The sequence below is a fragment of the Miniopterus schreibersii genome (genome assembly GCF_964146895.1).
Source record: "Miniopterus schreibersii genome assembly, chromosome: 3".
Taxonomy (NCBI): Eukaryota; Metazoa; Chordata; class Mammalia; order Chiroptera; family Miniopteridae; genus Miniopterus; species Miniopterus schreibersii.
This window is the reverse complement of record NC_138103.1, coordinates 22,509,116-22,745,311: the sequence shown is the minus strand read 5'-3', so window position 1 is coordinate 22,745,311 and position 236,196 is coordinate 22,509,116. Positions and strand designations below refer to the sequence as shown.

Sequence of the window (236,196 nt, the reverse complement as noted above, 5' to 3'; positions counted from 1 at the left end):
GAATTTCTGTTTTTTGTTGTTGTTTTAAAGATTTTAAAAAATATGTTTTTATTGATTTTGGAGAGAGAAGGGAGAGGGCAAGAGAAATAGAAACATCGATGAGAGAGAAACATCCATCGGCTGCCTCCTGCACGTCCCCTACTGGGCATCGCATCCGAAACCCAGGCTAGGAATCGAACCAGCCTCCTCTTGGTGCAGAGGATGTCGCCCGACCAACTGAGCCACACCGGCCAGGCTTTCTGTTTTTCAAGCCGTCTAGTCTGTGGTCCTTGGTTAGGGCAGCCCTGGGTAACTAATCCAGAGCTGGTGTGGCTAACCGTGCTGCTGGGCTGTCCCATCTGAAAATAGGGTGACAGTTCTCACCCCCCATGCTTGCCATGAGGATTAGCTAGGACAGTGCCTGCAAGGCCTCAGCCCACAGTGCTCGATCGCTACTCCCTGCTCAGCACACGCTTGCTGGCTGACTAACGGGAAGAGGGGGATAGATGTCAGAGCTGGCCACATCGCCAAAGATAGTTTGTGAGGAGACAGGGAAATGTTTTGAAAGGTGAAGGAATGACTTGGTTTCTATAGAAACCTGGGCCCAAGGTGCCCCATTGTGGGCTACCCACTCATTTTAATTAGGATCCTTCTCAGCAGATGCAAAAAGAGATGCACAGGCCACCTACACGCCGTCTTTGGGGTACCAGGACCCCAGTTCAGAGGAGGAGGTGGGGTAGGAGTGGTGGGGTGACGTTTTAAAGCCTTGTCTATTTTCCCAGGACAAATCCTCGGGCCTTCACATCTCTTGGTCCTTCAGAACCTCTCAGGATTGCAGTACAGCCCCTGGGACTTCACAGAGACTATGACCCCCGCCCGCCCTGCTCAGACACGATGGGTCCCAGGGTGCCAGGAACAGCTCTTTGGGGCACGGATGTTTCACTCCCAGAAAACTGGGAACCACCGCAGGGGACAGAGAAAGGATTCTATTCCTTTCTGGGCGGCCTGTCTTCCACTGCCAGTGGGATACTTGCCTTTTTTCATGTTCAAAAATACCATTTAAAGTAACTCAGGAATGATCACCGTTGTGTGAAAACTAAAAACATATGACTAGAAAAAAGACCAGGAGGCATTATCCTGAAGGTTGGCAGACTTACCCCTCAGGAAGTTGTTATGCTATTCAATTTTATACCTTCCTTCCCATGCAGCAGTTTCGAGGGTTCCATAGTGATCTAACCATAACTAACTGTGTCAGGCATTGTTCTAAGTACTTGTGTGAGGGAAGTGTTGATTTGTTCCCATTTGGCAGGTGAGGAAACTGAGGCTTAGAGAGATTAACTAATCAGTGTGGTGACACAGCAGCAGGTCTGGAATTTGAACACAGATCTGCCAGAATTAAAAGTCATGAATGAACTAACCTCTAATGAACTAGTCCCTTTTATAATGGTGGAGAGGGGGCAGAGGACCTTGTTTTATCGGTAAATAACATTTTTTAAAAGCTAGGAAATTAAAGGAGATAATAGATAAATTATAGATGGATGGATGGATAGGTAGATAGAGAGATTAGATGATAGATAGATAGAAATAGATTTTCACTGAACTTCCAGGCCACCAGGAGCACAGTGCATGTATGAGTGTGTGTGTGTGTGTGTGTGTGTGTGTGTGTGTGTGTGTGTGTGTGTAGGGGGGAGGACAGGTAATGCCATCACATGATAAATGCAACTTTAAGAAGCCAGAAAATATATCCTGAAGAAATTGTCTACTTTCTGGCCAGTAAATTTGAGGTCTAAAGCAGAGTTTGGCAAACTATGGCTCATGGGACAAATCCTGCCCACTGCTTGTTTTTATAAATAAAGTTTTATTGGAACTCAGCTGGCCCCATTCCTATAGTCTCTGACCAAGTTGAGTAGTTGTGACTGAGACCGTATGGGCTGCAAAGCCTAAAATATTAACTGTCTGGTTCTTTACAGAAGAAGTTTAAGTTATAGTTAACATAGGATGGGAAAGTTCTAGAGATCAATTGTGACTACAGTTAATAACACTGTACTGAAGACTGGAAATCTGCTAAGAGTAGATTTCAGGTGCTCTCATCACAAAAGAAAGGTAACCACATGAGGAGATATGTTAGTTGGTTTGACTGTAGTATCATTTCACTATGTGTATGTATATCAAATCCTGTTGTACACCTTAAATATATACAATTTTATTTAAAATTATATATATATTTTAAAAGCTTGCCTACCCCTGTCTAGAGCAATGCTTTATAAACATTAATGTACATATGACCCCCACTCCCGGGAACTAGTCACAAAGCAGATTCTGATTGGGCAGGTCTGCTTTGAGGCCTGAAGGTCTGCATTTTTAACATGCTCTCAGGTGATGCCGCTGGTCCACAGACACTTGGGATTGAGCATGTAACAAATACTTTGCTTTTCTATCCAGAGAGAGAGGCATGAACCCATTTACCCAAACCTCCAGCTATTATCAGCACAGATCATTTCGGAGGCTTATTTTCCAAATCAAAGGATCCTTCACTTTTCAAAAGGACTTCCAGTGACCTGTGTCTAACTACCCCCCTCCCCACCTAGCAGGTTTCCACTCAGAGAGTGATTTCCATGACAGCAGGGCCCCCGAAGCAGAGTGCACCAGGTGATGGGGAGTGCCAGCTTTTAAAAATGTCATTTTGGGGGAAGGGTGTTTTATAACAGACATGCTATATTAGTACAGTAAGCAGTGCATGCCATCACCTATGGAATAAATGCTTATGATTTATAGATAAATGTGCATTCTCCGCGTGTGTACCCTGGTGACGTGAGGCAACCGATGACAAGTGGTGTTCTGCCCGCTGAATCGGGGCCTGGGCCGCGCTGGGAGCCTGCGGCAGGCTCGGCAGGCTTTCGGGCCCAGTGCCAGCAGGCCAGCGCACCGTGTGGGCACAAGTTATTTCTTGCAGGCGCACCAGCAAGTGTTCAGGGAAAACAGGAGCGAATGCCAGCTTCAGAGTGTCGGGGCACCTGGCTGAGATTTCGGGAAAGGAAGGGGCAGTGCAAGGTGGGGAGTGTGCAGGATGCCAGAAAAAGGCTTGTGCTTGGTCAGCGACAATCACAGCAAAGTTTGCTGTCATTTATCGAACACTTACTACTTGCCAGCACCTATATTAAGTATTATAAGGAAATTATTTCACTTGATCTTTGTGAAGTCGGCACTGTTACTGTCCTCTACTTTATTCAGGAGGAAACTGAAGCTCAGAGAGGCAAAGTGACTTGCCTGAGGATACGCAAAGTGGGAGGAAGACTGGGTTTTAGCGATATGAATTCTCCATAAGGCAATGAGATCCCAATGAAACACCAGCAGATTTAAAGATGTAAGTCTGAGCAAACTGCACACTAGAACTATTTATTAATGATAACATTTGCTTCTCTTTGTTGAGCACTTACTCTGTGTCAAGGCTGGGATGTGAGCTCTGTTATAACCCATCTCACAGAGCAGGAAACTGAGCCTCAGAAGTGAGTGCACACCCAGGGCCACAGGGTGGCTCAGAAGCAGGGCTGCTGTTGCTCTTAGCTCCCCTATGGGGCTGGCCCAGGGCAGCTTTTCAGCTGTGGCTGTGAGCTCTGTCCGGTGGTGCAGAGAAGAGGGAGGAGAGCAGGAGGTTGGGGTCTATCTACCCCGTTCCTCCTGAGCTCCTGGCAGTCCCTGCCTGGGCCTGGGAAGCAATCCTGACCCAAGCTCCTGGGAAAGGGCCTCTTTCCTCCACTCAGGCCAGGAGGTGGACTTCTTGGGGCCCAGGATGCAGAGGTGGGAGCTGTGGGCCTCGGCCGCCCTGACCCTCCTCTCCGCACAGGCCTTTCCACAAGCTGACATCAGTATCAGCCCAGGTGAGCACAGGGGCCAGAGCCAGGAGCAGGTGGAGAGGACACCCCATAGTCATGGTTCTATCAGTGAGGCCTGGGTTGCAGGTCTGCCTCACCTGAGGAATGTTGGGGGGCTGAGCTGAGCCTCCTGACAGCCCTCCAACTCCCTCCCTCTACCTCATGGGCATTGTCCTAGGGCCAGACCTGAAGAGTACTGATTTTAAATCCCAGCTTTGCATCTTAAAAGCTATGTGGCCTGGTGCAAGTTTCTTAACCTCTCCGAGCCTCAGCTTCCTTTGGAAAACAGTGCACAGTGGCACCCTCCAGGGCTACTGTAGGGAGGTAGGAATGTGGGTAAGTGTTTAGTGCCTGGTGCCTGGAGCCATAGGAAGATCTAAAAATAGTAGGTGTTAGGAATTTGGCATCTGGGCTCCCCACCCCCACCTTGGCTGTGACTGCTCCCTCCCTCCCCCTCCCCCCCTCCCAGAGCTTTCAGACCTGCTGCTGCACCACCAGAGGTTGGGCATGGAGCAGGACACAGTTGTCCCTCTCATGCCTCCCTGGAACCAGGCCCAGCAACACCCAGCTCTGCAGGTTTTATGGAGCATCCCTAAGAATTGGGACCCATCAGCCTCAGGCATATGGCTTCCCAGTGTCCCATTTAGGGGACACAGGGCTTCAGATGGGCTCAATTTCTTCCTCTTTGGATTGGGGAAGCAGGGATGCTGACTCGGGGGGGGGGGGGGGGGGGGGGAGCAGGGGGCAGCATCTGGGTAGGAAGAGTCCTGAATCCTGCAACCTCCTCATGGCTGAAGATCTTGCCTGTCACTTCTACTAGGAGGGTTCTTTCCAAACATTGTTTAAAAAATATAATAATAACAACAACAATCATGATTTATATAGCCCATACTATGTGCCAGGCACTGTTTTAAGCACTTTTCACATATGGATTTATTTAAGCCTCACAATAACTCTATGGCAGAGATACTATTTTTATCCCCATTAAAGTAAAACTAATACTGAAATACCCATAAGATTCCCATAAGGCCCCATTGTTGGGCTGTTATGGGGTTGGAGTAATTTAAACAGTGAGATGATAAGGCTGCCAGATAAAATACTGGTGCCAAGGTAAATTTGAATTTCAGATAAACACTAAATCATTTTTAGTATAAGTATGTCTCAAATACTGCATGGCATGTATTTATACTAAAATCTATTTGTTGTTTATCTGAAATTCAAATTTAACGGGGCATACATTTTTTCCCTAACCTGGCAACCCTTGTGGTGGGGATAAGGGTAGTTTGGGTTCATTTGGGCAAGCATCAGGGGCTCCGGTTCTTTCATAAAGAACCGTGTCTATATTAGTCAGTTTGGGTTAGTCATCTAACCCTAATCACCGTGCAAAGACCCCGCTCCAAATGCCATCCCATTGTGGGGTGTGGTTAAGGCTTCCACATATGAATTAGGAGGGATACAAACATTCAGTCCGTAACAGTGTCTTTGCATCCTTGTGCCTCGGTTTCCTCACCTGTGCAATGGGTGAGCAGGAGAGAAGTTGGACAAAATATCCTTGAAGGCTGCCTTGTGTATTCCAAGATCTTGCAGGTCTGCCCTGCATGCGTGGGAAGGGCCTGAGGCTGAGTTTGAGAGTGGGGGCAGCTAGGCATCTTCTCTCTCTCACTGCCTTGTACCCATAAGACCCCTCTCTGAGCTTCAGGTTCCCTCCCTCAGAAAGTGGGGATAACAGTGTTACCTACCATTTCAGAGAAATTTTGCAGGTGAAGTGCTTAACACATGGTAAGCTCTTGAAAAATGAGAGTGAGTACTGTTACCACTTCTGCCACTGTGGTTGTTGATGTGATAGAACTGGCCAGACAGCAGTTTTCTGTTGAACCATAAAAGGAACTTCCAAAAAGGAACTTCCAGACTCTGTCCCTGGGCCTCACCCTTCAGACAGGGCTGAGGCCGCTCCTAACCCAGCACCCTTCGCGCTCTCAGGGCCAGCTCACGGAGTGCTCTGCCTAATTCCAGAATATCTCCTAGCACATGAGCGCCCATGGCCACGTGTGCTGGCCACAGTTCCAGACTGTGAACAATTTTAGCTAACCTAGTCACCTCCCCAAAGCCCCATCTCCAAATGCCATCGCATTGAGGGTTAGGGCTCCAACATAGGAATTTGGAGGGAGACACAATCGGTCAGTTCTTAACACTGTTAAATTTTGTATTTGATGTATTTATTTTACAAATGAGTAAACCAAGACCATAAAAAGATGTTTTCTGGAGGCACTCTACTGCTTAGGCATTTTCGAGTCCATCAGACCTGAGTCTCATCCAGCACTGCCACTTGCTAGATGTGGGAGCAAGTGACTTAAGCTTTTGGAGCCTCAATTTCCTCATCTGGAGAATGGGGGTTCTGATACCCCCTCCTAGGTTGGTCTCAAGGGGCCTCATACTAATCACCCAATGAATGGCCACTGTTATTAGCAATGTAAGAAATGACCAGGTGCTGTTTCCTTTGTATCGTGTGGCCACAAAAGCAGCCCAGAGAAGGGAAAGCCGAGCTCAGGCGTGAGCAGCATGGGACCATCAGTTCTGCTCACCAGAGCCAGGGCTCACCAGGGAGGTAGACGGGCTGGCACCGGGACATGTGGGCCACAGAGGCAGCAGGAAGTGAATGTGGTGAAGGTGGCTGAGCTCTCCTTGTGGCCACCTTCCTGGACACTGAGGGACACTTCCGACTGACCCTCTGGGACACCTGGGGTCCAGTAATGTGGGTGGGGGGATCCACACAAATGCGACCCCTAGAGCCTCCCCCTCCTCCCCTCCTGGCTGGCTCCCAAGGCGGATCGGGCAGGAGGCTGCAGGGTAGTGAGTTTGTGGGTGGCTGGATTGGGGCCAGAGGAGTGAGCAGCCAGATTGAGTGGGAAGGTGACAATTTATTCTTTTAAAGAGAGAGAAAAAGAGGGAAAGAAAATGAGCCTTGAGCTCTGCTGATGTGTTCTTTCCTTAATAAGCTCAGTGGTCCCAAAGGTGTTGACTCCCATCCCAGCCCGGAGACCTTGGGGGCCTTTGTTGCTGCTAATTGAAGTAAAAGACCTTGTCGTTTGCAGCCTGGTTTCCAGAGCAACAAGCTCCTTTGTGCATTCCTTTCCCCCATGCTCCCTCTGTCACCTCCTGGGCCTCTTCTCTTGACCCACCAAACCCCCCTCCACCAGACCTAGGAATCTTATTTGCAATTCTCCAAATGCTCACTCTCTCTTATACCTCTGGGCCTTTGCGTGCACTGTTCTGCTACCTGGAGCATTCTCTGATTCTTATTCAACCTTCAGGTCCAAGTTAGATATCACCCCCTCCAGGAAGCTTCCCTGATTTCCAAATGGGGGTTATATGTCACTCCTGTGACAACACCCTGTATGTCCTCCGTTTGGGAAGGGGACTCTGGTGCCCTGTTATAATCATCCATGGGCTCCTTGAAGATAGGGGCAGGGCAGCCAGGAAGCAAAAAGGGGCAAATGAATAACCAGCTTCCAAAATAATTTGGGGCCTGCTCCCTCAAGTTTTGCCTGTGTAACACACATCCACAAATTACATATGAGTGACATCTTTATGTCTGTGCTTATTTTTCTTAATGCCAGTGTCCATAGAGATGAGGTCAGAAGCCATCTCTGTGCAGTTTGCCACACAGCGTCTCCAGCACGCAGCCAACTGCCTGAGACCAAGTAAGTGCTCACCTAGGACTTGCTGAATGAATAAGGGAATGACTGAAGGTTCAGCCAGGCAGGACTGAGACAAAAGGAAGCGGGCACAAATGCAACAGGAACCTCTAAATCAGATCTGGAGCAGGACAGCCTGGCTTCATAACTTAGCTCTGCCACTTAGGAGCTGTGGGATCTTGGGCAAGTTACCCAACCTCTCTGTGCTTTTGTTTTCTCTGTCTGTAAACTGGGGGTCACCTACATCGTAGGATGTGTGACCACTAAGACATTGATAACTACAAAGCACTTGACACAATGCCTAGCTCATATGAAAACTCAGTAAGGTTGGCCTGGCTACTCTGTTGCTGTTACTACCTGTCAAGCTATAAAACTATAGAAATCCTTTCACAAGAAAGAGATTAACAAAGGCTACTTCGGGGTTTAGGTTGATGAAAGATGTTCCTGGGATCTTTCTATTCCCAGTTCCTAAAATTCCAGAGGAAAAGTGGGTGGGGTGGGGTGGGTGGGGAATACCAGGCAGAGAGGAATTCATTACCATCCCAGTGCAAGCAGGAGCTTCCTTTTTGCCTCCCAGGTCCTCCCAATTAAAGGCCTTTGCCTGCCCAGATGGAAAGGGGGGTGAGTAACTGAGCAGTGACCTGTGACAGCCCCATTTTCTGGTATGTTTCACCCCAGGCATCCATAACCATCATTTGCTTAATGGAGAAAATCAAAGGGATCGGGAGTGAGGAGGAGGGGATGTAAGTAGCTCTGTGGAGCCACACCTCAGGGAGACTGTTTTCCATGTGGGGGACTTGCTTTTAAAATAGCCAGCAGGCCCTGGCCTTTGTGGCTCTGTTGGTTGGAGCGTGCACCAAAAGGTCAAAAGGTCACAGGTTTGATTCCCGGTCAGGGCACATGCCCAGATCTTGGGTTTGTACCAGAGGCAACAGATCTCTCTCTCTCTCTCCTTCCCTTCCTCTCTCTAAAATCAATAAAAACATTTAAAAAATAAATAAGTAAATAAAATAGGCTCCAGGCTTTAGGAAACTGGAGAAGCCTCTGAGCTTCTTCAAGGATCCTCCCCTCCCAGTCCCTCTAATACTTTTTTAATATTTTTAAATTGATTTTAGAGAGAGAGGAAGGGAGAGGGAGACAGAGAGAAATATTGATGTGAGAAACATAGATCGGTTGCCTCTGGCGCACACCCCAACCAGGAATCGAACCCACAACCTGGGCATGGGATGGTGCTCAACCAACAGCCACACAGGCCAGGGCCCCCCTAATAATTTACTTAATCATTCAGCCTTCCTGGCCAAGCCTGACTCAGTGCGTGAGCGAATGAATGAATGAAGGATTCTACAGGCTCCAGCCATTGGTCTGCCACTGTCGACTGCGCTCCCACACCTTCCTGTGCACACGAACCATTGGGAGACTTGTTAAAATGCAGATTCTGATTCATTGGGTCAGGGCTGGGGTGCTGAGATTCGGCATTGCTAACATGCTCCCTGTGACGCTGACGCTGCTCTTCCCGGCTATTGTGCTATAATCTGGAAAACCGGGCTCATCAACCTGCCTTTAGTGCTCAGGGAGGAAAGCCCAGGAGCACCATCCCAGAGTCAGGACACGTGCATGGTGCACACCCCCTTCTCACCACTGTCCCTAAAAGGAACAGCTGCCCAAAAGAAACAGTGTGTGATTCCCTAGCATGTATTTAATCATTGAAAACTAGTTACTGCGCACCTAGTATGTGCCAGGTGCTGGGAGAGGGATGGTTACAACAGATGTTGACCTGAGTGGGGAAGGGGGACCAGCCCTGAACAAGAATTCATGGCGACATGTGAGAGGAGCCGGGAGTTGAGACTGGGGCTCTCTCATAGAGCAGAACCCATGACGGTCCACCTTATGGGAAAGGGGCTCCAAGATGAAAAAAACTGCTCCCACTGTCAGAGATGACAAAGAAGACTGCTCCATCCCAAACTCGGGAGAAAGAAGCAAGACCTCCCTTCTTCAGCATTCTTTGGTGAGATCTGCACCATTGAATTTAAATACCACGTTCTAGCAGTGTCCCCTGTGCTTTGAAGCCATGGATTTATAATAATATGTTTTAACTCTGAAATTAGAGAAATAACTCAACTCTACTTGTAATCAGTTGTGTGGCCTGTGGCTTAATTTTTGTTAAAATACAGATAAGCTGAGAAACATGGATATCTGCTGTGATGTTTTGTGTTGCTGCACAGTGGAGTTACTTTATATTTCTGGAGTTCTGCCTTCCCTCCAGGGCAGGGTTTCTATTGACATTTGGGGTTGAAAAGCTCTTTGTGGTGGTGGTGGGTGGAGGCTGTCTCGTTCATTATAGGATGTTTAGCAACATCCCTGACCTCTACCAATTGGATACCTTTAGCACTACCCCCATTTTTAACCAATGTCCCTAGGGGTCAAAATTGCCCCTAAAGCACTGCTCCAGGGTCACCAACTGAGGGAGGCCTGGGATGTGGGACTTTCAGTTTTACAACTGGGACTGTCCCAGGCTAACTGGGATGGTTTGGCCACCCAACTTCCATCTGTAATAGGAATAGTTAGGATGGGTGGGAGTGGGGAAGGTGGTTTAGCACCAGAAATACCATACTCTATGCCAATTAGTCCAAACAACTCCTGGACAAACCAGCGAGTGTCCTTGGTTACAGTGAAGGGTGGAAAGCCGATGGAAACGCTTTGCTGCTTCTCGGCTACTGCTCTGAAGTAGCTCAGCGTCCCAAGGGACCCCTCGGCCCTTTTGGCCAGCACCATGCGAAAGCATCGTGGCAATGATCTCCTAGACCATGCTCTCAGCTGAGAAAGGAGGAAACCAAGTTCTGAGGGGCAGGGACGGGCCAAGGATACTGAGCCCACTGAACTCCTCAAGCACAGCCCTCTCCCTTTGCCATGTAGAGAATTAAGGGAGCAAATTGTGAACCAGTTTGGAAAGTGGTGCACATTGAAAGGCAGCCGTCCAGAACCAACCAGAGGGGTGGGACAGACCAGGGCTGACCCTGGTCAGGTGGAAAAGCCCAATGGCTCTGATAGGAAGCGCGGCTTGGAGCCTGTGCTGAGCATAGGTCTATTGATTAACGCAACCGTCTCTTTCATCAGAAAAATGCACAGAGGTGCACGCTTGTGTGCACACACACACAAACACACATACCCTTTTAATTTTGCATTTAATTTCAGGGGATTCACTGGACTCCTGAAGCACATCAGCCCCGGTTATGAAACCCTGAGCTAGTCATTCAGAATCATACTATTAGAGAGCAATCCATATACGCCAAGTGCAACCTTATGAAGAAGGTGCTAAAAGACAATTAACCACCCTCAGCCCCCCTGATTTCCCCACGAGGAAGCATCACGTGGACTTTAAGATCAAAGACTTTGGCAAAGATTCCACATCCCTGAGCACTGCAGAAGGTACCCAGAGATCAGCCAGTGTGACAGCTAAGAAGGGAACGAGTGGGCCAGTGTCACACAGCTTGTTAGGTGCAGAGCTGGTGGTTGGGACTCAGGCATCAAATGTCACCACTTGCCACTGCCTGGCCTCATAGGTTAGCCACTCAACCTAGTTCAAGGATGGTCCTCAGCAGGCCTCCCTCTCCCAGCCAGTTATCTGGACTCATGGTTTCAAAAAGAACTCATCTCCTAAGGGGCCTCCAGAGCGGCTGAAGCTTGGGAGAATTTTACTGTCTCAAATGTGGATTTTTTCCTTTATGCCTTTTCAGAATTAAGAACAAACCCCAGCAGTTCGATGGGCTAATGATATAAATAGTCTTGGCTGTAGTTTGTCAATAAACATGTGGGAAAAAATGTCCACCCTTGCAAGAGAGCCCAGACTTGCAAATGGAAACAAGCTACCGTTTTTGCTTATAAAATTTGCAAAGATTGCCATAAAGCGGTCACACTGTGAGATGGGTACTCTCAGACATTACCGTGGGAGTATAAATTGCTTTCAGGAGGCAATTTAGCAAATTGGATCAAACCTTCAAAATCTCTCCTCAGAAAATCATGAGAAATGCTGAAAAGGCTTTATATGCAAGGCTGTTCATCTCTGCATAATGTGTAATTGTTGTTTAAAAAGGGAAACAATCTAATTATCCACAAATAGGGGAATGATTAAATAAACTCTAGAGGGGCCACTCAGTGGAGTATTCAAGAGCTTTTTAAAACAATGTTTCTAAAATTTACCATGACTTTGGGGAATGCTCCGTGCTCTGATTTTTAGAAATCAGAATACTAACTGATGTGTATAATACAATATAACCAAAATCGTATTTTAAAAAAAATCACTGCCTTCAAGCATGACATAAAGAAAAATGTACCAAGTAGTGACATTTTCCCAGTGTTCTATAGTGAGCATATATTACTTTGATTAATTTGTAAATGTTAGGTATGCATGTGGTTTTTGGACCTCAGGGGTAGAATTGCATTAATCATAATGGAACATATTTTACTTTCATTCTTGAAAATATGTCAAAAGCTGTAGAAACAATGTTCTCACTGCCGCCTTCCTCCCAGGCTGTTTCCTCTCTGCCCCCAGCCATCCCAGAGCTGCCCCAGGCTTCCCTGTGCCCACTGCTCTGGATGGAGTTCAGAGGCCACTGCTAACGATTTTCCCCTCTCAGTAAGACCTGGGCCGAGGCTGACTTCCACTGTTCTGAGCTCTCCATCGGCAAGAAGTCCGCCAAACTGGCCTCCATCCACAGGCGAGTGGACTCCTCGGTCCTCCATAGCCCAACCCAGCACCCCCCTTGGAGAGGGGAGTGGAGAATGGCGTTTTCCACTAGTGTTCTCTTTAGTAATTGAGACTAACTTTTATCCAGCCCAATTTCTCATTGAAACTATCTTTCGCAGTAGAAGGAAAAGCATTTAGTAAGAGGAACAAAGAGTGTGCTGGAAGGTCCATCTTTGTGTCAATCTTGTGCTGTGTCCTTCTCTTTATCACAGGGGGTTTGGCCCTGTATACAACTCACACGATATCCATACAAAGAATATAATATAAGGAGTAATAGCTGATTTTTATTTGCTAAGTGTTTATATACATCATCATATGAAGCCTCCCCCAAACCAAATGAGGTCAGCATCTCCATTTTACAGATATGGAATCTGAGTCTCCAAAGAGGTAAGTAACTTGCTCAAAGTTACACAGCTATAAAGCGGTGAAGCTCGGCTTTGAACCCGAGCAGTCCAATTCCACAGCTCGCCCACCAAGGCATCCTTCAGCATCCTGTCTCCTAAGCCCCAGGCACACGGACCATCTCAGAGTTCTCCACTGGTCCAGCCCTTTTATGCCTCCATCCTTTTGCACATTCTGTTCCCTCTGCCGGGAATTCCCATCCATATCTCCTCCTCCAGGTAGATGCCCCCTCAACCTTCTAGACACAGCTCTGGAAGTCTCCATGGCAGCCCAATTACTCTCATTACCCGCCTCTCCTAGGGTTTCTCCATCACAGTTTAATGACCTGTTTTCACATCTGACGTCCCTGCTGATTTGTGGGTTCTGTGAAGCCAGGTGTGATATGTTCCACTGCCACCCAAAAGACAAATTCACCATCTTGCCTCTGTTTTTTAAGAATCTCAGAGACTTGAAGTTAGAAAGATAGTTGGTTCTTCATGCTTTAGAGTCACTGAGTCTTGTTAAAAACAAGAAGGGGTCCTCTCTCTCTTAGTTTCCAAAGGAGTCTTGAGTCTTCCCATCTATTCATCCAACAGTCCTGTTGAGCACCCACTGTATTCTCAGCGGTGCTGAAGAATGTAGTGAGAATACAGGCTCTGACCAGGAAAACGGGACCACTGCAAATACTTAAAACAGAGAGAATGGCATCCATGCACAAGTGGTGGATTCTGAGAACCTAAAGAGACGGCGGTGAGGCTGCAGGAAGCCAGTTCCACCTCGAACTGGAGAGCAGGCCAGGCCTGTGGCAGCTGGGGCCACTGGGCCCAGGCAGCCCCTGCCAGCGAGGGAAGGAAATGCCCTGACTTCTATTTTCCCCCCTCTCCCATCAGTGCCCCCTCACTTGGAGGGCTGTTGACATGACAGGGAAAGGAGCCTTTAAGGGGCAAATCCTCTGTGATACAAAGCACAGCACAGGACTCACACTTACAAAGGTGGGTAAAATAAGTTCTCAAAAATTCCCAGCCTATAGAGGAAAACGAGATGCCTGCAATAAAGAGTCAATGTAGAAGTGATTCCAACTGAGGCTTTGCCTCAGGAAGGACAGTTCACCTGCATCCTGGTGCCTGGAACCTAAACCTCCGTTAAGTGGGCATCAGAAGGGTTCTCCGCAAATCCAGGGGTTTCCCAGCAACCTCTGACCCAACTCTTGTTCTGCCTCAACTTACCTTTTTCCTCTCTTCTCAACTCCTGGCGCCCCTCTCTTCCTCTCTTATACTAACATTCTCCCCCTTTCCTCTCTTTTGCAGGTAGTTTTCCACTTTGGCATAGAACACTCCCAAAAACATGAGCAAGAGTTGAATCCGAACAATGGTTTATTATCAATGAGGTTTCATTCCCGTAAAACTGGACACTATTATAAAATTCCCAATTATAGCTTGCCTTTGAGACACTTCAAGTCTGTATTTCTGGCATTTTCTTCCTGCTTTTTAATTTTGCCCTTTCCTTCATAATTTAACACACAATCAGCTACGGCCGCGGAGCGTCCAATTGAAGTTCAAGGCTCTCTCACGCTCAGCTTACCTAATGATTTCCAGCTCCTGTCCAAGCGACAGCTGAATCGAACAAGTTCATTTGCTCTCTGCTCCTTCTTACTTGCAGGCACAACTTGGGCCTTTCCATTTTCTAGTGATTTTGACCACATATGGGGGAAAAGCAATAATATGCTGAAATTGTCTCCCAAGCAGGAGCCATTGAACAAAGAGCGATGGTGCTAAACCGGCCTGGCGGTCACTGCCCAGGGGCCTGATGGCCCAAATGCACATTCAGCAGTGGATACAGGGGACCGTGGACTGTGCAGGAGAGGGCACCTGGGGATGCCAGTGCTCACCCAGCTGGGCAAGACCAAGGCCAAAGACCTGTTGGACAGAAGAGCACTTCGTCCCCAGAAATCGTACCACTCCTGTTTCGTCCCTTCACTGTATCGCCAAAATCTCCCGCCCGGTTTGCTAGTGTTTTGAGGTGGATTTAAAGTTTAGGATGAATCACATTACTGAGTCCTGCTCTGAGCTAGTATGGATCAAATCCAGAGGTGCCCGTGGGATGACGGCCACATCCAGGTGACCTAATTAAAACAGAAAACGGGGAAAAAAGCAGGGTTGCCTCCCATCCTCTATTTACTCTGGTCCAGGAAGATGAATAAGGATTGCTCTCAGATTTCAACTCTTCCTGTGAACAGAGGCCACAAGTGACATGCTGCTGTGTTTCTTACCTTGGCTGCTGGGAGGAGAATGTTTTTGTGTGCGACCTTGTGGACAGCTGTGTTCCTGGGATCCCAGCTGACACCTGGACAGGGCTTCATGACCACAGCCAGGTGAGGGAGCGATGGCCATCGGGCCCTCTTGGAAGCTCCAGCAGAAATTCCATTTTCATTTAACCAGCCTTCCACTTGGAACTTATGTACCAGGTCGCCGCTGTGTGCCCAGCAGACAGAGAAATCAGACACCAAGATTCCTCAGTGAGGATGCATAAATATTGTGACAGAGGATATGGTGGGAACATATAGTGTGGTCAGGGAAGGCCCCTGTTTGGCTTGCATTCTCCAAAAAGCAGACACAAAAATGTGATTAGATGTGCAAGAGATTTTTTTTTTTAAAGTATATTTTTATTGATTTCAGAGAGAGGGAGGGAGCAGGAGAGAGAGAGAAACATCAATGATGAGATAGAATCATTGATCTGCTGCCTCCTGCATGCCCCTACTGGGGATCGAGCCTCCAACCCGGGCATGTGCCCTGACCAGGAATCAAACTGTGATCTCCTGGATCATAGGTCAAAGCTTAACCACTGAGCCACACCGGCCGGGCCATGCAAGAGATTTTTGAGGGAAAACATCTGTGAAGGAAAAAGGGGGAGGGGGTAGAAGAAGGGGGGAATGTCTTCAGACTGTGATGTGGGTCTGAGACTTGTGAAAGGAGAGGGGAAGGACTGGGTAAGAAGAGCCTCAAATCATGCACAGTTGTGAATAGGTCTCGTCTAGGCCCGTGGGGAGTCCCCAGGCAAAGGATGCCAGTGACAGGAAGAGGCCAGTGCTAGTACCTCTGACATGCTGTTTAACTGACAAGTGACTGGCACAGCCTGGAGGAAGCATGGTTTGGCTGTGAACCCAGTGGTGGGTCCAGAGGGGCTAGGGAGCCAAGGATGTCAGTCAACTATGCTCCCTGCAGCTGGTGCCCCTGAAGGAGCTCTGAGCAGTGCACATCCATGGTGCCATGGCCCCTCTGAGTAAGAGATATTTAAGCTAATGTCTAAAGGACAAATAAGAGTCAACCAGAGAAATAGCTTTCCAGGTGGAGGGAATGGCATGGGCAAAGGTCCTGAGGTGAGAGAGATCATGGTACTTTCAAGGACAGTAAAGACCAGAGTGTCTGGGATGCACAGTGGGTGGGGTGGGTGGGAAACGGTGGGGGATTAGGTTGCACAGGATGGCTGGGGCCAGATCTCATACCTGGCAAGATCATAGCAGACTCCACCCAGAGATTTTGTCCCCAAGCTTTCCCTGAGCAAGCTGCATACTGTCTCCATCTGCATGCATGCTTCTAGCCCTGCCTCAGAGCACTGTAGGGGACAGGGTTCCAGTTCCAGCTCTTAGTCTGCCACTTACTGGTGGAAGGTGACTTTGGACAATTTTTTTTTTTACCTCCCTCAGCTTCAGTGTCCTCAGCTATAAAATGGGGGTGACAGTAATAGTGCCTTATTGTAAAAAGTAAATGAGCTAATGTATGTAAAGGGCTTATCCTGGCACCATAGAAGAGCTCTTTAAGGATGGTACAAATTGCTTGCAAAGTTGCAGAAGTAACAGTAGTGGCCAGACTCAGTAGAGATAGGTTCTTTTAATCAATAGAATTCCTGTGACAAGAACCCATATAAAAGTTGTAACAAAAATCTCAAAATTTCCATTTATAATAGTAACTTTGGGTGAGAATTAACAAAACAAAACAAAAATACAGCAAAAGGGCTTGTTTTTTTTCTATTTTCAGGGCTAGGCACCATGTGCCAGGCACTAGCTAAATCCTTTGCATGCTTCAGTCATTCAATCCTCACAATAACCCTCTGAGTGAGATATCTACTCCATTTCATAAGTGTGCAAGCTGAGGCTCAGAGAGGTTAGGTAACTTGTCTAGATTGCAGAGCCAGGAAGCGGGCAGAGCTGGAATCTGAAGCTCTAGCCTCTCTGCAGCAGCAAGCTATTCCCGTTATATGATGTGGCCTCCATAATCATCAGTACTGTGGGGAGACTTTTCTAAACACTTGAATAAAGGGAGAAATGACTTTTATTCCAGGACATTGCAAAGATGTAGTTCTTTCCACAATTTGCACATTTATTGCAACACCAATCAAATTCCCAACAGGACTTTTCTTGCAACTGGAGGGAGCAGTTCCTCATCAGGCAAGAAAAATACACACTATTTGGACAAAAAGCAAAGGGAAAAAGAGTGACTCTCACTCACTGGTAATTTTTTTTTAAGTGTAGTAGTTAAAAGATTTTTTTAAGTGTACTATTTAAAAGATTTCTTTTAAGTGTAGTAGTTAGGGAACTGGAGTCTTGGGAACTTGAATCCCAGCAATAATGCTTTATTAACCGTGTGAATTTGGGCAGACCAATCTGAGCCTCAGTTTTCCCATCTGTAAAATGGAGGTGAGGGTGCCTGCTTTGCAGAAAGGTGAGGGTAAAATGTATAAAACACTTGGCATGGTACATAATCTGCCCTCAACAAATGGCAGCTGGTAATGGTGGCGATAATAGCAGTGCATCGGGTTGAAAGTGAGGACTTCGGCACTGATAGAGACGCTGTTTAGAATGCTATTCCTGAACTGGAGCTGGCTCAGAGGCCCAATCTTTCTCTCCTTGGTTTGCTCCTTGCCTCTGGATGGACAGCCCCCCACGCCCCAGGAAGGGCAGTTTGAATGGACCGACGGCTCATCCTGTGACTACAGCTGCTGGGATGGGAGGCAGCCAGATGACAGCGTCCATGCGGACCCGGGAGAGGAGTCCTGCCTGCAGATACAGCACCGGCCCAGCCGCAGGGGCGCCTGAGACCAGGGCTCCTGCAGAGGTGCTGGGGAGGCTCCGCGGATGGCAGGGAGGCTGGTGACTTAGGCCTCTGGGGGCATAGGAGCATGGCCATCCTCCATAGTGGACACGTTTTAAATAATATTTAATGGTGCATCGCTGACACGCAGACTATGATTCGGATGAAAGACTTTAGAGGCAGAACCATGAGAAAATGACAGTGTTTCTGTGCCAGCTCACCAGTGTGCGTCCCTGCCCCAGCCTGGCGCCCCTGGCCCTTAGAACACAGGCGCCTGGGACGCACCGAGGGCCCGCGGTGGGGACAGTGCCCGGTTGGCTCCAAACCCTAGCCCCGTTGCTCTCTAGCTCTGTGGCCTTGCAGGGAATTGCTCACTCTCTCCGAGAGTCCGTTTCCTCTTTGGTAAAATGGGTTGAATAATTGTCCCCAACCTCAGGGCTGTTCTGAGGATTAAAAGAGGTACAGCTGATGTCAGACAGTGGCGAGAGCATGGCCTGGAGTTGAATGCCCTGGTCTGAACCCCAGCATTTCCCCTGCACTAATGTAGCCCAAGGTACATGCCGTGACCACTTGGCACCTCAGATTCTTCATCTGCAAAATGGGGTTAATGATACGTAGCTCACAGGGTTGATGTGAAGGAGAAAGAAGAAAATGTACGTAAGGAGGCTGCAATGGTAAGCACACGGCACGAGCAATCACCACCACCATCATTAACAACACTGTCACTCCTCACACCAGTCTTGAGAAGTAAAAACGATTATTACTTCCATTTTGTGGAGGAGGAAGCCAAGGCTCAGAGAAGTTAAGCGATTTGTTCGAGGTCACACAGCAAGCGAGTGGGAGAGCTGGGTTTCAGACCTAGATCTACAGAACTCCAGATGCAAGCTCTCAACTGCTAGTCCCTCCTTGGCCCTTCCTCCTTTCCTGATTAGGGAAGGGACGTATGGAACAGAGACTTGCTGTCCTGGGAGCCATCCTGGAGCCTGGTAGACAGAGCTGGGCCAGGTCTCTAGGTGAGATTAGTCCTGCCCCTCCATGGCGGCGAGCCAAGACCTGCCCTATGAGAGAGTGAGGCTGGACAGCAGTCTCGTCGAGCATCAGTAATAAAGGGATGCCAGGGTAGGTATGAGGCTTACAGGAGAGGGCTTTTATCCAATGGGGTTGTGGGGGTACTTTTATTGTGGTGGATGGACCTTCACCCAGGCTCTCTGCTTCTCCTCGCAGCAGCTCTGCGGTCATGGAATGATAACACCTGCAGCCAGAGGTTCCCCTTTGTCTGCAAGATTGCACCTCTGACTGTTCAATGACTCAGTCTTGCCCTCTCGGAGTGAACCCAACTCTAGCATCATCTTGCAGCCGTGTCTAGTGTAGAGTTGACACTCAATAAATGTAAAACACAGAGGAGATAAATCTCCCAGGCAGAGGTTTTAAACAAGCAAATCTTGACACAGAGTGGTTACTTGGTCACAAGTGACAGGAAGCCCAAATAGAACTGGCTTAATAAATTTAAAAAGGTGGTGGATTTATTGGTCCAAGGAACAAAAGGCCAGGGGTTGATCTAGATTCAGAATTGAATCTCGTTGGCCTGGCTTGGGGCACGCGCTCATTCCTGAAGCACTCAGGGGCATGTGCGGCTTGGGCAGGCTTAGATGCGCATCGCCGGGGCAGAGAAGGGAGGGAGGGAGTCAGTACCATCAACCACATGGGCCCAAAGGGGAGGATGGGCCCCCAGGAAAGTGCAAATATCACCAAACTCATACATCGCTGGTGGGAATGGAAAATGGTGAAGACATTCTGGAAAATGGTTTGAAGCTTCCTCAAAAAGTTAAATATACAATTATCAGATGACCCAGCAAGTCCAATTCTGGGTCTATACCAGAGAGCTGAAAACAGGTAGTATTCAAACATAACTGGTTATAGCAGCATTATTCATAATGGCCCCAAAAGTGGAAACATCTTTGGGGGTACCACCCAGGTTGCCCATTCCATTGTCAAGGTCCCAACCAGGGCCCCGGCCGTAGCATGACAAACTGCCTTGGTTGGGAGCTTACTGCCTTTGACGTTTGGTCACGCTGAGTCCTGGGCTTGGTCTGCCCTCCTGCCACAGGTGATGAGAACTCCTCTGTCTGCAACCAAAGAGGCCCTTGGCTTTCACTCCTGGAGCAAGTGCCTGTTACTTGTCCTCGGCTGTTTCTTATGTTTCTGCAGAGCATAAAGCCTGTGGCAATAGCCCTCCTGTCTAGTTAGGCTTATAGATACCAGTTTCTCTATTCATCACCTACCTCATGCATCATTCCTGCTAGTGCATTCCCTCCCCCAGGGCACCTTCCCAGTTCCCTCCATGAAAGTTTGGACAGTTGGACACCGCCTTGAGCCAGAGGCTGTCTGTGTTCCACACACCATCACTGGTTGCCAGCCTGGAGGGAAGTGACCCAGCTCCTAGACCCTACCTCGTTGCCTGCTTCCTCAGACTGCTCCCCTGTCAGCGGTTCCAGATCAGGTTCTCTGGAAGGGGTTGCTGAGACAGAGTTCGGAGTAGATGTTTATTAGGGATCAACACTTGCAAAGAGAAGGCAGAGGAAGAAGTGGCACTGAGTCGTGGCCTGACAAATTATCCTCCAACCTGCTAGGGAGATCTGGGGCAAATATTAGCCATTAGAGTAGAGTGGATCACATAGGGCTGAAACGGCCAGGCCTTTAGACCCAGACTTCACTCAGTCACTGATGTGGGTTTCCCCAGAAAGGATGTGACTTCAATTAAGGCAGCTCTCTGTAGCTGAGGCTGACCCTGAAGATGACAGCTGGAGACCCCACTGCCCCCTTCCTTAAAGGGGCATCTGAGTAGTACATTTCCATATTACCACACCTGAAATAAAAAAGACATGGGTTCAAATCCCACCATTGCCATTTACTTTGTGTCCTCATAGAAGTGGCTTACCCTCTCTGAGTTTCAGTTTTCTCCTTCATAAAATGGAAACAGTCCCTTCCAGCTCTTACTGTGATTTACTGGGCAACTTTGGGAAATAAAAAATCTGCATAGGTGACTTTTCCAGAAAACTAGAACTTATTCCTTGAGCATCACAACTATCTCTATTTTTTTCCACTTTGGATGGAAATCTTTCTAAACCATCTTACACATTTCCCTGCTTTCTTAAACAGAAGATACCAAGAGGATTCATCTTCTCTCGATGACTCAGGGTCATGTGGGCTGCATCTACTTTAGACATTTTTGTCTCCTGTCATTGTATCTGGGTGTCATTGTGCCAGTCGGACAGCCCACAGAATCCCCGATCTTTTCTAGGCTGTTATTGCAGAGGTGCCGTGGGAGGGAATAGTAAGAGAGAGAGATCTGTGGTAAACGACGATGGATGCATGGATTCATAGATGCATGGGTAGATGGACAGATGAATGGATGGAGATGATAGATATTTATAGAGATCTAGATGATGGATGGATGGATAGATGGATGGATGGATGGATGGACAGACAGACAAGAAGGCAATGAGGAATCAACTCTAAATTTCAAACTGAGAAGAGAACTGAAAACACAGAAGGCTGACCACACCTCAGGGCAGTCTTCTCAGAGAAGGGCAGGGCCTCATCTCACCCCCATGAAGGGTCCCTGAAGGACACACATTTCTCCTGTGCTCAGTTTATAAGTTGCGTGTTGTCTGTAGAGCCATAAAATAGACTCAGGAGCTGTGTCAATTGTCAAAAGAAACAGATGGGGCATAATTAAGTGGTTTCCCCAATTTGAATAATAATAACAATTTTTAAAAGAAACAGAGATGTCAAACCTCTGTTATTTTGAAGCAAATTTCAGAGCCAACAACCCAACATCCGTCTTTTTAAAGAGGGTCCGACCAGCTGGGGTGCCCTCTCGAGGGAGCTCTATCTTCCCTCCCCTGATCCTCACACATACGTTAACATGTTAGCATATCAACAGAAGATTCCAGGGCTTTCTCTTCCAACCCAGGTTGAGCCGCACAGCTCTTCTTCTGAACATCTATTGAGCGTCAGGGACTTGAGCCATGGAAGCTCATTTCTTTTAACATCCCCGCAATAGGAGCTCTGCCAGCCATGGGTTATGAATGTGAACATCCCCTGCCATCTATGGGGGGTGAGGTGGGGGGTAAACGAGGTTGAGCACCAGGCCCTAAGGGAACTGCCGGTTAGGTAAACCCTCAGGGGAGCTCTGCGCAGCCTATAGGGACAGACTCAGAACATGTCCAGGGCGTATTGTTGAGGGATAAAAGCAGCTGCAGAAAAATGCATAAGATATTTCATCACTTACATATCCAAAATCTCCCTCACAGAATTATACTTCTTACTTCTGTAGACACATATATTTGTAAATATAGAATAAAAAGTCTGAAAGGGTTCACACAAAAGTGTAAAATTAAGGCCCCCAGAGATGAGAGTAATGGTCCCAAGGGGGAACTTTAGTTTACTCTGTAATTTTAAATGTTTTACAATGACCATATATTCATATATAACTGTGTAGTTAAAAATATATAGCTACTTTAAAAATATTATACATTTCACTCCATTCTCTCTCATAACCTCCAGGGATGGGTTTGATTTGGTCAAGGACCCAGGCCAGGACCAGCTACAGTGACTGGGACAAACACTGATACGTTTAATATATTTATTACCAAAATGCTTTCAAGAATGTAGTACCAATTTCCACCCTTATCTGTGCAAAGATGACAACAATAATAACAGTTTTTGCTGGTACTGGTTTTAATTAATATCACTTTGACTATCGTTAAAGATGAGCATTTTTTCAGAGTGTTCTTGGCCACCTTGAATCGGAGGGAGGGGTGCCAGTTTTTCCAGTCCCCCCTTGGCTGGGCAATGCCCACCTCCCACAGCCCAGTGACTATTTAATTAACACCTGCCCCTGACAGAACCAAACAACGGCCAGGCACCCAGGGAACCTCCCCTCTGCAGGAACCTATACTTTTCCCCAGGCCCTCTGGGGTCATTGCTATTTGCCGTGCAATAGAAAGACTCCAACAGTAACGTTGGCCTGTCAAAGCCAAGCCTTCTGGGGAGCACTGGTCCGTGTTAATGATGCCATATACCCGCAGGGGCGAGGCCCCAGCTGCGTGGCAAGCGCAGGTGCGGGGGAGAGATGGGGAGAAGCCCTGCAGGAGCCCTCGGAGGCTCCACGTGCCCTGCTCTCCTCCACGTGGGCCCTGGCAGCCTGACATTCGCTGGTACCTCCTTGCCAAGCCCCGTAGTGCATTAGCCACCACCAGTGTCATTAACTCATTGCCTTTCATTCGTGCAGGCCAGCCCAGTGCCAGCCCCGGCCTCTGGCTTTACAGAGAAGAGTGTTGTTGCTAAAAGGGCCTCATAGAGGTAATAGAGTGGAAGGGGTAAAGTTGTAGGCATCAGAATTTCGGTTAGGGACAGACCTGTCTTTATTAGGACACATCTTGGTAAAACACTTGGTGACTAGGGGAGCCAAAATAACAAAAGAGATGGCCACACTACTCCAGATTCAAAATGAATAGGAAATATATGGTGATCGTGGGTCAAAGACTTATTTAATTCAGCAGGATGGGAAAAATTGGTTCAAAAGATAGGAGAAACTACTATACACCCACTTACGTTGGGTGGCAGGGGGAAATGCTAGAGTAAAGTCCCAAGTTAAATACAAATTAGTTAATGACCAACAGGGCAATGAAACCTATAGGCCAAGAATTGGCAAATTGTAACCTGTTCATCAAATCGGACCTACCACCTCTTTTTGTGTACCCATAGGCTAAGAATGATTTTACATTTAAAAAGCTGGAAAAAGAAAGGACAATATTTCATAACATGTGAAAATGACATGAAATTCAAATTTCAGTGTCCACAAATGAAATTTTATTGGAGCACAGCCATGCACATTCACAGCAGTCTTGGGGCTGCTCCCACATACCATGGCCGAGCCGAGTAGTTGCAACAGAGACTGTATGGCCCACAAAGCCTAAAATTTTTATCATCTGGCCTTGGCTGAAACAGTTTGCTGAGCCCTGCTGTAAGTAATAACATGCTAATAACCTTTGAGATGATCTTCTTTACTGGACAAAAATCATTTGCAACTTAATTTTCTACAAGTTCACATCTAACTTTATAGAATCTGGGCCTAATCAATAATAAAGTCAAACTTACATCCCCTAGAAAATCAGATAACCTTTAAGCAGACAGGGTTCCAATTTGATTTCCAGAGTTGTACAGCCATCTTTTTACTTTATTTTAGACTTTCAGATAATTGTTCTTAACACTTGGAACCAAAAGATTATTAAGTAATACAGACTCAGGAATCTATTACGATGTACAATTCATGGTCCAGAAGGTCAAGGCCTCCTTGGGAATAGGTGAAAACATCAGAACAAGTCTATGATTTGGGCCAGTGCTTCTCAAATTCTAAGGTGGGAGTGACTCAGCTGGGGATCCTGTCACAATGCACATCCTGTTTCCGTAGGTCTGGAGCAGGCCTGAGAATCTGCATTTCTAACAAGCTCCCAGGAGATGTGTAAGCTGCTGGCCCAGGGCCCATTCTTTGAGCGGCAAGCAGTCCTTGACTTGTAAACTGTTTCCTGAGTTCTTCCTCCATATCAAGCACCATGCTCAGCACTCGGAATGTGCCAGGGAAGCCACTACTCGAACTCAGAGCTCCCTGATTTCAAACTCTGTGCTCAGAGTGAAGGAAGAAGAGGCAACCGTGCTCGGGACGCAGGGACAGAAATGATGGGGCGGCCACACCCTTGTGCCAACCAACACGATAGGATGTCATCCTTTTCCTCCTGCATTCAGAGAACTTGTGGTATCTGGAGAATCCCCTCTAGAGACGCTGAGTATCTGCTTTGTGTGGGTAGCAGACCCCCAAAGACGGGAACACGCTTTGTAGCTGCAATGTCATTGCAGCACTGTGGCATTTTCTCTGTTGGTGTATGCTCACGAGTCATTGTCATCTGAGGACCTCCATTCATTAATTCCCAGACTTTGACTCAGCTCCGTTATCTTTGTTACAGGGTCTCAAGGGGTCTCTTTCTGCACAAAAACAATCTCCCGAATGCAGAACGTGTGCACCGTTCTGAAATTTTAATCTGTCATCCTGGGGAGGCTGGAGTGAAGAAGCAGGTGCTTGTCCCCTGCTGGTGGGCTCACTGCCCTTGACAAGCACATCCCAGTCCCTTTCTCCCATCCAGCAGTGACGGGAGGCTGCGGTTGATCACCCAGATGCCATTATGATTTCCACTGAGTCATGTCATCCGCAGTTCCTGGCAGTCCGGGGGACAGGTGGCATATGTTTGGGACTCAGCTGAGCCCTTTCAGAGGTGCAGTAGAAGAAACACCAGCCTGGATATTATTACATCTGGCGTCTAAGTCCTGAACCTGGCTTTAACTAGCTGTGTGATTCTGTTTGCAACTGACAGCACTTAAACTAGCTTCAGCAAAGGCGCGAGGAACTTACTGGCCCATGAAGGTGACAAAGTTCAAAGTCAAGGTCTGGCTGGATCCAGGGACTGCGTTCACCATGCTTCTAGCTCCTGTAGACTTGATGCGTGACCATCTCGCCTGCCTGTTCTGGACACATCTTGATTTATCTGTTCCTTCCTGCAGAAACCACAGTGAAGGCCCTTGCCCACATATCCCCCCTTCCTCTGTCTCCTGACTGGCACGGGTGCTTCCCCGAGTGTCCCCCCACCATGTGACATGTACTTCCAGCTCTTGGGGTCTGTGAGTATGATATACCGTCTGTTCAATGGCAGTCATCTCTATCCATTGGCCTTGCAAGACCTAAATACTAATAAAGCCCATTTAAAAGGGGACTGAGACTGTGCCATCAGGAAGCCATCTCTCTAAGCCCTGCTTTCCTCGGTGCTGGCTTCATTCCCAGACAAGCCTTCCCTCTGAGGTGGCAGAGGTCTGCTTGCAGCCCCATTGCTCAAGGAGATTAGTAACCTCCATGGAAGGAGGGCCTCTTTTCCCAATGGCAGTAGTGCATTTGATTTCTATCGGCCTGGCTTGAGTGACATGCCCATCCTCAAAGAAATCACTGTGATTAGAAAGATGGGGTGCTCTGATTGGATGATGTAGGAGACTTCCAGCCCCTGGAGGCCAGGAGGGGCATCTGTTCCACCCAAGCCATGTGGACTGAGAGTTTGGGTTCCCTAGAAGGAGGGGGCAGGGAGGAGAAATCTGATATTTCTATCTCTGGGACACTCCTATCTTCTGCCAAAAACCACCTCTTTCAACACTGCACCAAGAGCAAATTTTAAAAGAGTATAATACGTTCTTCATTAAGTTAAACCAGCAATTTTCAACCTTTTTCATCTCATGGCACACATAAACTAATTACTAAAATTCTGTGGCACACCAAAAAATATATATTTTTGCCAATCTGACCAAAAAAAAGGAATAATTTTGATTCACACTGGACGGTTATTGTTGTGTTTGGCTGTTGTCAATTTTTTATTTGACAATCTAAGAGAAAAGAGGTCAGTGGCCCTGACTAAATAGTCAGGTGTTACATGTTTTAAAAATTCTTGCTGCACAGCAGTTGAAAATCACTGCAGTAAGTCAAGAGAGATCTTTTCAGATGAATAGATAGTTATCTCTGGGAAGTGGCTGAGAGGAGCCTGGCTCTCGTCACGTTCTGCAGAAAGCCTTTAAAACCGCAGAGTCCCTTCCACGTTATTACAGAGACAGCGTGGTGCGTGCCAAGCAAGCCAGGCTGGCGGGGGGAGGGCAGAACCCCTTCCTCTAGTGACTGCGAAGGGCCAGGCGCTGTGCCGAACACCTCCAGTCATTATCTCATTAATCCTTCCTGCAAGGTGTTACTACAGCCTCTGTTCCTGTGAGAGCTACGTTAATGGCTGAGCGCAAGGAAAACTCAGTTTGTGTAGAAGCTTCCTTGGGGCCTGAGCCTGGGAAACTAAATTCCTGCTTCTCGTTGCTGCAGTTCCTGAATCGCCCTGGATCTAGTCTAAGGAGATGTCACCGTGTTTGGTCTTCTAGATGGGTGGCCAGAGGCTGCTTCCAACCCCACCCGGCAGCCTCCTCCCTGAGTGTGAGGACAGCCCCCAGCCCAGTCCACACCTTCACTTTATTCACTGATCTCAGCAGCCACAGCTACGTCCAGTTGAAATGACCAAAAAGGTTCTTAAGACTCAGGGCCTCGCCACACTGCAGACTTAGAGGAGTAACTTTATTGAATCCCAAGCTCCTTATTTCTAACGTGAGAGTAATGATGCTTACCTCGCTGGGAGGGCTGAGTGGATTAAACTGAAATTATGTAGATGGAAATCTTGGAAAACGGAGATGGATTAGTTAGGGTTTGGGGCTTTAAGCAACAGAAACAAACAATATCTACCTTAAACAAAGAAGCAAAAATTTATGCAAAGTATATAGAATATCTCACAGGAAGGAAAATGGAAGAGCAAGGGCTTCAAAAGGACAGGGGCAGGCTCAGTGTGGTAGGCACAGTTCTAAGAATGACCCCCGATGATCCTTGTCCTTGTATAATCTCTTACCCTTAAATGCTGGTGGAATCTGTGATTATGATAAGATATCACACCCATGATATGTAGCAAAATGGATTTTGCAGATGTAATTAAAGTTACTAATCAGTTGACATAAAAAGGGAGATCATCCAGGTGGGCCTAATCTAATCACACAAGTCCTTTAAAAGCAGAACATTTTCTCTGGCTGGTAGAAGTGGAAATCAAAAAGACTCCAAGTGTGGGAACTATTTGATATCTCTGAAGAAGGAGGAGATACTAGGAGGAGAGAGTAGCCCCCAGCTGATACCCAACAGGAGACTGGGATGTCAGTTCTACAACCATAAGGAACCAAATTATGACAATTTGAGCGAACTTGGAAATAGATTCTTCCCCAGGGCCTCCAGAAAAAAAACGGAGCCCGCCTGGCATCTTGATTTCAACTTGGGACACCCCAAGCCACGAACCCAGCTAAGCCTGCCCACACTTACCTGACCTGCAGAAATTGTGAGATAATAAATGGATGCTTTGTTTTGTTTTTGTTTATAGATAATGACTTTTATGCTATCTTTGATATGATTTTAAATTGCATATTATTATTACATGTTTATTACAGTGTTTATAAGCACAATTTGAAAACCCAGAGTAACTCTTTTCTATGCTGCATGACAAATTATCACAAATATAGTGGCTTAAACCAACACAAATTTAGTATTATCTCAGTTTCTGTGGGTCAGAAGTCCGGGCATGGCTCTTGGTGTCACCTTTGTCTGAATCAAGGTGTCAGCTGGGGCTGAGGTCTCACCTGAGGCTGGGGGTATCTTCTACAATTTATTGGTTGTTGACAGAGTTCACTTAATTTTAGCTGTAGGCCTGAGGCCCTCAGCTCCGGGAGGCCGCACACTGTTCCCTGCCACATGGCCCTGTCCACACATGGCTGTTTGCTTCTTTAAGGCCAGCTGGAGAACCTCACTGAGTCTTATAATTTCTTGATTTCCTCCGTGTCTGTCCCTTAAACCCAGATTCTAAGGGTTCATGTGATTAAATCAGGCTCACTCAGTATAATCTCCCTTCTGATTAACTGAAAGTTGACCAAATCCTTTCACCTTTACCATATAATGTAACCTAATCAGTGGAGTGATGTCCCATCATATTCACAGGTCCCACCCACACTTGAGGGAAGGGACTTTTACTGCGAGTGTCCACCAGGGGGCACCAGTTTTGGGGCCCATCTTAGAATTCTGCCTGCCACAATTTATTGAGCATTTACTATGTGCCACACTCTGTACTAACTGCTTTTATGTACTCATTTAATCCTCACATCAACTCAACGAAGGAGAGGCTATTGCTCTCCCCAACGCACAGATTAGCAAGTTAAGGCTAGTGAGTGGCAGAGCCAGGGTTAGGACTCCACTGTCTGCCTCTCCCTTTTTCCCTTCCCTCCCCTCTCCTCTCTCTCCTTCCTTTGTGTGTGTATCTCTTCCTCTTTCTGTCTTACACACACACACACACACCACCCCCCTCAATCCTTTCCTTCTCAAACCTTTTGGTGAGTGTTCACTTTCAGGTTGTAGTTTTAAGGGTCTGAGGAGATGGGGATGGGATGCTTGGGGAACTGGGGCTTGTAAATCCTGATGTTATTAATCGCTCATGACTACTGAGCACTTACTCTGTGCTGTGCTGGGCTAAGCACTTTACATCCCTCATCTCACTCATCCTCACAGCAACCCAGTTGCTATTTTTATACCCATTTGACTGACAAGGGGTTGGGGGCTCAGAAAAGTTAAGCTACTTGCCCAAGGTCACACAGCAAGTGACCAGTATGGGATGCCCACTCACATTAGTTCAACCAACTGCTAGCTTTCCCCTGAACCCCAATGCCTCCCCTCAGAGCCCCTGGCTTCTCTGCCATTCCGGTGAGCAGCTGAGGCAGCTCTGTTGTCTAAAAACTCAGCTCACCTAGAATGGGAGCAGGAAACAAACAGAAGGCCCTGGCCCTCCCTGCCTCCCAGCCCCACAGCTCTCTTGCTCAGCTTTGCATTCACGACAACATCAATCTTGTTCAAACCCCAGAGCCCATGAGCCCTGCTGGGCTGGCAGCCTCTGAGTCACCGCACACGGGCAGACGGTGCTAAACTAATTTCCCTGCGTCTTTGGGAAGGATTTGGTTACTGTCTCCCTGGCTATGAGCCATGCAGATGGTGGCAGGAGGCCGGCAGGACCCAGGGGCTCCCAGCCTGGTCTGGGAGAGCCCAGACTGAGATGTGATAAGATCCTGATTAGCAAAGTGGCTGGAGCTTGGAGAGGGTCCAGGCTGCAGTCTGAACTGGATTAGGGGTGGGACAGTAGGTGCCAAGCCACAAGGCTGGGGCTGAAACACTCCTGAAAATGTAACCAGATGGAGAAAATGGTCATTATTTTTGACAATGGCTTACAGGGCTCTTACTGTGCATACAGATGATTGGATCCTCATCACAACCCCACAAGGTAAGAACTATTTATTAATACTATTTACAGATGAGGAAACTGAGGCACAGAGCTCTAGGAACTTGCTCAAAGTCACAAACCTAGTAGGCAATGGAGCCAGATGTTTAACTCTACCTGACACAACAGGACACTGTGTCACTTGCCTGTCCAAGTGCCCACACATCTTGGTCCAACCCTGATGATAACACCCACAGAACGAAAATCAGTAAGTCTGTTGTCATCTTTCTCTGTCTGGCCTTGGCTCTGAGTTGGTCCCCTAATGGGTTGTCATGTGTATTTCAAACCAAGCCGAGCCGTCTTCCTAATGCCCATCCTCCTGCTTCCCTTACAGGGCTGACGATGCTACTTTCTACTTGCTAATTCCATCAGAGGCGGCCCACGGCCAGGGGAAGAGCCAGGGCAGGGGGGCCAAGTTCAGATCCTGATTCTGCCCCTGCCTGTGGCCGTGGGCACTCACCTCTCTGAACTTCAGTTTCCGTGCCTGAAAAAAAGGCAGTGATGCTGGCTGTCTTGCTGAGCTGTCAGAATTAGCATATACATATGTCTGTATATAAGGGCACACAGTCCTGGCCGGCATGGCTCAGTGGGTAGAGCATCCACCTGCTCAACGAAGGGTCTCGAACATGTACCTGGGTTGCAGATTCTGTCCCCACCTCCAGTCAGGGCTCATGTGGGAAGCAACCTATCAATTTGTCTCTCTCACATGAATGTTTCCCTCTCTCTCTCTCTCCCCCCCCCCCTTCCACTCTCTAAAAATAAATGGAAAAAACATCCTCACTCCTCATGTGAGGATTTATAAATAAATAAATATGAGGGCACACAGTCAGCCCTCAGTGACAGCAGCAGGGGTGACACAGTGGCAGAGGTGACACAGTAATTCGGCGCAGCCAGGCACAGCTCAGCGCTGCTCAGATCCGGGGCCAAACGAAAGGGTGTGACTGCTCACAACCCCCATCCGAGCACCATCCATGACCTTCGTCAGCAGCCGTGGGAGTGGCCCTTTAGCAGCCTCCTGAATCCATTTTTTAAATGATTTCTCCGTGGTTCACAATGCACCGTAGATTTATAAAGTTAGACATGCCTCCTCCAAAATGTCAGGCTGGAAAGGATATGACAAGCTCCAGCATTTTCAAACCCAGTTATCCAAAGCGACTGAAATGAAGGCTTTGGAGGCCTGCCAGTTCTCTCCAGGTTAAGAGCTGCCATGTGGCTTTTAGGACTGAAAACCCCAAAGCCTCAGGTGTTTGAAAGGTGGCCGCTGCAGGTAAAAGCCAAGTGTCCTCTGTTCACCTGATTGGCATCAGTAGTTTTTGGCAAGGCTTCTGGGCAACTACTCGGAGGGTCACTGGTGGTCCATGTGTCTGGGCATCCATGTGGTAGCAGGTGGGGATCGAACGTGCCCACCGGCACCACCTGACAGTCCCAAAGCCCCTGCTGGAGCACATATGGCTTCGCAGGTGTTTTGAATGTGACGTTGGGTTTCAGTGTAAAAGCTGGAGTCTGAGATCCACGCAGGAAAATCTTAAATTTTCAAAAAGCTTAGAGATAGCGAATAACTGTGTCTGTGATTGCCCGAGACTGTGTTTAGTTTTCAGTTTCAGAGCCAATCGAAGATGTTATTCCTTCCACTTGGGGAAGGCCAAACCCCAGCTGGGTCCTGCTGATCCCTCATCTTGCTTCTAGATCACATCCTCTTTGGGTAATTGGCATCAGTGAGCTCAGTAAATTCCAGCCTTCCTCCTGGGAGACGGAGAAGCCTGTCTCAGAAATGTGTGGCAGTCAAAGCACTTTCTTGATTCTGTGGCTGACGCAAGCAGGCTCCGGTTTCTCCAGGAGACATAAGTCCGAGCAGCCCACTTCACACCCTGGTCCCCCGCCCCCCTGAGAACAGGAGCGAGGAAGCTGTCCTCTCAAATGCAACCCAGCAGATCTGCCGCCAGAAGCAACCGGACAGGCTCTTATTTTACCGGTTATCACTGATAACTCCGACCTGAGTATAACCAAGTCTTCTGGGACCAATCTTTCCTTTAATGATAGTGCTTTTAGCTGGAAGCATTAAAGCTTGCAGGAAACCCTCTTCAATCAGCTACCTCCTGCATGGCCTACTGGGGATGGCCTACTGGGGATCAAACCTGCAACCCAGCCATGTGCCCAGGCCAGGAATTGAACTTTTGGTGCACCAGATGACACCCAACCAACTCAGCCACACCGGCCAGGGCTATAAACACATTTTTAACTTTTCAAGGCAGTCCCCCATCCTTTGTATCATTCTCTCTACACAGCCAACCCCAAGAAGTCCCAAGAGATTAAATCGATGTCCCTAAAGTCACCAGAAACAGAGAAGCCACTTTGTATTGATGGCCTTATATGCCCCAGAATCTGCACCAGGCACTTTATTCACTACAACCCAGTGAGGTAAATTTTACAACTACCCTCATTTTATAAAGGAGGACTGAGGCACAGAGAGATTAAGTAACTTGTTTACAGTCACACAGCCAGTGAGTAGCAGAGCCAGGACAGACCTTAGTTCTACCCAAGTCCTCAATCCCATGCTCTTTAATCTCTAAATTAGATCCTGCCCCCTTCTTAATTGTCTGATACTAACTATCTATGCCCATCTTCACTTATTTAGAGATTAACTTACCCAGTATTTCCCTTGAAGTTTCTACCCATGTCATCGAAAACAAGAATGGTCTCTGAAGGCAGAAACAATGGAATAGGGAGGAGGCCGTTCATTTCTTTAATCGGCCCAGTCCCCTCACACACCCTTTCTACTCTCCAGCCCTCCCCACAACCTGCAGCTCACCCAAGGCCTCCACCGGCCACACACCCTGCACAGTCTTGGTCCCATACTATTTGCCCTAACTTGCCTTTCACTCGCAGCAGATACATTCTGGGGCCTTCCTGACTTCCAACTTTGAGAATAATTTTTCTTTTTTTCCAGCCACATGTCACTCCTTGAACCCAGTTCTTAAGGCTCTTTTTCTGGTCCAGCGTTCTGGGAACCCGGCTGTGAAACCCATCCCACATCTAATAGACCTCCACCCCCTGTGAGGGTGGAGAAATCACTTGTATTCTATCCCACCTTCCACATGCGTGCTTAAACCTGTAGCCTGGAACTCGGCACCTTGGCATAGCTATGAAACGGGGCGGGGGAGTGCGGTTTTAGGTGGGCAAAGGGCTGGATGCGGTAACAATGTCCCTCCCCCTCCCAGTGGGAAATCAACTGCCACCCTCCCCTCCCTCCTTAACTGCTCCCATCCCTGACTCTCGTCAGCCAGTCACACATAACCATCCCCACGCAGACCAGAGGCCAGCCTCTGTTGCACCATTTTTTAAAGAACACTTCCTAGCCTCAATTTCATTAAAAAGGGTAATATAAAAAAATCACTCCACCTGCACTGTCTCCTATCTCTCCAGCGCAATTTGAATTGAATTTTGCTAGGAGACAAGGAAAAGCTCTCGATATCCCTCTTCTAGCCTCCGATTTCATTATAAATTGTGAGAATTAGAGCAATGTAATTATATCATTTGGGGAAGGTTTTTAGGAAATTGACGTTAAAAGGGAACTGAAGAGAAAGAAACCCTGTCCATTTTTCATCTGTTCAGTGAAGTTTGGAGAGAATATTCCTCTGTCCCCAGGCTTGCCTGTTATCTCCCATAGATTCTTGTCATCACCATTTAAAGAGTAAACGGCATCAATGTGAAAAGTGGAAATGTCTACCACAGAAATAGTCTCACCATTCCAATCAAAAGAAAGAGAGTTCAGCAAGAAGTTTAAAGCCTTTGAGGCAAATTGATGGCTTTCAGGCTGGATGTGGTCTCTTCGCTCCGTATGGTGGAATTTTTAAAAAACTAGCTGCTGTGGCTGGTTCCCTGATGGTTATTTCCAACTCCCTTCTCTCTTGCCCATTGTATAGATTGTCCACTCTGGAGACTGGAAAAAGCCGGGTACTTGGATTAATGTGTCAGTTCCTGATCTTGACTATTCTACCATCGTTACGTATAAAAAGGGACTAGTACTTCGGCAATACGCTCTGAAATGTGTATAGGTAAAGGGCATTCTCTTTGCAGGTTATTTTGAAATAATTTAGAAAAATATGAAACAATAGGGAATTCTAAAGCAAATATGGCAAAAAGTTAATTGGGGAACATGGGCGAAGGGTCTGTGGAACTGCTTTATATTATTCCTGCAACTTTGTTATAAGTCTGAAATTATTTCAAAATAAAGTTACCAAGAAATAATAAAAGTAAGGGAAGAAATTTTTAAAGAGAAAGAAAATAAAAAAGTCAGATACTCACTGTCCTAGCCTATCTTGATGCTGAAAGTGGTCATGTGTCCACAGCTTGGCCCACGAGCTGTAAGACAAGACCTGGCTGGGCCTTTGCTTACTTGTATGAAAGGGACAGTCTCCTGAGGAGCACTCAGGGGTGCCATCCATCATCTTCAAGGCTGGAATGCAGATGTGAGGCTGGAGCTGTGGTAGCCACATTATGATCATGAGACAACAAGACTGAGGACCCCAAAAAGCCAATATGTGAAGGATGACAGTGCAACGAGACAGAGCCTGGTCCGGGGTGACCTTGTGGAATTACTGGGTCAGCTCTCTGACTGCGGGTCTCTGGTTTCTTGTGTCCTTGTGCTTTGAGCTGTACGTAGCAACTTGCAGCTGAAAGTATTCCTAATACAGTCGCTGCGCTCAACATTTTTTAAACCTCCCAGCATGTAAACACACAGAATAGGAATTCCAAAATAGTTCCTTTTCCATTTTAAAGTCAAAAGGGGCAGATGTTTCCTTTCTCAGTTTCTTGAAAGCCAGGTGCTGGCACACGTGACCCAGGCGCTGCCAGTTGAAGTTCACACGGTGCATTTTGAACATAGCAGGCAGCTGGAAGGTGTCAGGGGCGGGGGGATGGATGGGCTAGGGGAGCACCCCTCCCTGTCCTGCGGCAGCAATGCCAGTGTTAGCTTTTTACCAGCCTGCCCCCTTGGCATGACCCGGCTGTGTCCCTAGCTGCTGGGCCTCCTGTGGTTCTTGCCCATTTCCTGAGCCCAGTTCTTCACTGTCTGTGCCACCCGACATACCATCCCCATAAACCATTTTTCTGCTTAAGCCAACCGTAGAGGATCCTGTTAGCAGCTGATACCCCTGACTGGGAAAATTGCACACATCTAGAAATCAGAAAATTCACATCAAAGTCTACATTTCTGACTCATCTTGAAAAATGAGACGGTTATACAATAAGTGGAGCTTACTTCCCATATGGGGACAATAGGCTGGCGCTGAACAGAGGCTGCCATGCCCCTTTGAATGGTATATTTCGGTTACCTAACTGGCACTTGGGCTTGTGCCTTCCAGCCCTAGCTATCCCTATCAAATGTTTCCTTTCTTCACCTACATCTTATCAAAAGTACTCAGAGCCAGATGCCTGTAGTGGCTGCTCCTGGAAGGCCCTGCCACATTGACCCTCTTAGCCCCAGCATCCCGAGCCCCAGGAAGGGAGTATTTTAAGTCAGACAGAATTATACACACATCTTTTCTTTGAAACCTTCGGCCCCCAAGATCCAGCCTCCTCAAGGTCCCAGCACCATGGCCTCAGCTTCGGCATGATTGTTCTCAGTCCTGTGCGGGCTTTGGGGGGCATATGCACGAAAGACCAGTGGAGAGGTGTGGCTTCGAAGGGCCTCCTGAATCAGACCTTGCCCCGAATACATCTGTGCTATTGAGGTTAAAAACTGAGCTTTGGTGTCTGAACGTTCCCAAGAAACAGTAAATAAGGTAGTTTTACTTTCTTAGTTCCCTTATAAATGAAAATAAATTGATATATGTTGAATGAAAAGATTGGTTTTTTTCCACAACAAATAATGCACTGAAAAATGCAGTCTGTAATTTGTATTTGCTCATTAGAAAGAGGGTCGAAGCAGTAAGATGGCTGAAACTTGCATAATAGTATTCCATAGTCTTGGAATTCTCAAAGCCCACGACATTGGAAGGAGGAAACTCTCGCCCAGAATCCTAGGCGTCTCCCTGTTCAGTGTAATCACTGCCCTCTGCATCATTCAGGAGTCTTCTCTCCATATTTTTATTATATTTTTGCTTTGTTATCTCCCGAGTTAATATTGTACTTAGATATTAGATATCAAATACAGACAGTCAAACCTTAAAACATTTATTTCTTTGGGGAAAAAAGGTTAAAAGTGTATTCAGTGTATCTAACATTGAAATGGAGAAAAGATTTAATGTAAAAAAAATACTTTATATTGACATTGAAATAGAGAAGAGATTTAATGTTTTTTTTTAAAAGCCTTTATATTAACTGAGTAATAACCCCATGGTGAGCAATATTATATTAAACATAAACCCATTATGTTGTAAAAATAAATACTCATAGCTATAATATGCTGTTAACCCATTTAACTCTGTGCCAAAATTTTTTGAGATAGGTCAATTTCAGTGGCTGGACATAGTCGGTACCAATAAATATCTACTAGGGGGGGTGAATAAATGAATATAAAGAATGACTGTAGCATCTGGAGAGGTTCAGCTTGGAGAAAAGGACACTAAGTCTGTAAATAACCAAAGAGATATTAAGTGAAAAAAGAATATGTGTGCTTTGGATTGAACCAAAGTCAGAGCTAGACCCAGAGTGTGGAATTTATATAAAAGAAAATTTCCATTGAGACTAAGAAAAAATAAATAATTTGAGCTGCTTGTCATGGAAGGGGCTGGCTGCTGAATCACAAAAAAGACCCCCATGACTGAAGGTATTCATGCAAAGACCGACCGGGTACTGGGCCGGGGTACAGGAATTTCTGTGCTCCGTGGAGGGCAAGGGGAGATGTCTGAGTTGACTGGGCAGAGGAATGACCTGGGAATCTTGTGACTGGGCAGAGTGTGGTCAGTAGGTGGGGAGGGGGTGGAGTTCTGCATTTCTAACAGGTTCTTAGGGGATGCTGATGATCCTGGTCTACACCCTTTGAGGAGCTATGGATTAGATGATCTCTGGGCCCCCTTAGGACTCTGACTTCATACGAATCTGTGGTGAAGTTTATAAGCTCCAAACCAATAGGGACCATATCTGCCCTGTCTTTTGCTGTGTCTTCAATACCTAGCACAGTGCCTGGCATAGAGTAGGTGCTCAGAAAATGTTATTGAGTAATAGTACTCGGCAATAAAAATTAAAAAAAAATAAACGAGTGACAGAAGCCAGTCTCAAAAGATTATCTAATTTAAGATCACATCTATATGACATTCTTGAGACGATAAAGCTATAGCGACACAGAGCCTACCGGTGTTTGCCAGGAGTCAGGGGTCAGAGAGAGTGTAACTATAAAGGGAAAGCGCAAGGCAGTTTCTTGGGGTGATGCAGCTGTTCTCCATTCTGATTGTGGTGGTGGTTATAGAATCTATACATGTGTTAAAATTCACAGATCTGCACACCAAAAAAAGAGCAAATTTTACTGCATGATCATTTTTAAAGTAAAATAATAATCATTATTGAAGGCAGACATTTTCTGAATCACATTAATTGAATAGCTACCCTAGGCCAAGCCAGATCTAGGTACCGAGGATTCGGAGATGAGTCAGGCAGAGCCCCACTCCCAACCTGTCTCCTCGTTGTTGTTAAAGCTGCTCCACGCAAACAGTGATCCCAGAGTCATAAGTGACAAATGGAGGCGCAGAAACCCACTAAGTCTTCATCAGTTTGTAATCATCGTTGTTTACGCTGGGAATTGAGATGACTGCTAATTATCTTCTGTGCTTTTGATGGGTTTAGAAAAAAGTCAGGAATGCTGCTCAAATTGCCTTATTTATTAGCCCGCTTAACAAACCCACCAGTTCGCCTCCAGACTTAACCTTGTCGATCGTCAGATCCATCCAAGGGGAAAGCCAATCTGCATAATCCAGCCTCGCTGCCAACAGACAGACGCGACAGATCCGCCCAGAGCAAAGGGAATCTTGACTCAGATTTTGTAAAAATTGAAACAATACAGAAATCTAATATGGACAGGGAGCCGCTGCTGACAGTGCTATATATTCCTCCAGTGGGTTTTTCCCCACGCACATGCCAACATGTACATGAATTATTTGTTTTACAACAATGTGATTATGCTGAATAAACTGTTCCATAGCTTGCTTTTTAAATTTATATGTATATGTTTTTATTGATTTTTGGAGACGGAGAGAGAGAAACACAGATGTAAGACCAGCTGCCTCCTGCACGCCCCCCACTGCGGATCGAGCTGACATGTGCCCTGACCCCGAATCCAACGGGCGGTCTTTAGGTGAATGTAACGATGAGCCACACCCACTGAGCCACACTGGCCAGGGCCACGGCTTGCTTTTTCCCACTTAACAACAGGGACAGTTTTCCATCTTAGTAAGAGAGATGGACTCTGGTGGGTGGGTGGCCAGGACCGTGCTAACAGGCTGCTGCTGGAATGCACCCTAATGCGCTAACTGCGTCCCCTGGGACAGATATCAGCATCGCTTCCCCTTTTCACTGTTGGAAACCCCATCAGTCTGGATGGGCTCCGTCAGGCTGCTGTAACGAACGTGTCAAGTCTTAGCTGAAAGCAGGAAAGGTTTATTTTTTGCTTATTTTATTTTCTCTGTTGATCACCTGGGCTCTGCCCTATGTCATCCTCACTCCAGGAACCAGGCTGACGGAGCAGCCATTATGTGAAATGAGCGGGACAGTGTGACACAGAGAAAAGAGAGGGTGACAAGGCACACGCTGGCTTAAAGCTTCTGCCAGGGAGTGACCCGTGTGACCGCTCACATTTCCTTACTTTTTATTTTGCTGAAGTAAGTCACACAGCCTTGCCTGAGTTCAAATGGCAAAAAAGGTGTGCTCCTCCCACAGGAAGGGGGGCCGACGATTGGCAGAGTCAGTCTTCCAATGAACCCCTTGCCACGTGCATCTTTATATTCTTAAGGGAGTTTTTCGGTAGGATAAACTCCTACTGAGCTCCCCTCCTGTCCCCTTGGCCCACAGAGAACCAAATGCCCGTTGCTAAGCCTCATGCCACCAGTAGTGGCTTAGACCAAACAGGAGTTATTCTGGAGCCACATGGGGAGGGCTGAACACAGGATAAAAACCAGGGCTCAGGCCGCAGGAGGGCAAATGTTGTCTTCCCCGGCGTGGTCTTTTGAGTGCAAGCACGAGCTGAAAGAACGCTCCCTTTCCTGTGTAATTAGGAAAGCAAGTTAATCATCATTATCTCATCCCTATCACTCTCCCAAAGCTAGATTTTCTTCTGTCAACTGGGAAATATAATGTCCTACCCAAATGCAGAGAGATGGAAAAGATGACCATTCGACAGCCTTCTAGTCTGAAGAGACTAAAATTCTAAGACCTTATCTGGCTGCACGACCTTGGATAAGTAACTGCCTCCCCTCTGATTGTAAAATAAATATGGTGCATACTCCAGTCTCCTGAACTCACTGATTACTGATATTTCTTTTAAATATACAAATGTGACCTTCTTTTCATTAATAATTCATCATCAATATTATTACATTTATTTAAGATGCAGTATAGCCAACTGATTAAGCGTACAGACTGTATGAATATAAATCCCAAATTTATTAATCCATTATTAATGTCAGTGTGACATTAAACAGGTTAATTAACCGCTGTGAGCTTCAGTTTTCTTGGCTGTAAAACAGCATTTACCCCCTAGAAGAATTATATAAGATGAGGCTTGTAATGGGCTTCCAATGCATCTGGCACATAAACACTCAATGAATCTGAACTCTTACATTCATGTTAGAATCCATATTATTCTCATATTATTATCGTCTCTCCTGCTGTCATGTGGAGATACTTTCGGATGACCAGGTGAGGGCCTGAAGGGGCCTGTGGTGGGTGGAATAATGGCTTCTCCAAAGATGCCCGCGTCCTAATTCCCCCGGACTTGGGAACATGTTACCTTACGTGGCAAAAGGAACTTTGCAGGTTTAAGTTATGGATCTTGAAATGGGGAGATGACCCTGGATTATCCAGGTGGACCCAATCTAATCACACGAGTCTGAAAAATGGAAAAGGGAGGTAGAAGAAGGGGTCGGAGAGATTCAAGGGGAGAAAGACTCCGCTCACAATTGCTGGCTTTGAAGGTGGAGGCAGGGAACCAAGAAGGGAGGCGGCCTCTAGAAGCCGAGAACAGCCCTGGGCTGGCAGCCAGCAGGAAAACTGGGGCTTCGGCCCAGTAATCGCAAGAACGAAATTCTGCCAACAGCACCAATGAGCAGGAGACTGAATTTCCCCTGGAACTTCCAGAAAGGAATGCAGCACTTTGGTTTTAGCCTAGGGAGACCCATTTTGGACCTCTGACCTGAAGATCTATAAGATAATAAATTTCTGGGTTTTTTTTTACTGTGGTAAAAAACATATAGCATAAAATGTAACATCTTAACCACCTTTAATTGTATAGCACAGTAGTGTTAACTATATGCACACTGTGGTGCAAAGGATCTCTAGAACTTTTTCATTTTGCATAACTCTCACTTTATACCCATTGGGCACCACCTCTCCATTTGTCCCTCTCCCCAGCCCCAGGCAACCATTATTCTACTCTCTAGTTCTAAGAATTTGAACTTTAGATACCTCATATAAGTGGAAGCATGTAGCGTTTGTCCTTCTTCGATTGGTAAATTTCACTTAGCACAATGTCCCAAGGGCCATCCCTGTTGTCGCAGGTGACAGGATTTCCTTCCTTTTTAAGGCTGTGTAATATTCCTTTGCGTGGATGTACCGCACTTGGTTTACTCAGTCATCGGCTGATCGACATGCAGGTTGCTTCCACCTCTTGGCTTTTGTGAATTAGGCCGCAGTGAACATGAGTGTGCAGATATGCCTTCGAGATCTTGTTTTCAATTATTTCTAACATATGCCCAGAAGTGGGATTGCTGGATCATATGGCACTTCTGTTTATTTTTTGAGCAACCTACATATTGTTTTACATGGAAACTGCATCATAAATCTGTGTTGTCTTCAGCCACTAAATTTGTGATCATTTGTTGTGGCTGCGCTAGGAAACTAATATTGGGCCTTTATTGCTTTTGCTTTTTTTTTTTTTTACCCCTTTTGAAGTATAACACACCCACAGAAAAAATGCACCTTTATAAGCATATAGCTTTATAAATTTTCACAATCTGAGCATAGCTATGTAACCAGTCCCCAGATTAAGAAAGAATTTTCAAGCCCACCCCCACCCCACCAGGACCCCCTTCATGCCTGGAAGGGATTTTGGAAACCATCTTTTCTGACCCCATTTGCAGAAAGAAGAACCGAGGCCCAGGAAAGTACAGCCAGTACCACCTTTTTTTCCACCACATTTTTAAAATATACAGGTTTCAAATACCAAGCACCCTGAAAATACTTAATAGAAGAGATTGTTGGAAGCAAGAAAATCACTCCTCTTCTAGGGAAATTCATTGGACATTTTCAGTGTTTGATGAGTTTGAAAAGGATCCCCAAGAGGGTTTTAAGCGTGCTGTAAATAGAAATCATCCCCTAAATCTGTGGACTTGTTCTGAAGAACCGTTTTTAAAACTGTAAAGGCGCCCGTGAGCAGAATGGGAACAGGTTGTTCTTTCTCAGCTGTGGCCTGGCCTCTTGCGCCACCTGCTGGTCGTTTGTGGGAACCTCATCGCCGCATCTGTAGTAGGCGTTCGCTCATTTCTTCCACAAACACATACCGAACGCATCCTATGTGCTGGACACACAGTCTTATGCCTACGAGGTTCAGGATCTTGTGCAGGAGGCAGCCATTCATCCACACATAGTCAGTGTATAATTGTAAGTAATAAATTCAACAGTGGCAAAGGCCCGAAAGTATCGAAACAGTGGCCAGGACTTCAGCATCCCCTGGAACACAGGGCCAAGGGACAAAGTGAACTCTAGGATTAGGTATTTTGGCAATGCACATTACTATAAAAATAAATCTGTTTTTAACTTCTCCACTTTAGAACAATTGTTTGTTAAGCACTTATTGTATGCTAAGCAATATGCTATATGCATTATCTCTTAACAACCTTGCAAGATAGATCATTTTTTTGTCTTCATTTTTCCAAATGAAGAAACCAAGATTTACCAGAAATTAAGCAATTAGTCCAAGGTCAAACTGCCAGGAACTTTGGAGTGAAGCTTAGATTTGTTTGACTTCAGGGTTCAAGCTCTTCACGGCTAAACTGATTCTCATGGACGTGATTATGCACTAAACACACCCCCAGTGCATTACGATTTCTTCGAAACATTTTTAGTGGTTACGTTATTTCATCATATGGCTGAAGCATAGTTTAAATAATTCCCAATTGTCGAATAGTTAGGATATTTTCAATATATGCCATTATAAATAGCATTTTGTTTTAAATATAAAATCAGCAAACTCTGGTTTTGTTGGCCAAATCGGGCCCTCTGCTGGTGTTTGTAAATAAAGTTTTATTGGAACACAGCCACATACATTTGTTTACATATTGTCTATGGCTGCTGTCACTGCCCAACTTGAGACATTGCAACAGAGACCATATGTCCCACCAAGCCTCAACTATTTATGATCTGGCTCTTTATAGAAAGGTCTACTGACCCCTCTTCTAAATACTTGTCTACATAGCTGATTATATCCTTAGGATAAGCATGGAAAGAGGGTCAAGACAATTTTATTGTCTAGAAAGTTAATTCTGAACAACATTGCCACCAGCAGTTTGTTTGAAGAGTCCATTTCCCTTACCTTCCAGCTTTGCCAGCACTGGCCACTAAGCAAATAGATGTCCAGGTAAAGCACTGCTCAAGGCACTGGGGACACAGCAGTGACCAGGACACACAAGCCTGTGCTCTCATGGAGCACAAGGTCTACTAAAGGGGCGAGGAGATACAATAACCTACTTGACGAGTGAATATATCATTTGTCAGTTGGTGACAGGTGCTGTGAAGTCAACTAAAGTGGTAAAGAGGATGGTGACTATGAGCAGCAAAGAGCAGGGTGCTAATTTACACAGGGTGGTCACCACCTGTCACTGATAAGGTGACATTTGGGCAGAGACCTGAAAAAAGAGTATCCCAGATGGAGGAAAAATAAAATATAATGAACATGGTATTTTCAGAATTCAGGGGGTGAAATAGTCATTTTTAACTCCAAGGTAGGCTTGTGCTGTGGTGTCGACATCCCCAGAGAGCCAGTAAGTCAGAAGTCATTTCTATTGGGCTCTGAAGTCCCTTGTACTTGTGTGATGGCAGCAGCAGCTGATTTGCTCCGAGATTGGGTTTTGCCAAAGCTAACACTAAAATTAGTTTTTATTTCCTTAGTAAACAGCAGCTGGCAGTACATTTGGGGGTGGAGAGCAGCCCGAATGAGCTGGGTACAAGAGAAGATTCATCAGGGATTTAGGATTTTCTGGGGAGGGAGAGGCATGTGTCGGTAAGTACGTGGTGAAGACCACTGGGTGAGGTGTCTTCTAAACTATAAGTTAGAAACCTCACTGTCATCTGAGATGCTTTTTTCCCTCATTCCCCGCATTCATTCAATCACCAAATCCTATTATATCTCCCTCAGAAAGAGCACTTGATTCTGGCATCTCATCCCGCTCCCTGTCATCACCGCCCCACAGAGACGGCTAGTTGTCCTTAATATCCAATATCTCACCTTCTTCATTCCCGAATTTTAGTTGGGCACATGGCCACTCAAATTAAAGACTACGTTTCCCAGGCTCCTTTGCTGCTAGTGTGGTCATGGGACGAAGCTCTGACTCATGAAATGTGAGCAGAAGTGATGTGTGCAGTTTCCAGCTTGTGCCCTTACAGGTTAGGAGCATGACCCCCAATGTCCCCCTCCCCTCTGCCCTCTGGCTGGAATGTGGACAAGCTGGCAGGCGCTGCAGCAGCTCTCTTGGATCATAAGGCGGAGGCCCTGGGCTGAGAATGCAAAACAGGAAAATGGAAGGAGCTTGTGTCCCCAGACTTTTCATCTCACAATTCGAGCCCTAGGCCTCCAAAATAGGCTTATGTGGGAGAGCAACGAACACCTATTCTAAGGTCTCTGTCACAGCAGCTCCTGCCTGTCTCTTAACTCTTTCTCTCTCCACTTACATTATTACAACCGTCCCCAAATGGACCTGCTACCTGTAGTCTTTCACTCTCTCTCCATCTTCTGGAGATATTAACACCAGGATGAGCATCTTAAAACTGATCATGTCACACCCCTGTATTAATACATTCATTGGGTTCCAGTTAAAACTCTTATACTTGGCGTACATGGGTCTCACAACCCTCGCCCCAAACTGCTTTAGCCCCGCCCCTAGGTTCCTGCCACATCTGCCCCTAGATGCGCTATGCTTCAACCAGACTCACTTCTCCAGAATGTGACTGTGGTGGCCGGCCTCCGAGACAGCCACCAGAGACCTTCATCGCCTGGTGTTCATTCCCCTCGTAGTCCTTTCCCACGTTGAGCAGGGCTCTGGGACCTATAGGATACTGGGGGAATGACTGCGTGTGACTTGCAGGTCTAGGTCATCAAAGACCTTGCGGCTTTCTCCTTGCTCTGTCTTGACTCCCTCACTGGGGGAAAGTCAGCCCTCAGGTTGTAAGGGCACTGAAACGACCCTGTGGGAGAAGCCGAGGCCTCCGGTGCACAGCTCCGTGAGTGAGCTTCCAGGAACACCTGAGTCCCCTCGGCCATGTTACAGCCTCCGACAAGCCTCCTGAAGCACTAGGCTTTGGCTAGCATCCTTGCTCATGTCATACTTTTTAGCTTGCATCCTGGTTCCTGGTGTGTACAGGGGGAAAAATGTGCCATCGTGGTGAGTTCAGGGTTCCAGTTGGTACAATTGTCACCTGCACAGGCTTTTTTTTTAATGAAAATACCTGAGGCCCGAGTTGACCCGGTGATTCTGCCACTTCTGTAATCCTGACTGTGAAATACAACCTAGGCAGTCAAGAATTATTCCCAGGTAACTTGAGGTTGTTATTACAAAGAGAACAAACTATTCCATGGTCCCAAAGTTTGGCTTCTCCTGATGAGACCGAACATTCCCGAGTGGCAATCTGTGCTCAGTGCTCACCCTTAAAAATGGAGATCTTGCCCTGGCCGAGTGGCTCAGCTGGCTGGAGTGTCATCCCGTTCACCAAAAGGTTGTGGGTTCGATTCCCGATCAGAGCACATACCCAGGTTGTGGTTCCATCCCCCGTAGGGGCACATGCAGGAGGCAACTGATTGATGTTTCTCTCTTATGTTGATGTTTTTTTCTCTCTCTCTCTCTAAAAATCGATGGACATATCCTCAGGTGAGGATTTTTTTTTAAATGGACTCTTATCTGGAATTTCCATAACTGCTCCAAAGTCAGCAGCCAAGTCATGTGTGAAGCCCTGGGCTTTGCTGCTCTGTGAAATGACTGCCCCTGGCATTGGTAGGTTTAAAGACGACTGAGGCTCCTCTAAACAAAAAACAGTACATTGTATTTGCACCCAGCACAACCTCTCAGCCTGATCACTCCACTCCCTGGAGGTCCAGGACCCGCTGGTGGCTGAGGTCCGTGCTCCAGTAGGGGACTGGCTGGCAGAGGGAGGCAGTGCACCTACTGGTGAAGGGCACGGCACCTGGAGTTTAAATCCTATCGGGGTTTAACAAACTAAGGTCATAGGCCACATCTGGCCTCTTACCTGGTTTTGTAGATAAAGTTTTATTGGGACACAGCCGTGCACATTCACTTACATATTATCTATGTCTGTTTTAATGAAGCTTAAATATTTACCATCTGGCCCTTTATGGAAAAGGTGTGCTGAAATCTGAGAGAGCGTTTGCTAATTAGCCTGCTTGACTCTCAGCTGACACTTTGGGAAAATCTAGCTTTTTGTCACAGGATTTGGATGAACAACCCACAACTGATCAAACACACAGTCCTTTTACTGTCCTGTAAGATTGTGAAATGCTATGACTTTACAACCCAGTAACAAAGTGAACTCCAAACATGATTTTTGAGTTTTGTCTTGTAGGAAATTAACCACTCTTAGGTCTAATTTAGCAACCTAATGTGTTATGTTCTTTTTCTGACGATACATAACCCTTGTCCCTCCAGGACTCTTCAAACCGGTTTTTTCGTTTGTTTTTTTTGTTTTTGTTTTTTGCTTCTGGCTGTTTCTCTCATTAGTAAGAAGCATCCAAACCTGTAAGAATTTTTATGAGTTTATTTGAGCCAAACTGACGACAATTGCGAGGAAGCAAAATCTCAGCGGATTGCAAAAATGCTCTGGAAATGGCAGTTTTGCACCTTATTTATATATTAGAATCAAAGGAATGGATGTAAGGGGGTTACATGAAATTCATTGGTGGTAGATTAGGGAGGCGGGAGAAGGCAAAGCGGGGACACCTCTGGGACTGGGTAAAGAGTAAAATGGAGGGACACACACTCCTTTTACATCTGTGGGTACAGGGTAGTTAACAATCAACTTTTACAGCACATAGGGATGGTACATGGGCAACGAGATAACAATGACAGTTCCAGGTGTTGTGTCTGTGCTCTGGTTGGAGGTTGTGCCCTGAGGGGTCTGGAGAGGAGATTACTCTGACATTTCAAAGGTATGTTATCTTCGATGCAAAAAGACCAAAGATAGGCTCAGCTAAGGTAAAGAATGACCTTTGTCAAGGAAGATACCAGCCTAGGATGTGACTAGCCGCCCCGATTCGCTTTTAGTTGGGAATATTTATGTTCAGACAATCCTATGTGGTTGCTTTCAGTCTCTGAGTTTGTAAGGCAGCCACGCAGGCCTCCCCTGAGCTTGTCGGGTTTAGTATGTGGCCCGTGTTCATCCACATAACCTAAATAAACACCGGCACCTGCTAATGAGCGATTATACATTTACAATTGCCGACTGCAGGGCCCTCAGGCTTTAGTGAATCTAAAAATGGCCCAAGGAACTTGATTTAAAAATGCAGATTCCAAAGTTCTGTCTCCAGAGAGTATGCTTCAGTAGATCTGGGTAAGTCCTGGGAATCTCCGTTTTTAAATAAAGACGTCCCTATCGGCAAGGGGATTCTGAAATCGGTGGTCTGCAGAGTCGCGCAAGATGAGACCCAAGCTCTCTGTAATGATTGACTAGGCCCCTGGTTATAGGGCCTCACCCCCATGTCTAGCTCCCCCCCTTCACTCTTGCCACACTGAATTATCGCTCCACCTGGGCCTGTGCAAAGGCTGTGACCCCTCCCATCTTAGAGAGGGCTTGTGGCCTCCTCCGAGATGCCTTCCCGACCTCTCCCAGGTTTGAGCACAGCTTTCTTTTGGGTCCACACAGTGCATTCTGGTTCTGCCTCTTACGCAGGCCGTGTTATACTTCAGGTGTTGAAGGGTCCATCTGCCCAAATACAAGGGGAGGGGGTGGGGGCTGGGCCTCAGGGTGGGGGCCAGAGCCTATGGATCTCTGTATCCTCAGTCCCCAGCCCAACAACCAGGAGGCTCTCAGTGAATGCTGTGGCTAGGAGAGAGGGAGGGAGGGGGGGGGAGAGCACTGCACCCGGCCCACTGCCAGGAATCTGAGCGAGGAACCCGGGTAATTGCTACTCTGTTGTGATCCTGGAGAAAAAGGGGTGTGAGTGGGGGAGGGACGGGAGGGGAGGAAGAAGAAGAAGAGGAGGGAGGATTTGCATAGGAAAACGGGATTTTCTGAAATGCACAAGTGATGGATCCCATCTGGGGCGGAAGAAGGCTGGTCCAGGAACCTGCCTTTCCGCGTGATGACCTTCAAAACTCCTTGACAGGAGAACCATGACCACAGTCATCATGCACTTTATAATTACAACTTTTAAAGCCTGTTGACCTAGATAGCGTTTCCCGCACCCCCACGTGGCACATGCTGAGACGTACTTTCCAGTTTTAGCGTGAGTTAATTTGTGGGTGCACCCCAGGGTGACTGAAATCGGCCTGTGATGGGGAACGGAGGGCAACTGCCGCACCTCCCACCCGTGGCCGCGAGAGGGCGCGCCGAGCACCAAGCCCGCCGAGGACCGCGGGGCTCCCCCGGGGACCATCCCCGACAAAGAGCCGTCTCATCCTCAAACGGCTCAGGGGTCCCCACAGGGCGTTCACACTCCTTCTCCTCATAAGTAAACGAACATAATTGCAATTTAATTTCTTCCAAATTGCATCAACAATTAAAGAGAGATTACTCCCCTCGCCCTATTTTTTTATTTTTTGCAATAGGCTCCTTAGTAATTTCAGCAATGTAATGCAGTCTTGTGTGGGGAAACAATTGGATTGCAATGCCTTGCTCCCTGGAGCTCGCCCACAGGTAGGATCTGCCTTCTCCGCCTACTTTTGATTTACTGTGGCTCTCCCAACATCTTAATGCATCATTTTGCCTTTGCTGTCTCATGATAGATAGCCTCCTTCCTCGGAACTGGGTATATAAATACGTCTGTCTGTTCCCATCATGATTCACTTTTTCAAGTTCAAAAGGTAGAAAATAGAAAGCTTTTCTCCTGAAGCCCCACCCCCCCTTCCTCCCTTGAAGTGGCTTCTACTGTTATTGCCTCTCTGATCATTTAGTCTTTCAGCCAGAATAGGCAAATCGGTGGACAGAGAAAGTACATGAGTGGTTGCCAGGGGCTGGAGGGAGGGGGGAATGGGAAGGGACTGCTGAATGGGTCCTGGGTCTCCTTTAGGGTGACGAAAGTGTTTTGGAACTAGATGGAGGTGATGCTGCACAATGTTGTGAGTGTACTGAATGCCACTGAATTAACGTACACTTTACAGTGGCTAACTTTATGTTATGTGAATTTCACAGCAATTAAAAAGAAAATAAAAAAGCCCTGCCCTTATAGAATTTACATTCTAATGGGAGTAGATTGAAAGTAACCTATAGTTAAATAGGTAATACTGTATGTCCCACGAGCTTCAAGTCATATGGAGGAGACAGACAAGTCAGCAAATCACTTAGTTCTAGGTGGGCAATGCCCTGGCAGACGCGTGCTGAGGGAAGAAAGAAATTCCAGATGACTGGACTGTACTGCAAGTTTCCAGCAGCCTCAGCTGCCACCTGGGCTGAGCTCCAGCCCTGGCTAACTGGCCGTGTGACCTTGGGCAAGTCATGTCTCTTTATTCATTTATTTGCATAAGATACGTGGAATCTACAGAGATGGTGGGTGTTGCCGAGTCATTCTGTTCTTTCTGGATGCACCCATCCTCCCTGTCCATTTCCAAAGTCTTAAATCCTGTTTTAAGCAGTCTCAGTTTGACATTTGTGTTGAGTGATGCAACGCGGGGGTTCCAAGAAGCAGCAGGGCCTTTTTATCTGTAGGATGCAGAGAGGGAAAACAGAGAGGGAGCTCACTGGGATTTCCCTGAGAATTTCCACCTTCCTGTTGCTGCTTCCTTAGGGGACTTGGGGGTGTTGGTTTGAGTAACATGACCATGAATCTTGAGGCACAGTAGATGCTCAGAAGCCAGCGAAGACCCTTGGGCAGGACCCACTGGAGAGCAATCTCCCAGCCCCTAGTGAATCTGAAGGTGGGCAAGCCTGACCCTACCTGTGATGTTCTCCCCTGGCTTATTCCAGGGAATTCGAACCCACAGTAAACAGTGGCTGCTTCTGTGGAAACTTTGTGGCTATTGGAGGCACAGGAGTAGTTCATATTTATGTATATCTATATTACATATAGATTGAATTAGGGCTACCCTAATGACCTCATTTTACCTTGGTTACCTCTATTAACACTCTCTCCAAATACTGGTACTAGGAGTTGGGATTTTTGATATGAGTTTCGAGCAGCCACAAAGCAGCCCATAACACTCCCCAAGATCCATAAGCATCTGGTATCACCGAGTCCTCAAAAACCAACTCAGAAAGATTTCTGACTCTGCCTGTCCAGCCTCCCCGGGTCCAACCACTTCAGTCAGGTGATCTGACCACTGAATACAGCTACCCCCAGGGAGGGACCATCTCCTCTTCGCTGCTTCCTGAGTAAAGATCAGGATGAAAGGGGGAAGGGGTGATTTCTTCTGAAAATTCAGAATTCCATCTTGACCATTTCTGCACTAATAGTAACCCAGGCTGTCCCCTCCTGGAATGCATTCATCTGAGCCTCCAGAGAAACAGAAACAACAGGAAGCAGTAATGGTACACTTGGCTGAGAAGGCCAAGATCGGCTGGTGGCGAGCTGGGGACTCAGGAGAGCCGATGGTGTGAATTCCAGTCCCTGTCTGAGTTCAGAGGCAGGAGGGGACCCCTGTCCCAGCTTGACGACAGTCAGGCAGAGAGAGACGACTCCTCCTTACCCAGGCTTCTATTCTGCGTGTCCCCAGTGAGCCGGCTGAGGCCTGCCCACATGCGGGAAGGCCGCCTGCTTCGCTCAGTCTATGGATTCACTTGTTAACCTCAATCAAAAACACCCTCGCAGACACACCCAGAATAGCGCTGGACCAAATGTCGGGGTGCCCCATGGCCCAGTCAGGTTGGCACATGAATTAACCATCACAGGGTAGAAACCTGGGCCTAGGAGATTCAAACTTGATTCTGTTTCAGCCACCTGAACTCTTTTGTTGGCTTACCACTGGTCCTAGATCACTAAGTCCTCCTAAAGTGGGCCATAATGGTTCTCTGTACGTTTTAATGCCCTTGTCTTTGACAAGAGGGCAGGGTGTGTGCTGGGGACAATTGGAAAAGGTGAGGTTATAGCTACTGGAATTGACTCACTGATTTTGTGGCAGTGGAGGCAGCAGCAATCCAGGCACCTAGGGAAGGAACACCCTGGACTCCGGGGGGAATGGAGAAGGAAAGGACATTGACAACCCTTGACTTTCAAAGTCACCTCTAGAGGTTTCCTTACAAAGGAAAATGCCCTGGTTCCCAAGATGCGGCAAATGCCTCAAACCTGTCTACTGGGTCTACTCCCCCCTGCTCCCCACTAGACGGCTCTGATCATGATTTGATCATGGTCTCCTTAACTTTAACCAAGAAGTGTACTGAGAACAGCAGGGGCTGGCCAAAGCTCTTTTACCTCCCACACAAAGCACCTGCCAACCTCTTGTCCATCTCCATTCCCACAGACATTGCTCAGTCATGCTGTGGGGTGGACAAATGCCCCAGCTGGTGGCATAGACAAACAGGACAGGTTGGATTGAATGCCCTCAGGCAGTTTCTCAGTGATTCAAACTGTACTGACCAGCTGGCGAGGGGGACATATTTGAGATATTGCCACCATATACCCCCTGGCTGATGTAGGTTCCACTTGGGAGGCCCCAACAATTGTAAGCAATGCCTCCTTTCTCGGAGCACCGTGTGCACCCCTGGGACTGTACTTCCTGTGTGCAAGTCAGGCGTGAGCTTATCTCCCTCCTAAAAACACCATGACTTACACCATAGGAGTGGTCATAAGAGATCTTCAAGTGTTTAAGAAAAAGTCACAAATAAAAAACAACAGCAAAAGGTCACAAATAGATCCTATAGCCTTCAGATGACTGCAGAGATCTCTCCAAAATGAGACTGCCCTAATAGTACCAGTATGATATCCACCTTTATTTTTTGCACCCTGTGGGCAGTTATCCCTACGATGGAAACCATCCAATTGCAATCGGTGGTATGCAACTTGTCCCTGACGTTACCTAAAATGACCAATTATACCACGTCACACCTGGAAGACACTCAGGTCAGCCTCAGTTCACTGGCCAGGTTATTGCAGATAATCTCACTGCCCTGGGCTTCTTTTCTGCAATTGCTCGTTCATCCTGCTGTACCTGGACCAATGCCTTGGGCCAAGAGGAAGGGTCAGTACAAAAATTTAAGCAGAAAGCCACCTGACTTTCAAAGGCTGACCCAGATGTTTTATGGGATGTGTTCAGCTGGCTGAGTCCATGACCAGGGGCAGGGGACTTGCCAAGGCCAGTACTGTAGCTTGGAGTCCTGTTGACAGTAGCCTTAATTACCCGCTGTATGAGACAATAATGGATTTGAATGGATTTGGTTCTAGTCTCTGTTGGTCAGATTAATTAAGTGGCCAATGGCGTGGCATACTCACGGGGGAATTTGCCCAAAGACAAGAGAGTGTAGAGAGAAGGCATGAAGGGAAATTTTTGGAAGACAATTTTCCATGGGTCTCTTGTGTTTCTGCATGTTTTATGAACAGATCTTTTCCAGATTGTCTTTTTAAGACTGTATAGCAAACAGCCTTGGAAGATAGATAGTATCTCCCTCTGGAGCAAAGAGCAGATTTATTTACTGTCCAGTGCAGAGAGTAATATCTCCTTCTGGGCAAAAGCCAGGTAGGCTTACTGCCCATTGTACAAGATTTAGGGTAGCTACGCTCAGGCTTCCTTTTCTGTGAGGCATCCCATTGTGTATGCAGGTATCCCCTGTTGCTTTTGCATCGCCCTTTGGGAATAGGGGTTGGGGAACTGGCACAAATGCTGCCACACCGGCCACTGCTATTGTTTCTGACCTAGGAGTCTTGTTCCATCTGCTGGCATCCACAAGGATGTAGCGAGCCAGCTTGTTAACCTCCAAGTAGAGTAAGATCTCAGGCCCTTCGAAGTTCTTGACACATCCATCTAGCATATTTTTATTGAGAACCTACTATTTTCTAAGTACTTTATAAATGTTGGGTCTACAGATATAAGCAGAACAAAGTCTCTGTCTTCATGAAGCTCATAATCCGAGAAAATGTGGGAGAGGAAATCAGGGCCTCCTTCATGCAGAGCAGTTTGGCAGATTATACTTAAAACCTTAGAAATGTGTCTATCTCTTGAGCAATTATAAGAATTCATCCCAAAGATAACATTGGACAAATACATAAATATATGTGCCTAGGAATATTTATCATAGCACTGTTTGTGGAAGTGTTTTCTAAACTTCTCTCGTTCAAGCACTAAGTTCATGGTCTGTGTTATAGCCACCTGCCACCATACTATTTTCTTACTCTTTTAACTAACTTAAGATATTTAGATAAATACATTTTATTCTTAAGTTAAACATTATATGATTATCAAAAAGGCTAGTTACAGTGTTTTCAATAACTATATAAGTAGCTATATAATTTATTTGTATATATGTATACGCATAAATATATAACTATTTAAAAATTTATCAGCATATTATCCAAAATCACATTGCATGACTCCAGTTACAAATATCACATTATGGAAAATTAAAGCTTTTCAACACTAAAAAGTTGGAAACAACAGTAACAATTAAACAAATTGTAATATATTTGTATAAATTAAAGGAATGTTAGCAGGCATTACAAGTGGTGAGATAATGTATATTTATTATCATGAAAAATCCTTATGATAAAATATAAATTTAAAAAAGGGAGATTTTAAAATACTGTTATCCAATTTGAATATACTAATATATATTGTACATATTACATTTATATGTTTATATTTTTATAGAAAATATCTAGAAGCATTCATTTTCTTTGAGTGATTGGAGCCATGGGTAAATTTCTTTTGGTTTAGCTAAAATAAAGTTTAATTTTTATTTTATACAACTGCGGGCTCCGGTCAATCCACAGTTGTATGAGCAAGAAACTAAGCTGAGGGTTTCTGGGAAAGCTTTTGCCTTGTGGAACCAGGCCCTGCCCCAACCCTTCCCATTTGTCCCAGCGATGCAGACAGGGCTGCCAGGGGAACAGCATGTGGCAATCATGGCAACTTATACACAGAGGCCGAATCCAACATGCTGCCCATGGTGAAGAGGGAAAAAGGCCTGGCATGGCGTTGCTGTGGAACGGCCTCACCAGCCATGGGCTGCCTACTTCCAGGCTTTCTGTGGGAGAGCAAAAGAAATTCCTATTTGGCTGCGCCACAGAGGTACGTTGGAAGGTTGGTCCCAGTTATTTCCTGCTGGGCAGCAGAATCGTCCATCTACACTCTTGGCCTCCAGGAGGGTAGTGTCCTTCCCCAAAGACCTTGACATGGGTCTTGGTCATCTGACTTGCACTGGCTATGGAGAACTGGCTGATGAAATGTAAGCAGAGCCTTAAAATAAACATGCTCGTGCCGCTGGGCTCGGCCTCTGTGTCCCTGCCATCTCCATGTGAAGAATGTGCCTCAAGGAACCTGCTGGTCTTGGAAAAGACATGGGAAGGCCTTACCCAAACTCAAGCCCTGGCACTAAGCCCAACCTGGGACAGTCAATTCCGGTCAATCCACAGTTGTATGAGCAAGAAAAAAAAAAAGTTTGCTCTCAAATGTTACTGGGATGGGTAAGTTGTTCATTACCCAGCAATAGCTGACACACATCCACTCTAGTCAAGAATCCTGTTACTTGTACCCAACAGCGTTCTTAACAAACATAAACAAGTAATACACGAACAGGGCCTGGTACCTAGTAGATGTTCAATAAACACCAACTGTTTTCTTTTTACTCTCCCACGCATTATCATTTCAGGAAAAGGAAGGAATTTACTTGAGTGTTAGCTGACCTTTGATTTTGGTCTGTGGCTCTTTCAATGGGTTTTTGCCTGGAATTCAGTCGTTCCCATTGTGTCTATTTTTCTACTATAACATTATTCCAGACTCCAAGAAAGAAATGAAAACAAGCCCTCAGCGACACGGGCATGGACTTAAAGTTCAAAGAGCTGAGATTTCTGACATGGGATTAACAACTGTAACCAAGAGTTTTATGGAAAGCATCAAAATGCTGAAGTTTTTGCTCAGCCGTAAGAAACAGTAAGTTAAATCCGTTTGTGAACTTTCCCTTTATTTTATTTGTACCTTTCCCGTGTACTGAGGCTAGAGTACACCGCTGTGTAATGGTCTCTTGCTGCTAGTAAACGCCCAGGCCAAACCACAGAGGTTGTTTTCATAACAGGAGACACTGATCTCATGACACTGTCCCATTACAGTGACTGTGTGTTTTCTACTTAGTGACAGGGGGCTAAAGTGCACTTGGCTTCAGGGTCCTGCTCCTGGGCAGCTGGCCTTGCAGGAGCTCAGGGGTTGGAGCCGTGGTGTTGTGTAAGTGAACTGCTCAATCAGCAGCAGACTGCGGCCTAGACCTGCCGCTTAGCATGGACCAGCGGCCTCAGCATGAGCTGGGGGCCTGTTAGAAACGCAGAAGCGCAGGCCCCCGTTCCAGACCTACCGACTCAGAAGCTGCATTTTAACGAGATCTCCAGGTGAGTCATTTTGTAGCTTTAAAAATTGATATGTAACTCACATACTTGAAGGTCACTGTTTTAAAATGTACAATTCTGTGGTTTTTAGTATGGTCACAGAGATGTCCCTTCATCAACACTGTCTAATTCCGGAATGTTTTCATGACATCCAAACAAACATCACCCCCATTAGTAGTCATTCTCCATTGCCTCTCCCCCAGCCCCTGGCAACCACCAGTCTACTTTGTGTCTCTATAGATTTGGCTGTTCTGGGCATGTCACATACATGGAATGAAGTATTCTGTGACTCCTTTGTGTCTGGCTTCCGTCACTTAACATGATACTTTCAAAATTCATCTATGTCGTAGTGTAAACAGTACTTCATTTTTTCTTATAGGTGAATGATCTACCATTGTATGGACATAACACATTTAGTTTATTCACCCATCAGTTGAAGGACATTAGTGTTTCCATTTTTTGGCTATTACGAATAATGCCGTTATAAACATTTGTGTACCAGTTTTTATGTGGACATATGTTTTCTGGTCTCTTGGGTATACACCTAGGAGTGGGTCCATGTTTAACCCCTAGAAGAACTGCTAGGCTGTTTTAAGTTGGCTGTACCATTTTACAGTCTCACCAGCAGTATCTGGAGGTTTTGATTTCTTTGCATCCTCACCAACACCTGTTACTGTCTTTTTAAGAACTGTGGAAAAATATTTATAACATAAAATTTATCATTTTAACCGTTTTCAAGTGTCCAGGTCAGCAGTATTCAGCACATTCACATTGCTGTACAACCAGCACCACCCTCCATCTCTAGATGTTTTCATCTTGCAAAACCGAAGCCCTGTGCCCATTAACAATAATTCTTCATTTCACTCCTCTCTCCCCCTGGCAGCCACCAATCTGCTTTCTGTCCCTATGACTTTGACTATGCTAGGCAGTCATATTAGTGAAATTGTACAGTATTTGTTTCTTTGGCAGGGGTGTGTCTGACATTTCATTTAGTATACTGAATTATAAAGGTCCACTGATGCTATAACATGAGTCAGAGTTTACTTCCTTTTTAAGGCTGAGTAATAGTCCATTGTACGTGTCACACCGCGTTACGCTTATCCATTCACCCATGGATAGAAACCTGGGCTGAGTCCATGATTTTGCTATTGTGAATAATACTGCTATGAACATGAGTGGACAGATATCTCTTAGAGGCCTTGCTTTCAATTCTTTCAGAATTTCAGAAGTAAAATTTCTGCATTATACCTTAATTTTGTGTTTAAATTTGGGAAACGACCTTACGTGGCTGCTCCATTTCGCCTGCCACCTTCAGCACACAAGTGTAGCAGCTTCTCTTCGGCCCCTCCAACACTAGCTATTTTCTGGCTTGGGGCTGGTTTTTATTTTATAATTGGCACTCTAATGAGTGTTAGGTGGTATCTCACTGAGGTTTCAATGTGCATTTCCCTAATGATCAGTGATGTTGAGCATCTTTACATGCGCTTAATACCATTTGTATATCATCTTTGGAGGAATGTCTATCCAAGTCCTTTGTCCATTTTTTAATTGGGTTTGTTCTGTTGTTGGGTTTTAGGAGTTCTCTCTATGTTCTATGTATTAATCTCTTATTACATATTTTTTTGTATGTATCTTCTCCCATTCTGTGAGTTGCCTTTTCACTGTGTTGATAGTGCCTTTTGATACACCAATTTTTAAAGTTTTCATGAAGCCCAATTTGTCTATGTTCTCTTTGGCTGCCTGTGTCTTTGGTGTCAGATCCAAGGAATCATTGCCAAGTCCAGTTTTGTGAAGCTTTTGCCCCGTTTTCTTCTAAGAATGTTATCGTTTTAGCTCTTACGTGTTGATCTCTAATCCATTTTGTGTTAATTTTGTATGTGCGGTTAAATCAGGGCCCCGCTTCATTCTTCTGCTGTATTGTTTTAGAGTCAGGGTAACATAATCTGCCTGATCCTTACCCCCCCCCACCATTCAGGGCCCTTGCTCTGAGCTCTTTTTCTCTCTCCTTCCTACCACTTATGAAATTGACTTGTAATTGCCTATTTACTTACCTGTCTTCCCCACTAAACTCCATGCTCAGTGGAGGCAGAAACCATGCTTTTCTTGTTCCCCCACCGTCTGCTGTATCTGCAGCACTTGGCCTGGTCTCTGGCATAACGCAGATAATCATAAACTATGTACCAGTGTGATATACAGGGTGTCCCCAAAAATGTATGCACACTTTGAATAATTATTAATTCCAATGGGTTAAATCTGAAAAGAAAAGAAATCAATTGAAATATCAAAAATGTATGTGTACACATTTTTTTGGGACACCCTGTATTTGATCCTGGCACTGAGCCCCTAAAACTCTTAAAGCCACTGAATGATGGGAGTGTCTTTTCTTATCCATAACAAGCCCTTTTGATAACATCTGAGTCTATGCTAATGAGGTGATTTAGGATGGGGCCCTTAATCTCAGGATGGGGTTGGTCACCAGAAAGACCCAACTTGTGATTAGAGGGTGAGAGCCTTCAGCAATATCTGCCGACCTCCAGAAAAGGGAGGGAAGAGGGAACTGAAGAATAGCTATATAAAGACTCTTGAGCAGGGAGACTGGAGGAATTCCAGGTTGGTGAGCACATCCAGACTCTGGGAGTGACACACCTGGAGGGGGTGTGGCCGCTCGGGGCTCCCCTCCGTCCACACCTCGCCTGTGCACCTCTTCTATTTGGCTGTTCCTGAGTTTTATCCTTTCTAATAAATTTATAAATATAAGTGAAGTATATTCCTGAGTTCTGCGAGCCATTCTAGAATATTATTGAACTTGAGGACAGAGTTGTAAGAACCCCTGAATTTGTAACCGGTCAGTTAGGTGTGTGGGTGGCCCAGGACTTGAGACTGGCATCTAAAGTGGGGCATTCTTGAAGGACTGAGCCCTTTAAATTGCCATCCATTACCTGACACTAAATCCAGGTAGTGTTAGAATTGAATTAAATTGTTGGACAACCAGTTGGTGTTGGAGAACCAGAGAACTAGTGCCGGGAATAAAGAACACCATGCAAACAGCCATGCGGCAGGTGCCCTGTAAGTAGTAGCTATTTTTATAATTATAAACTCATTATAGTCATTATTACCAGCCCCCTACTCCATCCAACCTTTGTAAACTTCTATAGAGATATGTATATTTTCCATTAGTCTTTCCTTCTGCACAGAATTTAAGCCAATTTAGACATTTATATTTTTGATTAAGGAACCAGAGAGAATGATTGAGCCTGGGGCCAGATCTCAAGATGGCTCTTTGAAATTTTCTGAAATTGTCTACTTCAACACCTTTGGCAGGGAAATGCACCAGGGTGATAAAATCAAAGACCTTCTTATCCATTTAGTGTTCAAAGAGTAATGGATAAAAATACATCCTGAGATTAAAGCTGTCTTCTGAATATAGGAAGGGGAGGCACGGGGCCCTTACAACCAACTTAATTGAATATTTTCTTCTTATTCTTCGCTGCTGGTTTTGAAGCCAGGACACGGTGGCTGGGAGAACATACAGCATGAGGTTTACAGCTATAGAAACTATCGAGGCATTGACTTGGAGACACTTCGGGTGGGAGTAGAGAAGAGATTTCATTCAATTCAAGGCTGGATTAAGTCCTTCAGGGGCCTTAAACCCTCAGAAAATACTGCAGCAGATAATGCTGTGTGTCTTCCTGATGTGATGTACTCGGAGGGACGTATCACCTATGAAGGGTTTTTGCCCCCAAAACACTTAACTGAGTGTAACCAAACTTCTAGAACTAACTTTGCAAGAAAGACAGGGAAGGATGTCAACCTAAGAGGAAGCAATCAGACACATTCAGAAGGTGGGACATTTTTAAAGGAGAAATAGCCTAATTCTTTAATTTAAGAAGGAAGGAAGGAAGGAAGGAAGGAAGGAAGGAAGGAAGGAAGGAAGGAAGGAAGGAAGGAAGGAAGGAAGGAAGGAGGGAAAGGAAGGAAGGAAGGGAGGGAGAAAAAAGTCAGTGTCATTCATTTCAGAAAGTTCGTTGTTAGTGTAAAGAAACTACTGATTTTTGTGTGTTGATTTTTTTTATCCCACAACTTTCCTGAATTCATTGATTATTTTTAACAGTTTTTATGGAATCTTTAGGATTTTCTCCTTACAGGATTATGTCATCTGAAAACAGGTAGTTCTACTTCTTCCTTTCCAATATAGGTGCCTTTTATTTATTTGTTTTTCATGTCTAATTGCTCTGGCTAGGACTTCTAGTACTATGTCGAATAGAAAGGGTGAGAGTAGGCACCCTTGCCTTGCTCCAGATATTAAGGAAAAAAAGCTTTCCATTTTTTTACAGTTGAGTATGTTAGCTGTGGGCTTTCCCACTGCTTTTATTGTGTTGAGGTAGGTTCCTTCCATACCTAATTTGTTGAGATATTTTTTATCATGAAAGGGTGTTGGATTGTGTCAAATGTTTTTTCTGCATCAGTTGAGATGATCATGTGCTTTTTATCCCTCATTCTGTTAATTGGGTGTATCACATTGATTTGGGTTTGTGAAACCATTCTTGCATCTCAGGGATACATCCAACTTAGTCAGGTTGCATGATACATCCAACTTAGTCAGGTTGCATGTTGTTGAATTTGGTTTGCTAATATTTTGAGGACTTTTACATCTATATTCATTGATCCTGGCTTAAAGTTTTCTTTTCTTGTAATGTCTTTGTTCAGCTTTGGTATCAGAGTGATGCCAGTCTCATAAAATGAGTTTAGGAAGTGTTCCCTCTTCTTCTATTTTTTAGAAGAGTTTAAAAAGGATTGGTATTAGTCCTGAACTTGGAGGACACTGTGCCAAGAGAAATAAGCCAGACACAGAAGAACAAGAACCACACCATCCCACTTATGTCAGGAATCTAAAACAGTCAAACTCGTAGAAGCAGAAAGTAGAATGGTGGTTTCCAGGGCCTGGATGGAAGGGGAATCTGGGAGGCGTTGGCTAAAGGGTATATAGTTTCAGTTATGCAAGATGCATAAGCCCTAGAGATCTGCTGTACAGCATAGTGCATGCGGTGTGTAGAGCATATAGTTAATGGTACTCTACTGTATTCTTAGCATTTTGTTCAGAGGGTTCTTATGTTAAATATTCTTATCACCAAAAAAAGAGGGAGGCAAGACACTTTCTGTCTTTTTCTTATGTAATTCAAAATACAAACAGAACTAGGTGCTGGGACAGCTATACAGGTGAATCATAGGGGATTTTAGGCAGTGAAACTATTCTGTGTGATACTGAAACGGTGGCTCCGTGGTGTTACGTATTTGTCCAAATGCATGGACCTGTTCGCCACAAAGAGTGAACCCTAATATAAGTGATACACTTTCAGTTACTAATAACACATTGATATTGCATATCAATCATAACAAATGGACCACGCCAATGCAAATTGGTAATAGTAGGGGAAATTTAAGTGGAGAGAGTATGTGGAAACTCCCTGTACTTTCTGCTCAGTTTTTCTGTAAACCTCTCTTTCTATAAAATGGTTTTCAAAAAGTCTAGCAATTAAAAATTAAAAACATAATAAAATATAGTATCGTTAAGCTTGAAAACTAAAGGTAAAAAAAATCAAAAAGGAAAATAAAGGTTAAATAATAATCTGTGACGTTAGTGGTCAGAAATGCATGCACTGATTTACTATATAATTCTAAAATATGGGCTACAAATTCAGCTCTGAGCTTCATGGAAGTCAGGCAAGGAGGCAAACACAAGATAAAAAACATAAATTTACTCAATAGGGGTTAAGATGTTTTTTAAAAGGAAGGGAAGAACTATGAAAGAAGTCTTTCCTGTAGGTCCTAATAAACAAAGCTAATAAAAGGTTATGTAATTGTTCATATCCTCCATATTCCTAACATTTATTCAAAAACAAGCTTCCTGGGGCAATTATTATAAGTAAAATTGAGAACATAACAATAGGGGGAAAAACCTAGACAGCAAAAGGTGTGATAGGACGTTCAACAAAGTTTTCATTTCCTTGTTTTCTCAGAATAATGACCTCATTGCTTTTATCTAACTATCAAATATCAATTCACTTCTCAATAGTTTGGGGAGGAGGGTTCCCCTGTTTCACCACTGGCCCTAAATTCTTCTGGGAAATCCTGCCCTGATAAAGCTCTTTTTTTTTTTTTTCCTTTAGCAAACATTTATTTGCTCAACAAATATTACCATTTTGACTTCTGCCAGGTGCCAGGCATTATGTTTGGTTCTGAGATGACAATGCTTAAAAACTAAAACTCCTGTCCTCCAGGAATTCAATGATGGGGGGAGGCAGGAAGGGGACCGACCAACAAATCTCATCCTAGTGTGATGAGCCCAGAGCCCATGGCATCAGGGATCAGGAGGGGACTCTGGCAGCAGCCAGGACGCTGCACTCCCTAGGCAGTGGCTCCCTGAGGCTAGAAGAAGATGATCTCCTGCCAAGTAGGGAAGAGGCGGGAAGGAAGGTTGGAGGTGTGCCTGGCAGAGAGGGCAGGGAGGGGCGGGGGGGGGGGGGGGCGGGAGGGCAGGGAGTGCCATGGGGTGTTCAAGCTTGGAAATAGGCTGCACCAGAGTTAAATCTGGAAAGGTGGGCAGGGACCAGGTCTGGGGTGCTCCAGAAAGCCTCTTCTCTTAAGTTTAGACTCTAAACTGAGAGAGGCTGCTCTGCAGGGAGGTCTCCTGGTCACAAATGGGTTGCTTAGGGACATGTCCCCTGGCCTTTTCGGAGGCCAGACTGAAGGCAGCTAGTCCAGTTCTGGGCTGTTCTGCAATGAAGGCCTGCCCCGGGAATGGAGCAGGAGGAAGGGGCGGGCTCACCTGGCCTACTGGAATGGGGCCAACAGGACTCACTGCAGGGCCATAGGTTGGGTGGAGGAGTGGGAGGAGGTAGGCTGACTCCCATGTTCCAGTTCCAGCCCGGGCCCTGGATGGGATCCTGGGAGAGGAAACCAGGCGAAGAGCTGCGGGAGGAAGGGAGGAGGTGACCAGTAGGTCTGGGACATGTTGAGTCCCAGATGTTGCTGGAGCAAATAGGATTCTTCCACAGTGTCGCAGAAAATGCATTTCGGGGATACACGCAGAGGAGGATTTGAGAGGTATAGAGGCAAGATTTATTGGAGCTAAAACAAAGAAAGGGCTTAGGTGATGTCTCATCCATGACCAGGTGGCTCAGCTCTGTCTCACTGCAGACGAAGCCCAGCCTCTGGGGCTGCAGGCCCACACTTGTCCCCACCAAGCCCAGGAGGAGGGCCAGGACCCAGGGCTACTGTGCCATTAGCCCAGCATCCAAGGCTGCAGTAGTCAGCACCCTCTCTGTTCCCATGCAGCCTGCGAAGGGCACTGCGCTTCAGCTTGCAGGGCTGCTGAAGAGGGAGCACGCCAGCCTTGGGCCTTTGTTAAGCTTTGATTATATTTCCTTGGGCTTGGGCGAGAGTAAGCTTTCTTTCAAACTATCCAATCTCTTTCCTGGATCTTTCTGGGGCTATGCTGGAGCCTCCCCCTATCCAATCCCTTTCCTAGGTTTTCCCCCTCCCCTTTCTAGTCACCATTTTTGCTCCCACTGTGCATGGCCTCATAGTAAAAAGTCCTCCCCCTGCACCATCTTGGCTTCTACTGCACATGTCCCAGCAGAGGAATTTCCCCCTTGTTGTTTGTCCCTCCCCTGTTAATCTGGGGGAACTGGCCAGTTGTTCCCTCCCTGGGGTGATTGGAAAGCCGGTCTTTCCTGCCCACTTGGACGTTAATCCATTTGGCGGGGCAATTCCGGCTATTCCCTGGAGCTTCTGTGAAACTGTAGTTTCCGGACTTAATCAGGCTTAGCCAGTTTTCTCCCTTCCCTTTTGTTAATACCTAACTAGCTAACTACCTACTGCAACAGAGGGGCCTATGGATGTCCAGGTAGAGATGGTGAGTTGCCGCTGTTTGGGCAGGTCTGGGGTTAGAGAGAGGGTAGGGTTGCAATAAGACCAAGGAGTGTGCTATGGGCTTGTGTGTCCCAGCAGCGGCCTGAGGAGACTACACTGGCCCCTCCTCAGCCGTGAGAGTCCACATCATCAACAGTGACTGTGCAGACGCCCTCGGTGTGCAAGGCCCTGTCCAGAGGATAGAGGCTGTGGGAATAGAAAAAGACTAACCAAAAGAGAACAAACAGAAACTATCTATTCAGAGGTCGCTATGGCAAGGACTCAGCCACCATCATTTGTGTTTTGGCAGAGACTCAAAGGCCGGCAGGAGAGTGGGAGTGTTTTATAGTGGTGAAAGGAAGGCTCCATGTGTCCCCCGATTGAAGGCTGTTGGCATGGGGAAGCTGGAGGCACCTAACTAGAGGTGGGGCATCCTAGGTGATTGGTTAAGAGTGCACGTTTGCCTCTCTGGTTGGTCCTAAGTTAGAAGTGGGGACAAAAATTAGGGAGGTTGTCAGTAAACAATTTCTGGCCATTTGGAGCCGATTGTCACAGGGGTTATTGTTTGTCTTCTTGGGCTGGTTGTTAGAGATGACGGTCTGACTTCCTCCAAGTCTGGCTTAGAGACAGCAGAATGGCTCCCTGGGCTGGTTACTGTGCATAATGGGATGGTTTCCTGGGCCGGTTGATGTGGATTGGGGGTCAGAATTCTATTGTTATGTGCAGCTGGGCCATGGTCTGTGTGTTCAGACTCTTGTGGTGCAGCAGTGGATATACCAGGTACATCCTGGTCCTCATGGCCCTTGCATTCAAGGAGCTGAGACAGGCACTGAGCAAAAAACAAATGCATTCTCAGGACTCTTTCATCCAGGTCTCAGTCATTTACTGTCGTATCAACTAGTTCATGTTTTTCAGACACTTGGCATTGTCCGAAAGGCTCTTGATACTAGAGCTCTGACAGGCTTTCAAGCAAAGACTTTTACCTGAATGGTCATCGCAGCACTATCTACAATAGCCCCAAATGTCTATCAGCGGGAGAAAACAAAACATGGGCTATCCATATGATGAAATATCATTCAGCCACAAAGAGGGGTGAGGTGCTGACACCTGCTACAACACAACACAGGTGAACCTTAAAACAGGATACTTAGGGACGGAAGCCAGGCACAGAGGCCCCACACCGTATGATTCCACTTAAATGAAATACCCAGGATAGGCAAACTCACAGAGAGAGAAAGCACATTAGTCCTTGCCAGAGACTCAAGAGAAGGGAAATGGGGAGTGGGTGCTTAGTGGGCGCCAGCTTTCTTTTGGGGGTGATGAAAAAAGTCTAGAACTAGATAGTGGTTATGGCCATACAACATTTTGAATGTGCTTAATGCCACATAATCATACACTTTCAAATGGTCCGTTATATGTTATGTGTATTTTAAGTGCATGATCAGTTCTGATGACTTAATTAGATTAAAATATCTATAGCCAAGTGTTTTATTTGGCCAGCTTTGAACAGAGGAAAATTTATTTTTTAGATTTTTTCCCTTTATTTTATTAGAAAAAATGTATTTTTTAATGAGAATATCAGTTCCTGGATAATTAATGAACTTCAAATGTACAATTTAAAGTGATTTTATAGAAAATACAGCTTTCACTTAATGTGGACAGTTCACTTTCTAAATTATTTTTCATGCTAAAGACAGTAATTAATAATGATGAGTAAAAAGGTGACTTTTGTATTTGGTAAATATTATAGTTTTCATATTTAAAATTTATCTAATATAGAACAATAATTTAATTTGAATTATTGCAAAGAGACTTTAATGATATAATAGTGTAACCTCTTCTAGGGAATAGCAATGAACATTTTTTTCTTACAGTTAAAGAACCCTGCATCTTTTTATATTATTTTTTGAAAACCACTCTCAGTTTCAAAAAGAGTGATCTTTTGTCTCACTCTTCCATTGGGTACAATTTATTCTGCACTTTCTAGGCACTAAACTGTGGGCCATACAGAGTCACCTAATTCACATCATCACAGTCCCTTGCATTTTATAGAGAGGTGATAAAATTTCCCCAAGTTCTCTAAAATGGTTAATAATGGATCTGGAGTTCAAACCTTGCTTTCTTCAATTCTAAATCCTATTGTCTTAATTGACAAACTTGTTCCGTAAAGGGCCAGATAGCAAATATTTGAGGCTTTGCTGGCCATCCAGTCTCTGTTGCAACTACTCACCTTTGCCCTTGCAGCACAGACAATTCATAAACAAGCAAGCATGGTCATGACCCCTGTTTCAATAAGGGCACTCAAGTTTAAATTTCTCTAGTATTTCATATATCACAAACTATCATTCTTTCACTTTTTCTCCCAGCAATGTAAAAATGTAAAAATGATTTTTAGCTGGCAGGACATACAAAAACAATCAGTGAGCCAGATTTGGTCCAAGGGCTATAGTTTGCTGACCCCTGCTCTTGATCCCTGTGAGGCCCCCAAATCCAATGTCTACAGTGGACAGGCAGATAATAAAATGAGTGAAACGGGTTGGGCAAAATTAGGGGTTAGTGGAGACTATGGCTAATAGAAGAGCCCACGGCTCCCTCAGGGAAGCTCCTACTCAGCTCTTAACTGTTGTTGCCACATGAGAATGTGGCCTGAATTGTCAATCCTGTCAGATTGTCAAAGGAGAGAAGCTGAAAGTTCAGGTTTGTATTTGCAGTCTCCCTGTTTCAATATTAGCACTGAATTAAAGTTTCTGGAAGAAAATACTGTCGATCAAAACACAACTTAGATCAGATATGACCCATAGGTCCCCTTGTTTACACCCTCTTCACTATGGTTGTGTGGGTTCCCAACCCTGGCTACTTTGGGGGATCATTTTGGATGCTTAAAAAAAATGAAGATGTCTGGGCCTCACCCCCAGAAATCGGATTGAAATTGTCTGCGGTGCACAGACTGTATATTTTTAAAGCCCCTTGCTGATTCGGAATTGTAGCCACAACTGCCTCCTTCGGCTGGAGCTGTGCACATGCAGACTGAAGGAGGGCAGATTTCCAGCTGCTCTCGGTCCAAAAGTCGACTCATTTAACCTGTTCCCGTGCCTGCCCCGAAGCTGGTGCATATAAACACCGCCACAAAGGACTGCAGTCTTTTACTCATTAATCTCACTTGTTAGATACAAACAATGCCTCTTCTTGTCTGACTGGGGAGCAAAATCATAAGGACCACTTGCCAGTGAGGTCTGAACGCACAGGGAACCAGCTGGGGCAGATTTGAGAAATGGTCTGACGGCAATTTGTTCTGCTCAGTGCCCTGCCCTGTTGAGAATACAGGAGGGCCTTGAACCCTGGCTGTAGACAAAGGAGCCCCAACCATAGATACAGACCAAATCCTGGTCTAGAGTCTTCACTAGCTTCCCTTGGCCTTCAGCTTGGCCTGCGTGGCGTGGTCCATTGTGTCTGTCAGGGTTGAATGAAGAAACACTATGGGTTATGGGGTAAGAGATTTATTCAGGAATTAGATCTTGCAGAGCTGGAGAAGGAGCTGGGGAATGGACAGTCTGAGAGGAAAGCTGGAGTATCAAAGGTGGCACTAGCCAGTCCTTCTGACCAGCCAAGCATATTTGGCCACCAAAACAAAATTTGGCCAAAGAAAGGCTCTATGGCAAACTGTGCCTCCATGTAGTGACTGCCACAAAGCATCAGGTGGTGGGACAGGGGCCGCTGTTGGTCAGCGGGGTCAGCGCTCAGGGAAAGAGCTGGATGCAGAGCAGAGGAGAGCAGGACAGGTGGCACCTGCAGGCATCTCTGCGTCTGTCTATCCCTGTGTCTGACCATGATGACCTTTGGTGGTGGCTGCTGCTGCGTTTGCCTCTTCCGGCGAATCCAACAGGGAAGAGGCTTCTAGGAAACATTTCCAACTTAACCACGTTGACACAGCACAAACCACACATCCCTGCCCTCCTCTGTCGCCTCTTCTAGCTGTGATCCTCTGTGATGGTTAGTTTTATGGCAACTTGGCTGGGCCATGGGATTCCCAGATATCTAGTGAAACATGATTCTGCATGTTTGAATCAGTAGACTGAGTCAAGTAGAGCATCCTCCCTAACATGGGTGGGCCTCATCTATTCAGTTGAAGGCGTGGGTAGAACAAAAAGAAAGGGGAAGAGAGAATTCTCCCTTTCTGCCTGACTGCTGAGCTGGTCTTCTCTTGCCTTCGATGGGAACTTATACTTTTGGCTCCTCTGGTTCTCAGGCCTTCAGGCTTGAACTGGAAGGATACCACCGGCTTCCCCGGGCTTCCAGCTGACCGGGAGCCTCCGCCTTCATAATCACCTGAGCCAATCCCTTATAATACCTTTCTCTCTCTCCCTGTATACCCAATTGGTTCTCTTTCTCTGGAGAACTGTGACTAATCCACACTCTCCTTCCTCCTTGGTTCTTCTTTCAGTTCCCAGAGGTTGCCAAGTTCTTTTCCACCCCAAGGACTTCTCACTTCTAGCTGAAGTGTTCTTCCTCTCATCAGCTCCTCACCTAGCTCCTGTTTCCCACCCTCTAGGGCCCAGCTAAAGTCACTGTCCCTGGGCTTCCAATATAAATGATCTCCTTGCTCTTTTTCTCTTACATGTACAACTAGGGGTTGTATCTGTACAGCAAAGCAGTAAGTCCAATACGTAGCATAGGGTTGCATATTTACTCAAGGTCTCTCTCCTGCAGGCTCTGAAGCTCTTTGAGGGCAGGGGTTGTGTCTATTATGTTCACCATCATAAACCCAGTGCCTGCCATGTAGTGGGTTCCAAAGTATACCTATTAAATGACTGAACATAGTAATTTTCAAGGCCAATGTTTGATATAGTGTTTAGGAGGGGGAAAAATTAGTCTCTCCCCTAATTCATGGCTTCATTTTGCTATATAATTTGTGGTTTACATATAGCAAAACAAAACAAAAAAATACTTCAAGTCTCTGCCAGCAGGCAAAAATTAGCCTTCCCACCCACCAACCCTTCCTGGATCCCCATAGGCCTGGAAAAACCATGAAAAGCAATTGGTGAAACTTTGAGGTGTCATTACATAACCAGCTCTCAGCAGGAGTTTTAATCGCCAGCATGTGAGGTCCAGAAAATTTCTATGGCTTAATGGCCCACCTACATTCCCAGCTCTACTTGCTTGTTTAACAGCTGCATCATTTGCTCTGTGAGAATGCCTTATCTGAGTGGGCAATTTTGCTTAAAAAATTTTTTTCCAAAAAAATTCCAGACAGTTATACTTCCCAGTGATAGCAGAGCTTCCTACTGCAATTCATGAGCTAATGAAGACAGAGAGGTTTGTGGCATCCCTGAGACGTGGTAGGTGCTTAATAAATGGACGGCACTTTCCTTCGCACATCTCTGGGGCTATTTTCTTCTGAGGATTAAACACGCTTGCAACAGGCAGGAAGTAAGTCCTAGAGATGTAATGCATGCTGTAGTGACTATGGGCAACAGTATTGTATTCTAATCACCAAACTTGCTAAGAGACCAGGTCTGAATTACTCTGATCACTAAAAAGAAACGCTAATCATATGACACAATAGAGGTGCTAGTTATCACTACAATGGCCACCACATTATAATATTTTAATATATTAAATTAACATGTTGTACACCTCAAATTCATGCAATGCTATATATTAAATATATATCAATTTTTTTAAAAGTGCAGTTGAACTCAGATTACTGGATATGAAAATGTCCCTGAAAGAAAATAAATAGGTAAATAAAGACATTTTTTTAGCGGAAGAAAAAAATAGATATTTAAAAAGGTCTGTTGGGCCTCACCTGTACCCCATCTTGAAGCTTAACTGTAAATCTGTAGTATGCTTTTTTTCTTATTTTTCATGTAAAACATGAATTAAAAGCTGGAGAAAAGATTATGCTAATTCAGAAAATAACTCTTTGGAGTAAAGAGCTCAGTGTTTTTTCAGGGACCATTCTGATTCTTCCATCTGGTCCCCATCAGAGAATTCTTACTCTGCCATATCTCAGTGTCCCTGTGGTTACAGTGAAGCTCCTCTACCCTTTGCCTAAGAACCAGGGTAGTAAACCATCTCTGTGGATGGAATCATGGGCTTTAAATGAAGCAAGAGTAGATGATGTTCTACCACCATCCAGGCTTGAAAGGAAATCTCCAGCTTGCCCACTGCAGACATTCACCACCTCCATCAGCACCACGTCTCTGGGGACAAGGCCACCACCCTCTATTGTAGAGGACCTACAACTGGCCTGAGCTATGGCAAAGGGTTTGTCCACATAGAATGGACAGGTTGTGGAGCTGGCAAGTCCTGTGGCATAAAGCAGGGGCCCTAGGCTGGCTGTTGGTGGTGGGCAGTCCTCTCCAGCCAACATAGCTTCTTGCACCGACAGTTTCTGCTTGAATGAAGATCAGTGCCTGCCCTTGGTGACACAGCTGCAGTCTGTGTGGTCTCTCTCTTCTTCCCCAGCCTAAGCAGTGGGTCTCCAAACGTGACCCCAAGGCCAGCAGCATCAGCAGCACCTGGTTAGAATGCAAATTCTAGGCCACACCCAGACCAACTGAAACCCTGCAAGGTGGGGCGCAGCAATCTGTGTGTTTTAAGAACCCTCCAGGTGACTCCAATGTACACTATAGTTTGAGAACTACTGCTCTAAACAACTTAAAAAATTTTGTTTTAATCTTCACCTGAAGACACGCTGAGAGAGAGAAAAACACCAGTCAATTGGCTTCCATACACACCCCAACAGGGAATCAAACCAGCAACCTTTCAGTGCACAGGCTGACACTCAACCAGTTGAACCACTGCTGCTCTTGTGCTTCCTAAACTGTGCTTATTACTAGCATATCCTGGGAAACTTTGAAAAATCCCCAATGCCCAGGCTTCACCCACACTTGTTAAAGCAGAGTCTGGGTATCAGTAGCTCTTAAAGATCCCCCAGGTGATTCAGAGGGGCAGGCAAGTTTGAGAACCAGTGTTTTGCTCTGGGTCCTGGCTACTCAAGAGTGTGGTCTGGGGGCTTGTTAGAAATGCAGACTCTCAGGTGCCAGCCCAGACCTGCTGAATCAGTCTGCACTTGAGCAATATCCAAAGAGACTGGTAAGCACAGTAAAAATGTGACCAGCACTGGCATGAGGTACAAAAAAACCACAATCTGAAGCATGTGTCTGAAAGGTTCTGACTTATGGATCAATGATTTACTGAACCGGGTTCGGAGGTTGCTGCTTTCATTTCTCTGATTTTCTGCCCCCTCCCACTCCATCTCCATCAATGGATGCTCTGGCTCGGGGAGGGGAGAATAGTGAGGGGGAAGGAATTACATTCAGTGAGCAACTCTTAGGGGGGCTACAGAGTGAGTAAGGGACATCTGGACATATTCTGGACAATCCCTTCCACCGTGTTATTAATTACAGGTTGAATAATAGCTGAACCGGCTGTTTCTTATTCACATTCTGCCCCACCCTCCAATTTCTTCTTTCATTCATTTCTCACCCGATCACTACCCAGTGATTTAGAAAGTGAAACCAAGGCTGTCTCGGAATTGGAATAAATGTTAACTTGAACTTACTGGCTTCTTAAGGAAGTGAAAAGAGCCTCAGATTTGAGTAGGCCAACTTGGTGATGCAAGACAATAGAAACTTTATTGCCTTGCAGTTTTTTAACTGACAAGATCTTTTTTTATGAACCCAGTCCCCAAAGTGTGTCTTTTTTCTCATATAGAGAGTGAGATGTGGCTATACACTCATCTCTGTATATGTGTTTATGTGTAGTTATGACAAATAGGATTTCCGAGATGCCTGTGTGTCCTGTGCAGGGAGGTGTGGAAGGAAAGGGGCCACCGCTGGGAGTGAGGACACCTGGATCCCTCCCTCATAGCAAGTCACCTCGCTATGCTGGGCCTCAGTTTTCTCACTTCTTGAACAAGGCAGTTTGACAGTTGAAGTTGCAAATTCAAATGTCTGCAGGAGTCAGGGTGGAAATCCAAATGGGACTGATGGCAGCCCCTCCTCTGCCCTCCTCTCCCTGTTAGCCTTGGGAATGTGGGTCCAGTGTTGCCAGATGTCAAGGGAAGAAAAAGGAAATCTGGATTTCCTTTGCAATTTCACAATTTTCGAATGTTGAGAGGTAATACAACTTGTTGTTGTTGTTGTCATTATTGTTGTTTTGCAGAATTTGGAAACCACACAAAACACTCCTGAGGCCATAGTTCACCTGGGGCCAGCCAGGTAATGACCTCTAGACTAAGTGATATCCCAGGACTCTTTTAGAATCCAAATTCTACCTCTTTGATGAATCTGTTGCTTTTTGTGTAGTGATATCTGTGTCTCTAGTTCATTCTTTCAGTAAATATTTGAGGACCCTTTATGAGCCAGAAACCATAGTTAATTAAAAAAAAAAAGAATGAGATGGAGTTTCTACTGAAGGTGAGCAAAGAGCTTAGTGAGATGCCCCAATAAATAATAAGGCTCCCTGAAAGAACTAGACTTGCTGAAAAGTCTAAGGAAAGGCAGATGTGATTCTTTACCGAGACACACAATCTTTGTGAGTCTTGGTAGTTTCATCTGTGAAATAGGGAGACCAAGACCTCCCCATCAGGCCTGTGTGTAGATTAGAATTCTATCTATAAAGTGCTAGGCATATAGGAAATGCTCAATAAATAATGCTACCTAGTGCTACTACTTTATTATTATAAACTCCTTAGAGTTAGGGGTTGGGTCTGATTACAGTCATGCAGTGGCAATTGGTAACTTGTAAGCAGCAAGCAGGTTGTATTCCCAAAGTGTATGCCTCAGAGCTTGTTTCCCACGGAGATGGCACCCATTGGTTACTTCCCCAAGGCAAATCTGGAAAAGCCTATTTAAACTACAGGGTGGCCTAAATATTGCACACTTGCAATTTTTTCAAAATCAAAAAGCAGTGTTGATGGGAGGCAAATACAACTGAAGAAGGTTTTTCAGGTTCTTTTTTTTTTTTTTTTTTTTAATAAATGATGTTACAAGGCATCTTGCTTGTGAGTGGTACTTGAGATTCTAAGGCAGGTTTATTTAGAAGGCCAAGAGCAAGAGTGCACACTTGATGATCCTGAAGGGGGCTTCTAGGGATGTTCAAGGGCCTTTAAGATGGATGATTCTAAGTTTTTTAATTTGTCTAATTGCACTTAAAAACATACAACTTTCCTTTCCCTTGAGCCCATTATCTCCGACATTGTTTTCATACTTACCCGTAAGCATCGTCTTTAGGTTGATGACTCTCAAATTTATATCTTTAGGCCACATTCTTATATATCCAGCTCTCAGTTTGGCATCTCTACTCAGAGATTTCATCCAGGCCTTGGACTTAACATGGTCAAAACAACTCTTGACCCAAATTTGCCTCCTTTCAAGTCTTTCCTATATCAATAAACACTGCCATACACTGGGTGCTCAGGTCAAACCCTGGGAAATATTCTTACTCCCATCATACCCCACATCTAATCCCTCAAGTAGCACCAGTATTCCATGGCATTATATGTAACATGTGATCACTTCTCCCCATGTGCACACTCTCTCTGACAGAGACTTCTAGTTCTCCCTCAATATCTACTTTTCCCCTTTCCCTCAAAAATGGAACCTCCTATTTTTAGCTGAGTCCAAAATAGGCCAATCCCCCTTAAACTGTTTATAGCTACATGGCTAAGTTCTGGCCAATGGAATATGAGCAGAAATATAATGTGGCAGCTTCTAGGAACCATCCGTAAAAGATATTTGGCATATACCCTTTGCCTCCCCACCCCTTTTATTCATTCTGCTGGCTGGAATGTGATGTGATGGCTGGAGCTGGAACAGCCATTTTCAATCATGAGGTAACCTTAGAAATGGAAGCTGTGCACAGCAAAGCAACAAAGTAGAAGGACCCTAGATTGCTGGGGACTTCATGAAGCAACTAGCCATAGCCAACCTGGATTACTTGCTTCTGGACTTCTACTGTGAGAGAAATAAACTTTTATCTTATTTAAGTCACTGTTATTTTGGGTCCTGTCACCAACTTAATTCCAACTAATAGACTATTCTGGCTAAAGCAGCCCTCTTTCACATTTATCTGTATTTTTTTTTTCAAAGTACTTAGTACCTGAAATTACCCTATATATTTACTTATGCTTCTGTTTATGTGTTTATTATGTGTCTCCCCCCCCCCCCCAAGATAAACTCCTCTAGGCCAGGGATTATCTGATATTCACTGCTGTATCCCCATTCCCTGGGGGTACGCATGGCACATAATAGGTGCTTAATAAATATTTGTGAAATGAATTGGTGAATGAACACCTACTATGTGCCAAGGAGGGAAGATACAAAGATGTTTCCTGAGCCCCTTGCTTGAGAAGCTTATTGTGTAGTGGGAACTGACTCTAGTTAGAATGGCAGTCATCCTCATTGAATTCATCTAGAACAGCGGTTTTCGGCCAGGGGCAGTTTTGCTCCCCAAGGGGCAATTGTCAAAATCTAGAAACATTTTTGACTGTTGCGATTTGGGGGATACTACTGGCATCCAGTGAGTAGACACCAGGGATGCTGCTAAACATCCTACAAGGCACAAGGCAGCCCCCACGACAGAGAGTTATCTGGGCCCAAATGACACAGTGCAGAGGTTAAGAAACCCTGACCTAGTGAAGGTCAGCACCAGTTAGCTTTGCCAGGGAGAAAGCTGCTTGGACTATATGAGAGTAAAATCCATGGAGTGGGGGACAAGTGCCATGTGGCCTCTCCAATGGTATTAACAAGAATGTGGGATTAAGCCCCAAGTAGAGATCAGCTGAGCTGTCAAATTCGGCAAAGCTCTCCATTGAGAAGCCAACCCCAACCATGAACCTTTACTTGGCACAGGGCCCATGTTTTGAGGACAATGTGGACTCAGAATAGGTAAAATTATGTCCAGAACTCTAGAAACCAAGCCAGAGAAGCTCTTTGAATGGTATCATCATTAATATAAAGAGCTCCACCATGAATTTTCACTTTGTCTGGCTTCCTAGGAAAGGCTGAGAGAGCTCTGAGGCTCTACTGCTCTCTGCTGTAATAAATCTCTTCTCTATATTCACAGCCCTCCTGCAAAATGTAATTTTCTCTTGCAAGTAAACAAATGATAGATGAGGGTAGTCTAGGGACAGGAGATTATGGAGGTGATAGTTCTGAGCCATTTCATATTTTAACTTTTTTTAGCTTTCCAATATGTTAGACATTGACATGTTTGGTGACCTTAGACAGGATGCTTAATCTCCCTGAGCCTCAGTTTCCTCATCAGTCAACTCTGGGGGTTGGATCAGGCCATGATTTAGTTGCCTTTCACTCTAAATAATCATAATGATTCATTTCTCACTTGTTACCAAAAGATAATTGATGGCAAATAAATGCCTGGGCTTGAAGAAAGAAATTTGAAAATAGAGGAAAGACTACAGTGATTATTTGCATCAATGTACCCACCCCCATTTTAAAAAATAAAACAAGCATTAATCTTTGGAACAATATTTCCTAAAATATGTTTCTAAGAACATAGCTCCTTAAGATATGAAAATGGGGCTCTACGTCAAAAAAATGGGGAGCACACTAGAGTGCCTTCTTGGAGAATAGCAATAAGTCATTTTAACTTTTTATAAACCCAGTGTTTCTCACTTATTTGAATAGAGAATCAATTTTTTATTGAATATTTATTAATATCCTTACAGAACCAGTGTTCCTTGAACTCACTTTTGGAGACCCTGCCTCAGTATATGATATTACTCTTTTTGCTCTGTACCTGTTAGGAGAGGGAATGATGGGACCTGCTAAAAAGAATCCCAAAGAAGACAGACAGCATGCTTGCCAACATCCCTGGCCTTCATTGGAAACATGGAATTACCCACATACCTGATATCAGGCAACAATAACATAGTTGGAAACACTATTAATAAAATCCACTTATCAGCCTCATTTTGTTATTACATAGCCTGTGATGCAAAGAGAAAAATTTAAACTTGTGCCCATTTGCTGAATGTACTCTGTCAATCTTACTAAGTTACTCTATTTCAGGGGTGGCAAATAGGTGTGTTATTTTTTGGTCTCATGACAACTTTGATCAATGGGTAGTAGCTGCCTGGAGCTCTGTATCGAAGATGATACTAAGACCTTCAATGGGCTTGGAAGAAAATATGCTGTGATTGATTCCTAATGTCTGTCGTGGGCATAGTGCTGTGATTGATTCTTGATGTCCGTTGTGAGTGTAGACTGGATGGAATGTATATGATGCTGTGTGTTTCCTCACCAAAAATCAGAGGCTTCTTACAAACTACGCACATTGGTTTGGTTGGGGAATTAAGACTTAGTACACTTAAGTGCTTAAATGAGAGGTTAAGATAACTCTGGAGGGTCAGAAAATGGGGGTTCCTTTAGGTATTAAAGTAAAGATAAATTTTATGGAAGAATTGACTTGGGCCTTGAAGGGTAGAAAGGTTAGGTCTTGTAAGGAGACCCTGGATCATAATTCTCAGCAGAGACTGCTGATGGGCTGCCAATGCCCCAGGAATAGCTTGTACCTCTAGAGCTGCCCAGCTACAATGTAGGCATCACGTACGCAGAGAGGAATGGGTCACATTCATTTTAATAATATATTTTACTCAACCCAATATATTATCACTTCCTATAATCAGTATAAAATTTATTAATGAGATATTTTATGCTCTATTTTTGGTAATAAGTCTTTGAAAGCTGGCGTATATTTTACTGCCAGCATATCTCAGTGGGAGCCAGCCACACTTCAAGTGCTCAGTAGCCACAAGTGGCCAGCGAGCTGCCGTATTGGATAATGTCGGTCTAAACGAGAACTCTTGCTCATAAAGTTTGAATACAGTTAATGAGGTTTTCAGCAGCTTTCCCACACTATTTTGATGAACAGACTGGCACTAGCAATATTTTTTAATCTAAAAATTACTTCTATAAATAAGATATAAGAAAAATCTATTACTTCATTACTTTAAAAATAATTTAACTTAATAATTTCTTAAAAATAAAAGATTTTGTTTTTTGTCTCTTGTTACTATTAGGAAGGCAGCATTCTTAAGTAGAGAACAGTAATAGTTCCTTTGACTTGCTCTCTCTCTCTTTCCATTTTTTTTATTGTGGTAAAATATACATAACATAAAATGTACCATCTACGTGAGTAGTTCAGTGGCATTAAGTACGTTCGTGTTGTGGTGCCATCACCACCATCCATCTCCAGAACCCTCCAACAGAAACTCTGTACCAGTTAAACAATAACGTCCCATTCTACTTTGTGTCTGTGAATTTGACTACTCTAGGTTCCTCATACACGTGGAATCATGTAGTATTTGTCCTTTTGTATATAGCTTGTTTCACTTAGCATAATGTCCTCAAGGTTCTTCTGCATTATAGCATATCTCAGAATTTCTTTTTTAAGGCTGAATAATATTCCATTGTACGGACAAGCCACATTCTGTTTATCTACTCATGGACACTTGTGTGGCTTCCATCTTTGGGCTCTTGGGAATAATGCTGTATGAACATGGGTATAAATATCTAGTTGAGTCCCCACTTTCAATTCTTTTGGGTATATACCCAGAAATGGAATTAGAAATCATATGGTAATTCTGTTTTTTAACTATTTGAGGATCTTTCATAGTGTTTTGCATAGTGTCTACACCAGTTGACATGCCCACCAGCAATGCACAAGGGTTCTGACCTCTCCACAAGCTCGCCAACACTTTTGTTTATTTGTTTATAATAGCCATTCTAATGAGCAGAAAGTGGTGTCTTATTGTGATTTTGATTTGCATTTCCCTAACGGTTGGTGATGTTGAGCATCTTTTTGTGTGTTCCTTGTACACTTGGATATCCTCTTTGGGGAAGTGCCTATTCAAGTCCTTTGCCCATTTTTTAATTGAGTTGTTTGTTGTTGTTGAATTGTAAGAGTTCTTTGTATATTCTGCACATTAACCCCGTTTCAGATATATGATTTGCAAATATTTTCTCTCTTCCGTGGGTTGCCTTTTCATTTGCTGATAGTGTCCTTTGATGTTAACAAATTTGGTACATTATAGAATGGTCAGGAAAATGTTCCTCCTCCTATGCCCCTCAGGTAGTTTTCAGGTAGGGAGGTGTCTTTGATATCAGAAACCCAGGGTTCAAAACCAGTTTCTGCTACTTACCAGCCGGGTGGCCTGGGGCAAGTTACTCACTAAACTCTCTGAGTGCAGTTTCTTCCTATCTGAAAATGAGGATTTGATAATATTTACCTCCCAGAGTTTGAAGAATGGTGGTGGTTAGACATAAGTATAATTAAAATTCTAAGTAGTCATTATTATTTTAACAAAATGGTGATAAATGTGGTATCTGCTTTTAAACTGGGTAGCACAGGGCCAGGCTTTGCCATTTATTAGCTCTTTCCCATCCTGGTATTTGCTGTGAATAAACACTTCCCAAACACTTGCTGGTGATTTGGAGATCAGGCTATTAATTTTTCTATAATCCTATTATTTTCATATTTCTATTTCCCTTACCCGAGGTGATTTCATACTCGGCCATCTGCTTTCCCTGCATCCAAAAGCCACCTCAAGTCTTTTTCTGAGAAGCTTCTTCCAGGGCCCAGCAGGGAGGGTCCCCTGAGAGGTGGCATGCCTGGAGGATGGTCCGAATGCCATGCCAAGCATTGTGACCTTCAAACCATTCTAGCACAAAAGACCTTCCAGAGTAAGCCTTTATTTGCCTCCTTGGCATGGGACGAAGGGATCGTTTTAGTTATGACACATAGCAGACCACCGAAGAGGCTGAACATTTCTATTTCAGCAAGAAGTCAGGAGGGAAATACTTATCCTTCCCTTACTTGCTGGGCTCTTTCACTCTTTAACGATAATGAATTAAACTTGTGACACATGATGGCTTTTAAGAAAATGGGCTACTCATACAATTCGATAGATTAAGTTGATTGTTGGCTAAATTATAGGGGCAGTGTGGAGACAGGTGAGGCAACCCCATGTGAGTTTAAACTTCAGCTCTATTATATATTTACTGGCTATATCACTTTAGGCAAGTTTTGTCCTCTATAAGCCTCTGCTTCATCATCTGTAAAATGGGACTAAGAGGAACAACCAACTTTATGTGGTCAGCTTGAGGATTCAATTAGCAATGAACTAATTATGTAAGGCCCCTAGCACCAGGCCTGGTAGGTAAAAAGAGCCCAGTAAATGTTAGCTATTGTTGATATGAATTATATCATCATCATCATCACATTTGGGTGACTTCCAAGAAGTGACAGCAAATGCTGAAGGCACCACCCTCCTGTACCCTGGCTTTAGCTTCCATCTGCACACTTCCTATTGCGGCCCTCACCACACAGTAATATCTTTTCAGCCCAGTCCTGGTGGGCCCTGACTTTTGGCAAGATGCTTAAAGAAGGCTGGATTGGGTAAGAACTCAGGGAAAGGCACTAGAAGCCATAGCTTAAAATAAAATAGTCATGGGGATGTAAAGGACGGTATAGGGAATATAGTCAATAATATTGTAATAACTGTGTATGGTGCCGGGTGGGTACTGGAAATATCAGGGGGAACACTTTGTGGAGTGTATGGTTGTCTAACCACTATGCTGTACACCTGGAACTAATACAAAATCATATTGAATGTAAACCGTAATTAAAAAATAATATTTTTAAACTGAGTGAAAAACGAAAGGCTACATTGCTAGGAGCTCCTTCTAATAACAGCCAGACAGGAAAGAAGATACACTCTCTCTGGCCAAACAATATTTGTCAGTTAGCATTCAAAGTAGAAGGTCCTGCCCTCGCTGAGTAGCCCAGCTGGTTAGAGAGTCATCCTGATACACCGAGGTTGAGGGTTCAATCCCCGGCCATGGCACATACAAGAATCAACCAATGACTGCATAAATAAATGGAACAACAAATCTCTCTCTCTTTCCCTTCCTCTCTCTCTCAAATCAATAAATTAAAAAAATAAACAAAAACAATGATAAAAAAACAAAATAAAAAGACTGACTCCCATAAAGTCCAATTCTTCATAAAGACATTTACTAGCTAAAGGAAAGAAATATGCTTGTTGGGCTCGATCCCCAGTTGGGGGCATGCAGGAGGCAGCTAATCAATGAAGACTCTCTTATCATTGATGTTTCTCTCTCTCCCTCTCCCTTCCTCTCTCTGAACTCAATAAAGATATATTTAAAAACAAACAAAACTTAAAAAAAAAAAGATAACCGCACAAGCAATAGGTGGCAATGACTTGCTGCAGAGATGTTATTTACATACTCTGCATCTTATTTAACTGATATTGCTTTAATCTTGAGAAGCAAAGGAGGTGGCTCCTTTAGAATCCCCACACAAATCCTTGGTAACCACTAGGCCAACCATGGGGGAACCTCACCCTCTCGGTTTCTCCACATTAAAAGTCTCAAACAGCTTTGGCTGGGCGTCATCGCTCTCCTATCTTATTGTTTGGAGAGTGCATAAGCCACTGGCAGCACGTCTTGTGTCCTGATTCATAGAAGCTTGGCCCTTGCCTCAAGCTGAGGCAGCCTGAGTGGAGGTTTCAAATGTGTCATGAGGTTTCCCAGCCAAATTCCTCCAGCACCAGCTTGAAAACTGGCTATAAAAATAGCCCTTACTAAGGGAGCCTGACTGTGACAACGATTTCCTATCTGGGAGCAGGAATAAGAGGACTGCTGTTCTTATTTTTAAAAAATCTTCTGTAATGTCTCTCTGATGTGGATTTGCTTTTAAGATTGTGTTTTAAAATCATTTTTGTACTCAAGTCTCCTGTTTGAGGATGAAGTTCCTCCATGCTTGGTGCCTAATTGGGGTTAATCCAGCATCAGATCTGGGAATTAAAGGGAGCAAAAGAGAGAGCCTTATTTTTTGTTTATCAGGATATAAATTTGAGAATTTGTCTAGGAAATTTGGAAGATCTATTTAGGAAAATCCTGGTGGTTAAGGCCAGGGTCTTTCAGAAGTTAAGAAAGGCTCAGGTCAAATTGCAGTGTTTGAGGCTCTGAGTATGTTAAACATTTAAGAAATAGCAAACAGGGCACAAAATTTATGGTCTATTTTAAGAGTTTTCCTATTTATAATTGAACACTTTTAACACAATGCAATATAATGAGCTATTCACCAGATTTATATGAAGTGTTCATGCAGAGTCTCTGCAGGCTTATGGGCCAATAAGGGGACACAATTTTTAAATCCAGACATCTTTCCTGTCAGCATTCCTCTGGGACTCTGTATAACCTTATTAGGCCATAATGTCAAAGGTCTAAATCTGAGGCCTTTGACATATGTGAGGTTGGGACCAAATGTCTCTTCTGTCCCTGCCTGTGACAGTTCCTGCCTATCACCAGCAGGTGACCTTGGGCAGGCTGCTCAGTTCCTCTTGGTATGAGATACCTACGTCATAGTGTGGTTCTGAAGAATTCCATGAAGTAGCCCACACAGAGCATTTGGCTCAGTGCTTGGCATTAGTAAATGCTCAATAAATATCAGCTAGAGTTGGTCACTATTATTAGAGTTAAGACTCAATGCCTTGGCCAAAGTTTATTTAATTGGTCTATCTGGGTCAGTGCCACACCCTATGAGTATTCATTCTTTGTCCATTCATTCAACACGTATTTACTGAATGCTTCATTTTAGTTTTTGAAATTTTTGTTTTATAACTACCACTTCTGTATTAGGAAACTAAGAATAATCAGGAAAAAAAAAATCCCCCATGATCCCACTTATCATAGGACATCAATATTAGGTAAATTTAATACATTTTCTTCTAAGTTTTTTTTTTCTATGAAACCTCCCCCTCCCTTTTTTAACTCAGTTGAGGTCCTAGCACATGCTCACTTCTGCATCTCATGCTTTTCTTTTTAACAAGTTAACATCATATTTTCCTGATTTCATTAAAAATTCTTCATAAATATAATTTTTATTGGTTGCAGAAAAGTCTAACTATGAATGTATTATCTCCTAATCAGTTTCCTACTGTTGAACATTTTCTTGCTATTAATAAGTGAAACTGAGATTAACACTTTTGTATTGATCTTAGTCCATATTTTTGTTAATTTAAATTTCATTCCTCCCATTAACAACTATTTTTGACTTCCTACACTGGAGATCAAAGGGGTAGAGGTGGGATGGGTGTGGACTTTGCTTTCACAGACAGAGCTCGTATCCTAAGGGCATGACAGATAAATGGGAGAAAAACTTATACTTGCAGATGGTGATGGGTGCTGCCAAGGAAAGAAGTAGGGAGTGTCACAGAGTACCTGGAAAGGGTACTGGCCAGCTTTTGGGGGGCTGGGAGGCCAGGGAAAACCTTTAGAAGAATTAAGATGGGCCATGGAAAGCTGCCAGGACTAGGGTGAGGCAGGGTTGGCACTTGCACAATCCTGAGAGTGAGTGTGCCTCCTTGAGTTTGGCACCATAAACACTTCACTCACTTTCACCCTGTGGAAATTAATGACGGAGACTTCAACCAGGACCAGAATCAGGGGAGGTCCTGGTGGAGGAGCTCTCACATCCATGATGGTTTCAAAAGCTCTGCAGGAAGATCTCTATGGTTATAACAGCACAACACCAGCCACTTCCCCTTCCCTCTATAAGAACTTCCTCTCCTTTGATTTCCCCAACTTGAAAGAGGGACGTGGCTTGCTGTAGCTAAACATGCTGAATTGCAATCTTCCCCCCTCTCCCCCCGCCCTGCTCCCACCCCTACCCCTGAAGAAATCCTTTTTGTTGAAGGAATATCTTGGCTGACTTTTTGCTGGCGATCAACACAACCCTGATGGGAAAAATGTAGGAAAGGTATTCCAGGCAGAGGAAAGAGCAAGTACAAAAGCCCACAGGCTCTGGCTTGGTGTGTTTCAGGAAGAGAAAATTGGTCTCTATGACTTGAGTGGAATGGAGAAGTGCCAATGGAACCAGTGAAACAGAACCACCAAAAGAAATGAAAAAAAAATTTTTTGTATAGTTTTGAGACTTGACCATATTTGATATATATTTTTTAAAGTATCCAAGTAGTTGTCATGGGAAAAACTGGGCTTTCAATTCTTTTTTTCCCAGTGGTTTAGAATTGTCTTTACAGCCCACATATATTAGGATTTGAGGTTCAGGGGGCACTGATAACATGTTCAGTGCTTACAGGCTTGAAAGTGGTGTTTCTAAACCTTGGCTGCACATTAGAATCCCCTGTGGAAGTTTTAAAAAATACCGATGCCTGGGTCCACCCTGAGAGATTCTGATTTAGTTGGCCTGGGGTGAGGCCTCGGCCTAGGGATTTTACCCTGGGGACAAAATAGTGACCCACATATAGGATCCTGATCTGGATATGAGCTGCTGTGGGATATTTGCAATGTACATTAAAAGAAAAATTCCCTTAGAGAGAGGGAGAAACATTGATGGTCTGGCTCCTGCACATCAGGGGACTGACCCTGACTGGCAATCAAACTGGCAACCTTTCAGTGCATAGGAGGAAGCCCAACCAACTAAGCCACTGGCCAGGGTGACGTTTGCAGTGTAAAAGAAACCAACTTTTATAGCCTCTTGTAGGCTCTTAGTAGTGACAAGTATGGGAAGCCACTGATGGGTTTTAAGTAGGATGGTAACATGATCTGATTTTTATTTTAAGAAAATCACTTTGGCTGCAGTGTGGCAAATTTTCTTAGGGTAGGTTCCCAGAAGTGGAATTACTGGGGGAAAGGGTATTAACAACTTTAAGTCTTTGGATACACACTGTTCAATTGCTTTCCAGGAAGTTGCTGCCAAATGACACCTATCTCCTGTGTCCTTACACCACCCGTTTGCCAACACTGAGTGTTTTTAATGATTTCTGTGGGAGAAGTACAAAAAGCAATGATAAATAAGAAGCAATTGTTTGAGCAACCTGCCAGTTACTTTTTTTTCTCCTGCTTCATTGGTCAAATATTATCCGAATGACCATGTGCTTCAGAGAGGTTGTAGGTCTAATTTTTAGCTATTATTTATTCACTGCTTACTGTGTGGCATGCACTGTGCAAAGAACTTTACAGGCAATATCTCTGTTAATTCTCTCAACATCCTTAAGAGGTTGGCAGTACTGTTATCGTCTCCATTTTACAGATGAAAAAAAGGGGCACTATGAATCAGGAGATTGCTGATGCTTCCTCAGTTTTTAAGGGGAGGGCTTGGAATTTGAACCCAGAGTCCATCCTGAAATTACTCTGCTGTTGTTCTGTAATTTGGAAAGGTTAGAAAACTCCTGTAATTTTTCTCAGGGGTTGAAGGTTTTGGTTATTCTGCTGCAAATTATTTTAGAATATGAATAATTGACATAATTTGTTCGCTGTATCATTATTGCAATCAATTATTTAAGGAAGTACAAATGATTTCTTGGCCACATCAGCCATTTGCTCATGGGCCTGAGGGTCCAGAAGAGGAGGGGAGCATCATCTCACCTGCATAAAAAGTAAAGATTCTGAGGAAAACAGGTCCAAGGACATTTGGAATTTAAAATTAAGAAAAGGCTTTGGGAGAGGGGGACTTTATAGTCAGATTGAAAGACAGGCTTGCAGGGTGGTGGAGAGAGGGCAAACCTAAATATTGTAGTCATTTCTTATAATAGAGCTGTCTTTCTGACCCCTACTTCCAGAGTTCCTTGAGGACAGGGAAAGAATAAATCATGATTAGGCTGTACATTAAAAATACTTGAGGATAATGTATTCACTATTGCTTATGTAATCAAACATCAACTACAAGATACAAAATCAAAATACCTTGTGGCAGAAATAAGTCTTCCAGAGAGGACCATACTAATGAGGGGACCCTAACCTTGGGACTTGATTCAAGAGGGATTCTTTCTCTTCATAGAAGAATAGGGGAGAGGAAATAATGAACCAAGAAGAAAGGACACCTCTTGTAGGGCCTCTTTTACAACTGATAGGACCCTTCCTCATATCCCCCCCTCAGCAAGAGAGAGGTAGGCAAATGTGGAGGTACTAGGGCAAATTTCAGGCTGGAGTGTGTACATGAGGAATATAACCCTCTTAACTTGGGTGCACTATTAAATTATTTTTTTACACGTCTGGGTGACCATGCTTGGGTCTGACCTAGTGAGAATTTCTGCATTGAGTCAGATATCAGCTCCAGTTCAGAGCAGGAGTTTCTTTTCTCCTGAATGGGGGAGATGGGCGCATGGGGAGGAAGGGCTCATTTGAAAATCTAACTTTCCATCTTTTAGAGTTGGCAGGATCATAGTTTAGTGAGAGTTTGTGGGGATAAGCAAGGAGCCAAAGATTGAGGGGTATGTGTGTGGAGATACCAACATCTCATAATCTTCAAATACTTTTGGTAATAATTTTTAATTACACAAAGACTTTTTCTTGCAACATAAAACAAAGGGTTAAGACCCTCTAGGTAGACAAGGCTAACTCCAGTTACCGGTTTCATGTGACTCTTGTCCACCTTTCCTTTTCGTATCTGCATCCACAGTACGTATTAGGTGCTTTAGTAAAGCAAGTCTTTTGGGGAGACTGTTGGGGGGCTGGAGCGGGGGGAGTGCGCAGGTTTGCCTCTCTCTAGCCAAACTCTTACAGGTGGGGAAGGTGGACAAGCGCTAGGGTGCGAGGATTTCAAAGCACAGTTCCTGTTGTGGGGACGGGGGTTCGTGGTCACTGCCCTTTCTCCCTCTATTTAGTTTCGTTTTTTGCAATATGAAGAAATGGTCAAGGTGTCAGGACTCCAGGGCACACTTCAGGTTGGGGTTGGGTAAGTGGATATCCACTCCCTTTCTTTTTCATTATTTTTACTTATCACCACACAGGGTGGGGAGGGTGGGCGCCCGAGAACTGAGAGCGCCCGCGGGTACCCCGGGTCCGTGATCGGGTGCCTCTTACTGTCTGACTGCCTGGCCCGAAATGGACAGGTGCTTTCCGGGGCGCGCTGGGAGGGTGCGCATGTAGGGGTGGTGGCGGAGAGCCCCTCTCCCATGAGCCCCCGCGGCGGGCCCCCGGACCTTGGCGTGGTTTGCGGGGAATGGAGGTGAGCCCTGGGCGCGGGAAGGCTGTCGGCTCGCCCCGCCCCTCCCGGCCCCGCCCCGCCCCTCCCGGCCCCGCCCCCTCCCCGGCCCCGCTCCTGGGCCCCGCCTCTCGCTCCCAGCATGCCGTGCGGCAGCGCGGCGGGCGGAGTCGGGAGGCGGGGAAGCCGTAGCTGTGTGAGCGTGAGGAGCTGCCGCCACCGCCTCCTCCTCGCCGTCCTCCTCCTGGGCCCCGGCGTCGCGGGCCGCGCACGGGCCTCGAAGAGACGTCGCCTCCCCTTCCTCCGCCTCCCCGTCGCCGTGCCTCTCCCGCCTCCTCGTCCTGCGCTGCGGGCTCAGGCGGAACCCGGAACGGCCGTCTGCCTCCCCCGCCCTCCGCCGCCGCCTCCTCCTCCTCCTCGGCTTCCTCCTCATCCCCGGGCCGGAGCAGAGTCTCGGCGGCGGTCGGTTCGGGCGGCGACTCGCGCTTCTTCGGGCGGCGGCGCTTGGCCATGTCGTGTCGGGGAAGGTAATGAGCCGCAGAGCCCCGGGGTCTCGGCTGAGCAGCGGCGGCGGCGGCACTAAGTACCCGCGGAGCTGGAATGACTGGCAACCCAGGTGGGTGAGCCGAAGCCCAGCCCGCCACCCCGACCCCTGGGCCCCGCCTCGGGCGGGCCGAGGCCTAAGGCCGCTGGACTGGGAGGCGCGGCCTAGGCCCTCCACCCCCCGGGAACCGGGCGCGGCTTCCTGGGTCCCCTCCCGTCCCGGCTCCGGGTGGAAGGCCGCTGGGAGGCAAGGCCTAAATGCCTCTCCTCTACCCCCTGGGCAGGAACCGGGACCCTGGGCGCCCGGCCGAGGCACTGGCCTAGGAGTTGGGTTAAGGGTGGTAAAGAAAGAGGCCTTGCGGTGGGGACACATATTAGTTACCATCTCCCCAAGTTGGGATTAGAGTTGGGGGATCCTGAGAGTCCAGGACCCTCTCTGTTACTCTTTCACTTGGTCCTTCGCCCTCTGAGCCCCCATGTGAAAGACCTCCTCCACTGTGATCTCCTCTGTGACTCCCCCCCACGTGTTAATAATTAAAAAACAACAACGCCCGACTCAGGTTTTCGTCTGACTTTAGGCAGGGTAGTGGCGGGGCATGAGGTGAGATTGGGAGTGTGTTAATGGGGCTGACCAACTCGTCCTGGGAAATGAAGTTTTGGTGGAGAGCAATTCATACCTGGCCACTCTCTCAGAGTAGAGAATTTCCCCTTGTATGGAGGCTTTGCTCTGAGGCCGCTTTGGGGCCTAGTTGGTATTGACTGTAATAAATAGGAGCATCAACTTAAAATGTGGTGTCTTTCTGATTAATCATGGGGCAGTTGTGCTTAATTTCGGACTGATTTATTCTTACCTCTCTTATTGAATAAGTGCTTGTAATATTCAGAGACTTTGTAGGATTTAGCCCGGTGCCTAGAACTCCCTAAATGTATATAACATTTTAGGATTCGTTGATTCATGGAGCATTTATACTTTGAGGCACACTTGCATTATGATTGTCCAGGAACTGGCCAAATACATGTAAGACACAGGTTATTGGGATAACTTTTCCTTTTTGATGTTAATTCCAGCAGTGTTTGGAAAGAAATAATTGGGTAAGATGTTAGTGTGTAACATTTTAAGACTTGATAGAAAAATCACAATGATCTTTTGGCTAATGGGTGGTATGCATCCTATTTGATTTACTATGTCTAGACAAATCCGGTGTCTGTTGAGAACTGATGTATGTAACTAAATGATCTGAAAAGATAATGTCTGAATCTGGAATTGAGATGTTACATAGTTTTTAAAAAATTGTTTTAAAAAGTATAGCCAGGTAGGGTTTGTGAGTGCTTTAAATAAAATCAGTTGACTAGGGTAAGTATTTTTATCTGTAATCGATGTCCTTAATTGTTTTGTTCTTTCATTGAAATGTGTGATTTTTTTTTTTTTTTTTTTTGCATTTAAGGAATTAGATGATAAATGCATTTGAATTTGACAGCTCTTTTTTGACAGTGGATTTTTTTCATTATTTTTCAGTATTGTGGTCATTATATACAAAATAATTTAATATCCCTTTAGAGGACTATGTAAAGTGCCCTTCTCAAAGAGTCCTAGAGCTTTTGGAAAAGAATTAATTGTAGCTTGTAATTCTAAATAGATAGCAGAGTTGCAGCCACCTGCGGGGGTCACCTGACATTTGACATATATGAAGCAGAATGGCCTCTACAGTTATGGAATATATACATGGATTATTAATATTATCCATGTTTTCTTCTTTCAAGTGCTTTATTTCTTGGCTTTGTGGGATGGGGTTTGCTGAGTTAGGGGGGATGTATGCTTGCTTTGAAGCTATACTCTGTAATAAAGTGTCAGAACTTATGCCTAGGTGGACGGATACTGTGAGATATACTTGGTTACACAGAGTAACCGTTGGTTAGGATGTTGGAAATAACTTGACTTTTTTTGGAGAGTAGGGAACAGAGAAATATGGACAATACCCCGTAGCTTTATTTGCATGGTCACCTCAGGTTTGTTAAATAGCCAATAAAAAACAACCTTAGGTGTTTGGCAGGTCATAAGTTTTCATAAGTTAAATTTGAGGTGGTTCTGTCTCCACTTCACTTCAGGAGAGGTGATGGTCTCCTGTTAACTGACAGAATGGAGCTTGATCTTCCCCCTTGTTTAAATGGAGTTTTCTTTCTTAAATAAATATTTGTTTTTAACTTATTGATTGATTTTAGAGACAGAGAGGAAGGGAAGGGGAGACAGACAGACAGACAGAGACATCGATTTGTCATTCCACTTATTTATGCATTCATTGGTTGCGTCTTGTATGTGCCCAGACTGGAGATTGAACTCACAACTTTGGCCTATCAGGCTGACGCTCTAACCAACAGAGCTACTCGGCCAGGGCTTATTTTCTAAACATCTTCAAATGCAGGCAGATTCCTGTGGTTCATCTGAATCACTTTGGTTTTTTAAAAGACTCTTTGCCTTTCTGTACCATTCCTCCTTTGCTTCCATTTCCCTAGATACAAGCTTTAGAAAAAAGTGAGATTTTAAAAAGTAGTATTTGTTGGTTTCTTCTAGTCGGTTAGTCTGGAAACTGACTGTTGAGTCAATCTTGGCCACACGTGGTACTTCACACAAATTAACAGGAAGTGTTCCAGGTGGCTGAATAGAATAGTGTCATATGGCATCAGAACAAGCCCACCTTTGCTAAAAGCATACTTTCAGCAGAAAGCATTTTTCTAGCACTATAGTCTTCTTTTCCATTCACTGTACTCTCAAGAGTGATTAGGCAAATGTTTTTTTTAAATTCATTGCCTCTAGCCAAACCTTTTCCTTTTCTTCACTTTATTTTGGGAAGTAACCTAGTACCAATCAAGATAGAGATCAGAAGGATTTGTTTTTAAAATAAAATGTGTAATTAGTTATTGTACATTTTAATATTCCAAATGACATGATTAATTTTACACTGAAGTCAAATATAGATTAGTTCAACAAGAGGAAGCATGCAGGTCAACAGAAAATAATAGATTTTACTTCTACATTTGGGAGTCTTAGGCATTTATTCCTTTAACAGCTAGGTACTAGGTGTCTTACAGTGCCCAAACTTATGATCTTTCTACAATTCTAAAAGGATGAAACTGTATATTAAAAATATCTTCCATTTTGGTAAAATCTAGACAGATTAAAGTTCTCAAAAGTACAAATACCTTTATTCTCCATTGTCACAGACCAAAAGACAAGGAAGAATGCTGTGAAGATAGAAAAGCCAGAAACCAGTATGTCTGACATTGTGAGAAGCTGGATTTTTGAAGTCAGAGTTGTCTATTCAGCCTTTTATGAGTCTGTACTGTCTAATATCCATAGATGCATAATATAGTAAACTACATAAGGAAAAAAATTAAGAGAAGTTACATGTTTTATAACTATAAGTTGAGCTTTAAATAGAATAGAATTTAATTGGCAATTATGTACCACTGATTTCTAAGCCCACTAAGGTTTTTCAGGTAATTGTGTATGGGTGCTTAATTTGCGCGGGGAGGTGCTATTTTTTCCATTGTAAAATAAAATATATATTTTTTAATGAAATAATTGTGTCTTTAAATTGCACCCCCCCCCCATCTGTTTTGGTTCTTTTTTAGATTGGGAGTATAATTGAAGGGTTTTTTCGTTTTTTTTTTAGTTAACAGGAGATTATGAAATATTCTAATTCAATGAAAATATTCCAGTTCAGGAAATATTGATGCTTTAGGGATTTTTATGACTAATAGAGGAGGTTATAGGTTAGTACGGCAGATAAGAAAGGACTTTGTAAAAGGTTAAGTATTATATGGATATTAATTGTAATATAATTCTTGGTATAATTATTTTTATATGTGATTGATAGTTTAAAACCTGGAGAGTCAGAGGAGGGAAAGCTATGGTTGAATGGGGGTTAGGGGGTGGGGAAGCAGTGGGACCATAAAATTGATCTCTACTATTTTGACAGTAAATGGTGTGTGTGGGGGGTGGGGTAAGGAATCTTAAAAACAAACAGAAACAACAACAGAAGAAAGTACGGAGATGGCACAATGTAAGTTGTCCTTGGTAGAACATTTCTAGTTTGTTTAGAAGGATGGGATACTTGTGAGGAGTAATACAAATAAGAGAGAAAGCTCAGAGTTGGATTGGAGCTGGATTGTAGGCCTTGAATCATAGTTTAAATGTATTTGGAATGACTTTAGGGGACCACTGACATTCTACCAGCAGGAAAGTGGCATAAATTTAGGAAGATTAAAATTAGTTGGTGCGTGCGTGCGTGCGTGTGACATTGCAGTAGGAAGTAATTGGAACAGTCTGGACAAGAAACTGCTAAGGACCTAAATATTCTTTTCATAAGTCATGATTTTAATTCAGACAAAACTATTCAGCCCAATATACGGGAACTTCCATAAGCAAAAGCAGTCATTTGTTATCTGGTTTTGATTTTGAAGATGATCACTAAAGTGGTACTTTTTTTCTGCTCACACTTCAGTTCAGGTTAGGACACTTACATTATAAGGAATGGTCATACACATGAAATGGAGTGTGGTCCATGGTGTCTTTTGGGAACATTGAATTCTCACAGCTTTTTAAGATTTCCTGCCTTTACTACCTGGCATGTAGTAGCACTTGCTTTTTTGCTTTTCTTTCCCTGTCCTAACCACCTAAAGTAAATCAGTTGGGCTCCTTTTAGTGGACTTCACACAAGTCGTCGTTTTGTTTCTCCTCGTATTATTATTTTGGTTATTTTTCTTTGTCTATCTTAAAGTTTTCTTAGAACCCATTTTACTTTGGGGACTACAAAATGAAACATAACACACTCTCTTATATAGAGACCTAACAGTAAAGATTGCAGACATTTTGTGGTTTAATTCCTTTATGAAATACTTCACCTTACTACATTGAAATTTTTAAAAATGTAGAGTATTATCTGTTAAATTCCTGTAGTCTTTTGATATAGAGATGTTTGTGTTTTTAAAATAGGTCTACTCCATCTTGTATTAGTTGAGTGTACTTTTCTTAGTTGAATTTTTTAAACTCCATTGTGTTACTTTCTTTATATAAAATTTACATATGTTTAGGTCTTAATTTTAGTGTATTTGGCAAATGTATACACTTGAGTGACAATGACCCTAAACAAGATGCAGATACACAATGACTTTTCAGTTGGATTTCACTCCCACTCCCATCCCTACCCCACCACCACCCCCCCGAAAAAACCATGGGTGGAGTACACAGGTAGGTTTTGCCTTAATTTAATTTAATTTTTTTGTAGAAAAGAAGCCTTAGAATATTATCTTATAATTTATTACCAACTTAATGGTTTCTGAGGATTGATAACCTCATCATCTTCAAGATATTTCTTTGATTCTTTTTTTCTATAAATATACTTAATTGGGATATTTGAAGATCCCTGTGAAATCAGGTTTGGACGATGGATCTGCTGGTAACCTTTCCAGGCATTTATGTCCTGGAACGCAGAAGAGCTCCTCTGCTTGGCCAAGTTTATTCCTGTGAGCCACAGGTTCACGCACCTTTCTCTTTCCTCTCCATACCTACTCTCGCTTAGTTCTTGTTTTTCATACTCAGCAATATAACCCTTAAGACTCCTCCCTGTTACCTCTGCCCTCAGTGATCCCTCTTCTTTCTGAATCTTGCAACAGCTCTCCAATGAAAGCTAATGGTGCTTATCTCTTCAGTGATCTCTTGTTCTCCAATTAGTTTAAGTCTCTAAGGGCTGAGCCAGAGCCAGATTCTCCCCTGCTGTGCTTTCTTGCCATAAAGCACTCCTCAAGCTCATTTCTGCCTTAGGACCTTTGCATGTGCTATTCTTGCTGCATGTTACTGCACAGTTTTCTCTTAAAATACTTGACCCTGGGATACTCTTATGCTGTCTCAGCCTAAATGTCACCCCCTCAATGAGAAGAAGCAGTGTTCTCTAACACTTCACTTTGGTTGTCTTCATAGCACTTACCACTACCTAGAATTTTCATGTGTCTTCCCCAATAAAACATAACTTTCATATGTGCATGCATCTTGTATAATCATTGTACCACTGTATTCTTTCTTCCCTGCTATAGTACATCAAATAGTATATACTCTATTTTGTATATTTCTATTTTCTTAAGTAGATACATGAAAATAGAATTCTGCAAGTTTGTTTCTGTATTTAGAGTTAACTCCAGAATTTACAACACTTTTACTATAGGAGGCATTTTGAGAGGAACTGTTTTTGTACAACAGCCCAGTTAGCCAGAGACAGCAACTTAAATAAGCTGATTGAACAGGTTCAAAGGAACAGTGTTCTAGTGGACTGAGGTGGCCAGATCTTTTACAGAAGAAAGAATATGGTTATTTAAGATTCATAAGTTTTATCCATCTTGAAAAAATACCTTGCTCTCATATTTAAAGTTTTTATACATTATCTTATCCTGTAACTATTGTATCTACTTGTACATTCTTTAAATCACTTAAAGTTAAGCACTGGGTTGAGCTTTCTGGCATTTCATCAGAATGACTTGAGGAAACAAACTACTTGCCGTATGCCCGCTGATTCGGGGAATGACTGAAACCCCAAATTTCCAGATTCAACAGATTTCTAAACAGTGAATTACTTCTTTTATATTAATCTTTATGTCCTTTCAAAAAGGAAATTTTATTCCTGCTAGAAATGATTGCTTTGGAGGTTAGTGTTGTTATTTATATTATTATTCATAGTATGTCTAGGATGTCATGTTTATTACTTGGAAACCTTTAAGGACTTTTTAAAAAACATGTTATTATTGATTTCAAAGAGAGGAAGGGAGAGGGAGAGAGAGAGAAATATCAATGATGAGAGTCATTGATCGACTGCATCCTGCACGCCCCCTACTGTGGATCGAGCCCACAAGGGCATATGCCCTGACTGGTAATCGATCCATGACCTCCTGGTTCTTAGGTCAGTGCTCAACCACTGAGCCATGCCAGCCAGGCATAACAGACTTTTTGTATTATTTAAAAACATTTCTTTCAATTCTGGCCGGTGTGGCTCAGTGGTTATAGCTTCTATCTGTGCACCCATGGGTCCCGGGTTCAATTCTCGGTCAAGGGCATGTACCTGGGTTGCAGGTTCATCCCCAGCCCCAGTCAGGCCCATGTGGGAGGCAACCAATTGATGTGTCTCCCTCCTTCCCTCCTTCCCTCCTTCCCTCCTTCCCTCCTTCCCTCCCTCCCTCCCTCCCTCCCTCCCTCCCTCCCTCCCTCCCTCCCTCCCTCCCTCCCTCCCTCCCTCCCTCCCTTCCTTTAAAAAGCAATGGAAAAATATCTTGGCCTGAGGATTAACAACAACAAAATAGTAAAAATATTTTTTCAGAGGAGTTTCTGGTATCAGAATTGTAGACTCTTTTTTGGTATGGAACTTCTTAAGTTATGTTCTTTCTCTGTTTATAAATAAGAGAGGCACTACTTTCCCCTTTTACCTTACCCTTTTTTATCATAATAAAGAACCAAAATTATTAATGGCTCTGCAGTGGTCTGAGATAATTGTATACTCATATGTCTCCAGATTTTTAAAAAATTGTTAAATAGTTACTACATCTTTATTTTTGAGTCACATCCAATATATTAATACCTTTCTGTTGATTAGGGAAAAGGCTCCATTAATATATACATATTGAACTTTATAGCGATATAGCTTAGTTTTTCCTTCATATTTGACAGCATTGGCAACATTTTTTTTTTTTTTTTTACTGAAGTTCTTTGAATTAAAATTTTTCCCTCTTATTTAAATTTATTAATTGAAAGCTTGTCTTTCCTCTTTCCTCTTTAGCATTTTAATTTTTCTTTTTTTAAAAATATATCTTTATTGATTTCAGAGTGAGGAAGGGAGAGGGGGAGAGAGAGAGAGAGAGTAGAAACATCAATGATGAGAGAGTCATTGATCAGCTGCAGCCCGCAACCTGGGCATGTGCCCTGACCGGGAATTGAACCCTGATCGCCTGGATCCTAAGTTGACGCTCAACCGTTGAGCCATGCCCGTCTGGGCAGCATTTTAATTTTCTGATTTTAAAAGAGGTCTGTTGTATGCAATTGAAATTTTAACTTTCATCTTGAAATATTTAGTTCTTTGAAGTAATTCATGACTCCTGCTATTCAGCCTCTTGAGGGTCTCCTTAGTTTATATTCCTGATAATATGAACCTTGGAATGTCTTGCCTGAAGTGTAACACTTCCTTTATTTCCAGATTCTTTGTTTTGATTCTAACCCTGGAAATTCAGATTCATTGCCCTAATGACAGATTCTATGATGGTGTGGGGCTAAAGAAATAATACTTTTTCTCCCATCTAAATTCTTCTAGCTGGTCTAATAATCAAATTAACAGATAGAGTAACAGGAGAAAATAAAATTTTAATGCATGTGTACGAGGAATTCACATAAGCATGAAAATTCCAAAGACAGTTTGGCAAAATTGTGTGTGTGTGTGTGTGTGTGTGTGTGTGTGTATGTATTTGTCTTTTGGACAAAAGAGAAGGGGTTGTTTAGTGATGGGATTTGAAAGGAAGTAAGCAATTTACAGGTACTTGAGAAAGAGCTGAACATACTGCAGGTCAATTCTTGCTTCAGTGGGACACAGAGGGTATCTAGCTAACTAGGCTCCTGCCTGGTGCCTTCCTATCTACCATACTTAAATTAAGCTGAGGCGAATAAGCTAAGGTTTCTTTCTTGGAGCAGATCTTTCCATCTGAATCTTGGGCAGAAAAGTAGGAGGGTTTTTTGTTTCTTAATCAGCTTAAAATCAATATCCCAAAAAGCAGGACTTTGGTCCCCTTCATTGGCTTTCTGATATTTGCCAGAAGTTAGAAAATCCTATTCATTTGAGGAAAGGTGTCAAACTTTTTGTTCTCTTTATAAAATTGGACTGTTTTCTGATTAGATGATTTAAAAAATCCAAAGATGATCAGTATCCCATAGTATGGTACAGTTGAATGAATATATGTTTAATTGGAAAGAAAACATTCTGGATTTTTTTTCTTAAAACTCTGGTGGTTTTTCTTGCCTGTCCTTATATTCTTTGGATAAATGTGAAAATGAAAATGTTGCAGGTTTCCCAGTAGTAGGACTATAAAACTTGAGATTTAGTGTATATTTGTTAGGTTTAAAGGAATCTAAAGGCACGGTTTGTATTGTTTTTGAAGGAGTTGGAGTTAGGATTCTGTTATAAGCGATTAATTCTGTCATTATTTCAAATATTGAGCATTTTAATATGTGATATCTTGTCCCTTTTTGGAAAAGATTGAAATCAAAAATTAATTTAGGCTTAATAAAGGTTGTGTGTGAGGGATTATCAATTGACTGACTAAAAAACAAAACTTTGTAAAAGAAGCCTTTTATTTAAAGTGGCCTGTCTTGTATAGTTACTATAATGCTAATGTTCCCTATGTTTTTATTGTAATCTTATTGAGGATATAAAAATTATACCAAGTGCTGTTCTCCCCATTCTTTTAGTCCATTTAAAAATCCACTTGATGTCTTAGTAGAATTGCATCGGAGAAGATAGAAATAGAACCAGAATGTTTTAGATTCCTCTCTAAGGTGTATTCATTTTTAAGAATATGTGCATTTTTAGTATTAATCCTTCACATACATTTATCTTAGGAGAGGCCGGTGTCATGAAAATAGCAGTGGGCTAGGAATGGGAAGACAAAGGTCTTTTGTACTGGCATTACAACAATTCCTCTGAGGAGGCCATTCTTACCTTCCTAAAATGTAGGGTTGGAGCTGGTTAAAGATAAAGTTGGAGAAATTACTTTATCTGTTAAAGTGCTACACAGATGCTATTTGTTACTATGTCTGAATCAGATGTGGGATTTTATCTCTTGTCTCTTCCTCAAAAAGTTTTAGAATTTACTATACATATGTACACACACACGCTCTAGTTCACTTTTCATTTTTCTCTTTTAGAGTGAGTGAGTGAGAGTGTGTGTGTGTGTGTGTGTGTGTGTGTGTATGTAGTAACTTCTAAAAATTTCATAAAGGGCCCTAGCTGGTTTGGGCATCAACCTGCAGACTGAAGGGCCTTGGGTTCGATTCTCGTCAAGGGCATGTACCTCAGTTGTAGACTCAATCCCTGGCCCAGGTTGGGGTGCGTGCAGGAGGCAGTCAATTGATGTGTCTCTCTCCCATCGATGTCTCCCTCTCATCGATGTCTCTCTTTCAACCCCCTTCCCTCCCCCTCCCCTTTCTACTCTGAAAAGCAATGGAAAAAATATCCTCAGGTGAGGATTAAAAATAATAAAAATTTCATAAAGGTTATTTATGTTGATTGAATCTCTTAGAGTATATATGAATGAAAGCTCATAATTGTTAAATTTTTGTTAAGTATGGCATATGACATCTGTGATATTGTTTGTATTCATACTTAAAAAATATATTGGTAGAGATGCAGTTAATTGCTCTCCAGTATAATGGTGTTCTTTCTGCATTTTCTACTGTACTTCCATTAGGCTATAAACCTGTTTCAAGTGACTAATGAGGAATTTGACTGTAGATCTGCATCATTTTTTCCCCCCCTATCTTTTTATTCACATGTTAAGAACTTGGTACCAGTTGAAACTGATCCAGCAAACATAATCTTTGTGACTACATATATTGAAGGGCAGGGACAAAGGGAATTGAATAGAGAAAGGATAGGTTAAAAGGTAGCTTGTACCTTTCTTAACTTTTATTATATCATTGGAATTTAAGAACTAATTCTTTTTTTTAATTAATATATTTTTATTGATTTCAGAGAGAGGAATGGAGAGGGAGAGAGAGATAGAAGCATCAATGACAAGAGTCATTGATCAGCTTGCCTCCTGCACGCCCCCTACTGGGGATGGAGCTCACAACTGGGAATCTAACCGCAGTCTCCTGGCTCATAGGTGGATGCTCAACCACTGAGCCATGCCAGCTGGGCAAGAACTAATTCTTCTAAGAACGCCACTTGAATGCTGCATTGCTTTACCCCAGCCCCAGACTAGTATGTGTATGTATGTTTTAAAAGGAGTAGGGAGATAGATCCATGGAATCATGGAAAAGATATACTCTGCCAGTGCAATAGGTGGAAGTACTTCTTTAAAAAAAAAACCTACATGTATCCTCTAAACAAAGATAGAAATTAATGAAATTTCATATCATTGTAAGAATATATATATAGTGTTAAGCTGTCATGAAATTTTGGTACTATTTTAAATTATGGCACTATAGATTGACTCAAAATGAGTAAAAGATGTTTCTTAAGGAACTTAATCTAGAAACATTGATTTTTCTTTTTTGTTGTAAAGGGAATTATAAAAGGTTCTTATTTGAAGCCACTTTAAATCAATCTGATTAAACTGTGTTCCGTATACAATGTAGCAAAAGAAAAAGATACAGTTTGTATAGATCGTGTGGGTTTAAAATGGCTTAAGTGATCATTTTTAACTGTTCCAGAGCTTTCTTAAACTTAAGACTACATACTTTAAATACCTCAGTATATTTCTGGCTACTGATGAGCACAGTGGGAGCATTGTTTCCTGGTCCTTGGTTGCTGCTTGCTTGTATGTTTCAGGAACTACAAAAACTATCTTCATTTAATACATTTTCCTCTAGTTAGAATAGTGTGATTATTCTGCAAAGTATCTTTCCTATTAGATTTAGGAGACCATATCTTTTGAGATTTCCTATGAGACATTTTTCTTTATGTTTTAGTAGTAGGAAATGGCTATTTCAAGAGCACCCCTAAAAGAAATCCCAATGCTTAAGTAGGAGGGTTTATCATACATATTTTACCTTTGATTACAGATAGTATGTTTCTTTATCAGTTTGTTTAACAGCATATTTCCTACTTCAGGACACCTAAGGACATAGGTTCTGTAGTAGTTTTTTTTTTTTTTTTAAATATATCTTTATTGATTTCAGAGAGAGGAAAGGAGAGGGAGAGAGATAGAAACATCAATGATGAGAGAGTCATTGATCGAGCCCACAGCCCGGGCATGTTCCCTGACCGGGAATCGAACCCTGATCGCCTGGATCCTAGGTCGATGCTCAACTGCTGAGCCACGCCCGTCCGGGCCTGTAGTAGTTTTGAAGATGTTGAAAGGAACCAGAGTCCATTTAAAAATCCACTTGCTGTCTTAGTATAAGTACATTAATTAGTAGAGTTAGAGATAGAACCCCAGGGTGTTATAGATTTCTTCCTAAGGTATATTTTTTAAGACGGTTGCAGTCATGTATAATTTGAGAATTCCCTAAAGATATTTCTAGTAATGTCCTCATGTTTGTTGAGAATCATGGGCGTGGAATGTGAAATTCAGTTAAGTGTCTTTTCTATATTTGCCATTATTTAACATGTGTTACATGTTAAGGGATGCCTGATAGAATATTGCTCTTATGATGCCCCAAAGCCTTGACTGTGCCCAAGATTTGTAGGGTGTACTATACCTTTGTGATAATGTAGTGCCTAATGTGCTATTAGTTTTCTTTAAAAGTACCTATGTCTGAATTGCATAATATGTTTTTTTTTCTTAATGTGTTATGAATGATTTTTGGAATCACATTTTTTTGACCACTCTCACCTGTTATCTGTTACACAGTACATTTGTTTTTAAAGGCGACCATGGTACTTTTTTTTTTTTTTTTGAAATATTTCTTTATTGATTTCAGAGAGAGGAAGAGGGAGGGAGAGAGAGATAGAAACATCAATGATGACAGAGTCATTGATTGAGCCCACAACCCGGGCATGTGCCCTGACTGGGAATCGAACCCCGATCGCCTGGATCCTAAGTTGATGCTCAACTGCTGAGCCACGCCCGGCCGGGCTCACAGTGCTTTTTAAAATTATTTTTTATTTTTAATTTTCACCGGAGTGAAACATCGATTGATTGCCTCCTACGGGGGATTGAACCCACAACCTAGGTAAGTGCCCTGACTGGAAATCGAACCTGCCACCTTTTGGTGCCTGGGATGATGCTCCAACTAACTGAGCCACCTGGCCAGAACTTTAAGATTATTTTTAAAGAGAAGATTTAAAATATGTAATTGTTAGAGAATCTCACATGCATGTCAGCCCCTTGGGGCTATGCTTGAGACTATTAGCTAGAGGAACTTTATCAAAATAACTCTATAGTCATTACCTAACTGTTTTCAGGACTTTTTAAAGATGGTTATATACATTTCTTATATTAGTAAAACACTGCTTTTCCTTGATTATAGAGCCTCAGTCTGGTTTCAAGATTCATTCTTTTAGGATTCCTGTGGTGTTTAGCTCTTAGTGATTCTCCATCTCCTCTGTCCTTGTAGTGCTATGTTTGGCTTTTAACTAAAGAGCCTGGGGGTGGGACATGGTTCTTTGTAGACTTTGTCTTTTTGTTCTTCCTGTGCTAGGGAGGTTACAGAGTAAGAGATTTCCTTTCAATCTTGGCTGTTTCCCAACTGAAATGGATGTTTCTAAAGTACTTGACTTGCTGGACAAAAGGGGAGGATAAGTGATGCAGATGGGACCTTAAGCAGGGTTTCTTTTTAAGGCTGTAAACTAGCTTGGGTTTAAAAATAAAGGCCAGGAGAAAGTGAGTCAAATTAACATGATAGATTCAGGAACCTTTAGGTGTATGATTATTTAGCATAAACAAAATTGTTTTTGTTAAATATTGAACATCGAATTCACATTTGTATTGGAGATTAAAGCATACAAGATTTTATAATTACCAATATTCTTGGTACTTAGTAAGATATGAATTTATGCCAGTTGAGGTACAGGACCTCAGAATACTTAAATACCTAAAATAAATTAGCAGGGGATTTCATGTCTCTGTCTCAGCCAATGATTTTCAGATTTTATCAGCCTTAGTGCTTTGACTCTAAATTTTTTGCATTGCCTTAGTTGTTAATAAGACTTCAGCCACAATTTTGAAAGCTTATCAAAATGGGTAAGCGATAAAATATTAAGAACTTATGGTGCATTTCTTTTTTTAAAATTAAGTGCTAGCCCTGGCTGATATGACTCAATTGGTTGGGCATTTTCCCGTGCACTGAGGGGTTGCCGGTTTGATTCCTGTGGGGCCATGTGCCCAGCTGATCAATGTTTTGCTCTCACGTCAATGTTTTGCTCTCTCTCTCCCCCTTCCTTCTTTTCCCTAAAAATCAATAAAAGTATAAAATAAAATAAAAATTAAGTGCTAAAAGATTGCCCTGTATTTCTTGGGCATTGATAATAATTTTTTTTTGCTATAAATTTAGAACTTATTATAGGTAAGAGTTGGCTTTTACTGGTATAAGTGCACTGTTTTGTTTCTGTGTCTTGGCTAAATTAGTCCTTTTCAAGCTGTAAATTCCAACTCTTCATATAACTGATTAATTAATTCAGACACTAACAGTCTTTGGTTTCATTGGAAAGCACAGCAACTTTAAGCCAGTGCTATGCTACCTTTTTTTTTAAAATCCTTTCCTGAGGATATTTTTCCTGTTGCTGTTCAGAGAGAGTGGGAGGGAGAGAGAGAGAGAGAGAGAGGGAGGGAGAGAAAGAGAGAGAGAGAGACATTGATTGGTTGCCTCCAGCACCCACCCCAACCGGGGTCCAGGGATCGAGCTTGCAACCAAGGTACGTCCCTTTGGCCCAAATCGAACCTGGGACCCTTCAGTCCAAGGGCCGACACTAACCGCTGAGCCAAACCTGTTAGGGCTACGCTATCTTTCTGCTTTTCCATTAGAATGACTAAATATGGTAGGCACTACAATACATGAGATACTGAATTATTAAAAATAAGTCAAGTCGCTCAGCCAGATGTGGTTTATGTGGCTCAGTGGTTGAGCATCAATGTAGGATCCAGGAGATCATGGTTTGATTCCTGGTCAGGGCACATACCCAGGTTTCGGGCTCGATCCCCAAGCCAGGGGTGTGCAGGAGGCAGCCAGTCAGTGACACTCTCATCACTGATGTTTCTATCTCTCTCTGTCCCTCTCCCTTCCTTTCTCTGAAATCAATAAAGATATATTTAAAATAAATAAATAAAATTCTCATCTTTTATACTTTTACTGTAAAGAAATGTGTTTCCTTTAAAGTCAAGTTTATTGAGGTACAATTTACATGCTGTGTAGTTCTTTGAATTTTGACAAATGTTGTAGTATTGTAACCATGACCACCATAATCAAGCTATAGCAGCGATTTTCAACTCATTTGCCACACAAGTTTTTTTTTTAACTTATATTTTCTATTTATTGCTCCTGCTAGTGATTTTTGTATGTGGATTTTATACTCAACAATCTCGGTGATTTCTTATATACATATTTTTTAAATCCTCACCTGAGGATATTTTTTTCCACTGCTTTTCAAAGAGAGAGGAAGGGAGGGGGAGAGGGTAGGAGGAAGAGAGAGAAATGTTGATGTGAGAGAGACCCATCGACTGGTTGCCTCCCATAAGCACCCCGATCAGGTGTGGGGAGTGAATCTGCAACCCAGGTATGTGCCCTTGACCAGGAATTGAACCCCGGACTCTTGAGTGCGGGTGGTGCTATGGACGCTCTTACCCTTGAGCAGTACTGGCTAGGGCCTCAAGAATTTTTAAAACATGCAATACCTGACTATTTAGTCAAGGGTACTGACCTCTTTTCCCTTAGGCTGTCAAAAGAAAAAAAAAAGCCAACACAGCAATAGCTATCTAGTGTGAATGAATCAAAATGATATCTTTTTGTTGTTTTCATCAGATTGGCAAAAATATGTCTTTTGATGTGTTGCAGCTAAAAAGGTTGAAAATCACTGAACTATAGAATAGTTCCATTATCCTCCAAAATTTCCTTGTGCCTTTTTGTAGTCAACTTCTTCCAAACCCTGGTGTAACCATTGGTCTTTTTTCCCCTCTGCAATTTATCTTTTCAAGAATATCATAAATAAAGTTCTTTAAATTGTGGTAAAATGAATATAAAATTTACTATCTTACAATTAGTGTTAAGTACATTTACAATGTTGTGCAACCATTACCACTATCTAGTTTCAGAACTTTCCATCACTCTAAATGGGAAGTTTGTACCCATTAAACAGTCACTGCATTCTCCCCTCTTCCCATCCCCTGGCAACCAGAAGCCTACTTTCTCTATGGATTTGCCTGTGTGCATATTTCATATAGATGGAATCATACAATATGTAGCCTTTCATGTCTGGCCTCTCACTTAGCGTGATATTTTCAAGGTTCATCCATATTGTAGCAGGTATCAATACTTAATTCCTTTTTATGGTTGAGTAATATTCTGTTGTATAGATATACCACTTTTGTTCATCTGTTCATCCTTTGATGAACATTTAGGTTTCTGCCTTTTGGATATTGTGAATAGTGTTGTGGTGACATTTGCATACAAGTTTTTGTTTGGACACCTATTTTGTTATATTGCGCATATACCTAGGAGTGGATTTGCTGGGTCATATGGTAATTCTATGTTTAACTTTCTAGATCATAAATTCCTAGAGAGTTGGAGCCATCTTAGTTCACCTTTTGGAATCGTTAACTCCTGATTAATGCCCTTGTAGTAAATGATCAAGAAAATATTGTTGATTTAATAAAACATATTTGAGGGAAAGTGTGGGTTGCAGGTTGAATTTTATTTTTTTTAAATCCTTTCCCGAGGATATTTTTTTCCATTGCTTTCGGGGAGGGGGAAGACAGAGAGAGAGAGAGAGAGGAACATAGATGTGAAAGAGACACATGGATTGATTGCCTCCCACATGAACCTGCAACCAAGGTATGTGCCCTTGGCTTGAATTGAACACGGGACCCTTCAGTCCACCAGCCGACTCTCTAACCACTGAGCAAAACCAGCTAGGGCACAAGTTGTCTTGAAGAAAAGTTAGTGTTGTGTTAGGTTAGGGGACTGCTTTTCAGAGTCAAGAGAACGGCCTCAGTTATGAGAATAGGCAATCGTTTGGTCAGCAAGTAATTTATATGCCATGTAGGCAACGGGGATATAGTGATAAGCAAAATTGACAGGCCCTTGGCCTTCTGGCATTTATAATCTCCTGGCAGAACATAGTTAAAGAAGCTTTTCAAATGGTGTAAGAGCTAAGAAATTATTAGGTTCTCTGGTAGCACATGTATATAGCAGGGACTTCTGGCCAGTTCCAGGGGAATCAGAAACTTTCTAAAGGATAGCTGAAGCTTGAAGAGTAGAAGAAATTAGGTAGGGTTGGCAAGGAAGGAGGACAAGGCTGTTCCAGGAAGACAGGGGCTGGGCAAGGTGATTCTTTCCATGGCACTGAAAGGTTAGGATGATGGAGAGTGGGGTGTAAAAGGGGTGGTTGGTAGAGACTTAGCTGAAAAAGGAAGTGAGATACATAGGATAAGGACAGTGGGAGGAATATCAGATTTGTGTTTTACAAGAATTATTTTTGTTGCAGTGTTGAAAAGAGATGGGATAGAGGTGAGAATTGGAGATGTGACACATGTCTCACTGATCAAATAGTGCCATTTATTAGAAAACAGTTGATGATTGTGCTGTTTATTAAAATAGAAATTCTGGGAGGAAAGGAGCCAATTGTGTTTGAGGCGTTAGAACATTGAGATGTTTTTTAAAAACAGTTGGATATATAGGGCTGGCCCTCAGAGTAGACCTCTATGGTGGAGCCCTAGATTTGGGAGTTGGTGGAATACAGATAGGTGATAAATACTGCCATTGGCATGTATTGAGGGAGAGTACAAACGGAGGTGAATAGAGGCCTAAAGCTTTGAGAAACTCCAAGATTAGTGGTTTGGTAGAGGATACTGAGCAAACCTTCAAAGGCTCCTGAGATAATAGAGCTAGAGAGGTGGGAAGAAATAGAGTATAAGGTCCCATAAGCCAAAGGAAGGGAAGAATCCACTTACTTTAAATTCTCAGGATCTGAACAAGAGGATTATTGTAAGAATTTTTAAAAGTGGTTTTCATTCAGCCCACCTCATTCCTTTGCAGGGAACCTTTGTGCAGGCCACAACCTGCTCAACTCTGCTCAGCAGCACTGTGAAAGCTGCTGAGAGGATGAGTAAGATGAAGCCTGAACTATATCTTGGATTTAGCAACCTGGAGGTCATAGTTGGTTTTGCCAAAGTGATGGGGTAGAAGTTGGATCAGTGTGGATTGAGGAGCTAGGAGAGGAGAAGAAATGGGAGTGGAGAGTAGAGACAACTCTTAGTTTGACTGTAAAGAGTGAAGGCAGATTGTTGGTGGAGGAAGATGTGGGATTGATGAAGTTTTTATTGTTTTTAGAAAAAAGTTTTTGTATTTTTAAAGGGGAGACATGAGAAATTTTTACATGTTTAAGGAGAGGATTCACTTTGGTGGGAAAGGTAGACTCCACAGGAGAAAAAGTATTTGAAAAATTGAGAGATGGAAGTAGATGAAGTTCTAATCAAGGCCTCTAGAATTGGGTGCAGATGTGTATGGTATCTTCCCCCCCCCCCCCATGGTGAAGAGAGAGAATGTGAGAGTTTGTGAGTGAATATGAGTGTTTGAGACAGTGTGTGTGTTGGGGGGGGCAGTTAGAGTATTTTGGAATGTGAAGAGAATGAGGAAGGTCTGAATAATGCATGTAGCGAATGGGAGATGAATATCGAAGTACCTGAGAATGTGGTGCTTACTGATGGATGATGGATAATTGATAGTTGGGTTTATCCATAGTTGGATTTTGCCAGATAGGTGTGAGGAAAATATTAAGGGAGATTTAGGGGATTGGCAAGAGTGTTATTGAAATGATAGGCCATGATGAAATCTAAGCTGTTTAAAGAACAAGTGAAGAAGGATGAAAGTACTGTGAAAAAGTAGAGTCACTGGATTTAAAGTTACTAAAAACCCTTCAGAGTAGTGTTGAGAAAGTGAGTAGACAGTTACCTAAAGCAAGTTATTGGGGGCATTGAACAAGGTGAACTGAAAAGGGCATGTGACATTTTTTTTTATTGATTGATTTTTTACTTTTATTTTTTTTTAAGAGAGAGAGAAACATCCATGTGGGAGAGAAACATTGATTGGCTGCCTCCCATAAGGGCCCTGACTGGGGATTGAACCCGCAACCTAGGCATGTTCTCTGACCAGGAATCGAACCCACAGCCTTTCGGCGCACAGCACGAAACTCCAATCAACTGAGCCACACCAGCCAGTGTGGGCATATGGCATTCCTACTTTGGTAGGAACAGTTTCAGTGTAGTGCTGACAGTGGAACCCAGATTATAGTTAGTTGAAAAGTGAGTGAATGCAGGGAAGATAAATTTTTCTCAAGAGGTTTGTCTTTGAATAAAGACTTAGAATTAGAAGTAGATAGGGAGTTACGATTTGGATTTTTTTAATGAAGGAAAGACTAGAGGGTGCTTATATGGTGATGATGTGATGAGCAGTAGGGAAGTAGGAGATCCCAGACATACCTCAGAAGATAGGGGGATGTCTGGATCCAGAGGGTTACTGTATATACAAGATGTACTTGTTCCATTATGTGAGGGTGATAGAAAGGCTGTGAATGCACATGTAGGTGAATTTGTGGACTTACTGGAAAGAAGTTGGCAGCAGTGGTGGAGTATTGAAGAACTCTGAAGTTAGAACTGAGTTTGAGTTCTTGCTCTGCCTCTTAACATGCTGTGCTCCTTTAGGTCAGTAATGGAACCTTAGTTACATCATCTGTAAGATGGTAACTGATAGGATTATGTTAAGGATTAAATAACATAATAAATATGTAAATTGCTTGGGTAAGTTGCCTACCAGACTTCATAGGAGCTAAAAATTATTAGCTCTAATGGAGAGTGCTATAGAATGAATGACTTGTTCACCAAGGGTTTGCTTATGAAAGCAGGGATCTATAAGGTCATCCACTGGTAGTACTGGGGAAAGGAAGACGGTGCAGAAAGTTTGAAAGCTTCTTTGGAAAGGCGAGACCCCTAGCTAGGGAAATGGGCGCAATATTGAACACCCTGTTGTCAGAACTACATGGGAGTGGTATGTTCACCAACCTTTTCACTGAAGACAATTGTGGACATGAAGCAAAGGTTAAAATCTGATGTGGTACCCTCGTAGAGTTGCTTTGTTTCTCCCTCTGGTTAATTTGATGAGAGGTCTGTCAATAGAGGGTGTATGAGATTTCTTGGAAGGGAAATAAAGTACAGCAGGTCCTTGAATAATGTCATTTTGTTATAATGTCCATAAGATGCCATAGGATCTTATCTCTTATTTATATCAATTAGATAAAATTGGTTTTGTTATATGCCATTTCACTTAAAGTTGCAGAACCTATTGACCATGTTAAGTGAGGACTTACTGTACTGAAAGTCAGTTCTTTATTATATTTGCTACAGATGTTATTAAAAAAATTTAGTCTTTTAAATTTTGGATTAGCGTATATTCAGTGATTTTTAAATATAGGTGCATAGTTAGAGGGGGCATGGTCCATAAGACCATCTTTACTTCTGACACCAGTTGCAAGGAGGACCCCAAGACTATTCTTAGGTAGGATAATTCAGAAGGATTTACAGAACTCATTGAATTCTTATACTTGTGGTTACAGGTTTTTATAGCTAATGAATATTGATTAAAATCAGCCAAACATAAAGGTGCATAGGACAGAGTACAGGAAAGTTGCAAATGTGGAGCTTCCAGTTGTTTCCCTGTGGCGTTGTGAACAGTATTACTTCCTGGTGTTGATTTATGACAATACCCATGGAGTATTACCACCCATGGAAGCTTACCCCAGCTTTTGGTGTCCACAGTTTTTATTTGGGCTCCATGATTGACTGCCCACATGGCTGAACTTAAGTCTCCAGCCTTTCTGGAGATCGAGGTGATTTATGTGACTGAAATCCCTTACCATAAATGGTATTGTTATATTTTCTGGTGTGACCCTAAACCCCTGGTGAACAGGAACACTTATTAGGCATGGCATTCCAAGAGTTTAGAGATTACCTTTCAGAAGCCCAGGATAAAGGCTAGACCTCTCTTTGAGGAAGGTAAAAGTCTTACAAGTTTACAATAGTTAAACATATTTTCATATTTTGAGTCTATAGTAGCTATTTAGTTGAGAGAGTGAGTAATAATTAAAAATTAAAAAACCTATAAATAGAAACCTATAAATAGATAAAAATAAATAGGAAGTTTCATCAAGAAATTATATAAACTTAATATTTTAATATTGTAAAACTGATATTTCATTTATAACTGGCATGATGGTTCAATTCTGTTTCATTAAATTTGAACTTATTTTTTTCTATGAGAAGAGTTTTATATAATGAAGTCCCTGAGTCTCCCAAGTAAATTTTTAGCCCTAGACTCATTTTAGAGCAGTGTTTCTAATGTGAAAGTGATGTACACAAGGCTCAAGGTTATGCATAGTTTCACCATTTTTCTTATTCCCCATGAAAGCATGTCTGAATCCAGGTGAGTAAGAGACATCACAGGGATAACCTTGAATTTATTTCTAAAAAGGTAAATCATTTTCAAGTGGTATTAACTGTTAGTATGAAAAACTCAGCATATCCTAATCCTACAACATCTTTGTGACGGTGACAAAGTACCGTCTTTGAGTACCGTTGCTTTAGCGAATAAGTGTATTCCCACTTCATTGGCTTTAGTGCAAATCTTACTTCCTGGTTGATACCCATTACTAATTAGATCTCACCATGAAAGCAAAATCCCTTACTAAGCCTACTTAAAAACAGCTTGAAGCAATATGATGCTTATTCCCGTGGCACCACCAGGTGTGGTGTTTGCATCAAGTCATTTCGGGGTGCTTTATGGAAATACTTCATGATAGGGAATTCTTGACTTCATCCTTCCATAGTGGCTCTTTTCCCCCCCATTCTTTATAATGCTTATAAGAACTGGACCACATGACCATATTTAGCCAGGAGATACTATTCTCTAACACATGGTAGATTGTTGATGTGAGGTCTGAGGATTTGGGTCGTTCAAAAATGAATGACTTCTCAGATTTGTTGCACTTTCTATATACTGAGAATAGGTCACTAAAATGAGCGGTAACTATATTTGCATGTGATTTGTTTGTTATAACGAACATTTAAGTTCTTCTATGTACTAAAAATTCTTTTGGTTGCCACGTTAAGCCTCTCTAAGGCACAGAGTGGCTTTCCATTTCAGTTTTTGCTTCAACATATGAAACCTAGAGGACCATAGTTGAACTAAAACACCTAATCCATAAATGATATTTGCTTCATGTGTGAACAACAAATGTTTTAACCCACTGCCTTCACTAATATTGTAACTACTGTCTTACAGATTGACTTGATGCAAAACATCACAAAGGCTCCATATTATACAGTATGCGATTTTTGAGGTATGAGCTTTAGAAACTTACCTCTCGTGTGGCATGTACATCAGGCTTTAACTTCAGTTTAATCATCTTGGGGAAATTTATGCATTTCTTTTCTCTCTCTCTCTCTCTAATATTTTTAGAGTATTAAAGGGGCTCTGGAGGTATTTTTGGATCCTTGCCCTAGGATTCTTAGTCTTAACAGATACATTTTCTTTAATCACTAAATTGAGACACTAATTCTGGCAGATGATAGCTTTTTCGGCCCTTACAACTAGCTTAACATTTATGCCTGCCTCTTTGAGTTCAATCTGCATTTTTTGTTTTGTGCCTTTGATTGCTTCATTTTAAGTGCTCATTTCTGTTCTTTAACAGTTTTCTGTTTATTGGACTGGGATAATCTTGATGATTACAACCTGATACCGAATTTTTTTTTGGTTTGAGATCTAAGCAGTCTAGAAATTATAAAATATAGATTTTGTGGAAATGCTGAACCATTGTGCTTTTGTGTTCAGAATACCAGTAACTTGAATTCTAGTTGGAAATGTTTTAATCAGTTTGTATTAAAAGAACTTGACAATTGGGGAGTTTTTAGACAGTGGTTCTACCCTAGTGAATATTTTGGTTAAATTTCTGAAAACCCAAATTCTGGGGGGGAAAATCTTGGTGGTCGTAACCAATGGAATTTTAAAAACCCGTATTTTTAACAGATTGGGAAGTTGCTCCTGTTCCTTTTTTTCCCTATTTTTTTTCAGTTTAGTTTGAAATCAGTACTTGATAGTTAGAAATGTATTTGTTAATAGCTGTAGATTGCTTAATTTCTTTAATGAAGAACTTAAAATCAGCTGCAATATATTGAGTGTAAGAACTCATTTTGATTGTCTTCATATGTTCATGAACTACTTATACATCTATTACAGTGGAAACCTTGAGTTAATTTAGTGGTATGACCATAATCATTGTGCGTACTCTGTAAGCTGAGTATTTCTTAAGAATTCATCATCTTATTTAAGCCTCACAACAACCTTCCATTAGTGTTATCCCCATTTTAAGCCAGTGCTCGAGCTGGGATTTGAGCCCAGATCTTTTTAAAACCTTTTTCTGCTGGTTTACTGCTATGCCACCAGAAAACAATACAAATATTTAACTTTTAATAGTACGGGAAATATGTGTGATTTATAAACATAATGAAAACAGGAAATTCAGACATTTAAACATTGGTAGACTTCATTTATCTAGGTGTTTCAGAATTATTTTACTTTCGTCATTCATTTTCTAACAGCTTACTTTCCCAGGTTGTGTTAGATGCCATACGTACAGAAAGTTCAAAACCTGTCAGAAAAGCTTGTATGTTCTCTTTTATTTTTAAGTTCCCTTTCAGAAACTAATGGTATGTTATGGATTATTACAGGTGAACATTTAATGTACTATTTTTAGATATATCTGGGTAATGTTTTTACATTAGTTTTTTTAAAAAAGTCCTCATGCTCCATTTAATGTTAAAGGTACTTAAATGCTTATAGATTTAGTATACTTAAAAATATCCTCATACATTTTTCTTGAAATTTCATTGATTCCCCCCCCCCCCATATGTTGAAAGCACTGAGCTTTGTCTATCATTTAGTGAACCCTGTATGTTTGAAGAAGATACTCCATTATGAAGTCTTAGTTTCAGTATGCTAGGGTTACGGAATTTTATCAAGTTTCAAATTGAGAGCCTTTAGGAATAATTTAGACTTGTGCCACTTAGGTATCTTAAGTTTAATTGGACCTACTGTCTGTATTCTATGTTAACAATCATCATAGTAAGCACATATCAGGGTGACTGACTAATTGTGCCTGTGCAGAGTTTCATGTTTAGTATGTTTGTGGATGAGGGCAATGAAAGGATGATAAATAAACTAAGTGAAATATATTTACAAATACTGCAGTTATTTTTATACATGGGGTAGAGGCACGGGAGTTGAGGAATAGAGTAGTTTCTGCTCTTGCCCAGTGTCCTTAACTTTTCCAAATAATTGTGAGTTCAGAACATGTTTTCAGTAAGTATCATAAAAGTGATTTAATTTTCAAAAAGTTGTTCCTCTCAGAAGAAATATCAGGAGAGGAACTTTTTAAAATGTTGCCATATAATATGTAGTGTTGTCTTATTTCTTGATACTTTGTGATTGATGGTTGGAAGAATAAGGTTCATGAGAAATTATGAAGCCCAGCTCTCTATTTTACTGATGAGGACATTGAGGCATAGAGTTGATCCTTGGATAATGACACTAATTTTACCCTTGTTTATTAATATCCAAGTATCAGGATTATTCTGGATAATGCTTGATTTTTAAAAATTTTATTTATTGATTGATTTTAGAGAGAGGAAGGGGAAGAGAGAGAAACATTGATTTGTTGGTCTGCTCATTTATGCAGTCATTGGTTGATTCTTGTATGTGCCATGACTGGGGATGGATCCTGCAACCTTGGTGTATCAGGACAATGCTCTAACCAACTGAGCGACCCATCCAGGGCCAATAATGCTTGGTTTTTAACTAGATTATGGACTGTAACCTTCAAACTTGGCTTTATTGGATACCTTATACTTTCATTTTCCTCACTTTTTAGAATTTTAATAGATTTAAAAAAAAAATCTTTATTGATTTTAGAGAGAGGAAGGGAGAAGGAGAGAGAGTTGAAACATCAATGATGAGAGAGTCGTCATTGATCAGCTGCCTCCTGCATGCCCCTGACTGGGGATTGAGCCCTCAAACTGGGCATGTGCTCCGACTGGAAATTGAACCGCGATCTCCTGGATCCTAGGTCGATGCTCAACCACTGAGCCACGCCTGGCCAGGCTTAATAGATTTTTTTTTATAGTTAAGGAATCTTCAGTGAAGCTTTCAGTATTGCAGTTCATTAAAATAATCTTACTCTGCAACTAATGTGTTCTTTCCTTATGTCCCACTGAACTTGCTTTCAAATATCATTCTATAATTTATTTTCCATCAAATAAGTTACAAATTCAGGTGTGAGAGAGAATGGCGCATTGCCCTGAAGCAGTACTTTAAAAGTAATTTGGTAAAACATTGCCCCTGCCTGATATGTTGCCAGTGTTTTTTACAATCGGGGAGATTAATTTTTCCACTGATTAAACCTCTCCTGGGAGGAAGAACTACTTTTTTTTTTTTTTTCTTTTACCTCCTGCTCCTCCCTCTCCCTGTCCCCCCCTCTCTCTAGGTGATACTGTATGGTTGACTTGTTATCACCTTGGTTCTCAGGTACCATGTCTTCCATAAGCTTGTAACTTAGAGATCCACTCCCAGCTATGCTGTAGGATTAGCTCTCACCAAGTAGTCTCCAAAGCAGTATTACGACCCTTTAAAGTCTTAACAGGAAGTCCTGAATCCTTTTATGAAGTGCAGGATCCAAGAGCTACTTGGAACACTAAACTCTGGTTCCCCTCCTGCCGTATCACTCTGTGCCACTGTCTGCAGTTGACAGGGTCACTTCCCAGTTAGGCAGAGGTGAGGGGCAGCTGAAGATAATTTCTTCCATATTCCTAAATTCGAATCAGACAAAAGCCTCTTTTTCTAGGCATTCTCCCTAAGTAACTATTTTTATTGAGTCTTGTGAAGAGAATCCTTGTCCAGGGTGACCAAGTATCCCAGTTTGCCTAGGACGGAGGGAGTTCCTAGGACATGAGACTTCCAGTGCTAAAATCAGTTAAGTCTTGAGCAGAGTGGGATAAGTTGGGAATCTTAATCCTTGTAGTTACTCATATTTCTAAATGGGTCCTTAGAATAGTAGTAGAAGGGGCTGAAATCTGGCATTTCATCCATTGACAGGCCCCTTCCCAGTTGAGACTTACTAGATACTAGACATTGGAGCGCTTATTTATAAGAGTAATGATTTAAAAAATTAAAAAGGTAGAGTGGAGAGGGGGGCTTATATAAAAGAAAGATTTATGACTTAGGCCAGCAATTTTCAACCCTTTTCATCTCATGGCACACATAAACTAATTACTAAAATTCTGTGGCACACCAAAAAATATATTTTTTTGCTGATCTGACAAAAAAAAAAGGTATAATTTTGATTCATTCACACTGGACAGCTATCATATTGGCTGTTGCCATTGTTTTATGACAATCCAAGGGGAAAGGTCAGTACCTCTGACGAAATAGTCAGGCATTGCATGTTTTAAAAATTCTTGTGGAACTACCAGTGTGCCTCTTACAGCACATCGATTGAAAATTGCTGGTTTAGGCTGTTAAAATGTTCATTTAAAGTTCTAATCTTATACTCTTCTCTCTTTACAGAACTGATAGTGCATCAGCCGACCCAGATAATTTAAAATATTCTTCATCCAGAGATAGGGGTGGGTCTTCCTCTTATGGACTGCAACCTTCGAATTCAGCTGTGGTGTCTCGGCAAAGGCACGATGATACCAGAGTCCACACTGACATACAGAATGACGAAAAGGGTATATATATTTTCTTATTGGTAGAGGCATGTTTTTTAACCTACCCATCTCTCCCTCCCCTTTCTTTCCCTTCTGTACCTCTCTCTTCTAACATGCTTTAAATATAGCTATTTTATATTTATATAAAATGTCAAAGTAAACAGTTTATAATAGGCAGCACACCATAGTGCAGAGGAAAGAAAGCCTGGACTTAGAGCTATGTGGTTTAAAGAATATATCTATATCTATATCTATATCTATATCTATATCTATATCTATATCTATATCTATATCTATAATACAGTGAGATTTTTGAAACTTTCTAAGTTTGCCCCTTGATTTTTAAAAATTAAAATGCTCTTTATATACATATAATACAGTAATGCAGTTTCCTGCCCAAAGAGGAAAAATATAACATCATTAAGGCTAAAGTCTTGGTCGACTTACTGTCTTCTCTCCAAAAGTGTGTTTAAAAAAAATTATTTATTTTTTTAGAGAGAGAGGGAGGGAGAGAGAGGGGGTAGAAATATATATATAGAGAGAGAGAGAGGGAGGGAGGGAGGGAAACATCCATTTGTTGTTCCACTTATTTATGCACTTATCGGTTGATTCTTGTATGTGACCTGACTGGGGATCGAACCTGCAACCTTGGCGTATTGGGACGATGCTCTAACCAACTGAGCTACTGAGCCAGGGCTATCCCAAGTTTTTAAAGACCAAATCTGACTTTATTTTCATTTATCTTCTATTGAAGATATTAAAATGAAATAAAAATGATTATAAGGTAGGCAGCACAGGGACAGGTAAGAGAAGCAAAGGCTGGTTGAGCTGTAGAGTAGGCAATAAGATCCTGAACTCTCAGGAATTCATTGAATGAAACAAAGAGCCTTATTTAAAGAACAAATATTGTTGTTTTTAGGTGGTTACAGCATCAATGGAGGATCTGGGGAAAATACTTATGGTCGGAAGTCGTTGGGGCAAGAGCTGAGGGTTAACAATGTGACCAGCCCTGAGTTCACCACTGTTCAGCATGGCAGTCGTGCATTAGCCATCAAAGACATGAGGAAATCACAGGGTAAGACTGGGCAAACTGGGGACCAAACACATGTGCTTCCATAAAGACCTGTATCTTCTCTTCTCCTGGATACCTTATTTCTTACTAATACCTTGCACATGTGTGAGTTGGTTAGTTTACTCTGAGTTGAAAAACCTGTGCATGTCATAATTTTTTGCATTCCTTTTCCTGTGAACTGTTTAAGTAAATTCCTACCAGAAAGGTTTTAATACTTTTTAGAAGAGAATTCTGTTAAAATAAGATGAGAACATGGTAAGACTTTAAAGAAGGGATTTTCCTGATTATTGTGGCTATTGACTGTGTATGGGCTCTTATTGCTGCAAGTCCTTGAACCCTAATGCCTAATATATAGAGTGGACCCTTCCTGAAGTTAAATACACTCATGCCATTTTCTGCCTTACGATACAAGCCTCAGTGTATAGATAAAGTACCCTGAAAATTCAGGGGATTAGAGGTAATGATTATTTTTTTCCTAAAAGAGAAATTTATTTTATTGGTAAAACTGAGTATGAAATCAAGATGTCTGATTTATACACTTTGTTGGATATAGTTACTCTTTGCACATTTAGTTTGACTTTTTCCGTTGGGGGTGTGTGTATGTATGTGTTGTGTGAATCTTGGTGAACATCTTTTTGCATATAGTTTTTGAAAAATGATTTCTTTTGAATAAGTTTCTAGAAGTGGAATGCCAAATCAGAGCCTGTACTGTTTCTTAATAATGTTTGAAGTTTTAGACTTCTGTATGATAGAAGCTAGAATGTGACTCCATCGCTAATTTATTCCAATTCTTCCTCCTCACAGGCTCAGAGTTATGCAGTTGGCAGAATTGTAAATACACGCTAGGTTTCCAGTGTGGTATCCTAATGAAATATTCAGTATTCATCCTTACTGAAATACCCAGTGGGCTAGGGATTTCAAAAATTCCTATTCTCTCATATGCTGTAATTTCTTTTATTGTAGTTTTCCTTTCATGCCTTAGAGAGAAATGAGACTGTCAGACCCTTTGATGTGGTTTGTTAATGTACACTGGTTAATTATGATAAATGGCACAGCTGAAAACTTAAAGAAAATTTTAGTACTTAAATGCATCTTTATTTATTGTCAAGCATTGTTTGAGCATTCCTGCTTGTTTTTGTCATTAAAAAATAAAAGGAAGAAAGGTTCTGATTTGCCACTTTCTGAGTGGCAGCATAACTTGCACATAGTAGGTAATAGTGAAACATGATTTCAGTTCACCAAAACATTGTGCTAGGAAAATGATACTGTGAACAAGAGGCTCTGAGCCTCCTAGTGAGGTACCTAGGTGAGAAATAGAACCATACATCCCGTTTCTACCTGATCGAGACTTTACCCCTAACCTATACCCATGCTCTTTACTTGGATGTTGAAAACGGTTTGGAACAGATCTGAAGAAAATAATTTCTGACCTTTTTTTCTCTCTCAGCTGATCCTCTGGAATGAGGTATCTACTTAGGTTTGTCTTTTCTGAGGGTCTGTAATGTGCCCAGCTCTCTGCTGGGGCTTGGTTTATAGTGATGAACAAAAGTGATGGGACCTGCATTCATTGAGCTTTAATTGTCCAGTGGACTATGATTTTTGATGTACTTTAAAATATCTGGGATATAAGGTTTCCAAACTTATTTATACTCAGTGGATAACAAAATGTTTATATTCACAGAGCGATCGATGTCTTACTCTGATGAGTCTCGACTGTCGAATCTTCTTCGGAGGATCACCCGGGAAGACGACAGAGACCGAAGACTGGCTACTGTAAAGCAGTTGAAGGAATTTATTCAGCAACCAGAAAATAAACTGGTAAGTATAGCATGTTTGGAATTGTTGATCATTTTTGTGTTTCCATAATAAACTAGGTAATGCTATCAGGAGTGGTTTAAGAAGGGAAAAGGTTTGCTTCTAAGGAAGAATAACAGGGATTTCTTATTCCAGGTTCATTTGGCCTGTATTATGATGGCCTAGAATTTAGTGCCCCTGTTGTATAACTTATCTACAATTGTTGGATCCACATTGGTTGCCTTCTGCAATAAAGTGCTTTTAACACATGTATTGTGTTGTCCTCAGAATTTTTTGTGTGTTTCAGGACAGAATGTCTGTTGTTTTTCATATGTGAAATTGGGGCAGGGGTACATATTTTGTTCATGGGTAAATTTGGTCTGGTGACCAGGGCCAAATAAATGGAAAAACTCTTTCAAGGACAAAGTGCAGGAACAGTTACATATTTCTCTCTACCCCAAGTAATTCTCCTAATGTTAAATTAAGAATTGGATATGGATTAGGAGAAAATTAATGAGAAATATGGTGAATCAAATAATACTTGGTTAAAGCAAGCTTCTAGAAGCCCCTACCCCCCAATTTTATTATGAAAAATTATAAATATACTGAAAATTGAAAGAATTTTACAGTGAACATCATATGCCCATCATCTAAATTCTGTCATTTAACATTGTACCATATTGCTTTATCACATACTCATCTCTCTCTCCATCCATCAATTCATTTTTTAAAAATGCTTTTCAGAGTAAATTAAGCCTTTTGAGGGTTGTTTTTCCCCCCCATTGATAATCATGGCTATATGTTTTGTATGAATAAATTTTTTTCATAGTCTGAAAGGAAACTTTTAACACTCCTGATATATGCTAATTGGGGACTGGGAATAATAAGGAAAGTAAGGTGTTGTCCAAGTATAATTTTGAGGGGGACATAAAAAAGTACACAGTGTTATTCTTTAAAGTATAGGAATTTGAAGTTTTTATAAATGTGGGTTTTTTTTAAAGGTACTAGTTAAACAATTGGATAACATCTTGACTGCTGTACATGATGTGCTTAATGAAAGGTAAGTAACATAATGGTTAAAGTACAAAAACTAAGGTATGTTTTTAGAAATTGTTAAAAAATAAGATAAACCCATTGGTTTCATTTATGAACATCTAGTTAATGTTTCACTGGGTTCTCTTGTCATCTTTATCTGTGTTAAAGTATTTATATGTTAACAACCATTGCATACAAATGGAATCCTTGAAAGGCATTATTTTTAAAAAATTTGTCAACATAACTGAATAATTGAGCATTGACATGTAGAGTGACATAACTCTTAATGCAAGCATGAGTGAATGAATGCAATTAATGTTTGTAAACTAGAGAATTTTGAAATTGCTCAATGAGTAGAGGTAAAAGGGATCTTCCTTTTGTGGGCAGCAGTCTATGGGGCTTCTGGGGTTCTCCAAAGGTATGCAGTCATTTATCTGTATGGTGATTCCCAAAGAATTGCAGTGTTGGAAAGCACCCAAAAATTTATCTCAGCAGGTCACGAACCTTACTGCTTTATGGTGGTTTTATTTTATATAGTTAGTTACCTATTATACTTAAATTAGTGTTATTCTTTTAAGTTTATTATATTTAACTGTTATAATTTCCTATTTTTATAGCCCTTACATATTGAACATTACACAGTATATATTTATAGTGTGTTTTTTCTAATCATTCGTTGCTCTCTTTTCTGTGAATCATTTAATGAAGCTTGAGATGGAATTGAAAGCATGAATTTTAGTATATCTTGGTCTTTCCTCACTGTAAGTCATTGATTCTATAAAAGAAAGTCCAGTATCTAACAAAGGTACTTTTGGACACTGCAGGATAGAGAGAATAGAGAATATTTGAAGTGAATAAAATTTCAACCATTTATGTAGTTTGAATAGAAATTTTAAAAAAGTCATTTAAGACATTCTTTTATAAGATGTGTCATACTTGTCATCTTTGAAAGCTTAAGCTTTTTGTGTGTTTTGTTTTGTTTGCATTAAAATAAACACAGTAGCAAATTGCTTCAGGAATTGAGACAGGAAGGAGCTTGCTGTCTTGGCCTTCTTTGTGCTTCTCTGAGCTATGAGGCTGAGAAGATCTTCAAATGGATTTTTAGCAAATTTAGCTCATCTGCCAAAGATGAAGTTAAACTCCTCTACTTATGTGCCACCTACAAAGCACTGGAGACTGTAGGAGAAAAGAAAGCCTTTTCATCTGTAATGCAGGTAAGATTGGGGGTTGGGGGGGGTGTTGATGATATGCTTGGAAAGAAAATTGTCCTTAACATGTTCTTGGAGGGGAACTTGAAGAAAGGAAGCTTAGAATAGGGCTATCTACTGATAGTAAATATGATGTAGGTAAAATCCCTCTTTCTGAATTTGAGTAAAGGATACATATTAAAGGTAGGCTTAAAAATAAGTTACGGTTTCCCCCCCTGCTTTTTAGAAGCTTGCCTTTGAATTTGTTTAGTACTAGAATTATTTGTAGGTTTGAAAATAGGAACTCCGTGGAATAGGAGGGGCTTCACATATTTTGAAGGAGGCAAAAACTTAACATCACAACTCGTACTAGGCTTTTTTAGGTTTGATAATATGTCAAATATTCTTCCAAGTGATATAACATAATTGTGTATAAATGAATATTTTTTAAAGAATGCATTTTCCCTTGATTATAGAGGTTATGAACATTTTTTTTTTGGAAAAGATTCAGAAAATTATCTGTAACTAAACAGCATAACACCAAAATGGGCTAATCCTATACAGTTTTTATCTTATGAACTTTTCCCCAAATATTTATTTTGAAACTTTTCAAATCGACAGGAAAACACATCAGACAATGAACACTGTACATCCTTTACCTAGATTTGTCACTTATTAACATTTTGCTACAGTTGTTTTATTTTTATACATACTCTTTTTTGTTGAATCATTGGAAAATAAATTACACACATCATGACAATTTACCTCATAATACTTTGACATGTCTCTCCTAAGAATAAGGCTATTCTATATTACAAAATTATAATCATACTTTTATTACATAATACAATTATATTCAAATTTCTGCAGTTACCTCTAAGATGTCTTTTATATCTTTTGTCTTACCTGATACAAGATCTCATAAAGATTTATGCATTGTGTTTGGTAGCATGCCTCTTTCTCAATTAGAACAGTTCTCTGTACCTTTTTGTCCCCCTTATTTTGTAGGGGGGATAGCTAATGTTCTACTTTCTGGGTTTCTCTGATTATTTCTTCCTAGTTAGATTTAGTTTAGACATTTGGTCACCAATACTTCATAGAAAGTTTATACTTACTATTGCATCACACCAGTAGATGCGTAACTTCAGGTTGTGTTACTCTCTGAGATGAAGAGTTTGTTACCTAGTTGAGGTGATGGCCACTAGGTCTTTTCATTGTGAAGGCTTATTTTTCTCCCTTTGTGATTAGTGAGTAATCTGGGCTTGATTCTATGAGACCCTCTGAGTATCCTCTTTTTTAGTAATACTGTAGCCATTGATTTTAGCATCCATTCATATTCTGTCCTCTATAGATTATAATATTGGCTGTTGCAAAATGTTAGTTTTCTAACTCGAGCATTTCGGCAACCTTTCCATTTTGGGGGGGAAAATGGTTTGTAACAGCTGCAAAATAGTCTATCAGTGGTATGCCATATATTTATTTTAAATATATAGTGGTAATGTGAGCCTGTATGTCATTTCATGAGTTGGGGCCGTGTTCATCTCAAGGTCATTCCAGTTTGAAGCATGTACTAATATTTTAAAATATAAACCATACAGAGTTTGCTCTATATTTTTAATTAGAAAGTAATAGTGACATTTTAAAAAATGTTTCTAAGCACATCTTAGTTTTTGTATTTGAAATTCAATCACATGTATTAAGGGGAGTGCTTAGGAATAATGTAAATAGATATTACTTAGAAATAATTTTAACAGACATCAACAAGGAGAAAACAGTATTTGTTTTCAGCCTTATATCTTAGTGGAATGAAATGATGTCAACTTTTTTTGAGCTGAAACTATAGAATTTATTTTCTTGGTATTTTAATCAGATTTGGATATAGTCACTATTAAATAATGAACCTAATTTGCTTGTTTGCTTCCTGTTTTGTTGAATGTTTATGGCTTGCAATTTTTATTTTTTAGCTTGTGATGACCAGCCTGCAGTCCATTCTTGAAAATGTGGATACACCAGAATTACTTTGCAAATGTGTCAAGTGCATTCTTTTGGTAGCTCGATGCTACCCTCATATTTTCAGCACTAACTTTAGGGTGAGTCCCCCAACCTCCTCTTTTCTGATGATGGAGTGAGAGATGAGTTGTATGTATGAGGACCTGGGACCTCAGGTAGAAAACAGAGCTTTTGCTCCTTTTGAGTATAATTAGTGATGTTTGAGGGTCCAGGATTAAATGGTGCAGCAATAATATTTTATAAAGCAGAAAACAAAGCTTCTGCTCCTTTTGAGTATAGTAAGTGATGTTTGAGGGTCCAGGATTAAATGGTGCAGCAATAATATTTTTATAAAAAATACTATCTATTTTCTGACACACATACCTTAAGATATTTAAAGAAATACATATAATTTCATCAGTTCCATTATTCCCCTGATTGCCCTCCCCCTTTTTCACTTTGTATAATGTCAAGTAGGTTGAACATAGATGCCCTTTCTAGGGTCTCTTACTCTGAAATCATCCACAAGTGGAATAGCAGTAAGACCTTAAGTTGCTTACGTCCCTTCTCTTTGTTTCCATCCAGGATACAGTTGATATATTAGTTGGATGGCATATAGATCATACTCAGAAACCTTCGCTCACACAGCAGGTGTCTGGTAAGTGGTTCAGCATATACCAGTTACATAAATATTGTGGGAAGGAGCACTGGTCCCTCAAAGACAGCTATTAATACTACTTCTTTGATTGTGCAAGAAAAATAATTGTTTCACAGAAATAGTTCGATTATTATAAATGAACATTACTTGTTAGCTAAATTTATCTTTTCAGAAGAAAACCGTGTACTTTGTAGTAGGTAGGGAGAGTCCAAATACAGATTATAATGCTCCAGTGAGAGATTGAAAGGACTTAACTAAGTCATTTGTGGCAAGTGCTGGTAGGAGGGGATAGAATAGTGGTCATATCCTGAAATGTAGAATGGAAGATCCTAGATATTTGTGACTTGTGCGTTTTTTTAAATAAAAAAACAAATGGATTAATTTAGAAAATTGTCATAAATGATACAGAAAAAAAATTTTTTCAGTTAAGTAAATGACTAGCATGGCTCACTTGGACATTTCAGCCTGTTCTAGCCTGCTGTCTCTTAGCTTATTTGGTACAATAAACTTCTGAAAATAAGGTATGCAGGTGAGACTGGTTCTTGTCATTTCCTCTAGGGAGATTAGTGCACACCTTTGGTCGCTAGCTATGGCCCTGGAATAAATAACCAGACTGGTGGTTGGTAGGTTGTGGCATTTTAGTCTAAGCCATGTGTATAGTGACAATATGGTTATTAAGTCTGCTGAAAAATAAGGGTATGAGGTACACATTTTAATTTCTGGATAACATTTTTTGCAGCATTTAAAAGGCATTGGTTAATCATGGTTAGCATGCTTAATAGTAGTCCCAGTTTTATGATACAGGTCATGTTTAAGAGTTCGCAAGTTGAAAAACAGATGTCTTTTAAAACAAGGCTCTCAAATATATTTTTTTATTTGGATTTTCTGTTTTTTCTACTCTTTCAAATTTCTTATATGATTCCTAGGGTGGTTGCAGAGTCTGGAGCCATTTTGGGTAGCTGATCTTGCATTTTCTACTACTCTTCTTGGTCAGTTTCTAGAGGACATGGAGGCATATGCTGAGGTGAGTATAGAGAAAGCTAAGTTATTTCCTAAAATTTTGCTTAAAAAACAAAACACCCAGTGTCACCCCAATAAATTCAATAAAAAGGAAAAAATAAATTCCTACCAAAACAAAGAACAAAACAAAAATCTTAAACAGTGCTAGATTTACTTTAAAATAATTCAGACCACCTGACATTTGAGCAGAAATTATAGGACTGTTGCCAGTATTTTGTTTTATTTTTTTTAGATGTTGTTTTTAAGTTATCAGAATTACTGGAAAGACTGAAAGAAAAATTGTAGGTCTAATTTTGCAAAGCTTGAAATCTTTTTTTAGCTGGTAGTTTTCTGAAGGTATTTTTTGTAGGTCATGCTTATTTTTTGTTACTAAAAAGAGTCTCAAAAAGTGAGGTGAGTTGTGGCTGGTGTGGCTTGGTTGGAGTGATGTCCTGTGCACGGCAGAGTTGCTGGTTCTATTCCCAGTTGGGGCACATACTTGGGCTTCAGGTTCCTCCGTGGTGGGGACGTGTATGGGAGACAAGCGATTGATGTTCCTCCCTCCCTCCCTTCCCCCCCCCCCCAAATCAGTAAAAACATATCCTCCAGCGGGGATTTAAAAAAAAAAAAGGTGAATTGTTACTTTATGAAACCCCTGAAGACTTTCCTCTTACATGTATTAGAGATCATAGCTCATACTTTGGAGGACAAGACTTGGTTTCCACCAACTTTTGCAGCTGTGCAAGTACAAATAGCAGCTTTAAGGGTGCTGTGGAAGTCTCTGTTACTGTTTCTTGGCTTTCTTAGCCCTACCTATTGTCATGGCCTAAACCTGCCGCTACCTGTCTGAATCTTTTTGGGTTTCTTCCGTACTCAGTGTTCAAGGGTCCCACTAAGATTTAGCTTCATCTTCTTGTTATACCTTGGCTACTTAGAGCCAATAAGAATTCACTACTTTTAACTGTACCAGGGAATATTTTGCATCCACATGTTTCTTTGCCCCCACACATAGAATGTCTTTTTTCCTATGCTACCTTTAAAGCTATCTGCCTCTCAGAAGCCACTTACTCTGTTTTGTAGAGACTCTTCCCCTTGGTATCCATAAATCTAATTCCCTTTCATCATTTGGTTGTTTAATTATAGGTAGTAATATATTGGTTCTTGTATCCCAGTTTTTGCTAATCTTTTCTTTTTGAGTATATCTTATTTCTGCAACTAAATTATAAATCTCTGAACTGGATCTTACCATTTTTACGCCCCTCCACACATTCTCTTTGTGTGCATAATGTTGGTGTGGAATACTTATTATTGAGTCGAGTTGCTTGAATACCTGGAATGAGATTTTAGTGAAAAACAATTTAGGAATGGCAAAAATTTCTGGCCCCATTTATACCAGTATAAAACTATAGTATATGTAACTACAATTAATTTTTCCCCAATTCCTATCTGAGTTGGTGCAAGAAGTTATTTCTTCAATCTATTGAGGTTACTATTGGCTTATTTAGAGAAGTAAAATCTACTTTTACATTTAGATTCATGTTGCCTTTTCTCAGGCCAAAATACCTCTTTATTTGTAAAAAATCTATTATAAAGTTAATTGAAATGTTTTACTTAAATAAGAGTGCTGTGAATTCACTTCTAGGACCTCAGCCATGTGGCCTCTGGGGAGTCAGTGGATGAAGACATACCTCCTCCTTCAGTGTCACTACCAAAGCTGGCAGCTCTTCTCAGGGTATTTAGTACTGTGGTGAGGAGCATTGGAGAACGCTTCAGCCCCATTCGGGGTCCTCCAATTACTGAGGCGTATGTGACGGATGTAAGTGTCTTTAGGAGTTCTGAGTATTATTCAAAAATAAAATTGTTTAGTATTGTGAATGCTTCTGGTATACTGGTATTAACCTTTTATTTGTTTAGCATGTATGTATCTGGCTGCTTTCTTAAATATTAGCCAGAAAAGTTGGAAATTCTCATTTTACTACTACTTCCTCCTTTCCCCCCATGGAAAAAAAGGCTACTGTTAATTTTATTTTATTATTATTTTTTAGTAATTATTTTTAAAAAATTTATCTTTATTGTTGAAAGTATTACACATGTCCTTCCTCCCCCCCCCCCCCATTGATCCCCTCCACCCTGCATCCGTCCCACCCCCAGGCCTTCCCCATACTGTTGTTCATGAACTTTTCTCTTAAGAGATCCTTCATAGATCCCATTTATTCTTGTTTTTAAACATATATTAAAAATCTTTTGTTTTTAAATAATCATTATTTTGCTTTTAAATTATTGAGTCTCTTTAGTTTTCAACATATTAAGAATAACACACTATAGAGAAAGCCTCGAAAAATAATTTTCTGTGAGCATGACAGGATGAAACAACTTGATAGCCTGACATCAAAGGATATAAAGATATAAGGACTTAAAATGTGTAGTAATCTGAGACCAATTATAAGATTGCCACACTTCTGTAGCCCCCAATATCAGCTGCACTGTATTATTGGCTGGTGAGTGGTTCAGTATAATAGATACAAGAAATGAACCCACATCATTATATTCTACTGGAATAGGAAGAGAGAAACGTGTGATACAATAAAAAAGTTTAAATAATTAAATTTTACTGTTGGGACAAAACTCTAGCTTTTATGAGCATTTACTTGTGTTCAACATACTGTTCGTTAAAATAGGACATTAATTATGTTTGTAATTCTTGCTAAGTTAATTGTGTATTTGAGCAGAAATGTTTGATCTTGAAGATAATTAAAAACAGCATGTTGATAGTGTAAGCCTGATCAAAATGGTTTAGTATCTTTGTTTCTTTTTTACTGTCTCAAAGGTGGTGGTTTGACGACTGTGTCAGTTAACTTAGATATAAAATGAAAGGAACATAACAGTTTTCCAGGATAGTTATATGTTAAGCGTATTCTTTTATGAAGGTCTTTTAGGCCTTTTTAACCTATACATAGGTTTTAAAAACCTATGTGTAGTGGTTGTTGACTATTACAGAAATATATTAGAGATAACTGTGTCAATTTGTTGTTTTTCCCCAAAGTTATTCTTATTAGAAATTTAGTACATTAATATTGACTACTATAGTTCAGTGGGGGTTTGGTTGGAAATTACACAATTTTCATAATCCTCATGTAGGTATCATATGCTTTCAATGAGAGTACTTTTCTTTCAAAAGAGACTTATCAGTACATGAACTTTCATAAGCTAAAGATGACTTGGATGTTTAGTTTAAAAAGAATGATTGTCCAAAGCCCAAGTACTAAATTACAAAAAGTTATTTTCATGGCATATTATTCAACTACTGTTAATGCTTTAACTGTTCTAAGTTCTGGTATGTTTCATGATTATAAAGATTCTGAACTTCAGCCATTTAGTGATGTTGGGTGCATAAGAAGAAGCCAGTAGGACAGAAATAGAGGATGGCAAATTCCATTTCCTGTCACAATAGTGCTTTAGAATTTTTTGGGCAAGATCATTTTTGTGTATTGTACTAAAGATACCCTTATTATTATTCAACCTCTGAGAACTAGAATATTAAGAGACTACTCACAAGCCAGGCATTTAATTTTCAGTTGAAACTGCATTAAATAAAAAATATTTTTTTGCTCTGGAAGCATGTGAATTTTTTTAAAAAGCTGCTTGTTTTCCCCGTTTGCAGGTTCTGTACAGAGTAATGAGATGTGTGACGGCTGCAAATCAAGTGTTTTTTTCTGAGGCTGTGTTGACAGCTGCTAATGAGTGTGTTGGTGTTTTGCTCGGCAGCTTGGATCCTAGCATGACTATACATTGTGACATGGTCATTACATATGGATTAGATCAACTGGAGAATTGCCAGACTTGTGGTACAGATTATATCATCTCAGTCTTGAATTTACTCACGTTGGTATGTGAATTCTTTTTTGTTGCTTTTTAATATGTTGGTTTATTCAGGCCCTTAAATTTAAATTGATATGGAAGAAATTAAAGCCTTTGTTGTTTGGGGGCTTTTTTGAGCACATTAGTTTAATTTATATAATCTAGTTTGCTTTTGCCCTAGTATCTATTTACTTTTAGTGTTTGATGGCTCATCTCAGTGTAGATGTACTTTTTTTTTTTTAATGAAACATCATCCTTCACATGAGACTAATACTCCTGATAAATACTGTATAAGAGAAGGTACTTGATAGCTATTGTGGAAGAACCTGTTATGTTTTGTTTCCCATATGAAACTTCTTTTATAGTTTTAATTCTTAACCATAAACATTCCCCTTCAGCCTTTTATCGTGGACATTTTTAAGCATATTTAAAAAATAGAATAGTATAATGAATCCCTGCATACTTAATACTACTCAGTTTCTGTCATTAGAAACACATGGCCCATCTGGTTTCATCTAGACTCCCCCTCCTCCTTGCTGTCCCTCCATCCCCAACTGGATTATTTTAAAAGCAAATTCTAGATGATATTCTGCTGACCATGTCTACCAGAGCTACACTTCCCTTTGCCAATGTAAAAAGATGCCTTGGCTGGTATGGCTAAGTTGGTTGAGCATCATCCCTTGAACCGAGAGGTCACCTATTCGATTCCTGGTCAGGGCACATGCCAGGGTTTGGGTTTGATCCCCAGTAGGAGGCCTGCAGGAGGCAGCCCATTGATGTTTCTCTCCCTTTCCCTTCCTCTCTCCCCCTTTCTCTCTAAAATCAACTTAAAAACATTTTAAAAAGCTATAGCATACACACACACACACACACAGAAATAATGGACTATTTTTCAAAACAGTTTTTGGTTTACAGAAAAATTGAGCAGGAAGTACAGGGTACTTATGTACCCTCTTCCCCCAGTAGCTTTCCCTGTTATTAACATCATGATTTAGTGTGGTATTTATTATAATTGATGAGCCAAATTGACACATTATTGCTAACTGAATTTTATAGTTTAGGGTTCACTCTCTGTACATTCTGTGGATTTTGACAAATGTATAATGCCATATATTTACCATTACAATGTCACACAGAATAGTTTCACTGCTCTGAAAATCCCATGTGCTCCACTTCCTCCTCTCTTCCTCCTTCCCCTTAAGTTCCTGGCAACCACTGATATTTTTACTGTCTTCATGGTTTTATCTTTTCCAGAGTGTCATAGTTGGAATAATGCAATATATAGCCTTTTCACATTGGCTCCTTTCATTTAGCAATATGCATTTAAGGTTCCTCAATGTTATTTTGTGACTTGATAGCTCATTTCTTTTTATTTTATTCTCTTAGATTGTTGAACAGATAAATACAAAACTACCATCATCATTTGTAGAAAAACTGTTTATACCATCATCTAAACTACTCTTTCTGCGTTATCATAAAGAAAAAGAGGTAAGCGATACATTCATAATTACTCTTGATAACTTAGGTCATTGAAGAGTTTGACTTATGTTGTTTATAGGCTACATAAATGAAATAATAAATATTTGATTTAGAGCATAGTGATTATGATTGTTTTAACTTGGTGTTTGTAGATTGCAATACTATATACCTTTGATGAATGAGTGCCATTTGTTCTTTTCAGATTTTTATTGTTTTTATTAAATTTGTTCAGAACTGCTGTGCGTGTTATACATGAAACTTCATTATTAGTTTCTCAACAGACTCCATATGTAAACCACTATAGACTTTCCAAGTAGATGTAGTGAAACCAGTTCTTAATAAACTGCTGTTTGTATATATGCTTTGACACTGACTGCTTTTTAAAAAATATCATTTTAAGAAATTTCACATAGCCAGTTTTAATTTAGAGTTTCCTTCCTTTGTAATAATGGTTTATAGATTTAAAAAGCTTACTGATATGTGTAGGTTCCTAAAAGGTTGGGTTTTTAGGAATTAAGATCTTTAGTGTTCTGTATAGTGAACTTAGCAATCTTAAATTGATTTGCATCATCACCATGTGTAAATAGTAATTTTCTGTATAATTGTAGAAGATTTGTTTTCCATTAAATTATTACTTTCCTGAATTCTCTTTTTAAGGTTGTTGCTGCAGCCCATGCTGTCTATCAAGCAGTGCTGAGCCTGAAGAATATTCCTGTTTTGGAGACTGCCTATAAATTAATTTTGGGAGAAATGACCTGTGCCCTGAACAACCTCCTACATAGTCTACAACTTCCTGATGCCTGTTCTGAAATAAAGCATGAGGCTTTTAAGAATCATGTATTCAATGTAGACAATGCAAAATTTGTAGTTATATTTGACCTCAGTGCCCTGACTACAATTGGAAATGCCAAAAACTCACTAATTGGGGTGAGTCTTTACTTGTAATCACTTTGTTTTATCCACATTGAAGCCTCTTCTCCTTTCTTATTTATGTATTTTGTTTATTTGTTTCATATTTATGTATTTCCCTGTATAACAAATGGCCATAATTAGGGCATACCTGAATAATTCTACAGGAATATGCCATTATGTTTAGCTCTCTCTCCTTCCTTTTCTTGACAACTCCTAGATAAGATTTTTAAAATATTTTTTTTTATTTTTTAGAAACTCCTTTTTATGAATTTCTCCTACTTACTTTAACATGCTTATAGAAAATTTGTCAACATTTTCCACAGCTCAAATTTGTATAGTTCTTTTACTATGTAGCCCCTTCTTCCCCTGGTACTTTTCTCCTCCTCTTTACTAAAATTAGTGCTTACATATGGCCTTACTTTTGACTGCTCACTTTTTTAGGAACATTTATATATGATTTCTTTGGAGAAAGCATAACAATTTCTTTCCTTTAAGTAATTTGAAGTGATCCTGTTTTTTATAATTATTGCTACAGTTGTATATTTCTCCTAGTGGACCTTGTAGAATTGAAAAAACATTACATCTAATAAAGAGTAATGGCATGTAATTAGGAGATTATGCTTTCTAAGAGAAGGGAGGGAAAAATCAAGATTTGATGTTTATACTTGCATGCTCTCCATATTGTTAGATCAGATCGTCTTTTATTTATTCCTTCATAGCTGTTCCTTCCCTCACTGCCAGTTATGGCTTATGTTGGAAGCCTGCAGGAGACTCTTCCTTTCTTTACACTCTAAAAGTTGATTGTTGTGGAATTCACACTGTATACAGATTTGAGGAGGTTTATGTCCTTCATTCTGGGAACCAGGAAGAGGGATGGGGATAGAGCAGTCAGGTGGAATAGAGTATTTTAGCATTTAAAAGGAAAAGGGAATAATAGAAAAGGCTTAAGAGTGTCAGGATGTTTTTTTCTCAGTGGCCAGGGCACTTTGCCATTTGCAATATATGAAAAATTGAGGAAATCCAATGTATGACACTAAAGATTACAGAGGGCTTGTTTAGGCCAGGGATCAGTAAACTACAGCCCATGGGCCAATTGTTTTCTCTCTCTCAAAAAAATCTTCATTGAGGTATAATTTTTATGCCATACAATTCCCATTTAAAATTACAACTCAATGATTTATAATATATTCACAGAATGTAGCCATCACCAAACATCACCCATTTTTGTAAAGAAAGCTCTGTTGGAACACAGTCACTTACCTGTTTTGTCTATGACTGTTTTCTTACTGCACTGGCAGAGTCGAGGGGTTGGACGTTACAACAGAAGTGTCTTATGGCCCACAGAATCTAAGATATTTACTTTCCTGTCTTCACAAAAGGTGTTTGCTAACCCCTTGTTCAGTGTACTAGATTGTTTCCAAATTTAAATGTCATTTTAATTTTATAAAATGTATAGACCTGCTTTGAAGGATAAACTCTTGGTACACTCATACACATATTGGAGGTGTCATTTACTTTGTTTTGTTCATCATCAGATGTGGGCGCTGTCTCCAACTGTCTTTGCACTCCTGAGTAAGAATCTGATGATTGTGCACGAGGACCTGGCTGTTCACTTCCCTGCCATTCAGTATGCAGTGCTTTACACTTTGTATTCTCATTGTACCAGGTACTGTATGTACAAATATTTCTTTAGAAGAAAAAAAATTTTTAAGAGTTGGTTGGGCCCTTTAAAGTAGAGATTTAAAAATATATGAGTTGATTTAACTTTGGAATTGCTTTTTTAAAAATAATAAAGATGAAAAGATGATCCAAACTTTGTCTTCCAGGCACGATCACTTTATATCTAGTAGTCTTAGTTCATCATCCCCGTCTTTGTTTGATGGAGCCGTGATTAGTACTGTAACTACAGCTACAAAAAAACACTTCTCAATTATATTAAATCTCCTGGGAATATTGCTTAAAAAAGATAATCTTAACCAGGACACAAGGTAACTGAGTAATATTTTATATTAACACTTCCTAACTTTTATTAATTTGACTTCATGATTTGAGAATAAGAAATGAAGATATATTGAGTTTTGGGGTAGAGCAACTTCTTCATTATGAAACTCTTTAAAATTTGGTTTTGTTTAATCTAGGATTTCTTATTCTTTTTTAAAAGAACAATATGAACCCACCTCCAGTGTTTTATGGAAGAATATATTTATAATAGATTTTTAAAAGGCATACAATTTTTGACAAGGGGATTTCTGAAGTTTCAATTTTTGTTTCCTATTGCTTGAGATATTTAAAAAAACAAAAGAAAACTAATGTAAGAAGAGGAAATTTTAAAAATTGATTTTACTTTTTGTAATGTAAAATCACTGTATATTTTGTGTTTCAGGAAACTGTTAATGACTTGGGCTTTGGAAGTGGCTATTTTAATGAAGAAGTCTGAAACATATGCACCTTTATTTTCTCTTCCATCTTTCCATAAATTTTGCAAAGGCCTTCTAGCCAACAGTAAGTTTGTGATTCTTTTAATTTTTTTAACACTTAGAAAGGGATCATTGGTAATGGGAGAAAGATAGTCACTTGAGTACTTTCATGTCCTGAAATGTATAATCCCCATTTTACTGAGAGATGCATAATCTGTTTTGTGTTTTTTTTTCTCATTCTTAATATGTGAACAATAAGTAGTTTAAAGTGATTGTCACATTTTAAAGCTTATGTGAATGTTATATGTTTCATGTACTTTTAAAGTTTCCCTCAGAAAAAGGTTTGGTGAAGAATAGCCACTTTAAGTAAGTTTTGTTGAATCTGTCATTTTTCCAAATGCTAGGGCCAGTGAGAATTCCAGGCAGGGGCAGAGCCTACTCTAGAGTGGGCGCTCACTATTGGTTGAATGTCAGAAAATTATGACATACTGGTATATAAGTTCTTTTTATTTATTTAAAATACGATTTTATTGATTTCAGAGAGAGGAAGGGAGAGGGAGAGGGAGATAGAATCATCAGTGATGAGAGAGACTCATCGATTGGCTGCCTCTTGCACGCCCCCAACTGGGAATCGAGCCCACAATCTGGGCATGTTCCCTGACTGGGATTTGAACCGTGATCTGGATCCTAGGTTAATGCTCAACCTCTGAGCCACGCAGGGCAGGCTATAAATTCTTTTGGCAAGTTGAAAATAACTATCTTTTAATTTTTAATAGCTCTTGTTGAAGATGTAAATATCTGTCTGCAAGCATGCAGCAGTCTACATGCATTGTCCTCTTCTTTGCCGGATGATCTTTTGCAGAGGTATGGATAAAGATCCTATCTTTTGACCCTAGCTCTAATAACTTGGAAATATTGCCACACCTGTACTATCTGTTTCATTTTTTCGTAGGTGTGTTGATGTTTGCCGTGTTCAACTAGTTCACAGTGGGACTCGTATTCGACAAGCATTTGGAAAGCTGTTGAAGTCAATTCCTTTAGATGTTGTCCTGAGGTATAATAGTAGTTGTGTTGGGGCAAAGACATTCCACTATGTTTTACTGCCTAGTCAAGTTTAGGAAAAGACAGATCACTTATGAGTGAATTAATATCACATCTTGTATGGCCCTTCTTAGTGATTGAAGAGAGATAAGCTCATAATAATTAGTATAGAATAATTTATGTAGTGCCAGAATGCGTTTCTTACTAGTTTAGGTATTTGAAAAATTAAACTGATAATTTACTTTTTTGATTAAGTTAATTTGGGAGTTTTAAGAACCAGAAATTTCAAAGCTGTAATAACATTCTGTCTGTTTTAAAGCCTCAATTTTATTTTTTTACTTCCAAATTTAGTTAGCAAGGAAATGGCCCATTTATAGTATGTACTAACCATTTAACTAAAACATTTTATATGACAATAACTTTATTTTCTGTCTACAGCAATAACAATCACACCGAAATTCAAGAAATTTCTTTAGCATTGAGAAGTCACATGAGTAAAGCACCAAGTAACACATTTCACCCGCAAGATTTCTCTGATGTTATTAGTTTTATTTTATATGGGAACTCTCATAGAACAGGGTAAGATATTTTCCTTGACTCTTTAACTGAGGAAAGTAACATATACTTGAATATCTTGGCCCTGTGCCTAATTTTGAGGAGAAAATGTCAGGAGTGGTGGAGTAGAAAGTAATATTCTTAAATGGGTTTAGTTTTCAGTAGGAACCATTGCTTTGAAGATAGCATCTGAAGGAAGAAAAGTGGCCTTTTAAACTGAGTGATGGAATGTGGTTGACAGTTAACTGATCTGACCTTATCATCAGTGCTTTGGGGAAGGGTCTGGGGGCATAAGACATTCTGGAGATTCTTAGTTGGAGTGAATGTTTTAGCCTGATAACCAAATTGTCCTGAGCCATTTGCCCTAATCATCCATCCATACCATACTCCCATCCTGTTTTAACTTGAACAGACCTCCTTAAAATGAGAGGTGGGGGTATAAGGCTTCCCAAATTTATAGTTTTTGCCTTCTTGGAGTAGGAAAAATTGTAGTTCCCTACTTCATTCCCCTTGCAATTTTTAAAATTATTATTGTCTGTTAAATATGAAACTACTTTTCCCAGGAAGGACAATTGGTTAGAAAGATTGTTCTATAGCTGCCAGAGACTGGATAAGCGTGACCAATCAACAATTCCCCGCAATCTTCTAAAGACAGATGCCGTCCTTTGGCAGTGGGCTATTTGGGAAGCAGCACAGTTCACTGTCCTTTCTAAGTTGAGAACCCCACTGGGCAGAGCTCAAGATACCTTCCAGACAATTGAAGGTAATCGACTCTAGTTCTTTTTCAAACATTGTGATGTAAATACTTTCAAGCTTTATATTAAGAAATTTGTCTTTGTTAAAACAAAAATTTGAGAGAGTAATATTTTTCTTGAATATGTTTATCTTTTCTATGTGTTTGTTGGAATAAGCTTTCATTGAATAATTGTGTTGGCAACATCATGGTGGTTTGTTTTTGTTTAAAAATTTAAGGGATTTGTATGGAGAAAACACTTTTCCCCCCCAATGAAAAATCTTTTATGTTTAGAGTTTTGTTTTTAAATGATGGCTATACAGAGGAAACTTGGTAAATGTGAATTTGTGAAATTGTCTCCAAGTATTTCTACACTTTTTAGAGATTTCTTTTAAATTTGGAATGTTGTCTTTGCTTTTAGGTATCATTAGAAGTCTCGCAGCTCACACATTAAACCCTGATCAAGATGTTAGTCAGTGGACAACTGCAGACAATGATGAAGGCCATAGTAGCAACCAGCTTAGACTTGTTCTTCTTCTGCAGTATCTGGAAAATCTGGAGAAGTTAATGTATAATGCATATGAGGGATGCGCTAATGCATTAACATCCCCTCCCAAGGTTGGTTTCAGTGGGCTCAGTGTTGCTCTGTAGTAGTTTCATGCACAGACCTGGTGGTGTGTGCAGAACCGCCATCACAGTAGACTTGTGTATTTGTTGTATGTGTATTTGAGACATTCAAACCTATAATTTGAACCTACTGTCTCTGTATTCTAAAGGTTATTAGAACTTTTTTCTATACCAATCGTCAAACTTGTCAAGACTGGCTGACTCGGATTCGACTCTCCATCATGAGGGTTGGATTGTTGGCAGGCCAGCCAGCTGTGACAGTGAGACATGGCTTTGACTTGCTTACAGAAATGAAGACAAATCTATCTCAGGTAAGGTGGTGTGTTTGGAGTTAATTTTAAATCTGTCGATTAGAAAAACTTGGGCTTAATTCCTTTGTTATTATTTAATCTATGGGTAAAAGAAATGAAAACTTTTAATTCATATTCTAAGCTTTTTATCCATTCTTTTATAAAAGCAATAACTTCCAAAGTCACTTTATTTATATTTTGTACTTAGAACATGTCAAAGTATGCATTACTTATACATAATGTTGGAACATTAAAGGTAATTCTAAGAAATCTATAGAAATACTTTTTATAATTTATAATGATAGTTTAACGCATAGGGAAGTATGTAAATTATAATGTATGCAGAAATATATAATAATAATAATGCAACATATGGGAAAAGTGCTGGCTTGTAAGTGGGTTCAATAAGTGAGATCCAAAAATAGCAAATGTTTGCTAATTAAGTTAATGTCAGGCAATATTCAGAGACATGAAATTAATCATCTTTTAATTCATGTTTTTTATACTTAATTTGGCTTTATATTTACTTCATGTGTTACTCCTACAGATGCCACAGTTTAAATGTTGGGGAACTTTTATTTTGTAAAGACTAACGCCCATGTGCTATTTAGGTTCTGTCAGTCACCTTTTATAGCTACATTTTAAGAATTCTAAGCTAAATAGTGTAGTATCATTGTTGTAAAAATACTTAAGTACATTTGACCTTAAAAATAGGCTTTGATGATGGCCAGTAGTTGTAAATTTTGAAGAGATACGAATTTTAATGCTATTGATGTCTGACGTTAATTTTTCTGAGTGCCATTTTTAGGGGAATGAATTGGAAGTAACCATCATGATGGTGGTAGAAGCACTGTGTGAACTTCATTGTCCTGAAGCTATACAGGGAATTGCTGTCTGGTCATCTTCCATTGTTGGTAAAAATCTTCTCTGGATTAACTCAGTGGCCCAACAGGCTGAAGGGAGGTAAGTTGGAAGGAAGGAAATGGGTGATAGAATTTCTTTATGTTCAGGTCATTTGTATTATTGGTTAACATTGTAGTTAAATACTAAAACAGCTTTGATCAGTTTTAGCTGTCGGTGTTTGCTATAAATCATTTTACTAGGACACATCTTCAGTCTGTTTTTTAGTAGCAAAACTTGGGTACCTTTCTTATTTATGAATTAATAGGAGTTCTTCCTTAAAACAAGATCTGCCAATTTCTTGTTTTATAAATACTTTTGAACTTAATCCTTAATTGATAACCTTTCACATCAGAGTCTGGTACAAATTACCCTTTATGGCTAGAGTAATTGCTCATTAGCCCTGTACACTCAACATACAGACTCATTTGATTTCTCTAGGTAAATGAGCATGTACCATAATAGCCTGTGTACATTGGTGTAAGTTTTATCAAATCTGTAAAATGTAGAAAAAAGTAAGAAAACTGCTCATAATTCCATCTCCTAGTGGTAACTGTAGTTTTGGTGTATATGCCTTTCTAGTTCATTTTTCTTCTCATAGCTTTCTCCCCTTTTCACAGAAATAACAGTGTTTCTGCTGGCCACATGATTTTCGTTTTCCACTGAGCAATATTTTAAAAATACTTTGCCATGTTAAATATTCTACAGTGATTTTTAATGTCACAGCTGTATTTATTTGTGAATGCACCTGAATTTAACATCCCTATTGTTGGGCAATAAGGTTGTTTCGGATGTTTTTTTTTTTTTTTTTTAACTAATCTTAATACACCATGGCCCTTAGCTTTCTGCTCATAGTTGTGATTATTTTCTTTTCTACAAGCTGATTTACTAGAAGAAGAGCTATAGATCATAAGGCTTATGATACATACTGTTGATAAGTTACCCTACAGAAAAGTTGCTTCCAATTTAAATCCCTAACAATAGAGTAAAACCTCTTCACCTTGTGAATACTGAGGGTCGCCAAGAAACAAGAACCCTACTACCATCATCAGTGAAAGTTTTTGTTTTATTTTACATTGCTTTATTAGTGGTTAATAGTAGAACATTCACTGTGTGTTATATGGACAATTTGTGATTTTTGTGATTAAGTCTTCATGGCCTCTTTTTCTTAATTGATCTGTGAAATTTTAATATACACCAAGATTGTTGATGCTACTTAATTTCTTGACTTGTAATTTGTTTTTGATGTTTATGGTGTTTTTTTGATACCCCAGAAATTGCAAATTATTATGCCATTAGATGTTAATTTATGGATTCTTTCCTTATATTTATTCTTCTATTAGCTTTTGCACACATCGAAATCAGATACTTATCCCAATATTTTCTGTTATTTTTTGCTATCTTTTTTTCAACGTTTAACAATATAATTTATTTTCATTTGTTGTGAGGAAGAGGTCTAATTTTGTGTATGCCCAACCTCATGCAAAATAATTAATTATCTAGCTCAGTTTATTGGGTGATTCATTTTTTCCCAGTTTCTATGGAAATATGTGGATAATTTAAAAATAAGGCTATCTCTATTTGTGTTGAAGGTTTGAAAAGGCTTCTGTGGAGTACCAAGAGCATCTGTGTGCCATGACAGGCGTTGATTGCTGCATCTCCGGCTTCGACAAATCTGTTCTTACATTGGCCAATACCGGGCGAAATAGTGCCAGCCCCAAACATTCTCTGAACGGTGAGCATTCAACATTTAAATAAAAAGTAGTAGTCAAATAGTTTGTACTGATGATCTTACTGGATGCTTTTAGATTTCTGCACTCTGAAATATTTATAACTGCTCTGGATCTCTCTTTTTCTTTTCTAAAATATTTTCACTCAGGTGACTCCAGAAAAACCGTGTTGTCCAAACCACCTGACTCTTCCCCTGAGGTTATAAATTATTTGGGAAATAAAGCTTGTGAGTGCTACATTTCAATTGCTGATTGGGCTGCTGTACAGGAATGGCAGAATGCTATCCATGACTTGAAAAAGAGTACCAGCAGTACTTCTCTCAACCTAAAAGCAGATTTCAACTACATAAAGTAAGGATTTTTTTTAGTTGTAAATTATGATGCTTAGCTCCATTAAATAAATTTTCAATAACTTTAAAGGCTTCCTCTGACAGAAAAATATTGAAATTGGTCATATCTATTGCAGGATGGTTGTAGTTCTAATAATAACTGCATTCTAAAAATGACTATAGTGAGAAACCATCATTAGATGTGAGGAGGGCATCATGCAATGCGAAAACAGACTCATAATTGCTGAAATGGTTATTTGGTATGATTCTCAGAGCCTGTTCTAAAATAAAAATGAATATATAGAAGTCATCCCCTCCACCCCCTTGTCCACAGGGGATACTTTCCAAGACATCCAGTAGATGCCTGAAACTGCAGATACTACAAATCCCTGTACATACTATGTTTTTTCCAAACATGCATAACCCACGATAAAGATAAATTAGGCACAGTAAAAGATTAACAATAACTAATAATAAAAGAGAACAATTATAATAATATACTGTAATAGAAGTTATGCGAATGTGGTGTGACTCTCTCTCATTAACTAATCTGATAACCTGTTGATAACTGAGACGGCTACTAAGTATACATGGGCAGGTAGTGTATATAGTGTGAATATCTGGACGAGAATGATTTTCATCCCAATTGGGATGGTGTGAGATTTCATCAAGCTGCTCAGAAGTGCACAATTTAAAACTTATGAATTGTTTATTTCTGGAATTTTCCATTTAGCATTGTAGACCACTTGACCTTGAGTAACTGAAACCATGGAACGTGAAACCATGAATAAGGGAGGGACTACTATAAAGATAAAATTGTCCCTGCTTTAGAAAGGATCACATTTGATGGCATTGTTTCTAAATTACTTTTGAATACAATAAATCCTCACTAATGTCATTGATAGGTTCTTGGAAACTTTGACTTTTAAGAGAAACAACATATAACAAAACTGATTTTATCATAGGCTAATTGATGTAAACAAGAGTTAAATTCTATGGCATGTTTCTAGTCACAAAAACATCAGACTTCTAACTAAAGACCCAAAACACTTCTAATATTAAACATTGAAATCTGAGTTGTAAATACACTTACAAAATATTAATAGAAACAAAGCAAAGTAAAAATTAGTAATAAAAAGAAGTATGAAAAGGACTTTGACCCCTAATAAGATAAAAAAATCTTAGGTGGAATTGGATAGGAAGGCCATGATCTGTTTCAGTGGTGTTCACTCTGCTGTGTTGTGAAGAGACTGGAGATGCGGGCGAGGGTGGAAGTATGTAGACTATTAATTTGTGGGGGCAAAGGTATGGGGAGGAGAAAACATACTATTAATCGAAGTAGGAACACACAGAGAATAATGAGGCATGTTTAAGTAAAGTGCTTGTGAAACATGCAGATGAGACTCTTAAGTATGCAGTTAAGAATTGCATTTGGAACTAAGGAGGAAAGTCTAAGCCAGAGAGATTTGGGGATCATTAGTATATAGGTAATAATCAAAGGCCTGACTCTATACTCTGAAGCCTTTGTAAACCACCAACCACAGGTAAGGCTCTGGAGAAGAGTGAGTGAAAAGGAAAGAGGGCCAAGGTCAGAATCCTTTTGAGCATCTGTTAAGAGATGGGAGAAGGAGCCATTGAAAACACAAGGACATTGAGGAAAGAAGTGTGGGAGATGTAGGAGAGCCAGACTGGAGTCATCAGCCTTTTCAGAAGCTCCAGACTGCAAGCAAGAAGAGCTTTGTAGAGAGAAAGAGGGAGAAGCAGCCAGGTTGAGTACTCTTGGGTGGTAGAGAAATTTGAAAGTGAAAACCTTTAGTTAGGTTCTTTGGGTAGTGAGTTTTTCTTGAAGTCAGGGGGAGGAAGCTGTGACCTAAGGAGAGTATTGTGTGTTTATTTTAAATATTGGTGAGATTAAGTGTTCTTTTAGACAAAGGGATAGGAGCCACTAGAAAGCAGAGGTTGAAGAAACTGTAAAGAACCTTGATTAAAGGATTAACGTCCCCACCTTTTCTGTGCCTCAAGGAAATCAGTTGAAGTTAGATACAGATAGTTTTGGGAGTGGATGGTGAGTTGGTAAGGGTAGAGGAAATTAAAGCCTGTGTTTTTTGTTCTTTTATTTATTTCCTAAGGAGTCAGTCATTAGCTGAAAGTGTGAGGGCATTGTAGAATATAGCGGGCACAGAGGGAACTTGCCAGTGAGAAGACTTAGACCCTGTAGTGGCAGAAGGGGTAAGTGCTTTGACCTCCAAACTTCGACAGTTCATCAGCTGTATGGCTCACCTGAGAGGCTGGTGGTTGCATTGAGCCAGGCATGGGGCTTGTTAAGGTGGAAGCAGGTACAGTCAAGCGATGTCAATTTACAGGGCTGGATTCAGGCTGAGATGTAAGGGAGGTGACGCAGTGGGGGGACAGGAAAAGATGAGTGATTAGTGGAGAAGAGATTGAGAAACTAAGTCATCTTGGTTGGAGAGCACCTATAATGGGAATGGGAACAGGGTCAGGGATTTGAAAGTAGCAGTGGAGGAGCTAGGAGGTGAGGCCTCTCATTTTGGCATTGATGCTTCAGGACTATAGAAGGGAGTTTTGTCACCATTTTCAGATAAGGTAAGGAGATGGAAAGGAAGACTTCTTTGAAAGAAGACAAACAGGATCCATGAAACATAGTGGGAAAGGTAGAGGGGGAGGGAGGGCATCCTCAGTGAATCAAGGCAGGAGTAGGATATAAAATCGGGACCTACAGGGTCTTAGGCTTTAGATCATGGGTAAGGCCCTGAGGGAGTTTGATGGTAGCTTGGGGAGAAGTAGATGTCGAAGTTGCCCTGCAGAAGTCTATTGTCAGTTTGTTGGAGGGGTGCCAAGGAAAACAGTGCAAAAAGAGGAGGGAGACGTGGAGGGGTGAGCATGCTAAACTAAATGTCTAAAACTGACTTTCTGGTTTGCCACTCCAATTTTAGTGCTAATTAAGATGGTAGTCACATCTTCAAAATAAAAATGAAGTGGTGGCCTTCGTGGAAAGAACTTCATAAAAAAAAAAAGCTGTGTAATTGTGCTTTTTCTAGAATTTGTTCTTTTTTTTAATGGTTCCACAGGCTGGAAAGGTCGTAATACAAGCTAATCAATATTTTAATTACAGATCACTAAGCAGTTTTGAGTCTGGAGAATTTGTTGAATGTACTGAGCAATTAGAATTGTTACCAGGAGAAAATATCAATCTACTTGCTGGAGGATCAAAAGAAAAAATAGGTATTTGAGATAATTTTTAAATTGTATTTTTATAGACAAGTTGCTGGAAATGTTTGACTTAGTATATTTTACTGGGAAATCTGGGAAGTTATTGCATATTTATTTTGGGGCAGAGTCCCATGTGAATCAACTAATTTAGGACTGTTCTGTTTATATTTAATTTGGCTAATGAAAATTAGTTTAATTAGAATTAAACAAACATAAAAAAGGCTACAGTAATACTTTGAAATTTATCTAGCCATTTTTCTTGAAAAAATATAAGTAGTGTTTAAGCTAAATATTTTTTGTGTTTGACATCTTGATGTGGTTCATTTATTAAGTTCTTTATCACAACTAAAACATTTTATATAATGTTATACTATAGTTGGTACTGAGTAATCTACGTGGTAGCATTAATTTGCTAAATTCAGCAAGATTTGCCAAAGTAGGTCTAGATTAGCTTGTATAAATAGGTGACTTACTGACTTTTGAGCCTTGAAATAACTGATTTGGGGAGGTCTGAAGTATAATTTTATATAAAATATAACTTATATAGGTATCAGGAATACTTAATCATAGTGTTTAGTTGGTTGAACCTAATATGAAAGGAGGTATTGAGGTATTCATTGGTGATCATTTTTTAACACTATCAAAATATCTTATAACTCATACATTAAAAGTGAATTAACTTTTAATGGAATCTATTTAACTTCTGTAGATATGAAAAAACTGCTTCCTAACATGTTGAGTCCAGATCCAAGGGAACTTCAGAAATCCATTGAAGTTCAGTTGTTGAGAAGTTCTGTTTGTTTGGCAACTGCTTTAAACCATCTAGAACAAGATCAGAAGTGGCAGTCTATCACTGAGTAAGTTGAATCCTAAGAAGGTAAATGTGCATTATGTATACCTTATGACAAATGTATGTACTCTGGTGAGTTGGAGACAGTTACCAGAGCACTACAGCGCTAGTCATGATAGCTTCCTTTAGTTGTAGAAGTCGTATAATATGTGAATGCCACTTGCCAACATACACTGAGGTTGAAAGTAAATAAAATATAAAAATTCCCCCAAAGCAAATGCCCTGACTTGCTTATATCATTTTAATAAAGAGCAGGCCCGCTCCTTTTTCTTTCCTCACTTTGGATGCCAGTATGGAAGCATCTTAACAAACTGCTCTATACCCTTTAGTGGTTACAAGTTGAGGAATCTCATTTATTAATTAATAATAAATACTTTGTTTCAGAAACGTGGTAAAGTACTTGAAGCAAACCTCTCGCATAGCTATTGGACCACTGAGACTTTCTACTTTGACAGTTTCCCAATCTCTTCCAGTTCTGAGTACCTTACAGCTGTATTGCTCTTTTGCTTTGGAGAACACAGTTTCTAACAGGCTTTCTACAGAGGTGCGTATATTTTTACCCGGATATTCTTCTGAACATCAGTAGGCAGTAGGGTAGAGCAAAGACTATTTTTCAAGTTTTTAAAATAGTGTTTATAGGTTTTGTTGGATAAGCTAGCAAATCCAGAGATCTAAACAGCCATTTTCAGGCTGTTTTTTATTTGAGAAGTGTGTAAGGCAGATCGAAGAATCTAAGATACATAATCTCAAGGATGGTAATTGCTTAATTTTTTTTTCTTCTTTTTGGAAGAGGGGTTGGTGTACATGCATACATTTCCCCTGGACAGATTATATAAATTTTAGATATGACTAAAACAAAGGCACCCCCTCCTCTTCCCAGATACGTTAAAGTTTAACCAAAGATAAGCTCTTCCCAAGGGAATTATAATCTTTGAGAATGTGTTCATAAAGAAATAGTTTTAATATTTCTGTAATTTAGCTTCTGTTTTGTAGTAAACATGTTTATTTTTTATAAAAATGTGCATTCATTATTGACAAGTGTATTGATAAATTGGAGTTACATTCTGAAAAACAGTTTTTTTGGGGGGTGGTGAAACAGAGGTTTTCTCTTAGAGCGTCTTTTTCTCTTGTGATTAAAGGGGAGAGTTTAATATAAATAAACCTGGAGTAGAGCTGAGGTAGCCAACCTATGGAGATGTAACTGAACTCAATCTATAAACATATAAGGAGACTGTTTCCATTAAGGACTTTTGTTTTTTCCCTGGCAGGACTGTCTGATTCCACTCTTCAGTGAAGCTTTGCGTTCATGTAAGCAGCATGATGTGAGGCCGTGGATGCAGGCATTAAGATATACCATGTACCAGAGTCAGTTGCTGGAGAAAATAAAAGGTAACTAGATTTTTATTTTCTTATTTTTTTTAGGATTCAAGTCAATTATTTTATTAAGGGAGATAGGTTACTTGGATATTAACTGTACATTAAACATATTAAAAGTCAGGTGCGTTGGTAAAGGAATGAGAGTACTAAGGCTCTGCCCAACATATATTCTGAATCCAGGGTTTCCATATTTCTCCATGGCATGATTTCTCATGGGTCACTTGCTATTCAAAAGATTCTGGAGACTGAATGAGATAGGATTCTTTTGGTTTTATCAACCAAGAGTCTTCAGCCAAGACATCCCAGTGAAAATATAATTTATGCTTCAGATTCTCCTGAAGAATTAGAAAGTCTCTTTTGCATCTGATTGCCATGCTCCCTGCTCCTGGTCCTTTTTTCCATGTACTCGTTCTTCAAGCATTTTCTCATCTCCCGATCAAGGACCAAAAAATTTGCAATGACCAAAAAATTTCAGAATGCTGTGATTTTTGTGACATTCCTTAAGTAAGTTAATCAAGATGTTGCATTCTTCAATGTGCAAGTGTGGAGATAAGTCAGGATGCATCTTTAGGAGAAGGTGATGGAACATAGCAGAGCAACCCGACTCGTTGCCACACAAGGAGGGTTGAAGATGCCGCATGCCACGGCCGGCTCGCCTGGGCGCAGAGCCGCGCCAGCTCCCGGCCGGGAACGCTCCTATGCTCTCCACAGCCAACCTGCTCCGCCGGCCGTAACTAGGTTTTTAAAAAAGTAGATAATAATTATTGAGATACAATTTACACATTATAAGTGGATAGTTCTTTGAGTTTTAACACTTTCTCACCTGTGTAAACACCAATAAAATAGAAAATAGCCCGGCCGGAGTGGCTCATTGGTTGAGCATTGTTGTGGTTTAATGAAGTCATAAGACTTGTTTATGTGTTTTGGATATAAATTCTTTGTCAGATATAATATGCTGTGAATGTTAGGTTTTAAACACTCCAAACGAATAGTTAGAAAAGTGTCTCATTTTTAACAAAGAAATGTCTTTCATGTTAAAGGGATCTATCAGTTTACTTTTACTGCTCTAAAATGGAAAACTTGCCAGAATTCTGTAGAATTTTAGTTGAAAATGTGGTAGCTGGAGTTACTGAGTAAATTTGAATGTTAAATTTCAACTGAGCTAATGCTGGGTATGGACTTGCATTGCAGGGTGATTATTGGTAAATGTGACTCACACCCTTAATGTCATATAGACCTGAGTTTGGATCTTTAGCCCAGCATTTGCAAATGGGCAAGTCATTAAACTTCTGAGTCACTTTCCTTTTTGGTTATGGGGATTGCCCCACTGATGTGATTCTTTGTAAGGATTTATAGGAGATGAGACAAGGTATATAAAAGCCTTTGCACAGAGCATGGCATGTAATGGGACTATAAATATTGCCTTTTCTATCCTTATTGAACATGTTCTAAAATTGGAAAGAAAAAGTCAGTAATCCAGTGGTTACATTTGGAGACAAAACTCCACTCCTCCTCACTTTTCTTTCTTTATTCAGCAAGTGTTTATCAAGTGTGTGCTCTGTGCCAGGTATAGTGTTTCAAGTTGGGATGTAATAGTGAACAGACACGCTGGTTTTCTGTATTCCTAGGACCAAAGGGATTCTAGAGTCTAGCAGGAAAACTGACATCAAAAAAGGAGCAGCACTACCGTGCACTGCATGGAAATGCACATGCAAGTTAATGAAAGAACATACAAGAAGGGTACTGCCTAATCCTAGGGCTTGAAAAGGAATTGGAGGAGAAAGTACCATTTAAGATGAGACCTGAAGGAGTTAGAGATGTGAAAAAAGGGCAGACTGATTTAGTTAGGGAAAAAACATCATATGTGAAGGCCAGTGGCAATAATGAAAGATGCTTAGATGACCTAGTTTGCTTAAGGGAGAGTGGGAAGAGCTGAAGCTGGACGAGATTGAAATTGGAATGGAATGCAAAGCATCAGTGCCTTACATGCCACATTCAGGAGTTTTGGCTTTGTCAGAAGGGCAGTGGGAAGCCATCAAAGGGAAGTGAAGTGTTCACACTTCTCTCTGTGTAAGAGTGCTTCAGTCCTAGGTTGGAGAATGAATTAGAAGAAGGTAAGACGGGGGCAGAGGTACCAGTTAGGCTGAAGTCCCTGTCACAGGTAACCAAGGTAGTGGCATTAGGGACAGAAAAAAGCAGATGTGTTATGAGGGTTGAAAGTAAAGTCTAAGATGACTGCTGAGACCTGCTCAGGTAGCCAGGTTGATCTTGTATCTTTCCTTGAGGAAAGGAAAATAGGAGAAGGAAGAAAAGGTTTGAAGATAGAAAGTGAATTTCACTTGACTTGGGTTCAGTTGTGTTAGAAAAACCTGAGTGTGGGTGACCGGTAAGCAGGTGGGACTCAGATGTCTGGTCTGGGCTAGAGATAAAGATTCAAGAGTCATCAGTATTTGTATGGTAATTAAAGCCACAGAAGCAGATAATATTGTCCAGGGAGAGTATGCAGAGTGAGAAGAGTAGAGAGCCTTAGGACTGACCTGAAGAACACCAGTTTTAATGGATGGGTAGTGGAGGAGAAGGAAGCTGAGAAGGAGTCTTCAGAAAGGTAGGAATAAACCAGGAGACAATGGCAGGGGGTACTTACACAGGAAGGGGGGGTGGTCTAGCCTTACCCTCATTCCCCACCCTTTGGCCTAGGTTCTTTACTTAAAAGATTCAGAAACTAAAAGATTGGATTTCTTATAGCGATTGATTTTTACTTTAGTCTACATTGTTGTATTCATTTCAACAAATATTTGTTTATTGTATGCCAAACACTATGCTGACCGCTAGGGATTTAAAGAAGATGGAAAAAATGAGTTATCTTTATTGAGGGAGGTGGTGGAGAAGGCATGAGTTGGGGAAGAATTTTTTGGTTGTGTTTCTGTGCGGTCTGGGATTAGACCAATCAAGGACTAATAAAATATTTTCTTCTCTCCAGAACAAACAGTTCCAATTAGAAGCCATCTCATGGAATTAGGCTTAACAGCAGCAAAATTTGCTAGAAAACGGGGGAATGTGTCACTTGCAACAAGACTACTGGCACAGTGTAGTGAGGTTCAGCTGGGAAAGACCACTACTGCACAGGATTTAGTCCAGCATTTTAAAAAACTATCAACTCAAGGTCAAGTGGATGAAAAATGGGGGCCTGAACTTGACATTGAAAAAACCAAATTGCTACATACAGCAGGTTAGTAAAATGAATTATGTTAAATACATATTTATGATCACAGTCGTGTATGAATGTTACTGTGTGTGGTGCAAGGCAGTAGTAGAAATGTGGATTTTTTTTCAGCTATTGTAGAACATTTGAGTCCTGAATAAGAATGTATGTTTACTGACTTATCTCTATAAATTATTACTTTTAAAATAAGTAATTTTGCTACTGATTATTAAAATAAAACCTGCTTTAAGAGGTCATTGGTTATCCCTGAGTTTACGTGTTTTTAAAAGTTCATTATTTTACCCTGAAATAATGTCTTTTGCTTGCTTTGAAGGCTTCTAAAGGCTTGTTTTTTGGTTTTCGATAGGCCAGTCAGCACATGCAATGGAAATGTTGAGTTCCTGTGCCATATCTTTTTGCAAGTCTGCCAAAGCTGAATATGCAGTTGCCAAGTCAATTCTGACACTGGCTAAATGGATCCAGGCAGAATGGAAAGAAATTTCGGGGCAGCTAAAACAGGTTTACAGAGCTCAGCAACAGCAGAACTTCACAGGTCTTTCTACTTTGTCTAAAAACATACTCACTTTAATAGAACTGCCATCAGTTAACACAGTGGATGAAGAGTCTCCTCGGATCGAGAGCGAATCTACAGGTAGTATTTCTTTCTCTTGCTAGCTTTAAAATACTAATTTTAGAAGTTATTTTGTCCCGTTTTAAAATTTACATTGTTATGCTGGCTGTAATTGGCCACAAAAAGTGTCTCTATGGAAATTTAGTATATTAAATTGCCTGGAAGTAACTAAAACACATTTCTTTAATATCTAATACCACTGGAAGTTATTGAACTCTGCTCTCTAGGCCATACTTCTCAATTCAAGATGATTTTATGGACTTAAATGTTTTTTGCTGGCAGTAAGATAATCTAAAAATTCACATCACATTAGAAGAAGCAAAAAAGATATAAAATAGTAGTTTGTGGTCCCCTTTACTGGTGGACCACAGAAATTACAGAAAGATTCAAGTTTCACATAGTGACGCTAGTGTTAGTAACAGAAAGGTACCTGACAAATAGGATAGTTAATTCATTCAGTATTTGAGTGCCTGTTACGGTAGGTACCATTATCCAGTTTTTACAGATTGGGGGTAATTAACCTCTTTGCTGAACATGAGAATGTACCTTCATTTTGTTGTGAAGCCTAGGATCTTAATTACTCAACATTGGTCTTATATTTGTAATGTGTATATTATAGGGTCTTGATATTCATAAGAGAAGGGATATGTCTTTGTAAATCTTCATATTGGCAACTAACACTAGAGCAGGCAATATTTTCACTTATAAACTTGGAATAAAGATATTTACTTTATGAATCTCTGAGTGAGATTGTATACTCAACTTCATATCATTTTGCCAGAATGTTTAAGTTGAATCTAATCATAAGGAAATAGCCATTCAAATCAAGAATGCAAGACATTCTACAACACATCTGACACCTGAACTGTTTATAAAGTTCAGTGTCATGAAAGACATGGACCTTTTTTACAGTGTTATAGTTGAAGCTTGCTTGGGAAGCTGAGTGATTCATCTCAACGTATTAGCCTTTTAGAAAAGTATAATACAAATGAATGCTTTATCAAATTATGTACTATAGTATTGTGGAACTTAATGATTGTTTGCAATAGCAAAATCCTAAAATGTTAATGGGAATGCCATTAGAATGTGAACTTGCTATAGCAACAAAGTTAACCTATTCCAGTACGTTTTCCTCTATGAGACAAGCAGTTTATATAGACTTAGATAGTTTCCCCCCAAAAAGGAAATCTATGAATGTAATAGTGCTGATTGCTTTCATTATTTTTTTTCTTCATCATGGCAGTACATATTGGAGTTGGAGAACCTGACTTCATTTTGGGACAGTTGTATCACCTATCTTCAGTGCAGGCACCCGAAGTAGCCAAATCTTGGGCAGCCTTGGCTAGTTGGGCTTATAGGTGGGGCAGAAAGGTGGTTGACAATGCCAGGTATGTATGTTGAAATGTGTAATTTATTTACTGCATTGCAAAATAGAGATTTAAAATGTCTGCTGACATGGTAAAGTTTTGATAGCTGAAATATGATGACTTATTTATTTTTATAGTCAGGGAGAAGGCGTTCGTCTCCTGCCTAGAGAAAAATCTGAAGTTCAGAATCTGCTTCCAGACACTATAACTGAAGAAGAAAAAGAGAGAATATATGCTATTCTTGGTCAGGCTGTGTGTCGGCCAGCGGGGATTCAGGCAAGGAAAACATGATACAGTGTTTTGGGGAAATAGTGTCAAGGTCACGGTTCTAATTCATTTTGAGGAAGTTGATCACATATACTTGACTAAATGTTTTGTTTCAAATAACACCTTTGGTTTTTAAGATGAAAGTGAGATAATAGTTTTATTTCTTGAGAAATCAAGTTATTTTCTTAGGGTCCTGTTAAAAAAGCATTGGAGAGAGTGGTTAAAATAAGTTCATTTTATGTAAAGTAGATTACTCTTGAAATGCTCTTCGGATCAGAAACCAGGTTCTTAACACTGGCTTGGCAACTTTTAAAATATGTCGGTGCCGAGCCCCACCCCAGATATCCTGGATGGAATGTGTGTGCTCACATGCATGCGTGTGCATGTGTATTTAAGCTTACTAGGTGATATACAGCCAGAGTTGAAAACCGATGGACTAGATGATCAGTAGGATTTACTCCTTCCCCTCTCAAAGTTCTATCAATTCTAGAATGTTATGACAATTAAGTATTTAGTTGCAGACTTTAAAAGTTTGGATTTTATTGATTCACTTCTTACTCAAGACTTTAGTATATATCATTGTCTGCCACCGCCTATGTTATATGTACTCACAGTACTGTACAGAGAGTAATTGTACAGTTGTGACTGTATTCTGTGTACCTTCAGTCTCAAACTTTTGAACAGATTGTGTTTCATTTTCTTCAGGCAGAATATTATATTGTAACTTAGAACACTTAAAGTCCAAAAACCAGTCTTTAATCTTTGGGAGATGCTTGTATCTTCTTAGCTACATTAGTAAATGTATTGTAAGGAGAAGCATATTGACATTGATTTAGCCTGTATAATGCTAAATATGGAGTGGTTTGGTCTCTCATAATGAGAAAAATAATTTGACAGGAAAATCAGGTACCTTCTCCCTTTTCAATTTGTATTAAAAGTAGCATTTTATGCCCCATTTTTCTTTAGGATGAAGATATAACACTTCAGATAACAGAAAGTGAAGACAATGAGGAAGATGACATGGTCGATGTTATCTGGCGTCAGTTGATATCCAGCTGCCCGTGGCTGTCAGAACTTGATGAAAGTGCAACAGAAGGAGTTATTAAAGTGTGGAGGAAAGTCGTGGATAGAATCTTCAGCCTGTACAAGTTGTCTTGCAGCGCATATTTTACTTTCCTTAAACTCAATGCTGGCCAGGTAGGTCTCACGTTGTTCTCTTTTAGCAGATTTATTTGAAAATTTTCCTAGTAGACGAAAACAATTCTGAATTGTTTCTTCCTTTTGTCTTTCACTAGATTCCTTTAGATGAAGATGACCCAAGGCTACATTTAAGTCATAGAGCAGAGCAGAGCACTGATGATGTGATTGTGATGGCCACCTTGAGATTGCTCAGGCTGCTCGTGAAGCATGCTGGCGAGCTTAGGCAGTATCTGGAACACGGCTTGGAAACAACACCTACTGCTCCATGGAGAGGTGATAGTCTAAAAAGTGTCTCAGCAAAAATGATTTCTGGGTAGGGTATCTGAGGCAATAAAAAAGTAGTAGTTCCTTTATGTTTATTATTTGACTATGTTACAGAATGGCTATGTTAGTTCTTATGACACCCTGAGCTGCTCTTACATCACTTCCCTCTTACTTTTCGGAAGAACGGAAAGCTGAGAGGTGGAAGCTTTTTATAATACAAAATGAATTTTGGAGAGAGTGGTTAAAATAAGTTCCAAAAACTGTTATACACCCTGTGGAATCTAGAGATCAGACTGATGGTTTCCCAATGAGAGGGGTGTTGGGACTGGGTGAAAAGGTGAAGAAGGAATTTAGAAGTACAAATTGGTAGTTAAAAAATAGTCATGGGGATATAAAGTACAGCATAGGGAATATAGTCAGTATCAATAATATTTCGATATTACTGGAAATACCAGAGGAAACACTTTGTAGAGTGTATGATTTTCTACACCACCATGCAGGACACCTGAAACTAATACAAAATAATAATGAAAGTAGTAAACTGTAATTGAAAAAGTAATTTCATACACCCTTTTTAAAAATTGTGTATGTCTGCCTTTTACAGGCATTCACAGAAAATATATTTCTTTAGAAAAAGCTCAGTTTGTAAAAAGGGCAGAATATCCGTAATCTTTGGCCAGTTTAGTGCACAGAATACATTTGAATTGCTCTAGATTTTAATTATAGCTCTGTACCCTAACCAGTCTTGCAAAACAAGAACTATTGTGTACGGTTCTTGTTATCACAGGGAGAAATTGAGGCCCTTAGAAAGTGATGCTGGTGCACATCAGGTTCTATGTTTGCATCCACTATTGACTCTTTTTAGCAATTTAAAGTATGTTTCTTCTTATCCTGAAGGAATTATTCCACAGCTTTTCTCACGCCTAAACCACCCTGAAGTGTATGTGCGCCAGAGTATCTGTAACCTTCTCATCCGCGTGGCTCAAGATTCCCCACATCTCATACTGTATCCTGCCATAGTTGGTACCATATCGCTTAATAATGAATCACAGGCTTCAGGTATGGAATATTAAAATACTGCTACTTTGAGTATAAATTATTTTGCAAGTGTTTGTTAGGTAAATTTTTTTCGAGCTTTATGTTAGAGTTGATAAGAGCTTGTAGTTTTAAAAATAATAACAGTTGCCATTTATTAAGAGATTAACTGCTGTGTATCTGGCACCTAGGACATGTGCTTCACACGTTATCTTCAGTCTCACAGTAACCCACCAAGCATGGGAAATTGAGGCTCTCTCATGTTCTCTGAGCTGAGTAACTGGTGGATAGAATTGAAATCAAGTTCTGGGCTCTGGCTGGGAGAACACTTTATTTGCTGAGACTTATTTCTTACTTTTCTCCCATTTATCTTCTGTTAGCTTATAATACAAAGTTCATTTTGTAAACAGGGCAGAATATCCATGATCTTTGGTCAGTTTAGTGTGCAGAATTCCAGTTATTTAAATGAGTGCCCTGGAGTTGAAGAGCTCATCAGTGTTTTTCTCAACCTGACATATGCCCCTGGGAGAAACATCCAAAATCTACCTTATCTTCCCATTTTATTATAGGAAATAAGTTTTCCTCTTCAATTCCAACTCTGCTTGGCAATATTCAAGGAGAAGAATTGCTGGTTTCTGAATGTGAGGGAGGAAGTCCTCCTGCTTCTCAGGATAGCAATAAAGATGAACCTAAAAGTGGATTAAATGAAGACCAAGCCATGATGCAGGATTGCTACAGCAAAATTGTAGATAAGCTATCTTCTGCAAACCCAACTATGGTGTTACAGGTACAGAAAACCCAACTCATGCTTTAAAACCAATTTTTATTATAACCATACCCTCCCCCCCCAAAACAACCTATAAACAAAACTAATTAAAAACTTTTATGGAGCCTGGCGGGTGTGGCTTAGCGGTTGAGCATCGACCTATGATCTAGGAGATTGAAGTCTGGTTCCTGGTCAGGGCACATGCCCGGGTTGTGGGCTTGATCCCCAGTCGGGGGTGTGTAGGAGGCAGCCGATCAATGACTCTCCCATCATTGATGTTTTTAGCGCTCTCCCCCTCTCCCTTCCTCTCTCTGAAATCAATAAGATATTTAAAAAACAACAACAATAAAGCTGTCATGGAGATTTTGAGGAACAAAACTTTTAGAATAATCAAAATTGGTTTTACAAATCTGTATTGATAGGCAGAATCACTAATAAGGGTTCTCTAATTATATCATGAACAAAGACACACACATTCAACCTACAGTTTACAGTGTTTGCAGAGCTGTGCTGTCTATAGACCTACAGATGAGCATGTTTGGATGTGTTGTGTCCGCAGGTTCAGATGCTCGTGGCTGAGCTGCGCAGGGTCACTGTTCTCTGGGATGAGCTCTGGTTGGGAGTTCTGTTACAGCAACATATGTACGTCCTGAGACGAATTCAGCAGCTTGAAGATGAGGTGAAGAGAGTCCAGAACAACAACACCTTACGCAAGTATGTTTTCATTCACATACTCCAAAAATGAAGCTGCCTCTTTTAAAAAAAAAAAAAATTATTTTAATACAAATTTTTTAATTTAATTTTTTCCAATCACCATTCATCCCTCCATACCGTACTCTTACACTCACCCACCCCCTCCACTTGTCCATGTCCATTAATTCTTTCCCCCCCCTTTTTTTCTTTTTTACTCAATCCCTCCATGCCTCCAGCATAACCCCCTCCCCCCACCACCACCCTACCCCCAGAGTTCCCAGCCTGCTGTCTATCAGTCTGTCTCTGTTTTACTTATTAGGCCCATTTGCCTCTTTTTTTAAAAGTAAACACGCATAACAAAATTTACCCTTTTAATCAGTTTTAAGAGTACATTTGAGTGGCAGTAAGTACATTCATAGTGTTGTATAACCATCACCACTGCCCATTTCCAGAGCTTACTCGTCATCTGAAACAGAAGCTCTGTGCCCATTAAATAGTCCTCCCCATCCTCCCCTAACCCCAGCCCCTGGTTATGCTCGTCTACTTTCTGTCTCTGAATTTGACTACTATGAGTACCTCATATAAGTGGAATCATACAGTATTTGTCCTTTTGTGTGTCTGTTTCACTTAGCATAAGTTTCATCCATGTTGTCGTATGTGTCAGAATTTTCTTCCTTTTTATGGCTGAATATTTCATTGTATGGATATGACTCATTTTGTTTATGTACTCATCTGTCAGTTGACACTTGGGTTGCTGCTCCTACCTTTTGGCTATTATAAACAACGCTTCTATGAATGTTGGTGTACAGATATCTGTTTGAGTCCCTACTTTGAATTATTTCGTGTATGATTTAGGGGATTTTCTGGGTCGCATGGAAATTCTGTTTAACTTTTTGAGGAACTGCTAGATTATTTTCCACCGTGCCTGCATCTTTTTACGTTTCACCAAAAGTGAACATGAATTTCAATTTCTCCATATTCTTGGCTGTACTTGTTATTTCTTTTTGTTTTCTATTCTTTTATTTCTGATAGTAGCCATCCTAATGGGTGTGAAGTTGTTTCTCATTGTGCTTTTGATTTGCATTTCCCAATGACTAATAACATTAAGTATCTTTTTGTGTGCCTATTGACCATTTGTATATCTTTGGAGAAATGCTGTATTCAGATCCTTTGCCCATTAAATTTTTTTTTTATTGATTTCAGAGAGAGGCAGGGAGACGGAGAGGGAGAGAGAGATAGAAACATCAATGATGAGAGAGAGTCATTCACCGTCTGCCTCTTGCAGGCCCCCTACTGGGGATTGATCCCTCAACCCGGGCATGTGCACTGATGGGAACCAAACCATGACCTCTTGGTTCATAGGTCAACACTCAACCACTGAGCAACACTGGTCAGTGGCCAGACCTTTGCCCATTTTTTAATTGGGTCATTTATTGTTGTTGAGTTTTAGGGGCTCTCTTCATATTCTGGATATTAATCCATCATCAGATACATGATTTATAAAAAGTAATCTTTCCCCATTTTGTGTGTTGTATTTTCACTCTCGTGATACTATCTTTTGATGTACATATAAGTTAGTTCCTTTTTTCTTTTTTAAATTTGAGAGAGAGAGGAAGTGAGAGAAACAATGATTTATTGTTTCACTTGTGCATTTATTAGTTGCTTCTTGTATGTGCTCTGACTGGGGATTGAGCCTGCCATCTTGGTGTATTGGGATGATGCTCTAACCAGCTGAGCTACGTGACCAGAGCCTGATGTACATACAAGTTTTTAATTTCGATGTAATCCAATTTACCTGTTTTTCTTTTGTTACCTGTGCTTGTGCCATATTTAAGAAATCATTGTCAAATCCAGTGTCAAGAAGCCTTTTTCCCTTGTGTTTTCTTCTGAGAGTTTTAAAGTGTGAGCTCTTAAGGTATTTGATTCATTTTGAGATTTTTTTGCATACAGTGTAAGGTAAGTGTTCAGGTTTGTTCTTTTCATTTGTTCTTATCCAGTTTCCTAGCACCAGTTGTTGCAAAGGGAAACTGCCTCTTTTACATGCTGGATTTTTTTTTTAATGTGCTGTATTTTTTAGAATGCCATGTCATAAGTTACTTTGCCAATATTTTATTACTTTATTTTGTCTTATTCTTTTATACTGTTTACTTACACTTAGTACATTTAAATTGTTCCTTATTTGTATAAAACTCTTTGTCTTCCTGGTCAGAGAAGAGAAAATTGCAATCATGCGGGAGAAGCACACGGCTCTGATGAAGCCCATTGTGTTTGCTTTGGAGCATGTAAGGAGCATCACGGCGGCCCCTGCGGAAACGCCTCATGAAAAGTGGTTTCAGGATAACTATGGCGATGCAATTGAAAATGCCCTAGAAAAACTGAAGACACCATCAAACCCTGCAAAACCTGGAAGCAGCTGGATTCCATTTAAAGAGGTAAATCTCAAGCATACTTCTAAAATGGGGAGTCCTCTCTGAGATACAAAATTTAAATATGGAGACTTTCCTTGGAACACGAGAAGGAAGCTCATGGAAGGCAGCCTGTTACTAGTTGCTTATAAGAAATGTAGAGAAAGGTGTTTTCTTCATTTTGAGTGGGCCTAGGGTGGCAAACTTGCATCTACAATTCGCACCAAGAAAGAATGTACTTTTAAGAAATTAGCTAAGGATTGGGCTCTGGCCTTGAGCTGAATATTGATTGCCTGCTATCTTCTCATAAAATACTAAGAAATTTAATCTTGTGCCTGTATAGTTTTTCTAAGTCACTGTTTTGAAATCAATTCTGTATAGGCTCTTTGGAGATGATTAGTATATTTAAATATTTGAGAATCCTTATTATCTTTTAAGTTTTGATCCCTTAAATTCTGTATTTTCTTTATTTTTTATCTTTTACAGCAATAGCACTATTAGTTGGGGTGCTGTGTAGTTTTTTTTTGTTTTTCCTTGTCCCTTCTTTCTCTGTGGCTTACCTTTATTGTCCCTAACTGATTTCCTTACTTTAGTAATGAGGAAACTATTAAAAGATCCAGGGTAGAAACAAAAAGTGCACCTAACTTTAGTAAATGCAAACTGCTAAATTGAAGGGAAATAGCTAGAAGCACAAGACAACAACAACATGAAGGATGAAACTTATTTTGTGTGAGGTAGCCAAACTTGTTTCCTTGCTTTTCCAGCAGTTTCTTGCTTTTTTGTCCCCTTCTCAGTAAATTAACTAAGAAACCACAGGAGGAGACATGAGGAATATATATATATTTTAATATATATATTTTTTATTGAGTTCAGAGAGAGGGAGGGAGATAGAAACATCAATGATGAGAGTCATTGATGAGCTGCCTTCTACATGCCCCCTGCTGGGGTTCGAGCCCGAACCTATTGCATGTACCCTGACTGGGAATTGAACCTCAATCTCTTGGATCATAGGTCGATGCTCAACCACTGAGCCATGCTGGCTGGGCGAGGAATACTTTTAAAAACCGAGTGTGGTGTGTGTGTGTGTATGAAACAAGTAAAAATTTTTTTGATAATTGCATTCATTTTTTCAAAACATCTTTATTGTTGAAGATATTACAAATGTTCCCTTTTTTCCATTGATCCCCTGCACCCCTCCTTCCAGGCCTTTAACACAGTATTGCCTGTATCCATGGGTTATGCAGAGATGCATATAAGTTCTTAGGTTAATCTCTCCCCACCCACCCCCGCCTACCCCCGCCTTCCTTCTGAGATTCCTCAGTCTGTTCCATGCTTCTATGTCTCTGTTTTGTTCATCGGTTTATTTTATTCATTAGATTCCATGTATGAGTAAGATCATGTGATACTTGTGTTTCTCTGGCTGGCTTGTTTCACTTAGCATAATACTCTCTAGGTTCCACCATGCGGTCTCAAAGGGTCAGGGATCCTTTGGTTTTACAGCTGCATAGTATTCCATGGAATAAATGTCTGAGAAGATACTTGATATGATTTCAGTCTTCTTGAACTTGTAGAGCCTTGTTTTGTGTCCTAACTTGTGGTTTATCTTTGAGAATGTCCTATGTGCGCTTGGGGAGAATGGATATTCTGCAGCTTTGAGGTGAAATGGTCTGTAGATTGTATTCATTTTAAAGAATAGTTTTAAAAATTATAAAGAATACCCGTATCTCCCTTCCCTTTTTTCTGTAAGTGCAGCTAAAAAAAATAGAATTAGCTAAAGAAATACAACTTCTTAGAAGTCTCACATGTCCCTCCCTAATGCTATCTTTCTCTCTGCAACCACTGTTCTGAATTTTTCATTAACTGTTACCTACTTAAAAAAAATAGTTCTTGTTTATTGATGCATTTCTAAATGGTGTATTGTTTAGTTTTTGCCTGTTTTTAAATTTCATATAAATGAGAACATTTGGTATATATGTGTCTGTACTTACTACTTCCATTGTTGATGAATTAGCCTTAGGGTTTTTATTTTGTTTTGTTTTCATTAGGATTCATCTATGTTTTGGGTGCAGCTGAATATTGATCTATCATGGTGAAATACCAAAATTTATTCATTGTCTTTTTAGTGGGCACTTAGGGGATTCCCAGTTGTCTTTTTCCTTTTATGAACAAATGCATGCTAAGGAATGATTTAAAAATTTTTTCACATGAAAGCAGAGCCCACACACGGTTCATTAATTCAGGTGCAGATTATTGAGTTAGCTAAAAGTAGGGATACAGCTATTCTTGTGACCTGTTGTTCCCTGTCAGTTATTAGAAGGGATTATGGTGTTCTGCATATTTCAAGTGATCAGAGCTCTGAATTGTTACCAACTTTTCAGGTGGCTTCCTCAGGATGTGTCTACCTGACAGCCAACATTGGCTATACCTTTTGCTCTATGGCAAGGGCCAAATTGTTTTGGTATTGATTAGGCATAGTGTAACAGTGGAGAATGAGTTTATAGGCCCTTGTGACCACAGCAGTGATTTCCTTCCATCTGCTGTGATTTCATTGCTTATTTGGACAGGAGGAGGAAGGGTTCTGAACAGAGTAGAAACCACCTAGAGTATACCAGCACACCAGTGTATCCCCTCCCAGGAATACCCAGCTATATAACAACAAAGTAGGAACTAGAGGAAGAGGTATTTGTACTGGCATTTCAAAGTTACTTGCATGCCACATTGAATGTGGAAGAAAATAAGTGTTGTAATGATAATATAAACTTGTTTTCCCCATCTTATAGATAATGCTGAGTTTGCAACAGAGAGCACAGAAACGTGCAAGTTACATCTTGCGTCTTGAAGAAATCAGCCCGTGGCTGGCGGCCATGACTAACACTGAAATTGCTCTTCCTGGAGAAGTCTCAGCTAGAGACACTGTCACAATCCACAGTGTGGGCGGAACCATTACAATCTTACCTACCAAAACCAAACCAAAGAAACTTCTTTTTCTGGGGTCAGATGGGAAGAGCTATCCTTATCTTTTCAAAGGTGAGATTTAAAAGAAGAGTATTAGTTTGACAATTATTTTTTTTTTGTTTTGTTAATCCTCACCAGAGTGTATTTTTTCCATTGATTTTTAGAGAGAGTAGAAGGGAGTGAGGGAAGAGGAGAGGGAGAGAGAGAAAAACATCGATGTGAAAGAGAGAGAGACATCGATTGGTTGCCTCCCGCATGTGCCTCAACTGGGGCTGGAGATCAAACTTCCAACCCAGGTTCGTGCCCTTGACCAGAAATCAAACCCATGACCCTTTGGTACTAGGGCCGATGCCACTGAACAACACTGGCCAGGGCATCAGGTGAATTTCTATATGTCATGAATAGCCGGGGGTATCCTGTATCTTATGTGATTTTGAATGGAAGTAGTTGGATGCTGAGGAGTTAAGATTTTCCATTCCCACTCTCTCTGCTTATGAATTTGTATATGCAAAACAACTGAGGTACAGCTAATAATGCTAATATCTAAAATCTTGTGACTGAATTGAATGTTCTCTAATGCTCTAAGTGTGCCTTCTTAACTGTCATTTCTTGACTGCTATTGCTAATTGAGAAGGACCCCAAAAAAGTGCTACATTTCCAACCCTGCCCCATTGTACTTCACCCCATTTGGTCACCTATACTAGCTACTTTAATTTTGTTTCCATAGGATTGGAGGATTTACATCTGGATGAGAGAATAATGCAGTTCCTGTCTATCGTGAACACTATGTTTGCTACAATCAATCGCCAGGAAACACCTCGTTTCCACGCTAGACACTATTCTGTAACACCACTAGGAACACGGTCAGGGCTGATCCAGTGGGTGGATGGAGCCACGCCCTTGTTTGGTCTTTACAAACGATGGCAACAACGGGAAGCTGCCTTACAAGCACAAAAGGTTGATAAAAATTTAAGTATACATGTACTTTTATTTGAGTGTGTCTAAATAACTATATTAGTCTCTGTTACATGTGAAATATTTCTCAGCTTTACTGTACTTGAGCATTTTTGCAAGTTTGTAAGTTAAAGAAGGAACAGACTCGCGGTACATAGGAAAATATTTTTGAGGGACATATTATAAAAATTAAGTTTTAATAGGCAGAAATAACAACATTGGGTTAATCTTCTAGACATACATGGGGGGTAGGATGGTAGTACGTTTAATACTCAGTAACTTGATAATTCACATCTTAATGCTTTTTATTTGGCTTACCCTAGGGTCTTTTAAATTAAATTTGTAAATAAAAGATAGCTTTGACCCAAGTTCCTGGGTCAAATATGTAAGTAAGAAACAACTTTAGAGTTAGTCACTGTTTTGTTCCTGTGAAACTTATATACTTTGATTTAGACTGGGAGTTTTATTTAGAATATATTTTAGCTAAGTATCTGAGTGCTCAGTATATGCCAGGAACAGTAGCACTAAATACTATGGATATAAAGATAAATTTTATACAGTCTCAACCTCATGATTCTACATCTAGCCTAAGAAAATGATTCTAATCAGAGTAGATATGGGAAGGAGCAAGAGTTTGAAAGGAATTGAATTATGAAGTAGGCATAGGAGACTGTTGACAAGCAACTTAGAGATCGGAACCAGAGGTGGGCTATCTAAATTTTTGTTTAAATATCTGTTAATTTTATATTAAGTCATACTGATGAAGAATGAAATATGTGCGTAAATGATAAAATACAAACAGAATTACATGTTACAAAGAAGAATGTAACGTGGATGTTGAGTTTGAATTGAACTTCAAGAAAACATAACAGTAGACCAAGTTTTTAATAAAGTAGTAGTAGTAGTACCTAATTAGGAGAAAGACATGTAGATTGTAAGAAAGATGCATAGTCCTGAAGAATTGGCTGTTTGATGCATGAATTTCACCTGGGTGGCTAGAGAATGCCACTGAAAAAAGAGGTTTGAAAATGCTACTTTCCATTCAAAGTAATCTTTATTTGAATAAAGTTGATCTTTTAAAATAATTTTATTACAGGCCCAAGATTCCTACCAAACCCCTCAGAATCCTGGAATTGTACCCCGTCCTAGTGAACTTTATTACAGTAAAATTGGCCCTGCTTTAAAAGCAGTTGGACTTAGTCTGGATGTGTCCCGACGGGATTGGCCTCTTCACGTAATGAAGGCAGTGTTAGAAGAGTTAATGGAAGCTACCCCACCAAATCTCCTTGCTAAAGAACTTTGGTCATCTTGCACCACACCTGATGAATGGTGGAGAGTCACACAGGTATGTTTTGGTTTTTTATTTTAATCAGTATTGGGTTTTTGGCCTCCTTCCTGTCTTGTTTGCCTGGTTCCCCCTTCTCGCCTTCCTCCCTGCTTCCTTCCAGACTTGGTAGTTTGAGACCTGTATTTGAATCTTATAAGACATGGCCATAACTGTGTGAGGGTGTAATGGAGAGAATTATGGATGAAATGAAAGGAAGAATCAAAACTTTAGAAAGAGAAAAACTAGGGAGGCTGAAGAATAGTTTTGTTTTTTAAATCCAGCATTCTGATATGACTTAAGTAGGATCAATGAGGACCATGGTGTGTATGCAGCTGCTCAGTGCAGAGCCTCTCCAGCCATGCATAGCAGCCTGAGGAGTGCCATTTTATTTAGGAACAAAGGAGTTAGGATTATGGAATTTTGTAACTTTTAGAGCATTAGTCCATGTTGGAAGGAAATTTGCTAATGTGCTTGCCTTGTTTCCCCACCCCTTCTTCTTTAGTCTTATGCCAGATCTACTGCGGTCATGTCTATGGTCGGGTACATAATCGGCCTTGGAGATAGACATTTGGACAATGTTCTTATAGACATGACAACTGGAGAGGTTGTTCACATAGATTACAATGTTTGCTTTGAAAAAGGTAAAATTAACTTGGACTTTACATTTATTATGAGGGTCAAATGTTTTTTGATGAAAGGACAAAAATATGATTTGTCTTTTCAAGGTAAAAGCCTTCGTGTTCCTGAGAAAGTACCTTTTCGGATGACACAGAACATTGAAACAGCACTGGGTGTAACTGGAGTAGAAGGTGTTTTTAGGCTTTCATGTGAGCAGGTATGCTCTTTTCTCTTATACCTCTTTAATTAACAAATCCTGTGGCATGAAAAACTACATTTCCATCAGGAAACTTGTGGCAAAACTTGAATTCTTTTGAAAACAGGTTCTACACATTATGCGGCGTGGCAGAGAGACTCTGCTGACATTGCTGGAGGCCTTTGTGTATGACCCACTGGTGGACTGGACTGCTGGGGGCGAGGCTGGGTTTGCTGGAGCTGTCTATGGTGGAGGTGGCCAGCAGGCCGAGAGCAAGCAGAGCAAGAGAGAGATGGAACGGGAGATCACCCGCAGCCTCTTTTCTTCCAGAGTAGCGGAAATTAAGGTGAAGCCAGTGACAATAAGTCATTGTTACCTTTTTGTTAATAATGTTAACGTGCCCATAAAAAAGTTTAGTGAAACTGTTTTCTAAAAAATTTTTTGCAAGACTATAATGTATAATATTGAAATGGCAGTGAAACTGCAATTTGATGTCTTTTTATTAGGAAATACTTCCATACGGAGACACACAATGATGTAAAAAACTATACTTTTTTAAATGGATTGAAATGTGTTTTCAATGACTATTTTAAGGGCTCTTTAATTGCATAGCCTCCCCTCAGTCTTGGTTTTAATATCCTGGTAGCCAGTGATGCTAATCTTGTTTTGTGTGGTATGGTGGTAACTGTATGGGACTGTGGAACTGAGTCTTTATGGCTTTTTGAATATGGACACTTTTGTTACTGTTGTAAAATATGGGTGGTGCCTTCACTCCCTCAGGGTTTTGTTGAGACTTAAATAGAATAACATGTGCGAGATATCCTTCTAGCATGATCCTTCTGAGTGACAACATGGCTCATAGTTGACCCTGTAAGAATCTTCCTAACCATAATACCTTTCACAGGTGAACTGGTTTAAGAATAGGGATGAGATGCTCGCTGTGCTTCCCAAGCTGGATAGCAGCTTAGACGAATACCTAAGCCTGCAAGAGCAATTGACAGATGTGGAAAAACTGCAGGGCAAGCTGCTGGAAGAAATAGAGTTTCTGGAAGGAGCTGAAGGAGTGGATCATCCTTCTCACACTCTGCAACACAGGTTTAAAACAGTGTTGAACTCGTTTCTAAATATATGCCATTAAGGAGAATTTATGTTTGTGTAAATATTGTCGACTTGAATTAGATTTATTGCAGCAGCTCACATAAATGACAAAAGCTCTCCCAAGGACTGCAGTTTCAAAGTGTTAATAAACACGAATTCACTTAAATTTAATGCTTTATTATATTTAATTTAAATGATTTAATTTAATTTAATTATTAAGCATAGGTGGGCATAGTGGTTAGAACACTGAACTGGGCTTCAGAAAAACCTGGGTTGTGTTTTTTCCCCTCTACACTTGAATCTGAATCTTTATTCATTTTACATTGGCGGTTATTTCATCTCCTTCTCTGAGTTTTTAAGCATTAAATTAGGGTGATCTAAGTGAGCCTTGCAGAGAGCAGGTACTCACAGAAGGGTAGTTCACTATGCAAGTCCAGACACTGCATGAGGCTCTGAGATTATAAAGGTCCATCAGCGTCAGTCTTTTTTTTAACCTTTAAAACTCAGAACCTGGCAGGTGTGGTAGAATTCTGCTTAAAATGTTGTGAGTATAGTTGAAGGGACTGTGGGCTCAGGATAAACCAGAAAAGTAAGGGACATTTGAGTAGTGCCCTCAAGATTGAAAAGGAGTTTACGAGGCAGTCCAAGTGTGAGCAAAGTTGGGGTTATAAAAATACATAGAAGAAAGAACAGAAAGCGATTTAAAATTTTTTCTCTTCTATTAGGTATTCTGAACACACCCAACTACAGACTCAGCAAAGGGCTGTTCAGGAAGCAATCCAGGTGAAACTGAATGAATTTGAACAGTGGATAACACATTATCAGGCTGCATTCAATAATTTAGAGGCCACACAGCTTGCAAGTTTGCTTCAGGAGATAAGCACACAAATGGACCTTGGTATGGGTTGACTTATTTTAAATAACACGTGAGCGTGTGAGTTTTGTAGTTGTGTCTTTATGTGTGGGGTTCTGGTTTGTGCTCCCTTGCAGTGACTGCTGATTTGAAATTGTTTCATCACAATTAATAATTACTTTTACTCAAAGGTCCTCCAAGCTATGTGCCAGCAACAGCCTTTCTGCAGAATGCTGGCCAGGCCCACTTGATTAGCCAGTGTGAGCAGCTGGAAGGGGAGGTTGGCGCTCTGCTGCAGCAGAGGCGCTCGGTGCTCCGAGGCTGTCTGGAACAGCTGCATCACTATGCAACCGTAGCTCTGCAGTATCCAAAGGCCATATTTCAGAAACATCGAATTGAACAGTGGAAGACCTGGATGGAAGAGCTCATCTGCAATACCACAGTAGAACGCTGTCAGGAACTCTACAGAAAGTAAGTTTATAGCACTTCATTTTCTTTACTTCTCATTAGGGTTAGAAGCAAAGTTGTGTTCAATTATTTAATTGCATAGTATTTTTAATTTTTCTTGAAAGAAATGGTTGATAGATGAAATTTATCTGGAGTCACTTTTGTCTTGGTTTTAAGAGGATTTGAGATCATGTTTTCCCTTATAAAACAATGGGTATTTCTAATTTATTAAAATGTATTTTGTTGTAAAGAGGGGTGGTATCAGGGTAAAGAGAGCTAAACTGAAATACTGATTCTGTCACTTACCAAGTCATCTTAGAACGTTATTTTGGCTCTTGAGACTTCCTATTTGTAAAATGGAAATGATTCCTACTCTTCAAAGTTTAAGTATCAAATGCAATATTTAATATGTAGTATTTTATAAACCATGAACTTATTTACAAGCAGGGAGTGGTTATATTATAAACAAGCATCTCTTTCTATTTTTATATAGATATGAAATGCAGTATGCTCCCCAACCACCCCCAACAGTGTGTCAGTTCATCACTGCCACTGAAATGACCCTGCAACGGTACGCAGCAGACATAAATAGCAGACTTATTAGACAAGTGGAACGCTTGAAACAGGAAGCTGTCACTGTGCCTGTTTGTGAAGATCAGTTGAAAGAAATTGAACGTTGCATTAAAGTGTTCCTTCATGAGAATGGAGAAGAAGGATCTTTAAGTCTAGCAAGTGTTATTATTTCTGCCCTTTGTACCCTCACAAGGTGAGTTAGCTAACCTCATATCGAGATCATTTTGCTTTCTTGGAAACACTGATGCATGTTGAAATTTCATGACTCTTTTGTCCCACAAACTTAAGGTATACTTTATTTTCATTAGTCTGCCCAGTGTTACAGCTTGCTTTATTTCCTTTTAGATTTTGAATTATTCTCACTTGTGAGTTTAGCGAAGTCAGTTTCACTGTACAAATATTTATCACATTTAGGCGTAACCTGATGATGGAAGGTGCAGCTTCGAGTGCTGGAGAACAACTGGTTGATCTTACTTCTCGGGATGGAGCCTGGTTCTTGGAGGAGCTCTGCAGTATGAGCGGAAACGTCACCTGTCTGGTTCAGTTACTGAAGCAGTGCCACCTGGTGCCACAGGACTTAGACATTCCCAACCCCATGGAAGCGTCTGAGGCAGTTCACTTAGCTAATGGGGTATACACTTCACTTCAGGTGAACACTTTTAAATTAGCTTAAGTTTTAGAAGTTGTTTTAGATATTGAACCTTGTACGTCTCATCTCTTTAATTCAGAACAGCAATTTGACTTCCTCCTCTTTTAATGTTGCTTAATTAGTTACTTAAAGATCAGTGTGAGGTTCATGTCCATAAGTTGGTTACAGTTGTATCAAGTTTGTTCTTAAATTACAGCATTCTCTAAATGTGTAACTTAATCTAAACTCAGAAAAACATTAAATTATATTTCTTACATATTTGTAGGAATTAAATTCAAATTTCCGGCAAATCATATTTCCAGAAGCACTGAGATGTTTAATGAAAGGAGAATACACATTAGAAAGTATGCTTCATGAACTGGACAGTCTTATTGAACAGACAACTGATGGTGTCCCCCTGCAGACTCTAGTTGAATCTCTTCAAGCCTATTTAAGAAATGCAGCTATGGGGCTCGAGGAAGAAACACATGCTCATTACATCGATGTTGCCAGGCAAGTGCTCTGTTTTCTTCTGAAAGACATGGGGAAGCCAGATAAGGATTTTGAGCTATTCTTTTACTGTAAGTTTACTTTTAATTTTTAGAGTAGATGTAATTATTTATAAATGTTTATATACATGTCTTTTTAAAAATCTTTTATATGAAAATAACTACAGATTCACAGGAAGTTGTAAAAAAAATGTGGGCAGGGAGGTCTTGTGCACACTTCACCCCTCCAATGTCAGCATCTTGCATACCTGAGGTACAATGATAACACAATGCAGATGGCATCGGTATAGTCCACAGAGCTGCTAAGATTTCACCAGTAACATAAGCACTCACTTTTGATTGTGTTTGTGTGCATGTGTAGTTCCATGCAGTTTTATCAAATACATTCATATATCCTTTCAGTGCTATAATTTCACCATACCTGCACACAGCACAAAGCGGAGTGATGTTTTTTTAAGCCAGCCCTTAGAACTCTATGGAAGCATCTGAGCCTTAGCTAATGGAGTATACACCTCAATTCAGGACAGTGCTTTTAAATTAGCTTAAATTTTGTAAGTTTGTTTTGGATATTGAACACTGTATTTCTTAGCTATTAAATCCAGAAAAACAATTAGACTTTGGAACCTGTAGACATTGGGCGGTACCTCTAGCCATGCACGGTACCAATAGCTAACCTCCAAGCCCTTTTGTCCCTGGTGACTCAAGATCTCTTTCTTTGGCATTCTGATGTCCAGTTCATTCCGGAAAGTATAATTGAGGGAGTAGAAATGAATTGTCCCATCACACTTCCTCCCATGGGGAAATTCAAAGATATAAGACAGTTGAGAGAATAGTATAATGCACCCCCATCTTACCAATATCAGTAATTATCTGCACCTAGTCAATCTTATTTAAGTTGTACCACCCCAATTTTCTTGAAGCAAATATTTTTTCATTATTAAATACTGCAGGAAATGTAAATGTAAAATACAAACTTTTTTTCTTAATCATGGTGTCATTATGTCAACAAAAGTAACAATAGTTTAATGTTTTCTGTTGTCCTGCACTCAAAATTTTCCCATTTTCTCATGTTTCTTTGAAGTAGTTTTACTATACAGTAAAAAAAATGAGTGTAATTATTATAGCATAAGCATGTCAGCTAAATAGTGAATAAATGGCAGGTATTTCAGATACTGTCTATAGTCGGCTCTACCATGTGACAATAATGTGAACATACTTCACAATTTTTGCTAGATTCACCAGCTTAAGAATTGTGGGATTCTTCACATTTTTTGTTTTAATGTTGGGGATTTGTATTCACATTCTGTGTGTGATGTGAGACTGTAATATTTTATATAGTTCTTTTTAAAATTGTCACAATTCAAGTTTACATAAAATTTAATCAAGTGAACAATTGCTAATACTGAATTGGAACCATTGACTTCACGTTGTGATTGACATCAAATGTCATTTTATTGTAACGCTCCTTCCTTAATGCCAAAAGACTTTTTTTCTAGACTGCATACTACTGTGAGATTTGTTGACAGTTTGTATTCCCCACAAATGTATTGCTCTTTTTGAGGGTTTTAACTCCTTGCTTTTTTCCTCTAGAGTACTTCATGCTCAGTATGGTGAATTAATCCAACCAAGAAATGGTTCAGTTGATGAGACACCAAAAATGTCAGCTGGGCAGATGCTTTTGGTAGCATTTGATGGCATGTTTGCCCAAGTTGAGACTGCTTTTGGCTTATTAGTCGAAAAGGTAAATATTGACTTGGTTTTATAAGTAATGCAAGTGTATCAGAGTAGTTGCTCAGTGTGGGAAGAGTGGAGAGATGAACTTTATTTTTTTCATTTACATAGTTAAACAAGATGGAAATTCCTGTAGCTTGGCGAAAGATCGACATCATAAGGGAAGCTCGAAGTACCCAAGTCAATTTTTTTGATGATGATAATCATCGGCAGGTGCTAGAAGAGATTTTCTTTCTCAAAAGACTACAGACAATTAAGGAGTTTTTCAGGCTCTGTGGTACCTTTTCTAAAACTTTGTCAGGTAATATTTCACATTTAAACATGCTGGATTTAATTGTGTAGTGTTTTGGAAGGGGGCAGGATAGGGTAAGCTTAATTTAATTGTTTGCTCATAAAATTTTAAATTTTTAGATAAGCAGCATTATTATTTTAGTGTTGCATGAAATACTTTAAGGCAATTTTCCTTTTTTAGGATCAAGTTCACTGGAAGATCAGAATACTGTAAATGGACCTGTACAGATTGTTAACGTGAAAACCCTTTTTAGAAACTCTTGTTTCAGTGAAGACCAGATGGCTAAACCTATAAAAGCATTCACAGCCGATTTTGTGAGGCAGCTCTTGATTGGACTGCCAAACCAGGCCCTGGGACTCACGCTTTGCAGTTTCATCAGTGCGCTCGGTGTGGACATCATTGCTCAAGTAGAGGCAAAGGATTTTGGTGCTGAAAGTAAAGTTTCTGTCGATGATCTGTGTAAGAAAGCTGTGGAGCACAACATCCAGGTTGGAAAGTTCTCTCAATTGGTCATGAACAGGGCAACTGTGTTAGCAAGTTCCTACGACACTGCCTGGAAGAAGCATGACTTGGTGCGCAGGTTGGAAACCAGTATTTCCTCTTGTAAGACAAGCCTGCAGCGTGTTCAGCTACATATTGCCATGTTTCAGGTATTTTTTTTATAATGTGTTTTTGTTTAATGTGGGAATTTGAAAAATGGGGAATTAATATAAAACAGTATAATAAAGTAGAAAACTTTTTAAACTTCCTGAACTGTGGCAGCCAAGAGCAAACCCAGCTTTAGTATTTTGGTGCTTTCCAATTATTCTTATTTCTTTTTTATGTAGTTGAGATAATTTTGCATTTACAATTCGTGTCCTTTGAATTGGTTTCTGTCCGTGTTATAATGGTTACCTTTATCTATGTCATTAAGTATTACTTAAAAATATAATTTCTGATGGTTATATGTATTTGTTATGTGGATATGCCTCCTGTATTGTTTAACATATAATTCAGATTCTTTCTAAAGTGACTTCTGTTTCCCTGGTACTCTGTGACAGCAGCTTTGTGCATAAATCTGTTCCATCTGGGAATTGCTTTTAGAAGCCTATTTTTTGTCCCTGGTTATTTAGGAGAAGTATGACAGAGCAGGCTTTAGGGATGAAGTGGATTTGGATTCAGGTTTATGAACTTGAATTTAACTTCTCTAAGGTCTGATTTCCTTATCTGTAGAACGGGGACAGTACCTGTTTAAAAGGTTAATAGTTGTGTGGGTTAAAAATGATGATCTAGCCCAGGGGCTGAGTGGCGCCATTGGTTGGAGCGTCTGTACACAGAAAGGCTGAGGTTTTGCTACTTCTATCCCCAGCCCCTGTTAGGGTGTGTGCAGGAGGCAACTGATTAATCTCCCTCTCTCTCTCCCCCCGCCCTGTCCCTGTGTCTCCTCCCTTCCCCTTCCTCTCCCCCCTCTCCCTCCCTTTCCTTGCCCTCTCTAAAAATAATCAATGAACATGTCCAAAAAAAAAAAATGTATGTAAGACACCAAGCACAGTAAAAATTGTAGCTACTTTTTTTTTTTTTTCCAAATATAGTCTTCACTGTTGTCAATAGCTTCAAACAAGCTGTACATGGAGTAATATTTGTGTACTACATTTTCCTGGAATCTGTTCTGGCACAAACAGTGTTTACTTTGTACCATTTATATTGAAGCTACTTCACAATAGTGGAATTGGTGATTTCAGCTCAGTGCCTGAACCCAGCATATTTCCTTTTCTTCGCAGTTTTATTGTTGGCTGTTTTCTTAGCTCATAAGTTAAGAAAAGTAATTTACTCAGATTGTGAAATTGCATTTATTATATAATAGCAGTCCCTTTAGCACATTGGGATGATTTTTACTTCTAAAAAAATGTAATGCTGAAAAGTTTGTTTTATACATTTGGAGTTTATTCCCTTAAAAATTGACAACTGTATGGAAAACATTGTAAAAATCTTTTCAGTAGTATCTGAACACATTTTAAGCTCTAAGCACAATGTATAACTTTTAAATTGTTGCCCAAACATCCCTTGGGCCTTCTGGAGCCACCCTTACAACATACAAAATGACTTGATTGCCCACCCCTTTCTGTCACTTCTAGGTTCTCTGTTTTGAGAATTCTTTCTCTTGTGACTCCTGCCGTTAATTCTTTTGGTCACTTGGCTAGTCTCCATGCTTGACAACCCACCCCACCACTACACCTCTTTCTGCCTCTTAACTGGAGATTACCTTTTCAGTGTGTGTGTGTGGGGGGGGGGGGGCGTGTTGTGTACTACTAGTCTTTTACATAGACTAGGAAATATTTTCAGAATTACTATTTCAGTGTTGCATATCACTGATCCAGTAAATTTATCAGGCATTTTCTATATCAGGAGAATTTTCACCTGGTGTGATTGTTTTGTAATGTGTCTTCTATTATTCTGCCTTCCCACTTCTCTTTACTGCAGCTGGGTTTCTCTGTCTTCCCCCTCAGTCCCAACTCACAGTTCCCCTCACTTTTTTTTTTTTTAATAATTTTATTATTGTTTAAAATAATACAGATGTCCCTTTTTCTCCCCAATGACCCTTTCCACCCCGTTCCTTCCCCCTCCCCAGTCCCTCTCCCCACCATTGTCCATGTCCTTGGGTTGTGAATATATGCACATAAATTCTTTGGTTACTCCCCCCCCCCCTTATTATCTAAAGTTTTTTCCCCTCCTGATTTTATTTCTTTTTCTTTGAACAGTGGCAACATGAAGACCTCCTTATCAATAGACCACAAGCCATGTCAGTCACACCTCCCCCTCGGTCTGCCATCCTAACCAGCATGAAAAAGAAACTCCATACTCTGAGCCAAATTGAAACTTCAATTGCAACAGTTCAGGTGTGTTTTGTTACATCTTCTTTCTAGTACATCTTAATTTTAGGAATAACCTAAACTGATTGTTAGTGCTGTGTTGTTTAGTATATCTACATGCTTGTCCTTGGCTTCTAAGCCACAGAAGCATAACCCCCTTCTCACTTTTATTTTAATTTATATCTTTTTTTCTTACCATCCAGGGTAATTGAATCGTATAGTTAGCAGTATATTTTGAACCAGAAACAGAGACATATGAAATATTTCAGGTTTTTAATGAATTTGATGATTACTATGCATTTGTACATTAAGGGAACCTTGGTGATTAGAAAAACTTGAATACTTAGTTTTCTGAAATGTATATAAGCAGTTATATCTAGTAGAACATTTTTCAAAACTGTTATTACTCATTGTATTTCTTTGTCATTTTAGCACCTCCTTTTTTTAAATACAAGAAACTGGTCTTAATGATAGTTATATATATCTTTTATTGTGTATCCTTATACCTCATGTACTCAATAGTAACATTTTACTGTTCATTTTGTAAATTAGTACTAGTATAAAACAAGTATAACCACTTCTGTAATATTTTTAAAAATAGTAATGAATATTTTCTGGAGCTCACTTCTTTGAAGATTGAAATATCTCTTGTCTTCTGCATACTAGTCCTAGTTTTCAACTCTTGCCTTTTTCTTTTCCTGATTTTGGGGGGGAGAGGAGGGAGAGGTGTGTGTGTGTGAGAGGGAGAGAAGCAGGGGAAAGAGAAAGAATGTGAATTTCTCCACCTGAAATGTTGAATAAATAATGAAATAACTTTGTTATATATAAACCTTCCTTGCCATGATAATCTGGATAGATTTTTACTATTATTTTAAAACTCTTGAATTTGTGGGAATCTGATTTTCATCTTTCACAATCAAAAGTATATGGATTTTCTAATAGATAGCACGTATAGTACAGTAGGAATTTAGGGTAGCGGGTGTTTTATATTAAAGACTAAAAATGAAAATGGAACTTCCGTCTGCAAATTTCAAGTCAATAAACTGAAAGCCAATTCTTATCTCCCCAAACTTACTTAGCTTTAAATATTCCAAAGGTGACTGTTAAAGATGTTTTCTAATACATATATCCCATCCTGCTTGTTTTGAATCTCTCATATAAAATGCTCAACAGACAGGAAGTGGTGGAGAGTGTGAAATATTCACTGTGATTCTTCTGCCTTTTTATAGGAGAAACTAGCAGCGCTTGAAGCAAGTATTGAACAGCGACTCAAGTGGGCGGGTGGTGCGAACCCTGCATTGGCACCTGTACTACAAGATTTTGAAGCAACGATAGCGGAAAGAAGAAATCTTGTCCTTAAAGAGAGCCAAAGAGCAAGTCAGGTATTGTGACTCATGTATGCCATCTTAGTTTTCAGTAGCATGGTGGTATAACTGATTGGAAGTTACGTGTTGGATAACTAGGGGTAGCTTGAGAGCCCACCCTCTAGTCAGTCACAGCTCTGGAAAGAGGGACCAATAAAGGCCATGGGTGGGGGTAACATTCCCTAGGCTGAGCTCACAGCCAGTTATTTCCCTAGACCCTTATTACCTCCCAGGAGCCTCTGTTGGAAAATAAAAAGCTTAATTCCATGTTTATCTAAGGCTCTCTTTATATGTAACTAAGGTGATCTAAAGATTTGAATATTGTTTTTTCCACATGGCAATAAAATGCCTATGATCTAGTGTTCTGCCATGGGTGGTGGATTAACTTTGTTGTGAATGGGGCAGAGGGGAGACAAAAAAAAACAACTTAATGTAATTTTCAGTCAGGTGCAGAATTAGACTAATATAATGATTTCCATATACTCATTACCAGAATTGAAAAATTATCAACTTTTAAGGCCTGTTTAAAAAAAATTTTTTTTAAAAGATATGTTTTTATTGATTTTAGAGAGAGAGGAATGGAGAGGGAAAGAGAGAGACATTGATGCGAGAGAAACACTGATTGGCTGCCTCCTGCGCATCTTCTACTGGGGATCGAGCCCACAACCTGGGCATGTGCCCTGACCAGGGAATTGAACTGGTGGCCTCTTGCTGCATGGGACGACGCTTAATATACTGAGCCACACCGGCTGGGCTACTTAAAGGCCTATTTTATTTCCTCTCTATTTTTTACTCCTCCTTCCCATCCCATAATTAATGGAAGTCCCACATATTATGTAATTTTATCTGTAAATATGTCAGTATGTGTCTGTAAAGATAACTATTTAAAAAACATCACAATACTGTTATCTACCTTAAAAGATGTACTTAATATTTTCAAATATCTGGTTAGTATTTGTGATCTTTATTATAAAGTTAGGCAGGAGTAGGAGCAGAAGGGGAACATTCCAAATTGAAATTTGGATGGAGCAAAAATGCAGCTGAATATGGTAACAGTTTTCTCTTGGAGTAAATTTTTTTGTGAAAAATCAATTACATAGATACACATACCTAATTATACTTAGGTGCTTTTGGCCATCTCAGACCTTACTGCATCAACAACCAAAAATGTACATTTATTTACAGCCATAATTTATAAGGATTAGGTCTTTGTTTCAGAAGAGTCATAATTTATACATTCTCAGAACCTGTTCTGTGATCCTGAGTTCTGGAAATGAATAGGTAGTATTGTTTCATGTCATTAATTGCCTTTTTCCCTCCCTTGTGGTGGTTCCATTCCTCTTTTGCCTCTTCACAGGTCACTTTCCTCTGCAGCAACATCATTCATTTTGAGAGTTTACGAACTAGAACTGCAGAAGCCTTGAACCTGGATGCTGCATTATTTGAACTAATCAAACGGTGTCAGCAAATGTGTTCATTTGCATCACAGTTTAACAGTTCAGTTTCTGACTTAGAGCTTCGTTTATTACAGAGAGTGGTGAGTCTTGAATATTGGTGGGAGAAGAGAAATGTGGTGACTAAAATGATAAAGCTAATGATAATACCCTCAAAATTAATATATTCACTCAATTTATGTTTTTTTGAATGTGTACTGTATATAAGGTGTTTTGAGGAATACAGTGATGGTTAAGTCTTGTTCTTAGCCCCTAAGGAACTTATTCATACAAATAATACAATGAATGATAAAGTGGAAAGCATTCTCAGAGCACTGTGGAGGTTCAGAGGGGAGGAGAGATACACTGTATAGCAAATGACTCAGATGCACTGAAAATAGGGTAGCAAGCACACAGAGGGGTAGGTGAAAGATGAACGTTGGACAGGTGAGTTAAGTACAGAAATATCAAGTTGATAAAGTTGGTGTTTACATTTTGTGGGGAGGCTTTAGGCTGTGTATCAGGCAGTTCAGATTTTTGTTTTTGTGTGTGTTTTTTAGAGAGTGGGGAGGGGGGAGAAACATCGATCAGTTGCTTCCTGTATGCACCCTCACCAGGGATTGAACCCAAGACCTTTTGGTGTACAAGATGACGCTCCAACAAACTGAGCCATACCAGCCAGGGCCACTTTCATTTTAAAGAGCGTTTAGGGTCCTGGATATGGGTCATCTTTGTCATTCCAGATACACCTTTTAGGTTTTAGACTGCAAGCATTTATTCCCTGTATGATTATGCAGAAAAGTTAAAAATCTTAGCCTGTGTTTCATACACTGTTTAAATTAGTATTTTGTGGGTAATTAATTCATTACTTGGCAACTAAGGTTCTTTGTGTCAACTTGAGTTACTAATGCCTTTTGATGATGATGAAGAAAAGAATCTTATATTATTCCAGCTGATACTTAAAATCAAACAAATGCTTGTTCTGTTTAGGACACCAGTCTTGAACATCCTATTGGCAGCTCTGAATGGCTTTTGTCAGCACACAAACAATTGACCCAGGATATGTCTGCTCAGAGAGCAATTCAGACAGAGAAAGAACAACAGATAGAAACGGTCTGTGAAACAATTCAGAATCTGGTTGATAATATAAAGACTGTGCTCACTGGCCATAATCGGCCGCTTGGAGATGTCAAACACCTCCTGAAGGCAATGGCTAAGGTAAGACTAATAACACTGACATACAGTTACTCCCCGCTTTTATAAAATTACAACTAGTTTTATTTATATGACATATAAGCAAAAACAATGTCTCTTAGATTACATCTTCCAATTTGTAACTGAGTTAATTTGTGTTTTCATCAACTATTTTTTTATGCAGGTTGTAGTATTCTGATTTTGTACACAGAGAAAGTGAAGGTTAAGGAAGTTGATTAACCAGTCACATAATTCATAATAGAGCTGAAACTTGAACTTAGTTTCAGAGTGTTTAGATCTCCCACCTCTCTTCTACCATTACCCCCAAACTCATAAGTTTGCCTCCAAAATGACTGAAATAGTGTCTCCTTTCTAGTGTCCTGCATAATCTAGATAATAAGGAAACAAACCCCAGAAAAGGCTAGATTATTCATCATTACAAAACAAATCATTTAATTTTAGGATTTATTTTTACTTGGAATTTTCATTTTGTGCTGGAAACAAGATTCCTGTAGAAGGTGACTTAAATGGTAATAACAGATTGTGCGTTGATATTTGAAAAACCTTTATTGTTACTCAAAAGTTGGCTGTCAAGCGTAATTACTAAAACAAATACCATTTTTCTTGATCATTAATATATGGATTCTAGGATGAAGAAGCTGCTCTGGCAGATGGTGAAGATGTTCCCTATGAGAACAGTGTTAGGCAGTTCTTGGGTGAATATAAATCATGGCAGGATAACATTCAGACCGTGCTGTTTACATTAGTCCAAGCTATGGGTCAGGTTCGAAGTCAAGAACATGTTGAAATGCTCCAGGAAATAACTCCCACCTTGAAAGAACTAAAAACACAAAGTCAGAGGTAAGAATGTCTTGTGGCCTAAATATAAAATGTAAATTTAAAACCTCTGGTGTAGTAAGTTTTGTTTATTTAATTCATTTAATTTTTTTCAGTCTTCATGTTTATAAGTAGTAGTACTCTGGTAAAGCATTTCATAACTAAACCATTTTATTTTGTATTTCAGTATCTATAATAATTTAGTGAGTTTTGCATCACCCTTAATCACCGATGCAACAAATGAATGTTCAAGTCCAACATCATCTGCTACATATCAACCTTCCTTTGCTGCAGGTAGGATTTTCTTACTTCATAAAAGACCTGAATCCTGATCTTGTTAATCTATACATAGAAGCTAAGATGTTTAACTGTTAAGTGTCTAATATGGTTATAAGTCATCACCTATAAAGTGTTTCCCTAAATTCTGCCATATCCCAAACTGAACAAATTTTGGTTTAATTTTAAAAGTACTAATGTTAGAAAGTAAAAATACCTTGCATTCAGATACTGTTTTAATAGTTTATTTTATGATTATGAAATATATGCCTGTTAGGGGAATCAGAAAAATAATAGAAAAATTTGCATTTCTGTTCTAATTAGAGGTAAAACCACTTTGCGTTTGTTGATTAACTTTTCTGTATGTATGCACACACATGCTTATAAATTGTTATCATTCTGTGAAGTAAGATATTTATAGTATTTTGATGCCACAGCAAGTTAGGGAGCATTACTGTACAAATTTGTACCTGAATGTCTAGCTGTTTAGGCTGTATTTTTAGGAGGATAATTTCTATTTCAGGGCATAAGGACTTTAAGGTTGTAAAATCACCTGTTTTCAAGGTTGTGCATTGTAGTTGGTGATTGAGAGGTGTCACCCTGCTGTCTCCTCTTTTTCCCTTTCCATTTTCTGTTCACATGTTAACTGAGCTGCCAACTCTTTCTCTATAGCAGTCCGAAGCAACACTGGCCAGAAAACTCAGCCTGATGTCATGTCACAAAATGCTAGAAAGTTGATTCAGAAAAATCTTGCTACATCAGCAGATACTCCACCAAGCACCGTTCCTGGAACTGGCAAGAGTGTTGCTTGTAGTCCTAAAAAGGCCGTCAGGGACCCTAAAACTGGGAAAGGTAATTAGTTAGAATAAGGATGCCTTAAATATTCATACAAGGTAGTGGTGTGACTTATATATGTTTCCATTGCTTCATAGCTGTGCAAGAGAGAAACTCGTATGCAGTCAGCGTGTGGAAGAGAGTGAAAGCCAAGTTAGAGGGTCGAGATGTTGATCCAAATAGGAGGATGTCAGTTGCTGAACAGGTAGGTGACCATTTTTTAAACTTGAACTGCACATAGTAATGCAGTACAGATTTAAAGATCCCCTTACCCATATACTTGTGGCTTCATCAGGAAATGAGAAACTTAAATATATTTTTAGGATTCAGAAGTTTTTGAGTAACAGCTCTGGAATTAAGAAATATTCACCATTTTATTCTGACTACCCTCTGAACACTTCTATTTTCTCCTTAGCCCTCTTTTAAGAGAAATTTAAGGTGTGACTTGACCCTCCCTCCCTCTCCACCAGTAGACAGTTAATTTACACTTTAAAGAGGACTATCTGAAGGTTTCAAATGAACTGAGGATGACATTTTGGGTGCAATAGTATCTATAAGGTGTTCGTGGCTATCACTTTGTCTGAAGTCATTATTCTGAAATGTTCTAATTAGTGTTACTAAATTTTACATATAAAATTTGAAAATGAATTAACTCCCCCCTCCAGCTGTTTCTTTTGGAAATTTTCAAACCTACAGAAATGTAGGAATGCTCATATATTTTTAACCTAGATTTGGGAAACCAGTTGTTAATCTTTTCCTACATCTGCTTTACTTTCTCTCTCGGTATGTGGAGATAGTGTTTCAGAACCATTTGATAGTTGTAGACATTACAATACTACATGCCTGAATACTTCAGCATGTCTCCTAAACAAAACATTGTAATATATAGCTACAATTTAATTATATAACTGTCAAGTCAGGAAACAACAATGATACCATAACATTTTATTTCATCTTGATAACGTTGACTTTTATCTAACATTCAGTCCATATTTCGATTTCTCCAGTATCCCCAAATGTCCTCTCATTAAACCATCTCCACCCCCCATACAAGATTTAATCAAGGTTTGTCCTGTTTCATGTACTTGTTCTATTTTTAGTCTTTTAATGTCCAGAACAGTTCCCCAGCCTTTTATTTTTCTTTTGACATTGACATTTTTGATGTGTCAAGACCAGTTAATTTGCAGACTATGCCTGTTTATGTTTTTCTGATATTATTTTTCTTATCATAAGATTCAGAATCAGGATTTTTGGCAGGAACGCTATGTCAGTGGTGTGTCCTCAGAGAATTTTACATCAAGAGGCATGTGTTTGTGCCATCTTTGACACAAGTTAGATCATTTGGTCATGGTTCTCCTGAATTCTCCATTGCAGATGTAACTTTTCTTCTGTAAAAATTTGAGACTTAAATATCTTATTTTCTAATGGTTTGGCATCCACAATTCAATTTTAATAGCAGGGCAGTTTTTATTTTTATTTTAAACACTATTAAATCGCTGTGAGGACCTGAGCTTACACTCTTCTTGGTCAGGAGTCACTCTTTAGAAACAATTTGTCATTTGTCAAAAACTGTGGACAGTGCTTTGAGTTGGTATCTTTTTCAGAAACTTTCTTATAGGTTAATGGATTGTATGCTTTCATGACTGTCCGTCATAGCTCTCTGTTCATCTTTTAAAAGGAGGCTTGGCTATTGTACTTTTTATTCTGATAGTCATTTCATTTTATGTGAAAATAAGGGTTACAGGAGTGAGGTAAGTATAGAGTTCTTTGCACACAATTTTTGTATAGGTTGTAATTCAGCAGCCATATAGTGAGCATTTGCTATATAATTGGAGCCTGATGGATGCTCTAAATATAGAAATGATTGTATCTCTTAAAATAAAATTTTGCTGAGTCAGAATCAGTGGACATTTGTTGAGCACCCAACTGTGTTCCAGAATCTGCTAGGCACTTTTTTATACCACACCTAAGCATTTACTCAGTGACTATACATGTTCACCCTAAGAGCAGCTGTGGGGTTAGTGAGACTCTCCCTTCATCTAAGGATTCATAAGGTGCAGAGGGGTTGTGACTTTCCCGACACCCATCTTGTAAGCTGTGCAATTATGAGCTCAGCTTACTTAAACCTCTCTTTCCACCACAGCAACTACACTTCCTTTGGGTGATTAATTTGGATGATTATAAACTAAATCTTAAACAATTCATGTTACTCATGTATGAACCATGTCAAGTTTTAAATGTCTTTACTATCCTGCCTATTTTTACAGGTTGACTATGTCATTAAGGAAGCAACTAATCTAGATAACTTGGCTCAGCTGTATGAAGGTTGGACAGCCTGGGTATGAATGGCGAGATAGTAGATGAGTCTGGTTAAGCGAGGTCAGACATCCACCAGAATCAACTCAGCCTCAGGCATCCAAAGCCACACCACAGTCGGTGGTGATGCAACTGGGGGCTTACTCTGAGGAAACCTAGGAAATCTCGGTGCGCTAGGAGGGGAATCCTGCAGGGCAGCTGCACTCAGGGATACGCCCAACACCATGGCCTGCCACCCCAGGGTCAAGGGTGAAAGAAAGAAAGCTCACCGCCTGAACACGGAGATTGTCTTTCTGCCTCAGAACAGCTGCAAACGTGTCAGGAGGTTAGCTGCAGAAAGAAATCGGGATGCTGCGGAGCACAGAGTGATTTGGAACTCCATTCCACCTGACCCTGTGTGTACAATCCAGGAAAAAACCAACCCCGTTCAGAAACAGAGAACTGGGGCCGCGAAGAAATCACAGCCAAGGAAGATTTGATGCATTCAGATTCTGTGTAACACTTGTTGCTTGGCAACAGTACTGGTTGGGTTGACCAGTAAGTACAAAAAGGCTATGTGATACGAATTTCAGAAATGGACTGAAAATGGAGAGCTATGTAACAGATACACTACATGGGAAGAACTTACTTCTGAAATAAAGGGAAAAACCCCGCTCCTCCTCCTCCTCCCCAGACCCTACCACCTATCCTTTCTCCTTTTACCTGATCTAGTAGATTAGACATCTTTCAAATTCACTTTTTGTTCAATCCTCATATTTCATATACTTTGGTCTCAATGCTGTTACACAGCTTATCTTTGGAGTGATAAACAGAAATATCTCTAAAACCACTGATAACATGGAAAATTCAAGGATTGTTTGAAGGTCTGATGATCACATACAAAATGTAATTCTGGTTAAGTCATTTCTGTGATTCTATCATGTACAGTTTCCAGAATTGTCACTGTGCATTCAAAAGTAATGAATCTAACAGACATTTGATTTCATGTACACTCCCCTTTGCTTATAGTGTGCATTTTTTTGGAGGTCATTCAATTTTTCCCTCTTCTGTGATTGCTGTAGTTTCTTTCATAGAAAGTAGCTAATCCAATGTAATCTTTTTACCTTTTTAAAAACCAGGATAGAGTACCTATTAGAGTTTTACATTGTTGATGACAGATTAAAAATAAAGTGATGTTCTCTTGGAGGTAGAGTGAAATGTTTTTTTAATTTAGTTTTCTCATTTAATACTTTTAATTTACAAGGTGTAAATTAGAAGTGATTTAGTTTACTGGCATTTTTGGACATGTACATGAAACATCAGCAAAAATGAGAACCACCAATATCTTTTATTAAGTTCAATTAGTCTGTGAAGTACTTTTCTATTTGCGTAATTTTAATAGTTTGCTGTTTAGTAATACATTATAGTGAATTCATGATCAAGTTTTCCTTAAATTTAGCATTGCATTTCAGTACTTAACTTTGTAAATCGTTGATCCAAAATAAAATCCAGATTAGAATAGGATTCTTAAAATCACATTAACACGAAGTAGAATACAGTTAAAATCTTGATTGAGTCCCATTTTTCCTGCATTTTAGAGATTAGGACTCTTGATCACTTTCTAGTTGCCAGTCTTTACAAACTTGAAAGGTATTAAGGAGAAATTCCACATAGCTCTGGCCTTTTCTGTATTCTGATTGCCACATTATAATCTTTACCCATCAGAGAATGCATTTCAGTATCAGTGCTTTTTAAATACTTCAACAGATACTGCAAGAAAGGTATTTTTTTTAATACCCATTGTGTCTAATAGCAAGATAAGGAACCTAGTGCATCAAATTTTATTCATTCTTTTTGAACCTTACTTTTACAATCAAAACAACCTGTCTGGAATAATAATGCCATATCGTGTTTTGCATGCTGCTTTATTTCCTAGAGGCTGTGGGAGCTAGTGCATTCATCACTTGATTACCTCTGCTCCTCAAGATTGAACAGTCTTTTCAAAAGCAACACTGTCACAAGGAAAAACTTCCATCAAAATGATAAAACCAGTTCATACTAGTTTGTCCCAATAGGTAGTATTCAAAAATTGCTTCCTCTTTGGTAAAGAAATGAAATAGGTGAATTTTATCGCCTGAGAATTTCAGGCTTCAGAGGTACCTGGCACCTTATCCAAGCAAAAACAAAACAGCTTTATATCAACACGTGCCTCTGGTAAATTATCCATCACTTATTTTAAAATGCTCCCTCAGAGAATAGTGTGGCACATACATGTTTGGTTGTGGGGCAGATACGAATAATTGATGACTTCAAAGCTGCTCTTTACAAAGCTGCTCTTTACTGCACCCTGGGCAAGACCCCAGTCTCTAGTTTGGCTTCCTCTGGGAAGTCATTCTGCAGGTAGCCTTGCTGTTTTAAACTGTTGTAAGGCCTTGTTCTTTTAAACTGTTGTAAGAGAACTCAACAGTTAAAGAGTTAATCAATGGTAAAAAGCCCTGATGATCTAGCAGATTGAGAAGTCAGGGCTATATTTTGGGGATTATCTTGTAACATAATGTAAAGTTTAGAGTGCTGTGGTTATGAAGTCATACGTTTTTAATGATAAAAGAATACCTATGGAAAACCAGGGGTCTGCTCCTTTCTCTTCCTCTCTTTCTCTTAAGATTCAGGGGGTACAGAATAACCTACCACCTCTCGTTCAAAGTACCCTTGGAAATTGAAGTTTATCCGAAGTGTTTTGTTGTCTTTAATTTTCTAGAATTGCCTGAGTGTTAGTTGATTTCTCTACAAAGCTGTGGAGGCTTAATGGTTTATGGAGCTGTATTTCACTTTTACTCTTTCTTTGGTGTCTTAACAGTATTTATTTCTGAATTCTTAACACAGTTTGGTAGGTGACAATAGATTCTTTTGTGTCTGACACTTATAGTGAGTTGTTTTTGAGATATGTAAGATTTCTTTGAGAACTGATTATCAAGCTCTTGATCTGCTTCCTTAAATTATTTTGTAAGAGCCCAAACCCAGGTTCAGGGTGAGGGTTTGTAATACAAAGAAAAAAAACTTGCATCACTCTGCCCTTAACACTTGTCTCTATTAACTAAGCTTAGTATGTAGTTTTTTAAAATATTGTCCAATGTTTAGTGTTTTCTGCATTGTTTTGTGGTTATTCTGATGTGTGAAATTTAAGGAAAGAGCCATTTAAAAAATGCCACACAGGGCAATGCAAGTACAGCCAAATATTAGAGTTGATGTGCAATCTTAGGTTCTTTTAAATCTGGGGTATTATAGGCAGTACTTTAAACTGAAAAGTCTTCCTGGCCTATTTTCCTCCACATATTTGTGAATACTCTGGGGGCTTACTTGTTTTGGCAGTAAGGAGCTTGTTCTTTTCTCCCAATTCTTTTCATATTAAAGAAAACACAATTAGCCTGTTAGCCCTATTCATCTACATAAAAGAATCAGTGAATGTTTTATTAGCACATTTAAGTACCTGTTTTACATAAAATTAGAGGCATATGAAAACCAGTGACTTTCATTCTCTTGAGCTTGTAAAATGCCAGTAATTAAAGCTAGAATTCCCCCGAACCCCCTTAAGTCAAGGAGGTAGAATATATTAAAGGGTCACTTAAAGAAGGTAGATGTTTTCAATATTTGGGTTGTATTAGAAAGATTCCTCCTATGGGGAAAACTAGCATTACAAAGTTTTCCAAACATTGGGAAGGGGAAATTCACTGTATTATGACCCCTAAGGGTTGTTGCACTTTTCTTTTTAGGCCTGGGTAACTATCACCATGCCTTCCGTCCAAATGGGCAAATGGACTCTTAGGGCAGCTTTATAGGTCCAAGGGTTAGTTGTACAACATGCACTGCTCAGTCTTTTGCTTTCTCTGGGAATTTGACTGCGCTTAGTAGGGAAAAGCTGTTGGTTGTGCTAATGTAAAAATGTTGTACGATTAGCTCGACTTTTGAAGATGGTAAATTTAAGGAGTTGCATGTTGTTCTGAAATGCATACTTGCAGAATTTTTTTTTTCTTTCAAAACAGGCTGATTTTACCCCTTTCTTCCTCCCCCCTCCCCCCTCCCTGACAGTCCCAGTTTCAGCTCCTATTTCAAGTTCTTGTGTCAGTTATTTTTCTGGTTTAAATTTCCCTTATATTTCCACCTGTAATGTCAGTGGCAACATCATACTTGTTAATTTACTTTACCCTTATTATAAGAGCAAATTGAGTTGAACTGAATCTTCCTTGTCCTAGTAAACATTGTATAAATTAAAGTGGCTTCTCTGTACAAAAGGTTGTAATGCCTCCTGATGGATATAATTTTGTGATTGTATTTAAGATTAAAAGTTGAACAAATCACACCAGCTTCCTGAAAATGTTCATAATGCATCATTTGGAAAACAAAAATACATGCCTACTTTGTGCATATTTGCATTACCATGGCAAAGATTGTATGAAATACCTGTTTTTCAAAAAATAAAGTCTAAAAAGATGTAGCATTTAAGCTCTGAATTTCTTGGTTGAAGTAGTTTCCAGAAAACTTAACTTTGCAATCTGGGTAGCTTTTTTTTTTTTTAAAGCATTAATACCTCCAGAAAAGTTTTAAAACCTTTTCTACCCTCAAAGTGCTATAATAGAACTTTGAGGGTAGAAAAGCAGTGGAAATTGTACTTCAGTGGCAAAGTTCTTTTTAAGATATAATTAAGGTTCATTTTGTCAAAGTTTAAAAACAAAACTATAGGACATTATTGACATGTACGTTCCCTGGGGTGTGAAGACCTGAAGGAAAAGTAAAATGTCTGGTTTGTTTTACTATCTGGAAGTTAGATTGCATGTGTTGCTGCTAGATGTGTTAGGATTCCTGTTAACTGTTTTAGTCATCTGGCATGTTTCAAAAGATCACATCCTGTTTTTGTGGTACAAAAACAGCTAGAAAGCTACACTAAAGGACACTGTTCTGTTTTTTTATTACGCCCATTGTAATAGAGACCTTATAGCAGTGCCTCTGTGAAGTTGCATCTAGCTCTGGAACACTTTCCTTGAGGAACAAAATACTCCAAGAACCTGTGCTGCTTGAGCCGCTGAAATTTTTTTCACTACCCAATTTCACAAGCTGGTGTTGAAAAGTCTTCCTTCTTAAGTTGTACATAGGGAAACGGGTGGAAACCAGAAGCATTTCCCAAAGTAGAAATGTTAGGGTTTTGTTTTTAGAAATGTCACTTTTTAAAGCATAACTCAGGCCTCTCATTTGGAAGTAGATGTTTCTGTGCCTATATCAAAATTTTATACTCAGTCAATATATTCACTAGTTATGTGGCTGGTGATTGGGACCTTTTTCTTTTAATCTTCACCGGAGGATACTTTTCCCATTGCTTTTCAGAGTGTGGAAGGTGGGGGGAATAGATTGGTTGCCTCCCACACGTGCCCCAACCGGGGCCAGGGATGGAGCCTGCAATCGAGGTACAGGCCCTTGGCTGGAATCAAATCAGGACCACAGTCGGACACTGTAACCACTGAGCCAAACCGGCCAGGGCTGGGGCCTTTTTCTTTTGAAGAGGGAGGGGAGGGCCTCACCCTCAAACTTCATAGCTTTAAAATCTCCCAAAATGGGTTCTCTAGATCAGCTCCCTGCACCTTACCTACATAATCCGTTTTCCACCCAATAGTCCCCAAAGTAGCACTTTATTGAAGAGTTCCTTTCTCTTGCAGAGGCCCCCTGCCCCTCCATCAAGTGTTTATATGTGATCCAGAAGGTTTATTTTTCAAAGATCCTACCCTTTCTTGAAATGCCTAATGCTCCTGTGTCCAGCTTTCTGTGGTCTGTAGCTATAGTCTCTCACGTTTCTTTATGCTTTCTCTGAACTTTTAAAACAACCTGGTAGTTATCTAGATGTTTTAAAACATTTAAATTCGATGGCATAATACAGACGAGTATAAAAGGATAAAAAGCTTCGTGAGATTTCCTAAAACGGACATCTGACCACGTCAACATTTGGCATGATTTTGTTTAAGTGAAGTCAACGCACTTGTTACTTCCTTACGAAATCCTGGAGAGAAGACGCGTAAGTGCCTCAGTTCATCAAGTTCCTAAATTGCTTACGAATTCCACTGCTTACGAGAGGGTTTCTGTCTTTCCTTGGCATGGTTTCTGATGTAAGAAAGGGTCTGTCAAAAACCAGCGCCCTTGGCGAAGGAGGTCGCAGTTTCCTAATCCAAGGGCCCCACACAGACAGACCCCATAGGAGCCAGCTTCACAAATCGATGCATTTCTCCCCCCACGATTTCTCCAACTATGCCCGGATTACCTCCCCTCCCCCCAGTCAAGCTAAGGACTTTTTGGTAATGGAAAGGAAAAAAAGCAGAAAATCTACATAAATAGCTCAAAACTTCAGGAGGTGGGCACGAGTCTCCGAGTCCCAAACCTGGGCGAAACTGCTCCGCGGCTGGACCGGGGCGGCCGGGGGCGCGGCGGGGGGCGCCGGCCTGGTCCGGAGGAGGATCCCGGCCGGCCCGCCCGGCAGCACAGCGAGGTGAGGGACACATGCCCGCCCCTGCCCTCCGCCTGGCACTGCGAGGCTTATTTCTTCGAGAGCTAAATTTCAGAGCCTCCTTCGCTGCTCCGAGGTTCCGCAGACGGTCCGAGAGATACCGTGGCGGCCAATCCCGGGGATACAGAGGCCAAGACGAATCCCGAGGCGGCGGCCGTTCAACCGCTTCCGAAAGGCCCGAAAGGGGCTTCGCACATCTCCTGGGCGCTGATTGGTCACTCTCTGTCCCCGCCCCCTCGGCCTTGCGCGGCCTCTCTTTCCTTTGACCTCGATTTCAAGCCATGCGCTGGGCAGCGGTTGGTCCGGCTCCCGTTCAGCTTGAGTTCCATATGCCCAATGAGGAGCGAGCTTCGCGGGGGCTGTCGGGAAAGGCGGCCGCCCTATATAAGCGGCTTGCTGGGCGTGCCGTCGCGCTGGGGTCGCCGTGTGAATCTCAGAGGGAAGAAGGTAGCGAGGCTGGATTGTGCTCACTCAGGCGGCACGTTGGGGACGATGGCGGAGGGAGATAATCGCAGCACCAACTTGCTGGTGAGTCCCGGCGAAGCGAGCGGCACCTCTGTACCCGGCGGCTCTGCGGCCTCGTATTTATAACCAGGGGCGGCCCCGGCCCTCTCCCGGTTTCCAGGCGTAGGCGGCGACGCCTGCCCCTCCGGCTTCTTGGGTAGCTTCTGCTTGGGGCCTCTAGGCTTGACGACCCCTAACATCCCCTGGGGAAGGGGCGAGGAGGGCAAGTGATCAGTCATCGAGAATACGGGTTGAGAATGTGGGAAAGGGGGGCTGTGGCAAGTCTGGGGTGTAGCCTGGGGCAGAGGGCCGCGAGGGGCCTGGCGAGCGCTTTTGGGGCCTAGGCTCCAGCCGTGTCCGGATTTCTCCGCTCTGATCTTAACCAGGGTGCCCCTTCGTCCTTTTTCCTCGTAACTGGGCAGGGGTGGAAGGTCAAAGGGCTGTTGCAGAAAATTTCTGTTAGAGCTGGCAAAGCTTAAAACGGCAGGGAAGCAGCGCGCTCACCCTAGAGAGCTGGGAGCGGGGTCCAGCCGGAAGGACAATGGAAGGTCCAGGCGTTTGTCTGGAATTTGTAAGTCTGGGGAACACAGGATGACGTTAGGATAAGCAGGGGTCCGAAGGAACTGCAGTGAGGTTGTATCACAGGCGGACAAATTTAACCTCACTAGGAATTTCCCAGCACGCTCTAGGTAAAAACGAGAGAAATCCGTGTATTTTCTACGTTCCATTTCCCCAGGGAAAGGCAGGCCACACACCACAACCACAGCGAACAGAGGGAGCAAAGAATTTAGAATTTAGTTTTTGACTTTTGATTTTCCAGTAGCCCAGGTGCTAAGGGATTAAGAGACTTTGCAGGGTGGTTTGATTGTGTGTGCATTTGTTTTTAGAAATGCATGAACGAACACTCACTCACTCACTCACTCTTCTCAGTAGTTAGCCCCTGCCAGGTTCCTTTTAAGAGGATTGATCAAAGCACAAAATTGTCCAAGTTCACACAGCGATTGAAATGACAGGTCCTGGACTGGAGCTCAAGTACTCTTTCCAGGAGAACAGTATAACTTTAAGGAGAGCAAGTTTTGCCACGTTAGCTCGTCCTAGAAGTCCACTTGTCAGATTTTCAGAGAAATTTGAAGTCTAAACAAAATATCCTTATAGCTGTAAGAAGCGTTGTAGAGGAGATAAACGTGTATATTGAGCTTAAAATGCCTCATATAATTTGGTGAAAGTAGTTTTCCTTAATTGTGTAAATGGTCAACAACTAAATGATTCCATTACACAAAGAGCTATTTTAGAATTTTATTGAGTGCTGTTCAGGGGAGAGGCTTTCCTAATGGACTTAGAAGTAGGGGGTTAAATCAATAAAATGACAAAACAACAGATCAATTCTAACCACTGGAAATAAGCAAATATAAAGTGATCTAATTTTATACCGTGGGTACTGTGCTTGGTAGTGCATGACTTTGGGAAAGGAAGTTCACCATTCTTTAATTGTAAAGTGGGTCTTAATTATCCCTACCTTATGTAAAGAGTAGCCCGGTTCTTAGACTTGGAAAGTGACCATTAAATGATAGTTTTATTTTTTTCTCTCCACTGATTTCCAAAATTGATTTCTCTCCATTGGTACCAAAATTGTTGAGTTTTTTAGAAACTAACTTGTTTAAAGTAGTGATTTGGTTAACAGCTATTTTATGTACTTGGTCCCTCAAAAGAATTTAACTCTCTAGGAACCACTGAAATGTTGAGAGTAGTAAAATGATGGCTTTAAATATTGATCATGTATAGGCTGCAGAGACTGCAAGTCTGGAAGAGCAGCTGCAAGGATGGGGAGAGGTGATGCTGATGGCTGATAAAGTCCTTCGATGGGAAAGAGCCTGGTTTCCACTTGCCATCATGGGCGTGGTTTCTTTGGTGTTTCTGTAAGTCAGCTATTCAGTTACTTAAGATTGTGCTTGTTGTTAATAAGGATTCATGTAATACACAGCCTCCATTTATGGAAGTGTCTTAACTCTTTTGTAAGGTATAATCTGTACAGAATGCCTTTTTTTAGAGCAGTTTGCCCAGTTTTCACAATTTGTAGTACTTATGTAAACTCAATAACATAATGCAGTTGAATAAATCAGTGACTCTCAAATTGTTTGGCCTTAAAACCCTTACACTCCTACAAAGTATTGAAGACCCCAAAGAGCCTTTCCTCTTGGTATTCACATCATCAGCTATGTCGTCATCATGTCATGAAGCTTCCAGAAAACCACTTGTGAGAAAATTAGAATGAAAAGAGCAAATGACATCTGTGAGAACCAGAGGACTAAGTGAATAGACATCTTCAACTTAGGAAAAATGACTGTGTTTTTCTAACCTTTATTAATTTTTTTGCTTTTAAACAGGAATATCTACTATCTAGATCCATCAGTTCTGTCTGGTGTTTCCTGTTTTGTTATGTTTTTGTGCTTGGCCGACTACCTTGTTCCCATTCTGGCACCTAGAATTTTTGGCTCCAATAAATGGTAGGTGGCATGATGATTTGGCATTGTGATTTCTGAGAAGTTACCCTCTTGGCTGTGATTAGTATTCTGTAATTAACCACTGAGAAGGCCTAACCATCAGGCACCTAGGGGTTAGATTTACTGCTTTTATATGAAGAGGTATGTTTGTTTTTTTTTAGCTCATTCATATGTAATTCATGAATTTCCAGTACTTAAATATCTCCATAGGTCTTTTGTGGTCTGGCGTTTATTTTTACTTTATTTTTTTCCTTTTTAGACCTTTTTATAAAAGTGAGGGGTTTTTTTAGGTAAACACTCCTACAAAGTATTGAAGACCCCAAAGAGCCTTTCCTCTTGGTATTTACATCATCAAGGATTGTAGAACTCATGAGCTTTATCAAGGATTATAGAACTCATGAGCTTTCCATAAAAGTAGTACATTTACATTTTATATTTATTTCCATTGATATTTAAGATAGTATATTGATTTCACAAGTTATTTTTGAATGAATACGAAAACAGTAACTGCTAGATTTTTGTTCATTTAGCAACTATTGAATGTCTTTTATATTAGGCACTGTTCTGAGAGCTGTGAAATATTTTGCTTTTTAAGATTGGTCTTGTGTTTAAGGTTGAGAGTGCAATGGTAGCTAAATGCATAGCAAGTGCTTCGGAGTAGGTTCAAGTTTCATGTACAAGTGGGTTGTTAATTTCATTTATACCATTCTTTTAATTAGTCACTTACTGAGTTCCCAAGATATAGTTAAGTGGCTATGGATCATATGAAAGTATTTCAACTTCTCTCTGTAGTGCTGTGTTTCTCACTTTTGACCCAAATAATGAGCAAAACTAGACATTGGAATAGATTTTTTTCCTCCTAGCTGCTCGTCTCCCTCAGTTGTTTAATTTGATTAGTAGTCTACTTACGCCTTTAGCTTTTTGTTCCCCTGGTAATAGCAAATTATAAAATAATCCTTAAAAGGAAGAATTTTACATGTAAGCCCTTGGATCTTTGAGAAAAATTCAGATGTTTTGGGAGAGCTTGCTTAAGTTATGGGATAAGTATATTTATTTAAAGATGTTTCCCCCATAGCAGAATGGATGAGTGTTAGGAAATGTCCTTTGAATTGAATTGTTTTCCACATGCAGTAATGAATTATGCTGCTGTTTTGAGGCAAGTCTGTAACTATGCAGTGTAAAAATTTAACAAACAGAATCAGCTCCTGACCTTGACTTTATCAGCCAGATGGCATTTTAATGTGTGCTAATTCATAATTCCTGGAGAAAAGTTTTCAGAAATAAACACCAAGTTTCATGGTAATCAGTACGTCGCTCAGTCTTATCAACAGAGCGGTTTTATTGTTTGATCTTTATGGGGAAGGAAGAACACTGCTGCATGGCCATAATCCAGCCTTGACCATGGGCAACATATAAGGTCAAATTGTTTACAGGAAGTTCCAGGGCTCAGCAGAAATCATCCTACTGTATCTCTCACTGCAGTTTCACATGGAGAAACTAGAGGAGAGAAGGCAATGTATTCCCCGAGCATCGGGCCTGCTTTTTAATAGCAGCCATTATATCTGTATAGCAAAGGTAGTACAACGGCAGTTTTACATTATAAATAAAAAAGGGCTTTCTTGGAGGATCTTTTTGAATTTTTACTGCTGTTTATATTATCCCCCAGTGGAATTAAACTTAGATTTGTTGTGTGTTGCTGCTTTGGCATCCAATGTATGAAGCCCAGTTGAGGGTAGTATTCTGGTAGTTATTGTCTTACTGAAAAGTGCTCAGATTAACCGTTTGGTAGACACTTCACATCTTCCTCAAAATAGTGGAACTCTTGTGGCCTACAACCCAGAATTCACTAGGATCTGAAAAATTATATAGGAATAGAGAAATTAATTTGTACTGATTTCTGCACAGCCTACAGTAGTATGAGTCTTTTTTCATTAACCAAATGTGGCTTTAGAACCATAGAGTACCATTACTTTGTGGACATATGCATGTACATGTGTTTATGTAAAACTCATTCCTGTGCTATCAAAGGCGTTTTAATGGTACAAAAACTTTTTACCTTTATAAGATAATGAAGAATCATTTTCTATTTCGATTTTCTTTAGAAGATGGCTTTTTAAATATGAGAGGATGGTGTATTTCTGTTTACTATAGAGATTTGCATACAGTGAAGGGGGAAATTCTTTTTCTAGGACCACTGAGCAGCAGCAAAGATTCCATGAAATTTGCAGCAATCTAGTAAAAACTCGACGCAGAGCTGTGGGCTGGTGGAAACGCCTCTTCACACTAAAGGAAGAAAAGCCGAAAATGGTACTTTTTTTTGTTTTGACTTATTCACATAAAGCAAAATTTTAAGATTGAATCAGTTTTTGCTTCATTGTAGTGTGTAGTATAATGATCGCCTTTTTGTTTGAGTGGTTAGAGTTTGATATTTATCATCCACTGCTTTAATTCCTTTTGAATACATTCATAAGTGCATATCTGTATTAGACTGAGTCATTAGAAGTTAAAATTATGTTTTACATTTAATTTATATTCTAGTAAAGTGAAATCCATTTTTTCCTACTGAAATAAAGTAAAAGACATATACTTAGAAAGCATTTATTTTCTATTTAAAAAATTTATTTATTGATGAGAGATTTATGCATTTATTGGTTGACTCTTATATGTGCCCTTACCAGGGATCAAACCCACAATCTTGGCATTTCGGGACGATGCTCTATCCAACTGAGCTACCTGGCTAGGGCTAGCATTTATTTTCTTAATTCATACGAGGTTACTATGTGAAGTTATTAATTGTAAAAGTTGTATAATTTATATTATAAACTAACTTAAATATAGAATTACAGTAGTTCTAGGAGGGAATGTATCCAAATTCTATAAAGCCAGGTCTAATGGAGTTTCCTATGGGTTTTATATAATATATAGATACTAAGTATTTTTAAAGAAAAGTGGTAATAAAAATCATTTTCCAACCTTAGTCTGTTTCTAGGAGTTTGATACATTCTTATTATTTTCATTATTAGTACTTCATGACCATGATCATTTCTCTTGCTGTGGTTGCGTGGGTGGGACAGCAAGTCCACAACCTTCTTCTCACCTATCTGATAGGTAAGTCTTTTAGGACACAGGCACATCCTGGGCAGTGAAGTCTTACCAAGTTTAAGGCACTGATCAAGGAACTGTGGGAGTCTAAAAAGAAGACTAAAACCCAGGTTCTTGTTTGCAGGGAGTTTCTGGTCTTGCAGGAAATTAAGGCAAAGAACATAATAACCAGGGTAGAAAGAAATGTGCAGGAGGTAAAAATAAGCAGTAGTATGTGTCATCTGAGGTTGGGAGGTTATGATGCCAAAGTTTCTAGAGATAAATATCAACAGATGTAATGGATTTCACATTGCTTCCTCCCATTAGTATGCCTAATAGTCTGGGAAACTACCTTCTCTAGAATATAATAACATTTAGGAAGTGAACTGCTGCCTCCTTAATTTTCTTTGTTTATTTATTTTTAAGTGACTTTCTTACTGTTGCTTCCTGGACTAAACCAACATGGAATCATTTCAAAGTACATTGGAATGGCCAAAAGGGAGATGAACAAGCTTCTTAAGCAAAAGGAAAAGAAAAACGAATAATGCATCTTCTTTATTCAGTGTGAGTAATGGAGTATACATTGTCCTTGGGAAGTTTCTGTTACCTGGATACTAAAGTGTTACAGAAGTAGCTCGTTGCTCTCACTCCTTCTGCCCTTAGTTACTAGAAATTCAGACATGGGACATAGGGCTTCATACAGTGTCTTCATGTAAAGTATATCTGGGTGCATTCTCATCAGTTGGCCTTATATGGACAATTCATTTATGAATACAACTTATTTTGATTTTTCTCACCCAGGGTTAATTGAATTTTTACTTATAGGCAACTTCCTTTAAAATAATATAGTGCTGAACTTCAATCCTTAGTACAAGTAGCAGTGACTTTGGGTAATTGTTCAAGTTGATCTTTGCTTTAGCGAGATACAAGGTGTAGTGGTCTGTGCCTACAGGAAGCTGGTTCTACCATATGCTTCCACAGTCTGCTTAAAAAAAAAAGTCTGGTTTCAAGAATATAGAGACCAAGTTTACCACTTCCAAAGAAGAGACCAATTAGGATTTGTTCCTCATTCTGTTTTTATACCATGGAGAAACATTCTCATGGAATAAAAGGAAACTAATTACATGCCCTAGTATGTGTTGGTTTCTCCCTTGTGCAAAACTGAGCAGTTTGTAGAAAACGTTGATCCTTCCTCAAAAATGGGGAACCTGACTGTCTTAGAGCCCTTGTCCCCTTGCACTTAGCCTTCCAGCTAGTAGGTCCCAAATGCTTTTCAATAGCAGGCTTCCAAAAGCTTGGATTTGGGCTTTTTAGCTTACTTTTAATTTCAGATTTTCAACTGTTTAAAACTAAAGTACATTAGAGCTGAAGACTTGTGCCTATGACTTTTACTCCAAGACCAGCTAATGAAGGACAAAAGCCTGTGTTTCACCAAGATTCAGAAGAAAATAATCTTACCCTACTCATTTTTCAGTTCTCATGTTATGGTAATGTTGGCTGCGTTGGTCCCCATAGGTTTGGTCTAGGAGGTGGTGACTACGCTGGCATCTAACTTTTTCCCTAGATATTTCTCTAAATACAGGGCTGTTGGTGAGAGCAAACTTGTGTAGATGATAGATGGCCTTAGGTCTATAGCGATGTTGTAACTATTGGAAAGCGTCTTAGAATCATTCTCCTTCTCAGTAGCTAGATGTTTATAGTAGTTGAAATCTGTGGAATGAACCTCTAAGGGCCGAAAATGTGACATATTTGGGAACAATTCTTAAACTCTGATTAACTAACTGTAATATAGTTCTGTGAGTTTATTGCACTGATGCTGTAAAACCTGGACCTCGTGGTATATCTGTCCTAAGTAAGTGTTGCTTTCTCCCCTTCAATATTGCTGTAAGCAGTGGCACCATGTAGCATATGTTTGAGTCTTTTATTAATGTTTCTTATGAAAACTATAAGCTACCTTAATTTACATGTGTTTCCTCATTGTAAATAAGCCTGTCTTCGTATCTGGATTTTTTTTTTGTATACATGTTCTACCAGTTTAACTACTTTTGTGGTTTTAATCCTGTATTATTTCTTCTACTTTGTTTTGTGAAAAGGGGAAAAATAAAAGCTGGTATCCCATTTTGTGTCCTGCTTTCTTTCTACCGTTGCCAATACAATATTTTCATGAGTGGATTTATGGATCTGATTAATGAACTACCCTGTGTGATCAATACATGTCTGTAAGGTCCTCTTTAAGAACTAAGTAAAAGATTTAAATCCATTCAGCAAACATCCGGACACCATGCTAGATGCAAAAGGAAATACAATGAATAAGCGATAACCAAAGATGATGTGTGAGCACTGGTCTGGGAGAATAGGCAGGAAGCAGCGCAGGCTCGAGGGAGAGTGCCTTCCGTGGGCACCTCTGTACCCCAGGGTACATGAGGGGCTCAGTAAGTAATTGGTGGGTGGCTTCTGTCTGTACTTTAAACCTTTTTTTACTGTTTTATCATTGGGCCTCACTGTCTATACTTGGAGTGTCCTGGGAACAGATTCAATCAAATTCAGTTTTGAGACCTACCCTGCCCCTTTCCCTCCAACAAAGTATGGATCCTTTGGAGCCTCCTGGGAGTTGGTGATGTCAGGAAAGGAAAGTCTCAACCCAAGTCATCATAGATAGTCGCCTGATACTTGGAAATGCTGGATTTCTACCCTGCAGTTGTGATTACGTCTCAGGCCAGTTGCTGGCTTCCTTCCCACGTCAGCCTGGCTACCCAGCAGAAGTCCTGTTTTGACACTTGCTTGGCATCACCTCCAGTGGTGGTCCTATCATCCCAGAGTTCACAAAGCGTTGAGGGAAGGCCATTTTGACTTGGTTGTGCCAAAAGGAGTAAAGATTTGGGAGTTTTAAGGTGATTGAATGCCACTTCATCTTCCACATGGTTGTCATTTATCCTCACCTGAGGGTACGTCTTGGTTTTAGAGAGGGTGAGACAGAAATAACTGTGAGAAACATCTACCACACACCCCAACTGGGGATTGAACCCGCAACCTAGGTATGTGCCCTGACTAGGAATGGAACCCTCAGCCTTTTGGTGTATGGGATGATGCTCCAACCAACTGAGCCACCTGGCCGAGGCCAGTTGCCATTTAACAATCAGATCATGACCAATCCTATTTGAAGTCCTCTTAGCAGGTTCCAGTTTGCCTACAGCATAAATCACGAAGTTGTAAGATAGTTTATGCATGGCCCTCTTCTCCAATTCCACTCTACCCTGTGTCCCAATTCCAACCCAGACATTCTGAGGTTTCTGTTCATCTTTATCCATGCCCTCCTAGTTCTTGGAGCTGTTGTAAGCCTAGAATATCTACTGCCCTTATACCCAAACGTTTTGGGATCAGGTAGACCTAGATCCAAACCTCACCAAGTTATTTCTCTAGTAGCTTAGACAAGTAACTACTTTTTTTTTTTGCTTTGACTTTTAAAACAAAATTTTAAGATTGAGTCAATTTAGGATTGAACTTCGTCTTTTCATTTGTGAAATGGGGATAATGGTATAGATCTCATAGGTGCGGTATATAGTTGCATCTGTTTTGTAGGTTCAATAAGTTAATCTACAGGAAGCACTTGGTGGTCATGAATTGGTAGGTAGTAGCCTTCACAGCACAGATCAAATTGCACTTGCTCTGTGGAAGCTTTAGCAACATCCCAGGCCACCTCTGCATTTCCACAGCACTTCATATTGGCATCCTATAAGGTACGTTGCCTGCTATTGTGTTAGAGTTTTGTCTCCCTTCAGGGCAGGAACATATTTTTGTCCCCTCACCACCTGGCACATGATGTTTTAATGTTTGTTCAATGAATGGATGAATGAAGTGTATGGAGATAGTGGATGCTGCTATTTTCCTATTTATAATAAGGCTCTTGAAATGGGTTTATTCACTTAACGCCCCACGTTGCTAAGGCCCTCAAGGTGAACTCCATATTTTTAGTAAACAAAACAAGCGTAGGGGAACCAGTTCTTCAAGGAAATTTTCATTTAAAAAGCAAATGGTATTTGCCCAGCTGGGCGTGGCTCAGCAGTTGAGCATCAGGATCTGTAAGATCTGGGGTCAATTCCCAGTTCCGGCACATGCTGGGGTTGCAGGCTTGATCCCCAGTAGGGGACGTGCAGGAGGCAGCTGATCAATGACTCATCATTGATGTTTCTCTCTCTCCCTCTCCCTTCCTCTCTGAGATCAATAAAGATATATTTAAAAAAAAGAAAAAGCAAATGGTACTTTTGTAATGTTTATGTAACCAGGAAATTCTATATCCCTGAGATATCCAAGTTGGGAGCTTTACTTTCCTGGAGTTCACTTAAGAAGTGGGGGCGTGGTAGGCGAGGCTTTATACTAACGAATGTTAATCTCTTTTATGGATTATTTCATTTATCCTCACAGCAACTTCAAGTGATTGGTAGAATCACCCCCATTTTACAGATGGGAAAACTGATTTGCCCATAATTTATTCATTTATTGCCTGGATATATGTATATATAATCTCCAGGGCCTACGATGTGCCAGATAGCTTCTCTGGAAGCTGTGAGTACAGTGGCAAACAAAACTAAGTCCCTGCTTGCTAGGAACTTAATGGGGACAGAAATGCAGTTCCAGTTTTCAGGTGGTAAGTGCTATAGAGAAAAATTAAGCAGGGCCATGGGGTTGGAGGTACAGCTAGGAGGTCGTATGTGTGTGCGGCCTGGCGACCTGGGGAAGCAATGTTCAGATGACAGTGAAATGCAAAGGCTCTGAGGTGGAGCATGCTTAGGAGTGTCTGAGGAAAGGCCAGCCTTGGGGGGTGAGGTCTGGTGTGTGGTGCAAGGAGGCAGGTGTGCACTTCAGGGAGGGCCTTGTCAGCTTCGTAAGGAATTTGCATTTGATGGGAGACCTTGGAAGGTGCTTGATCTGACTGGTTTTCGGTTTGAAAATTTCATTCTGGCAGCCAAAAGACAAGGATGGGGGGAGGGCAAGGGCGGAAGCAGTGAGGTGGAGAACTTCCAGGGAGGGAGTGGGGTAGGTTCACTCCCTGCCAGGTGATTAGAAGCCCGGGCTTCGAGCAGTGGGTACAGCTCCCTTCCCGTGGTCAAAATGTGCTGAGCATCTACGTGACAGATGTGCGAGCCCTCTGTCACCATTATCCCATGTGCCCCTCCCAATAACTTTTAAGAGGCAGCAGGTATTATTATTATTATCCTCGGTTTATATGTGGAGAAAGTTCAGAGAGGATAAGATACGTATAAATTGGTTCTTCTCCGGGCGCAGAAGGGCAGATAAAAGCCACCGGCTCCGGATCCTGAGTGTTTATGTCCGGACATTTGTGGCTTTCTTCCAAAATGGGTCTGCCAGAACTCGAAAGAAACGTCTGGAGCCCTACTAAATAACGTCTAAGATTTAGAGAGAGACAAAAAGGAAGCGCCGAGTAACACCCATACCTTTGACCGCTCTGAAAATGCAGACACACGCTTCCAACCGCAGGACGGACGCGCACGGGGAGCAGAGCGAGCCGCCCGCCCAGCGCGCGCCGCCCCCACAGAGGCCACTACCGAGCTCGGCCGCTCCTTCCCGAGGCGCTATAGATACGCGACATTAAAATGCAGTCTAAATGCTGAACAGTTACTGCAATAAAAATTAGCAAATACCTAGGCCCTTGCCAGTTTTTAATCTTTTCAGATTAAGGCCTGCAAGGGAGCGGAACCTCGACCTAGCGCCCGGCCCCTCCCTCCGCTACCCGCAGCCTCACCTGGGAAGGTGGGTCCCGCCTACCCCCCGCTGCCCACCCCCGACGGGGCTCCGCCCTTTCCCCGCCTCCTTCCACGAGGCAGTGCTTTTTTTTCCTTCCCCGCCCCCTGGAGGTGCTTTGAAAATCTCGCGATAGTCTGCCCGCTTCCCATAACTCCGTGTGCTCGCCCCTCCCGCCCTCTTTCCGCCATCTTTCCGTGCCGGTGAGTACGTTTCTGAGCGATCCAGCGCTATCCGTTCGCTATCGGCGCCATCCTACAGTCTGATACTCAACTTCTGTGCTCTGCGAGGATGCCGGGCCATGTCCGGGCCGGGAGTATTGGCCTTGAGGGGGTCTGGGCAGGCGGAGGGGAGAACCATGCTCGGTCTCCCCACGCTCAACACCCTGGGGAGCGGGCCTGCAGCACTGGCGGGAACCGGAGCTTTACACCGCCCGAGAGGCGGTCGTCCCGGTTTGGTCGGCGGCGCCCGGATCTTCCCCATGGCGGCTGAGGCAGCGCCTCGGTTCCGGGCGGCGGGGACGGTGGCCGTCGTGGGCCGCGCATGACTGCGGACGCGCTGGGAGCTAGCGAGGCAGGGGACGCTCAGCCGGGAATACGCCCAGGGGTGGCGGCTTGCCCGGAGCTCACCTGGGTCTTCAGTGCTTGGGGTTTCCCCTCAGGCACTGTGGGGAGTGAGGAAGCAGGTTGGATCCCCACTCTTGGCGCTTAAAACATGACTTGGACTCCATCGTTAGCTTTCCGAAACTTTCCAAAACTTGGTTAGAGGAGCGGCTGGTGCCCGCTGGGGTAGAGTCCGTGCCCGTGCATGTAAAATGCTCCCGTTCGCCCCCGTGTCTACGCTTGCTGTTGGACACAATGTTAGATGGCACAAAGACGGACGTTTTATCTTCAGTAGTTACGGGTGTTGGGTGGGCAGTGGTACCTTTTGTGTGTTAGGACAGGGCTGACGTTGAGTGAGTTGGTTTAAAGGACAGGTTAATAGTACAGGTGCTGCTGGGTTTCAGACGCGAGGGAAACACTGTCAGCGACTCGCAGGTCCTGTTCCGAGTAACTGACCGACCGTGTGTGATATTTTCGTTTAGGGAGCTGTCGCTGGGGATACTGGGGAGAACCAGGCTGCTTAAGAGATTGGAAAACTTTGTCATTATAGAGGCAGGGGGGAAAAGGGGTGTGGGATGACTGGGCGCCTGTTGATGCTGGCAGTGACGGTGAAACTCTCGTTTTGTGTTCCCGGAGCAGCCATAATGGTGCGCATGAACGTCCTGGCCGATGCTCTGAAGAGTATCAACAATGCCGAGAAGAGAGGCAAGCGCCAGGTTCTCATTAGGCCGTGCTCCAAAGTCATCGTCCGGTTTCTAACTGTGATGATGAAGCATGGTAAGTGTTGCTGTAATTTTATGTTTTGACGTAAAAAGATATTTAAGGAATCGATCCTGTAGAGCTTGTGGGCCAGAGGACTGGGTAGATGGGGGAGCCAGACGTTTGCCAATGCCTGGGGAGTACTTGCATTGGACTTGGCCGCTGTGGGTGGGATAGTTTGGGAAGGTGATGTTCAAGGGACGCTGAGGACTGTTGAAAGGATGGATGAAGTTTGTGACTTGCTTTGGTAGGTGTTTGGGAGTTAAAATGGCCCTTCAGTTGCAATATGTCATTGGAAGGGCTCCTGAATTTTTCTAAGAGCTGCTTGGGATGGAAAGGATTGTTGCATGTCTTGGGCAGAAGGTAGCCTTGGGGAGTGGGAATGTATGAAGGGGCAAGGGGGAAATAATCCACTTTGAAGAATTGCAGCGTGGGTTTTGGGTGCTGCCCCCTGAATTTTAAATATTTATTAGGCTGTAAAAATTAGTTCTGATACAGAGCAACTGTCTCCCTAAACTGCATAGAGAAATAATAACAAAAGAAAGAATCTAATAGGCAAACAGCAGGCGTACTAGTACAGCATAAATATTCAAGTCTGTCAAATTGCTGTCTGCCATTTAATACAGTCAGTTATGTTCTGTAGGTTACATTGGCGAATTTGAAATTATTGATGACCACAGAGCTGGGAAAATTGTTGTGAACCTCACAGGCAGGTTGAACAAGGTAAGACTTCATTATTTTCCACATTTAAGAATGATCTAACATGGTGTTGATGTGTTGTAATTGCCCTTGTAAAACTGAATAGTGGTGTTGTGCTTGTTTTACCTAGTTAGGTGAAGACTGTCACTTTAGGAATTGATTAAAATCTTTAAATTTTATATCACATTTTACTTCCATTTGTTCTCCAGGGTTGCACTTGCCCTAGAATTGTTGACCTAGTGTTTGTGAAGTATGGGGCTGTGTGAAGGGAGATACAGGAGGGTTGGGGTGAAACTGGTGGTACTGGTAATTGAATCTACTCTGGTACACTGCCTGCCTCACTAACTTGAACTTGGGTGGCCAAAGCCACTAATGCTCTCAGTGTAAACTTTTGTCCTTCCTCTCTTTTGGTGAGTGTTGGGTTTTTTAAGAAGAATGGGGTTCTCTAACAATATTAATATTTTTGCTGGCATAAGCTGTACGTGTGTCTTTGAGGTCTGTGTTCCCTTTGAGTTGTCAGCATAACCTAGTGGATCTTTTTGATTCATTTGACTTTGTGGATTAACTGATTGCAGGTATTTGGGTGGCAGGTGTCTGTAAGCTAGTCAGGGGCCCTGAGCTGCCAGCCTGCTTTCTGTGTTCTGTTTGTAGCTTTCAGATTTGCAGGGAGTCTGAGATCCTGCAGTTCAATACAGATTGGAGGTGGGGGTTTGGAGAAGGGGGAAATTGAGTCCTAGTTATAGGCAGAGGTCAGATTGATTGGTAAGGTTATTTCTCGTCCAACAGTTTCTTTTACAAAGTTGCTCCCTGTAGAGTGAACTTGCTTCGTGTGTGGGTAGATACTTAGTGTTTGATGAAAACTACTGAATGTGAAGCCTTTATGAGATTTAAAGGATTGTCAGGGGTAACTTTGAGTATGTCTTGTCTTGTTCTAGTTGTAACTATTAGATCACAAGCCCAAAGTAAGATTTAGATTCACTGTTGAAGTAGAGATTAAGTGTGTTACTGAAGTAGGTGTGTCAGTGTTTTTTTTCTATTTTCAGGAGTCAGGAAGCTGAGATCTGAACTGTGCTCAAGGTCTCTCAGCTCCTTAGTAACCAGTGGGAAACAGATAGTTTTATAGCACATCTTAAAACTGTCCTGCAGAAGATAGAATTTATGTTAAATTTTTTTAAAACCAAAATTTAAGTTGGAGAAGCGCTGTGTACCAAATTCCTCTTGAACATTCACTGTACATAACAGCTTGAGAAGTTAGTTTGAACAGAGCGTCTCCCTAATGGAACTCATTTGTGGCCCCTTGTTCTGTGGTATGCTAGTTTGAAGAATTCTGGCTCAGAGGTAGTTGAAATCCAGGCCCTGCCATTTAGGTGTCTGACTTTGGGCAAAACCAACTTCAGTTTTCAGTTTTTCTGAATTTCAGTCTTTGTCATGTTACTTGTTTCCTTCATGCAAGAGATAGATGTACCCTTACTGTGCAAATGGGCTGGGAGAAAGGGTAGTTTTAAAGACTCTGATTAAGAAATTCTGACTTTGATCCCTTCCTCTTAAGATTCATCTGGTTTGGGAAGGGTGTGCTGATTTAATTCCACTAGCTGATTGAGAGCATTTTTTTCTGCTGGAATAAAAAACCTGGGTGCTGTGGCATGGAGGCCTCAGAAAGGTCTTTCACTGTAGGTTGCTTGGAGAAAGAACTGGTTTTCTTAATTTTTCCATCCAGTGTGGGATTGCCCTTGCCAGTCAAGTGACATCATAGCTGATAGGATAATGTTAAAAAAGGAGTACCTGAGTAGGCTTCCTAGGTAGGGCAGTTGGGCCTGCGAGGCCCATTTTTAGTTTCTTTGGGTTCAGATCTCTACCTAGGGAAGTTTGACTGCACCAAAACTTGAATAAGTTCTGACCTCATAATTTCCTTAGTTTACTGTTAAGCATCTTGGAATTGTTAAATAAATGATTGTCTACCTGCTTTCTTAGCCTTCTGGTGTTTATACGTTGTTCTCACATGATCATTTCTTGTGTGTAAACAAACAGTGAGAGCCTGTCTGCAGTGATGTTTTTAGGTGTGCTAGTGATTTATAGAGCGCTCATATGAGCAGGGGGTCATGTTGGTCTCTGATTAAAGGTTTTTGATCTCCCCGGCTTCCATCTTTAAAACCCAGTTGATTTAGTCAGACCTAGTATGAACCCATGGGTGGACTCATGTAGCTTGTTAGTGGGTGTTTGAACATGTATTATGTTTTAGGATTTGTATATGATCGAGTGATTGAAGTATTGTGCTTTGACTCTTGGAGAGCTGTCACTGGGAGGACAGTTGCTGTGTCTCAGTAGCAAACAGGTGGGATAATGTTAAGAACTCTGTTCTTTCTGCTTCCCATTCATTTTGTCAGGTTAGTTTGGAAAAGTTTGCCTGGGGTCGTAGGATAGCATTCCTCAGAAATATTTAGTGGTACTTCATTGCTATGGAGCAGTGTTCTTAGATTTTGGTTTCGTGCCTGTGGAGCTTCTTCTTAGAAATTCTAATATTTTGCATAGTTAGTGTATAGGTGAAGGATTTTAGACCCTACATATTTATTTTAGCCTTACTGTGTAAAAAAAAGTTTTGACTACAACTTTATTCCTCTAAGACTGTTTTGCGACAGCTTTGCAGCCCATGGGGGGATGGTGCATGCTGGTGACCTGACCCTGCTGTGTATTGCCTGTGTTCTCCCTCCTTAATTGACTTTCTCAATACTTTGCCTTTTCTCCCTGGGCTGGCATTGTCATAATTCTGTGTATTTTTCAAATGGCATTTATATCAAATACTGCACAGAATAGTTACCCATTAAATTTTGAGTTGGTTGGTTTATATAACTGTCCAGCAATTATAAATACTGTTCTTTGTTACTGTTTTTCTGTTATTGGTTAAGTATTAACAGTGTTTTATGTTATGCTTTTACAGTGTGGAGTAATCAGCCCCAGATTTGATGTGCAACTCAAAGATCTAGAAAAATGGCAGAACAACCTGCTTCCGTCCCGTCAGTTTGGGTGAGTTGATTTTCCTCATTTAAAATAAACTAATGTTAAGGATTGCTATGGTGCAATTTGACGAACTGAGTTTGTTAGTTTGTTTGTTTGTTTGTTTGTTTGTTACAGCAGTAGGAATAGTCTTCATTCCCAGTCAGCTTGGCTCAAGGATTTAGCTCATGCGTTGCTGTATTTCATGTGTTCGTGTTAGGATTCAGATTCTGAGAAGCATGTGAGAGCTGAGGCTGAGAGATAGCAGATTTGTGTCCCCTTTAATGTCTGCTTTTGGTTCAGGGCATATAGTTCATGTTTATGTTTGATGTGATCCCCTTCTATAGCCAAATCACTTCTGAGCTCTAGGCCTTGGGGGAAACTCAATTTGAAAATCTTGATCTTTGGTAAGAGACTGATTTCAAATCCTTGTTTTCCTACTCTAAAGTTATGACTCTTGGGCAAATTATAGCCTTGATATCTTTATCTATAAAAATGGGAAAAGTTCTGTTACCACCTGATTTAATTCTGTTAAAGCACTTTAGGGTCTGGCACAGCACTTTTTCTGTGGTTATGAACTTAAGCCCCTCCCCACCTGTTTGGTGATGTGGGTGGATTTACTCCCACTTCATGATTCCTGTATAACAGGTATAGTGTTAGGAGCTGGTCATTTCTGATTATAATTATGATACTAATTTTAATGCCTCACAGTTGGCATGTATTATGTGTCTTACCTTGACCCCATAGTAACTGACAAGATAAGCCAGGTGGGACTCCCATTGTCCAGGTGGCTGTCTGTACGGTAGTTTGCCTGTGATCATACGTACAGCAAGTGGCAGAAACAGTTCCATGCTTTAAACTCCATGTTTCCTTACCTGAGAGCAGAAAGTGACGTTTTGAAGATGAGGAGTGCAGTCTTTGTTTTCAGTTAAGCCTAATAGAGTTGTTTCTTACTGTTAGCTCAGGGCAGAGCTGTATGAGTGTGTGTGGCTGAGGTCTCTGGATTTGACTCTTTTGGTTCCAGAAGTCATGCCTATGCATGGCCAGCTTGTGGAGTCAGTGTTAGCCTCTGTGTGTTGCTTTTTTGTACCAGAAATTGGCTTTATTTTGAATTATTTAGGGAAAAACTCACCAGCATTTTTTTTTTAACTCTCCATAGTTTCATTGTGCTGACAACCTCTGCGGGCATCATGGACCATGAAGAAGCAAGACGAAAACACACGGGAGGGAAAATCCTGGGATTCTTTTTCTAGGGATGTAATACATATATGCAAATAAAATGCCTCAGTGGACTCTGGTGCTTCACTCGGTCGTTTTGAATGTGACAGCAGAGTAGCAAGAGCTCCTGTGGCAGTGTGCAGCCTTTGTTAATTGGTGAATGCTGTTTCCCTGAAGTGAATAAGAAGGTCTTGACTTGTGACAACTCATCCATCATGCTCATGGCCCAGCAGAGGAAGGCGCCTGGCCCTGGATGGTTGAATATGGGTTGGGGCCCAGGTGGTGAAGCTGTCCCTTTCTGGAGTCTTATGTCAGCCCTGGAAAGAATGGTGCTTTTCCTCTTTATAGCTTGACAATAGTACTCATTTCATGTACTGTTGTTAACTGCCCTGAAAATATATGGTTGATTAATTGTAAGTAAATGCTTAATAAGGAAACAAAGACCTCTAGAGCCCACAGCTCACTAAGACTCATCTCAAAGTAAATTTGGATGGCATGTCAGCAACATTTTAGCCATGTGTTCGTAAAATGGCATTTTGAAAACTAGTTCTGTAAACCTGTCACAAGTTTATTTCTGGGGTTGAGGTGAATGAGTTTGCTGGACCACTTTACCCGGGAAATGCCTATAAAGAGCTCAACCACCAAAGAGGACAGGGTGCTTCTTTGAAATAGACCAGGTTTCCACTCCCCTTTTTATATAGCATTTTGTATTACGTTAAAATTTTAACGTAATTGATTCAAAATGGAATTTTACTCTGTAATAAGTCTTTGAAATCATGTATATTGTACATTTACACTTAAAGCACACCTTATTTGGGACTAACCACTTTTAATAACCACATGTGGCTCGTGTTCTGTATTGGACAGCACAAATTAGCCTCGATTTTTGGTAGGCCTGTGGATCTAGCCAAGTAGAGTAGAGTGGGATGTGGGCAGGATTCAGGTCACTGTTCTGGCACCCAGTTCCCCCCTTTTTATGTTTTAAGTGATGTAATAGGCAGTGGGAGTGCTGAAGACCACACAAGATAAGCGAAGGAAGGCAGTTAAATATGATTAAGAGAATGGACTTGGGAGTTAAACACTGGCCTTTCATTAACTGTGATCTTGGGCCAGTTGCCTTGCCTGTGCATCAGTTTCCTCACCTTCAATACAGGGATAATAGTAGTACTTCCTATAGTAGTTGTGAAGATTAAATATAATGATTGTGAAGTGCTGGAGTGGTAATTAAAATAGAGCTGCCTGCAAAATACTCAGGTTCTCCCCTTGCCAAGCACATGCACTTTCCATGTGACTAATTCTGGCCAGTGAAGGAGCTATGAGCAGAAGTGGGATGTGTTGCTTCCAGGCTGAAGCATTTAGTGGCTGGTGTGAGATCTACCTCTTGACTTTCTGCCATGGTGATGGGCTCTGTGCCAGAGGACAGCTGCTCCATTAGCCTAGACCTGGGGGTGAGGGTGACAATGCAGAGGTCCAGCCACCCAGGAGGTCACCTGTGGATTCAGGTTTGTTACTAACCTGATACAGATGCTTAGAGCAGCCTCTGACATTAGGGCTTCAGCTACAAAAGAAGGATGAGATTTAAGGATGACCGTTGAATGGGGCTCGGGAGACTGTCCATGGCACCCTGTTCTCAGGGTGGCTTTTTCCATTACCTTCCATTTTCCTTCTCTTCCATGCATCCACCTGGCTCTCAGATACTCCCAACTCTCAGCCCTCTGACACAGCTCTTCAGCCCTTGGATGGGGCACCTGTGTAAAACCATGTTGAAGATACCTTAGGATATTTTGAACTGGGAAATGTGAGGTTTTTCTCTTGAAAATGGTGGAAATTGTAAAATAAGAACTGTGAGTTATGTTTATTGTCATAATTTCTGCCATGTGGAAATGGCAGTTGGAGTGATTACAAAGAGGAATAAATGTTCATGAACAATACAGAAGAGACGGATCAGGTACTCATGGGTTTGAGTGTAGGCTTCCAGTTGTTCCTGAGGTGCACCTACACCCCTGCCTTCCCGTATTTGTACTCTGAGCAAGGAATAACACCCTCTTTAAACAGAGTACTAGTTTGTCCTAAATTTAAATTTACTGGTTTGAGCTACATTCTAGTCACTTGTAGACTAACACAGCTCTTCCAGCTCTTTTCACTGATCTGCTCTAGGACTTCTTGGGGATAAATCTTGTCACCTGTCAAGTGGGGGCTGGACTATTGGTCCTATCCTGCCTTATTAGTCAGTGTTCTTAGTTGCAAAAAAGAAACTAAACCACTTTAGCTAGTTTAAATTATTGAAGGATATAAGATAACCCAGAATCTGTGAAAGGGCCAGATAATTAGTTTGGAGGCTTTGCAACGGGATGGTGTCTCCATGATCCCTCTGGCCCAGTCCATTGGAGAATTCTGCTGCAGCTAGGTCAAGACTCCACAATTCCCTCTGTGATCCTACATCCCTAACATGCTCCTGAGCTCTGCTATTGCCCCTGCTGTTTCTGGAGGCTTGAGGTTTCTCTATTGCCCTTACTGGAATAACTGGTACTATTGACATTGTGGGTTGAATAATTCTTTGTTGGGGTGGGGGCTGTCCTGTGCATTCTAGCATGTTTAGCAACATTCTTGGCCTCTCCACATTAGATGTCTCCAGCCCTAGCTGGTTTAGCTCAGTAGTTACAGCACTGGCCTCTGGACTGAAGATTCTGCTCAAGGGCACGTAGCTGGGTTGCAGGTTTGATCCCTGGCCCCGGTTGGGGCGAGTGAGGGAAGCAACCAATTGATGTATCTCTCTCACATCAGTGTTTCTCTCTCTCTGTCTCTCCCCCTCCCTTCCATTCTTTCTAAAAAATCAATAGAAAAAATATCCTCAGGTGAGGATTAACAACAAAAAATGTCTCCAGACATCACAAAATTTCCTCACTGGGCTAAATCTCCCTGTGTTGAAAAGCACTGCTCTCTTGTATCAGAGGTTCGCACCCTAACTGCAAGCAGACAGTGTGCCAGGGCAAGAGATCACAAAGAGTCCTATGTGCCATATATCTATATATTTAAAAGTTATAAATTAAGCTAACAAGCTGATTAATGTTTTATTTTCCTACCTAAGAACTACATAACAACAAAACCCCAAACAAATCTGGTTTTGAAGTTGGCAAAATATCAAAGAAAATGGAATTTAATTATATCTGAGCAAGTTGATGGGCCAGCAATATTTGGATGAGAAAATAAAAATGTTTATGATTTATGGACTATTTCATGTTTATTATCGGTAAAACTTACTTACCTTGCCTTTATTCCCATAAAATCACTAAATATGTTGTTATGAAAAAAGTGCCTGCATAGCCTGGCCAGCGTCGTTCAGTGGTTGAGCGTCGACCTATGAACCAGGAGGTCATGGTTCTATTCCCCAGTTGCAGGCTTGATCCCCATTAGGGGATGTGCAGGAGGTAGCCGATTAATGACTTTTCATTGATGTTTCTATCTCTTCCTCTCCTTTCCTCTCTCTGAAATCAATAAAAACATATAAAAAAAAAGTTCCTGCATAATTTATGATCTACTGGCAGTAATGATTCGAAGAACAGAAAAATGTAATTAGTTTCAAATTACAAAAAATTGAATGTTTTTATAGAAAATATAAGTGAAAATAAAATTTAAAAACAAAGTTCAGAAAACTTTTCAAAGTTGCTTTCTAAATATTTAAAAGTGTTTATTAAAATTATGAGGCAGAGTACAAATATAAGTAATGAACATTGAAGTTTTAAATCAAAATTGTTTAAAGCTGAAAAATTTAAAAACAGCTTTATTCATCTTACATAGTATTTTTATTACATAACTTTTTGCAATTCTAGTTTTCAGTGTCAATATAGTTGCTAATATAAAGAATTGGTATCACTTCACACATCTTGTGTCTAGATCTCATATATACAAGTTAGAGAGTGATATAAATTGTTTGAGTTGCAAAATGTTCCTCAGCTACAATAATCAGGAGTATGAAAAGAAACAGAAAAGTGAGTGCTCAAAACTGCTGCAAAATGACACTTGTTAGGCTGGAACCTATCGCATGCATGCTACTTGAGAAGAGGAAATTAATTAAGAAGTTAATTTGTCCTTTCACGTGTTTTCAGCACTCAAGTTCTTCACATACTCTGAAGCAGTGTTTGCCTGCAACATTGGCAGAGGCCTCAACCCTTTGTGCCTTTTGTTTAGAGATTTTAGGGCAAGAAGTAAGGAGAATGTTGTTTGCCCTGAGCACTGTTACGAAATCGGTTGTCTAGGATTACAGGTTATGCTAAGCCAGTGCTAAGCATATGATCCTGAGTGACAAGAGCACACTTGTGTTCCTTAATGAAAATTTTTTTTGGGGTGTATTTCTAAGATGCAGGGCCACCTTTGCAGTGCACGTCTGGCTGCAAGGAAGCCTGGGAAAACAAGTCCTGGGCCTCCCACTGGGATCTTTAGACTCATAAAATAGGAATTCCCCCCACACACAGAAAGATTGCTCAAAAGGTGCTGGGCAACCCAAAATGGCTGGATAGGGAACTAATGAGCTGGCAAAAATCTGTCAGAATCAGCTTTTGAAGAACTCTGGAACCTAGTCAAAAAACAACCAAGGGAAAACTTGAAGAGAGAAACTGCTGCTTTATGGTAGGAGTGCTGCCACATTTTAAATTTGAACCTACCATCCCTCACATTCCGTGGTGGTGGCCCAGACTTAGGGTGCTGGTTGCTAGTGCCAGAAGGAACGATAAGGAATTTATCCTCAAAGAACTGTGGTGGATGTCAAGCTGTCTGGTGGCTCCCCTCAAGGACATGTGGAAAGGCTTCCTATTTCTTCATTCAGGGCATTACCAGGGCTGAGGTAGCCTTCCAGGTGGCTTTTGCTGAAAGCATTTATAGGCACAGCTACCGGCCTCAGCAGCGTGAGGCGAGAGACAACACTTGGGATAAGTAATAGACCCAGAAGCCTGGGAAAGAAGACTTTGGAAAAGAGATATGTGTGGGAATAGAGCTTTTCAAAGCTTCCATGTGTGCCAGGAAATCAAGACAGCCAAGAGTGAGACACATACTCAGAAAAGGTTGGAGAAGACTCTAAGCTCTCATCTTTTGCTGGCCTTCAGGCTCTGCAAGTAGGAACTGAAGCTAAGGCAGAGTTAGTTGTAAACAGCCTGGCTAAGTGTTCCAGGAGTGAGTGCCCTGACAGACATCCAATTTTCAAAGACCAGCAGAGTATTTTTTCTTTCCTTAAAAAAAAAGTCTTGATTTTTTTTGTTGGTTCCAGGCATTTAAGGTAACTGTCAAAATATCAGCTGTATGGTAAGCTTAAGGAACACAAACTTCAGAGGCAAAGACTATAGATCTTACAAAAACAGTTTAGAGAAGTTGCTAAATGTGCAAACAGCAGCAGCCCACAATAGGCAGCAACAGCAAACCGCGGAGAGGAAGGAAAATCTGACTTCTAGAGTTACCACATAGTCAAAATATCCAGTATTTAACAACAGCAACAACAACAACAAAAACAAGCCATGCAAAGAAACAAATTATGGCCATTTACAGGAAAAAAATTAATAGAAACTGTATATGAGACGGCCCAGGTATTGGTCCTACTAGACAAAGACTTTAAATAAACTGTCTTAAATATGCCCAAAGAGCTAAAGGAAACCATGGACAAAGAACTGAAGAAAACCGAAAGACTGTTGTCTCAACACATAGAAAACATTAATAAAGAGAGAGGAATTTAAAAGAAGGGACCAAAATAGAAATTCTGGAGCTAAAGAGTGTAATAACTGAAATGAAAAATTCACTAGTGGGGTTCAAAGTAGATTTGCACAGGCAGAAGAAAGAATCAGTGAATTTAAAAACAGGACAATTGAGATTATTCAATCTGAGGAGCAGAAAGAGAAAAGAATGAAGAAAAGTGAAGAGACCCTAAGAGACCCATGGTCCACTGGGAAGAATACTAACATCCATAATAGACATAAAGAGAAACATAGGTTGATAGAATCGAATGAGAGTCTAGAAAGAAACCCATACATCTATGGTCAGTTAATTTTTAAAAATATATATATTTTAAATATGTCTTTATTGATTCGAGAAAGAGGAAGGGAGAGGGAGAGAGGGAGATAGAAACATCAATGAGAGAGTTGTCATGGATTCGCTGCCTCCTGCACGCCCCTGACTGGGGATGGAGCCCGCAACCTGGGCATGTGCCCTGACCAGGAATCGAACCAGGATCTCCTGGATCCTAGGTCAGTGCTCAACCGCTGAGCCACGCCAGCCGGGCTGGTCAGTTAATTTTTGACAAGATGCTAAGACCGCTTAATGGAGGAAGGATCGTTTCTTCAACAAATAGTGGCAGAATAACGGAATGGTCACATGCAAAAGAATGAAGTTGGACCACTGCCTCACACCGTATACAAAAATTAATTCAAAACGGATCAAAGTCCTAAAGGTAAGGGTAAAACTATAGAACTCTTAAGAAGAAAATGGGTAAATTTTCATGACCTTGGATTTGGCTATAAATATGACACAAAAAGCACAAGCAACAACAACAAAATAGATAAATTGGACTGTACCAAAATTTAATCCTTTCATGCATCCAAGGACACTATCAAGAAGATGAGAAGACAATCTACAGAATGGGAGAAAATATTGCAAATCATATATCTGGTTAGGATCCAGTATCCAGAATATAGAACAGACTCTTAGAACTCAACACAAAAAGACAAACAAGGTAATTAAAAAATATGCAGAAGGGCCCTGGCCAGGTAGCTCAGCTGGTTAGAGTGTTGTCCCGATACACCAAGGTTTCGGGTTCCATCCCCAGTCAGTCAGGCACATACAAGAATCAACCAATGCATGTATAAATAAGTGGAACAACAAATTGATCTCTCTCCCCCCCTTTTCTCTCTCTAAAAATAAATAGGCAGAGGATTTGAATAGACATATCTCTGAAGGAGATATACAGATTGCCAACAGTGCATGAAAAGACACTCAATGACATTAATTATAAGGGAAATGTCAATCAAAACCACAAGATAGCCACTTCACGGTAGGATGGCCGCAATCAAAAAGTGGATAGTAAGCCCAGCTGGTGTGGCTCAGTGGTTGAGCATTGACCCAGGAACCAGGAGGTCACCATTCAATTCCAGGTTGGGACACATGCCTGGGTTTCGGGCTCGATCCCTGGTAGGGGGTGTGCAGGAGGCAGCTGATCAATGACTCTCTCTCATCATTGATGTTTCTATGATGTTTCTATCTCTCCCTCTCCCTTCCTCGCTGAAATCAATTAAGAAAAAAGTGGATCATAAGCATTGGTGAGCCCTGGCCTGTGCTGCTCAGTGGTTAGGGCATCGGCCTGTGCACCAAAGGGTCATGGGTTCGATTCCTGGTCAAGGGCATGTACCTAGGTTGCAGGTTTGATCCCTGGCCTGGTCAGGGCACATTTGGGAGGCAACTGATCGATGTGCCTCTCTCACATCAATGTCTCTCTCTCTCTCTGCCCCTCCTTTCTTCCCACTCTTTAAAAAAAATCAATGGAAAATATCCTCAGGTGTGGATTAACAACAACAACAAAATAAATGTTGGTGAGAATGCAGAGAATTTAGAACCCCCATACATTGCTAATGGGAATATAAAATGATGCAGCCACTATGGAACACAGTCTGTCAGTTGCTTAACCAATTAAACAGAATTACCATACGATCCAGCAATCCATTCTGAGGCATATACCCAAAAGAATTGAAAACATGCATTCAAACAAATACCGTGTGCACAGATGTTTATAGCAGCCCTATTCATAACAGAGCCGAACTGTGGGAACACCTCAGCTGTCCATCACGTGAGGAATGAATAACTAAATGTGGTATATCCATACAATGGAGTAGCAGTCATCTAAAGGAACGAAGTACTGATGCATGCTCTATGTGGGTGAATCTCAAAAACATTAAGCTAAGTGCCCTGGCCAGTGTGGCTCAGTTGGCTGGGCATTGTTCCGTGCACCCAGGGGTTGCCAGTTCGATTCCTGGTCAGGGCACATGCCTGGGTTGTGGGCTAAATCCCCAGTGGGGGGGCATACAGGAGGCAGCCAATCAATGTCTCTCTCTCCTCCCTCTCTTCTCTGCAAAAACAATGAATACTAAAAAAAAAAATAGTTAAAAAACACACACATTAAGCTAAGTGAAAGAAGCCAGACAAAAGGTCACATATTGTTCCATTCGTATGAACCATCCAGAATAGTAAACCCATAGAGATGGAGAGCAGGGGCTGGGAAGATGGGGGACGGAGGTGCCTGCCTGATGGGTAGAGGGTTTCCTTTTGGGGATGGTGAAAATGTTTTGGAGCTAGGTAGAGGCGATGGTTTCACAACATTGTGAATGTGCTAAATGCCACTGAATTGTACACTTTAAAACGGCTAATTTTATGTTATGAGAATTTTACCTCAATTGAAAAAAGAAGTACTTGCTCAGCTTGAAAATGTGAATGTCCTCCACCCTGTCTCAAAGAGCGCGGAGATCTGGCGATGTCCTTGGAGGTGAAGTTGTTTACAGGTACATATGGGGTGTCCGCTTAGTGGAATTGAAACAGGTCCTGGTGTGTCTGACAGATGCAGGGTGGGTGGGACCATCAGGGGCCCCAGGAAGAGCCGGATAGCCCTGTTAATCTAGAAAGAGGGGTGTTTCTGAGCATGTTCCTGTCATTTGGTGCAGCCCTTGTTGGAGACATACCCAGATCTGTTGTTGATCAGAGGGGTTGAACACCGACACTGAAAGTCTGTTTCTCTAAAATTTGTAAGGCACGGAGAAACCAGTAGCCCTGTTTGGGAGCACTGTCAGAGAGTGTGAGACACAAAAGAGAGGAGAGTCATTCTCTGCTACACTCCCAGGCCACATCAAGGGACTAATGCTGACAGGAAGGCCCCAGGGTGGAGCAGGTGCTTCCTGATGGGACAGGGCTCCTTCGAGGCTGTGGAAGGCACCACTTGGGGACTCCCAGAAATGCTAAAAGCACTTTACAGGAAGTGTAGACCCCTGGGGACCAGCAGGGCACTGACCAGCGAGATGATGAATTAGTATTATTAAAGTTAATTCAAATTACATGGATAGCAGACCCTCAGATAGCAAGAAGTCTTTGTTGTATTACGAGGATTCTTTTAAAGGCGCAGAAACCACTGCTGTCTGCAGAGGTGGAGCCCTGGCCTTGGCACATGTCTGGCACCTAGAAGGTTCTCACGAAATATTCTTTGAATAAATGAATGCCACTAAGTTGTGTAACATCTTTCTAACGGCCAAATGTCTTTGTTTTCCTCCTTTTGTGTGGAAATGGGAAGAATGGCATAGAGGAAAAGCAAACCAAAACAGCCTTGGGTGACCAGATGTCTTTCTCCTGTCTCTTTTCTTTATTAAAACATAAAGTCTCTTTTGGGGCCGCAAGGATGTGTTTAGAATAGATTTACACATGTATGGTAACACCGAGGAACCGCTGTTTGGTGTTTTCTCTTGCTGTTAAAGTAACAGCACAGGCTGACATGGGATGGGGTTGCATGTCCTGTAGAAAGACGTACAGTATGGCGAGGGAGACCTGGGGAGAGCACCCAGCAGTGCATGGTCCAGCCCAGGAGGTGGTGCCCTGGGCGGTGGGTGGGTGCCCAGGGAGACGATGCCCACATGCAGCTGTGCTTCCGGCACCACTGTTCCCAAAGCAGAGAGTAGATGTGGTGTCCCCGCTTCCTGAGGCGTCCAGAGGACAGGGGCCTGTAGAGTGCAACTTAGGCTGCGTGAGTGGGAGTGTGGGGAGGGCAGGGGCTTGCCAATGAACTTGACAGTAGAATGGGACTGCGGGGAAATAGCTTGGCCTTCTTGCCTTTGAGCTTCAGTTAGCTCATCTGAGAAAAGGGGTCATGATGGTGATGGTGATGGTGGTGGTGGTGGTGGGGGTGGTGATGGTGATGGTGGTGGTGGTGATGGTGGTGATGGTGGTGATGGTGATGGTGGTGGGGGTGGTGGTGGTGGTGGTGATGGTGGTGGGGGTGGGGCTGGTGGTGGTGGTGGTGATGGTGGTGGTGGTGATGGTGGTGATGGTGGTGATGGTGGTGGTGGTGGTGGTGGTGGTGGTGGGGGTGAGGGTGGTGGTGGTGGTGATGGTGGTGATGGTGGTGGTGGTGGTGATGGTGGTGGTGGTGGTGGTGGCCATACTTGTACTGTGCATTCTATGTCCCAGAAAGCGTTCATATAATAGCTCCTCTATTTTTCATGTCCATATTACCAGGTGGGTACTGTTACCATATACATTTTACAGATGAGGAAGCTGAGCACAGAGAAGTCAAGTCATTTGGTCATACAGTTAGTATTTGGAGGAGGCAGATTCAAACCCTGGCCTCTGTCTTAACCACTGCCCTGGCTTCATGGGCTTATCATGAGGATTACGTGAGTGAACACATTAAGAGCTTAGTTCAGCGTCTGGCACAGGACTAGTGTTCAGAAAATCCTCGTAGCTGTTATCTGTATCAGAATCCAAAGCAGGGTGGGGTTTCCTCCAGCTGCCTAGTGGCAGATGTGTTGTAGAATCAGCCACCTTCTCTAGGGGAGTGGGAACCCCATGTTTCGTTGAACTAGTGGATCTTCACTTAGAACAAACACAAACACCTTGTGCTGTGTGGAAAGTCAAATTTGCTTGTCTTCCTTCATTTGGCCCCTGCCCCCGACCCCACCGGGCTAGGTGAGTTGACCCCTCTCTCTGCCCCTCAGCCCCTGTGCTTCTCCCCGACCTGGGCACAGACCACACACTTGGGTAACTGCCCGGTCATGAGCCAGCCTCTCAAAGGATCTGAGAAGCGCCAGGAGAACACACAGGACGTGGCTGGTGGTCTGCAGTGATTCCAAGGGGCCCCAGCGTAGACACGGAGTATGTGGGCGCCTCATTGCCAACCTGTTTTGGCAGTCTGCTTGTCAGAGCAAAATCCGGGTGTCAGAGATTTTGATTTTCTTTGTTTCCTTCCGGTGAAATAGAATGGAGGTCTGTGTGTGGGAAAGAATCTGGTGATTCATATTTTCTGCTTATTAGGCTCCTGGCTGAATGGGAATTTGCATTACTTAACGTCTGGCTTCTTCCTTGCGAATCAAAATAAATTTCCTATTCAATTATTAAGGAAATTTCACAGCCCAATAATCCTCTTATTTTGTCAAGTGGGATTTTCCTTGGTGGAGGGTTTGGATTCTCTGAGTAGTCCATCCCTCTCTCATGTCTTCTGTCTCCACTGCCCTTGTCTGTCCGTGCAGAAAGTTAAACTCCCTCATTCACAGGTTAGGAGCTTCTAAATGGTGGCTTGGGAGACTTTGACCTTGCGAGCCAGGAGTGAATTATTATTATTATTATTTTTTAAATATACCTTTATTGATCTCAGAGAGAGGAAGGGAGAGGGAGAGAGAGAGATAGAAACATCAATGATGAAAGAGTCATTGATCGGCTAGCCCGCAACCCGGGCATGTGCCCTGACCGGGAATCGAACCCTGATCGCCTGAATCCTAGATCGATGCTCAACGGCTGAGCCACGCCCGGCCGGGCAGGAGTGAATTCTTCATGTTCATCAGCCTTGGGGTAAGAATTTACACTCCCTACCTGCTTTTCAATCCACCCTTCTTTGGACATGGTCACACAAGCCACATCTTTAGCAGGACTTGGGCCTGGGGTCCGTGGAGACACAATGTGTAGGGAACAGAACAGTGTATAAGGCCCAGTGTGCCCTGCCCTGTCTGGGCTGGTCGGGAAAAAACAAAAAACAAAAATCCTCTCCCCAAACCCAAAAAACTCTGCTGCCCTGAGGTGGAGCTTATACTGGGTTTGTTGAGGGGCCGTGTCTGGAAAGCCCACAGATTGGGTTCAATTAATTTTCCTTCGAATTGGTTCTGTTTGTCCCCTCAGACAGTAGGCTTCTTGGAGACAGCTCAGCTAGCTCTCCCCCTTTCCCTTCCTTTCTCCTCTTAAGCCATCATGTGCATAACATGATTTGACATATGTGTACATTGTGAAATGATTCCCACAATCGAGTTAATGAACACATTCATCACTTTCCATAATTACTTTTTTGTGTGTGAGAATGCTTAAGATCTATCTACTCCCAGCAAATTTCAAGGCTATAATGTAGTATTATTAACTATAATCAACATGCTGAACATTAGGTTCTAAGAATTTATTCATCTTATAACCGAAAGTTTGTATGCTTTGACTAACATCTCCCCATTTCCCCAACCCCCGAGGGCCTGGCAACTACCACTCTAGTGTTTCTATGTGTTTGACTGTTTTTTTAAGGTTTCACATATAAGCGGTACCATGCAGTGTTTATCTTTCTCTGTCTGGCTAATTCACTTAACATAATTCTCTCCAGGCTTATCCATGTTGTTGCAAATGGCAGGATGTCCTTTTCTTTCTTTTTTTCCTCACCTGAGGATATTTTTTCCATTGTTTTTTCAGACAGAGTGGAAGGGAGAGAGAGAGAGGAAGAGAAACACGGATGTGAGAGAGACACATCGATTGGCTGCCTCCTGCATGATGAACCCCGACTTGGGCCAGGCATCAAACTTGCAACCTAGGCACATGCCCTTGACCGGGAATCAAACCCAAGCCCCTCCGGTGTGGTGCGCTGGCCGATGCTCTAACCACTGAGTCACACTGTTCAGGGCGTCCTTGGAGGCTTTCAAGCTGCGGCCCCAGTGCTGGAGCTCAGAGGAGAGAGTCCCAGTGAGTCCGCGCCCGCCCTTTACGAGGCAGGCCTGGGACGCCAGCAGCCCTCCGTCTCACTCAGCCACGGTCCCTGCTGGTTTTCACAGCCAGAAGCTGTGGGGACTTCTCCTCCCGGCACTGGAACCCTGGGCTGGGGGACCCCTTGCTCTTCAGGAGGGACCTCCCCAGTGGAGATATATTCTCCCATGGGTGTAGAGCCAGCCCTTTCTGAGTCTCTGCCCCTCCTACCAATCTCCACCTGACTTTTTAATTTTTATTTATTTATTTATTTATTTATTTATTTATTTATTTAAAATATATCTTTATTGATTTCAGAGAGAGGAAAGGAGAGGGAGAGAGAGAGAGAGAAACATCAATGATGAGAGAGTCATTGATCGGCTGCCTCCTGCACGCCCCCGACTGGGGATCGAGCCCACAACCCGGGCATGTGCTCTGACTGGGAATCGAACCCCGATTGCCTGGATCCTAGGTCGATGCTCAACCGCTGAGCCACCCCCGGCCAGGCATGGACCTGACTTCTTTTTAAAAAATTGATTTTAGAGAGAGGAAGGGAGAAAGGGAGGGGGGGAGAGAGAGAGGGAGAGGAAGCTGGGGATCAAACCCACAACCTTTTGATGTACAGGGCGATGCTCCAGCCAACTGAGCCACCTGCCAGGGAGACAAGGCTCCTTTATACCCTGTGCCCTGTTCTGAATGATGGCTGCCCTGTAGTTTCGTTGTCATTTCGATGTGGCTGTGGGAGGATGTGAGTCCCACATTTACCTACGCTGCCGTCTTGACTGGAAGCCCTGATCTCTTTTTCAGTCCTGGGGGATTTTGTAGCTGAGGGCATCCCTCTTGACACTGGGATCTGGATGGGGTTCATGCAGAGCAGCTGTAGCTCTCAGGCTTGGGGTGTGCTGAGGCTGGGGGCGCTGACATCCCTGGTCGGGGAGCTCAACAGGCACTCCTTCTGGGGGGAGATGCACAGGAGCGCCTCCCTCTCCAGGGCTGTACAGTGGTGATGACTGTTGGTCACCTCAATGGTGAAAGCTGCCGCTGTCCCCTGCAGAGTAGGCCCTGCGGTCCATGCCATGACCACTCCGTGGTCTCTGCTGTGAAAGCTGTGGGGGCCTGTGGCTGTTGCAGGGTCCTCTGCAGAGCTGGCCACTGGGATTGCGGCGGCCCCCGCAGAAGGGCTGAGCCTGAGAGCCCCTTCCCGCCTTTGTTTTCAGGCATCTCCAGCCCTTCTCCCCAGTAATCCTTCCTTGTGACTGTTCTCTTCTTTTGCTCCACTGCGTTGCTCTAGGTTCTTAATTGGACTGTTGAGCCCTCCCAGGGCTTTTTCCCTTTGTGGATAGTTGTCTAGTTGTTGTTTTTGTCAGGGAATAAAGGCTGGCATCTCCTACTCTGCTGTCTTACTAATGCCACTCCAAACTATCTTTTCAGTGGCAGTTGTCTGCTGATCTGTTGGCCTCACCATACTTGAAAAATAATAAAACGTGCTTTTAAAAACATGTGTAGAGCGGTGCAGTGACAGGAGAATTTCATTTGTTCTGACAGCAGCACCTAAGTGAGATTGTCTAGAGCAGGAATCGGCAAACCTTTTCTGTAAAAGACAGATAGTAAATATCTTAGATTTGCAGGCATATATGGCTCCGTTTCCTCTTCTTTCTCCCCTCCTCCTCTTCCTTTGACAACCCTTTAAACACATTATTAGCTTGCATACTGCACAAAATCAGTGTGTGGGCTGGACCTGGCACACAGGCCAGTTTGGCAGCCCCTGGACTCCTGCTGCCGTGACCTGCTGATTGCTCCAGGCCTGCCTCTCGAGTGTCTCCCTGCGCTCTGAGCAGCCCCATGGGCTTCCATCAAATTCCATATTTCCTTAAGTTAGCCAACGTCAGGCTTGCAGCTAATGTACCCAACGGATTCAATTAAGTGGGTGCTTTGTCCAGAAGCTTAAGAAACGGTCCAGCCCTGGCCAGTGTGGCTCAGTTGATTGGGCGTTGTCTTGTGCACCAAAAAGTTGCCAGTTCCATTCCCGGTCAGGGCACATGCCCGGGTTGCAGGATCAATCTCTGGTAGGGGGTGTGCAGGAGGCATTGGATTGATGAGTTTTGCTTTCACATCGATGTTTCTCTCCCTTCCTTTCTCTCTAAAAATCAATAAAAAATCTTAAAAAAAAGAAGAAGTGGTCCAGTGAGGAAGAGCTTTGGATTCGGGAGGGGTCATATCACTTAGTAACAATAATAGCAGTATTTCTCATGTATTGTGCATCAGGTGCTGGGCCTGTTCTAAGTGCCTTATTTTCATGGTCTTGTTTAATTCCCACAACCACTCTAGGAGGTAGGTGAACAGCATTATCACCAATTTACAGTTGAGAAAACTAAGGATCAGGTTAGGTGGCTGACCTAAGGTCACAAGGTCAGGAGAGCTTAATTTAGGATTTGAACCCAGGTTTCTTCAACTCTGGAACCAAAGTTCTGCTACTCTGCTATCAGTGACAGCCCTAGTTCCTTATGTACCATCCATTGCTTAAAGAGGAATGCCTGCCTTTCAGAATTTCGAGGATTACCAGCGTTCTGTAAGGAAAGGTAGCCCGTTATTAACCACCTCAAGTGCCTCTGCTGGGCATTAAACTTATAGAATTGACTGACTTATGTTGTTGGGTCCCTGGAATTGTTGAGATTTCTTGGCAGGCACTAGACTGATGGAAACTGCCTCAGCTCTATGCTAGCCCATAGGTGAACTGGGAGCCACCCAGCTTTGGTGGGAGGAGCCTGAAGTCCTGTTAGCATGGGGCGGGTCCCCTGGGGTAGAACATTTATGGTGTTGGTGTATTTTCACATCATCAGAACCAGGGTGAGAGGTCTTGGCCTGTGCTCTCCGACAGAAATATAATGTCAGTCACATATGTAGTTAAATTTTTCTGGTAACCCTGTTTAGAAAAGCCAAAAGACCAAGAGAAATGAAAACATATGTCTCCACTAAATCTTGCACATGAATGTTTGTAGCAGCATTATCCGTAATAGCCAAATGTGGAAACAGCCCAGATGTTCACCAACTGATGAATGGACTATGGGGACTATGTACTTGGCAATAAGAAGGAGTGAAGTACTGATATGCTACAGAATGGGGAAGACCCTTGAAAACGTTAGCCTAAGTGAAAGAAGCCGGTCACAAAAGACCACATATTGTATGACTTCATGTCTATGAAAATGTGCAGAAGAGGCAAATCCGTAGAGACAGAAAGGAGATTAGTGGTTGCCAAGGGCTGAGGGGAAAAGGAAATGGGGGGTGGTGGTGACTGCTATTGGGCACAGGGCTTCTTTTGAGGGTGATAAAAATGTTCTAAAATTGATTGTGGTGATGGTTGCACAACTTTGTGAATATACTAAAAGCCAGGGAGTTTTACACTTTAAATGAGTGAATTAATTGCATGGTATGTGAATTATATATCAACAAAACTATGTAAAAAGTAAAAGAGCCTCGATGGGTGTGGCTCAGTTGGTTGGAGCATCTCCCACTGAAATGTTTCTGGTTCGATTCCTGTCCGGGCACGTACCTAGGTTTCTGCACATACGGGAGGCAACTGATCGATGTTTCTCTCTCACATAGATGTTTCTCTCGCTTTCCCTACCCCTGTCTCTAAAAATAAATCAGTAAAAAAAAACCAGTGAAAAGAAAGAAGTAAATTAATTTTCATAATTTAACTCAAAATAGCCATGAGCACACGATGCGGTATGCAGATAATAATGTTTTATGGAGTTATACACTTGAAACCTGTGTAGTTTTGTTAACCAATGTCACCCCAGTAAATTCAATTAAAAATATATCCAAAATAGTATTATTTTAAGATGTAATCAATGTAAAACATTATTGAGATGTTTCACTTTCTTTTGTTTTTGTTTTTTTGTTAACCCTCACCTGAGGGTATGTTTTTCCATTGATTTTTATAGAGTGGAAGGGAGGGAGGAGGAGAAGAGAGAGAGAGGAGAGAGAAACATCGATGTGAGAGAGACACATCAGTTTGTGGCCTCCCACATGCACCCCGACCAGGGGCAGGGACCGAACCTGCAACTCAGGTACATGCCCTTGACTGGGAATCAAGCCCGGACCCTTCGGTGTGCAGGACGATGCTCTAACCACTGAACCATGCTGGCCAGGGCCACATTCTTTTTTAGGGGGAACAAATCCTTGGATTTGGTGTGTATTTTACAGTTACAGTACATCACTTTGGACAAGCCACATATCAAGTGCTCAATAGCCACATTTGGTCACTGGCTTCCATACTGAAAGGTGTAAATCTAGGCAATTCATAGCTTTCCACCAGCAACAAGTCTCCTATGTGCTCCTCTCCTCCTCCTTTACAAGCGCACACAAGCCTGGGTTCAGATCACTTTCTGCCACTTATTAGGAGGATAACCTTGAGCCTGCATTTGTTCTTTCTAAATGAGTTTTCTGTGAAATGGGCACAATTAAAGAGGGACTGTGGTGAGGGTATGTTGAGCTGCTCACTGTGAAGCTAGAATGGCTCCTGGCATCTCGTGTTCAGTGTCAGTTACTTTTGCTTCTCAGGTGGGAAAGGCTTGGAACCAGCAAACCCAGGGTCCAGCCCTGGTCCTGTCACATACGCACTGGCTATAGAAGAGCTCATTATGTCTTCATATCTGCCCACCCACAGCCCCTTTGGAGGGGTCCTTTACTCCGAGTTTCCCACTTTGCACATTAGGACTCAGGATACATCTGGTTGGAAAGGAGTGGACACCCACCCTAAGGTCAGACATCTAGGCTGGTCAGAGGACTGAGGTGGCCCCGTGTCAGAAATCCAACCCACAGGGATACTGGGGGCCAGCTGAACAATGCGGATCCTTTCTTTTGGCGGATTTGAATATGAGACTTGACGAAAGGATTGGTGTCAGTATCAGGGGCACAAGCAGAGAGATAGAAGGAAAGTTCTAAGTAGAAGCCTGGAGTCAATACCAGCTATGGTGAGTAGGAGCCATGAATGAACAGGACTGTGAGCCAGCAGAGACTGAGAGAGAGTGGGGACAGCAGAGGAATAGCCCAGACCCAGAGGTGCTGTCACCGTGATGGTGGAGCCCCAGAGTACTGGAATAGGATCCCTTGGTGAGGGCATCTGCGAGTGTTCCCACTGAGTTTCTGAGCTGCTGACAGGCCTGCTGCGTAACCTGAAGCTGGCCCAGCCTCTGGAGGAGCCCTGGTTGGGTGGCTAACACTCTGGTCTTCCTCCTCCTGTAATGAAACCTGAGCATGTTTCTCTTCCTTGCACCCTATAAGAACCTGATGGCACACCAGCCACATCAAAACCCCTTTGAGACTCAGGTGCCTCACCTGTGAAATAGGGACAGCTTTTGCTTTGGGTTGCTTTTGCATGTCTTCTTTGGGGCGATGACCTGTATTTGACACTTTTGCAGTTCTGGGCCTGCCAGTCATGGGACCCCAGCTCCAAGGGGGCCTGTAATCCAGGCTGTCCCAGTCAGACTTTCCATTGCAGGGTTTGGCTCTTATGTGGAAACACCTCTGGGGAAGGGGTTAGAACCTTTGAGAGCTCCTGGGTTCCTCTGGTGGGGATCTTCTGAACTATCCTGGTTCCTGTTTTTCAAGGCCTGTTTACTCTGCTCTTTTGTTCTGGGAGTTTCCTAATTGCCTTGACAGATCCCCTTTTTTTGTCTAAGTCATAACGCTAACTGGACACACACCTTGTCGGGTTTTGAAGTGAAATAGTGAGTCCTAGAGAGATGTGCCTTCTGCCTCTGACTGTGCTCTTCCCTGCCCTCTGCAGCTCTGCCTGCTGCGTCTGCAATACCTGCCTAATATTTCTGGGCTCAGTGGACCTGAAGTAGTAGCCCAGTGTTTTCTTCCTTTGAAAGAAGAGTCTAAACCTAAACCAACCCCTGATTTACAGTGGCCTTTGCCAAGTCCTTGCCAAGTGCCTCTTCACACTTCACTTCCTCTTACTGAATAATGTGAGAATATGTGATAGCTCCTTGGGATCTAAGTCAAATGGGGTGAGTAGGTGGGGTGGAGGGGGCTCCTCTCCACAGTACCGCCGGTCTCCCTGTAGGTGGCATCACACAACCACAAATGTCTTGGAATATTGGTCCTGGAGCTCAGGACCAGACTGGAGAGAGGGCTTCTGAGATGCTGGGGGGGGGGGGGGGGGATGCAGGAGGAAAGAGGGAGGAAAGTGGGCGCATCACTGGACTTGATGCAAAAGAGACTTGGCCGGAGGTGCGGAGGACAGGAATAGTGGTGTACCCAGTCCATCACCCATCCGTCTACCCAACAAACATGTTTTAGTACCTGTGCTAGCTGTGGAGATGCTGCCGTGAACCAGACAGACACGGGCAGTCCCTGTCCTCACTAGGCTGGCACCCTAGCTTAGAACCCTCCTTTCCCCCCAACGTCCGTTGTGTAGCACGTCCCTTTGCCTACTGGGCTTGCTTCCATCTGCAAAATGGGGTAATAAACCGTGTTCCTCACAGGCCCTTTGGTGAGTCTGAGATGCTGGCACCCAGTCTGTGTGTCTTTCTGTTCCCTCAGCCCCACCCCTCCCTTCACAGGAGCTGCAAACACTGCTGAACCCTGTGGCTACTGAGTGAGGGCTCGATGGCTCGATGTCCTCTCTGTGTCAGGGAAGCACCAGCCTGTCTACCCCCTCTGCAGAGTCTGATTAAGCCTTAAATTTGAAGGACAGTCCCTCAGGCCTGCAAGAAACCTCATAAACTTCAGAGGTTTGAATTTGAAGATGTGCGTGTATTCTAAGTTTCAGTGGGAAAATGTTTCTAAGGAAACAAGCTGGAGATATTCTATTGAAAAATCATACAGGGTGGGGCAAAAGTAGGTTTACAGTTGTGAGTACATGAAACAGAGTTTAGTACTATTTATTAATTATTGTGTTATTTTCCATACGAACAAGGGTAAACCTACTTTTGCTGCATCCTGTATATACATGTATATGTATAAATACTTAAATGCACTGATATATATCATACATGCTGATATACATATAAGTGTATACACATCCATGCATACACACACTGATACACATGATATGTACACATAGGTACACACTGAAATATCGTATACATATATGTGCACTGATATATATTATATACACACTGATGCATATCATATATGCTGATATTCATATATATGTGCATACACACGTATACATATTGATATATATCATGCATACACATACCCAATATATACATACTGATATATATCATACATGCTGATATATGTGCACATCTATATATACACATATGCACACACATACACAGGAGAATAGCTGATACTACCTTTTATTGAGTATCAAGGTTGCTTTTATCTTTCTAGCTGATTGCAAAGACCTTTGGACTTCTCAGTAGTGGCCTTATTACTAGCATTTCTAATGTTAATACCCTTCTAGGCCCCATTTCTTCTTCTTCTTTTTTAATTTTAAATATATCTTTATTGATTTCAGAGAGAGGAAGGGCGAGGGAGAGAGAGAGATAGAAACATCAATGATGAGAGAGAGTCATTGATCAGCCGCCTCCTGCACGCCCCCAACTGGGGATGGAGCCTGAAACCCCAGCATGTGCCCTGACCGGAATCGAACCGCTGTCTCCTGGATCCTAGGTCGATGCTCAACCGCTGAGCCACGCCGGGCCGGACCCCATTACTTCTTAATGAAAGCCAGATGTCATCTGGGGCCTTTTTGTGCTTCTGATCTCAGTAAACTTTCTGTGAATGTCCCTTCGTCCCCCTCTGCCTTCATCCCATTTCTGGGCAGGTCCCAAGGCCTCTGGGATTTCTGCTCACTCCTGGCTTTTGCTGTCCCTGGGGCTCTGTTTTCTAGTGGGATGCCTCCGACCTGCAGCAAGGCACATTCTTTGTTTTTTGTTTGAACAGCAGTAACAACCACAGAAAATTATCCCCACGATCCCCACTGGGCCTCTGTGAGTTTAGCAGGCTCTGAGGAGGCTTTTGGGAGGCGCCCTGGGAGGGATCACATTTCCGACTCCAGACTCCATCATCCCTCCTGTTGCTCATGCTTGGCCCCACCTCTCACCTCCGCCACTGTTGGCTGCTTCGTGCCAGACACACCACCTCCTTCTCTGTCCTTTATGCCAGCTCCATCCTTGGAGGACTGAGGAGTTTTTGAAGCTGGGGTGCCAGCTGGCAGCAACCCCCTGGAAACTCACCAGGGGTGATTAAACATGCAGACTCTGAAGCCAGATTTTTGACCTGAGAAAGTGGGAATATGGGGGAGAAGGAACATCGTGAGGGGAGAAAACATCAAGCCTTGGCTTTGACCGCTTTGAGCCTGTGGTGCCAAGTGAGACAACCTCTGTCTGGTATTTAGGGGAGAGGCCAGAGAGGCGGCACAGATTCAGGAGCCTGCCATCGTGATCAGCAGGTGTGATTAGCGGTGCCTGCAGCCTTGAGAATGGATCTATCTCTTAAGCAGTGTGTGCCTGCTGACCCCCAGGCCCTGGCACGAGCCAGCACACCCTCCCCCCTTTGCTTGGCTAGCTTCTAGCCTCCCGTGGAAGGCCTGCCGCATCTGCTTGGGTTGGTTTGGGTGCCTTTGTTGACCCACGAAAGATCTAAGACCTCAGGCAAATGCGCTTCCTTTTCTTAGATGCCTCTGCGGACAGTGGGCTTGAGGACTGAGCATCAAAATGACAACATGGCTCTGCTTCTCTCCGCAGTTGGTTGACTTAGATCTTGTGTTAAGGGACCCTGCGTGCAGGTGCTGGAGCCTGTTAGGAAAGCCCTTTCAATAAGGCAGTTTAGGACAGATAAAGACTATTTGCCCTCACCTGGCGTGTCAAATCTAGAAAATGTAAAATTTTGTCATTGGACCTGGGACACCAAGGGATCTTTCACTGCCTAATGGAATACCAACTACGAAATCCAGTCGTGAATATGGAGTAGTGGTTTGAAAGGGCAGAGGCTCAGAGAGGTGAAGCGACTTGCTAGAGGCCACACAGCTCATTGGGTCAGATCTGAGATTCAAACCCGTGTGTGTCTAACCTGATGCTGGGTTCTTTCCAGTAGAGGATTCCTCCAGCCCTCCGCACCTAGTCTAGAAGAAGGGAGGTGTGGGCGTGGTGGAATCGCAGGGAGAGGGCTGCTTGTTGGGTGGGACTGCAAGCTGGTTCTGGATGCCAGGGGGGCTTGGGGTGAGGAAGGGGCAGGGGACATCCCCCAATTGAGATGCAGGCTGGAGACTGGAGGAGAGAGGAACTGATGAGAGGGGTGGGCGGGGTAGGCATCAGAAGGGAAGTGGAGCTCACTCAGGACCACAGGAGGTCCCAGATTTGGGTCAGAAGTTAGAAAGTACCAGCAATTTCTGTTTTAACTGAAAACCGGAAGGAGGTAAGGCTTTTCTTTTTAAAACAGAGACAAACGCAGAATTTGCGAAGGAAGCAGTGGTCCTCAGAAGGGGGCTGTAAGTCACTGAATAAATGGGACATTCCCCGTAAAAAGGTCTTAAAATTCATTTGGAGCAGGTCAGAGCTCAAAGGTATTCATAATGGGCGAGGTGGGGGTTGTTCTCCGAGAGGAGTTACCAGGGTACAAGAGCAAGAGACTAGATGCTGGATCAAACAAAACCAAAACCAGATCAGAAATCCAACACAACAAGAAAGTCCATCACCACCACCGTCGTCATCATCATCATCATCATCATATCAACAGCAGCAGCAGCAGCAGCAGCAGCAGTTAGAGTGATCTTTTAAACCTCTAGTGGCTTCCCATCTCCTTCAGAATCAAAGCCATGCTTTCTCACTGACCTAAGAGGCCCTGTGCCCTCTGCCTCTTCATCACCTCTGACCTCACCTCCTGGCCCTCTTCTGTCCCCCCTCTTCCCCAGCTACACTGAGTCCCCGTGGCTGCAACACACCAGACCCCTCTTGCCCCAGGACACTTGCACTTGCTCTCCCTCCTGCCTGGAATGCTCTTCCCAGACATTCTCATGGCTTCCTCCCTCTCGTCCTTCAGGCTGCTCTCACAGGTCACCTTCTCAACAAGACTGTCCCTGGTGACACTATTTCAATTTGCAACACTCCTTCCTCCTCCCCTGCTCCTGGGAATCCCTACTCGCTTCATCTAAAATTTCCTCCCCAGGACTTCTTGCCGTCTTTGCACTGCATGCTTTTGTTCCTTGTGTATCTGTCTTCACATGACCGGAAGCTCCGTGCGGGCGGGGAGTTCGGTTCTGTGCCTGCCTGGAGCAGGCCCTCAGCATTTGCTCTCGAGCGAGGGAAGCGTGGATGCGAGCTCATGCCTCGGGCTGTGGCCGAAGCAGCGTGTCTAATGTGGCTGATGCTTGGGAGCTCTGTTCTGAGAGGGTCTGACTTTGTGGGTCCCCAGGACCGAGGGTGAGACGCTCCACTTCTTGGGCAGCGTCTGGTCCTAATACCTGGGGGTAGGGTGTTGCATGGAATGATTTTTCTTGACCTTTCCTAGGCCAATCCCTGGTCCCCCTTTAAGTCTCAGCTTAGGCATCACTTTTTCCCAGAAGCCCTGCCCGATGCCACCCTCCCTTTTGCCCCAAGGGATGGGTTAGTTCCTCAGATTGTGCTTCCCAAAGATGACCGCAGCAACGTCTCTCATCCCACCAGCTCTTCTTACGAGGTGACCTTGGCACTCCTCCCACTGAGGGGTGGGATTTACGTCCTGCCCCCTTGAATTTGGGCATAGCTCTGTGACTGCTTCCACCCAACGAGTACAACAGGGGTGATGCTTTGTGACCCCCGAGGCTAGGACATAAAATGACCACACACCTCCCACCTTCTCTTGGGACCCAATCCTGTGCCGCGAGGAAGCTCAAATCAGCCCATGGAGAGAGTTCATGGAGAGGCCCCTGCAGGCGGTCAGGGCAACAGCCCAGTGGAAGTCCCGCCAACAGCCCGCACCAACCGCCAGATGTGAGTGCGGGTGCTTCCAGGTCATTCCAGGTGGCCGCCTAGTCACCCCCAACCCTTTAGACTTCTCAGGTGAGCTCCAGACACTCTGGGACATCCCAGTTACCCGAGAGCCCATGGACATGATCGAATGGCCTGGGACATCCCAGTTACCCGAGAGTCCATGGACATGATCGAATGGCCTGGGACATCCCAGTTACCCGAGAGTCCATGGACGTGATCGAATGGCCTGGGACATCCCAGTTACCCGAGAGTCCATGGACATGATCGAATGGCCTGGGACATCCCAGTTACCCGAGAGTCCATGGACATGATCGAATGGCCTGGGACATCCCAGTTACCCGAGAGTCCATGGACGTGATCGAATGGCCTGGGACATCCCAGTTACCCGAGAGTCCATGGACGTGATCGAATGGCCATTTCATGCCACTGAGCGCGAGCACCCGCTGGCCGGTTGGGAGTCCTCGGGCGTCTCCCGCAGCTCTTCCCAGCCCGGGGCTGAAACGCTGCCTTCTCCTCGCCCGTCTTTCTTCTCTGGGCTGCATGTGCTGTGAGGTCTCCTTTTCGGGTTCGCTTTCCCTAGATCTAGTATAGATCACAGAAGGCACTGGAATATTTTAAAATGTGCTAATTTTTAGAATCAGTTTTAATTGCTTGTGTAAAATATACATATTCTTCTCCTTAAAAAAATACAAACCAAAGCCCCTTTCGCCACCATCCCCGCTGCCCACCCCTCACTGTTTTTTGGTGTTAATCTTTACCCGAGGATATTTTTTCCATTGCTTTTTAGAGAGAGTGGAAAGGACGGAGGGAGGGGAGAGAGACAAAGGAGAGAGAGTGAGACCCATCGATGGGTTGCCTCCCGACGGGGGCTGGGGATCAGACCTGCAACCCAGGTACGTGCCCTTGACCAGGAATCGAACCCGTGACCCTTTGGTGCGTGGGCTGATGCTCTAACCGCTGAGCCACACCGGCCAGGGCCACCCCTCACTGTTTTGAATATGTTAAATATCCTTGAGGACCTTGAAATACTTTCACGGACATCTGTATGCATCTTTAATACTGTTTTAAAAACCCAAAGCTGTACCACGCTGTATTGTGTATTTTGCAATTTGATTTTTTTTCACCCAACAATGTGTTTCTGAGACCGACCCCTGCTGATAAACATATAGAGCTAGTTAACCCCTCTTAGCTTCTGTGGAAAATTCATTGTTTCTTTTCTCTTTTCAAGCAATCCCTGTGTTGATGAACATTTAGTTGTGTCCACATCTTTGCTCTATTTGCAAAGAGCACTCCCGTGAGTGTCCCTCCTGCTTATTCGGAGAGATCCCTGAGGCCAGTGGCTGTCAACTGGGCTGCAGACAGAACCATCGGAAGCTTTTATAATCACACCAATGCCCACACCCAGAGAGACTTAATTGATTGGTCTGGAGGTAAGCACCAGCGGTTCTAGAAGCCTCCCAGGCAGTTCGAATGTGCATCCAGGGTTGACACCCACTGTTCCAGGGGGTGCACGTGTGTGTGCGTGTGTGTGTGTGAGTGTGGGTAGGTAGGTAGGTGGTGGAGTCAGTCTGTCAAATGGGACGCACATCCCCATTGTTACGAGGCGCAGCCCAATTGCCTTTCCATGTGGCCGGACTGATTTGCACCCCCACCAGCTTTGTGTGAGTAATAATGACTGTTTTGCATGAACGAGTGAACACAAGTCTTTGCAGCTTAGTGAACCAGAGCCCGTGTGCGCGGCACAAACGCCTCCCACCCCTGGCTACGGGTTTGCGATGCTTTGTGCCCCTAGGTGGCAGTGTGGCCCAGCTGCACAGGCCCCAGGCTGGGAACAGGAAAACCCAGCCCCGCCTGGCTGAGTGTCTGCCAGGTCGGCGCCCCACCCCGAAGGCAGGAGAACCGCCACACCGCGCGGGGTTCCTGCTGGCCCTCCCCTCCCCGCTAAGTCAGAGCCGTTTCCAGCCAGGTGGTCCGAGGGAAAGCAGGCTGTGGAACCTGGTGCTTAATCTTTTTTTAAAAAAATCCTCACCCAAGAATATGTTTAGAGAGAGGCAGGAGAGAGAGGGCGAGAGAGCCAGAAACACTGATGTGAGAGAGAAACATCAATCGGTTGCCTCCTGTGCGCTCCCCAACCAGGGCCTGAATCCACAACCTAGGAGTGCGCCCGGACCGGAACCAAACCCCCGGCCTTCCCGTGCGCGGGTGACACCCCAGCCAGCCGAGCCGCCCGGCCAAGGCTGCTTCTTGATCTTTTCGGTGCCTGGGCCCCTTCTCAGAGTTAGTATGTGTTTAGATAAAAGATCCATAGGATTACAAAGGCAACCACTATACATTTCTATCTATATATTCATCTTTATTGAAGTATACTTGACAAATACAATTGTAATATATTTAAAGCGTACGATGTGATGATCTGATATACGTTTACACTGTGAAAGCTTCCCCCCATCAAGTTAACTAACGCCTCCATCACCTCACATTTTACTTTTTTGTGTGTGTGAGGACATTTAAGTTCTACTTTTTCAGCAAATTTCAATTCTACCATATAGTGTCAACTATAGTCACCATGTTTTTTTACATTAGACCCTCAGACTTTATTCTTTTTCTAGCTGAAAGTTTGTACTATTGTACTGATTTCTCCTTATTTTCCCCACCCCCCAGCCCCTGGCAACTACTTTCTTACCCTATTTCTATGCATTCGACTTATTTGTTTCTTTAGATTCTACATGTAAAGGACACAGTGAGATACTGGATCGTTCTCTGTCTGGCTTGTTTCAGGCAACGAATCACACTGCAGCACAGTTAACCCCGTATTAAAAGCCAGTCTGTGACACAGCAACACATGGGTGTCTTTGTTCACACACCACCCACCAGGATCTGGTTGCGGGTAGGCTGCATTGTTGTGACTGTAATTTTAAGGCAGTGATGAGTGTAAATGATATTCCAGGATATCTGTAACAAAGGTAATGGGACATGAAAATGTCTCTCCTTCCAGTTGGTGACAAAGTCCCGGGGGCTGCTACATTCTTAAGGGAAGGAAATGCTGTGTTTCAGTTAGATGTTAGGATAATTAGGAGAGAATTTGCTTTCCCATCCAAGTTTAGTGACCTTAGGTTACAAGCTCATGGACCCCAGGCTGAGAGCCCTCGCTGGACTGATAACTAGATAGACTTGGGTTTCAGTCCCTGCTCCACAGCTTCCTGTGCAGGTACATTTGGGTGAGTTGCTTTGCCTCCCCTAGTCTCAGTTTCCTCATCTATAAAATGGGTGTAAGACTGGTGAGCTCAAAGAGCTGCCAGGAGGGAAAAAATGGGATAAACCAAATTCAGCACACATTTATTTATTTAAAATTGTATTTTTTTGGTGGTAAGAACACTTAACGTGAGATTTACTCTCCGAACAAACAAGAACCTGACACATTTTGGCTAGGATGTGGAGAAATTGGAACCCTTACACACCTTTGTTGAGAATGCAAAATGGTGCAGTCACTATGGAAAACAGGACAGAAATTCTTCAAAAAATTAAAAACAGAACTACCATATGATCCAGCAATCCCATTTTTGTGTATTTATCGCAATGAATCAAAATCAGGATTTTGAAGAGCTATCTGCTCTCCCAGGTTTATTGCACCCTATCACAAAAGCCAGATGTGGAAACTGACAAATGGCTACTGACAGGTAAAGAAAATGTAGTGCATACGTACAGTGGACTAGTATTCAGCCTTAAAAAGAAGGCAATTCTGTAACATGCGGCAACATGGACACAATTTCTCAACATTTACTGAGAACTTTGTTCTTGCATGTTTTGGATGCTGGGGACTCTGTACTGAACAAGAGAGGCAAAACCCTGCCCTCACGGGGAATCACAATCCAGGGCAGAGACAGTGAACAAGTAGGCAAAGAACTATATGTGCTTTCAGACAATATAAGGGCTGTGAAGGAGGCAGAACAGGTGACGCGACAGAGAACACATGCTTGGTGCAGGTGACACGAGATCAGGTAATCAGGAAATCCTAACACACAGAAAACATTTAATTATATTAGAATGTATTTGAAGTGCTTGGCACAGTGCCTGGCACTCGGCGGAGGCTCAATATGTGTTGGTCATGTGATGATGATGATGCCACCTCGCTGCCCAGGCCGGGAGTTTTCCTTGGGGGCACAGACCTGTGCCTGGTGCTGGCCTTGTGTCGGGCGATGGAAGCGGGAGAGGAGCAGCCTGTCAGAACTGGGTCTGAGGGAGGCAGGTCTGATTGCAGGAAGATAAAGTCTTCTCTCTGCTGTGTCTTGTGGGGAGAGCCAAGCAATCAATAGGTCTCGCGGATCAGTGGAGGGTGCTTGGAATCTGGCAGCATGGGGCTTTTTAATTAAACCTATAACTGCGAGGAAAGGTAACTGCCTTATTTCGGCAGCTCGTGTTTCCGTCTGCCTGCCAGACACTGAACAAACCAACGCACTTTCAGAGGCTCCGCGGGTCCCGAGGAGGAGGCCCCGGTTCTGGGAGGCCAGGCCCTGCTGGGATGAACACCTGGATGCCAGGGGGCAGGCACCAATTCTGGAGGCTCAGGTGCTGTCTCTGGCATTTAAACATCCACAGCTGGTGTGATTATCAATTGCACTTCCTGGGAAGGTGACGGCTCTTCTCAGCCAGCACCGATTTCTTTCCCAAATCACTGATTCTGCCCAAAGATGTCAACATTACTGTAAAAAAATTTTTTTCTTTGATTATAAAATAGAGCTTTGATACTTAAGGTGTGGTCCACGGACCAGCAGCCTCAGCATCACCTGCTGGGGCTGAGTCAGACCCTCAGGCCACACCCCAAACCTCCTCAGTTAGAACCCCCATTTTAACAAGATCCCCAGGAAATCCACGTGCATGTTGAAGTGTGAGAAGCACTGAAATACGAGACCTGGGACAAACCAGCCCATTGCCAAGGTGCAGCTCTTACTTTACATCCTGAAAAGAAAAAAAGGTAAAAGAAGTATGACATTCAGGTTCTCACTGCTCAGCACATGGGATCACCTGGGAAGACTTTACAAATAAGGATCCTGAGCCCCTGGGGACCTAGGACACCCAGTCCCTGGGGTGCAGCTCAGGGGATTCCCATGCGCATCACAGCTGCACTTCAGTGAGCTTTTCTGACTTGTCAGGTGGTGGTGTCTCTGCCCCGGAGTCTTTCAATGAACTTACTGCTCCATTGCATCCAGTAGCTGGATTGTTTCCTAAACACAGGTTACATTTGGCCGTGGACATTGCAACCCATTTAAGAAAATAATGCGAGTAGTTACCACCTACTGAGCGCTTAGTCCACGCCTGGCGCCGCACGGGGTGCTTTGTGTACATTTATCGCATTTAACCCCACAGCGTGGGGGTTGGCACCGCGATCCCATTTTATGGATGGAGAAACAGGCCCAGGGAGGCCGTGGAGCGCCCCGTGTCCCCCATTTAGAGAGTGCAGGGTGTCTGACTCCGCTCCTCACCATCACGTCGCACTGCCCCTGGAGGCTCCTGAGGAAGGTGTTCGGGGCTCCGATAAGCCGCCGAGAATGCGAAGTGACCTCACGGTATGTGGCCTTGGTCACAATCACTTTGAGCTGTTCCTGTGTATGTCAAATGGGGACCCGGCTGCTTTGTGGTCTCACCTTACTCATCTCTCAAACGTGGGTCCGCCGTCGCCGGGTGGGGAGGCAGGAACCGCCTCTGCACGTCGTCGAGTGACCTGGAGGTTGAAGCCGAGTTAGTGACGCCCCCCAGCCTCAGGGTGTCAATCCAGGCCTCGGACAGCACTCGCATCAGCCAGCGCTCAGGGTTCAAGGCCCCACCTGTGAGGACAGGCTCTGCTTTGGAGTCATTTCTGTGTCTGCAGAAGCCGGCCCGGGGGTGGCACACGTCTGTGATTCGAGTGAGCGAGGGCCCTGCTCTACCACCAGAGCTCCGGCCAGCGCACATGATCTAATGATATAACAGCCAGCGGGCAGCGCTGTGTCCGAGACGGGCACAGGATCGTGGTCGGGAACTGCGCCGCTCAATGCAGACGGCCTGGGTTCGAGTCTCAGCTCTGCCAGGTGGGAGCTGAAGCACCTGGGGCAAGTTCTCTCCCTTCTCAGGGCCTCCTTTCCCTCATCTGAAAATTGAGGGTGACAACAGCAGCTCTCTCACGGGGTTATCATAAGGACTGAATGGGTTAGCAGTCGACGAACTTACTCCACAGGGTTAGGATAAGGATGGGATGGGTTAATTCTCGAACAGCGCTTGGATGGTGCCTGGCAGTGCCGTGTGCAGCTGGAGGCAAAGGGAAAAACTGGCAATACTGGCCCTGTCTTTATTTAAAACTTTGATTTTTTGTTCATCATGGCTATTTTTGCATTTATTTTGATTTTTTTTTTTTCTTATATGCAGTAAAGTATTATTTATCTTGGTGACTGGGTTTTTTGGTGCCCCTTTAAATTTTTCACCCAAGGAGGGTGCCTCCTGGCTCTGGCACTTAAGAAGCAACACACAGGTTACCATTGGACTGAGGTGGGGCTCAGTATTGTTATATTAAAAATATGTATTTACATATATATATACACACATAGTACTTGTGCAGCATGTACAGTGCTGCTGTGGTTGTGGGGACAGAGCTGTGAGTGACATATTCACAGCTGTGGTTCTTACCCCCAAGGAGCTGACAGCTGAGTGACAATAATCACTTACTGAGCTCGGCTGGCGTGGTTCAGCAGTTGAGCGTCAACCTAGGATCCAGGAGATTGTGGTTCGATTCCCGGTCAGGGCACATGCCGGGGTTGCGGGCTCGATCCCCAGTCGGGGGTGTGCAGGAGGCAGCTGATCAATAGCCCTCTCATCATTGATGTTTCTAGCTCTCTCTCCCTTTCCCTCCTCTCTCTGAAATCAATAAAAATATATAGAAAAATAAAAAAAATCACTACTGAGCACTTACTATATGCCAGGCATGGTGCGGGCAATGCTTTCACCAATCTTCACAGTATCCTCTCAGGTGGGGATTTTTGCATTCATTTTACAGATGAAGAAACTGGACTCAGAGCGATTACACAACTTGCCAAGGCCGTGAAGCTGAGGTGGGGAGCCCGGTCTTTCAGACTCCAATGTCCAAGCTCTTTCCACTGTTGACGGAGGATTGGGTGGGTGGAATTCCTCCGTCGCTAGTGGGAGTGGGGTTCTTGCGATATCCTCAGAAAAGGAATTTTCTAAGACTCACAAGGGAGAATGAATGGTTTTTATTTGCGTGGAATTGTATTTCTTGGTTTCCAAAGCCCCATGTCCCTTAAACCAGTCCTAGAAAATATGCAGCTGGGGGTTCAGTAGAGCTAAAAGCAGGCCCAGTGTCCAGAGTTCCCGTTCCACGATGGAGCTGGGTCTGATGTGGCATTAGGCCAATTCCAGTCCATTCGTCCCATTGTGCAGGTCCCACATGGCCGCGAGCCACATGGGTGAATGCAGGGGAGTGTCCCCCTGGCAACTGGAGCCCCAAGAGAGCAAGGGGGCCAAGAGGGCAGGAGCCGAGAGAGGGAGGAGGGCTCCTTTGCTCAGGAGTTAAGAAGCTCAGATTTTGTGCCTATTCTGGCCACCGACTCACTCCCAGGGGTGACTGACAGGGAAGCACTTTTCCTCGCCACCCACACCTTATTGGGCATGTGCCTATTGTCTAGTCCCTTCCCCCCGAGATCTGTGGGGAACAGACTCGCAGAATGTTAATTGCAGCTTTCTGGCAAAGCTGTATAAATGGAATGCCTATATTATTTAGTCTCCCCTTTGCTCCTTTCCTGTTAAATAATAGCCAGGTTATTATAACGGTATCACCCCCCTGAGCTTCGGGCAAGGCAGGAGCTCTGCACCCACCTTCTGCAAGATCATCTTAGAAGCCGAGGAAATCAGTTGGCTCTTTCTGGGAGCTCCATTGCTCAGTTTCTCTCATTACTCATGTCTCAGGAAGCTAGAGTCTAGACTAGGAGGGGCCCGTGGGAGGCGGCCCCCCCCTTTAAGAGTGGGTTTGAGCCGCCATCTGCCATCACTGTTCCCTGTGGGGAGAAAAACACTGTGGAAAAATCTCCGAGACAGGCTCTGGCGTCCTCTAAACAGCCTGGAGAAGCAGCCCAGGGTCCTCTGACAAAGGGGAGAGAGGGGCTGGGGGAGGAAGGGAGGAGAGAATGGGACGTAGGGGGGGGGGGCAGCAGGCCGCTTCCCTGGCACAGGCCTTTGCAGGTAGCCGAAGGGCACGGTGCGTTTCCCAGAGGGTGTCTGTTAGACAGCTTTCCTGCCACCTCCAGGGGAGACTGGCTTCTGCCCTCAGCCTGGGCGAGGCAGTGGGGGGGGGCAGGTGGAGGTGGCAACGGGCAGGCTGAAGCCTGGCTGGGAAGCTTGAGATGGAGCATCTGGAGTTCAGGGCTGGCACCAGTGGGCGTCCCACCCACGTCAGTTCTGTCTCCTTCTTCCCAACCGCGGGCTCCTCCCTTGGAAAGATAAGAAATTGCCCCAGAATAACAATAGCTACAATTTATAAAGCGCTTACCGGGTACCGGTGACTTTTCACCCAGGACTTCATTTAACCCACAAAAATAGCTCGTACCGTCGTGGCCTGTTCGTAGCTGAACGAGGGAGCTTCCGAGAGCTCAAAGCCCCCGCACGAGGTCACACGGCCCACGGGTGCTCGCGCCCCCGGCCACGCTCTCGGGACGGTGGCCCTGGGCACTGCGGATGTGCCTGGTGTGAAGGGGGAGTGAATCCGAAATTTTACTTAACTTTCACTGATTTACATTTAATTTAGAAACCAAAGCAGTAAAATTATTTTTCTGTGAAGACAACTTGATGGTTTCAGTGGGATTCCATTTCACTTTAACTGTTGAAAATTTAATGTCGAAATGGAAACTGTTATAAAATACACAGGGGCATTCGAGGACTTAGCAGATAGAAAAAAATAAAACAAAATATCTCATTAATAAATTTACATATTACATGTTGAAGTTAAAATGTCTCGGAAGTGATATGCCAAATAAAACATATTAACATTAATTTCACCTTTTTCACAGAACTTTTACTTTATTTTTAATTTTAAAGTTATATTTATTGGGATAACATTGGCTAATAACATTACATAAATTTCAGGTGTGCAACTTTATAATATGACACCTGTATACTCTATTGAGTGCTCACCTCCCGAAGCCCCTTTACCTCCCCCCCCCTCCGTTTTCCTGTCAGTAACCACCATTGCTTTATGTTTGTTTTGTTTGTTTGTTGCTTTCTGGTTCATATCCCACCTATGGGTAAAATGACATGGCTCTTGTTCTTTTCTGTTGACTTATTTCACATAACATAATTCTCTAACGATTCATCCATGTGGTCGTGAATGGCAACACTTATTTCATCTTTTTAATGGCTGAGTAGTATTCCACTGAATACGTGTACCACATCTTCTTTATCCAATCACGTGTTGAAGGACACTTGGGTTGTTCCCATGCCTTCGATGCCGTGAATAATACTGTGGTGAACACAGGGGTACATATATCTTTATGAATAAGCATTTCCAAATTTCTCACGTACATACTCAGAAGAGGGGTGGCTGGGTCACGTGATAGCTCTATTCTTAATATTTCGAGGAACCTCCATACTGTTTCCATAGTGGCTGTACTAATTTATATCCCCTTGAACCCACATCCTCTCCAACACTTGTTATTTTTGTCATATTGATAGTAGCTATTTTAATGGATGTGTGGTGGTATCTCACTGTGGTTTTGATTTGCATTTCCTTTAGAGCTAGTGAAGTGGAGCATTTTTTATATATCTGTTGGGCATTTGTATGTCTCTTTGGGAAAAGTGTCCATTCAGGTCTTCTGTCCCTTTTTAAATCAAATTTGTTGTTGTTTAGTTGCATGAGTTCTTTATATATATTTTAATATTAGCCCCTTACCGGAGGTATCATTTACAAATATCTGCTCCCACTGGGTTGGTTGCCTTTTCATTTCGTTGATGGTTTCTTTTGCTGTGCAGAAGCTTTTTAGTTTGACATACTCTCATTTGTTTATTTTGCTTTTACTTCCCTTGCCTTTGGGGCCAATTTTACAAAGACCCCTCTGAGATGAAGGTTCATAAGTTTAGTGCCTATGTTTTTTCTATGTATTTTATTCTAACAACTCTCTAAAAACACCTTTTGAACTAGAAAATTTAAAATGACATAACTGGTTTGCAATGTAATTCTACTGAACAGCACTGAGCTGGAATATGAACCCAGGAGGTCTGCGCCTGGGGCTCAGGCTTTGGACCACTACTTTATCCTGCCTGCCCCTTGAGTGCAGAGGTGTGTCCTGCACCCCTGTTGGAGGGTGGAGGGTGGAGCAAGCTGGGAGTTCCCTAGAATATCAGACCCATCTCCCTCCAGTGCCTGGTATCTTCTCCAAGACCATCTTCTACCAAAAGTGGCCCTTTGGCTGTCATGACCTTCCAGCAACTTCAGCCAACCAAGAGTTTCTATATTTGACGGAAGAACAAAGGTTCCTTCACTCCCATTCCTGTGTCCAACCATTCAACAAAGGCTTATTGAATTCCCGATGTGTACCACGCACCATTCCACTGAGGATACAACCGTGAGCAAGACAGACAGCTACTGTCCTTGTGGAGTTTATATTCTATTGGGAGAGGCAAAAAAGAAAAAAGAAAAATATATAAAATTACAGGAATTTAGATAGTGATGAATGCCGAGAAGAAGCAATAAAGAAGGAAGTGAATGGGAGGTATTGGAACTGTATTGGTTACTTATGGCTGCTGTAACAAATTACTACAAATGTAGTGGCTTGAGACCATCCATGTTTATTATCTTACAGTTTGGTGGTCTGAAGCCTAAAGTGGGTCCGCAGAGCTGCGTTCTCTCTGGAGGCCCTGGGAGAATCCATTCCTTGCCCTGTCCAGCTTCTGCAGGCTGCCCGTCTTCCTTAGTTCCTGGCTGTATCACTTCAGCATCTGCTCTCTTGTCACATCTCCTTCTCTCACTTTGACCTTCCTGCCTCCCTCTTATAAGGATCCTTGTCATTTGGTTGGTCCCACCCAGATAATCCCCTCATCTCAAAATCTGTAATTTAACCACATCTGCAACATCTGCAGTCCCCCCTTTTTGCGATGCGAGGCGACGTATTCACAGGTACTGGGGGTGGCATCATTCTGTTGGCCAGAGACTGAAGTTTTAGATAAGGTGGCCAGGGAAGGACTCATTGAGATGACATTTCAGTAAAGCCCTGAAGGACGTGAGGGAGGGAGTCATGCAGATACCTGGGGAAAGAGCCTTCCAGGCAGAGGAAAAAGCATGTGCAAAGGTCCTGAGGTGAAACTGTGGCTGGCGTGTTTGAAGATCAGCAGAGAAGCCAGAATGTCTGCAGCGGAGAGATTTGGGGGCAGAATGGTAGGAACTGAGGCCCGAGACGTAATATAGGGGGTGGATTTTAAGAAATCATCTGAGTGAGATGAGAAGTCTCTAGAGGCTTTCTCTAAGTACTTATTCAATAATTAACAGAAATAAATCTAAACCAAATAAAACAAGAAATGCAAAATAGGGTGTAAACATGTAAAAAGAACAAAGAAATACAAAAGAGACACAATTGAATGCAAGAATCAGAAAATGCAAAGAATTAATCATTTAATGCTGGGGTAGGGAACGTCCGGCCCTCGGGCTGTATATGGCCCCCAGGAAATCATTTGGTCTGGCCCTGCCAAGGC

General features: G+C 41.9%; 4 protein-coding genes across 10 annotated transcripts; all 4 read left to right on the top strand.

Moving 5' to 3' along the window:
* Window positions 1-3,769: 3,769 nt before the first annotated feature.
* Window positions 3,770-19,065, top strand: CLEC19A (C-type lectin domain containing 19A; the record flags this gene model as incomplete). Its single annotated transcript, XM_081131724.1, is given in 6 exon segments — window positions 3,770-3,857; window positions 12,096-12,160; window positions 12,164-12,265; window positions 14,956-15,042; window positions 17,620-17,755; window positions 18,983-19,065. Coding segments are annotated over 6 exon segments (561 nt in total).
* Window positions 19,066-54,834: 35,769 nt separating this feature from the next.
* Window positions 54,835-180,668, top strand: SMG1 (SMG1 nonsense mediated mRNA decay associated PI3K related kinase). 4 transcript variants are annotated; one of them, XM_081133098.1, is made up of 64 exons: window positions 54,835-54,853; window positions 107,538-107,595; window positions 111,873-112,036; window positions 112,935-113,090; window positions 114,769-114,905; window positions 115,883-115,941; window positions 116,917-117,130; window positions 119,068-119,193; window positions 119,678-119,750; window positions 120,677-120,774; window positions 122,392-122,565; window positions 124,411-124,635; window positions 125,994-126,095; window positions 126,744-127,013; window positions 128,534-128,664; window positions 128,825-128,986; window positions 129,382-129,500; window positions 130,192-130,279; window positions 130,368-130,469; window positions 130,895-131,035; window positions 131,575-131,774; window positions 132,166-132,362; window positions 132,521-132,682; window positions 133,470-133,624; window positions 135,154-135,296; window positions 135,441-135,642; window positions 138,754-138,863; window positions 139,561-139,708; window positions 140,086-140,245; window positions 140,970-141,090; window positions 144,059-144,307; window positions 144,648-144,932; window positions 146,155-146,299; window positions 146,416-146,554; window positions 147,512-147,742; window positions 147,841-148,018; window positions 148,907-149,068; window positions 149,614-149,831; window positions 150,370-150,524; window positions 152,713-152,935; window positions 155,689-155,935; window positions 156,591-156,820; window positions 157,914-158,162; window positions 158,647-158,785; window positions 158,870-158,979; window positions 159,086-159,304; window positions 159,863-160,053; window positions 160,782-160,954; window positions 161,101-161,380; window positions 161,850-162,122; window positions 162,344-162,578; window positions 162,844-163,070; window positions 164,657-164,807; window positions 164,909-165,098; window positions 165,270-165,739; window positions 167,828-167,965; window positions 169,168-169,320; window positions 170,660-170,839; window positions 171,726-171,953; window positions 172,579-172,790; window positions 172,954-173,060; window positions 173,715-173,894; window positions 173,975-174,081; window positions 176,144-180,668. In XM_081133098.1, exons 2-64 carry the CDS (start codon window positions 107,582-107,584, stop codon window positions 176,219-176,221), a joined length of 10,905 nt encoding a protein of 3,634 aa, XP_080989224.1. In that variant the 5' UTR covers window positions 54,835-54,853; window positions 107,538-107,581; the 3' UTR covers window positions 176,222-180,668. The 4 variants fall into 4 exon arrangements, with proteins under 4 accessions (XP_080989224.1, XP_080989222.1, XP_080989221.1 ...); XM_081133097.1 differs by lacking the exon at window positions 54,835-54,853 and adding an exon at window positions 84,935-85,376; XM_081133096.1 differs by lacking the exons at window positions 54,835-54,853; window positions 107,538-107,595 and adding an exon at window positions 84,905-85,376.
* Window positions 180,669-183,081: 2,413 nt separating this feature from the next.
* Window positions 183,082-190,919, top strand: ARL6IP1 (ARL6 interacting reticulophagy regulator 1). Of its 4 annotated transcripts, XM_081133502.1 has the most exons (7): window positions 183,082-183,243; window positions 185,002-185,135; window positions 185,604-185,723; window positions 187,910-188,027; window positions 188,744-188,828; window positions 189,228-189,365; window positions 190,133-190,919. In XM_081133502.1, the coding sequence occupies exons 1-6, from the start codon at window positions 183,208-183,210 to the stop codon at window positions 189,344-189,346; spliced, it is 612 nt and encodes a 203-aa protein (XP_080989628.1). In that variant the 5' UTR covers window positions 183,082-183,207; the 3' UTR covers window positions 189,347-189,365; window positions 190,133-190,919. The 4 variants fall into 4 exon arrangements, with proteins under 4 accessions (XP_080989628.1, XP_080989627.1, XP_080989629.1 ...); XM_081133501.1 differs by having other exon boundaries at window positions 189,228-190,919; XM_081133504.1 differs by lacking the exon at window positions 185,604-185,723 and having other exon boundaries at window positions 183,110-183,243.
* A 3,759-nt stretch (window positions 190,920-194,678) lies between these two features.
* Window positions 194,679-200,904, top strand: RPS15A (ribosomal protein S15a). The gene is made up of 5 exons (XM_081133506.1): window positions 194,679-194,764; window positions 195,803-195,940; window positions 196,566-196,645; window positions 199,557-199,642; window positions 200,772-200,904. The coding sequence occupies exons 2-5, from the start codon at window positions 195,808-195,810 to the stop codon at window positions 200,863-200,865; spliced, it is 393 nt and encodes a 130-aa protein (XP_080989632.1). The 5' UTR covers window positions 194,679-194,764; window positions 195,803-195,807; the 3' UTR covers window positions 200,866-200,904.
* The last annotated feature ends 35,292 nt before the right edge of the window (window positions 200,905-236,196 follow it).

Bases quoted from the DNA above. Each gene is read 5' to 3' on its own strand.
- RPS15A (XM_081133506.1), top strand. From the start codon at position 195,808: ATGGTGCGCATGAACGTCCTGGCCGATGCTCTGAAGAGTATCAACAAT. The intron at 195,941-196,565 runs GTAAGTGTTGCT...TATGTTCTGTAG, and splicing joins AACTGTGATGATGAAGCATG to GTTACATTGGCGAATTTGAA. The intron at 199,643-200,771 runs GTGAGTTGATTT...AACTCTCCATAG, and splicing joins CTTCCGTCCCGTCAGTTTGG to TTTCATTGTGCTGACAACCT.
- ARL6IP1 (XM_081133502.1), top strand. From the start codon at position 183,208: ATGGCGGAGGGAGATAATCGCAGCACCAACTTGCTG. The intron at 185,136-185,603 runs GTAAGTCAGCTA...GCTTTTAAACAG, and splicing joins GTGGTTTCTTTGGTGTTTCT to GAATATCTACTATCTAGATC. The intron at 188,829-189,227 runs GTAAGTCTTTTA...TTTATTTTTAAG, and splicing joins TCTTCTCACCTATCTGATAG to TGACTTTCTTACTGTTGCTT.
- SMG1 (XM_081133095.1), top strand. From the start codon at position 85,291: ATGAGCCGCAGAGCCCCGGGGTCTCGGCTGAGCAGCGGCGGCGGCGGC. The intron at 148,019-148,906 runs GTGATAGTCTAA...CTTATCCTGAAG, and splicing joins ACCTACTGCTCCATGGAGAG to GAATTATTCCACAGCTTTTC. The intron at 169,321-170,659 runs GTATTGTGACTC...GCCTCTTCACAG, and splicing joins AGAGCCAAAGAGCAAGTCAG to GTCACTTTCCTCTGCAGCAA.